We start from the raw sequence: 244,204 nt of genomic DNA on the forward strand, positions 1-244,204 counted from the left end.
ATCTAGGACCACTATTTTTTGTGGACGTTTACTTCAAATATCAATTATTTTCGTTATCAATTTAATCTGCCACTTATTTGATAGATTCATCAATCGATTTGATAAAATTATCGGAAAATAGTGACAAATGCCCATCATAATTTCCCAAAGTCCAAGGTGACTTCTTCAAATAGCTTGTTTTGTCCAACCAGCCGTCCAAAATCCGAAGATAATCAGTTTACTGTGATTTAAAACAGAGGAAAGCAGGAAATACTAATATTTGAGAAGCTGTAACGAGAATTTTTGGACATTTAGCTTGATAAATGAATGAAATGATTAATCAGTTATCAAAATCGTTATCATTTGATTTACGGTCAATCTTGTAACTGCCTAATTGTTTCAGCACTACAATGACCAAAGATTTCTCCACGGATCTCTCACAGCTGTCAACTTTCATCTTGTACAACAAAAACTGCACAGTGCACAGTGGCCTTTAAAGAAAATATCCTTGCACAAAAAGTCTTCTCTCCGCAGTGTTTTTAGTATTGACAGTGTGTGACTGAACAGCCATTCCTTTAGGGGAAAAACATGTGGTCACGCTGCAGCCTGGGCCCTGCAGAGGCCTGAGTCCTGCTTCCCAAACAAACTTAATTGCTGTTGGGGCTCTGAGGCCATAGTTGGTAAGGGAAAAGACTGCTCCACGGGGTAACCCCTGGTCATTTTCTGAACTGAGTGGCGTGTGCAGGACGGAGGCGTCAGGAGTGTAAATGTGTTCTAAGTTACCACGTGATTCCTTGGATGAATTGGCCATTGGTGTACAGTAATGGCTCTACCTGTTTGGGGGTCCGGCACCTTGCACCACCTATCAACAAACACTGTAATCTGTTTTCTCAGTCAACAGAAAACATTCATTTGTGTTCTCCCCAGACTTGAACTGTGCTGTCTTAGTTCACATTTATCTCAAAGCTCTGTGGGTTTCTAAATTTGGCGCTCACATTCATGGTCTCAAAATACCCATCATTTTTGACTCTTTGTTGGGCAGAGTCGAGCAGAGAGTCAAGGATTCATAAATCTTTCATGTTGTTGCCTTCCTGTGACAAGGGCACCACTGGCATACCGTCACTTCGTAAACTATATCCGGTCCTGGTTCCCAGTGCCACTTGATAGCACATCCTTGCTTGTCGGTGTAACACTATGCAGCTGCCCCCCTCCTGCAGCCAGTGCTAAAGTGGAGTGCAAATGAACTAGCTACCGAATGTGCAGTTTCATCATGTAACACGTGCTTTATGTTTCATTTCACTTTGTCAGACTGATACAAAACAAATCTTTATTTAATTCTGAAGTGAACAAAAGAATGTTGCAATTCTTTCCAGATATGTGGAATTTCATGCGATATTCGAAGGTTTTTATCAGCTTTGACTTCACAAAAAGTAATATTAAAAAAGAGAAAGCTGCATCGAGATGAAAGCACCTTCTCCGCTTGCTGGCTGTTGCTGAGCCAGGGGTCGTAACAACTTCAAAAGGCTTTGCTCTAACGCTGACATAAGATCTCAGTCAAATCATAGTTCCCAAAAAAAGCTTAGCATACAGTATTGTCTTGACCGGAGTACCAGATGTGTGGAGATTCTTGCTTTAGGATTACTTCCTGTTATTGACAGTGACTCCCAACCTGGGGTTCGCAAGATACATTAAATTTCAGGGGGCATGAAATTATAATCAAGCTCGGATAAATCTTATTTTGGTGCCACTTTCTTGCAAGGCACCATTCATGAAGTGTTTTTTAAAAGGTAACTAATTGCTTTATGAATGATTAATAATTTACAAAGAGTTTGCTTATCATTTATGAGTCATGCATAAGAACAACTTTGGGTTGCCAGGTTTTGAAAAAAAAAGTCCCTTTGGTTAATGTTTTTTCTGGTCCAGCATGACACTTGCTTTGTCTTCATCAATTAAACTAAAATTAATTTATTAACCACTAACATTTACAACTGCAGTCTTGTTTCATTGTTGTAAAAACTCTTTATGAATGGCTCACTAACATTTGTAACTGCAGATTTGATGGCTTTTTAGAAAGTGAGAAACCCAAGAACATTTATTAATGGATTGCCAATATTTTAAAACTGCTTTATTTCAAATAAAATACCAGTGAGAGTTTTTTCGCAACCTGGCAACCCAAATTTTGTTTGTATTTGTGGCTTATAACTGGTCAATGAATCATTAGTGACTGATTTATTAACCCAGAATAGAACAATTAGTTACAACCCTTTATAAAATTGTACCAATATGGACTTCCTCCTTTGTCCTTTTGAAAATAGTGGCTAATTGTGCATCATCGGGCCTATAGAGTATTGTTGAAATTAAAAAATCTGGAAAGCCAAAAGTTTGGAAACCAACGACTCAGAGGCCAATCTAGTACTTGCATTCCACTTCTCATGCTTTTCAAAACCCACCTGTGTGACACCCATGTAGACAAGCATGTGCAAATACTGTTTGGCCCAACTCTTTCAAACAATTACAGTAAAAAGCTGGCGCCAGAAGATCTAAGGAATCCACTCAAGGGTCATACCTTCAAAACCTGTCAGATATGTATTGTAATGAACTTGCTGAGGCCTGTAGTCTGTTAAGAGCAGCCTGGATGATAATTATCGTAAACATTTTAAAATAATTAGGCTTGAGTTCATTCTTGGAACAGACTGGGAGCTTGATGGTTCCAACCACTAATGTTAATGATTGGGTGAAATCTGAGTGCTACAGGGCTGCCATTAAAAATGTTAGAGGCAATTTTAAAGTGGTTGGCACATTTGCTATTTTGGGTTCAGATAACAAAAATGATTTACGTCCTTTTTAGCGTTAGTACATCGCTGTTAAAATCCCTCAGAATGGTTGTCCTTAGGAGGTCAATAACATAATTCAAAGTTAAGGAGGAGCAAATAAACCATTCTTATTTTATTATTCAATAAATATCGGCACAAAAAATACAAAAGCAAAGTACCAACAAAAGGAATGACGTGAATTCTTGTGCTATAAAATATATACAATCAAATATTTATTACTGTTTCAGTTTCAGTAGCAGTAATTGATCAGAACGGCTTCCTGTTGTAAAGATGTCCCCACAGAGATTATCATTTTTGGCTGCCACAGTTGCCTGGCCGGGTTTTAGAGCCAACAGGTTTCGCCTTAGCCCTTTATAGCTGTAGAAGACGTAGCTGTTACGGAGCATGACAGGCCATTATGTCCGCGGTGCCAGTGTACCAAAGACACAATTTTCAATAATGGCCCTCAGTGTGCAGGATGAGGAGCTGCTAAATATATTATGTTTATTTATGAAGTGCAAGAATCTCATGTGACACATTTCTTGTTTACTGAATTCTTACACAGTTGCTCCATTAAGCAGGCTTTTCACAACAGTCGGGTATACAGAAGTTTCCCAGCGGGTAGTGTTGAACATAACCTGATAAAATTCTGTTTTAGCTCAAATTTCAGCTTCAGCTTTACAAAAACGTGCCCTTCGTTACATTTTATTGCTTTCGAAATTGCTGCCGTTAATGAGATTGTTTGTCAACGTGATATAAAAAAATTGTTGTTTAAACTCTGGTCGTCATAGAAAGCATGCCATCATATTTGTGTATGATTGCATAACACAGTTAGATTGCATGACCCATAACTAAGCTATGTCTAACTCGTTGCTGCTTCTCCATGTCATCATGTTGACCTGACTGCTCTGCTGTATTTTCTAGGACAAAACTCTTACAGTCTGTGTTCTCCAGGCATCTTGTGATCTTTCCACGGTTTGCTGGGTTTGCTCAAGAGGACAGAGTGTTTGTTCCATTCACATTCTTCTCTTCAAACGCCATCACACTGAGAGAACCGCTAATATACTCTCCCTTCCAGCATTTCTTAAGCTTCCTTCCCTTGCAGGGTTATTTGATCAGAATGACTCAGGAAGGCCACCTTGCCTCTGTTTAACTTTGACCTGAGACAGCCCAGAGCTTGCAGGTGCCACAGGTCAAAACCGGTCTTCAGATTGCTGCATACACACCATCCAAGTTGAGTGTTAAAGCCACAAAGGGGGCACTGTTTATGAATTACTGATAAATTACTGTGTGTGATCAGCCTGGGTTAGTCCCTAACCATCTTACATATGCAGTAGATAGTTCTTGTGCTGACATTTCAACCATTAAACATTAAGCATTTAATGGACTTAGAAGCAGCTATAGAATTCTTCTTCACTGCCATAATCACAAGCTGCTACGTATGGAGTGCAAAACAGGACAATGATACGGTGCTTATAGATGAGAGGGAATGAGGTGGATCAGGCAGGTCGCGTGCAAGGAAAAGGTACCAGTTACTGTAATTGCACAATATATTGCTTAGCTTGAAAAGCAAGAGGATTATTTAGGAAGAGATGTCTTAGAGGACCGTACCATAAGTGAAGAGCAGTTTATAGAAGATGAGGTTTTAGTGAGTAACTAAAAGCACACACCAGACAGGTTAAGTGATGTTAAGAATAACAAAGTAAACAGACTAAAGATACAAGAGCTCCCAGCTCTCAAACAAATCAATCTTAGTCTCTCAAACAAGGTGGTGCATTACTTTTTGAGACAACTCACACAGTACAGTTCAGAGGACAGCCTTGTACTTGTGCAGAGGGAGACCAGTAAGTTGACCAGGCCAGTAAATCGGCCAATATTAGCTTATTGCAGATATATCAGTATCGGTGTAAATATCGGCTATTAAGTAACAATAAACAGCAGTATAAATATGCCAAAGTGGGATTGTGTCTCCTTTACATAGTTTGCCCACAAAGAGGGCACTGACAAGTTGATTTTTCGGCTATAAAATGTACTGCACATGTGTTTTGGCCACAATTTAAAAAAAAACTATGAAACAAATCTAAGAGATCTGTATTAAGATTGTATGTTTACTTTATGTGTTTATATTAAAAAAAAAAAAAAAAAAATCCCAAAATATATCAATATCAGTATCTGCCTTTAAAAAAAATCCAGTACTGGTCGGGCTATGAAATCTATTCATATCTAGGAAAGATGTCTAAACCAGATAGACAAATACTTGCTTGACAGCCCACTTTTCACTACTGAAATACACGAGAGATAGCGTAAGACTACATCTAGGTCTCTTTTACTTGTGCAGGTAATTAGCCGGGCGCCACAGGTTAGGTCATGCTCTCAGAGTGAGAGCAGCAGTCAGAGGCTGGTTTGAGTCCTCAATCCTTATGAGATTAATGGCTAACCTCCCTCTGCCCGCTTCATTTACAGAACATGTCAGGTTTTCCTTGGAAGGAGCACACTGCCACCTCAGTTCTGACCTGCAAACATCTAAATGCAACACTGTACCAGTGTGAGTGCCTACGTGCGTGTTTATGCGAAGTTCGTGTCAGTCAAGGCGGGTATGTCAGTCTTAGAGGTGTGAGGTCAGGCTTTTTTTTTTTTTTTTTCTTCTCCCCATGTCGCCTTTGACCTCAATCCCAGATCTTGGCTAGTCAGTCGTCACCGCCTCAGATGGACAGCGGTCTGGTAATGCCGAGGCCGTGCAGGTTCTGTGCTGCAGGCTCTCTGTGAACTCTGGTCTTTATCTGCAGGGCTTTTCACTGTCAGGACCTGGAGCACAATAAATAATGACAGGAAGAAAAGAGAAGGCTTACCCGCTAACCCTTTAGTTCCTAAAAGGGTTCAAACAGAGGTCAAGGTAGATCGCAAACTATACCAGCTAAATTTGATCATTTCAGGAATTATACAAAAAGAAAAAAAAAACGTATCCTTCACTTATTATAAACGTAGTTTCTGTCTGCCTTGATTCTGTACGGTCTAGCCTCTTATAACAGATGCTTTTCTAGGGCCGCAACTAATGACATTAATTTTGTCCATTATTTCTTCAATAAATCAAATAATCGTTTAGTCTATAAAATGTCAGAAAATTTTGAAAAATTCCTATCGCAACCCAAGCCCAAATGTTCGAACTCCAAAGATTTAAATTCAATATAATAATCTCAATCTGAAAAAAGGACAAAATCCTCACGTTTTAGAAGCTGGGCCTAGCGAATGTTTGACACTTTTTCTTGACTTAAAACTACAATATGCAAATTCTGGAAGTCCAGCTAGTGCTAGCATGAGACTTGAAAAGAAACCACTCCGCTCCACTCACCCCTCCCTCTCCCCGCTCCGTCACACACCGCCCAACCCTTCACCCTTCTCAGCATTCCCGTCACGAATGCTGTTTCAGCTGGTGCAGGAATCGGGAGCCCATACGTACATCAGCTTATGTGCATCTTCCGGGAGCGAATTCTTGCTTTAAGCCTCGGTGCCAGAGGAGTAGTGGCGCGGTAACGTACTGACTGACAGCCGTGAGCTCCCACCTTTGACTTTGGGCTTCTCTGATTGGTTAGAAGGTCAGGGCTTGCTCAAAAACTTCAGAGGGAAATATCCCTGCACTGCTGCCAGGTCTGTTCAGTGAGCCTTGGTCACAGGAGCCTTTGACAGAACTTTTCCACCTTAAGATATGGTTTGGAGCATATTTCGACCAAAAAATACTAGAAAAAAGTTACATCCTGTAGCTTTAAAGGATAAGGCTTGCAATATACTATATTTTTCTTATATATGTCTCTCAACAAATCCATGAAAATTAAAAGACCAAAACCAATGATGAATTAATCCAAATAAAAAGTATATATATAGTATATCTTATTCCTCTGTGCCATAGAGGTCTGTTTTTTGCCATAAATAATTAAAAAAACAATGAGTCACTCCGTTGCACTGGGTGACATGTTCCTTCATTACCACCAACACAGACAGTAGTTTATTCTGAGTAAATCGCACATAAAATGTCCCTCTGCTGTAAATAATTGTTACGAGGGAACCAAATTTGTTTGAATAGTCCCCAGGAAATGCACTGTGAGGCGTTTTTAAAGGTTTATGTCGTCAGAAGGAACAAGTGGGCTTGGGTCTGAGTGCCACGGACAATCAAAGTATTGAGAAGACAGACTGACACATTGTTGGTTTTGGTCCTTTCATGGGCTTTGTTGACAGTAAGAAAAGTATAGAATAACAGCAGCCTTATCCTTTTAATGAATAATCAACTGTCAAGCTTATTCAGTTGACTAATCCGTCACTTGACGAATCTTTACAGTAGTATACTCAACATAATTTTGAATGCAGATCCAATTGTTCAACACACGGATCTGAAAAACTGCATTAGAAACACTGCTTCTTACCCTTAACACACACCGTAGTAGGCTATAAGTAGTATGCCTGACTCCATTTTTTCCCTTGCCATACTTTTCTCTCTGTAGTTATTCCAGATTCCTACAGGTACCGCAGCCCGTCCGCACACTGACTGGATGTTATTCAAATCCTGGGCATCCCTACTGTGTCTACTTGAGTGTAACATCAGGGCAGTTCAAACTGTTCATTCCCGTATTAAGAGACAACGTACACCACCTGGTTTGGTGTAAACGTTGGCCGACATGTCGTGTTCGTGTCCTGGTTGTCATAATAGGGGCGCTGACAGGGACTTCTTAATACCAGAGGCTCCTCTACCATCAACACTGCTTATGTAACTCCACTTATGTGGCACCAAGCCCAAGTATTTCCAACCCTTACTGTTGCAGACCCCCAACTCAACACACAAACACATACACACACACACACACACACCTCTCAGTGGCTAAGAATAAATCAAGCTGGAAGGGACATTATATAAAAAAAAAAAAATTAAAAAAAAAAATTTTTTTTGGCCAAGGCTCATTCACACACCTCTGAATCTTTTCTGTTTTTATGGATATACACACTTTTCTTTTCAAAACAGAGATGGTTTGTTTTTGTGGCTCCCCCCCGCACCGCTTTCTCCAGCGTTATGCAATGTCTTTTGGCCCCGTTTGTCAAAGAGTTGCAGGAGAGAGAGAGAGGTGGGGGCAGATAGACACAGTCAAATATCCCCTGGAAAAGTTAGATAGAAGCCTTACTCAGCTGTCAAGAGATGATTCCTGCTACAGGAAATGCCAGAGGGCGTCACACTACAGATGAATATCATTAAGTTTAACTGAAGCATAGTTTGCGTAGTAATGGCAGAAATACTCATGTTCATGAGACTTTTCTCTGAATAACTGGTGGCTGTTATGATATGCTAACAGTCTCAGTCAAGCTTAAGCATTACAGTATGGCTGGTTTTTTATTCATGCTGTTAGTCACAGCTTAAGTGCATGTGTTTACTTGGAGGAGGCGTTGTTGTGTTTACCTGAAATTAGCCAGCCCCAGCACCAATGCAGTCAGATGATAGCAGTGCAGTGTTAAGGCACCTCATACTTGCTTACTGTTGTTTACTGCTTTTGTTGTTTTCATCTGTGCTTAATTACCCGCTACACTTCGGCATTTTAAATGAGCAATTCCTCAGTTTCACGAGTCACATGAAATAATCGCTCCAGTTTGTTCAGCAGCTCACATTTCATGAGCAGTGTTGTTCAGGGCGGCCGCAGCAGGATTTTGCTTCTGCCAAGAACGCCTGCATTTTCCATTTCAGCATTTTGCAATCATGCCCACCAGCATGCCAAGCTGTAGTAAATCCCAAGGTTTTGGAAGTGGCAGGTTTTCCAAGGGGCTCGGCTGCAAGCCACGGCTAGCGTGTGTTACGCTGACTCTGTGCTGAAAAGCTCATCGTTTCTCTGCGCATGCGGCTATCCACGGGAGTCGAAGCTCGCTACACAGGGGTCTGATGTTATCGCACTTAGATACATAAATAACCAGATGTACATCAACCCATAAACCCACTGACTCACTCACCCTGGCTCATAAGCTGCACACAAACACACACACTCTTACATTCCAGCCATGATTTGTGTCATATGGCATGTGTTTCCTTATTTTTAAGAACACAGTGATCTATGGTGGCTGTAAACCTCAGCGGTCACATAATTAGGGCCATAAAGCTCAATCGAGTGTATCTAGCAGAAAGTGGGTTACATTGGTACTGACTTACTCAGAAGATAGCCGTTTTGAGCCCCGGTGACGTTTTAAACATGTTATAATCATGACTTTTACTCTTAACCCAAGATGTTTTCCTTTTTTTTCTTTTTTTTTTGCAAACCATTTAGCATTTCTGACAGGGGTCTTACATATGAGGAATAAGCTGCAGCTTGTGTTCCCATCATAAACTGATCACTATCGACCTAAAAGCAAACCACTTGGTCAGAAGTCCCCCCTGTGTCTTGCTTTGGAGCTCAGGGCCTCGTGTTTGAATTGCTGGTGTAATATGACAGTTTGACAGGTGACTGACGCAGGTAAAAGGGGCCTTTCCTTGTGTGACCTCAGACAGCGTAGCTCTTCAGACAGTCTGCCTCCTGTGTTGATGCGGCAGCGTTAACAGTGGCAGCAGCTCCTCGCTTGCCGGGAAAAAGCAGAGGGGAAGGAGAAAGTGCAGCGGTCGAGCTGATTGTAAGCATAAACATATGCAGAGCATTTTTCCCAGAAATCTGCCTCAATGCAGGATTCATGGTCCTGAAGTCTCCCAGGAGTTTTCCACCAGCCACCCACCACAGACTTGGTTACTCCAGCAGCAGTAAAATCGGTCCATTCATCCTAGAGGAAGCACAAAAATGTCTTTGTTCATCCAGCGTGATTGCAGTGTTTGGTTCAGTTTTACGTGGATTTTGTAAACCTCCTCCTTAAATCTGCTCCCCTTATTGGAAAATGAATGTGATTATGTAACCGTAGGGTCACCCAGATGGGTGAACCTGTGGTTTCCAGTCCCACAGCAAGCTCATTAGCTAAAGTAACAGTGATTTATCAAATTGGTCCTGTGTATGCTATGTTTATTGCTACCTACTTACGTAACCATCCATGACCATTACAAGACGCGTGTGTTAAACCTTCATAGCGCCACTACTCACCTGTCAGCGTCACTGCATTTTTATGGTTGACAAAACAATCTCAGAGCTTTCGATCATGTCACATGATATAATTATATTGCTTCATTTTATCTGAACTAGCAGACGGTGGGTGCGTCTACACGTGCTCTGTTCTCCAGGCTACGATTGGATTATCCGGGTGCTGTGTTTGCTCATCATATCCCGGTTTCAGAAATCTGAATATGCTAGCTGAAGTACCTCAAGGAAAAACAGTGATTGTTTGGCATGTAAACAGATGATCCAGCTTTCTATCGTAGATTCCATGTCGACCGAACATGACAGTGGTAGGGATTGTTTAGGGAAAGACAAAACAAAACACCCACGCTCACAACAAGAAATGAAGTATTATGAATTTCCCCCCAGTGATCAGTAAAGACATATGTTATCTTATCCAGCCACAAACCAAACTCTCGACTACTGAGGTAACTCATTTGGCAGAGAAATGACGATGGTTGAGATGACGATGGTTATTTTCCTCTGCAGACCCGTAAGCTGACCAAGGCAGAGCGACAGCGTTTCAGCGAGGAAGTGGAGATGCTGAAGGGCCTGCAGCACCCGAATATCGTCCGCTTCCATGACTCCTGGAAGTCGACGGTGAAGGGCCACAAGTGCATCATCCTGGTGACTGAACTCATGACGTCAGGCACACTCAAAACGTAAGCCTGGGAAGCCGGTCACCCCTCGTGACTGCGGTCCATTACATTTAGAAGAAATCAAATTCTCCCCACTTACAAGCAGTTCATTTTTATGGTGATTCCTTTTGTGAGAAGGTGTCACATTTCTCAAATGGCAGATATCCTCTCTCCAAATAAAACTAGCCACGTCCTCTATAGCAAACAGAAAAATTGTGTCATGTTTGACAGCTTGTCTTTTGCTTTTTGAGGTATGATGAAAAGTGCAGAATAAGGACCAGAGAATAGCTCTACTTTGGATACAATGTTCTTGGAGAGAGCTCAGGAAACTAGCTCATTTTTAAACTTCCTCTTGGCTGTCAAAATAAGAGATTAATTATTCTGTGGCATTAAAAAGCCTTCTCTTCTTGCTGTATTTTGGTATGTTTAGATTGATGTGTTTAGTCATATCCTCATTTGTTTTAGGTACTTGAAGAGGTTCAAGGAGATGAAGCTGAAGCTACTGCAGCGCTGGAGTCGTCAGATCCTCAAAGGGCTTCACTTTCTGCACACGCGCACTCCCCCCATCATCCACCGTGACCTCAAGTGTGACAACATCTTCATCACTGGCCCCACCGGCTCTGTCAAGATAGGAGATCTGGGGCTGGCCACTCTCAAAAGTGCCTCTTTTGCTAAAAGTGTCATTGGTAAGTGTAAATTTGGTCCGTGTGTGTGTTTACCCTGCTCAGGTAATTTACGCAAATATCACTTTCCACCGATATTTAAAGAAATGGTGTCTGGAACAAAATTCTGCTTAAATCCATCAGTTTACAGTTATCTAAAGCTTCACTGGAATTGGGCCAAAACATGCAGTATGCCACCACTCTTGAAATGTTGAGGGTTTGTAATGAAATGAAGCCTTTGTTTAAACTTTTAAAGGCTTCTTCTTTTTCTTAAGAGCCTTCCAGTTTCTCATGCTTGTGTTTTTTTTCTTTTTCCCCAAGCAGCCGGGGATGCCTCTGTTTAAAATCCTTCTTTCGTTCTTAAATACGGCATCATTACTCAAATGCCTTTCAATTTCAGTGTGAACTTGCCCTTCCCCCATTGTGTCTGGATTATTGTTATGACAAGATGCTGTTTTTGAAAGATACATGTACTACATGTTGATATTTTTCATGATACAAGAAGGAAAGTTCTTCATAGTGCTAGCATGGGTTGAACATCAGGGGATAACAGGTCAGCTTAATTTGTTTAGTTATAAGTAAAAGTGTAATTGAACTGAGATTAAACTGGAGATTTGATTGTCCTTCAGTGATTCAGTAGTAGTAATGGAATAACTTTGACTTTTACCTCTGCCCTCTGAACCCTGACAGGAACACCAGAATTCATGGCCCCAGAGATGTACGAGGAGAAGTACGACGAAGCGGTGGACGTCTACGCCTTTGGAATGTGCATCCTGGAGATGGCCACCTCTGAGTACCCGTACTCCGAGTGCCAAAACGCCGCCCAGATCTACCGCAAAGTCACCAGTGTGAGTAAGGGGGAGAGGGGCCGCGTCGATTTTTAACCTGTACTTAATGTAATTGTCCACATATGTTCACTTTCTTCCATGTGGACACTGGAATTAGACAGAGAGGAACCAGGATAACTTGTGTAGATGTCTGGATATCCTGAATGCGTGGAAAGAAGTGGGGACCACATGGAATGAAAACTTCATCTTGTCTATTAAAGGCTCAGATTTGTCCCTTACAAATTCAAGGCGCAGAACCATACCATGATCTGACCGTTCTTCTGTTTTCAGCCCACAATCATGACGCAGGACGCAGGATGTTTGACTCACTGATTGCCAATGTCTTTACCAGTGCAAAGATCTTGTGTAACTCTTTCTGGCTATCGTATTCACTGGAATATTCTCTTCTCCATGAAATGATATGTGAATGGAAAACTGAAGCAACCTGTCATCACTGACATTTGCAGAATTTCTGTCTAAACTCTGTTAAGCTTTGCAGAAAAGAAAACTTTTTTTAAGAAAGGGCGAATTGGTTAGGAAATGAAATCCTTTCCCTGAATGGTAAGATATCTGTCAAAGGATGAAGAGGGAATGAAGTCCTGCCCAGGATGCACTTGCAGCACATAAACTGATCTCACGCTTGGATTCAGGCCATATCAGAAAGTTTTATACAGAAAATGACGTGGGACTTTTTAGGAAAAAAAAAGAAAACAAGTCCAGAAGCTCAGTAGTGAGTTTTAAGAGCGTTGCATTACAGCATTGGCTTTAAGCTGCCGTATTTGAAGATGCTCCTGGGTGCCAAGTACAGTGATGATGCCATGGTGGGCAAGAGCAGGCGGCGGTAGAATTACATGTTTTGGAAATTGTGTCTCACTCTTTACTCCACAAAGGGGGCAGTTTCTTACTAGTGTGTCACATACGCAAAGAAAACAGGGTCTGACGGAGGCTGGAAAGTGAGGAAACGACAATGCCAGCAAGTCAGAGTAGGTTTGGCTCCTCCACAAACACGACAACTTAATAATGTTCTAAGTGCAGTCGGAGAAGCCATTTAATAAAAGTCAAATTAGCTTTGCTTTTCACTATTTGCTTATGTTTTAGGTTTATGTGCAGTACAGACAACGTGTGTCAATTTGTTAGTATGGCAGTTACATTTACCACTAACCAATAAACTTTATGTAACTTTTCACTTATATGACTGACTTGTACTTGAAGTCACTTGGCGCCTACGCTTGACATATAAAAGGCAGAACATATACAAAGGTTGTAAGGTTCTTGGAAATATTTTCCATTTGTGGGGCCTCAACTGTTTGCAGTATTTCCACGCGTCACATCAGATAAAGAGGCTGATAAATAAATAAATACATGCTGTTTCTTACAGTGGAAAAATGCCTTACTCATTCCCATAACTGGCCAAAAGAATGCGGATACCTGGACATTATTACCCGTATGTGATAGTTAAACATCACATTCCCCTCATTCCAAAACCAAGGGCATTAATCTGCTTCTATAATATTCTGGGAAGGTTTTTCCACAGGATCTGTTTTCAGGGATTAGCAGATATTTGGTTATTTTCATTATCGATTTATCTGCTATTTATTTTTTTCCACCAATCAAGTAATGGTTTGGTCTTTAGAATATCAGAAAACAGTGAAAATGGCCATGACATATTCTGACAGCTCAAATTGGCAAATACAGATGTCTTGTTTTGCCTGACCAACAGTCCAAAACCCAAAGAGTATCAGTTTATTATCATTTAAGCCTAATAAAACCAGCAAATTTTGACATGTGAGCAGCTGAACCCAGTGATTTTTTTTTTTTTTTTGATATTTTTCTTTAAAAATGACTGGGAAAACAAAATCATTGTGAACCTCACTGTGCACAGGGACATTATCGTGTTACAAAGTTGTAAGCACTATTCTCTGTTGAAGCACTGAGATTCCCCATAATTGAAACAAATGGACTCAAATCTTGAAAAATCCCCCCAGGTCAAAAATATGCAGAAGTATTTCTGTTGGGGTGTCCTCATACTTTTGGACAAGTGTATTTCCCTCAGTGGACTGAAATCTACGCCAAAGAAAACCACAATTGGCTTGCAAGCTAAAACCATGCCTTATTCTTACATTTGTGCAATATAATTGTTTTGGTTTTGTACTAAATGCACGGACCATTAAAATGAAGTTTTCCTAATTAAGTTGAAATATGATACACCGAAGAAGGTCAATATGGCACCGGCATGTTTCTCAAGATCTTATCTAGACCTCTGTCACTAGAGGAAAGGTGCGGAGCCACAAATTAGATTTGGACTGAGGAAAAACGGATTTACTCTGAAGGTGCCTGTGAGGACATTCAATCAAACTGCTTAAACACAGAAACCTCTGTGTTCTGCTTCAGGTCCTCAAAATCCCATTTCACCAAGGTAACAGAATTTTTTGTGATTGCACTGAAGCTTTTTTGGGGGGGCTTGTTTTTGCACTCAGCGGAACGGCAGTGACATACAGCTATTCAGTAAGTACGTATGGGGTGAATATTATGTAACGCGGCAGTAATCAAACACAGAAAACAAATTTTGTCTTCCTCACCACTTTCTCGCAGCTCTGTCCTTTCTCTCATTTAAACAGGAAGCATTAATATCTTGAGAAAATGGATTGAGGTCATAACAAAACAAAAAAAAGACAGCAGTCACTGTGTGACATGTCAGTCTTTAAATGTGATAACAAAATGTATTGTTCAGCCCTTCACTGGTAGATCAAATTATTTGGGTGTTTTGAACGACCATCAGCTGGTTGCTTGGGTATCTGCAGGCCAAACATCTTTTTGACCTCGGCTCTTTGCTTTCTTATCAGTGTTTTTACAGGGATGGCAGCTCTGCTGTAATCTATGTTCACCCTCATGATAGCATGTAGAAAATCTCCCTTATTTCATGTAAGTGAGCAGGCCTGCCTGAATATTTTACGTAAGCCAGAGCCGCAGGTGTTATGAGTTAGAGAGCATCGTGGGTTTTTTCCATTTTCATGAACTCTTGGTATTGTTTTCCTCCGGTGTTGACATGATTGCAGAGCAGAATGTCATGCTGGCTAGCGGCAGAGGAGTACGTTCACATGTAGTGCAGGTGGGAGTGGCTGTCGGTGCTTGGATTGGTTCCCCTGACAGGAGAACTGTAGGGTAAATGTACAAGGAAGAGATCATTGTTGCTGATCACTTAATCAGCTTAAAGCGCCAGTCTACTCCAAAATGGAGAAAAGTCTGTCAGAAAAGCAACTCTGGTACTTGTTAATACAGTTTGAAGCGCTACCGATGAAGTGCAACTCAGTATTCTCTTTTGATTATTCTTACAGGGCATAAAGCCTGACAGTTTCTACAAAGTCAAAGTCCCAGAACTGAAGGAGATCATTGAGGGCTGCATTCGTATGAACAAAGATGAAAGGTACACGTGAGACCATATACTGTGATCAACAATAAAAAAAACAAACTGCAGAAATAATATATATTATCATGTCCATGAGGTTCACTAATCCCTGTTCTATATTTCTGTTTTCCTGTTTTATCTCCCGAGTTATCTAGTTTCTTGCTTATAACTCTGAATTTGTGCAGATAGACTTTTTTTTTTTACCACAATAATAAAACTTAAAAAGCCAGTTTGCAAAAACTCCCTAGCAGAAAAATCTCTTGATTAGCTTCTACAAAGAGTTGAAAAAGGAAAAATGTATTATGTGAGGGGAAAAAAAGTACAAAATACTGCATGTCCTACAGTTCAAGTGCAGTAGAAGGCTAGTTAGAGGATCGATTCACTGTTTTTCAGTTTAAATGTTATTAAAATGCTGTTATCTATCATTTATAGTTTTGCATAACACAATGTCGGGAAAGAGCTTCAAGTAAGAGAAACAAGGATTCTGCTGCAGCTTCTCACTGAATGTAAATCCATACCAACCTAGGCCTTAGGTTTTTGAAAGTTTAGCCTTTCAAAAACATTGACAAATCTTATTTGCAAAAACCGGAATCTCACAGTATAGCCAGACATGTCTTTCTATCTTATTCTGATAAATGGGTCCCAAACCACGCTTTCTCTCAGGTCGTACTGACTTTATTTCAGACTTTTTTTTTTCCTGTCTCAGATGTACATGCAAGTAAGAGAAACAAGGTCATTGTGGCCTGATAGAAAGCATGTTTTGCAACTCTCTCTGTTTGTCAAACATATAAAGCTTCCTGTTCTTATCATAATTTTACTTTTGTAGGCCCACACTGTAATTCTCACAGTGGACCGTTTGTGCTCAATGAATAGCAAAAAGCAAATGTGTTCCTCAACCCCGGAAGCTATCTGTGAAGCTGAATTGTGTAGAGAGTTATAAATGATCAAAAACAAAATTTTACAGAGTTCTGGTTTGGAAACCTGTGGATATGTTCCTTAAGTTCCCTATGGGTCTAAAAGCAATTTACTGATTTCCTTCCTTTCCTGCAGGTACACCATTCAGGACCTCCTGGAACACCCCTTCCTCCACGAGAACAACGGCGTGCACGTGGAGCTGGCAGAGGAGGACGACATGGTGAAGTCGGGCCTGAAGCTGTGGCTGCGCATGGACGACACCAAGAAGCTCAACGGGAAGTACAAGGACAACAACGCCATCGAGTTCCTCTTTGAGCTCTACAAAGACGTGCCCGAGGAGGTGTCTCAGGAGATGGTAGGCTGACACACGGGACACGATGTTGTGAGGTCAACCTTTACTGCTTTACTGCCCCAATTTCGTAGCAGCCATTAGCGAGGAAATTGAATAATCTAATTTCCAGATTAACAGATAGAGGCGACTCCAGCCAACCCCCCCATGTTCTCTGCATCCTGATCCTGGTCGGTGATGATAACGTTTAACAAGTTTTCAGGAGGAAGGTTGACTGGATATATGGTATTTTCCCCTAACGTTTTTAACACAATTAAGCACCGATTTACTCCTCACAAGAGAATTTTCCTCATCTTGATGCTTTAAAGAAAAGGCAATGTAGTTAGATGACGGCCTAAAGTAGCCTCATTTTGTAAGGGTTCTCGTAACTAATTATTTTCTTTCGATAAAAATAATATTCCTAGTTAATTCACAGATGAGACAAGAGGTGTACAGTTTCAAGGTGTTAATAATTCCATGGATATTGCACATTTTGTGGAAATTTTTACGTTTACATACAGATATTAATTCGTTTCGGAGATCCTGTTATAGGCTAAACTAACATCATATCACATAGCCGGTGTTATGACACTTGAGACGGTGAAAGCAGCCTCACTAACGCATACCAGCATCATTATACGTCTTTTATGGTTCTGCTATGACAGCAGAAACATTGAAATGTGCTCCAGCCCATAAAGAGAAAGCCTTGCCGAGTACGTCAAGGGCACGGCTCAACATTTAATCATCGGTGGTTCGAAATGTGAGAGCATGTCTCAGGAAGCAGCCGAGGTCACGTCTTTAATAATATAATGGCTCTCTTGCTTGTTACGAAACAGGCCCTTATGTCCTCCAGAACCCCCTCTGCAGAGGTCACTTTTAATGAAAATACAAGCCACAATTCCTTACTTGTTTACCTCTTTTTGGTAGTTTTCGTCAAGATCAAATTTGGTATCGGCAGGGGACATCTAGTCCGGGCGATCTGCTGTAATCTGACTATGTGTTGAGAGGCAAGTTCAGACCGTCTCACTCTGCTGGACTGGGTGTCACAAGAGGCTGTGCAAGACGGCGAACCGATAGAGGGACGCAGTCTTATAAAAGAAAAGCTTTTGTCACTTCAAAGGAATGGCTGTTGATGACAAATCTTGCACGGTCAGGTCATTAAGTGCAACAGACCTGCGTAGATTGTCTACATACTGCAGCGGCACACCATGGACCGTGACTTATACTCTCGTTCGTGTTGTGCCCTGACCATTTTTGTGTGTTGTTATGCAGGTCGTGCTTGGCTTCGTGTGCGAGGCAGACTTCAAGCTCGTGGCCAAGGCCATACGGGACAGGGTGACGGCCATCAAGCGGCAGAGAGAGAAGCTGAGGCGGCAGGCAGAGGAGCGGAAGAAGAAGCAGGAGCGAGAAGCCATAGAGGAAGAACCCGAGCCTCAGCTCCCTTCACCTAAAGTCAGCAGTGCTCTTGCAGCAGAGTCCCCCACCCCAGCCCTGACGCCTCCGGCCCCCATCACGTCCCCCGTCACAAGCTCTGTGGACTCTGGTGTCAGCTCCAACTACCCTGCAGAACCAGAGGAGCCCGAGGCAGACCAGCACTTCCACATCCGCCACAACAGCCTGTCCTCGGCCAACTGTGAGCCCCCTAATGTAACATCCCGTACCAGGAAAATGTTTTAGAGTCTCTCCATGTTTTCCTGATTCATGTGGTGATTACAACCTTTTAGGCTCATAATACATGATAGTGAACCAACTGGTTCATGATAGTGAACCAGTTGGTTTGATAGTGTTATCTCATACACTTGTCCCTGAAACACTTAGATTTGACCTGACAACAGTGCTTTAATCCAAATGGCTTTGTATTATCATGAGTCCTGAAATTTCTAGTATGGTGACTTTTATGAACTAGTGAATGTTGTTAAAATTAAAAAAAAAAAACTTAAATATAAATTAAACTGCTTTGCTTTCGCATTATTATTATTATTATTATCATGAGCTTGTATAGTATAAAGCATTTGAATACATTTCTAAAATGTACTACTTGAAATCCGTGGTGGAATAAGTATTTATATCGTAACTTGAATAAAACTGGCATTATTTGACAATAAAAACACTCTTATACTGTTGAAAGTAAAAATCCTGCATTCAAAAGTAAAAGTAAAAATATAGAATCTGCAAAAATATCAGCAAAATGTATTAAAAGTATCAAACGCAACAATACTCATTATGCAGAATGGCCCTTTTAAGAGGGTAATATTACAAATATTATATAATTGGATTATTATTACCGGTGCATTCACATGCATTAATGTGAAAATGGGTCATTAAAATGAGGTGGAGCTAATTTCAACTATTTTATATACTGTTGGATAGTTTAACCTATAACAGTGCACTATGTTTTATAAGTCAATCATATGTTTGAGAGAACATTTTAATTTGAAAAGTAACCAGTAACTGTCAGATAAATGTGGTGGAGTAAACAGTCATATTTTCTTCGTCTGAAATGTAGTGGCGTAGTAGTAGAAAGTAGCGTGAAAATTTATTCAAGTACAAGTATCTCAACATTATAATTGTATGTACAGCACTTGAGTCGATATACTTAGTTATATTCCAGCACTGTTTGAAACCAAATTAATACTATAGCTTAATTCATGTTTCAGTCATATGTGTATCAAATTAGTCTGTCAGCGTTAAAACTTCGACCTCTCAATTTGAATTGTTTTGTGTTCGGGTAAAAAAAACTCATCATAGAGTCCGGAGACAAAAGTTTTTCACTGCATTAGCTGTACAATTGTACTGATCAGGAAGCCGTTCTGCTCTCAGAGCACATGGGAGGCATACAGTGAAATGTGAAACTAGGGATAACTAAATTATTCAGTCCCTGTAAGTCTTCTTCCATGTTGTTTGTGCAAGAATGTTATAGTTATTGAACATGTCTCTGTTTTCATCTAAAACAATCGCCCAAATATTCTTTTTGGAGATTTCAGTGAATCAGTCTGATCAAGTTTTCTGTATTGGTGTCATTGACATTGTGTCATTGTGGGGTCATCAGATGTGTGCTTTTCATGTGTGCCTGGCTGGGTGTGTGCGTTTGTGTGTGTCTGTGTGTGTGTGTGTGTGTGTGTGGGGGTGGGTATATGGTACAGTTTGTGTCAGTCTAGCAGACAACACCATTGGTCACATGCCAATGGTTCTATGTCCTTTGTTGAAACAGCTGACTGCGAGACGGACGGCTATCTGAGCTCCTCTGGACTTCAGGATCCGCTGGAGGCCGGCAGCTTCAACACGCCCACGACCCCACCCACCATGCACACTGACACGCCGACTATAAACAGTCTCCCCATCCCAGCCCTCCGGTTCCCCTCGGTGAGTTGCCTCAATAAAGAGCTTGTTATCAAAGTGGAACTCAGGGGGTGGAGGTGGAAAGGGTGACTTTCAGGACTTTACGAGGCCTCCTTTATCAACATTTGTCAGTCTAAAACAGTGCTCGCACAGAGTTATGTAAACAATATATGGTTGAAAAGTAACATTTTACAATACGGTACATAAAACCCTTGGGTGTGCGTGAGAAAGAAATCATACCTAACTGGTAATAAATAAATAAAAAAAACAGAACTGTTCAGAATCAAGAACCATAGGGGATATTTTTAAGCTACTTCACGAAAAAGTTCATTAGCATTGCTCATTGATTTACTGTAAAATAGCCATAATATTGTGTATCTGCTTTAACAGTTAAATTATTTTCCTACACAGCAAAAGAATAGTGTCTATCTTATCTGTTTTTTCTGTGTTCAAAATGACAATGCTAACGTGCTGATGTTTTACAGGTATAATGTTTACCATGTTCACCATCTTGGTTTAACATGTTAGCATGCTAACATTTGCCAATTAGCACTAAACACAAAGTACAGATGAGGCTGATGGGAATGTCTTTAGTCCTGCAAGTATTTTGTCATAAACCAAAGTCCTGGGCAAATTTTGACCCAATTAAGGTGCATATTACAATTCATCATGAGGGGGACGTGAATGTCTGAGCCACATTTCATGGCTCCATCCAACAGTTAGTGAAATATATCACTCAGAATCACAAAAGTCCACCTTGTGTTGTGACTAGAGGAAGGTCAGAGGATCAGCAAAATCAGTAGGCTTCGTCGTTTGGGGGCCACAAAATTTTATGGCAATCCATCCACTAATTATTGAAATAGTTCAGTCTGGACAAGGACTGCGGACTGAGTGACTTTCCCCTATCTAGAGCCGTAGATATATATCTATATATATAGATATATATCTATATAGAGAGAGAGAGAGATAGATATATATAGATATAGAAAGAGAGAGAGAGAGATCTTGGTGCTATTTTATTGTTCTTTTTTTCTTGTTATTTTGTACTGACATAAATTGTAATTTGATGCTTTGGCAACATTTTTATAAAATTTCGTGCCAATAAAGCACCTTTGAATTTTAACAAATTAATGAAAGTCTTTATCCGCGTTTACCTTAACACATTTCTCACTTCTATTCACAGAGTATTGCAGTATCCAACAACATAGAACTTGGAAACGCAGGGCTCCCCAGTGGCTTCAACTCCCCTGTGGACAGGTAAAGCTCTTCAGCCTCCTTTTTCTCTTTTTCTTGCCATCCAAGGAACAATGAAGTTCAATAGTCGCTTCTTTATAAGTTGGAGACCTGAAAATCAATTTGAACTTAGTAGAAATGCGTGGTCCTCCCACTATAACTGCTCCTCCTCCACATCTGTGGGGCTGTGACAACAAGCTTGAGGCAATCAACAGGCTCCTTTGTGTTTTTATTGCAGTGAGGCAGAATGGACCCTTGCAGGTTTCTGTGTGACTGAGTCTCAGATGTTGTGGAGGCCTTGTTTTCCATGTTGGTGGGATATTAGGAAAAGAGGGGCTTTAGTCTCGGCATGAGAGCCGATAATGGACGTGTAGGTCATGTTTGTGTTGAGGGGTTTTCATCTGGGTTCCATCTTCTGTTCAGAGACTTATGTTTCATAATTATAATGTCGCTGTGCACAGCTGTGATTCATACTAAGGCTAAAAATAATGATTCTTTTCATAACCGAATAGTTATTTGGTTTATTTTTTTTAATTCATCAATCGATTGTTTAGTCTTAACAATAATTCTATGGCCAAGGTCTACAAATTGCTTGTTTTGTGTGACGAACAGTCCAAAACCCAAAGATGTTCAGTTTATTACAATGTTAAATTAAGAAAAGCAGCAAATCCGGACTTACGTGATTAATCCATTGTCAAAACTCTTGTCAATTAATTTTAAAAATGTATTTGTTTGCTTGAATACAGTAAATTCTGTGTTTTTTCGGAAGTTGGTCCTCCACGGTTGACACTTGATCTGACTTGTCAATGGTAGATTGAAATAAATGTCCAGTCTAGTTGAGTATCAAATTTCATAACAGCTTAGGCATGCACTGTTTAGTACCCAAAACACACTCCCAGTTGCTTAATTCGTCCTCTGAGAAAAGCCCAGGAATACTGATGAGCAGAATTGCTTTCAAAGATCAAAAAACCGAGGGAATCATTTGCAATATCAACACAAATGGTTGACCTTACTGTGTTTCATTTCCACGCGCTCACTGTTGAAAGGTGAAAACAGGCTCTGCATTGAACTAAAGTTACCTGTGAGGCGGGTGGTTTTTAAATGGAGACGGGTGGACACTGCCAATCAGTAGGCTTGTAAATGTTTGCAGCCAGCGCTGGGGAGGTGGACGGAGGGGGGAGTCTGTGACCGCAGAAATCCAAAAGGGCCCAGGAGACGCAATTAGCTGGACCAAAGCTTTTTATAAAAAACACTGAATGTTCTCCAGTTCTCCGAAACCTAAAACTCGTTCATTGTATAAATACAACAGATCACTTGGACATGTTGCTTCCTCTGGATGGACACCAGCTTTCTATAGACTCTGAACAGGCCTTGTTAAAGTGTATTCTTTAACTTAAGTGTTTACACCCAAGGGACGCGCCACTGTAGCACATCATGACTTTATTTGACATTTCAGAGTGCTGTTTATTATTTTGTGTGATGCCAAGATAATCAGCAATGATAGATATTCAGTTCTTTTTACATTTCTGTTGTAGGTGATGAATTGACTCGACTGAAATTGCCGCACGAGGAATGTTTCGGTGGCTTTTTTCAGGGCGCACTTTTCTGACCAGTGGCATGTCTAATTTATGCCTTTTGCAGCTACGCCTCCGATGTGACTTCAGGCCTGAGTGACGGCTATGAGGGCCTATCAGAGAAGAGTGAGAAAACGGCTGCGAGGCGAACTGCTGCAAAGCTGTTCAGGAGGAGGGCGCGCTCACGGCTGCGCATCACAGGGGTACAATAAATCAAAAGTTTTGTTTAATTAAAACAATGCGAATGCATTTGAGCACATCCCAAACAAATAAATCCACCAGCTGGATTGAATGATCGAATTAGTGGAGGCATTTTGTTTATGAGCGAGCAGTGAGGCTCCACCCTGGTTATCTGAAGTTATCAACAGCCATGCTGTTCTTCCCCCAGCATCTGCAGTACAATTCTCCTCTGATCAGGCCACTCTGTGGTCTTCTAACGAGCATGTTTTGACTGGAGGCAGAGGCAAACAAATCACGCATAGCAACATGTGCATACAGTGGTGCAAAGAGGGCATAGTTACAATACACACATAATCCCACCGCATGTCACAGTAGACCCACACACGTTTGCCAACACGCACACACGCAAGTATACAAAAACAAATTGTCCCTCCCGTGTTTATCTGTGCTCAGTGTTTTAAGAGAGTAAACAGGCACCTGTCATTACCACTGATCCTGTCCCTCTCTGCAGCTCTCTGATAAAGTGGACCGGGTGGTGGAGTGTCAGCTGCAGACGCACAACGACAAGATGGTGACTTTCAAGTTCGACCTGGACGGAGATAACCCTGAAGACATCGCTGCCGTCATGGTGGGTCATTGGTAGTGCTTAGTCACTGGCCAAGCAGGTATCAGATTCAAAATGTCAATAATAAAACAATTCGATCCGGTTAAAAGAATGAAAGTTGATGATTCTGATCTGGGACATAGGCAATTGGATTTTTTTTTTTTTTTTTTTAGTGATAACTGCAAAAGAAGTGCAAATAGATTCCTGAATCTATACCCTTAGAAATCAATTTCATTTCAAATCAGTATAATATAAATTTTTTTTTTTTTTGGGTGCTGAGATGGAAGTTTGATCTCTCTGTGTGTCCTGAATGAAAAGTGAACCTATGTACCACTCTACCTATGCTAGACAGCAGACACGCTGGTCACAAGTGACATCGACAGGATATCTACCAAAAGTTTGCTAACAAAAGCTAGTGGTCTTATCAGATCTAGTACGGCTGTAGCAGCAAAAACCCTGATTGTATGGTAGTTTTTATTGATTATTAGTTAAACTTTTCATTTTTAAAAGCAAAAATATGCTATTTCTTCTTCCAAACATCACATATATCATTTAAAATGAGACAGAAGATGTCATAAATGCAGTGGAAATGGAAATGATCTTTGTTTAACCTCTGAAATTCGCATGGCCGTCATTTATCAAGGGACATAATCAGTCCTTTTGAGAGACTGAACCTGCTAGAACCTTTTAGGATTTGTACAGAAATAAATGAATGAACTCACTCTGTCAGCTGATAAGTCTGGCAGATTCCTGTATCTCAGCTGAACGAACGCATGATTTATCCTGCTTCTAGTTAACAGCCTTATGGTTGTCGATCCTGACTCCCGCTGATATTACATCTAACTTACTGAGAAGTCGGTGAAGCGGGTCCCCCTCTCTTGTTGTCTTTAAGCTTCATTTGAGGCTGGTGCGTAGAGAGGTATGTAGTGTACATGCAAGAACTTGCGTGATGAGGCAGCGTGTGCAGCACCGCTTTTTGTTCACTGAACGCACTGTTTTCCCGACTTTTAAAACACAGTGGGCTTTTGTTTACTGAGTCTGGGCGCAGTGGGGGCTCTTGGCATCACAACAGCCCCCGTGGTTCTCAGTGCTGGGTTTTAAAAGGTTTGAATTATGCCATGCTGACAGGAAACGGTCACCACGCCCCAGCCCACAATTCACAGCAACAGTCAGGACTGCATGAATATGCAAAACTCAAAACCGCCTCTAACAAACTGCTGTATTGTGGATTTACATGAGTTGGTTTATGTATGTTTTCCTAAGAATAAGTATTAACTGAGGGTAGGTGTGTGCGTTCTGGAGTGGGTAGATTTTACGGACGGACACACAAATAGACTAGACTGCGTATACCTCGAATTATTTGCAGTGGTGAAAAATACATTTACTCAAGTACTGTGCCTAAGTACAATTTAAAAGTACTTTAACTTTCCATTTTCTGCTACTTTATACTCCTACATTTTGGTGCAAAATGGGGGTTTTTTTTGTACCGCACATTACTTAATTTACAGCTATTGTTATCGGTAACTTTGCAGCTTTTATATAAAAGAACACATGATGAACTTCTAAGATATGATACATTTTTATACACTGAGTATTACCATTGCAGTCATATAATATATCATAACATAACACTCGTAGGGGGCATATTTTTGCATTATCTGTACGTTTCCTTTTACTTTTTGACACCTAGAGTACATTTTGCCGATAACAACTGTATTCTTAGGTTTTCCGTGTCGTTTAAAATGGCAAATGCTTGTAACAGTTTATCTTCAGATTGTGTCATTGCACCTTTTACTCAAGTACCTGAATGCGTCTTTCACCACTCTCCTTTTTCTTGTCTAGGTGCACAACGAGTTCATCCTACCATCGGAGAAGGAGGGCTTCATCTACCGCATGGGCGACATCATCAAACGGGCCGAGGCTCTGATGGCCAAAGACCAGCCGGTCCACTCCAGCGGGCACCGACTCCCCCAGCCTGCTTTTCACAGCGGGGTTAACACGCTGTCTTCCTCACAGGTCAGCAGCAGCAGGAGCACCTGCTCCTTTAGCTGAGAACAAAGCAGTAACAGTGACTAAGTGTTTATGTCACTGTGCTGTCTGATCATCATAAATTACATCAACTATAGTGTGTCTAGCTGAGCTCATCTAAGGCGGACCTATAAATCTATTGCAAATAGAAAGCTGTAGAGTAGTGCTTCCTGCAATGGAAGTGAAAAAAGAACTCAGTTGAGTGCTTTCGTCACTGTCCACAGTCACCCCTGAGACTTGCCCTTAAAGATACAAGGTTAAGTGTTCTTAAGGCCACCTGAGGTAGCGCTTTCATTTGGAACATAACGTTACTAAAAGCACTGATGTCATAAAACCCTCTGATTTGTGGAAACATACCCCATGCCTCCTTTTTTTTTTCACATTTATTTTTGCCCACAACCACAGATCCTTTTCAGTGCTTACACAGAAATGAACTTTCCACCATATCTATACACATTAAATGGGTAAAATAAATTATGCTTGGATTTATTGAACCTTTTCTGATTTAAGAATCTGTGAAGCTGTAAAATGAAGACCTCCAGGAAAAAAAAAGAGTTGTTAAGAGCAGTGCCACCCTTTACGAGATATGACCTAATGCCTAACCAGACACAGTTTGTCCACTTAAGGGAAAGAAGTGTCTGTTCTGCCAGGATATATTCCATTGTAGAATGCAAAGAACAAATATCCCTGTGCCCTCTAGTAAAAATAATCTCAGATGTTTGTAAATGATGGAGAATAGAGTAACGTGTGGTTTCATGTGGGACAAGAGACAAGTAAGAGCAGTAAACCTCTAACTTTAACTATCAACCTCGTTGGCCACATTTCCGACCCCCTGGCTACATAATTACCCTGAACCACTTTGGACAAATCTCTCCTGGCTTCGCTCCAGCATCCGATTAAAAACACTACATGGACCGCATCTCCTAAGAATCATTATGGCTGCTCTCCCCAGCACTGTCCTGCCAAAAAACCAGACCAACCTAGTTAAGTCAGGAAGGAACCCACAAGCCCAGAGACTCATCAATCTGTCTGTACTCTGGCTAACTCTGAGGTAGGGTGCTATTCTGAGAGTCTTGGGAAGAGACACAGACTATAAATGGAGGTTGACTCTCTGGACAGCAATGCTAGTCACAGCAGTGCTTTGAGCTAAATGCTAACCTCAGCGTGCTAACATCGCAAAAACAACGGTAACATGCTGATATTCAGCAGTTATAATGTTTACCAATTTAACGAACGTTTGCTAATTAGTCCTAAAAGAAAAAATATAAAAGTCATTAGTTTTCCAAGTATTTAGTCTGTACTGGACAAATTAAAAATTTTGACCTGATTATGACGGTAGATAAAATGTTAAGGTATCACCAAACTATTTCAATTCATCCTGGGAGAGGACATGAATATACTATAAACCAAATTTCATGGCAATCCAATCAGCAGTTGTTAGATATTTGTTGTTGAGTTATTTCACTCAATACACGCCAGTGTCTTCCTTATGGCGGCACTAGAGGGAAAGTTAGGAGATTACCACAATCATTAGGATACATAATCTGGAGGCCACGGATGTCTGTACAAAATTTTGTGCCAATCCATCCAGTGGGTGTGGAGATATTTTCTCTTCACTCAAGTGAACACCTTGGCCTGCTGGTGATGCTAGAAGAGATGTCAGGGGATCACCACAGTTATTAGGATTTATACTCTGGGAACCATGAGTGTCCTGACAACATTGCATGGCAATCCATCCATTAGTCGTTGAGATATTTCAGTGTGGACCAAAGCGGTGGACCGAGCGACAGACCGAGCGACAGATCTTCATTGCCATTCCTTGAGTCATGCTGTCAGCTTGGCTAAAAAAATCAGCCGAAAACAATTCTCAGTTTACCTGCCTCTTGGCTTTTGCAGACGGACCTGGATTAGAGTGGCCAGAGATCCAGGTTATGGAGGTTAAAAGACTTTCCATAAAATGACCTTGTATAAATCCACAAGCAATAATAGTTATATAAACTGGTTAATAACATGGGTAACACAGTACTGACAGAAAACTGAAGTCCACCTAATACATGTTGCACTACACTGACAAGTAACACAACATCGTACACCTGAGGTCAGGTCTCAGGGTCACCTACATCATCTGAAGTCTGAAACAACCAGTGCTTTAGCGTCATGCTAAAACGGGCATTACATGGATTTCACATTCATGTAAGTCACCTTACGAGGAGTTACTACACAGCCTGTGAAAACAGTTGCATAATATCTTGTGTGGTTTTGGAGAATCATTGTCAAGTCTGAAAAAATTACCCAACAGCCACCAACTGGGTATTTTAGCTTGGGCTTGGAGACTACAAATTTTTATAGCAGAAACCCTGTTTTTAAGCTTTTCCAGTATTTGGGGACTAGATACTGGGGACTAAAATTTATGATAACATCTGTGTCTCAGAAGTCCCCCAACTTAATGGAGTTGAAACATGGAGCTCTCCTTTAAAGACTTAAGCAGCATGAAGGTACTGCAGTGTTTTTACTAAAGTAGTACTACATTTATATGAACACAGTACGCTTCAGTCTAGCCTTCTACCCACCTACTGCTGCTGAGTCATACCATACTTAAAGAAAGTCACTCGTCGATGCAACTGTGAGACTACAGTGCATAATAGGATATTTCAGCATTTTTGTCAATAATGAATAGAAATGGAGACTGAGTTTTATCAACTGTGCTCTTTTACAGCCTAATCTGCACAGTCACACCCTGCCTCGAACACACTCATCCTCTTCTCTGCCCGGTAAGCCTCACGTCTGTGCTGATTAACTTAGTTCGCCCATTAATGATATGAATCTAAAAGTGAATTGCTGTGCTTTTTTAATAATTATATGAAAGTCTGAAATTCACCAAGTAACATTAAGTGTGTGTGAACCGCACAAAGAATGTCTTTCTCACAGCATGTCAGATTAACTGGCATTTGTGTGTTTGCATATATTTTACCGTGCATGAGCATTGTGTGTGTTTGTGTGTGTTCGTGCACGGGCATCTACTCATGCATGTGTATGTCTTGTCTTAGACTTCAGTGTGGCTAACCCGAACGTAGGGGTTTGTGGCTCTCCCCCATGCCCCAATGGAGACGTCTTCAGTGCAGACATTACTTCATCTGGGCGACCTCTAATACGCTCACAGTCTTTCCACAACGCCCCAGGTAAATAGCCCTCCGCCCCTCCCTCTGGCCCCTACGTGAAGAGGCCTAGCATTGTTTGCACTGAAAAATTGTTACAGTCCTTTGGCAAAGAATAAGTCAAAGCAAAGCTCAGCTACTTCATAACCACCACCCCCCTCCTCAGGCCCCGTTTTTGGTATTGTTCTGACATTCGCATGGCGCCATCCGCCATCCCGACACCTCAAAGCCTTCGTCTGTCTCTGCCTTGCAGCAGGGCCTCTTGGGTAATTACCTCACCTGAAGGTTGCTTTCTGGCTTTTAGGGAACTGTGAATGCTGTCGCTGTAAACCGTGAGCTGTTCTCGAGTGCTGCGATAGTCGGCAACATCTGTTTGCCAGCACAAACTTCTACAGAATTTCCAAGAAAACCTCCTCCCCCCGTCAAAGTCTCCTTCCCAACAGGAGGGGCATTTGGAGTGAATTAAAGTACAAACACATATCCTCCATATGCCCCATGTTTAAGCCTCAGCGGCCATCTGAACATCCTCATCCCCTCTTGTCCTGTGTCCCCTCTCGGCTGGATCTCCACTGCACGCTCGCTTTCGCAATGCCTCTTGGCAACCCGCCACCGTGACAGAGTGTTGCCTAACCTATGTTTCCGTCCGCTCGGAAAAAGCAGAGGCTGGTTTGCATCATCAGCAACTGGATGTGTGGTTTATAACTGTGGAGCTATTGTTTGGGTAAATGTTAAATCAATGGATGGAGCTGAGATATTGGCATCCTAAACTATTCCTCAAGGAGTGATGTAGAAATCTTGACTACTTAAATCTCACAATCACACCCAATAAGTTGTGTACACACACGTGTGTTTCATTTAACCTCCTCTTAAATGTCCCACAATGGAGCCTTACTCTCTCTATTGATGCTGAATCCCTAAGAGCCATGTAACCCTAGTGCGCAAGTGCTCCGGCTTACGAATGCGATCAGAATCGCATGCTGCTTTGAGCAAAATGTTTTTGTTCACCATGGAAACCCGTCATCTGGAAGTAGGGAAAGATTTTGCTACACATGGCATATCTCTTGCCAGGGGGTTGACGGAAGAATTGGACTGACGAAACCCTGAGGAGCAAAGAGAAATGAGTGATCTAACTTGTCTGTCTGGTTCAACTCTGTCCAATATTCAACTGCAACCCTGCTATGGGTGTAGCTGGTGGGGGGCACTTCTAATGTTTTGATGCACAAATAAATGGGGACATAACAAAACTTTTAAATTTTTTGTACGATTTTCTATTTGCACAGTTTATACCCAAGATGAATGACTTCAAACCACAAATAAAACTGTAATTATGTCTTTGTCTTCCAGGGTCTCCTCTTCACTATCAGCAACAGCACCACCCCGCCTCCTTCCTGCCTCACCACCAGCACTACCACTTACCCTTCATGGGCCACACTCACTTCCCATTCCCATACTCGGGCTCTCCGGGTTCTCCCAAGCCAGCGGGGATTCATACTCCCCTCACACGAGTAGCCAGTAACCCAACCTTCCCCTCTGTTTCCTCCCATGCCCCCGGGTCCCCCAGTCCTCAGAATGAAACCCCAAGCCCTGGCAGCAACGAGAGCAGCACCCTGTCTCCACCTGCCCCTCAGCATCCCAACATGTGGCCCCCCCACACACAGCCCCTATTTTCCTTGGCCAATGTCATTTCCATGGCCATGAGCATGGCTCAGTCTTTCATCCCTCCTGCGGGCCTACCCAACCAGGGGATGCCCTCCTTTCCAGGCTTTCACCCCCAGCTACCAACTCACATGACCCAACAGTCTGGTTACCCCTCCGTCTACCAGCAACAATACCAAACCTCACCGCTAGAGGTCTCTTACCCAACAGTGGGCATCCAAGCGCAGAACAACGTCTACCACAGCCCTGAGAATACGCCTCAATTGGACGGAACCGGTTTTCCTCAGAGCAGTCATCCGAGCTGGCCGCATCCTGCCTCTCCACCTTCCATACCTTCCACCCCTACCGTGGCTCCTCAGGAGCCTCTGCAACAGGTTGGACTCTCCAGTCCCCCCAGCCTGAACCAGGAGGACAGTCTCCACAGTTACGTGGCCCCATACTCAGCACAGGTTCCAGCCCAGGCTAAACCCAAACCACAAGTCTCCAGTTCAAGCTCCTCGTCAGATCTTTCCCCATCACCCCCAGAGAGCCCCGAAAGCACTGTGAGTCATCACTACTCTTATCTCAGGGATGTATATCTGTCAAGATTTTTAAAGCCATGTTGTATGCATGCAAATTAGTGCTAAAATGATGAGTCAATTAATCAGTGAGTCCATCAGCCGAAAATGAATCAAAAATTGTGATTATTGATTAATTTTTTAGGTCATTTATTAAGCAACAGTGCCATTCGACATTCACTGGTTCCACTTGCCCGAATGTGGAGCTCTTGCCTCCTTTCTCTTTATTAAATTTTTGTAAACTGAACATCTCTTTAGGTTTTGAAGGATAACATCACATCTGGCTCAATACCCAATCCGCTGTAGCGCTAACGCTAATAATATTTGTGCTCTCTGTCTAGTTATCATCCTTCAGCACCCAATTGCACCCCAGCGTACCTGAGATCAATGCCAGTAGCCCAAAGCCGAAAGCCTCTCCCACTAAATCTGGTAAGAAATTCCGTGCATGTTAACGTGTTCCTAGAACAGTTTTGTCCTACGTCTCTGGATCATAAACACCTGATGCGGTGTATGTTACTAGCCAGGGGCTGGGAGAGCTGTAGAATGGCATAATGTATGATGTTTATGTTTGCACCCCAAACAAACCCACACACAGGCTTGTGTATACACACAAATGCACCCACAGCCAAATATTACAAGTTTGCCTCCTCTGCTCCATTTTATAATGTATTAGGTCAAAATACAGTCTGATGTCTCTGTTACGGACAATTTGCCTTTTGGCTTGTTTTCAGTCCCCCCTGTCTTCCTATCTGTTGTATCCTTGTTGGTATTATTATCTATTAGCGGTGCCTCAGGAGCCGTTGCGCAACCGTCTGGATGTGATGTTCCACTCAATACGAACACAAACGTAGGTGTGATTGCAGCATTACCCACCGACATCGACCAATCAGTGAGCAGCCACGCTCGTTACGGGCCTCTCCTCCCACATCCACACCTGTCAGTATTTATACCTACCTCAGAAGCCCACATTCAACAGAGTCCCTCTGTCTCAGTGGGCACGGGCCCAGACACCTTCTGTGCACACTCTAAGGAGGACACTTAGTGGGCAAACTGAGACACTGCAGGAATTTATAACCCGAAAATTGTCTGCAGATGCGAGAGCGCGCAGACTACTTCCACACTTGGTTTGAATGTGGCACCAGATAAACAGCACAACTGTCAGTTATCATCCCCGCAGCTAATTAAAGCTCTTTAGAGGATATCCTCCTACACCGGGAGACTACTTTTTTTGTAAATTAGAACAGAATGATGCCAGTTTCAAGACTGTTGCCAAGAAACACATGATTAGATTTTAATCAAACCTTGGCAGTCAGGAATGAATGAGGCTTTGTCCTAATGATCAATCAGCACTGATCAGATTAGAGAACAATCACTGCTGTTAAGCCAGTGATTGGCTGACTCTCATATAAATCAGCTGGCCAGATGTTATAACTCCTTATCCATGGACATTAAAAGTAAGTACTAGAACTTACCAGCATTGATGTTGTCCAATATAACCCACTTCTTTAAGAAAAAAAAAACATACATTTTGATACTTAATCAAGGTATTTACAACCATTTTTATCCTAAAGGGAACTAATCAAGGTAAAAAAAAAACAAACACGCTTTCTTATTCTATATTATAGAAGTCCAGTGTGCAGCAGTGACGGTTGGCCGATTCCAGGTGACACCCAGCATGGACATCCCTGCGCCTGCTGTGCCTGTAGGTGCTGCACTAGAGCCTGAGGACAGCGGCGGCACGCCGTCAGAGAGCAGCACAGAGGAACAGGGAGAGTCTGAGACCAGCCTGGGCACCTCCCTCACCATGTCCCCTCCTCACCCACATCCCCACAGGGGGTCGAAAGGGGTCCTCCAGGAGGTTGACGGGCAGCTGGGATGGGCCGGGAGCCAGGAGCAGCAGCAGCAGCAGCAGCAGCAGCAGCAGCAGCAACAAGAGGACAGAGGAGAGGAGGAGGAGGAGGAAGAGGAGGAGGAAGAGGTTGTCGGGGAACGACAGAGAACGAGGAAGAGGAGTCGGAGGAGAGCGTACAGCCTCAGCCTGATGGGAACGTCCGCGGACAGCGGACTCTCAGTGACGGCTGCTGAGATGGAGGGGAGGCTGTGGGACGGAGCGACGGGCAGCCCACAGTACGGCAATGCCCTTCACCATTTATGGACGATGACTTACAACCGCAACGCTCCCTACCTAAGCAGCGATGACTCAGACAGTGACGACGAAGAAATGCTGGAGGAGCTTCAGGAACTCAGAGAGAAGTAAGCGACACCAGTGAAGAAGCCCAAAATACAGTTCTGTCCTTAGTACGTGCTATAAACAGCGTATTAATAGCAAAGCGAGTACAGCTTTCATCAGGGCTCTTAGACTGGATATCAACTACAACACTTTTCAATGACTTTAATGATTGTCTTTAATGGGACTTCATGATTAGGGGTAACACAAGACTTAAGTCAAAAATTAGACATGATTTTTCCTACTGTCTTTATATTGTATGTTTGAGTTAATATATTCAGTTTTAAAACAACAACTCTCCTGTATGAAGACAAATCTCCATCAAGAGGTTTTCGTTACAATATGAAGTATTGATCCTGTGAAAAAAAAGGGAAGCCATCTATTATCACAAACCTATCAAGACTTTGCTCTCCGCAACCTCACAAGCTTCAGAGCATTTGCAAGTACTACAGCAGCCCAGTTTCTTTTTTTCCAAGAGCCAAAGGGAGACCTTTAACAACTCTGTGTTACTTAATTGCTTATTTGTTGCTTTGTGCTGTTTTATCAGACATCTGACAGAGGTGCAGGCCCTGCAGGCTGCCCAGAAGAGAGAGATCGAGGAGCTGTATGAGAAAATGGGGAAGGTTCCTCCTCCGGGCATCGTCTCTCCTGCAGCAATGCTGTCCAGTCGACAGCGCCGCTTGTCCAAGGGGAGCGGTTTCCCCTCATCCCGCCGGAACAGCCTGCAGCGCTTGGACATATTGCCTCTCCAAGGTAAGGATGAAGATCCACATTTCTTTCTGCTCAGGGACTCGTCAGCTAGTTTAGTTAATAAGTGACAACTTTATGTCTAAATGGGTTTTATGGCATACGTGCTGTGTTTGTTTTCCTAGGTATCATTAGGAGAAATTCCCTTGGAGGCAGCAGCAGCGGCTCCCAGGACAAAGCTAGCAAAGGGGTCACCTTTGCCACTGACATTAGTAGAATGGTGAGTGTTCATTGCATAAACAAACTTCATATTAATATTACTCCCCTTGTTTAACAGAAAAGAAATCCAAAAAAGCAAAGTCTTACTTTGTGTTTTTTCCATCTGGCATTTTTAAGTAAGAAGCGCTCAGCCAAGCACGCTGTATATCTGGACTACCTCATCTGAAGTGTGACTGCGGTGGTCAAACCCGTCCTGAAGGAGGACCACTTTAACACTTTTCACCGGCACACCGATCAGCAAAAACGGCTTCCCCCTGCCAGCGGTCACAAGGTTCTGCCAGTGGTCATTTACCTCAAATGTACAGAAACTGTCACCAATAAAGCTGGATTCACACAGAAACTGTAGCATCCAGTCTTCAGCCCTTTGTCAGATTTGGTCAAATTGTCGCAGATGAGACGCAGAATATCTGCCAGTCTGGTTCATGTTAAAATCGACAAATTCATATTGGCTCTGCTGTAAATGAACTGTCGGACCCAACGTTTCAGAAGTAACCAGCTTCAGTCCAGGCTGCCACAGCACCCTGTAAAATGTCATATCAGTTTGTTTTTAAATATTTTTTCTGAGCAAGCTTTTTAAATTAACGCAGTCAAGTGATATACCAAGTGCCACGGAGGTGTAGCCTTTTGAGCTGCGCCGGCACTTGTTATGACTTTGACCCAGAATGACCAATATAGGTGCACTTTCCCTGCTTGTCTGAATCACTGCCATTTATCAATCGGAGCACAATAAAGTGAACCACGGCGAAGCTCTGACTCTTACTGACAGTTGTCGCGCACAGATGGCAACATTTTACTTCACAACTTATTTGCTGTAGTTTGTTAATGACGTCTCAACAGCTGCTGCCTGCACAGTCTGATTGCTGCCCTCCAGGGGCTGACAAAGAGCTGTCAGGATGCATTGTACAGTTTGATGTATTCAAATATGTTTTATGAAAATGTCATTGTAGTACATCTTTGGTTTCTTTAGTGGGTTTGACACTTGATAAGATCACCTACATTCTCTAAAATCTCACGCTGGAGAAGTTTGACTGCAGTCCTGACATTTTCAGATGTAGTGACGATGATTTTTTTTTTTCATATTTTTTCAGCAGTACAACGAGGAGATATCATGAAGATGTAAATGCATCAGGAAGAAAAGTTGTACAACAGTTATAAATGTCGGCGTGTAGCTTGCTTCAGCAGAAAAATAAATAAATCTGTTTTTCAAGCTGTTAAAAGGTGCAGACGCATAGAGAACATTACGTCAATTTTCAAATACTATAGCTGGCTTCAAACTTTCTCCATAATGATTAGTGAAAAATCCACCTAGGCTTTAGACTACTGGCTTTCCTCGTGTTTGTACATGTGTATATAGTAGAGTGCATTTATAGATCATGTTTACAAGTAAACTAAATACTTCAGCAACCTTAATTCTTGCTCAAGCAAAAATCATACCTGATGCTTGTTCCTTAGAGCAAGCACCTTCTGCACTTTAGTAAATTCTACTTTAATTATCAGTCATTTAACATATTTGTGGGTAAAACTGTGCTCACTCGAGGAAGAGCTGATACTATATATTTTCCTGTTATTTTTCCATAAGAGAGGTAGAGAATATTCTCCACTTTATGTTTGATCACAATATTTCGTATTGGATCACAGGAATGATGATCTACCCTCCCACAGTTTTAAATAATTCGTATATTGTGGGATATAGAGAAATCAGTCCAAGCTGTGACTCTGTAGCGGTTGCCTTAAAAAAAAAAAATTAAAAAAAATTCACAACTCACACTGAATTTTCTGACAGTTGAACTCCTGTAAGATCCGTAATATATACAAAGAAATCTCTAAATTTTGAATGTAAATATATAATTGTATTGCTTTCTGAGGCTGCTGTCCTGCCATGCTGAATCTGTGCCTTTCCCTTACAATGTCTTATTTTATATTTTTACTTTGAAGATTTGGTGGCTAGATCAGACTCTGTATATTAAATTTTGACAAAAATAAATGCAACTGTAAATATAACTGCTCTTATGTCATCTTTACTGCATGTAGTCACACAGAGACATAATTGTGTTTTCTAAAAAAAAAAAAAAAAAAATCAAATACATTAGATTTTTATTTAACAAATCATCACTTTTCTCGACATAAATAATATGTTTCAACAGGTTGATCCGTGTGTCATTTCAGCAGTGTCACCAGCATCGAAGGCCACTGTACATTTAACATCATTTGCTGACTGAAATTTAGTATATTCCCCTCTTACAGTGTCCACATCACACGATCTGGCCTGGAAACCTGTCAGTTAAGGGTTTCAATTACTCTTTAGTCTGGGCCTGTTGGCTAGAATGTAAAGTCATGTTGAGTCAGTGGATTAGTCCTTTCCACTGACAGGCAAGCTTAATCAACATCAAGACACATCTAGATTTAAGTCAGCAGCAGAACCAAACAATCAACCTTCACGATCAAGACAAAACAAAGTCCAGCGCTGTTTCAACATGAAAAAAAAAAAAAAAAAAAAAACAGCGGCATCAGTGTCCACATAAGTCCCTTCTCGGTTAAGTGCAGGACAGACACACAGTCCAGCAGCAGGCAGGCACTGCATGCATCTCAGTTGGCACCAGTCTTTGGTCCCTGCATTCTTGCACGCCTGGCCTCCTCATCCATTTCATCCATGATCTTCTCCTGGGAGACTGAGTAAAAGGTGTAGCCGTCTAACGTGGGGAGCAAGTGGTCAAGGTAAATAAGCAAGAAACGTAATTTAACAAGCACTACAGGGCAAGGGAGCGATGCAAGCAGCATGTCAGCCAGGGGTTGGTGTCGTCGCTGCTTGTAATAACAGCAGAGGCTTAAAGAAAAACAAAAACAAAAACAAAACCAAAAACTGTGCCTTAATGTTGTCTTTACTCATTAAAATATCCAAAGATACCCCCCCCTTTTTTTTTTTAAACAAACATCGCTAAAACTAACTCTGTCTAATTCAATCCCGCCTTCCTGAGGATAACAATTTTCAGTTATGTTAAATCTGCTTGAGAATAGTTTCGATTCAACTTTAAGGCCATTTCGGAGGCCTTCGTTTGCGGTGCTTTTGAATTCTACTGCGCTACAGTGTGGAGGTGTTTTTAATATTCAGTCCACCCTGTTTGAAATAAATGGTAGAAATATAGAAGCCACATCTGCCAAGAAAATGCAAGCACTACTCACATTCTCATGGTAAGTCAAAACCACGTGATAGTATACCAAAACAATGCAATTTATAATTGTGGCTTAGTAAGTGATCGTCCCCTGAGTAGTGTATTTGTTACGTCTAACTTTTCATGGCAAAAGCTGGCTTCCATGAGACCCTGTAAAAAATATAGATGGTGCCTTTTAATATTTTAATACAAAAAGACAACAATAGGGCATTGGCTTGGACAGCTAAAAGTCACATTCAAGTTTCAAGCATCTGCCCTCACAAAGCAACCATGATTTCAGGACAGAAGTTTGTCTGAAACACCGCGAAGACAGCACGGTTCATCTTACCTGGCTTCGTTACCTTCAAAACATTTACAGCGTATAGTTGATTAAACTTAATGGCAACTGGCGAGAAACCTGAGGATTTTAACAGGCGTGACGTTTTGTGCTTTAATCTACTAATACACTCCAAAGTCCGTTACAGTTAGGAACTTTGTGTCATGGCTAACTGTCATGTTAGCATTCATTGAATTTAAAGAATCAGTTTTTTCGGCCATTAAGAAAAAGTTACTGTCTGAAATACAAGCTGCGCAGATAGGCTAAATTAGCGTTAGGCTTAATATGGTGTTTTTATAAAAACAATTATCTAATTAAAACCACGGGACCTCAGAGTAACTTTAGCATGCTAAGCTAACGTTACATAGTTCACCTTGTGTTGACGTTAGTGTGCTCGGCAAGGATACAGATTCCCAAAACGAGAGCTCCGATGGCGAGCCCTGTGACAGCATTTCGTCCCCGCAGCTTCGGTGTTTTTTTCTTCCACTGTTCACGCTCTACCTGTCTGATGAAGTGCATCTGTTCTGGAGAAAGACCCTCTTTAGCCGGGTCTATCCTGGTTGCAAAGGGGGCATCGGACTCCTTCGGCGTCTTGTCAGCCATGTCTGCAGTCAGTGAGGGATGCCAGGCTGTTTCACAACAGTCACACGCACCGCTGCGTTCCAGATGATCTGCCGAGTTGGCGGCATTTCACTGCGCGGCGAGCGGCCCATCAGTACGTTGTGAGATCTGCGCCGGGAAGAAGGCGCGCCAGCACGTACTGACGTCGCTGAAGTTCGCTTCTGATTCGTCAGTCAAGGGAAACTTAACTTCCGATACTGAGGGACCGATTCTCCGTTTTTTGTCCAGTCCAGTTTTCACAAGTTTAAGTAAAGTGGGTTTTGAGCTGTATCTGGTCTGATGTTGTCTAGATGTGAGTAAAGCAGTGAAATCACCCTTTTTGTATTCTCAAAAATAGAATAAAGTTTTCAAAAATCTGCTTGGGACAATCTAGTCAAAATTTCACAAATCTAAGTATAGCGGTTTATGATCTGGGCCTGGTCTGATATGGTCCAAGTGTGAAATAAGCAGTGAAATCTCCCTTTCTCGCTTTAATAATTACAATAAATTTGTTACAAATTTGAAAGCAGATTTCAAACTTAGCAGCGTCCAGGCTTTGCCTACAATGTGTAACACCCTCTCTGTAAGAGGTGCAAAATCGGAGAAACGGTTGCTCTGTTTGGAAAGTTACATTTCCCTTAATTTACCACTTAACAGCCGGACCGGAAGCGAACTTCAGCGTCGTCAAGTGCGAAGGACACAAAATTGTGCAACTTCCAAAAGAGTCCCCGTGGCAGCTTTGGTTCCTTCTAGGAGACGTAGAATCGGCCCTGGGGTTATAAAAAAAGAAGAAAAAAAAAGAAAACTCGGGAATAGCGCCATCTTCCGGAAAATATAAACTTCAAGCACGGTTTAGTTTCAGTTTTCCAATTTATTTTTCGACAAAAGTCTACAAATATTTGTATGTAGACTTGGCAGTTTGTAAATTTAACGTTTGTGCCTACAGAAGTCGGCCGTTGGTGATTGCAAATGGCGAAAAGACTATTTTCTTCTCCAAATCAGTGTACAAACTTCCAGTTTCGGCAAGCCTCTTTTGACCTACTCACAGATATGCTCATTTATCTCAACAAAAGAAACAAAAATAATCTCAAAAATGTATCAAAATATAGCGGAAAATTCAAGGATAGAAGAGTCTTTGGTATGTACGTTAGCCTTTTTTTTTTAATTCCAGCTTGCTAACAAACATTTTAATACTTCTGTTATTTAGACGAACCTCTAAACGTTAGTAGAACTAGCTGTATGTGAATACGTTGTTACCTTGACCTGCGTTCTCAACCCACCGAATTTGCTATTTTTTATTTTTAACGGTAATTTTGCTCGTTTTAAATGCGCATAACGCCAACTGCCACTTTCAAATGGGTTCACGCATACAGCCCTTTTTACAAGTCAAAGTATCTTAGTCACTCTGTAGCCTATCCAGGTAAGCCATCTATTATGTTGTGTGCCTTCGTACTCTCTTCTTTTGTTTTTTAATTACCTCTGCTAAGGCGGTCATAGTTTCACCTGTTTCTGGTTGGTGTTTTTTTTTTTCGTCAGCAGGACTGCGCAAAAAGTGCTGAACCGATTTGCACCGAACTTGGTTGGCGGGATGGGGCATTGGGCACGGGCCTGGGAAGAAGCCATTAAATTATGGGGAAGGTCTGGATCGTTTGAATTTGAATTTTTTTTTCTCTGAAGTCTGGTGTGGCATCGGCCTTGGCGTGCCCTTCTAGTTTTCAAGATAAACACCTCCTTAATTAATTATTTTACAGCTATATATACATACTGTACAGGCTCTACATTGCTACAGTCATGTCAACAATGGGATCCATTTAAAATATAATCTTGCTCTATCCTCTATGGGTGCTACAAATATATTTACATTTACTGTATATAGAGTAGGCTATTATCAGTGGACCTATGGTACTTTATCTGTTTTCATGCTGTAATTCTTTGAGCTGTGGCGCAGCAGTAGTTGCAATATTTATTTTCAGGAGATGGCTTAAGGAGATGGTTGGAAATTGTCTAAGCTATACCAGACTAACTCTGAGCGGCCCCCCTAAGCCTCACTGTACCCTGTCATCTCTCTGAAGTCTTTCATACACCTGGGATTGGGAGCCCTGTCATTATGGAGGCCAGCTCTCAAAACAAAGTCCTGGAGCTAGCAGTCTCCCAGTCGGCGGCACCTCAGCAGACAAACGCTGCCAGTGGAATGCAGTTTTAATGACTTCTAATGAAAATCCATATGCCTCTTAGTAGTACACATGGCACCTAAAATCAAATTATTTAAATTAATTCATGGGAATACATCTTTCTCTGTAACATGCGTCTCCTGGTGTCACTGCTGGCTTACTAAAGTAACCGGCCGTTCTCACAGCATGGAGGAAAATTTCCAAATAAATACTTTGCTTTCTTTCAAATGGACTTGTCAGGGATACAATTTTTTGCCAGTGTTTGGCCCGGTAGGTGGTGTTGAGAACCCAGCATGGCCGTGATTCAGTGTCACATGTTTCATTCAGATAGCTCTCGGCTCTACACATAATAACTTCAAAGAAAAGAGAATCAGAAATTTAAATGAATATAATGTACAACTTATGATTCCTTTTCTAACTTAGAGTACATCTTCCTGATAACTGAAGATCTGAGACTTGATCCACTGGTTGGATACCATGCCATTGAATTACTTCAAAGGTAAGAAGGAGCAGCATGTTTGCCTTTCCCAGCCACACCTTATATGTTTAGCCATGCCTTTACGTGAACAATTATCTCTCTCAGGTTCATGGTCAAGCATCTCACAGATTTGCTCACCACCCCCACACCTCAAGGTGCAGCTGCTGATCAGCCAAGAAGTTATGAGAATGCTATTTTTGACAAGATCAAGGAGAAATTCCCCCTCATAATCTTCTCCTGCGTGCAACTTGCGAGCAAACTGTCTTTGCACAGCCATGTGAGTTCTGAGATGTCCACCATTCATAATTAATAATTCCTAGTGATTGAAAATAAGATAATCCCCGACAGTTTTTCAATCAATTTTTAGGTAATCGACAACAACACTGCTGTGCACTTTCTGCATTCAGTCGGCCACAGTGTCTCCAAGCAGACTCTCTTGGAATCAGAGCTGATGATCTTGAAAGGGCTTGAATTCAGACTAAATTCCCCAAATCCTCTGACATACGTGGAAATACTTCTGGAGGTGCTTGGTAAGATATAAACACAGAGCAAGTTAGGTCAAGTGTTAGGATGCCAAAAAAATTGGGCAATATTAACGCAAAGGGCTCTGTGAAGATAATCTTATCTGTATACGTGCTGTACTGATTTGTGGTGATTAAACTCTTTAAGGACACAATGAGCCATCCGTCCCTGTGGAGCGCCTGTGTGACTTGTGCCACCATGTTCTCCAGTTCGTCAGCCTACAGAGGACTGCCATCTACGACACCTTGTTAAAGACTACCATTGGGTGTGTCAGCCCATCCACAGAACAGAGGTATTACATTTATCTTTAAGACACATTTTCTGATGTTTTGGGACAAGTGGTTGCCGTCATGTTAGAGTGGACAAGCTGCTTGATTGGCAGTTGAGTAGCCTGCAGGCAGCTGACAACTGTCCGTGTTGTTTTTGTTTCTAATTCTGTCCTGTGCTATCATGTTTCTTGTGGCTCATCCTCCTGGAGAACATTTACCCAAGAGCCATTTAATTATGACTGAGTAAAGACTAATATTGTTGGTGGGCTAAGCTATTAAACCTGCAATAACAGATTTTTTTTTTGGCTACTTTGAGGCAGTGGAAACAAGCTGTGAACACAACATTGACACATCAACTTTTAAGTTTATATAGCGAACTCGTTAGCAAACAGCTGCCTATTTACACATCCAGCAGACATAGAGCAACATTAGCTTTCCTTTGAAAGTTGTGCCTCTGGCCACCTGGCGAATACACGTCCAATATTCATTCTCTAAGACTGCATTAACCCTATCTCAAAACTAGAGAGAAGTTTGTGACGGTGACTGAAGACTGCATGCTTCTTGGTGTCGGTGTCATCGCGGTGGCTACGTTATTCCTCTGTGTCAGAAAATGGGAACAGGTGAAACACTTGTTTGGTTTATAGTATGAACACTGTATTTTAATTACATCTACAATGTTATTTGTTCTCAGTGTTTTAAATGTCAGAACTGTAGATAATGTGCAGACATATCAAGTCATCAACTTTATCTAAGTTTAGTTATTGTTGATGTGTACATAATCTGTCACAAATATATTCCATGAAAACTGTTTTTATTTATGTAGATTTACTTTCTTTTCATGCATCACAGGTTGTGGGAGAACTGAGCCATATCACAGGAATCTCCAGCAGGAGCATCAGCGATTTCGCTCATGTGACACTGATGCATACTGTTAGATACAGTTCCCCTCAACTTGAGTCTTAATAACATTAGACCAAAGAGCACTGCTTGATACTGTCACTGTTTATCGTGGAGTTTGTTTTGTAATTGTAATGTTGGTGCTGAACATGTACGTGTTTGGCATAAGAAAAAAGGATCTTAATGTAATGAAATGTTACCAAATGAAAAAGTCACTATAGAGTGGTTACGTTCTCAAAATAGTCTGTTTCTTAGTGACTGACATATGTCTAGATTATTTTGACGATATATTCTGTAAAGCTATATTAATATCGATGTTGCAGTTGTGAAAATACACCTAAGATTTTGACCTGTCAGTACAGATTATTTTCTAAATCTGTTACAGCCTTAACACTTAACGCTTCTTTTCAACCTCATCCTTCTTAGGTAAGGAAGCACTGGCAATATCTGAATCTGAGGAAAGAATGAATAACGTCACTTGACGCCAAATAAAGATTTTAATTTCTTCCAAATTCAGTGCCTGTTCTACACAAATATATAACATCACTACATTTATCATAGACTATTTGAAAAATGTGCATATCATTTAACAAAGAAATTCTAGGATATTGCAGGATATTGTCAAAGTCATAAATTTCATCATATCAATCAGACGTTTTCATTCAGTTTGACTCTTAATGTACTCATTAATCTGGGTAATAATTATTGTTATAGTTCAAGACAATTACTTTGACATGTCAAAGCACTTACTGATTATAATCAATCTATTTATAGTCGTAATCATTCAACAAAAGCCTCCGGGGGATGTCCTGGTTGCTCTGTGATGCATACTTTGCAACTGCAGCATTCTGGTTTCAGGTTTAGCCTGGATCCTTACCTCCAAAGCCCTGAGTGATAATAGTGACTCCTACAGAGGTAGCGTCAACCTATACTATGCATTATGCCATAATATATTGAATGATTAAGTAAAACAATCATTTGCTTCAAGAATGCATAGTTAGCCTGCAGACTGGGCAGGTCGATGTCAAGAGCGCTGGCAGTAACAAGCAATGATATGGCAGGTAAGGCCAAAGCAGCTGCTTCTTGGTGATGCTGGAGATACATTTCAGTGATCTTGTCCCCATAAAAACGGGTGGGAGCGAGACAAAAGTGCTGTTATTAAGTGCAGTCATAATTCTTCAAGCAAAAATGACATAGCAGGCTAAGAAATGAAATTTTTAATAAACTTAATTTTGTCCATTGAGCAATTTTGCCTCAGTTTACCTGTTGCTGTTGGTCATGTGTTCTGTCATAAACATCCCATTTCTTATCTTATGATCACCTTTGTTTGGATCTGCATACAATCTCTTTGTTGTTATCTTTTAGAGACTTGGGGTCTTGGGAGGCACCAGCCCCTCCATGGGCTGCATGATATTCTTGAATGTGTTCTAGCTCTTCACTATCACCAAACCTCATCAGATAATCCGCATTCAGGTAATCTAGCTGTCCTGAAATTCTCGGGCCCCAGGCCTCGTTAGAAGACTGCAGTTTGTCAGTTGTACTGGTTCCTTTCTGAACAGCGTCCTCCTCCATGCAGACCAGAGTAGACTGCCTCTTAGAGAAGCTACTCCTGGGGTAAGAGGCCAGACTTGTCTGTGATGTTTGCCAGCTGCACTGAAGCTTAGAGAGATGTCGGTCGGTCTGCTGAGTGCGAGCCACAGTGTCCCTCTTGAGCCAGTCAGAGATAGGTGGCAGTGGCGCCATATTAAGTTGCCTTGTTTGATGTTGAGGGGTGGGACTGTATTCATCCTTACAAACTGGTTCTCCACCTGACTTTGTTGATGTGTTCAACAGTGAACAGAAAGGCTGCAGGCTATGTGGGCTATGAGTGCTGCGAGGGAGGTTAGTGGAGGCTGAGCTTGATGGAGAATCTGTCCTCGGAAAGGTGATCAAATCTCTATATATGTGTCCTGCCAGATGGCTAATAAGTCATCATCTGCCTCCTCCTCCTCCTCCTCCTCAGGCTCACTAGACAGTATATCAAACATGGGAAGATGTGGAACAGTGGTGGTACCTCCCACGAAGTCGTCCAGAGTCTCGGCACTGGAGGGACACTCAGGGTCTATGATCTCCTCAATGTTTGTTTTGTTGAAAAGGTGTTTCATCTTTTTCTTGCTCTTCAGGATGTCTTGGCTTTGTGTTTGTTTGCTTGCTTCCCCATGGGTAAATCCATTTAATACACCATCTTCCACATTCTCAGATCTTTGCTTGTTATGATACTGCGCACTGTGTACTTTATTACGTTGGAAAAGAAGATGCAGAAAATCTGCGTTTCAAAAGAATTCAAACATACTGGCTTGCAATAAAAACACAGCCGATAACAAATAAGAGTTGATATTATGAAATAGCATAGAAGATAAAAAGGTAAATGGATCAAAAGGAAAAAGCACCAGGTAGTCAGACAACTGGCCAGTCGCATCCTGCTATAAACCTGCAGTGCAAAATGTATCCCAGAAAACTTACATCTGGATGCTGGGGGGGCTTTCCTCTGTGGGGAATCTTTGAAGTCATTGCCAGCTCTGCAGTCATGCTCTGGGTTCCACTGGAGATAGCTCGAAGGCAGGATACCGGGCCTTTGTTCCACGGGCTCCTTGGCTCAGACGAAGCACTTTTCCCAAACCCGCAGGGGGACGACTGCAGGTGGCAAGCAAAGATGTTTTGGAGTCTAAGACTGTCTTGGAAAGACAGGGCAGGGGTGTTGGATGCTGCTATTATGAAACTATGGTTAAATGTTGTGAGTTTCAAATTCTTAATCCCATATAGTGGGGGTTCTTAGTGCTGTGTTGTTACCTTTGAGACCTTCTCTGTGGCTAACATGGATTGTGATAGAGATGAAAAAGTCTGCATGCCAGGAATCTCCTGTTTCACATCTGTGTCTGCCCTCTCTCTATCCCACCTTTAATCCGGACTTCTGACAAAACAGAAATTCAAAGGAAGCAATGATACAGTGGATATAGTGCAGGGAAGAATATTTTCTGAAAACCTAGCGCGAAACGTTCCGTACCCGATGGTACGTGTTTAGTGTTACTGAGGTTTTCAGCACCCTGTCGCTCCCTGTTTTGAGGTACAACCCCGGAACACAAAGTAGCTTACGATGTTATCATTATAACAGATGGCAGCAGGCTAGTGTGGAAGAAGATTTGCAAGCTCAGATATCATCAGGTGTCTTGGAGAAAGCAAGACTGTAGCCAAGGTAATGGTACAACCTCAGACTTGCACGGTTATCAACAGGTTGTTAGGAAAGGAGACACTGCCTGTTTTTACACCCAAAAACTTGTATGGCCTGAATATATTTACATTTTATATTTATTATAACATTAGTGTAAAATATTAGAAATTGACAGGTAAAAAAGGAAAGAAAACAAAAAAAGTGAAGACAAAACAGGAACATTTACAATTAAGTTAACCTTTGGGCCACAGACCCAACATAATGTTTGAAACTCAGACCTTTTTTAGACATTTTGAACAAAATTATTTCCATTTTACATTTAATTTTAAACATGAGAATAAAAGAGTAGTAGAGCCCAAAAAGCATAATGGCAGATTGAATTTCAAATATTTTCAGAAAAAAAAAAAAGAAGATAAGATTAAATTGTCTCAATTAATTGTCTAAAATCTCATTTTAAAGAGTTCAGAAAAAACACAAAGTACTAATTAATTAATCTTTGGGTCCTTACATTCAAAATACATTATTATCATATATACTGTTGAAAATAACATTTTAAGTATAGCCATTTTTTTATTAAAATTACAACTGTAAAAGAGACGAGTGAGAAATTTTTTTTTTCTTTACTGCATTTCAACAAATACAGAAGTACAATGCCTGTACCAGTGTCAGATGGAATAAATACATATAATAATTCATTATATTAATATGCAAAACTAGTAATATATAACATATATACATATAATGTAACACTTGACTCACTCTTCATCATGTAGCTGCGTTCATTGATGTTGTGAAGTTGACTGCTGTAAACACCACACATGCTTTTTTGGGTCCAAATGATGTGTTTCCATGGAGATTCCGTGCATGTGTTAAACAGATGCTCCCCCGTAGAGATGCATGAAACAACTGTACAATTGGTTGCGTCACGTTAAATGTGAATTTGATGTTTTGCTGCTTATTTGAAAATAACAGCCTCAGGTTACAGTTTTCCTCGGCCAACGTATTGTTTTAGTGTTGCCACTCTGGAAATAAATGTCCTGAGGGAATTTCATTTTTAAATGGCTGACTTACCAAATGAGCGAATCGGCTCTTTGGGGATCTGCCCTGTCTCTCCCTAGCAACTGTTGCCATGCTCACTGTATTCGTCTGAATCTGTAAATTAGCAAATAAATGTAGTGGAGTAAAAAATAGAATATTCCCTTCTGAATTGCAGTGGAGTAATATAAAGCAGCAGAAAACAGAAATAACTCAAAACTAAAATTAAGTACAGTATTTGAATAAATGCACTCAGTTACTTTCCACAACTGTAGATGTTTTACATGGTGGATGTATGATCCGATATTATGTCTAGGTTTCTGCCTCATCAGGCAATCGTTTTGTCTTTTGATTTGTGCACATTTAAATATTCGGCATCACACATTTCTGTCTGGCCCTCTGCTCCCTCGTGACACACAGCCACATATCACTGACAAAAGCCTAGACCCTGTGATCTTTCAGTCTCATTTTTAGCACAACATCTGAGAATAGTTGAAAAGAGAACCTACTGGCATCGCACACTGTTTTGCCAGAGGAGCTAAAGCTCCAGTAGATTAGCAGAAGCTACAGGGCCAGGCCTCACTGAGTCACCCTCTTACTTGCCTGGCTCCTCACGACTCTGCTGATCTCCCCGCAATCTTGTGTTAGTCCCCATCAATCTCACCTCCCCTCGCAGTTGGTCACGTTTGCTGTTTTCATCCTTTATACTCAGGCAGAGGGAAAGTACAGCCAGGGACAGAGAGAGAGAGAGAGAGAAAGCTGCGACGGGACTTGATGCCACTGGAAGCATATGTGTTTCCAGAGGTGGGTTTTGGGGGTTGGGTTGTTTACCACTTGGCTATGTGTGACCACCTCGTCCATCACACTCGCTAGCACACGTGCCCACACACACACACACACACACACACACACGCACACACTGTGTCAGAAAGCCTGCACCAATGCCCGTTTCCAGGGCCTCCCTCAGGTATTTCTCATTACCATTTGCAGAGAGGGGACCTTTTAAAGTACAAACATGCCCTTTGGCAGGCCTGTTGTGTCTGCCAACTGAAGGATATATTTAGGTACATTGCTTAGAAGCTGACATGTATGATGTCGGCGTGTCTTTGTCCTGGCAAGCGTCGAGTATGGGAGCAAAGGATTACCTTCTTTCTTAGAGACTGTGTAATTAGATTTTTAAGATGTATAGCGCACCATAGCTACGTTTTTTGAGAGACTGGCTATAATAGAGAACATCTTCCTTTTGAGCACTGAAGATAAAAAAATTACATGTATATTACAACGTACACAACAAAATGACCAAACAAAACTGGAAAAGGAGTTGGTGGTTCGACGGGAGTAGGAAGACTTTGGTGATTGCTCGCACCACCACTGTAACCCCGTGAAGCTCACACTCCCAAGGCCGAAGGTCACAAAGGCCGCGGATCCTACAGACGTTTGTTCCCTGCGTCTTGATGGGGGTATAGTCTGCAAATCAGTGGTGATTGAGAAGTAAACATGGCCTCCTCAGTGCTCACTGAGAGAATGAGCCGCTCCACTGTGCAGGCTTGCGCGGAAGCGACTGCCACGAAGGGGTTCCACCACTTGAGTTCTTATCTGAACACTGGTTACGAATTAATCAAGCGATAAGAGAATAAGCAGATTACGGCTAATGCCAGATAAGTACATTATCATTCACTCAGTAATCAGTACGAATCAGCACTTAATGTGGTGGTAAACAGAAAGTATTTAAAAACTATGACCGTCAGTCATTATAAGAACCACAAATATAATCAATAAAAATTGCTCTCAATACGATTCATTTTTCTCCCCTTTCGTCGATGCTTCCAGAAAGTTTAATTATGATCCATTACATTGGTGGCTGACAGGTTTAGGCTGGTCGGCTGAGGGGCCATAGTTTTGCCCTGCGCAGCCTCCCTGATTGAAATTCTGGCCGAGAGGCCCGTAATTCTATCGACTCGCCGAGTGAGAGGTCGGGATAATGGTCTGACGCCGGCCAACCTCTTCTCCATCGATCACCTCAAATGGCCAACGCCGCGGTCCGCAGGGGAGAGGAATTGAACTTTGATTGGCATCGACCTTGTTCTCTCGTGAATAATTATGAATGATTTAGGTATTAGTTCCTCCTTTCATCATAAATAATTCATTAGACGTGCCTCCCACAGTATTTTCGTTGCTGAGCTGCGTCTGCTCGCCGGGCATGTCGGCTGCGTCAAGCCGCTCAGAGAAAAAGCGACTGAATACCGGAAACGCGCCGGCGATGGTCGACGAAACGGAATGAAATGACATTCGTTTTCGTCACGTTCGCGTGTTTTCGAAGCATCGCCCGTTCGCGATTTCGGTTTGCGCGCCGTGCACCAGACGTTGTGAACCGCGCCGCTGCTAGGGTGTTTTTATTTTGAAAAGCAGCACCGGAAGTGTCATAGTGGATGCGTTCAAGCGACTTGATCCAGGGAAAGGCAGGTCGGCGCTCCATGTTGCGGCGCTGCGTGGCACTGGGCACCGACCGCCTCCGACTGCACCACGCTCACATGTCGTGAATGGCCACGACACTCGGCGCGTTCGGCGGGCGAGAAGCGGCCGTCAGCTCGGGCACCGCGACCTGCTGCAGACCGATCGGGCGCCGCGCACACCCATGGGTGTCGCTGCCGTGACCGTCCTCCGCCTTTGGACCGAGCGTCGCCGCTGCGATCGGCTGCGGTTGTCTTCAGAGTCGCTCGCTCGCTCGAGCGATCGCGGACCGACTGGAAACGTGCGGGCTGGTCGGTTAATTTTGGACTGAGGAGCCGCACGGAGCGCTGCAGCAGACGAGGCACCGGAGCCGCAGCGGCAGCAGAAGCGACAGCGGCAGAGGAGGCACGAATGTGATGCCAAAGCCGGCCAGAAAAACAAAGGTCCAGGTCTAGGAGAGGTAATCTGTCCGTCCGCCTGTTCTCTTGAACCGCAACTTCTGCGTTCTCTCGAGCTGCGCCCGATTTCACGTTCAAGTTTATCGGGCTGCGCCGCTAAACGGACGGTGTCTCCCAAACATCTGATTTTTAAAAAACGTTTTCGGAAGGTGTCGGGCTCTTGCGGCAGCCGATCTCTAACCTGTGATGCCCATTTTGCCGCTGCTCACAACAGGCGAAGCCCGGCCAGCCGGCTAAGCCCGTAAACACCGCCAGTAGTGTTTAATGAGATTGACTTAGCTGGTTCTTTGTAACACAATAACAAGCAAAATCCCCCCCCCCTCCTCAGCAGTCTGCAACATGTGTAATGCATTTTCACCACTTTTCGTATTAGAACCGTGCAACGCGTTGCTGTTTGTTTTTCCCCTAACGTTATGTGGTTTATTGGTGATAGTGGTTCACACATGCCGTTTTAAAGAGCAGGGAGGCTTCCAAAAGAATTTGCGGATGAATTTTGAAACGGGGGGGCCCCTGCTGCATCTAACGGGGTGAATGCATATTGAGATTATTATGTACTAAATGTCTACACAAATACACAATTACTGGAGGTTACACGTTTGGGACAGTTAAATTTTCCTCCGTGTGTAAGCTTTTTATTTAAGGTATACCATCTCAAGGAAGAAAAGGGGGGTGTTGCCCACCCAGACAGCAAACTGTCCATAAAGTGAAGAGGTTTAAATGGAGGAAGCTGTTCCTACTTGTTCAGTGGCTTCGGGCCAGCACCTACCTCACTCTGCACAGCCTATTATCTGACATCTGGTCCTTCTCGACAGGGACTTATGTGGTAATAGTATGTTTCAACAAAGGCCGTTAATCTGTGTAATGCCTGTTGTTTGCAAAGGAAAACTCTTATTTCCCTACGCGGCACCATTCAGCACTTTATATGGTGGAAAGTAATTCTGGGGAATTTTTACGGGATGGGGAAAACCTTGATAGTTTTTTGTATTTATTTATTTATTTTTAGATGTTTTACGTTACTCGCTTATACGGTGAGGATTTAACATGGTAGAGGTTTGTCAAGTGGCAAAGCTGTCAGTGAAGAAAAATGTAATTTTTAGGGCACGGTGTGCACGCACTCATACACTCACGAGCTGTGCCTTTCCGGCATCCAGAGAAAAGCCGTGATAAAGCATTTATCAGAAAAATAGGTCTTCAGACTGGCAAGATTTGAGTTCCAGCACTCATGGATTTTGCATGAGGCTGGAGATGCCTGCTGTCTCGCTGTACTTCTTTTATTCAAGTTCTTGGTTGTCAGCTCGGAATAGATAAAAGACAGCCATCCTCAAAGCTTTCTCTCATCACGTAAATGACATGCACTAGTTTTGCTTCTCTCTTGCTACCCGAGTCCCGACACACATCTGTGAGTCCACAGTGTGGAGGTTTTCCGTTATGAGATCATGATGTTTTTTCTCTTTCAGTCGACCAGCTCTAAACTCTTTGTCTTTCGGTGCTTATCTCTCTCTGCTCAAGGGGGGGGACAGTGACAAGGCCTTGTTTTCCACAGCCCAGAGCCAACGCAGTCCCTCCCATCCCGCTCGCTGACAGGCCAAAGGTTAAAATAAAAGATTCTGCTGTGGCGGGTGGCGGGGGGGGGGCGAAGGATTTCTCAGAAACTTAAATTGACAGAGAGCAACCTTCAGCCTCACACTGTACTTAAGAAACCTACAGTATAAATAAATCATGCTTCAAATCTTTGAATCCAAACTGACTCTGAAAGGAGCCGCTCTTAACTCAGCATGCTCGTATTGCACCAGCTTAAATGTAATTTATTGCTGAATTTATTGCTAATTTATTGCTATTGTGAGCAAACTCCCAGTTATCAAATGATGAATTACGCAGCCCTGATTGAGTGCAATTGTCAGAAATTCAGTTTACACAGCACGTAAAATCTCAGTTTGCATCTCAGTGGCCAACCCTTAACAGAAAAAAACACTTAATTTCTTAATGCCATTAAAAACAGCCACTTGTGACACTTTTGCATTTAAGTCCATATTGTTGATTGGTTTATTTTTCTTAGGCCAGTGGATAAATGTCAGGTAGAAGTAGAAACATCCTGATATTTCTATTGCAAAAAACTGTTGTGTTTCCATAGAACAAATGACAGTTTAGTTGTACAACACTTTGACGTCTGACATTTATGTCACTTTCCATTTTACACCAGGCCTCAGTAAATGTACGGGTTGCTCTGCCCTCCCAGAGAAGAACGACCGCATCAGTGGTCTCGGCAGGCGCCCCCAAAACGACACATGTCACCACTAAAATGACACAGCCCTCCGGCGGTTGTGGGAAATATGACGCGAAACACGGGAGACCGCTGTTTGTTTCCCATTTCCAACCAACAGTCAACGTTGGTTGGAAATGGGGAAACTTTTTTTTTGTTTTTTTGTTTTTTGTTGTTGTTGCTGTTGAGCATGACCACGATCGCCCCATGACTTTAAACAAGTATTTATTATTGTAACCATGATGTCAAAAGTCTTTCAACCTTAACAAAGGAGTCATTTTAAACCAAAACCAAGATGTTTCCTAATCTAAATACGTATTTTAACCCAAATCCTGGCCTTGCCCTAAATCTGACCAAGTCCTCTTTGTGCGTGAACCTAACCAAACCTTGTCAGGTCATAAAACTGATTTATTTGTCAACAGAGATTTGTAACGGTTATAGAAGGCACAGCCAAATGGTGTTGTTGTGCCAAAAAGGACGTCAGACCAGAAAATGCCTCTTTTGTTGTTTTAATGTGCAGGACTTGTTGGGGCAGGGGGGAGTTCTATTGTAGAAGACATTGAATTACCAGTTTCTCCACTGACGATAGGCTGGGTGGATCCCAGTGTAAAGCAGCCACAGGTCATTTTTACAAAAAAACTCTTATTTTAGCACGACTGTCTTTCTTTTCACCTCATCCCAAAGCTAAAAGGTCCAAGCACATTCTTGTTCGGTGGGCTGCTGAAAGTCATTTTTGGAAATGTAGAAAATCCCTGATTAAATCAGGAGTGGGCGAGGCAGGCTGAGGCAGAGTTGGTACATCAGAAAGGCAAATTACAGCCATTTGTCTCAAAATAATATATATAAAATTACACACTGATATGGCATCATTTTGTTTAAGTTTAATAAAGCTGAAAAGCTTAAGTTTTCCTTTGAATAGTCACAAGCAACAGTTTTATTCAACTTCTACTCATAACATACATACTGTATCTGACATTGCACTTTGTATTCTTTTGAAGTGGTTGGAGTTAATTAAGAGATTTCTAACCGCACAAGAGTGTTTGACTGCTCCTTCAGATATGAAAAGGTCTTTTTTGTTTTTTAATGAAGTAAAAATGGCTCTTCTGCTCTGCATCCGAGACCAAGCCAGACAGCACTGGGTTTCGCACTCTGAATCTTATCAGCTCTGAAAATGTGAGATTGTTTCCTGCATGGGGAATGAGGGTGTCATCCTCGGGTGTGTTTTGAGTCATTTCCCTGAGCGCTGAGGCAAATGGCACCCTTTCATGCCGTTTAAGTCGGAGGGAAAAAAAAAAGTCTCGGAGGCCAGGAAAAGCCTGTTGGACGACGAAATGCTAGGCGTTTCAGTTTTGTATGTACAGGATTGCGCATGTTTGTGTCATCTGTAGTATGAATAGCATGATCATCAGTTTAGAGAAATGCAGTGTAAAGGGAATTAAAATGGGTGTTTTGGTCCTAATTTCTTGCCTTCTTGGCCAGTCACTCAGTTCAAGCCCAAACTGTGGGCAAGGCGGTCATATCAGACATGCAAGGCGACGGGGACCTCAGCAGCAGCATCGTGCTCTTTGTATAGAGTTAATGAATGGCAGTATAGTAAAACACAGGTTCACGTAGGAGAAATTGGCTCATTTGGAAGAAACTACGGTGCCCTGAACTCCTTTAACGAGCGATGGATTCTCCCCAGGCATGTCGCTCATTTTCATTTCGGCCCTTTGATTATGTAATAATGATGCAGGAAAGGCGTCTTCTCAGTGCCTCGTTCTTTCTTGTTAGGGAACAGACGCCGAGGTGAGCCGGGACATTTCATCTTGGCTTTTTGCCTCCTCTTTTGGAGGAATAATGCCGGGGTAAGCCGTTGCTACCCTTTTGTCTCCTCTACTGCTTGGAGTCATTGACATTCATTGAGCTCTGATGGGTACATTTTAACTCTGTTCCTCACCTGCTTTGTGCGAAAGAGTCTTTTTTGACTAGATGAAGATCTTGAAGTTTGTTTTAGGATTCAGCCCTCTGTTGCTGTGGTTGAGACTCAGAACGTTGCGGTTTCTTCCGGGGTATTATTTGTCACAAATTCAGCTTCACATAGCTCTCCGTGGCTTTGTCGTTGCAGAAAGGTGCTTTAAACAAAACCATGACAACAGTGCAGCAGTATTTGGAATATGTGCAATTATGTATGGGAAAGGTCTACGATATCAGAAAGACCCAAATAGAAGAGATTCGCAGAAAGGTGCTGGCGAGACGGTTTTGTACGTCTTGTACATGTTGTTGCCTGTTTCTTTTCAAAGGAGTTGGATATACACCTTTTTAAAAAAAAAAAAAAAAGACTCCAGCAGCGCAACCAAAAATACACCGCAGGATCAAAGTGCTTTAGTCCGCAATGTACAAGGGGAGACTATTATGATATCTAGGCCTAGTTACGGTTTCATAACAATAAATTGGAGCACTGCATCAATATATTATAGCCTTGAGGTTAATGTTTTTTTTAACTTCATATTTTAGTCTGTCTGCTACACGGCATTGTATTTTGTGTATCTGGTAGCAGCATGTGTTCAGTTGCCTTGAGTCGTTGCTTACAGATCATCATTACAGTGGTGTGGTAACTATTTATATGTCCCAGGAGTGAGAGTGTGTAATAAGATCTGCTGTTTCAAATCCGAATAGACAAAAGGCTGATGGCCTGTCTGTAGAGATTATGCTGTATAAGTCTGAAATTTCTTTGCTGCTTCTCAGTTTTATCTGCACTTCCAGATTAAAACCTACTTCTGAATTATAAAGCATGCAAAAAAAAAAAAAACCCCTTCTGATTCGTACTTACTCACATGAACACAAACAGATGCAGAAATGACCTTTCGTACGGGTCACAGTCCGCTGTGCTGCGTGCGAAACGTCTACCTGTGCAAGCCAAACATCAGAATCAACGGGACCACTACTTCAACTGCGAGTAATCAGAGTCAGTATCAGAACCGTGTTCTGACCAATAAACGAAACAATAAAAAAAAAAGGCTTTGAAAAGGGTGGAAAGCCACTTGGCGTAGATGGAGTACAGCTGCTGGCTCAAGTGGCCTGTGAATGCCCTGCAGACGGAAATTTAAGTGGTGTTCTGATGTTTTGGCATGTCAGTGTGGATGTAGAAAATTATCTTTAAGGAGCTAATAAGGCCTAGAGGATGCTGACATGCAACGACACGTTCAAACTGATGTATTTGAGCAGACATGGCCTGAGACCAGAGGCTTGGCTAGCTAAGCCTGGGATGTGTGGGAAGTCATTTCTAGCCATTTCCCCATAGTTTGCAGATATATTTCATTCTGGCAGTTACTGCTGTGACTGGAGACTTTGGTGCTGCATTGCAGCTTTAATGAAATCAAGTTAATCACTTCTCTCCAGACGAGCAGAAGTGTTACATACATTATTTTATATGTGCCTCCTGCTAAGTTGCATGACCACTACCTGATTCTGCCAAGATGGCTAGGCCGTTAGATAACAGATTGCCTTAGATTGGCTATGCGGCTGTATGCAATCAGTCCGCCACTCAGACTTTCCTCCTGGGAGCCAAAGATCCCTGTTAGCCTATTAGGCAGCTGCTTGAGCCCGCCCCAGCTGCTGACGGCAGATGAATGGCAGAGTATTCATCAGGCTTGAAAGCTGTGTCTCGTCGCCGTAACAGCAGCTATGAAACCAACAACCGTCGTTTTGCCGTGTTGCTCAGGAGCAACCATGACCTCTGTGAGCCTTTTGACTCTCTTCTGATGGTGAAAGTGCATAGTTGTACACCCACCAGTTAGTTATTCGAGTCTGCCTCATGTGCACACCAGAGCATCGTCATCTAACTGTTGTAGTCGCCCCCGCCTCCCGTTCTCCTGACTCACAACATCTGGTGTCACTGTTAGCGAATTATCGGGGACATGGCCATCCGTCATGAAAAATGTGCATTTTTTAACTGCGTGCTATAATAAGTTAAGCGTAAGATAAATAGGGTTACCCCCACGTCACCTACTTGATGCCCGTACGTTGATGCCGGTGCCGCCAAGGCTTTGTAATGCGATCTGTGGGCTGGCGTGAAAAGTTGTCAATGAAACACTGGTGCTCTCTCGTATCTAAATAGCCCCAGTGTTCGTCTATGTGTGGTGCTCAGTTAGCAGTGGGAGATGGGCCTCAGCTCTGTGATGTGAGGCGCCATTAACGGGTTAACTTGGTCATAATTTGCCCGGCATTTCTGCGCCTGCAGAACATAGAGGACACGTTGTTTTTAAATGCAGCTGCTTCCATTGGCTTTGTGTGCTAAGACAGGGTGTGACGATGAGTGTAGGAGTGTAGAAGAAAAAGGCTTTTATGAAAACTAGCATTGTTTTGAGTCCCTACCAGCGCTGTTTTCAATGATACCCTTTGTATTGAGCGACCAGAATGCATAAATGGCTGTAAATCACGGTGCCAAAGATTTCAAGGATAATTCATTTTTTTCAAACCTGGCGTATTTCCCGTAAACGTGGCTACTGTGGCTCTGTGGGTCGTGCTCACTTTGCATTCACCAGCCCTGTTGTCGAGATTTGGGGAAACAAGGACTTGCGCAAAACAGCGTATAACGGGGCAATCGGCCCGAGCCTCCTGCCGCTTTCCAAATAAACAGGATTTTTACTTGAATCATTACAAAATACAGGCTTTTGACGTAACTTTGCTCCTTGCTCTGCCCAAGATTGTATGAAAAACCTCTTCTTTTTCTGTTTTTCACATCTTCAGTAGCACCTTTAAGATTCCTTGAACTAACTATATTTTGAATATGAAATGTGAATTTTCAGTGGTTTTCAGGTTTTCTCTAATTCATATCATTATACTGAAACTGAATCCCTTTGAGTATCTTCATGGTCGGGCTTTACATCTTTGCCAGGGACATTTGTCTATATTTTGTTACAATTTAAGTAATAATACATCTAAAATAATCCACAGATTAATCTATCACAACTAATCATTAGTTGCAGAACGTCTTGTTAACTTTATGTCCCCAGCTTCTTTTAAATATGAAACACAGCCGTATGCAGAGTTTACAAAGTACAGATGCCCTACACATGAAATAATGTGACTGAAATTGGACATTGTTGATCTTCCTGCCGTTGAAGTAGATTCAAACTATTTTAGCTGCTTAAGATTTTAATAAGCGATGAGTAAGTAATTAAGATAATAAAAATACGATGTGAATTGCAGAGAAGGAATATTACGCACTGACAGTGCTTTACCAAACATACTGAACACAGTCCCCACAAACAACAAAATTGGATTAAATAAATCGCAGCTAAGCGAAGTGGCTCTTGCTGTGCATACTGTCAGTCTGGAGCCCTGTAATGCTACGTGGCACAGTGTGCAAGCTATTTTTAAGACTCCTTTCAGCCACACTTTTGTATTTTACTCAGACAGAGTTGTTTTTTTTGTTTTTTTACTCAGGCCATGTGCACTTGTAAATTTCAAAAGGGGAAAGCACGTGCAGATGAAGAAGATGTACTCAGTTTTCTCAGTTCAACCAAATGTCAGATTATTGACCACGGTGCTTACAACTGTAGGGGCTTGTCCTTTGCAAATGGAAAGTCTCCACTGCAGCTTGACTGTGGGATCTTCAGCAGTGTACCCCTTGGTGTTCGCGTAGTGTAATGTAAGTAAAATGCAGTCTAAAGTACTAAACCCAGTGATACACTTTTTAGTCTATCACTGGGTTTTCAAAGATCCTGTATATGTGTGTAAATGCAGAATGTTCTGTGCCCCACAAAATGCATTTAAACCTTTTTTCTAAGGATTAGCCAGTTTCCTATGATATGAAAAGAGTAATGGCCTTGTTGACAGACTCCATACACAGCACCAGGGCTAGTTTCAGTAAGTGGCCTTCTTCATCAATAGGTTTTTTGTTGTTTTTTTTTTTTTTTTTTTTTAAGGTATGGGAGTGGTCTACTGCTTAGCCTCCAGTCACCAAAATATGTCCTTGCTCAGGCATGAGAGTTCATTGTGTTAGCAGCCGGAACAACGAGTCCCCTCTGAGTCTGTCTAAAAATACTCCGTGCCACCTCTGCCCCGAACTACCCACCGAGGGGCAGGCATAAAGAAGCGCTGAACGAGGCCGGGTGAGTAAACATGCAAACATATAGCAACACACACAGAGCGAAATGCATTTCTCTGCCATACACTCTGTAACTGTGAAAGCATAAAAGACTGAGTTCTTAATCCGGACAGTATTGGAAAACAACTAAGTACATTTACTTAAGTATTATGCCTAGGTACAGTTTTTTTTTTTTTTTTTTGGATATACTTGAGCCATTCCATTTTATGCCACTTTATACTTCTGCTCTACTACATTGCAGAGGTGAATGTACTTTTTTTTTTTTTTTACTCCACTACATTTATCTGACAGCTCTAGCTACTAGTTCATTTGCACAGTCGGATCCTTAATAGAAAATATAATAAATAAATAAATGATAATGTGTGCTGTCCAGCAGTATATAAGGTAGTTAATGTAGCTCCGCCGTTAGCAGCCGCAACATTAAAGTGACGCTTACACATTCATGCATCAGAAATTATAATCCAATAGCATAGCATAATGCAGTACACTGAAAGGGGCCATTCTGCATAATGGGTCCTCTTGCTTTTGGTGTATAAGTACATCTTGCTGATACTATTTTTACTCAGGTAAAATTCCGAATTCATGACTTTTACTTATAACAGAGTATCTGTACAGGGGGATAATGCTACTTTTCCTTAAGTAAAAGATCTGAGTACTTTGCTCCGTCGCTGCATTCAGGCAATTACCGGAGACTCGGCTATAAGTCTGGTGTGTGTGTGCTGCTATATAATCTTTTGATGAAAGTCACTGATCTCGAATGGTGATGAATTTGCGAAAGCCAAGTCCTGACAGACAGACAGCGAGAGTGCCAAGCCTTCCCCTCAAGGTCAGGGTCAGCCAGCTTCACAGCTGGCGACAGGAAGCCAGAGGGACTGCCATTTCTAAACGCCTAATGAGCCCCTAATTGATATCCAGCTGAAAACCCCACAGAGCGTTAATGCCAGTTCCAAGGAAACTATATTATGTCCCCCTCTTCATCTAGCCAGCAAGACATGGGAGGCCCTGAAGCATGCATTTTTAACATGGAGCCACAGAGGTCATGAGAGGTAATGAAACAGAGGTTGGTTAGTCAAGTAGTCAGTGTTTTCACTATGTTAGCACAGAAGGATAACACAAACACACACACACACACATTTATAAATACTCTTTCTCAGACCAGCCATTAAATACAGGAGAAAATTAACTCGGTCCATGCTCTTTCCTCAGTATGTCCTTCCTTTGGTCAGTCATAATTTTTATGCCTCCTGAATGTCTGGGATCCAGACAGAGACAGAGAGACAGAGGGAGAGGGAGAAACACATTTCACTTGAGGCTCCAGTACCACGCTAGTTGCAGCATCAAGGGCCGAGTCGCATTCCCGTCATCTCCCACTCTTTTATGACATGTAACCGCTGTAATGAGATGGATTTTAAGAAAGGGGCTAATCTTAGGCGATGCTTTAAAACCAGCTCTCTAACCAGATCCCATTCTCAACGCTTTGAAGGCTCCGGCCCCCTCTGCCAGGGGAGCTTCCAGACTGCATTTGCCTACGCGCTTCATTCATCTCGATCAACGCTGAATAAGATCAAGCTTGGGCTCAAAATAGCGGTGGCTGTCAAACATCTGCAGACTTTCTATGCCTTGAGAGTAGACTGACAGATGGCACGTGTTTGTTAAGAAGGTTAGATTGTTTAGAGGTGATCCGTGTTAATTCAGCGGACTCGCATTGTCCTTCAAACCTGTACCTGTCACTTAAAGCATAGATACCTGCCAGGCTGCTGCTCAGATGTTCTATTTTTTTTTTAATGGTAAGCGCAATTTAGGTTGGTTTCTTAAAGTATAAGTGGGTGTTGGAGGTGGTTGCGTTATCTTATACCGATTTTCTTTGCTGCTGCAGTTCTTAAAAGGCAGTCCAAGGCACTCGGTGTCTGGATGCCACAGAGTTCTTTTCAGCCTCTCCCCGCTGGCTCCCCACACGCCAACATTAGGGGTTTGGGGGTTAGTCGGTAGAAAAGTGACCTGGTGTGAAATGACACGTGAAAAGCAAATAAGGCGGTAGTGATAACACACGACATGACTTGGGGACATTGGCACGTCATTCACACGCCATTTGGCGAGACCAGGCCGGCTGATGAGTAGATCTGCTAGGAAGTTGTAGCTAATAGACAAATGGGCTTGACCCGCAGCAGGCAGTGTCCCCTCTGCTGCATTCATTTCCAGTATGCTGAATGTGAACAGGTGATACAGTACACTGCCTGCTAAGTAACAGTCAAGATCCACAAAGTTGCAGAGTTTGGCCCCATTTGTTTTCTAGGGTACATGAGGGAATTGCCTATCAAAACATTGTGGGACCAGAAGACAACTCAGGAAAGAAAACAAGTTTTTCGAAAGTTGACGATTGTTAATTAACTTTATGTAAATGACGGCAAAATTCACTTGAAAGCTCTGAAGTGTTTTGCTGAAAAATTGGAAATGGGAAAATGATGCAGTGGTGGCTCAGGAAGTTTAGTCCTAACCTGATGTGAATACATTCCTGTGGAGGAGAGGTTCGATACTGTAGTCAATGGAATTCCTCCTTTGCTTGTCCGTTGCGTTCGAGATTAGAGATACTAGCAAAACGGCTTTTTATTTACACATGGTTTGCCAGTGAGCAAAGACACAGCGATGAACGAAAAGTGGTGGAGGTGATGTTTTACCCTGCAATATTTTACCCTCTGTCTTTCAGAAATTGCATCCTGGTATGCGTTCACATGAACACACACGCTTGCAATGTGGATTCATGGAAAGGGAAATTTGAGATGGCCGTTTTGAGTTTAGAGGCCCATTCTGATATGATGTAGATGCTTGTTTGTTTGTTTTTTATATATCAACAGGTAATGAATATATTTTTGTAAGGAATCCCTCAAATTTAATTATTTGAGTTATGACAAAGATGCATGAATGAGGATTTTTTTTTTTTTATAGTTAAACAATAAACTTCATTACCAGAGATGACACAGTAAATAGAACAATAAACGGTGTACAGCTGACACTGGAGATAGAATTAATATAGATAATAGCTATAAATAAAACCACCAGTAAAACAAAAGTGTTTTTAAAGTTGATTTAGGCAGAAATTATGAAACTGTCGAATACTGGATCTTTGAACAGTGTCAGTATGGCTTGTCCACCACCTCAGTGAGCGAACTGGCTACAGCAGTGTCAAGCATTATAAAAGACTGACGAGGCATCTCAGAAGAGGTTAGAAGCATGAAAGGCAACTAGTTACCCCTTTTATGGCTTGACTCCCGTCCTCTGGCTGGTTCTTGGTCTAACTTGTACGTCACAGACATTCGTTTTCATGAAGGTTATTTTTAAAACTTCATTTTTCTATTTTCATTGTACAATTTACTGCCTTTTCATATGACTTCAGACTGAGACACGGGATAAGGACAGTATAGATTCGACTCTCTATATAGTCTACAGTACACAATTACAAGAGTCACCCTATTTGCTATGAATTCACCATGGCTTGTTTTCCTGATCTCCTGTCTTGGCCAGTGTAATGTAAATTAAGTGGTGATAACAATTAATGTAAGTAAAATGGTCCGCAGTGCCCTGTGTTTTCTTTCTCAGACCTTTGGCAAATAGGAAATATGGGCGGGGGAGAACTCAGACACCTTGTTGCGAGCGTGGAGTCTGGTCTAAGCAGTCCAATTTGTCTGAGTGGCTATTTGTCAAACTGGCAGAGAGAGTCTTTAGAGCAGCGGTTTCTTCATGATGTGAAGCAGCACACTTTAGCCAGTGATTAAAAGGCAAACATGGGCTGCTAGACTTTACACAGAGGCATTTGTATTACATGAAAGCTTAAACACTCTTGGCCTCTGAGAAGGAGATGAGAGGGAAAGCTTAAATGCCATATTTATCAGTGAAATGGGGATTTAGTGTTGGTCGCATAATTTGTTTTGATCTAATTTCTGGCCCTTTCAGTTAATAATACAGTCACCCAGTGGACAAAGGAGAATTATGCATTCTGTCACATGATAGAGATTTGAATGGGCTTTCTAGGGGACCGAGATTTCTGTGGACGTTTTTTTTTTTTTTTCATATTATGTGCCAGCTTTTGCTCCAACAACCCATATCGTTGTAAACCAGACCAATAGCACAGGGAGGTGTTTTGCTGTTGCTTCTCTTCTAATCACCATCTACTGGGGGGGAGGGGGAGTTGGGGGAGGGGGGGGGTTGCCTGGCCTGGCCTTTGTGACCCTAATGGCTTCAAGTGACAAAGGAAGCTGACCTTGGAAAATGTTCTGTGTTTTTCTGTGTGCTCTGCCATATTTATTTAACCCCAAACCATTAGCTATCTTCTCCAGTAAAACTCTTTAACTCACACATAGAAAACTTGCATAATCAAACCTTTTCAGAGGTGTTTTGTTTGCGCAAATCAAGAAAACAATTCCAAGAAAATCCAAAATGGACAAAAAAAATACTTTTTGATTGAGGAGATGGCATTTCATGAAAAGATCCCTGTGTGGGATTTCACAAGCATTTTACATTCACTTCAAATTAAAAAAATAAATAAATCAAAATAAATGTTACCCCAAGCATCACAGGAGCTACTTAGATTCCCCCTCAAAGCATGCAAAGCCCCGAAGGAAAATATATCTAAAAATCAATCCGAGAATGATGAAGATATAACCTTCTTAATGCTTCTCATTATTATTGCTGCAACGTATTTAGACTCCCATTGGTTGGTCCAGCGTAATTAATGTGTTGGCAACTCAGTGTAAAATCCAGATTAAGTTTTACAAAGTGTTCCCTACAGAGAGCAATGTGCAAACCATAATTACAAAATGAAAAAAAAGTATTCAAAGTCCACGTGACGCCCTCGAGGAAACTTGATTATTGTGTTGCAGTTTGTCTGACGACTTCTTTTGTGCAGAAATGACATTCTGATTCCTTTCAAAATCTACGTCTCAGTTGTCCTTCATGAATGAGAGGAAGTCAGCCGCACTGACTCTGGAGGATGTTGCGAGGCAGAATTAAGGGGTTGAAACAGGGACTCCGAGAAGCTTGAATGAATCTGTTGAATTTCACTGGGAGCACTTAAGGAATTGTTTGTTTAAAGAAATCCTGGAGCATTCACGACTTAATTTAAACCTAGTAATGTCCTCTCTCGAAAGGTGTGGGATAATTAATTCTCCACAGACCAACTTAACTGCCATTTCTGTTTACAGTAATTGCCTGATAACCTGAACATATGTTTCAGTAACTAATCAGTCTTTTTAAAGATCACTTTTTCATTAACGGGAGATAAATGGCAAAGACTAAATGTCCTTCTGTTTTGTGTCAAGTTATGATACCAAATTAGATGCTTAAGGTCAAAAAACTTTTGATAAACTTTGTTTAGGAGGGAGAAACACATGTAATTTTTCAGTTTACATCTCTCCATTTATCCCTCATATTAACGTCTCCCACACGGAAATGTCATTCCCCCCGCACCCCCGGGCCTTAATTTACCACTTAAAGACATAATGATACATTTGGTCTGAGTGCTTAGGGACTGTGTGGCTCTACATAACAGCCCTGAATGCAGCACTTCATGCCAGATACACCCCCCGACGAGGGTGACAACTGTCTACTGTCCCAGTCTGCCCTTTGACAGCCAGCCCTTGTAGCCACCCCGGACAGTGCTGTTTGCATCACCGACCACTGTTCTCTGTCGGAAAAAGATCATCAACAGTGAACAGAGATGCCCAGTGAGAGGCCAGGCCGTCCACTGCACAGGCTTGTCTCACGCCACTGAGCCAGATGTAAAAAAAGAAAAAATTGCGTCTGCCGTTGCTGCTGTGTGTCAATACAGGGCTCTTTCACGCCGTTGCTCGCCTCGACTTAAAGTTTATTATTTCACTTTGGTTGCCTTTGTAGAGAGCTGTCGGTTGCCCCCTCTGGAGAGGGATTGGGACTGTGGTTCGGCACAGCGAAATGTAGCGCCTCGCTGCCCTCAAAGCCGGATTTGGAGACCTGCCTGCTGTCTACTCATGGTGAGTCATCTCTCAAGTTTCATGGCACTTGAACCGGTGTTTATTGCCGGGACCTCTTTACAACTATTGACGCATCACACCAAGGTGATGGGAAGTAACATTCACAGAACAATAGCCGCATTGTCAATAAGAACACACGTACACTCTTTTTCTGCCTTCTTGAAGCAGACACTTGCGTTGTGGGCAAATTTGTTATTTGTGTGGTGATTCTGATGGATGTGTGGGTAAACTTGCAGGACTTGTGTGTTTGACTGCGTACTGTTCTTTTCTTTTTTTTTCTTTTTTTTAACCCCTGAAATTCAAACAGTAGCCAATCAGCCTCTAAAAACCGGGACGCTCACCTTTTTTAAATGATTGTTCAACCGTTTGGGATGAAGGTGCCTTATCAGTCCACTCCATCCTGGCATTTTATTTTAACCTTTTAGGAAAACATTTGTGGGCCTTCAACTTGCAAACTTACAGGACTCGTCTTAAATATACCCTCTGGTTTATCATCATCACGTCGTCAGACAGAAGAAGCTGTTAACATGATGGTAAAAATGCACCAGAAAAAACATTTACTTTTCAATTTGCTAAATTAATTCAAGCTCAAGCTTTTTCATTATTCAAGATAATTAAGACACTTATTTTAATGCTTATTGGCAGTGCTGCAGGATTTAAGAGTCTTTTTCTCCAAAAAGACTGGTCAGCTAAGTCATCCGTTCGTGCTTAGCAGTGATGCCTCTTTTTGGGAGAACACTGCCGAATAACTCTTCAGAGTAACTATTCAGGAAAACTCTATCATCAGGAAATAGATTCATGTTGCCTTAATATGTTTTCATTTTACGTTTTTGCAATCGGTTTGGTGGAGATGCTGTTGTCTCTTCAAGAAGCTGTCTGTCAAAAATAGTCTCATTTTTAAGAAGTGTCCCGAGTACTGATCGATGTTTCGGCTGGGGGCCATTTGGAATTACTCTGTGATTGGCCAGCCATGAAATTGTTGTTTGGCTCTGAAATAGATCCAAAGTCATTTCATAAGAAGTGTTTTATTTTTATTTTTTTTTTTTTTTTTTTTTTTTTTTAGAGCAAGGCCTTCTGGTGCTGCCATAGTCCAAATGAATATGACCATGGCGACATCAGGAGTTTGAAGATAAGTTTAAAGAAAAAAAAAAGCGTCTGCCAGTGACCTCTGCAGCCTCATGACCAGGCTTTAACATTGTCTTTTCCATACACATTATGTCTGTAGTCTGTTTAATTTTTCAATTGAGTGTCTGAAGACGGACAACTTCTGTCACCTGTTAAAGGCAGTGTGGAGCTCCCGGGCAGGGGGCGTATGCAGAGTGACAGTTACTGGCTCGCACGACTGCAGCTGTGGCCTGTAAGATGCGGCCCGGCAAATGGAGTGGAAGAGTAGTACCATCAAACCCTGGCTCTCCTCTGAGAAAGAGGCCAACTGCTCTGAATGCTGGCCTCTCACTCCCTGGCAGAAAGTGCTGACACAAATTTTTGTCTGACTAGAACGCCTTCTGACCGCATGACACTGGCTCTTTTCTTCCTCTGAGATTCCACGGCTGTAAAGCCTGGGCTACACAAAAGAGACACAGTCTGCAAGTGCTGCTTAGGAGATGGCATAAACTGCAATCATTCCATAAACTGGCGCAAAGGTCCGCATTACTCACATTGTAGAGGGTGAGGAAGGAATTTCTTTGTTTGAGCAGTAAATTGGGTTTATATGCACAACACCTTTCGTTTTTCATTTTCTGCACATAACATGTCCTGGGAAATAAATTGGTTTTGTTCTGCAAACCTTTCTGAGCTTTCTCCTCTTTAATAGCTTCACATATACAGTATGTTCGTCGACATCTATTCAAAGATACGGATCCTGTAATTTGCATGTGTCCTGGACTAGAGAAAGGCTGCCTTGTCCCTTTTGGCCCGCAGCTTGGGTCTGTCAGTTTGTGATGGACGTGGCACGGCTCCTGTGTTGGTCACTGGTGTGGAGATGCAGAAACATGACAGTGTCTCTGGGCACATAAATCACTGGCTTCTGGTCCTTCAATTGTGCATGTCCTCAAATGTGATGTTGCTGTTAACCTCTAGAAACTTTCGGTGGTGGTGGTTTGCTGTGCATTTTTCAACGTGGAGAAGCTGTAGTTACTAATTTCTACACGCCTCAGGTTCCTGTAACAGTAAAGCAACTGTATTTATAGGTTTACTCCATGTAGTATTAATAATGCTTTGACCAATCAGATGCTTTAGGTAGTGAATCTCTGGTGAGTGCTGGAGGGGACGATGATGAGAATGATCAGTGTTGTCAGGTTGGTGACCGGGATCTGAAGACGGTGGTTGCTCCCCAGTGGGGTGTGTGGGTGTTAAACTACAGCCCACAGCTACCGAAGGGGAATTGTGTCAAATCTGACACGCTGAAACCCAAAAACACCAACACTGACAGCCAGTGGTGACGAGAAAACAATTTATAGGCCAAATAAATTCAGTTTGAATTGTGGGGGAGCTGTGCTCCCTGGCTTGGTCTCGCTGCTTTAATTTTTTTGAACGCATCCATGTATGGAGGTAGGAGGGCTAGTTTCTCTTTGGGCTCTGTTAGGACTTGTCATCACAAATCCACCGAAGATTCAGAGCAGATGAGGCAAGAGTTTATTTTTTCAAGTAGCTGGAATGTTCAAGGGACACGATGCAGGTAGCATCACATCATTACTTTTCCTTAAACACAAAACAGAAGCCACAGACTTGGATGGCTAGATAGATGGATAAAGACTGAGGTATGCTTAAGAGCCTTTGTAGTTGCTCTGATTGTGCAGATGGGCTAGTGCAGCATGTGACATGCAAGCACCTCTGTCGGGTCTAATGTAAAACACTCAGACAGATCTTGGCTGAATACATGGGTGACACATGGGCAAAACTCTCTCTCCCACAGAAACCCGGGCTCAATTCCTGGTAAGGCTATCTCTGGATTAGTCATTCATTCCCGTTTACACTGTTGGCAGTTTAATGGGAGGCCAGTGCACTTGTGACTCCCATTGTGTGGTGGGATCCGGGGCGAGTAGCATGAACTCCTGGGACAGCTTAAAACCTGAACCTCCCTGTGAAGTACCTGGCTGGCAGGGGACGGTATCATGTTTGTATAGGGGACAGCCAACCAACCAACCAACTAGTGCTTTTAATTCACTATATTGTCTGTCATATCTCAAACACGCAAAAAACAAACAAAATAAAACAAAAAGAAATGCCCTCTACGGTCTCTGCTGGCGTGCATGCTTATATCTATAAGCTAGTCTAATTGTCATGTGGCTCATTAAAACATTTCAGGCTGGTGGCTCTGAAGCCGGACACATTGGTTGGCTCCGGTCTCAGTGGCTTGAGATGGGAGGCAGCTGCATTGGCTTTGAGCTCAGAATTGCTCATTCAGGTCGAAATATTGAAAGTTGTACATGAAAGGGCCTCGAGGCTTTTTTTATGCCATTTTGATCTATGAGGAACTCTGTATCCGTCTCGTCAATAGAGCTGTGCATACCCTGCTCGAATGCAATGAGCAGAACGCTAGTGTGTTAACGGATAAGAATTGTCATTGAGGATATTTGCCATTTAAAGAAAAACAAGTAGTAGCTCGTAATTTTCGCCATTGCTGAAGCTGCCAGTCATTCCGTCACAACTTAATTAAATCAGTCTTTTTTTTTTTTTTTTTTTCAATCAAATCCAGGCTATTATAGCCAAAAGCCTTCAATTCAACAACGGGCTTCAGTTGTCCATCTTACCGCCACTTCATTAAGCATAATGGTGCCCGGCTTCCAGTCCACAGTATACTAGCCAGGCTCCTACAGAGGAAATGAAGGGCACAGAAATCAGTCTATGCTAATGTATGGTTTGGGAAACAACACAGCATGAACAGCACGAAAACCAAATCTGCACTGTAGCAAAGACTGAGCTGTACTGCAATTTCCTTTTTTCATCTTTTCACTTCATGCATAATAATTGTTGCCGCTGAAGATATGGCCCAGCAAAACTGTTATGAATTAATTTTCCTGCTGTCAAAACTGGGACTTTTTTTTCCTCCACTCCTCTCAAAAATCCCGGCCAAACCCCACCTCAGCCTCATGTCCTGTGCAATTTGTGTTTGGACGTACTGCAACAAGACCGCAACATCTTGTGGGTATTTCTTAGTTTATCCAACTGAATGTGCAGCAAACCAATAAGGCATTTCATGTTGAGCCTAATTTTGCCAAGGCAGTCATGTTTTCTTCATCTCTATCACGGTATTTAGCATAATTAATGTGCGCATGGGATTGTAAATGCGCTGCAGATGCAGAGGTAAACAGAGGCATCAAGTTATCATCTGGGCTTTTGAGGGAATTCTTTAAAGTGAAGTTCCTTTGGGGCCGTGTATGCACAGGTTTCTTCAAAATCAGCTCCTCCCATCTCATCTCTGCCAGCCATCATTGACAGCTGGGCCCAGCTAACAGCTGCCTCCCCCTCCCCCTGAATCTAATATATTAAAAAACAAAAAGAGTTGGCAGCAAGCGTGTTTTGTAGGAGAGCAATTTATTTTGTAAATCCACGGTGAATTTGTGGGTGGTCCCTTCCCTTCTTGAGCAGGGTCACGAGGTGTAGATTGGCCTTTCAGTTCAGTTTATTTCAGGTCAGTCCTCCCTGTCCATTGGAAAATTTGGTGGGATTTAGTATTAAGTACAGTAAAGCAATAACAGTTTTAACAAAAGCAACAAATAAAGAGGTAAAATAAAATGATCACCGGATGACGATGATAACGATGATGATAATGATAAAAAGGATTGATTTTTGTCTAGCGGGCCAAGAATTACTTTGAGTCCAGACTTTAGAGACATCCGGACTTCTGTGATATTCGCTTAGCCAAGGCTTATCATCTCAGTGACACACATGACTTCTAAAACCACCCACATACACAGCAGACATACATGTGGTGGCCCCTGCCAATTCCTTTGTGGACTTAATGCCTGGCAGGGGTCCATTATGAGGGTGGTCTCTCCTGGGCAGTCTGCCTCTATAAAGTCCAGTAATGAAACCAAACCCTGAGCCTACGATGTAACTTTTTTCACGTTTTTAGTTGGTTTCAGTAAGATTACTTGTTTATCTTTGACTCTGATCTTCGGTAGAAAAAGTTTCAAAGACACTGTTTGTAATTTTTGTAAAGGACACCGCATTGGTTTGTGGTTTTTTCAACGTTTTGTCTGCACTAGTGATGTGAAATTTATTCATGATTGTGTGTTCGGGCGGCCGCTGGTGAGTGTAACCAAAACTGACAGGCATAACAAAAAAGATGGTGGCAATTTTTTGTCACCTGCAGCTTCAACGAACAGTAAGAACTCCACTGGCTATTGCATGGTCTCGACTGCTCCTGGCTGTAATTAATTAAATATGCATGCTTGTGTACAAGGGTTTCGATCCAGCACAGCCATCGCTGGCCTTTTAGAAGGTTATTTCTCCTCACGTATTCCATTCCATCTCCGCAGTCCCTCCCCACGGTCACACTGTTTTTGCACTATTTACACTCACTGTAAGGCTGACGCGTTCTATCTCGAGAGGGCAACAGAACTTAGTCTTTTTCTTTTGCTGATGTTGGCAAGGCCCGGCTCTGCCTGCTAATGTGGATGGCACAAGGCCCGATGAAAGGCGTACTCATCTGTCGGCCTGTGACCTTCAGCAAAGGGGAAGGACTGGAGGTGGCCCCGCATATTTCCATCTACATAATATCTCTGCACCCTCACCCGATTAGTTCTTTTTAAGGCAGAGTAGCGCAGCCTTTATTTGCCACTTTAATCATCTTCTATCTGATTCGCAGGCTCACATGTCTTCATCTTGTGTGTGTGAGGACACTCAGGCACACATGCCAACACATACACAGACACGTGCCCTCTTCAAGATACATAGTGGCTGCTGTGTGTGACTGATGTTGTGCAGACATTATCGGGATGCCGTATTCCTGCGTAGTATACACTGCCTTGTTTAAGTGAAATTAATAAGGACTAGACAGAATGAAGATGCCCTTCCTTGTACGTATAGCTCATTAATTTTCACAGCAGGGCCTCATCAACCCAACACTTTGGATTGCTCATAATAACACGAGACAAATAATTGTAATGTGACATGGAAACAAAGTCATTAAATGAAATGACTTATGATAAGTATCTCCCAATTAAAAGCCACTAAAATGCATTGCCGCTGAATTGAAAATGGCACGGATGGTTGCCAACATCTGTACAAGAGACTTAAGATCATCTTCAGACTATCACCACACTTTGATTCCTAATTTCTTTCAAACCAAGCTCATGGTACTATGTGAGTGTGGGCGTAAACCGCAGCTCCATCACTCTGCACCTGAGCCACTTGATTGACACATGGTGTGATAGTGGCTTGAGTCTAACAGACATTTATTGGTGGTCATCAAATTGCTATCAGAGGTCAGTGGCCAGCTAACACTCTAATTGGGTCTCGGTTTGCCGTGGTCTTGTCTGCGCCTTCCATCAAATGTCAGTCCCGCCTGACAGCAATCTGATGGTGGGCTGAACTGGAGGAGGAAGTAATTTAAGATGTTTTCTCTCCTGCCCACGCTCCCTTCTATCCCTTGTACTGTTGTCTAAGACTCAGATTCATAGTCACAAATGGCAGCCCTGAAGGTATCGCTGCCATTGTCACGCACACTAATGTGTCTCTTTCTTGTGGTATTGTGTTGCTGGCTCTGGTATAAATAGTGAGTCTGGATGGGGAAAAGAAAAAAAGCACATTTCTAAATCATGTGAGAAAAAATGAGTTTAAGGCACACATCCCATTTGTAATGACAAAGCTGCAGTTGGTTGTAGACCTAAATCTTTTTTTTTTTTTCCCCACAAGCAAAACTGATTACATAAAAAAAAAAAACAGTAGTACAGTACATCCGTGGAATCTGTCAGCACCTCTTTTTCACTGTTATAGTAAGTCATTTGCATGCTAAAGGCGTACACAAATCCCCCCGCAGAAACTGTCTGTGGATGAGATGAAAGGAGATTAGAGAGGTGCTGCTAATTCGCAGTGGACAAAGTTGGAGCAATGCATAACTCATGGAACGCAGATTCATCTCCTATCTCAGTCGGTGTGCCTCTGCTTCAGTGAAACCGGGTTTATATCGGGGCCAGTGTAATTCACAGCCTTATTTCCCCAGGCGTGAACAAAATCGAGGCCGTTGTCAACAGTCACTTTTTGACAATTGGAACTGTTTTTCTGTCTTATTTACGTGCGGGCACAGTTGACGGCAGGAATTCATTTGGCCAGCACCAGATGTCATTACGGGAACCCTTTCGACATACCTAAGCTACTCTGTTTCTGTCTGTCTTTCTCTCCTCCTGTTTGGTTGGGTGGCGGTACCTTATTGATCTGTTCTGTTCTTGTCTTGGTGGTTTTGAAACTATACCCACCCTCTGAATGTCTGATGACTCTCTGCCCTTTCCTCTGGGATGTGCCGGGTACATGGACTCGTTGTGGGTTTTTCTTGACGTCACCTGTGCTATCGCTTGATGGCATAAATAGCAGGTATCAACACGTAACCTCTTTGAGACTCATTATCATGTTTCTTTCACCTTCACCGGGTTGTCAGAGACAATAATTCCTGCTTCCTTTGTCTGACACGGCAATGAAATAAAAAAAATGAAAAATGTAATACCTAGATAAAGACTCAAGATGTAAATACGTTGGCTCAGTGTCCCTAAGAATTTCTATCCATATCAACATTGCGCCTTACGATTCATGCCCCGTGCTATTGAATTTAGTAGTGTGCCCTTTATGTAGCGAGGCAAAAATTACAGTGTGGGTAAGAGTTTAGCGCTTCTGACTTCCATGCAGGAAACAACAGTTCACATCCTGTCACAGAACTGCAATTAAATTCTCTTTTTTAGTAACTATAACCACAATATTTCCCTAACCTTTACCAAGCATTTTAGTTGCCTGAACCCAACCCTACCATAACTGTAGTTTATTTGCCATAACCACAGTTTTTTCCTAACCTTAACCATGCAGTAGTTTATACATGAGAATTTTAAAAACATCGGTGTTGGGCATAAGAACAAATGTTGGTAATCAATAAAATCTGAGCTTTTACAGAATCGACAGGGTTTAGGTGAATCTGTGGTCTTGCATTTGTTGCGAACAGCAAGTTGAAGCATTCAGCTGTCACTGAATATCACTTCAGATTAAAAAAAAAACAAAAAAAACCCAAAAAAAACATGCCATTTTGTTTCATGGTGAGCTGTGACTGGCTATTTGCACTGCTGCAGTGCAACATAGGAAAATATATGACTTTTATTTTGTAGCCGCAAGCAGCAATGCAAGTCGAAGCAGCTGAGCTTTGCAAGTCAAAGTGGTGAGCAAAGCATTTTTTTAAATGATGGTTGAAGGTTTGACTTGTGGTCTATAATGCATTTCAGCTGCAACTGTCAGTACGAAGGGTTAGACATTTTTCCGTGCAGCTGCAGTGTCTCTACTGTAGCACACTTTGGTTTAAGTTCATCTCAGATGAAAACCTTTGTAACTCTGACAATTCAGAAAGGAAACCAACCCAGGAGTCCCCCCCCCCCATAGGTTTACTTCTCTTAGAAGACATGCTAAGCCCATCAACCACTCAGCTGCACGTGATACACAGTAACCCCAGGCAAGGCAGTTCAACGCTGTATCTGGATCTGCTGCTCAGAGATACAAAGTTACTACAAGCCCTCAACAGGCCTCTGGCTAAGTAACATGTGGTCATGCATTTTAGGAAAAGGAATTTAGCTGTGATGCGTACATCGACTTAAATAAGAGCCAGCGGGAGCTTGTGCTAGCTGGTTGCATAGTTATTCCCTTGAAGTGGCCAAATCAACCCATTTGGGTATCAGCTGAGGGCTAGGTATGTCGGGCAGAGAGCTGACAGCACTCCGGGAAGGAGTGGCAGTTACAATCCTGTGTGAAACCAGCTTGAGGCTGGCACTGGATCTGTGTGCCAGCTGAGCCAGGACAAGATTTGTGGGGATGTTATGAGAAGTTACCACAACCATTTTATGCTTTAATTTGGAGTGCCTTTAGAATTTAATCACAGATATTACATCTAGTTGTGTTTCATTCTTTTACACCAAATCACAGTGGATATGATTACGGTCCCTTGGCGGTAACCAGCACAATGTTAGGCATCCTTAATTCAGATAGACCCCCCCCACCCCCTTTTTATCCCCAATTTGGAGTGTGAAATTCAAGGTCATAAAGCTGGACCCACCGTAAGGTCTTTAGCATGTCAGTTGATATCGTGTTTCAGCGGTGCATTGTATTGTATTCCCAAACAAATGTTCAGCTTAATTAGCACAAACCAGTTGACACAGTAGGCCTGGCGCTTTAGGGGCCCCTGATGTTGTGGGCCATGGGGCACTTGCCTACTTTGCCCTGTTGTTAATCCAGCCTTGGTGCTACCTCAAATAACACATGTTGTCACCAGCTGCTTCTCTTCACCTGCCAGCGAGGAGCTGCGCCGGAGGCTTCGTGCGCCACTTGCGAGCCCCATAGATTGGTCTTTTCTGTTTATCAGATTTAAACTTGGCTCAGTTTTATTCCTTGTGTTATAGTGTGTTTTTAAAAAATATATATAAAAAGGTGTCAGCGGTGAATACTTTTGTCTAGACATTGTGGTTCGACTTAAGATGCACTTCTGCATGGAACTTTTTTTTTTTTTTTTTTACCCTGTTTTCTTGTGGAGTGTGATTACAGCAAAGACAATCCCAGACTCCATCTATCAAATCCCACAGTACACAAGGAGATCCTAGTCTGACATAAATATAAGCCACGATTAATAAGCAAATGAGGAGTGAATGAGACAAAGATTTGCTACAGGACCGCAGCCTGTTTAATTCTAAGAATGTAATTTCACCACCTGCCCAGACCAGAGACACCAGCTGATTTTAAATGCTTCTATCTCAATGCAAATGTGTGCTTCTGCCAATGTTGATTACCTGCCGTTAGCGGCCTTCTGCAGAATGACCTTCCCTCCTCATGTCATGACTGTATTTGTGCCTTTAAGCTGCCTGTCAAACACTGAACCATTCTTCTTCCTGAAGCTCTGGGCTATTTGTTTGAACAGGATCGGGGTGCTAGAGGCATACAAATGGGCGCTGCTGAGAGGATTTATGCAAAACCCAATTTTCTGCGTATTGGACAGACTGGTTGATCGACATCTCAGTGTCATATGTCAGCAACGAAGATGAAAGGCTATGATTTAGATTAGGTTTAGATTTATCATTTCATTAATGTAACTCCTGGCCCTTCTGTTCAGTGTGTCAATGCAGATGGTGCAGCAGCACTTCCAAACGGCCAGCAGGTGTAGCAGTTAGGTCTCTGAATCAAGAGGCAGTTTGAAGAAGGGCAGTGGATTGAGAGCTGGAAGCAGCAGTCAGTGGGAATAATCGAACTGTCTCATTTCACCATCCATCTCTCTTAGTTAAGCCACTATTTTACACAGTGTTGACCTTTAGCGTCATCATTTACCTTCATATGTCGGTAAATGGTAGACTTTTAAGAATGCCCCAATATTTCTTAACCTTGTAAGATTTACTGAAGGTAATGCCTTACCAGTAGAATAGTCCCAGTACCTTTAACGTCACAGTTCGGAAGATGCTGAGCAGCTCATTCGTCCTCCAGTGTGTTTCTCTTCCTACCACCCCCGAGGAAAAGCTTGGTGAGCTTTGCACTACACGCTCATACACAGTGCGTTATTGCATTATCGCTCATAGGAGCAACCAAACGAGAGCGAGGGAGCAGTAAAGTAGCACATTCACAACATATCAAAATCAGAGTTCTGCTGCTGTTGTCTTTCTGATGTCTGCAGGGGAAAATGCTGTTTCATTGATTACTGACAAGTGCCTGCTTCCGCACCGTCTGCCACTGAAGAGACTGCGAAGAAGACATGCAACTGAACTTTAACAAACTCTGGTCAAGCCGCTCTGAGAGAATAAATAGGTTTCGTGCATTTAGATGATTTATTTCCTTCCTCGGCCTGGCCAGGGGAATTTTCTACACCTGCCTTCCTGGCTCCCAGTATTTCATCCCATTATTTGGTCTTGTGGAGACATCCTCCGAAACAAATGGGGGAAAATAAAGGCAATGAATTATGTCCTCTTTCTATCAGCTCTCTTTGACTCTGATAAAGGTTGACATGCTATTTCGGTCGCTTCCTTTGAAAAGATTTGAGCGAGAGGGTGAGAGAGGTCTAAGCTGGTTTTAACTGGGCATAGATTTGGTAATGAAATTGCGTGCCAGTTGGCCTGTGTGGGAGGACTTCTGTTTCCCCACAGGGAGATGACACAACCAAAGCACATAATAATTCACTTGGCAATATGTGTGCCGTGTCTGTGTGTTGGAGAAGAAAATGCCTCAAGCCCGACTTTGCCTGTTCAGTATAGACCCTGATAGAAGGCTAACAAGGAGAACACACCTGCTTAGACCCACGACGTGTTAACATTACCTCAAAAGATCAGATAAGCAGTGTCAAGCAAACGCAAAGCCATGGAGCCTACATACTGTGTGTTGAACATGTCACTTTCAGGGATTCTTCCGAGCCTGAAACTTGACTTTGCTCTTTGGCATTGAAGTCTTAGGGGTTGAGGTCACAGATGGTGAGCTGGCAGCAAGGTCTAAATTACAGCTCGTGTCAATGGAGAGCTGAGCTGTAACCTTAGTTTTTGTGACCGCACACATAATCTGATCAGTATTCATCAGATACGGAGTTGCAAAGCAGGAGGAGTTACTTCAGGAGCGCAGGGTTCCATAAGTAAGAGTCTCATTCATTTTCTGCACGGACAGTATCCGGTGACCGAAACAGAAAATAGATCACCAGGACTACCTTTGGAGTCGTAGTGAACTTTCTCTCCAGTAAAAATGATCCAATCCCTTATCTTATAATTCTGTAGCAGGCACCTCCAACAGCCAGCAGTAACTAAAGATTACACGTTTGTAGAAACATTCAGCAGTTTAAATGAGTTTACATTCAACTTCTGGGTCAGTTTTGGATGAATTATGCCACCGTGGCATCGTTCTTTGTTCCCAACGGCAACAACAAATTGATCTGAATTTGGTAGATCTCTGATTCTCGCCTCTCGCCACAACTGTGGCTGAGGTTTATGGGTATTGTAGTATTTAGAGCCACGATTTCTCAGAAACAAAGTTGAAATAATTCAAATAAATGGCCATGACGCCAACCTATAGCATCAATTATAAATTATCCTGGGGACTCTCATGTCTGAATGTTGAGTAAGGTTGTATCTTTAAAACAACACTTTGAAATAAGATTTTACTGTCAGGAAAAAATACTCTAGAGCCAGCAGCTCCATCAAATTTACTATTGGGCGTTCCACATTTCATAACAGGTATCTTTCTAATAGGTGAAATCAAAATGTCAAAAGCTTAAGTACATTGCCATTCTTGGAAAGATTTATGCTTTGGTATGTGACAGTTGTGCAAGTTTGTTTTGAACATACCTTATGTTCCATGGAGAACATGTAATAAAGACCTAAGGAGCAGTCAGACAGCAAACTTAGCCACCCTGCAACCAACTGTCTGATTTGTGATTGATCGTACCCTCGTACGGTGCACCGTGATACAGATATCACCAACTTGCCCTGCAAAGCAATGAGTGCAGGGGCATTAATCTAGATTAATAAGTAATCTACTGCAGGGAAGGAGTAAAACTTCGTTACAAGGAACTTTAAGTGGTTTCTTCATCGCCTTGTGCGACTCTCACCTTGTGAGCCAGGCCCTGACACTTCCCCTTATTGATATCAATGTGATTTATGATACTCTGCTCCCCTGGCCATCCTCAAACTGGAGATGGGGGTGTGATTTATCCCTGTCTGATGCTGCAGGCTGTCTAATGCTGGCGCGATGAGGGAGGAGACTCTGACTGAATGAGCCTCCAGCTTGAGTCCTGGTTTTAGTTTTTTAAGTGTGAATATTTTCTCTGCTGTTTTTAGAGATGCACTTCTGCAGCAGGATTTTGTTTTTACATGAACGGGTCCATTTGCCACCCACCACCCTCCTCACCTCAGTCTTTCTCCCTGAGCCCTGACAGCAAGATTGTGTATAGAAACAAATGGAGGAAATCAATGGATTGTGGATGACTCAGCTTGAGTTATACTGCAGTGCTTTATCCGCCACTGTTCTTATTTAATATCCCAATGTCTGCCCTGTTTTTTTTTTTTTTTTTAAAAAGCTCAATTTGCTTTATCTCATTTTAAACCCTCCCTCTGCTTTGCAATTATTGTAACTTCTGTGTTCTAGGTAATCGCAGTAAGAGCACTCCCATGGGAAATGCGTGTCCTCTCTAATTCTATGATTGTGTCTGTGCGGTTTCCTCTCAGATGAGTTTTAATTTGGAGCCCAAGGGTAACATGAGATAAATCCTATTGCATGCCCTGTAACACTGGCCTTTGCCATCGCTGGCCCCATTAAAGGATACTTTATTGATTGTAAATAAGCTTTGTAATTAATGGAGCATTATGGCAGTTCTCAGAGGGGGGCATCTTCACCTGCTACCATTTTCTTTTTTTCTTTTTTTTTTTACGTTTAAAAATTTAGTGATTAAAAATTTAATTCATTCTACTGGAGGGTTGCAGTATGAAGAGAACTAAGCTATAATCCTCTAATAATCATAAACCTGGTTTCTCAACATTATGCCATGACGAAGCAATTCTTCAAGCAGGTTTAGCTTATAGCTAAACCTACATATTTAATGTAGGTTTAGCTATAAGCTGGTAATGCAGCACCAAGTTTAAATTCTTTCGCACAGGCATCTGTCGAGCTCAAAAGGCAAATTGAAGACCTTTTTTTTGTTAATTCAGCCTCCGTGAGTCATGCTTACGAATAAACCCAAGCTGCGTGTGTGTGTGTTTTTTATTTTCCATCAGAACAAACAAGTGTGCCGCTTCGGGTGACCAGAGCAGATGAAAGTGGCTCATCATGCAGGGCCGGTGAATATGCCTTTAAGTGGTTTTTAACACACTGGAGGAGCATTATGCCCGGGCTGTGGAAGAGCCTGAGATGGGCTGCATCCGCTTACGCACATTATCTGTGAGAGCATGCTGCTTCTTGGCTTTCCTTCACAAAGGCCGGCACACAGGGTCAGAGAGAGTGGGAATGAGAGATGAAACACCCTCACATGAAACGTTGCTTCAGCTGCGTATACGGGTACATTTTTGTGTGCGTGCCTGTCTCTCTCTGGCGACCTGCGAGTCTGTGTGTGTGTGTGTGTGTGTGTGTGTGTGTGTGTGTGAGAGAGAGGGAGAGTGCCTACTCAGTATCCTGTCCTCTTAAGATTTCAAACATTGATTGCCTCCTCCAGAAACAGACAACAGCATCCCAGTATCCCTATTTTCTGCTCTGGCAATGAGTAAACCGCTATAGCCTTGCCTGGTTAGCTCACTGCTGTACATATGGACACGGATTTATTGGGCTAGACGGTGAAGCCCCCTCTGCATTTCATCCCTAATCCTTTCAACTGCACTTTGGAGAGCTGACATGAAGCCACAATATGTACTTACTGAGTCATGGCTTTTTAAGATTTTGATTTAGTATTATAATCACAGAATACCTTCTGGCCTGTAGGCCGACCAGACCAGACATAATAAGCTGCTCCCTGCTCATATTTTACACTCAGGCGACGTTGCGGTGAGTTGCACGGATACTTGCGCAGATGCCCCTGCACAGCCGGGGCTGTGTCTCTGGAGATGAGCGTGCATGCCAATGGATCTGACCCATTGCCACCTTACGCTGTCTTACCGCTGTCTACATCTTGTCCTAGGAAAGCGCATGATTCATACCAATGAATGGATTTTCAAGACAGAGGGAAGGGCTTGTTTGGATCTACGTGATAAAACCGCCCCTCATTGCTGGAGTGTTCATATAAGCTACAGAACATTATCTTCTCAATGACATTTGTCAGAAAATGTGTGGGGTTGAAAAGTGTTATTATACTTAGTTATTATAAATATATTTAATTATTTGTTGATGTTAATTAACAGTGTGAATCAGCTCTAAATAAATAAACTTGGATTGTTTAAAAAAAACAAACACAACTATGGATTATTCCAGTCAGCCCACACCGTGAGCCATTCATTGCATGTGTGACTGCTCAGCCACCTTGAACCAGAACTGCTGCTTTAGATGTGACTAATGCCGTTCAACTATCCCTCTGGTAGGTGTAAGGATCACTTGTGTCACTGTATCATAAAGCAGCTGTAATGATTGCTGTGATTAAGCCCCTTTTAACTAGTTCTTTCCCAGAGCCTAGGGGACCCGATTAATGCAACTGAGGTTGACTGTAGACCTGAGACCTTTATCGCACATACATACAGATACATTTACAGTCATGAAAATTGAAAAGGTAGCAAAAAAAAAGAAGGGGGGGGATAAAATACTGTGAAGAGTCTTAGAAAAAGGGATAAGAGGCAAACCTCCACTTGGAAGGGGGCACATTTTAAGGTTTGCATCAGCCTTTGCTAATGGTGTTACCAACCCCAATCATTTAGCATTAGGTCTAACAGGACCAAATAATTTCATAATGTCAATTATTCCAGTATCGTACAATCGCTGTCATATTTAACACTAGCAAACATGGGAATACAGTGGGAAATTAACATTTGCAGGATGATATTTCATCAGTAAACCTTTGTTAAAAAGAGACAAGAGGCCGTGTTGCTGGAATGATTTTATATTTATTTAGATTAAAAAATTATTACATTTTCTACCCTTTGTGTCACATGTAATTTAGTGCACATAATTCCGGCCAAAATCCCTAAATTAAAGAAATTTCATATCTTTTGAACATGAATTTGCCTGTAGTATCAGTTAACTCAATGCCTCAGCCCATTTCCCAAGACAATCATATCAGGTGCTGATAACACGTTTATAATAGACAGCCCTGTAGGAGGCTCTTAACACAATCTCACACACTCTTAAGTTTCTCTTCACTTCACTAGAGATAGTTGCATCAGGGTCTGGGCCAAACATTACAGAGGAAAAATGTCAGCCTTTCCTTGAAGACCCACTCATTCCCATCAGGGCTCATTTTTTATTTAGAGGAACCCATCACAATGGCTGGGTAACACTGCACTGCTTGGAAAATGAGGTCAAAAATATTCATATTTATTGTCAGTGATCCCACTAAATCAAAGTGTGTTTTTATGAGCAGTGGAATTATTAGCCTGTGATACAAACTTAACCTGTAGGGAATGAACCTACATCAACAGACAGAGCACTAAAAATGCCATAACACTTATTTACATTGGCCTTGATCTGGTCTGTGCATATGAAATGGACATTTGTTGGCACTTTTATTGGATGAGGAGAGGAATGGCAGCGGCTGTCGAATGTGTTATTAGATGCGCAATCATATGAGACATCGGGATCCTCCCGTACTGCCACCGACACCCAGCAGTGATCTACCTAGCCGCTCGGTATCAAGAAAGATATTTATTTTAAAAAGGTGGTTAGATTAAACGAAAATTTTAAATGCCATATTAACTGTAGTGATAATATTGCATGTGCTTTCTTCTGCGCTACATGAGAAGAATTCATGACTATTTCACGTAATCTAACACAATTTAAAATAACACAGTGACCAGTGAGTAAGTACTACTAAAGTCACGCGGTGCGTGATTCCCTCTGATTCTGCCTTTGAATCAGCATTTTGCAAAAAAAGATGACTAACATATTAAGAAGAAAATCGCAATGGTCACTGACGGAGAAAGGGTTAGAGTATCACCCCTCAAATTCTTTCAAAACAAACAACAAACACAGCTGAAGTCATTTCCAAAAAGCAGCTAAAGTTATAGGAGTCTTGGTCTGGTCTCATTTTGGCAGCTACAGTAGCTCCCCTCAATTTTCCCGTGGTGGTGGTGGTGTCGTTCGAGTTGACCTTGTGTCAGTTCTTTCTCTTTTTGCACTTCAGCTAAACTCACAGCGGGCAACTGGCAGGACTGCAGTCAGTTTTCAATCTTGTTGAAAACTGGACAACTCTGGACAACTTTAATTTTACAGAGAGCCAGCCAGACACAGCCTGATGATATCAAACATGTATTTAAAAAAAAAAAAAAGGAAAAAAAAAAACTGTTCAGAGCTGGAGTTGTTGGGGCAGTCAAGGTTCTACCTCATCAAAATTCAAGATAATCTGCACCCATAGTAAAGTGTCTTACACCTCCCCCAACTAGTCTACAGACACCATTGGTCCATTTGGGCTTAAATCACTAAGTGTTGAGAAAGAGAGACTTGTGAAAGAGCATTGTTCCTAAGATGCTCTCAGAAATACAAACAAAGAAGAGAAAAATGCTAAATTAATCAGTAAATACAAACAGATGTTGTATGGCTCAGTTTTATCCCACCTGACCATAATATCATGCATTGTCTCATTGCCATTGCCATTTCCCCAGCGTCCCCTTGCATTCTCTGGACTATTAAGATCCTGGAAGCCTCTTAGACCCCCTGTCCAGCTTGGTTTTGTGGGGGGGGCTTGATTAAGCAGGGTTGGGGGATTGGGGGGGGGTTGAGAGCTTTTCTGTGTCATCCACTTTTAGGGTGTTTTTTTTGTTATTGTTTGGGTCCAATGCGGCTCCTCAGCTGGAGCCTGTCTGTGGGGCTTTGCGGAGTCACTCCCACCTAATGGAGAACATCTGCTGCAATTGTGGAGGGGGGGTGGTCGGAGAATGGGGAGATGGAGAGGAGGAATTAGTGGGATAGAGCAAGCTGCAGTCAAGAAATGAAGACAATCTTATGCTTTAAAGTTTTAGCTGTCAACTGTGTAACTTCTGTTTTGGGCTGTAATCGCAGCCTCCATCGTCTGTAGTCTTGCTAGACTGTACAGTATACGTTGTGCATTATCTGTACAAAATGTCTGCTCTACATGCTATGTCTTCAATATATTGGACCCTCCAAATGCAAAGCAAGTGTTTGCCTCACTTTATTTGAAATTCACCACAAACAACATGTGTAATGTGCCCGACTTTACAGACATTAGCCATGGCTGTCAGCTTTTTCCTCTCGACTTAGCGGATTCACGGAAATTAGTCCTACAGCTACGGGATACGCGCACGTTTTTTGCTTAAGATTGAACATTTTTAACTCGAGCCCCAATTGCACTGGGAATGTTCATATGCTAGTATTGGAATAATACTTTTGATCCAGACTTGCAAAACAACACAATAAAAATGTAAATATATACCAAGCTTTTTCTGATGCTCTACCACATCAAAGCTTTATATCAGTATGCAAATAGATAGCAAGAATTACTGTATGAATTTGGTTTAGGTGTATCTTCTATCTTTTTTAATTATCCAAAGTATATTTTGTTGGAAGCTTCTTGGATTGATGACTTTATTGATAGAAAATCCACCCAGTTAATAACTATGCACTATAACAATGGCACGGTAATAAGGAACAGGTGGGTGGACCATTAATTGCAGGGTTGGCGGTTTGATCCTTGACCTCTTCTGTCCACATGTAAGTATTCTAAGGCAAAACGCTGAACCCCAAACGCCCCCGATGGCCTCCCATGGTAGCTCATTATAGTCGGCGTGTGCGCATGTGTGTGTGAATGGGTGAATTTTGATAAAAGTGCTACATTTTAAAAAAACAAAACAAATGCAGCCTTGAGTAGGTTGCATTTGATGCACAACTGTAAGCACAATGTTTTTTGATAGGCAGTAGTAGTAAAAGCTCTGCTACTTTGATCTTGTACTTTGATGACCTACATAAAATTGTATGTGTCTTCTGACACACAGCTTCCCATTCATTTCTTCTTCTTTCATCTCTCCTGTCTTGAGAGTCTACTTTTGTTGTATTGTTCTGATATCCCGGGTAATGCTTTTAACTTAAAAATTCTGTTGTTGACAATGTACGATCTCACAGCAGACAGTTGGTCATACTGCTAGTGCTCCCAGAAATATTAATATGTATTGTCTTTCCTTCCCCCGACAGATTTTTCTGTAGTCTGGTCCAGGGCATCTGCTGCAGTCATGTTCAGGAACAGCTTGAAGATGCTGCTCACGGGGGGGAAGGCCAACCGCAAGAGTCGCAGTAGTGGTGAGTCTGTCTTCTCATGCCAGCCACAAACAATGACACATCTGCCTGTCTGCACACAGAAGGTATTCACGAGCTCTGTGGGTGTATTTTACGAGGTGGGAACACAAGGCTCAAAAGATGAAATGTATTTTGGTTCTTAAAGAGTAATCTATGACTCCTGAAGACCCCCTTCTCAGACCTGCTCTCTGCTTAAAATAGGTCCAAACTTAGTCATTAGTGCTTCTGCTGGAATAGCTGTGCCTCCTGTTGTGAGAACTTAACGCCAGTATTCTACTGGCACTGGAAGCATGCTTTGGCCATAAATGTCATGCCATACTATGAAGATTTTTGTTTCCATTATACATTCACATGGCCGTAAATTGATTATTCCCAACTCAGCCAAGCTCTCTTGACGTCGATTCAGTAGTTTTGGAGCACCTGCTTTGATATAGTTTTCATCGCTTTGTCACTGAAGGTTTTGTTTCGCCCCTTTTCCCGTTTCGCCCCAGTGCTGTGTCATCAGAGCTAAATGCGTGTTGATACTCTACTTGCAAAACAAACTTAACACTTCCTGCAGCCGTTTCACAGTAAAAGCGTCCTACCAGTGAGCCACTATTTGCATTTAAACATGGTTTTATCCTGCATGCATGTACAGTACATGGGGTATCTGAAGGTCTTGAATCTCCTGACAGCGCCCTGATTGGGCGCTGTCAGGAGATTCATCTACAAACTAAAAGTGGGATTGTTGCCATTGTGGAATGTGCTGCAGCAGGCTGTTAGGTCCTTTGTTTTTTTTGATAGAGTTTTTTTGTAGAGACCTGTAGCAAACACTGCTGCTACTGTTAGCCGCAGTATCTAGGAAGCTCATCAACTCATAATGGGATAGGGGACAATTTTAGCAAAAACTTAAATGAACTAAAATGAATTCAGTTCAATTCAGTTTTTAAATTGGTTGATCCATCCATCCATGCATTTTCTGATGCTTATTTGGGCCCATGTCCGGTTAAGCAATTAATTATATTACTGAGAATTATCTAGGCCTTATTGTCCCCACTGGCGTTCTGTCATTATTTGACTGGTATGATCAAGTCTTAAGCTGATTGCAGATTTTTAGCATCCACTGCTCCACATTGCAGACCCATTGAAGACAGTACACAGACCTACCTTTGCATCCAGTTTTTCCCACAGTAACTTTTAACTATTAAAAAGAAATAGCCACGTTATTCCGAGGTCCTTGGCACAACCGTTTGAAACCTTTTGTTCCTACACATGCATTACTGTCACTCAAGCCTTACAAAGCTCTTACTTAGAGGAACAGGGCCTTTGATGTGGTATAATCTCAGCCAAAAGCAACACTTGGGAAAGCTTTGACCGCTCATTTTGGGACATTACAGTCGTCCTTATTTGAATCTAATAAGTTTCGTTTTATTGCCAGGGCAATGTAACAACCTCCACTCTCTTAACAGTCTCCCCAGGATAGGGTCTTTATTACGGTGTGAAAATGTGCCTTCCAAGGGGCTTTGGTCCAGCCGCCCACTCGATTTGCACAGATGAATAAATTTTGTAAAGCCTGAAATATCCCGCAGTATATTTTGTCACTACCTCCTCCCTCAACTTAACCACTTCAGTGGATGCGTTTATGAAAAATCAGTGTTTGAAACTTTTTTTGCAGGGGTTTTGAAGGCTTTTGCCATGTTGCATTGGTACAGTGAATTTCACCAAGTAGCCCACTGAATATGTGATTACCACTTACTTCTTTGACCAGATGTTTTGCAGAAATCCAGTATGATTAGAGCAACTGATGGGTCGCTTTACTGGTTGTCATTTCATGATTTAAAAAAAGCATTTGAGTTCTGTGGCAACCTTGAGATGATGATATAAAGACATTCAATAGCTGCACTTATCTCTGAGTATTCAGAGTGTTATGGTGTTCCTTCCTTCTTTCTAGACTTCAGGAGGCCATTTAACAAAATCCTTCATTTGATGTTTGACTTCCTGGCTTGTTATCAATCTTGCTTGGCTTAAAATCTTTTCTCCGCATGGAGCACCATTCGAAGATCGAAGATGATTTTTACTGTTGCTACAGTAATTGCATATTTTAATTCTCAGTGAAAGCACATTTTTGTCACAGCTGACTTGCATTTTTATAAACATTACCAAATTTAATTGGCAAAATATGATAAGAGATCAAATTGTATCGCAATTTTTCACAAAAGCTGCTCTACATTCTTTCATTTTGGGCAGCAATAAGCATTAAACTCCTGGTTTAACTGCTTTTCAAATAATTCATATATATATCCAGTATATATACAAATCTGTTGATTCATTCATCTATATCTTGATATCCTTCACTGCAAGGCTTCAAGGCTGGAGTGAACTATGCTCTCAGTGTGTTTGTGTATTTATGTGTGAAGTGGAGAGTAGACCGAGCAGTAGTGCATGACTCGAGTACACTCCAGTGTTTTGATATCTGTTGCTGTCCCTTTGCAGGGAATCCACTCGTCCCAACGGACGAGTGGTGCTCTTACGATCTGGCTCCTCGGCTGAAACGTCCGTATCACGCAGCCTACATATTTTCCTACATATTTACATGCTCAGACAGACACCACCACCACTTTTTACCTTTATTTAAAGGACCAGTGTGAAGGATTTAGTATAGCAGTGAGATTGCAGATTGCAACCACCTGAATACCCCTTCCCTCACCCCTCCTTTTCCAAGTGTGTAAGAGAACCTATGGTGGCCTTCAGGTAATGTAAAAATGTGAAAGGAGCTCTCTAGAGCCAGTGTTTGGTTTGTCTGCTCGGGGCTACTGTAGCAACATGGCGGGCTCTGTGGGAGATGACCAACTCGCTATGTGGAAATGAAGGGCTAACAAAAACAAAACAATTCTTCAGGTGATTATACTCTAATGAAAACATAATTATGAGTATTATATTCCACTTCTGCAAATAAATCCCCCCAAACTACTACACACTGGTTCTATGAACAAAAAATTAACACTTTTGTCAAGATGGTGGGACCCAATAATAAATACACAAAGACACTTAGTTGCTCCTTCCCTTTCAAGGATATACGGAGGACTGGCTTTAGCAACTGTGACTTATCAGCTTACGACAGACAGGGAGTGCTAGAAAGCCACATCCGCCTGCTCCTACTTTGGGAGGAGCACTTGGCTCAAAGGGAGGGCTTGTCACTCTAAAAACTGGCCCCTATAAATGGAAGCACTGGCTGCTGAAATTGGTCTTTGGTTCAGATGTAAAATTGTGAGATAAGATGATCATCCTCTGCGTTTGATGCAGTTACAAGCAAGCGTCAAGCTTCAGTAATGCCGGAGCTCCAAAGGGGAATACATGCGCTAATCTGAAGACAACAGATGAGCAAGCTGTCCCTTGATCTGCACTGGAGAAATTGTTTGAGCCCCAAGTTACTAAGCTGTTGAATGGCATTTTTTAAATTGAATAACACAGATAAGCTCTTCTGATTGCAATGATGCAGACATGTACAAATCTCTATCACGACGCACTCAGGGAATAGGGTTTTGTCTTTTGGGAATCTACATTGTGTAGCCTTTTTTTTCCACAGACACTGCCATTAATAGTTGAGTCAGTCTGTAACTTGCTGCCATTCTTCTCAGTCCAGATACTCAGTGATTATTCAGATGCCATTCAAGATCTGAAGTGAATGTTCACTTGAGAACACGTATAATATCACATTCAGGCTGTTTTAAACAAAAAGGACAATTATCTTGGAGTTAGTGCAGCAGCAGTGTTTAGTTATCAGATACGCCCTTAGTCTTTTTGTTAAGACACAGATCAGACTTCAACCAGTGTGTGTTTGTAAGGCTTTCTTTCTTACAAAGTGGCCTGCTGTTACTGTTGCCTGTGGCAGTTTCATGTACAAGTACAACCGCCTGGAAAGCCAAAATGTGAACAAGAAGGAAAACGTCCCCTTATGGTCTCAGATATTACATTGTGCTTTTGACTTTCTAGCTTTAAAATGGAGGAGTGTGTAGGCATTTGTTCCATTTTTGTGGTGGTATGGGTAAAGTTTTTGACTGCCATCTCCTTCTCGTTCCCATCAGGAGGGGTGGAGAACTAGGTCTAGACTTGAAACAAAATCAACAGCCTGACACCGCAATTACAGTTTATGACACTGGCTGATTGGAAAATGAGAAATGGGGTTGAAGGGTTGGGTTATCTGGACAGGGAGCTGTTTCCTGACTAATAAGCACTGAGATGGGCTGGAGCATGGCAGTTGAACAGACAAGATGTAGTTTACACATACCTGCACGTACTCACCAGGATTTGAAATGAATTTGGATTAACAAGATTACGTTTTTTTTGCTAACCAGAAAATGGAAAAAAATATCCTTGTAGTGACAGTATTTTAAAGTTATGATTTGAGTTTTATTTTTAAAGATATAATGGCTAATATAAAAGACTTCTAGTATATGGCTTCATTGTTTTGTCCTACAAGACACATTTTCACCTTTTATCCAAGGTGACTTACGAGTGAGGGCCAATACTAAGGCTTCAGTACAGTAGGAGACCTTGAAGTAAGTGCTAAGTGCTAGTTCTATTCAAAAGACAAAGTGAAAGGAGATCAGGTAAAGAGGTGCACCGAAAGTGTGCCATAAGCATTAGTTAGGCATGTTGGGGTGTTGGGAGAGGAGGTAATCTGGGAGGAGATGAGTTTTCAAGAGTTTCTTGAAGAGAGAGAGAGGAATCTCCCTGCTATGGCAACATTTGGTAAATTGTTCCACCATCGGGGAACCATAAACAAGAACATTCTGGACTGAGATTGCCTTGTGTGCAGGGATGGCAATGCCAGGCGATATTTCTTGCAGGAGTACAGTGGCCGAGAGGGAGCATAAGCCTGTATGATTGAGTTCAAGTAGATGGGTGCGGACCCAGAAGTCACTCTGTAGGCAAGTACTAGTGACTTGAATTTGATTTGGGGCAGCCATGGGTAGCCAATGGAGGTCAATGAGCAGCGGAATGACGTGTGCCCTTTTAGGTTGATCGAAAACCAGAGCCACCGCCGCGTTGTGGACCATCTGTAAGGGTTTCACCGTGCGTGAAGGGAGGCCCGCTAATAGAGCATTGCAGTAGTCGAGGCGAGAGAGAACCATGGCCGGTACCAAGAGCTGGGTGGCGTACCGAGTCAGGTAAGGCCTGATTTTTCTTGTGTTGTATAGAGCAAAGTGGCGTGATCGGGAGAAGGATGCAACATGGTCAGAGAGGGATAGCTGGTCATCAAACATGACACCCAGGTTTCTGATGACCTTGGTAGGGGAAAGAGATGAAGAGGCGATTTTGATGTTGCTATTGTGATGGAGAGATTGGTTGGCCGGGATGACTTAAGAGTGCAGTCTTAGAGAGGTTTAGTTGAAGGTGGCGTTCCTTCATCCATGTGGATACGAAAGATGAACTTTTAGCAAATTTCATCCTGCATCATCAGCACTACACGGACCCACATGGGAAATATTAAATAGAAATGCAAGTCATGCTGCACTTCACTGCACCTTATGTTTTATTTATCTCCGCTGCTGTTCACAAAAAGAGCATGAAAAAATAACCGATTTTGAGCATGAACAGTTCAGACTGTACCTGGACCTCATTAATGTCAAATGGTGATGAACAGACAGAAATTGGCCAAAAAGAGACATCTTGTACAATAATAATACAGGGCTGTGTGGTTGCTACATTGTACTCACTTTTTATTGGGGAACTAGTACAGAGTAGGATAAGAGCTCAATACATCTCTGCTTTAACGCCTTTTCATTTTTTTATGGATCTGGGAAAATCCCTGCACTCATGTGGTGACGTACATATATGTTACCACGGTTACAAAATTGTCTTGTACAAATTAAGGCTATAGATTGATAATACAGATCTTTTTTTCTTTTTTTTCAGTTCGTGATCAGCAGACACAGTTAACAGCTTTTGAATTCATGCAAAGATCATAGATCTACTTTCACACATTCCTGTGATTGGTCTGCTTTGGTTTCACGCCCTAATTGCCCACTAATAGCTATCACAAGTTTGTTTGTCTGTGTTGTGCCGTTGATGCACTGACATGCTTACAAGATGGATGGTTCTACACTAGACTGATCCAAATTGGCCTGTGTGGCTTGGAGAAGAAAACCCTTGCCAACCTGAGGCCTGTACCATGAAGCAAGTCTGAAGGCAGCAGGTGCTTGACAGGAATCAAATCGCTCCCCCTAATGATAGCACTCTAATTGATGGCTCATTTTCTACAGTGGTGGAGAAATCTAATTAGAGATCATCAGATCAGTAAACATGTCTCAAACTCTAAGGCAAGAGGACTGACCTAAACAGCCAGACCTAATACAGTGTAAATGCAAGTATGGTCAATCTTAAACTGCAGATAAACCCACTTGCACTGGGCAACTCTAGTAAAGTCATATAATAATATTTTGTCTCAAAGCTGTCACTTTTAGATACCCCATGCAGCCAGATTTGAAGTATCTTGACCTATATTATGTATATTATTTAAAAAAATGCATTTTATTAGCAGTAGGATGGATCCGTGTGCTTAATTTGTCTTATTCTGTTCACCCCACATGATTAGGATTGATCAGAATGAGAGGAACCTGCTGAATTCAGGCATTTTCAAAATTGCACCAAGTTTGAGGGTGACATTTTTTTTTTTTATTACTTAGATTTGAGTAATTCTCAAGTTTAGCTTCTTTGTGCATGGAAAAGGGGAAATCAATCATAACATGATTTTTGTTCTTAGAATATGACAATGGAGCCTAATGTGGCCCACTTTAACTGCAATTATGATATTTCAGTTTTACATTCCCGTACAATTTTGTTACTTGTTAAGTATTTCTCTTCACGCTCACTGTAAACCTGTAATTACTGTATCCAAAGGTTAAGGTGGTTGAAAAGATAAATTTCCTGCATACTGCTGATCTTCGGGTATACTTTAACTATTGATAGATATTTTGTGAATAAGCTGTAAGATATGGAATATGGAATGAAAGCTATACTGTATTTCAGTTCATTTAAACTAATATATACAATTGCCATGTTTTTGAAAATACGTGAAAACTCTTAACGGGTGGATGAAAGAACTTTTAGGTTGCCGATGTCAATGAAAAAACTAATACTGAGGATATGTGGACTTAACTTATGAGCCAACCCTCTCGTGAACCATTTGCATACCATTTTTCGCACCCATTATTTAGTTTATTTTTGTGTTTGCTTATCTATTTATGATTGATTTGATCTGTTGCGTATCCTGTGTACTTTTTAAAATCTAATAAATGCAATGGAAAAAAATGTGTGTGCGGATGTTGCAAATTTACATATATATTGCTACTCGCATGCAAAGAAAGCTACAGAATATCTAGGGAACATGAGTGACTGCATTGACTGTGTAGAAATGAATCATCCCACCTAGTAGAATATTATCAGATAGATTTAAGAGGCTACAGTAGGAACAGCAGCAGCTTAACATGAGCTGATTCTGGCTGATCTCCACGGCGCGACAGATTGGCACCTACTGCTCCACAGAATGTCCCCTTCCTTCCTGTATTAATGAACCCAGGAGAGAAAAAAAATGAATGGAGGGATTCACTGGACCAGGTCCTGTTAACATGCAGGAACTCTGTACTCTTGCAGCGAGATGTCATATCGAGCCCCTTCATTTGCCCCATTCACTTCTGTGAAAAAAAATGTTAAAGTTACTGTGGTTTTAGACCCAAATAATACATATCATTCTCATTTTTTTTTTTCTTAAGTCTTTAAGGCTACGACCAATGATTATTTTTTGTATCAATCTGCTGATTATTTTCTCTGCTAATTGAGTCAAATACCCGTCAAACTTTCCAGATACTTCTGATGCCTTGTGTTGTACGACCAACGGTCCAGAAAACCAAGACAGAAAAACAGCAAAACCCTCACATTGGAAAGACTGGAACAAGAATTTTTTTTTTGCTTAAAAATGATTTCAGTTGTCTAAATAGTTGTAGTTCATCGACTAATCATTTCAGCTCTACTTGAAGTCAGCTGAGGTTTGTGTTTTTTCTGGCTATTGTAGAGCATACATTCATCTGTAAACCCCTTTTTTATCTCACACCGTACATTAGTAACCTCTGTATGTCTTAATTCCCTTTAAATGTGAATATTAAGATGCCGTGTAAACACAGATTGTAGCTGGCAAAGCAGACAATTAATCTGTGAATCAATATGGCGCACAGCTGTCGAGAGGAGCATTGACCTTTGGTTACTAAGGACAACAGCCTGACGTCTGCAGCCTCTTCGATCTTCACTGTAATGTGTCATTTAGCTGTCTTCCTTCAGCTTTTGACATTTATTTGTAAAGTGCCTTTATGCAGCGGGGACTGAGGAACTGTGCAGCATTAGATGCATGTACTGTCTGCCAGACTAAAGTTGCTGAATGAAGAGTCTATTCCAACTGTGAGATGCCCTATTATGTAGATATATGCGTGAGTATAATCTGTTTTCCTCATCAGAGCTCAAGACATAAAGTGTTTACGAAACTGTCAGAAAGTGCTTGTCTTCAGCTGTTCAGTTGGTCTCTTTCCCCTGAGGATTGTCCTCTATAATTTCCTCTTCTCTAGAAAGCTCATTATCATTTATAAGGTCTGTTAGAAAATTCAGTGTGGGACGACCTCATCCCTTCCTTGCCTGTGGCCTCATCCGCCCTCTCCCAAAACAACATAGAACAGGAGAAGTTGCTCCTCGCGTAGGTTCAGAGACAGTATAACCGGTGTCGATCAGGTGGGCAAAATGGCCCCCGACGCTTCCAACCTCACCAGCAGGCACCTGTGGCCTCATCACGGGCTAACCGTGGTAACAAAGCTGTAGCAAAATGAAAATTGTGCTGAAGGTCAAAGACAATTCATACGAACCTTCAAGAGGGCTGGGGGCTGAGAGACGATGTGCCCAAAGTGTCAGCAGTGGCACTCTCCTATTTTGTGGAGTGTGGGATGCAATAATGGGCCCATCATTATGGTTCAGTGGTGCCACTTGATGCACATACAACCCTTGTCACAGCCACACGTGTGCCTGTACTGAATGAACTCCTGAAAGTCCTCAGGCTCAACAATGTGATGGGCCGACACCTCTTCTACGACCTTTTTCTGAGAGTCATGGTTGGGGCAGGGTGATACGGTTGAAATCAATATCAAGATCTTAAAGAGAACCTTATGTCTTAATCCACTTTTTCAAGTTGGTAAATTATCCGTATCATAAATTGATTCTGGTCCCAGTCTCTAGTGGTTCATTGGCTTTTCCCACAGAAAATTAACCAATTATTTCTTCCACACATAACAAAATCTCTGACATTACCTTTTCTGAACTCCATGCTCTGGTAGTACAGGCCACGTTCATCAAGACATATAATAACAGATATCAACTCTCGTGGGGTGTGGGGATTTATTTTTTTATTATATAACTTTTATTTAATTATTGAGATCAACAGTTCTTTTGCAGGAGAGAAACCTGACTACGGCAGAAAGAAAGGAAAAACAAACATAGCCAGACATAACAAAAGATTTGAAGCAAAAAAGTTTTCCTTGCAGTCGATAATTGAGAATTAATTCAATCATAGCTACACACGTAACTCTCGTAAATCAGTTGGGTTGTAGTTAAGTGCAGCTGAAAAGCATCTGATTTTTTTTATTTTTTTTTCTTACATGTGCCAAAGAGGCACCCGTGTCTGTTTATTTTTCAGCCGGATTACGCAGAAAGCACTGAACCGATTTGCACCAAACTTGGTGGAAGGATTGGGGCATAGGCCAGGGAAGAGCCCACTAAATTTTGGGGCAAATCTGGATCATATACTAAGAATTTGAAAATTTTTCTCTGAAGTCTGGTGTATGTTGTTCGACAGCATCGTGTTAAAGCTGAAACGGGGGAGAAGTTGCTTCTCTGATATGAGAGCATGTCAAGATATGGCAAATGTCATCAAATCTAGTGCTGAAGCGATTAGATGATCAATTGATTAGTCGATCAACAGATGATTAATCATCAACCATTTTGGTAATCAATTAACCGTTTAGGGCATTTATCCAATGTAAGGATTTGCAGCTAATCTCTGTTACATATCAGAATATCAGTTGGTTTATGACTGTTGGTTTGTCAAAACCAAAAATTTCAAGATGTCAAGTAGTGGTCTGGCAACTTGTGCTTGGCTTTTTTCACAATGTTTTGACACATTATACACTAAGTGATTAAACGGTTGATTTTAAAAATAGTTTAGAGATTAATCAATAAAATAATGATAATAATCGCTTGTTGCAGCCATAGATTATAAGAGGATTATGTCTCTGCTTTGAACTGTGCTCCCTTGTTAAACCTCTTCGCACGTGTAGAGGCAAAACTTCGATACAGATGGGTGACAAATCTAAAAGAAAAAATAGAAATGTGTTAGGGAAGTGCTTATCCATCACGAGCCTCCAGACGAGCTCCAAGTCCCTGGAGGGGTGAACACTATTCTTCCAAAAGTGGAGAGTGATGACTTAACACATCGCTCCAAAATCTCCCATAGGTGTTAGTTGAGACGCGATGACTGTGCAGATCATTGCTTATGATTCACATCGTTTTCATCGAAACGCTGACGGGCATGCTTTTGTTATGTATCCACTCACAGGCCTTACCACAGAAGGTAAGTGTTTATGCTTAGCTGAGGTAGAAAAATTGGTGTACGATGACGTACGTGAAGAATGTGACTTGAACATTCACTGAAGAGAGTAAAAACTGTGGCAGAGACTGTAACCTTACTCAAATAAGTACATGAAACACACATCATTTTTCCATCATGTCTTCCACCATTTGAGGTTTGACTGGCACTCTTTTCATCATTTCATCTTGTTGCGCCGTCGTCTTCTGCATTTGTTCAATGGTATCCGACTCGAGAAACAAAGTCGTAATATTCACATGACCGTAGTGGGTAGCAACATGTATTAGTTCGCTTTTATTTTTTGCGCAGATTTTTCGGGAAATACTGTTAAAATTTGAGCTACATTTAAATTGAAACCTGGCTACTTTCATGACTTACTGTGACACTTGAATGGAACTGAGACATTGTTAACGTTTTTAGTAAAACACCTGTGCTTTTTTCGTATTATGACAAATCAAAATGTCTACAGTTTAAAAAAAAAAAAAACAGGCGATTTATTTAGGTTTTTCCTTTAATTTTTTTTCACATTTTTATTCGGTACATGCACCACTTCAAAGAAAAGCTTTAAAGACAGTATAGTCGTTGCTAACTGCTGAATAAAAAGCCCAATTCTCTCAAGTGCATTCTTTGCTATAATATCTGGCACTCACTGCTGCCGATGGTACTCAGCTGCACGATGTTCCTTTTGTATCACCATCATCGCTATAATCACATTGAAGCACATCCTCTTATGGCTCTTTGTTATAGTACACTCCGATGTGTGAAAAAAAAATGGCGTGACTCACGTCTCAGTTTGTCGAGCCACCAGTCTGCCTTCTATATTCAGCGAGTTCTGGATGGATTGCCATCATAAATCTGTATTAAAGGCCTGATGCATGTGTGAAATCAGTACACGGTGCATGTTAGACGTGTAACCATCAGCCCAAAGAATGCCCTCAGCAGGGCCCTGAGTATCCCACTGACATTGGCGGTGGCTTGACGGCTAGTAATTTCACTTGCTGTGTAGAATTACAAACACATTTAAATGGAGACCAGCGAAAGAGTCCGCGGCTGTGTCGCTCTCTCATGCGGCTCCTTCCTGTAGAGGGAACCTTGCTCTCCAGTTCTAGCGGTAGGGAGTGGGCAGCATGATGCGTGGGTAGACTCTCCTCTATTCTCTGATCACCACGTCAATAGTGGGAACTCTCACTCCTGTTCACGCTGTCCCCACGTGTCCATTTCCCTTCCCTTACCTCCTGCTCACCTCCCTTTCCTGCTATCCCTCTATGGCATTTTCCTCCTTTTAATTTTTAGTGTTTCACTCTGCCTCTGCGCAGAAAATTGGTCAAAAAATAGACTTTGATGGTGCGTTGTAATGTGAGAACGTTTGTTGCCTCTTTACGCTGGATCCGTGTCAGCTCTCGACTCTGTTCACTGTGACAGCTTGATTAAAGGGACGTGTCCGCGGCTGAGGTGTGACTGATATTTAGCAGTTGGTGTTACTGTGACCTAGATCTGGTGTCCTTGCTTAGGTGGCAACTGAGAGGGATAGTGTTGACAGTGTTTTATGGTCATGGAAAGTGATAGGCCTTGAACATGTGGTCACTGGCGAGACCATTCATGAATGAGTTTGCTGCGTTTTGAATGATATTTCAACTTGTCTCTGTAACTTTCTCTGAACAGTGTCTTTATTGGAGCGGGAAACTAGAGCCCGACCAGTACTGGATTTTTGGGGCCGATACCGATTTTAGGGAGTAGAAAAATTCAATATATATATATCGATATATCGGCCGGTATTCTTGGTTGGTTGTTGGTCCATTTGTAGTGGCGTTAATAGGTTTTGCTCTGTGTTTTATCGTTTCTTTTCACCTGCCCAGGACTACAAAATGGATTTGCTAGTAGCTAAACTTGGTATAAAGCATCATTTCTCTTTGTTTGAGATCAGTCTTTTTACACAAAGTCTGACACTACTTTCCCATTCACTTCAATGTAATTATTTTTCGCCATTTCTAAATTACCCCAAGCATCTTTTTCTGCGTTATGAAAACTTTTTTTACAATACATATCGGCACATATCGGACAACATATACAACGATACCAATGTATCTGTGATAGGCCAATATTGGCTGATAAAATAAGTCGACCGTTATCTCGGTCAGGAACCACAACTTTTGAGTGTTTAGGAACAGAAAATCTGACAGAAAATCAGTATTTGTTGATTAAAACTTCCATGGTGTTCATGGTGATGTCTTCAATTGTTTTGTCCTGTTCAAAACCCAAAGATATTCAGTTTACTACCATAGAAGATTAATAATTTTTGTCTTAATAAAATGACCTAAAACAGCTAATTATCAAAATTGTTGTACATAAATGTTGCGTTGATTTACTAATCAGTTAATTGATGAGTTGTTTTAGCTTAAGATCAGTCACTACAATTAGGTGCAGTACCTGCTGCTTGATACGCCTACTTTTCTGTTATCTGTGAACATGCATAGAAGGTTGCGTGTATGCCCGGGTGTCTGTCTACATACTTCATGTGATGTTACCATGTGGCCTTGGTGGCACTGTGGCATTTACTAAACCAGACTGTGCGGTAAACTGAAACAAAACCCGGAGTCAGCTCTTGAAGGTGAATCTTGATGTTAACATTAAATATGGGAAATGAACAAAAGCCTGAAAGCACTCAGAGAGCACATGCCGAGTCCAAATTTGTTATTTAGAAATGCATTTAAAACGCCCCTAAAACCACTGTAATTACTTGTGCCTAACTTTCTACCAGATTTCAGTCACATCTTTTAACAAGCTTCAGAAATGTCCTTCTAACTAAGAGGAACAAATTTGAACAAAAACATAACGTCATCCGCAATGATTATTACCACAGTAGTCATTGCGCTTGCACAAATTGGTTCTTTGCATCTAGTACCATGTTGTGTTTTGCAGGATTCACCCCGAAATTCTACAGTCTATTTTACAGAAAAGTGTTAATAAGAAAGAATGACCAATTGTGATAAAAAATGCATTTTAGACCCTTTTTCAGAGGTGTAATGAGCCAGTCCCAATTCTAAAGGGACACTCTTCCCCGGTTTTTTTGCCCGTGACAGCAGATACCTCCATAATCTCAGTGACATGTTGAGTGAATGTATGTTAAGTATCTCTGCAAGTTTCCATGAGCTGCTGTTATCGGTAAGCCCTCCCTCTGTGTCCCAACACGCAAGACCGTTTCATGAATCTTCACAAAGGCATGTTTCCGCTGAAGCTCCCTGATGGGCATTGAGCTCCCTGGCGTACTATCTCTCTGTGATATTGGCTCTTTTAAGATTTCGCCTATATCGATGTATACCTAAATATATAGAAGGGCGTGTAGACTTTAAGCAGTCTTTTCTGTAAGACTAAAATAGAATAAAGAGGCAATTTGAGACATGGTGTATTGAATGTGTACCATAAAACCTGCTTCCTTTCCTTTCTCTCTTGTACTATCACCATTATGGTATGGTGCATTTTATAGGAAGATTATTATATATTTATGCTTAGCTCGCAAATGGTCACGTTTAACCTGCTGTGCAGCTGCTGTTTTCAGGACCGAAGGAAAGTATAAGTTAGACTTGAACCATTTGAGGACGCAATGTGTAGTCGTGGTTTTTCTGGCCAATATTGCAATTTAATTGTGATTATTTGTGGTAAAATAAACTCCAGGCCTGTATTTGTGGTCTACATAGCATTAAGCATGATAGTTATACCAAACATAATCATACATTTCTCTTGTTTTTACATGGGCAAAATCAATTGAAAAAGATGCACTTGCATCAGTTGCACTGGTCAAAGAGAAGTCAACGTCTTCGTAAACTTGGCTAATTTTGCAAAGTAAAAAACTGACCGCATTTATTTAGACATGACTTTAGAGGTATATTCATTTAGAATTATGGAGTTGCGTTTCTTTCGCGACAAACCATCTTTGTCACAGCATGAATAGCATAGACAAGGGTACAAACCATAGGCATTTCCTGGAGGATAGTTTGACATGTCTTTTTGGGAAAATCACGAGTCTAAATAGTAAAATTAATGACGGCTGAATTCCCATTAGCTGCTTTGGTTTCAGGGTTCTGGTACTGTGCACACTGGCACGCTATCATGGGCACTTGAATAGAACGTAGCCATTGTTAATGTTGCTGGCAACACCTGTGCTTTTCCTACTACGACAAGTCAAAATTTTTGCCGTGAAAATGGCGTATGGTTTACAGGCAGCACACTGGCCAAGCAACAGTCATTTTCTTTGTTTCAGGTACAGTTGACTAAATTTTCTAGCAGTAGTCACCTGTGAAATCAACAGTTAGCAGCTAAAATGTTCACATCCTACAACATGGTTTGATATGTTTTTATTAACAATGGATCAACTGAATAAGTTTAAAAGGCCATGATATGCTCATATAAATGTTCCTCTGTCCCCAAGTGGCCCAAACAATTAGGTGATGTCGGCGTACAGTTGGTGCTTTTGCGATTCGCAAGTTGCCCTCTTTCAAATCGCGATTTTAATTTAAAAAACAAAAACAAAAACCCAATTAAGAGTTCAACCCTAGCACAAGTGGAAGTAGAAATAGCAATCGTTCTTGGAGATCGCTGGCTTTGAAAGAGTTAAGAGTTCTACCCTGGCTGAAAGAAGAGAGAGAGAGGGAAGGAGTATGAGGGAGAGTTATTGCTGCCAGAGAGACAGAGGAGGACGAAGAGGAGGAGGAAGAGGAGGAGGGGGAGAGAATGAGAGCGAGAGACAGTTGCCTGTCTGCCTAAGTGTGTGCGTGTGTGTGTGTGTGTCTCTCTCTCTGTGTGTGTGTGTGTGTGTGCGCGTGCGTGTGCATGCAGTCAGTGTATGCGTACTGACACCTGGCGCTCGCCCTTCCTAGCTGCTCACATTGTGGAGAGCTCTCTGCCTGTCTGGGCCATTCTTTACCTCTCTCTCTCCCTATTTTCCCTCCTATTCCCACCCTCTATCTTTTGTCCTCTTCTTTTTTTGTTTCTTTTTACATGCTCCCACAGTCTCCTCCTTTTGTTTAGGATCTCTCTTTACTATGGTGCAGGATTTTTATTGCCTGGGCAGACGAGACGCTCGACTGACAAAGGTGAGGCGGATGAATCGGGGCGGGAGAGCGGACGGATGCGCGGATCGCATGGATGTAAATGCGGGGATCTCTGAAATTCAGTTGTGAATATTGGGGAGTGGTGGAAACCGGCTTTGGGAAGAGCTCACTATTCATAGAGATTCCCCGTTAATTGTTTGTCATGATTTCGGTCGTTTCCCAGGGCAAGTCTGAGCAGCTCTCGATTTCAAAAGGCACCGTGTAGGCGTCTCTGTGTGTACTTTGAGAGGTGAAGGGTTCAAGTATGTGATTTAAGCGCAGTGTTGAGTGTCGGTTTTTCTGTCTGGTGTCAGCAGCATGTGTCAAACCCTCTCTGATTTGTTTGCTCTGCTGTGGCCACTGTGCTCGGTGTCACCTTGACCCAGGTCACCTTTTCAGGTGGTCAGTGTCTTCTCAGCATCGTGCCAGTGCTTGACATCGTGCCGGAGTGTGTGTGTGTGTGTGTGTGTGTGTGTGTGTGTGTGTGTGTTACTGTGTTGCTGTAGATACACTCTGAATATAAATCTAGAGGGAGAAAACTGGAGAGGCCATGGCACCTGACAGATGGCCATTAGAAGAGAAAATTGTGTGAGGGACAGAAATGAAAGATCAAATGTGCCTTGATGGCGGTTCACTCTGTTCTTCATGTAATATCTGTCATTCTTTATGTGTTCAAGTTTATTGACAACACCAAGTCTCTCTGCTTGCTCTTGGTGATTGGTTTCCTGAAAATTATCTCAACTCTCTCTGTTTTCACCTCTCCAGCTCACTTCTCCCCCCACCCCATCTATGTCTCTCCATGGCTGGATGTCAAACTTACATTTTTTTTATGTACAGACCAAAATGTGTCTGTAGAACAGAGGCAAACTGTCAAATGCTGAAAACTGGCTCTGAAATCCTGGTCAGAATTGTAATCTTGTCCACTCGTTTTGTTTGTTGTTTTTTTTTTGATAAGATAGTTCCAGATTTAAATCAGAATTTGGCCAATTTTAGACTATATTTGTTTTGATTAGGATCTCCCTTTAGGATTTAAAATTTGAGAACTTTGGCCCCATTTGTTGAAAGGTTTTGTAGAAAAACAATGATATTTTTATGATATTTTTATATATATATTTTTTTTTTTCAAAGCAAGGTATCCATTTTTTTAGTCTCAGTGCTGAAACTCAGGTTTAAATAATGTGAAAAAAAAAAAATTAAACAATACCAAGCTTTACCTCTCTGTCTTTTCTGCTCCAAAACATTTTCTCCTCCACTCTGTGCTCTTTTCATACCATCTCATTAATAAAACTGGTTCTCAAGCAATAACATTTTTTGTGTCAAGTTTCCAAAGTTGGTGCCAAATGCTTTGTCACATTATTAGTCTTGCTTTCTTATACTTTTAAGACATTTTATGATATAAATCAGAATTGTATAAAGAATATTTCTGCTGTATTACAACCCTGAATTTTATTTATTTATTTATTTATTTTTATAGTTTTATTCATTTCTTTCTACATAGTACTTGATGAGTTAATTGCTGAGAAATGGCAACATGCAACAAAAACATACAAAACAAAAATAAGTCAGAAGGGGGCAAGTAACACAAGCAGTCAGACAATCAGACAGGTTGTAAAAAAGCCGAATATTTATCCAGATGATCTAAATTACTTTATTTAAAGGTAAAACTGAAAGTTTAAGCGCCTTAAATGCTGTTAGTAATTCCTCATTGCACAGGTAGACAGGTATGTTTGGTGGAAGTTTGACCCTGGAAAGGGGGTTCAACTGTGGTTTACTGTTGGCCTGCAACTAAAGATTAGTTTAGCCGTCGGTTGATTGTCGATTATTTTCTTGATTTGTTCATTGACCGTTCTTGATTGATTGATCTGTGGAATATGTGAAAATTTAGCGACAAGTGCCCATTTTAGTTTACTAAGGCGCAAAGTGACTTCTAAAAATTTCTTGTTTTGTCCAACAAACAATCCAAAAGCCGAAGATATTCAATTGACTATCACGTAAGACCAAGAAAACATGCAAATTCTCACAATTATTCAGCACTTGAAAAATTTCCTAAAAGTATGAATCGAATATCAAAATGGATGCCGATTAAAGTTCTGCTGATCAGCTTATTGATTAATTGACTAATCATTTCAGCTCTGCCGTGATAGAGTTTGGGTAATAATTTTAGTGTTCATCTTCATTTCCGTCTCCTAATAAGTTACGTAACCTGGCTACTGGTAAACTGGCTACGGTTTAAAACTCATGATGGGTCAAACACTCACCTCACTCAGGAAATACTAGGGCTTTGCTGTGTGATTTAGGGCCACCGCTTATTTTCCCTGGAGCTTAATAAGCCTAATATTTCACAAAAATGTAATAATTTCTTCTGACGTTAGCCGAGGCACTCCAGGCAAGGCGGCGCGCCTCCACTGGAAAACGCCGCTGAAGATCCTCCAGTTATCGTTTAATTTGCACTGATTTAATTACTCCTCTTCATTTTTCTTAGGATAACATTAAACACTTGTGTTTGTTTAAAAAAGCGTGTTCATTCTCAGCAAAGTAAGTATCAAAAAATAACTGTTTTGGAGATAAAAAAAATCAGGTATCACTAGTTGGCACTAGTGGTATTGCATCTGAAGGTTTCTAAAAATATCAGGCCAGCTCAGTAGTCATCTACTTCCTCTGTCGCTGTTGTTCTCTCTCTCTCTCCCCCTCACTCTGTCATCACTTCGATAACTGTAACTGTTCCTTTTTTTTCCTCGCACACTCTGTTACTCTCTCTCGCACCCACTCAGATATTTCTGGAGAACAAAAGGAGCGAGAAGAGAGGGAGGTAAAAGAGGAGAGCAGGGAAGGCTTAATGTACCAGCCCTGCGTAGGCTAATGAGTCTCCGCCACTCCATCCCTTCCCTTCCTCCCATCCTCCTCCTTTTTCTCAAGTCCTTCTGTCTCCGCTTATCCACATCATCTCATAACCAAACTTGTCCCCCTTACTCCTTTAAGGTGCCCCCGCCGTAAAGCAATCTCCCTCTCCATCTTTGTCTTCTCCATTCATCACTGCTGCTTCTGTTCCTCTTCCTTCATCCCTTGTCACCAGTCCACACGCTCTTAACAGTTTCACCACAGCTTCATTTTACATCCATCCTACTGTTCCTCTTTTCTTTTCATTCCTTCTGGAGTGTTTATTTTCTTACTCCCCCTCATCTTCCTTTTTTGTCAAGTCCCACTCATCCCACCCATTAATCATCCATTTATTCTTATAATTACAGGTGCTAACCATTTGCCATCCCTTGTCTTCACTTTCATTTTCCATCTTTTTTTGTCCAGAGACCTCAATCCATTCCATCACTATTTTTTCACCATTTATCCATCTTTTTTCATCCTGGCGTACCACACACTGACACACACATATAGACCCAAAATCCTCACTGAACAAAACAGCCTGCTGGATTGTGCATTTGGCTGTGAGAAATATGAAATAACATGGTGGTTGCCCATTTCAATTTTTGATGCCATGCAGGACTTATCAGCCCCCCTTTTGCAGCGGCTTCCTGTTGTTTTTGCCAGTTGGGAAAACTGGGCTCTCATTGTGCCTCTTGATGTGGATGGGCTCATTATTGCTGCTCAGCGCTGTGTGCCTTTGAATAGCAGGAAGTGCCCTTGCTAGCTGAGCATACTGAGGGATATTGTGTCGCTTCGCGCTGCTTTATAAAGGCAGCAAAACACAGTGTTGCATAAGTGAATGGCGGCATTGGTTCACTTCACAAGAACTGCAATTGCCGGGACCACAACAGCAAGGCGTGGACTAAACCCAGCTGTGTGTCCAAATGCGTCTCCCCGACTGTCTCAGTTTGATGGAAGTTATTGTGCCATCTCTGAATTCAAACCTACATTTTTTTTCTGTGTCTATACTTGTCTGTCTGACTGTCTGCATGCCCCCCCCCCCCTTCAGTCTGCGGCAGCCTTGTTTGCCACTCTCAATAGTTGTAACTCTTGCTGACACTCACTGGAAGGATAGGATTTATCAGGCCTCCGGATAAATTTATCTGGTTTGACAGGTCAGGTCAGATGAGGGTGCCACATACAGTAGATGCAAGTGCAAATATGCAGACATATATTACAGGTGCATCCCCATTTGTGCTCCAATGATTAGTCGATTAACTGCTTAGTTGATTGGAATTCTTTTTTGAACAATTGTGATACTTGATTAATTCCTTAATTCATTTATTAAACATAATGTAAAACATTCACTGGTTTCCGCTTCTCAAATGTCACGATTTGCTGTTTTTCTGTTATTAAATCATTTCTAATTGAATATATTTGGGTTTTGGACCGTTGGCCAGACAAAACAAACAATTTGAAGACGTAACCTTTGGGTCTGGGAAAAGGTGATGTGCGTTTTTCACATTTTATATGCTAAATGATTAATCAATTATCCAAAAAAGAATTGACAGATTAAATGATGATGAAAATAGTCATCATTTGCAGCCATAATCCCCACTCTCCAGCTAAACCTACCCTGTAAGCCATCTAAAAACAGAATGGGATAGAGGCGGGACCATTCTTGTTTATCTCTTTTTTTCCGTGTCACCCTTTTGTTTGTTGTTGTTTGTGACTGATGAAACTTGACCATGTTACAAATGTCAAACAAGACCAGACTCCAGTGCAATTTTATAGCTTTATCTTGTCTGTACATGTATTTTAAGGCGCGCTATGTGCAACAACAGATCATGCTAATTATTAGATTGTATACAGCTTGTCATTCTCATAGAGGTGAAACAGTCAATTAATTCGTCAGTAAAAAGAAACATTATCAGCGCCTATTTTGATAATCCATTTCAGTTACTTTTCAAACTAATTTCCAGGTTCCAACTTCTTAAATATGAGGATTTGCTGCTGGTCTGTTTAATGTCATTGGAAGTTGAATATCTTTGGGTTTTGGACTGTTGGTTGGACTAAACAGGGCAGTTTGACTTCACCTCGGGCTCTAGAAAACTGTTGTGAGCATTTTTCACTGACATTTTGTAAACTAACTATTGAAGAATTGATGCAGAAAATAATTGATAGATTAATTGAAAGTGAAAATAATCATTAGCTGGAGCCCTACTTTCTGTAAAAACAATTTAATCAAAACAAATTAAAATCCCTCTCCAATTTCGAAAGATGTCCTGCCGGTTTTGTACCAGTACTAGATTAGTGCCAAACATTAAGACCTGCACCCAAACAGTATTAAGTACTCAGCCGAAAACAACACATGAAAAATTGATGTAAGACCAGCAAGATGGATCTGCCAAAAACAATACTCGTCTATCCCTCTCACACTAGCACACACACACACACACACACACACACACACACACACGCCACACACACATGCACACTGACCCATATCCCGGAGTCTGTGACCTTGTTCTTTCATCCTTTTGTGAGTTTTCTTTTTGTTGAATTTTTCTACTGAAAGTGCTTTTTATTTAAGCTCAACTCGACATCAGTCTGTTTCTGAAGTTGAGCTGGTCCTACGCTTATTTAAATTCTATACAATATTATGTTTTATTCCGTCCGTCTTTACAAATGTGTTGCCTGAAAGGGCCTAGTAGCAGCAGGTCAGGCTAGGGCATACGCATACTTCTTCCTCAACAGTTCTAAATATATCCCCACACACCACACGTACCGTAATATAGAGTGTAGCTGTCATATTAATGATAAAAGATATCCAGCCACATACAGTAGCCTACTTTCTCCTCACCATGTATAAGTGTTGGCGTCTGCTGTGGCACTGCAGGCTCGACAATCCCCCCGTCTATTTTATATTTAATGTGTATTTCATTATTCAGGCCAGCTTGTTCGCAGTTGTAGGCCCGTCTCCATTGCAGTCGAGATGGTGAGTGTATACCGTGCATGTGTATGTAGTTTTGTTTTTTTTTCCCCCCTTGTCCTATCGTCACAATGACACTGAGAACAGAGGGAATTATTGCACTGCTGTGGGCAAAGCAAAGGATAAGAACAACAGAGCACAATGAAAGAGGGCGCAGTGGTAAGGACTGCCTCTGTCATCCCTCTGTTTCACCTCTCTCTGTCCTCCATGCTTCATCTGTTACTATGGCCACAGTCATTGGCCACCTCTCCTTTTGTTTCTCCCTCTCCTCCTCTCTTTCTACTTCCCTGCCTAATTGTTACCCCTTGCAGGTTGAAAGCTTTGCACTCCTGGAAGGAGGAGAAAAACAAAATGACACTTTGCCCGTCTGCCGCCGGCCTTTTTCTATCCAACATCAAACACCCTCTTTACGGTCGTGTTTTTGTGCTCGTGGCTATTTTGGAGACACTGTATGCTGGGCTTTTTTATCTGTTGTTTGTTTGGCATTTAGCTGGTGTACCACAAGGAGAGGTGCACTCCGTGGCTGTGGCCCATATAAAAGTGTACCGAGCATTAAATCGTGATATAAATAGATAAAAGGAAAAATAATCGTTTGTGAATTTTGTGTATGTGTTGTTGTTCTTTGTGGGCTTTCTGTTTTTCTCTAGAAGTCTTTTAGTAGCATACAGTACCCCTAAATTAGGTGGAATCATATCAAAACATGACTCATTTTGGAGTTACTGCTCTTCAAAATGAATATCATCAAATGGCCACTCAACAAGATGATTCAAATTAGTCACACAGCTTGCAGAAAGTACACGGAAAGTTAAATTGACTTCTGTATGAACTTGCGAGAGAGGATTTAGACTTTAAATCTTGCATCATATACCAAGCCACAGCCTGGAGCTGTGCTGTTGACACTGAATACAGAGCTGGCCTTGTGGATTGTTTGTCTGAATTTCATTACCTAAACTGAGCTTTGTATATTGAGCACAAGTCAAGTCACCTTTGCATTTTAACATGGTGTATAATTTTGAGACACCCAATTATCATAAAAGATTGATTCTGTTTTTCTAACCATCAAGTTGTTAAAATCTCATTTTCTTTGTGAAAGGCAGAGTTAAATGGAAAATAATCGCTGCTGCCGCTGCTGCTGGCATTGTTACATAGAGCAAACAAATGCATAACTTTGCAACTAGTGGTGGTTGCAGAGTTGCTAATAACATAGCAGAGACAGTTTCTCCTAGTTTGGTATTGTATTCGTAGGTTTCAGTGTTTTTTGTGGCAGAGTTGTTGATTTTGAAGTAAACGTCTCTGAATCCCTTAAATATCATTCTTGATGTACTTGATCTTCTGAGAACTAATTCATCCTCGGTGGAGCTGTCAACGGCGGGTTTGGGGTGTGGTGCAAACTTCTCCTTCCGCATTTCTGGTTTTGTTGTGAAGCTAACAAAATCCCCACAGTACAGAGGAGCCCCTAAGCAACAGGAAAAGGGGATCAAATTCACCTGCATTCGTCTTTAAGCTGCTGCATGGTAATAGCTCTGACTGTCATTCACTGGGGCAGTGATTTGAAAGGCATTTGTAAAGGCAGTAAATATCTTCCACCGGGAGCTCTTCTCCCCGGCCCCCCTGTGTGAATTTATCAGGATTCCAACCTCTTCTCATTAAACACTCTTCTTCGGTGCAGAGAGGAGGCATCTGCAACCTTAGCAGGAGTCGCGCACACACACTCCCTTCCTCTCACTGTAGACAGCCTGAGGTCAGAGGGAAATAGAGGATCTGCTGCGCGTGTGCTGCCGACTGAGAAGTGTAGATTAACTGAAAACAAGGCAACAGAATAACCACAATTCAGGTTTCCTCGACGGCAGGTGCGTAACGGTGGTGTAGGTTCAGCAGGTTGTCCACATTTCAAATGGAAAATGTCAACCTCTGTCTACTTCTTCATTTACTTATGGCTCAACTAGTCCTGAAACGACCAGTCAACTAATTAATCAATCAGTTGACAGAGAATGAATGTGCCGTTGACTTTGCGCTGCGCTTTCTGTTTCTGCTTTCTGCTCTGTCTCGGCACAAATGCGGATTACAGTGATGACTGTGGCAAATTTACCATCAAATGTCTACGTAATCTTTCAAACTGATTCTCCTTGATTTCAGTCAGAAGTGGGCAAACGCAGCTTCTCATTCTCAACCGGCGACTGTAGATTTTGCTGACGGCTGTAGCTGGATCATTTTATCAGCTGTAGCTAGGGATCTGATTGTAAGATCGTTAGTTCCATGAGTTGGTTGAAAACACTTAACTCCAGCTGACATTATAATGACTCCTTTTTACAAAGATGAGAATCATGTAAAAAGGATCTTAAATACGCACTTGATGGCCACACACATGATATTGTGCTAAAAGACTGAAGCTAAAGCTAAGAGTTTGAAGGCAAAACGTTTGCATCCTCAACGGCTGACGATCCATACAGAAGACATGGAAATAAACATAGTATTGTTGCAGTGTAGAGCTCAGTGTTACAAATATGATAAGAAAAAAACATAAATTCAGACTATTATTTTGTTCTAACAGGGTTCATAACCCTGTTTGGGTGCTTAGCTTACCTATTCATATTTTCAAACAGTACGTTGTCGCTTTTAACATTAGGCCTTCAAGAGTAAAGGCTTTAAGGATGAGGCCTTACCAATGTGTTTGGTACATGTAAGGCTGTCTCAGGTAATGCTGGCTGGGGTTATTGGTGTCACTTCACAAAATACAGTAAATAGCAGGACAGAGCTGCTAACATTAGCCTAAACTCTGATAGCATCTCTGATGCACTGCAGGGAAAAAACTAAACTCTGCATACGTAGCTGCCATACTTAGTTATGGTCGCCAAACGAGTGTTTTCCCCATATGCATTCAGCAGCGGCTGAAATATCACATGGTTGATTTAATATTCATGCGTAACCGACGCGACTTGCGCTTTCTACACTGCACTCAGCTGACTGGGTCTTCGCACGCGTAGCTGTACGTCGTTTGTGCCCATTTGTGAAAGCAAGACAAAAACAAAACTGTGCTTCATTATTTCTCAAGTTATCACAATTTATTTATGCTGACGTGCAGTGCTAATGGCTTGAGAATTAATGAAGCAAAATATTTGTTTTGCTTGCAACGTGCGCCGACAATGTGCAAACAAATGAGTCACCACTTCGGAGTCATTTGGATGTCAATGGGGTGCTGAGCCCTGTGCTAAAAATTTTAATGTTTAATTTCTCATAAGTGGTGCGAGCACAAATTTGAATTTTTCCTGCACAAATATGCCCAAATTAATCAAAATGGTGTTAGTAATGTCCTGATCATACGTACCAACTTCAAAGGGTTACAGACCTTTTGATTTTTCAGATGAGTCTGAAAAGACTGTCCCATTAAGTTTATATCATCTATTTCTGTTTGTGTTGAATAAAAATAGTGTAACTAATTTTCCGCGTTGAGGCGTTTCATTCTTCGACATTTTTCATTACAGCTATCTGGGCCTCCAGAGGCCCTCAAGAGTCAAAAGCTCCCGGTAAATTCACACACGTGACAAGGCGAAGATGAATGACCGTATCTACAGTGATTCAAGGTCGTTTTAAGCTGTTCAAGAAAAAACGCCAAACATTTGCTGGTTCCAGCTCCTCGAGTGTCAAGGTTATCTTTGTTTTATGGCATTGTAAATTCAATCTTCTGAGTTTGGACTTTTGGTCAGACAGAACAAGCAGTCTGAAGATATCACCTTGGGCTCTGGGAAAACTCAGTGGGCATTTTTTTTTTTTTTTTTTTTGTATTTCCTGACATTTTATAGACTAAATCATTGATCGAGAAGAAATAATTGGCAAATGGACTCGACCTGCTAATTCGAAGAATGGTTTAAGTTAAAAAGGAAACAAGGTAGACTGTCATTGTCTCAGTTCTAGTATTAGTGATGGACAGACCATGTAAGAGGAAGAAATACAAAGGGAGATGGTACAGTTGGGATGTCTACCTTTCACATTTTTGTGGTCCCTCTGTGTGTCATTGTCAGGGATTAAAAATGGAGAGAAACAAAAGCCTCGTTCTTTACCGGAGCGCCTGGAGGCAGACCAGGAACCATACCGGCTTTTTAATTCTCTGCCCCTGATCTTACTCTCTGTCGGAGTCTCAAGGCAGCCAAAGCAAAATCCTTGTAACACTTCCTTTTCTGTTATTTTTGATGCGTGCTTTTCACTTCTCCGCTCTGTGATGTAACCCCGGTGGCGTGTCAGACTGACGGTAGGAGATGCTTGATGCGGCCTATACTAGTTTTCCAGACTGTTATTCACTAGGTTTTGGTTTTTTTTTTTTTTAAAACCAAGCCCACCCACTCAGTGCTGTGACACAGCTTTTTTCAGCATCGGATGACAGTGTAGGAGTCGGGGCATATTACTCTTTTTTTTCTCTCGCTCTCGCTTTCTCTCGCGCTCTCTCTCGCGTTCTCTCTCTCTCCCTCTCTCCTCTCTCTCTCTCGCTACACGCACATGCATTCTCTGTTTCTCCCTATTTCCTCCATCATAACACCTCCGTCCATCCAGGACACTGCTGAGTCGTGGTGCTGTCAGCCAGAGCCTGACGCACTCAGCCACTCACGTATGCGTCACCTCTCTGGCCCACCGCCGCCACCGTGCTGTTCACTGTCCTCCAGATATACCTCGTGGTCAGGGTCACAGGCTATGGGCTTTTCTGGAGGGAGGGAGGGAGGGAGGGAAGGAGGGAGGGAGGGAGGGAGGGGATTAAGTGTTATTTTAAGCCAAGGAAACACGTCTTTTTTTGTAGGAGAAGGTCACAGGTTATCAGTGTATATGCCAAAACTGATATACTGTATGTGCTACCAGCAAAGCTAACATTGGCCAGTATATCAACTCAGCAGTTGTATCGTTGTAGCTCTACTTGTTTTAACTCTTTTTAAATGTATTAATCATATGGTTTGTACATTTTATTCATTTAATACTTAAAGCAGCGAGAATGAACATTTTTTACAATAACAATGTCTTAAATAACCGTGTGAAAATGTGAAAGGGGTAGCTTATAGTGATGAACCTACAGAGAATGCTTTATTGAGCTTTATGCTGGGTTTTAGTTCATTGTTTAGTCCAGCCCGCAACTTCGCTGTTCAGTTTCGCTCTCGCTGCTCTCATGGCATTGTTTTTTTGGCGAGAGCAGGTGACTGTTTTCAGCAGAGAAGCTCTAAAAAACCCACTGTTCAGTACCTGCTCAGCAACATACAGAAGTTGGGCACAGCTGGCGACTAGCCGGTGAACATAATGGAGCATTTAGCAGCCAAAGAGCCATATATTTCCCTCGGGAGTTGGTAGAGACCAAAAACCGAGCTGAAAGGGAGAGAATATTGGACATACGTTTATCAGGTGGACTAATGCACAACTCCAAATGAATGATAATGTTGCTCTGTAACTGCGGGATGTGTAAATAAGCAACTGCTTGCCAACAAGTTTGCTAACTTAAAAGGTGGTAATATTACAACGTTGTATTCCCAACTTATTTCTTCTTTTACTGCATCTGCTGTTGTTGGCAGATGGGATGCCTCTGATTTAATGTTTGCTTTTGGCTCGTAAACCGACATGCAAGAAAAACAAGTGAGCCACGGATACAAAACGAGATTCATCAAAATTATTTGCAGCGCTATTTTCTAAAAAATAAATATTTTTGTTTAGGTTTTGACTTGGTTGTTTTGCTACTTCAAAAATGTATTTTTCCCAAATTAGAGGTAAAGCATTTACTGGTTCCGCTTTGCTTTACATTGAGGATACATGCAAATAAGCCAAAATGTATAAACTACACCATATGGTTGTGTCTATTGGCTGTTTAGCTGGCAGATTTTGAATCCCATTATCAGGTCTCACATGATGTCTTGGCATTTCAACTTATTAGCATTGTTTTTGATCAGACGACAAATGGAGAGGGCTTATCCTGATGCATTATACATTTATTTGCAGATAATCTTTTGGTTCTATGAAGAAAATGTCAATGGAAAAATTCCTAGGTAACAAATACTATTGTTCCTCGGATTTGTCCTTTTGCATTCTTGGGGAGGGTTTCTCCAACCAATTGGCCTTTTCCTTTACAGGAACTTAAGAAACTTTGGGGGTGAGCTCCCGAACCTAAATTTTGGCCCTACTCGGGTGATGATACTAAATCCATCTTCCATTGTGCACAGTTTTCCCATGGTGGAAAAGGGCTACAAGCATACCTTAATTGCATACCTTAATTTTCTTGGTACACTCACTAGCTGTGAAACCAAAGTCTGTCTGCCCAAATCCATTCTGTGCATTCAGGCTTGAGATTGTGTAGGTAGTGTGTTTTTGCTGCATTATTGTACTCCTCAGCAGGCGGTAGGTATTAGAAAAATTCAGAAGTGTCTGCTACCCACACAGTACACCAGTTTCTTTGCTTGCGTGCTGGCTGGCTGGGTTTTTTTTAGCCTTTTTGCTTGTAAATGAGTAGGATACACACATTAAATCAAAGCTGATATGGGCATTGTCCTAAACGCAGTTAACAGCTTGCGAAACTGCTGGCTCGGCTGGCCCTCCCTCTCCCGGTCTGCTTCCTACTACTCGGCTCAGCACACCTGCATTATGCTGTCCCCACAGACTCACAGCTACAAAGGTCCATAACAGTATCTTCACTCCACTGGGAGCCCTTATAACTGGTGCAGTTTATCCTCCCTCAATCTAAGATTGCTTAAGAGTTGAGAGGATTGTCTTTTGTCCTGTCACTGCAGGCAATACAGCCAGTGACGAACAGCCTGCGTTCCTCACTCTCAGCCTTCACCCTCCTTTGGTACGGCCTTAAAATCAACACAAGGTTGACGTGTTGAGCAGCATGGCCTGAACAGTTCTGTAACTGTTGGATGTCTTAATCATTTTCTGTCGATCGACTAATTGATAAATTGAGTAACTGTTGCAGCTGTAATGTTTTTAGCCCAGCAAGTGACAAAACCTATTATCGCATACAGCTTTTTAACTGTGTGATTGGGTCCTTAATTAACACCATTTTTGGCCAAAGTTTGAGCAGTTTGGGTTCTATCAAAAGAGATTTTTGTAGTTTATTGTTTTGTCTGTGCTCTTCTTGCTGTTTTCATGCATTTTGGAAAAAGGTTGTGTCGTAATCAGGAATTAGCAAGATTTGATTTTAAAGTGATTTGATTTTTTAATTGTTTTACATCGGCAGGATGTAGGAACCCTCCAGTTCCTGTGGTAGACCAGGACCAGTGCAGCAGTGGAGAGACAACACTTGACGTGTTCTCACAGAAAGTGTGTGTGTGTGTCCGTGTGTCCATCATCCTATGCATGAATTTTTGTGTTAGCTTACACCGAGGCTGATGCTAATGAAGATGTCTGCCAACTTTTTTAAACTGAGCAGATGTCTGCGCTCTCATACGGCTCAGTGCAGCATACTGTGATGTTGTGATTCATTAAGATCCTCCACTTCGTTGTGATTCTGATTTAATCCAGTTTAAATGAATGTCAAACCCGAGAAGCAGAGTTTTTGTCTGAGACAAAACTCAAACACCAAACAGCGAACTTAAGCATCCTTGTGCTGAGAGGGTTCGACGATTAATTGATTAGTTAATCGACAGCAGGAACAGTATGGTAATATCGGTGCTGTCAGTCAATGGTTTGTTGATTAGATAGATTAGACAGTTAATGGATTGGGAGAAACTTAATTCACAACAAGTTTGATAATCAAGTAATTTATCAAGCAAATTAGCAAACATTTGATTTCAGCTCTATTCCTCTGCTTAATGTCATCATAAATTGAGTATCTTAGGCCAAACAATACTAGTGGTATGAAGCCCTCACCTTTTTCACTATTTTTTTAGCATTTATAGAGAAAATGATTTTTCATTTAATCAAAAAAAAAAAGAGATATAATCAAAAGAATCATTGCTTGGAGCCCAATGCATACATAAATGTCTGCAGCTTTGTAATTTTCAGGATAGACTTGACAATTTTTGACTTCCTGTAACACACTTGAATTGAAATTTAGGGCTCTGCTCGAAGGGACGTGAGCAGTAAAAATCCCAGCCTCTCCTCTAGTGACATCAGCAGCTGCAATTTGTCAGTACTGATTGTTACTCCCCGAAGGAATCAGTAAGTAGCACTGATTCACTCCTTGGCATTTACTTTTTCCTATTCTGAACTTTTCTTTTTAACACTCCTTAAATCAGTGTCTATTTTGGTAAATTAACCATGGTGCATCTACTCGCGCAAGACACCTCCATGTGATATATGGTGTGCACATTTGTTTTATTTGTGTTTGGGTTACCGTGTGCTGAATAAATGTCAGCATGTTTTATTATCGTAGCTCGCACGTGATTGACTGTGTCGACATGAGGTTGGGATTTGAGATCGTCTAACATTTAACTAATTCGAGAAAGAAATGTAAAATACGATTCCAGGATAATGCAAAGATGGCGTGCACCAAACATTTATTATTCTATCTTCGTAGACGCCATGCTTTCAGGTATTTAAAGTACAAAAAGGGAGTTCTGCGCCTGGTGTAATGCTTTACAAAGAAACTGTGATAAAATAGGAGGAAAAATCTGTACCTCTGACCTGGAATAATATTTTGATGAACGGTGAGAAAAATGTGCTGTGACAAGGAGAGTAACTTGTGATTAATTAGGGTACTACTGTGCTTCCTGGTGAGACACTGGGGATTGACAACAAGTTGGCAACACAACAGCGTTAGGGCCCCATGGAGGCAATAAGCAAAGGTAAGAAATAAGGCAGGAAGGAACCGACCCTCGCGCTGAATCACCGTGCTGTCACTGAGCGAAATCATTGAGCTGAAGGATGTAATTCTCTGGGCTCCTGATATCCGGGATGTGTCTGAGTTACACGGCTCAGTTGCGATCTCTCTTTCTCTTCCTGTTGTTGGTTATTTTGGAGGTTACCTCAACTGAGAGACAGGCATCCATTGCAATTTCGGGGTGAGTCTATCGGTTCCATTTGCGTGTGACGTGATTGATCAGTCACAGAAAAAGAAAAGAAACCCATTTCAAATGTTAATTTGTTCCTCCAGGTTAGTTATTCCCAGTCCATCGTAAATATCAAAATCCCTATGTGTAACTAGTGATGACTTAGTTTTCTGTTGGTCTTTAAACTTTTTTTTTTTTTTTTTTTTGGCCAAAGTTGATCACACAAATTAGCATGATTTATAGTAATCACCCTCAGACGGTACCTGGGAAAAAAGCCTCATTTTGGAGCAGAGGTCACATTGAACACTTTGAACGCAGGGCCAGGTTCATCAAAGTCGGCCTGAACGATAACGATAGTGGAGTTCTTCGCCGTGTTCCATGGGATCACTATCAGACGTCGCGCTGACTTCTCCCATAATGACTCTTTGTCCAAGTGCGAAATTGGCTCACACTTCTGACATACTAACGCAGCACCGTGACATTACAGGCTGCAAAGAGTAGCCAACAGTGTAAGTGCACCATTATTTCTTCAGTTTAGGAGATGGTCTCTTGCTTTCAGCGACGGTAAAGGTTTGATTTGCAAAGCTGAATAGGGTGTGGTTATTGAGTACAGGACGTCTGCTCTGACTCTGAATCAGATACTGAGCTGTGTTCAGTTGTATTCTCACAAGTGGTTTGACAGAGACGGATGTCCACCGTTTGTCTCTGTGGTTGGAATGAAAACATGTCTCTTGTCTTCTGTCAGGCGTAGCCCCTCCCCTTTCATGTTCCCCGCTTAATATGCCATTGATCTATGTGGCGGGACAATGTACTGCGATCGCCGGCAACAAGAGAGCAATCTGCACGAGAGAATAGAAGCTTTCTCTTTCGGATAAAAGAGCTGCAAAGATGCGTTTCTCAAGCTTGAAAAGAAATCGTAGTCGAGAGAAAGGAGACTGCTGTAAAGAGGTAAAGCCACATTTGTGCTGTGTGGAATTTTTCCAGAACCTCAGGAACAAAGTCATTTTAATTGCAGTTTTAACATAGGCTTCTCATTTAGTGGGTGGAATATATTGTACCTGAATAAAAATTGTTCAATTTCCAGCGAAACCTGCAGCTTTTTTTTTTTTTTTTAACACCAAAGCTGGGTGCCATGTGTAATAACAGTATCTTTCGCAACCAGAATTACTGCATCAGTTTTTAAACTTAAAAAAAAATATAACCACACATCTGAAAAAGGATAAGGCCAAATACATTTGTCATCTATTGTATCTATTTCTGAAGCTCACTGTCTTCCGTTCATTCGAATTATTAACGCTTCAGCTCTGACATTTCGAGCCACTGAACTCGTCTGATGACAAGCAAATTGCTCAAAACGTCACCTGAGGTGCTAATCAGATACGCCGCAGGAGCTTAGCGAGTGTTCAAAATCTATTACTGTATATCATTGAGCTTTCCACTCATAACATCACGCTCCTAATGTGCGCTTGCCTGTGCACGTGTGTGTGTTTTCACGGCCCACTGTGCAAACAATGCTCATAGCTAGTGCAAATCATCTTCAAAGCCTGTATTGATTTTCGCGACATTGATTTTACAGGGTGATACGGCTCATCAGGTATGCGAGGTGAGAAGCTATTTTTGGTCGGCTGAACATGCGAGAAATGGAGGCGTCAGAGTAGAAGTGTTAGCACCAGGACGTATGTCGCTGTCTGTAAACACCAAGAATAAAAAGGTTATATTGCTGAAAACTATAGTGTTTTGATTGCATCACATTTCACATTTTGCTGGTACCACCTATTCATTCGACGCGAACGCTGAAAGTGCTCTGCAGAAAGTCTCCCTTCTGCAATCGGTGTCAATCTCCGGCTGGCCCAGTTCTCACACAATCATGCCCCACGGCTTATTCTATCTGTCCATCGACAAGCTTGATCTTTCCACCAGCGAGCCGTTCTAGCCTGCTGTGGGGCCACTGGCGCACAGTGTGTGAACCTGCGATGGGCGAGATAGTGCTTGAGTATTTGTTTGGGTTTTCTGCGCTGGTGGTGAGCTCTGTGATTGAAACACAATGCGGGGCTTGCCAAAATATACAATCCTTTTTTGCGATAAAAAGACTTTCTTGCTTTTCTACTTAATGCAACACTCTTTGATCTGTCTACACATAGAAAATCCATTGTCTTAGACCAGTTTTCATAAAAGTAGCTCAGTTTAGCTGGCCTGTCATGCTTTACAGTAGATCCATCCACACTTGAACAGGATTATGAAACGATCCCCCAGTGACACTGACTCTGCTTCCCAGTGCCCCCCCCCCTCATTTTTATTTATTTATTTTTTAGCTCCATCCACTGTGGTTAATTCTGCCTGCCTGCTCCCTTGGGCGTAATTGATCCTCATATCATTAACGTATGTGGATCTATCTTGGGAAACGGCTACTGTTTCACTGCTAGTCCTCACTCATTGAACCATATAGTCCAGTGAGCTCTGTGATCGTTGCTCTAGCGCAGGATGCAACAATGGCTGTAATGTAAGCTACTTTGTTATCTGCACGGGCAGGCCCTCCAGATAGACTCACTGACTGTTTACCATGGGGAGGCGGAAAAAGTGGAGCTCGGCGGCCCGGTCCCCCTTCGCGACCGTAAGGGGCCGCTTGGGCCCCAGGAGGAAGGGTGTGGAGGGGCTCTGTGTGAGCAGTCTGCTGGGGGTCCTCCGATCCCACACCTGGCTGATCCGAGAGGAGGAGGTGGCCTTGCTGCTTGCCCGCAGCTCCTCACAGTGCTTCCGCCACCACCGAGCTCACTCCCTGTCTTTCTCTTTCTGCTCCTCCTCTGCAGATGGCGGGAGCGAGGACTTGGCAGACCCCCGCTCGCCCAGTCTAGACCCTCACCTGAGCCACGTCGGCCAAGGTAAGCTAACAATAATTTCCCAAATCTGTTTTTTTTTTTTTCCTTTAAATAAATTAAATTTTAAATAAAGAGAAGCGTATGGAGCCCTGACCTCACAGACTGACCAATTACAGTTTTGCCTGTAAAATCTGAGATCACCAATAATAACTCGTCTCCTCTTCCGCTGCTTATTATGGAGTGTGTTGAGCAGCACCCAGCTGTGAATGTGCATTATGTGAGCGAATGAGAAGCCGAGTTACTGAGCTCTTTACACACGCTCTTTTCCCACCTTTACCTTCTCACTTCCTGTAATACTTCTCTCTCTCAGCAGTGTCTTTGCAGACTCCATTTCTTCTCCCTTAATGTTTTCGCAGTAGGAACCCGTGTTGGCCGGGCTGTATTTTTAGTTGACTCTATAGCAGGAAAGTTTATGACTCCTGGAAATGAATTTATATTTACAGGGAGAGAACTGTATGAATTTTATATTGGTGTAATTTTGTCAGTAAATATGAGGTACTTCAGGGGAAATAGACTATTCAGTACAACTGCAGATGTTTATCAACCGAAGGAATGTCAGTGCGTGGCAGAAAATGTTTTGTGCAATTATAACTGGGCATATTGCCTTTTTTTTTTTTTTTTCCCTCCTTGTGCATGTTTTGAGCTCAACACCTCGATGAGTGGGTGTTTGTGTTTATTTTGAGGCATGGATTGGCCCTTAAACATGTCTTTCATCACATTCTGAAATAAAAGACCATCATTTCCCTCTCGATGCTCTTGTTCGCTGGATTTTACCACCGAAGTGCGGCGTTTCCTCCCTCTCCATTCTTCCAGTCTTTGCCCTAAATCCCACCTTTTGATCCCTACTTCAACGTATAAATCAGCTTGCATGAGGCCATTCAGAAAAGAAGTTTAATGGATGTTGAAACAGAAATTTCAACACTTTACCTCTTTAGTATCACGGTTGATTTTAAGATGATTATCTTTATGTAAAATGTCCCTAATTTCTTTACCTTAGTGAGAATATTAGGTTAATAGTAGTAGAAAAAAAAAATATTGGAATGCATAAAAATTTAGTTGGATCTTGACCAACGATAATTGCTACCAGAGTCCCAAGTTCCCCCTTGGTATTCACACTAGGCTCTGCATACATAAGGAGAATTTCCATGTGGGGGGATGTAACCACTGTTCTGGCTGTTGTTTTTGCTTTTGCAATGACATTCCCCAGTGAATGGATGGACTGAGTCCAGCACTGCTGGAGCCACAGAGAGACGTGTGTGTTTGTTATTTCTTCCATGTGTGCAAGTGTTTCTGTGCTCGTGTATTTTGCATTTACCCCATCCTAGCCTTCATACAGGCTTCCTGTGGGACTTGTCACGGACTAGTGTCTGATAATGGCTTCATGTCTCACTGTGGTGGCTGCTATCTGATGTGAGACTGCTGCTTGACCAGTTGGATTTACAGCTCCGTCTTCAGGGAAATGGGCAATCTGAGCCAGAACTGATTCACAAAATGGATGTTGTGTTTACAGACAGCTGGCTGGTTTTTCGTTCACCGGGGAATGTGAGTGTGTGAAGTTTAAAAAAAAAAAAACAAAAAAAAAAACAACACACCTTAAGTTGTTATAATTTGTGGTTCTTGAAGCAAAAGAGGAAAACGGGGTGGGTGAGAGATGGAGCGTGGTTGTGCTCCGTCTGTAATTACTGCTCATTGAGAGAGGCTTTTTTTGTAAATACAGTGCTCTCTCATGGTCATGACTGTGCTCTTTTTTTTTTTTTTTTTTTTTTTTTGTTTAAACACATTTCAGATGGTTTGAAAATCCTCCTTTATTATATTAAAATTGTGGGGTATTGTGTTACTGCGGGGCTCTCAGAGGTCAGGCAGCCTGTAGTTTATAACAGTGAATGTAAACAGCACGTGTTGCCTGCGGGGATGCTCTCTCTTCTGGGTCACGCCAATCCCGTTACTCAATACTGGTTGTTGCACTGATATCCCAATCCATGGACCTGGCGGAGGTATTCTGTCATACACTTTCTACAGGGCGGTGAACAAACAGAATTTTCAGTACAGTCCAGTGCAATCCAACGCAGTGGCCCTCAAATAAACGCTTCTAGTGCTAAAACGATTAGTCGATCGACAGGAAATTCCGCGAGGTGGAAGTAATTGTTAGTTGGAGCCCAAAACACTACCATTGTGAATCTTGAAAGTGTTATATTTTTGTGAAGACTGTGTAAAAGAGGATATGAACTGTGTTGGATTGTATTATTAAAGCATTCACGTCATGGAAATCATTCTCATGAAACTTGAAAAAAGGTCCAACCATTAATGCATCCACAAAGACAGAAGGGAGCGTGCCATTTGAGAAGTAGAACGGTGACAGCAGACTCAAATGTTATTTTTATCAGTTTTCTACACGGTTAAATACCATCTCCATACATTCTTCCATGAAGCCGGAAACTGATTCTGCATTTGCCCCAACAGCATTGGAGTGTCGTTAAATTTTAATGTACTATTCAAAGGAGAGAACAGCATCTCATACTGCTCTGTGCTGCCTCCCATCCTGCAGGTGGCAGCATAGACAGCGACTGTGCCTTCGAAGGAGACTACGCTGTGCCCCCGCTCTCCATGACCGAGGGCATGCAGCACATTCGCATAATGGAGGGCGTGTCACGCTCGCTGCCCTCCTCCCCACTCCTCACCCACCAGACCATCAGTGTCAGGCTACAGCCTGTGAAGAAGCTCACAGGTAAAGACGCTGCAGTCACAGCGGATTCACACAGAGTGCAAGATTTGAATTGGTTAGGCAGCCAACAGGGATGTGGGCGAAATCTGGTTCAAATTTGTCTTGTACGCACATCCTTGCCTGTAAGCTGTCCTCCCCCATGGACTCACTGTACTAATACAGCCCCCCCTTAACCCTTCCCTGTACTACTGTGGGCAGTGTATCTAATCAGAGAATCACACACAGTGAATTAAAGCCGATTTTATGAGACAAAGTGAAGAGGAGTGGAATGATTTCTCACCCTAATGCTTGCTGATAAGCAGTAATCACTCACCGTTTTACTTACCCACTAATTCTGAGAAGAAACATAAAGCAGGGCCGAGCTCTGGCCTGGGGCAAACACTGCAATTTCCAATTCTTGTAATCACCAAAGTCCTACCTAATTGACAGTGCCAAGAACGGCTGATGGATCGTGAGCCGTGGCTGGCTCTGCCTTCCTTTATTGGTCTTTATCTCCCACCGCTAATCGTTTCCCTCCACACTCATCTCTGACATTCAGGGAATGTGGAAAATCACCACCCCTCCGTCTCCACATTAACTGGATTATGAGTCTGTGTCATGTTCCCTCTGCTATTATCGTGGAGTAGCTGTGGTTTGGTACAGAGGGCAGTCTGGACATCCAAGGCCTACTGTTGTAATGGATTTCAAAATGAGAAATGAAATATTGACATTGCAGCTTCGCCTGATATCAGCACAGCCTCCACACTGAGCTAGAGTGGGTGTGAAGGACTTTAAAGCTTGATGCCGCAGTCACCACTAGGGTGCACCAGCCTCTCAGCTACCTCAGATCATTAACCATTTGTGATATGCCAGGGGGGACCATGGTTTTTACATCATACAGAATGATTTATGTTCTCTCCCGGGTCATCCAAGCTGTGGGTTTTAAAGAGAAAACACGCCAAAACGGATTTTCTCTCATTTTAACTGGGTGTGTTACACCACCGTAGAGGGCTCCGTGCGTGATGGGATGTTTTTGGGGACCAGGAGTTGAGAATTAGATTCGAGACCAAGCCAGTCTTATCAGGCCGAATCACACTTTTTCTCTCTTTGCTTCTCTCAGCTGCTCGAGGAGCCATCTTTGTTTGTTCCGTTCGCATTTTTCTTTCCCTTAATGCTATGTCGCAGATCCACCCTGATTTGAAGGCTGCACTTTAGTCTGTGTGAATCAAAATCAGTTTTTAGATTGTCATCTTATGTGAGTCTGTAAATATATATATACATATAATATGCGTGTGTTGTTACCTTGATTGCTGTCACAGAGGAGTATGTTGTCTAAGAATAGCTTGATTACTGATGTGCAGTGCCGTCTCCTTTGTACTGTTCTTATTTTGTGGTTGACATAGGGAGAGGTCTTTTCGCAGCACTATCGCACATGCCGTTGTTTGGCTTGATATATTATACCAGTCAGGTGCTGCTGGTTGTGAGGGCTGCTTTGTAATTTTCGGATTTTAATGTGGGGAATTAGGAATTCTCTCGTTTTTAATATGAAGCATGTCTCAGCTGTCTGCTTCCCGCACTTCGGCCTTGTCTGATTTGTTTTACCTTTGCATAATTAGTCCATTTATACCAGTCATCTTAAGTGTTCATGTGTGTTTGTGTGCATGACAGTGAGGGAGATAATTTTGGCAGGATTAGCCCTTCACTGTGTTAATCCTTCCAGATTTATGTCTCTGTCATACCACCTATTGTGTGTTTTATCGTAGTCTGTTGTAATTATGAAGGCACTGAAAAAAAAACAACAACTTATAACTATAAGATTATTTTCCAGCTAGTGTGACAGATGTAGCATTGTAGTACTGAAATCTGTACATCAAAAGAGATTATTTGGCTTCCTTACATACTGTCAGTGAGAAGCCCTCCCTACAAGGCCTTTTCTTAAGATCATGTCGAAATGACTTTTCACAGCTTATAGGAGCTAAACTACTCTTGACTCGGCACAACTGACTCTATGACAACATGCACAAAAGCCCTCAAGTGCCCGGAGGTGCCCTCTGTCCTTCAAATCCTCAAAGACCTATGTCTGCTCTCGAGTGGCATCAAGCACCAGATTGTTAGGTCTCATCCACCCCGGCTTTCTCACCTTTTAATTAATTCAACTCGGCACCACTTCCTGCGCAGCTTGACAGTACCAAGCTTGTGTGCGCGCTGGCGTCAGAGGCCAGCACCCCTCCCGTGGCTGAGATGGCAGAGGCGGGAGAGAGAGTGGTGACAGAGGAGCGCATTAGAGAGCAGGTCTAAAGGCAGCGGCACTTTGATCCCCCCCGGTGGCCTCAGCCAACCCAACCGCACCCTCTCTTTGCCCTCCGGTATGGCCCCTGATTGGCCTCAGGAAGGCAGAGTGGTGATGTTGGTGAGGACAGCCTCGTGGCTCTGATTTGAAGGAAAACGCTATGAAAGCGCTGACCTTCTTAGAGAATCCGCAAGTTTCTGATTGAAGACTCTCAAGGGGGGCTTCAGATGCTTGAGGGGTCAACTAGGGAAACAAATGGGTGAGGCAGGCAGTACTGTCCCATCACGATGTACAAATATCAGTTTTCTTTTGTTAGCGGTCACTCCTGATTTTCTATGGACATTAAATAATGTAAAAGCAGTAACACGTTTTCACTACATTTATCGAAAAAGTAGATAAATACTTAGTAGATACTTAGTAGAGCACAAGTGATGCTGGCCGACACAATATTGATACCTGAGAAAAAGAAAAATCTGGCTATAATAGATTGGCTCATATTCTTTTTACATCAACACATAAACAAACATTTTGTGAGTAAGATATTTCTGAGTAAAAATACTATACAGTAGGAAAAAAACTTGACTCTGAAAGATGACGTACTGGAAATTTAAAGCATTTGAAAATATTTAAATAAAGATGAAGCTACGCCTATTAGTCATGTACATTTGACTTTATTTTTTCCCAATTTAAGTGTAATTCAAGTGCCCCCAGCTTAACTTAAAGCTTCTGCTGAGGAAGAACGCGATACAATCGAAAGCTCCATGTGGTGAGCTTGTTTTGCAAATGAGATTTTTCATTCTGTACCATAGCAACAGTAGGTACATGAAAAATCTTAACTCGAGGTCCGCTGACTTCCTTTTTCTGGCACTTTCAAGCACATCTCGAAGTCTTGGAGGAGAGATTTTAACCCTCCGTTTACATTTACTCATTGGGTCACGTGGGGACAACCAAGTGATCTCCATGACCACTGCAAGCTTCCTCCTCTTGGAAGACCCTGAGATGTGGTCTAAAGCTCCAGAAAAAAGCTAGGAAGCCAACCTTGAGTGGTTTATTTATTTATTTATTTATTTAGTCAAACTGCTGTTTTAAAAACCATGAAAGAACTTTCATTGCTCAAAATTATACTAAACATGGCAGAACAGTCTCACCACAAGATGCATTCAGTATGTTCTGGAGGATACTAGATTGTTATTGCTGATGCATAAATGTGTGAGCAGCATTTTACTTTTGTAGTTGGTTGAGATGAGGCTCGTTTAGTGACACTTTTATTTTACATAGCTTCCTGTAATTTCCTAGAAAGCGAGTGACATGTAACTGTAGTTTTATCTGAAGGTTCCTGGAAAGAACTAAGGAATTTGGTACTAATTATAAGAAACATGTACAGCCTTTTCAATTGGTACAATTCTAATTAATTAATTCCAATGAATTTTTAATGTTACCTACATAGTCTTATGGAAAGTCATTATTTTAGCCGTTCCTTCATGGAGATTTCTCTGCAAGTCAGTGACCCAACACAACTAATTAAACGTAAATAACTGTCTCAGAACATTGAGACATGTAATTTGTACTAGATTAAACAGATGTTTCCACAAAATTCCTTTAAAATTACAAGGAATTACTGCTCATTTTAACTACTTTGTATGCTGTTGATTAGTTTAATGAATAACACTCAATTCATTATAATTTCATTATATGTTTTGTATGAAAAATCTTGGTACGGTAACTACAGCCGTCGGATAAATGTAGTGGAGTGGAAAGTACAATATTTTTTCTCTTATTTGTAGTGAAGTAGAAGTGACATGGAAATATAAATGGTGAAGTAGAGAACCTTAAGTACAGTGCGTAACTGACTGCACTTGCCAGGGGTTGTTTCAAATATGCAGCATTCCTTCATCTTCCCACGTTTCGCAGATTCCGGGACCGCTGTGTTTACATTGTCTATTTTTTTTTGGGGTTGTCTTAGACCATGAGAGGCAATGATGGCTCATTCTCACAGTGATATCTCATGCAGCTCATCGTTATGAGTTGTAATCACTGATTGCGTATTTGTTCCTTGATAGACACCTCACTCAAGTGTCAGGCTCGCCAGAGACGCCTCTCCTACTTGAATGATTGGCCCTGCTCCACTCTGAAACATTTAAAGGGATTATTTCAACATCTCCCCCCAGATTACTCTGCTTTTTCCTAATTAAGGGCCGCAATCAATACAATTACGGGGTCCCCAAGGATTGCCACATAAAGGTGGAAAATTGCATTTGGCCTTAAAACTTGAGGAAAAGCCTTGATTTAATGATACCACCTAATTTTTTCTCCCACTCTTGCTGCAATTATCACAGTAATATGAGTATATCTGAAATTCATTGTCTCTCTGGTGCTTACAGCAATGGAGTAATATGTGAATAAGTGGCAGCGTCCTACAGTAAGCTACCTTCTAAATGGACATGATGTAGATATGAAAGTGCTCAGTGGCAGTGTGGATGGTCAGGATTGACAAGGCACGGTGTGCAGAACTGCTTAGTCAGCTTTTACAGCTCATTGTGTGGGTGGTCTTAAAGGACCCACATTAAAACAGCTGAGCTCTGTTGAATTAGCTGCTTGTGATGAAGGCTGCATTTGTGGGAATGTTTTGTTTTTTTGGGGTTTTGTTTTTTTTTCTTCATATTTTGCAGGATCAGTGTCCAAATGGAGATGACAGGATCCCTTGTGGGGCGATTTCTTGCACAGATACAATGGGCTGTAATAAGATTTTATTCTGTCTAAAACCCCACAGCTGAAATTCATATCATGTGGAGGCACATTGTTTTGGGATTTTCATAAGGTATCTGGGAAATGTAGGAAATCTGTTCTAGAGCTGCAGTGATGAGATGATCTGAAAGGAAAATCAATCTGCGACTATTTTGATAATTGATTATTCGCTTAACACACTTTAAAAGGCAAACGTGCCAAAAGTCTCATGGCTCCGTCCTCTCAATTGCGAGAACTTGCTGCTTTTCATTGTCTTAAAATGATGTTAATTAAATCTCTTGGTGTTTTGAACTGTTCAAAGTATGACGTCTGAAGCCATCATCTTGGGCTTCAGGAAATTTTCATACCTACAGTACTGGGTGAGGGCAAGTTGAGGAGCATCCATCACAAAAATGCCTCATCAAGTATCTTGATAATCACTGATGTATGCAGAGGCAGTCCTGCAAACAAGACACAACAAACAAACCATCTAGAGCTTAAACGAATAAAATAATTGACAGAAAAACAATAGACCACGACTTTGATTGTCAATTAATCATTAGTCATTTTTGAAGTCAAACATTCCCTGACTCCAGTTTCTAAATGGTGAATTTTCTTTGTCTTCTGTGATAGTAAGCCGAACATCTTTAGTTGAGAACACAGTTCAACCAAAAGATCATATCACGTCAGCGGTAGATGGTTTTTCCCGAGCCTGGTCGAAAATTGTAGCTCTTTTTTTTTCAGTTTTTTTCAGAGCTCTTTAGTAATCTTTCGTCCATTTTGACTTAAAAGCTGAGGTTCGTAATGCAGTGGTGGTAGAGGTACTACAGAAGTAATAATACAACAGTGTAAAAATACTCCTCCTGTCTTCTCCTAGTGCGTATAAAAAAAATTAACTCTGTAAAAGCACAAAATATTGTCAGCAAAATATACTTAAAGCATAAAAAGGAAAAGTATTACTTATACAGAATCCCCCCATTAAGAGGTCATATTGCTATATATATTATATTACTAGAAGATTAGCTTTGATGCATCAGTGTGTAAGCAGAATTTCAATGTTGCAGCTAGTCAAGGTGGATCTAATTTTAACTACTTATATATTCTATTGGGTAGTTTAAATTACAACAATGCATTATTTTGTATGTAAAATCTTAACCTGCAAAGTAACTACCAATTAGAACTGTCAGATAAATATGATGGAGGAAAAAGTACAATATTTCCCTCTGAAATTTAGTTTAAAATGGAAATAATCAAGTAGTAGTAGTAGTACAAGTACCTCAAAATTGTACCCAAGTACAGTACTTGAGTCAATGTGCTTAGTTAATTTCGACCACTGTTCATATATCTATAATTTTAGAGTGTTTGGTCGGACAAAACAAGCGATTTGGTGTCATAGCTTTGGTATAAAAAATAGTGACGGAATTTTTTAATATTCTACGACATTTTATAGACGGAACACTTAATCAAGAAAATAACCATCGGATTAATCGATAATGAAAATAAGTGTTAGTTGCAGCCCTAAAACCACCTTCAGGACCAGGTAAAGCTGTCTGCAAACAACATGTTCAGTTGGATCCATAAACATCAACATGTAAACAAACTTATTTGAAACTGCAGCATAGCATCTGTCCTGCTCTTTGGAGGAACCCTACTCATGTATACTCTGTTTTACATATCAGTGGATCTCCTGGTTTCTGGACAACATAATGTCCAGAAACCAGGAGAAAATGTTTGACTATATATATAATGTATATACTGGACGTGTCCTTTAAGCGATGAGGTCATCGAACACAAACCTGCAGTGCGCCATGCCTTGAGCATTTTATCATATCTTGTCCCCACAGTGTTTTTTTTTTTTTTTTTTGAAAGGAAGGCTGGCATTTGTGACATCTCAATCCTTCTCCGTCCACGCCCCCTTAGCCAGCATCGCCTGCATATGGCATCTGGTACCCTCTGTGAATGTTCGAGATGAGCACTGACATTTGGGACATATCAATCTCCACGCCTCCTTACCCAGCACTGAGACTCGAGAAAATCGTTCTTCAGTTATTGGCATTATTTCCTGCTTCAGCCGTCCCAGGCCGCCACGGACCCTCCAAATAATTTGTTCTGCTGAAAGGAAATGTCACATTTTAAGCTCCACTGTCGCAGGTGAATAATAAAGAGTGAAAGTTAAATGTAGAAAGGAGTAAATGAAATGGAAGTATGATGCCCTCAGGAGGAGCACTAAAAAACATAAATTCTTACCACATTTTAGTCATCGGCCAAATATTTCGGATATTTTAGCGATAAAATAAAAGTTTCACTATTCTCCATTAAATGCAGACATCAGTTCTTTTACCATACAGTCTGTCAGTGTAAAGTTACTTGAGGGAATAATACATTTTTTTTAAATCCGACATTTGTTGCAGTCTATTAATGGTTAATGCTCGTGCAGGTGGAAAGTTAGACTGCTGAGATGGAAGGACTGATCCAAAAACTAACCATTCACTGTAAATGTTTTGATTACTAAATTCAGATACAGAAGAGGACTTAGAGAAAAAAAAGTTTGACTTTTTGGGAAATTCGCTTTCGTGCCTTGACTTAGACGAGACGTTCGATACCAGTCTTATATCTGTATAGTAAATATGAAGCAGCCAGTTAGCTTAGCTTAGCATAAAGACTGAAAATGGGGCAAACAAGCTAGCGTGGCTCTGTCCAGTAGTCACAAAATCCAACTACGACCAACTGTAAAGCTCACAAATTAACATTGTTTGAAGTGTTGCTTTTACACCTCGGTTTTTGATTAAACAAACAAGATATAACATGTATATTACTGAGCTTTAGAGGTGCTGGGTTTTGGACTTTGTGGCCTTAAGACAGAGCCGGACATGCTGTCTAACCATCTGCTGGCTGTGGCTTCATATTAAGACATAAAAGAGTTGTATCAATCTTCGCATCTGACGCTCTACCGGAGGGCAAATAAGCATATTTCCCAAAACGTCAGACCTTTGCTTTCAGACCTCTTGACATCAAAAACAGCAAAACACAATGGATTTTAACTTGTGTGACTATGCCCTCGTGACACACATCTGCACATTTAACCAGAGGACTATAAGAGTTCAATGGGGTACTCTGTTTTCCGGTATAACTGAAATGATGCAGTTTATTTGTAAAACAGTATTAGTTTAACTCCAAACTCTTTAACTCTTTATTTTTGTTGGGTTACGCTGTACTAACATAGTTCAGCTTGAAAAAAATACATGAAAAAAAATTTAAATTGTGTTGGATATGCAGAAGGAATATATTTTAAAGGAAATGTATTGATTAGACTTGCAAAGAAAACACTTATTAAAAAGTAGTGATGTGGGTAGACAATAAGGACAGGAAACAAAGAAATCAATGATCATTACATTAAAAATGTAAAATTGATTTTTGGAGGCATAAAGCTCAGAGGCAAAGCTTTTGAACATGCAGTAAAGGATTTGCAGAAAATTACACAGAAACAACATATTCAAGTTTTGTAATTATTGTAAATAGTTACAAGACTGTTGTTTTTTTTTTACAACCACTTCAAAATTTTTGATTTATAGATTGACATTATAATACATCTGATGGAAAGAATAAATAACAATTGATGTGTGTTACAATGGTTAAAAAGTAAGGAGGGAGGGTAAGTCTGCCACCATTTCTGTCAGGCTTATACAGGAAAAAGACACAGGTAAGATAAACTAAGAATGGTAAAAAAATGACAAAACACCCTGTAATATCTACAGAGCTGTGTTTCGTGGGAATAGGAATAAAGATGATAGTTTATTTCTTGACCTTTAGGCTGTTAGGAACTGCATGAGGACTTTTAAACATAATATAAAGACAAAATACATTTCCGCAAGAATCATATTGCCTCAGAAGCGTGGTAATCAAAACACAAATTCAACAATCAAGACTGAATTGCTATCACTCCCCAACTGATTACAGGTCTCTTTACAAAAAACGCCAGTCAGCAGCAGAGTCTTGGTTATAAATGTTAACTGATGTTTCTGTCTCTCACACGCTTACGCAACCTCCTTGAGCAAGTGTATCTGTGCTCATTTTAATGATAATAGTGTTTCAGATTTAAAGCCAGGCATGAGATCAACCACCCCCACTTGTCATTTCACTTGATGGTGTTACGTTTTGTTGACAAGATGCGACTAGCCTACAAATACAACGCCACTTGTATCTTGCCACAGACGTACATGTAAAGTTTTTCGTTTTTTTTCCCGCGAAAAAAAATCACTTATTGCCCAGAGGCAAGGTTTGACAGTAGGGACGGCTCGAAGAAAGATCCAGGTTTTATGGTGCACGTAACATGGCACTTAAAAACTTCAACGTTTAACTGTAGCACATCTTTGAGGCTTGTTGGTAACATGTGCAGGTGGTTGGAGATTTCACTCCGGGGAAATAAGTGTGACTGGAGGAGATTAATAAAACCCACTTGGAAAACGGCGGGCTTCCAGCCTAACGGATATGAACCCCGACAAAAGCCGAGACGATACACAGTAAACTCCCAGCACGGTGGGTCTGAACCCCTAAATAGCTGTAAAACATGGCTGCAGCTGTACAAATACAGTTTCAAGGGTAAAACAAGGACAGACAGGGATGCCTGAGCCCTAGAGGAAAATGGAGTAGGTTTTATTGAAACCCTTGTTTCTGTCAAATAATACCTCTGCTCTTTTTTCCCCACTTGTGATGTGATGTGTCCCCAAAGCTCCATCGACGAACGGCAAAACTGCATGCCTTTAATATCACCCTCCCTCCCTCCCTCCTTTTTTTTTTTTTTTTTTTTATGCCATTTTCTTTCCTCCCCCAATACCCACCCTTCTCCTCCCCCTCCTTTTGCTCTGCGGTTGCCATGACAACAGCAGCACTGCACCATTCATCTGTAGGAAACCTGGGCTCCTGTTCTTGTAGAGAGAGTGCGCCTCTCACATCTATACATAACACGCTGGGCGCTAATGCAGTCACGGAGGCGAACGAGGAGCTCGCTCCTATCTGTGCTCACGGGCTCCCTGTTCTGTTTTGTTTTGTTTTTTCTCCAATTTCTTCACTTACCGGCGAGGTTTTAGTAACCTGTCAGCCCTCGGTACATGCTGCCATCACATAAGTGTCACCTCTGTGTCCCCCTCTTTCCCCAGTGACACAGTGACTGCCACGTTCTTCCTTCCTCCTTCCCTTTTCCTCCCTCTCCCTCTCTTTCCTCCTCCTCCTCCTCCTCTCGCTCCTCCCGTCACTGCCATATCTGCCTGGCTATGTATCATTTACTGCGACTGAATTGAGCGGGCAGCATCAGCACTGAAACCTGTGGAGATTTCCTCTGAAAGGAAACCAGAGGGAAGGAAGGGGGAGAGCTTCTGTTCCTCCGCACTTATCCTCCCCCTGCTCTGCTGCAGGTGTTTTTTTTTTTGTTTTATTTTTTTTCCTATTTTCTTTTTTCATTTATTTTTCTTATTTTTGATGAACTGGTCATCGCTCAGGGAGGAAGGACTGCTTGTGTCGCTGGAGGGGGAAGGAGGGGAGCTGGTGCCGTACCCCAGCCTTCAGGAATGCGAGATCTGGTTTGAGAATGGTGAGCCCTGCCACACCCTCTTTTGCTTGTTTCATTCGTCCATTTGTGCCTGCAAACTGTGTCTCCCTCTGTCACCTGATGCTCCACCTTTGCTCGGCCGGAGCTCGCTCCTGGTCTGCTCTCTGATCTCACAGCTGGAGCAGCTGTGTCGGCCAGTGGTTTGAATGATGTTTGTACAGATATGGGGGTAATGGGAGGAGTACAGGAAAGTCATTTCTTTCCCTGAAATGATGCATTTGTCAAAGGGCCGCACTCTAATGACAATGTAGGCTCGAGGACCTGTGAATCAACCAGAGTGCCAAGTGTTTTTTCGTGGCGAGCTGGTCTGTTTCATGCGTCAGCGTGGGTGAGCATTCAATTGTCTTTGAGTGTGTGTGTGTGTGTGTGTGTTGGAGTGTGTGTCTAAGCACAAGCTGTGGGTGGCTAATGGTGCTTGTTCTTGTTGTTGTGTGTGTCTCACTTTTCCTTCCAGAGCACAGCATCATATGTAGCATACGGTTGCGTAAATGGGTTGAAGTTGGGGGGGAATAGTTTTATCCCACACCATGCAGTCGGCGGCGGCAGCAGCAGCGGCGGCGGCGGCGGCAGCAGCAGCGACAGCAGCTTGTTGTTGTGTACCAGAATCACCCTGTCATGTGCTGGGATGTGGTTCCTCCTTCCAGTTCCAGTGCTGCAGGCTGCCTGCCTCCCTGCCTTGTCCCAGGGGACTGCTGGCTGGTGTGTGAACAGAACAAAATGTCTCAATAACGCTGTCTGCCAGCAAAACACAAGCACCTCATCAGCAGCTGCTATTGCTGGTCTCAGGTGAATGGTTTTTGATGAGGCGCCCACAGCCGGTTTTCGCACTACTTAGTAGCCCCACCTGGAGAGTGCTTTTGATGAGCTTAGCTTGTCGGCTGTCATTCAGAACGTATTGGGCAGTGACACTAAGAACTTCAGTTTCAGGGCGGCTAAATAGCCATTTCGATTGTGCTCATGATGGAAGAATGTTTCCTGGTTTTAGGATCCCTCATGGAGTTATTTGAACCTGATGGAGCAGGGGGAATGATGTCTCATCCACGCTGATAGAGAGCATCCTTCCGTACTTATAACACAAGGATCTCAATATTATTAATCTCTCTTTCTCCCTCCCTCTCTGGATGCTTTAGCTGAAAGATGATAGAACGATGACAAAAGTTGTCATGTGTGAAAAAGCTAAGGGGCTGCTCTTCAACAGGCACAGCAAAGACCTGTTTGAGACAGTTAGAAAGCTTCTAATCAAAAATATAGGCTGCACTATCTGAGAATACCCAGAGAAAATGTGTTGTACAGTATAGCTGGTGATGTGGATCATACAGTATGTTTTCCAAGGTTACTTCTCATCTCTGAATCTCTGCTTCTACCAGGGTTCTTCATGTGTCTTGTAGTCAGTGTCAGTGACCATGACTTCAAATTTATTCACAAGACAAATCGGTTAAACCTGGCTTTGAATTGCAGGCCTCTCAATTGATGTGGCTCATTTACCTGAAAATCAGCCAAGTAAAACCTCATATTCCCTCTGCAGTGGTTCAGAGTGATATTGATTTATATAATTGCTCAATTTCCCTCCCTTGCAATCCCTTGAGCCTGTGTCAGACAAATAGCTTATAAGCCTAAAATAAGTTATGAAATAAATCTGACAGACCATCTAAAATCCAACCTCCTTGGGTCACTTCTTAGGCATCACTTAACCTGACCCACAGCATATAAAATGAGCCTGGATGGACTAATATTCAGTGCCTCTAAAAAATTAATGTGGGTTTAATTTGCTAACTGGCAGTATGACCTCTGGATTTCTGATGGAGCTGCAGGACTTTTTCCCCACTCAGACTTGATTGAGCAGCCTGTTGAGTGACTCTGTTGGCAGTTGGGCACAATATGTACTAGGCATGAAACCCCGGGTATAAATCAAACACTGCCGACACGGCCGTCCTTTGAAATCTTTGTTTCGTTTCTCAGTGCAAAACATTAGAAGAGGAATGTAATTATGAGCTGCATACTGGAGTTGTCGAAAACTACTCGGTCGGTGTCATGTTCCCCATGATCTGCTATCAATAGGTGACCCAGCGACTCTCACCCTTAGCTTTTTACTAATAATGAGAGTCTTCTTTCCCTTACAGAATCCCTTTCCCTGCAGAATGTTTTCAATTGTGTAGAATATGAATTAGTCATAAAGTGAGCCACTGTTGCTACTTCTGTAACAACTCCCTGGGATCTAGAATTACTATCTTTTATTATGATGAATGAAAATGCAGTCAGTGCCGCCATTAGCAAGATGAAGTCATCCTCTAGCGTTCTTGATCTCCCTCAGACCAAGCTCTTTAAATTCAGCTTCCAGTGTCTATGCCAGTTAACAACGTGTAATTAGAAATCATCCCCAAAGCTTTCAAAACAGCTACCGTATACCTTCTGCTAAAGAAAATGAACCGAGACAGTGCAGACGTTAGCGATTACAGTCTTGTCTGTAATCTCCTTTCCTTGGTAAACTTCTAAAGAAAGCTGTTTTTAACTACATACACAAACATCTAACTGACAAAGGCATATTACAAAATCTTTAAAATAATTATCAAACCGCCCGCAGCACTGAAATATCCCTGCAAAAAGTAATACAGAAACTCAATTTGGAGCTAACAAAGTGGCTGTTCTAAGCACAGTATTTGACAACTGATTATGACAATATGATTGACAGGCTCGGGTAGTATTCTTGTTTAGTTTCATTCATAACTAACATACTTTTTTTCGTGATATTTACTATAGTTTTCCACAAGGAACTCTTCTCAGCCCTTTGCTATTTTCTTTTCAAATAAATCCTCTTGGTAACTTCATCACAATGTCTTTTTACCACTGTTATGCTGATGATTCACAACTTTACATTTCAGTTTTACCAGACGATCCCAATGCTCTGACCACATTAATGCATTTTAAAAAAGACTTGAGAACTAAATTTTAAAAAAAACAAACTGATTTTTTTCTTCTCACGAAGGAGATGAACTTCAATAAACTTTCAGCTATCAGGCCAACATTCAAAGAGTTGAGAGCCATTTTAGACTCATAGCTGAATCTTAAATGTCAGTCAGTTCAAGATTATGAAAATATCAATTTTTTTTATCATTTTATGAGCATAGCTTAAAGTCTAAAAGAAAGGATCACATTAGCTCACTGCTTATGGCACAGTACTGACAGCACTTGTTCTTTTTTACTTGTTTTGTAAGTCTTTTTTGCAATTTTTCACATAGTCATACTGGCATGGCATCCTTTTGTGAAATAACTTGCCACTTGATCTTGGAATAGAAAACTTGCTTTCTTTTCTTCTGGGTTTCAATTTAGAATAATGTTGTGTCTTTCATGTTTTTTTTCTTTTGGTTTTCACTCTTTAATCCCCTAGTGTTAATCAATTAATCTCAATTAACATATTTTACTGTGTCATTGGTACCAAGAAATGTATTGTTTTTCCTTTTTTAAGTGTACTCCTCTTACGTGAAGCATAGCAAAAGACTACGTCTTTGCATGAGAGCTGCTATATAATTAAAGTTAATATTACTATCTTATTACTATCTTACTATGGTATGGTTGCTTACATTTGGTTTTATCTGGAAATTTAGCAGAGCCTTCTGGAAAAAAAGTGGAAAAGAGAAACCCGCAGTGGGCTATTAATAGCAATGATAATGATTTGCTTACAAAACAGAGCAGTGGGTTACATATACCACCTCACTGCTTTCCGTGAGTGCTGATGGTGGAGGGCTGAGCAAACATTTCTTGGTGAGATGTACACACACAGACCCACAGAGGCCTAAAGAAGTGTGTTATTGTGTGTTGTATGTGTTTCCATGCGTAACCAAACCCTTACGGACTACTGCACAGACCTGTACAATGACACCAGTCTCAGGATTAACATTCACCACTTGTCTGTCTTATTTGCTCAGTCGTTTCAGGGCACTGAACCCTTTATGAGGCGTTTGTCTGGATCACAGCTCTGACTTCGTATGGCTGCAATCAGTCTGCTAACTATGTCTGTGGGAATACATAAAAGCAACAATTCATTATAGCTTTTGTCAGAAATGAAAGAAATTAAATCGAGCTTTTGATGCTCGATTTATATTGTGCTAAAGATAGTGGCAGATTATCAGAAACATCTTAATCAGAAGCTTAATCTGAAGCCTCAAAATCAGTCATGTCATGCTTTTCCTTATTTATTGTCTTGTTTTGGGTGCTTAATTGAATAAGAGCAGAGGAACATTCAGCTCATCCTGATTTTTCTCAGTGCAAAGGGTGTGGTTGTCAAGTAAGTGGAGCCGGAAGATTATAAATATCTCCACTAGGGGCTGAACTCCAGTTGGGACAGCGGTCAAGACAGCCTAGCTATTATTAGCCCACTGTATCAAGTTGTGTCCTTGGAAATTATGCTACTTTCACTTTCTTAAAGTGGTTTCATATTTAACTTTAAGGCTTGCTGGTATCCCCAGGCCTCAGCACAGCAGTCCTCCGTGGTCTCCTGCTGAGGAAGGGTATGTGAAAAGTCACACCTCTGTGTCACTCTGCCACTGAAGGAGCCAAACCATATGAAAAGAAAGTTTCTCACTGTCGAAACTGCTCAGTGTTAACAATAGCCACTGTGCTTCCACATCTGAGTCATGAGTGCAGAGTCCTTCAGGAATGAAGGGTTTGTTCGGCAGAGTAGACAGATGCCCAGAATGCATGCTGTATGGACATAGGAAGGATGCACACGACAGGGGTTTAGACTAGAGATGGTATGGTAAAAATAAAGGAGCTCAGAACAAATAAATCGTCCAGTGTGGTAAATTTTAATTAAAACAGTCCACTATTCATCTCCAATCAACAATGATCACTCAAACAAATGATTAATCAAAACAATCTCCAAACAATGTGATAAGGTGCTATAAATGGAGAACGAAATGATAACCAAAAAGTAGTAATATCAGGCTGAGTTAAAGAACCCAGATAACGGTACAGTCTGTAGGTCGATGGAAAATGTAACCGGTAAAAATAATGTAGAAAAACCTCTCTGGATTTTCTGGATTTTCTAGCCATGAATGTTCAGGCAGAATGTTCCACGGTGCTATGGGCCCAGAAGGGAAAAGGCCACACAATATTTGGTCTTTCTAGTCTTAACTTGAAAACAGCCTTTATGGCCCCGTGTGAAAACTGCTAACTATGTTTCTCTCTCAAGTTCTTTTCAAAATCTTTGAAAACAAATTTCAGATCCCTAGTCTTGTTCCGAGACTGCACTGCTGCATACAGATTCATGCTTTGTGAGAAAATCTGTGTGATTTTTGGACTCTTTGAAGGAAGAACAGCTCAGAATACCTGCTACAAAATCTTCTCCTGAATAGATTTGGGTCCTCCAGATTAACCTGCTCATTTGTTGATGTAGCTTTGATATCCCTTGTGTGCTATTGGTCTAATCCAAGCCCAATAAGGTTATGTGAAACACTGAATTAACAGCTTTTTGGGCTAGGAAGAGCTCAGCTAATGACCGTTCTTAGAACATCAGCCCCTCCCTCCACCCTCTTAAAATTCTGCCTGTGCCTCACCTTGCTTGGCTAATCCTCCCAGGGCTGTAATGATAGATACACATGCGTGTGTGTGTGTGTACAGACACCCTCGCACATAGACACTCACACGCATACATAAAAGAGGGAGGAGGCAGCTTAGCTAATGGACTCGCTCCTGCCGCTGACTGTCAGCAGCTTCTGTTTTGAGGCTGTGACTTAACAGCTGTGCAAAGCAACATCTGGCCTGCATTGTTTTCGTCAACAAGGCAACAAGACAAGCACGAAAAAATCATCTGAGGTCTCTGAACCGGATAACTGTATGCACACTGGGAACAAGCCTCTGGGCCATACATAAAGACTGGTGAAATGAATATGAAATGGCACAACTAAAGTCCTGAATGTCAAGTCCAGACTAATTATTAGCCACATCTGGGTTTTGATTTATATTTAATGTATTAAAGGAGTTGCAAAAGATGAAAAAGTTTATCACTTAATTTACTTAAAATTTTGTACTTGCACCTTTTATTGCGTCTCTTTTGACTTCATAAGCCTATATTTGTGGACCATCTCCTTTGTTGTCTGAAAGATTACCCTCAAAGCAATTCCTACCCTTCTCAGAGATGCCAAATAAAAATTTGTTCATAAAATTTCTGTGACAAATTAGCAAAAAGAGCAACTACCTGAAAAAGGCATTCAAATTAAATTTAACATTTACATGGTGAATTTGGCTGGACAATATTATCAATATCGTTATTATTGTTTGTCAGCTTTCACCGGAACCCTGTGTTGATCTTGATCATATCGTGTCAAACTAATATATAAAAAAATGATATATATAATGTACAATATCATAGTTTTTGAAAAAAATGTTGTGTAACTTAATTATTACGAGAAAATTGTAAATAAACACTCACAAAATTAGTTGAAGGGTTCATTTGATGTAATCCATTACACTGAAAATCAATTTCACCTTGCCATATCATGATATTGAAAAAAAAAAAAGCCTTTAAAATAGTGTGATAATGATTTAACTATATCTTCCAGCTCTGTTGGAAGATATATTGTATGCAAGAACACAAACATTTGTAAAAGCCTCTTCATTGTCCTCGCATTTGTGGGGGGGGAGAAGCTTGATAATGACCATTTCAGCTCTTTCTGAGGCACAGGACAAAGGATCAGAGCCTCAGTTGCAGCAAAGCTGAATCCCTTGAATTGAGGGGACCAAGGAAAGTACTGGTCCTGTACAGCAGCTGAGAGTTGTCAATACAGAGCAGTTGTTTGATTGCATTTGAGCAAATGTGTGGGGACCTTGAAGCTTTTAGTGGCAGTGAATTACAACCACCTTGGAGAGGCGGACAAGACTCGTCATTTCCCTGTGCTCTGCTGTTGCCATAGCTACCAGGGCCGCGTGCTCGGTTTCTGTGAAGCTCTGTTTGGGTTGCAGACAGCTGGGCGACGTATGTATGTTAATGCTGTGCACGTGTGGGCACCTATGCCTTCGTCTGAGTGGGAGCCCGAGGTCATATGTAAGTGAGACAATGCAGACGGTACTCGGTTGCTATAGAGATGTCACCATTTACTTGCTTATCATTCATTTATCTGCAGCAAATGAGAACTTTTGCGTCGCATATCGGAGTTCTGCAGTTCCTATTCAGATCTGGTCATTTGTTTCTTGAAAACCCAGGTTGTGTCGAGGGGACTGTCATGTTGAAAAGAAGCTTCCCTCTTTCATATGCGCGGCAGTCTGTGAATTTGAATCACAATGTTGACTGGCTTCCTTTTGTCGATAATTTCACCATAGGCAGTGTGTGTATGCTGACAATCTGGGGAATAGAGATCAGCTTTTTTTAAATTTTCACATTGTCTTTTAGCTTATTTATTGTCACCAGTCTCTGCACCTCCCCTCCCCTTTCTCACTCTAATCTCACATGTGCACTTGCATACATGCCACATGCATATTCATATTCACGCCCTCACATCCAGAGCATGTAACAAGTATCTATTTCACGGCAACGTGCGTACGCGCACACAGACTAGATATATTTATTCATAAGCTCATTAGGGGAGTGGATTTGCCTGCTGACATCCATCACACTGTCACCCATCCTCAGTCTGGCACCCGCTGACAACAGAGCTGCAGGAGAGAAGTCCTCGGGATTTAGTCCCCTGGAGCCCGTGCTATAGGAGGGATTTACTCCAATAGACAGTCTCACTTCACCATTTTATAGAGTGGAGATCAGGGAGACAAAAAACAAAAGAAGTGGTAAGCCCCCATTCACCATAGTTTATCCAAAAATTGATATTCTGGGGGAAGAATTAAGTCTCCCTTTTCAGTCTCTCAGCACAGCTTTTGCAATGTAAATGTAAAAACTGGTGGTAAATATGAGGAACTCTTTGCTGATGCTCTTGCGGACACACTGTCACGTCAAGGCTCAGTCCTCCCCGCTCTCCTTGTAGCTTGTTACAAGCTGTTGAAAGCTTCTGTGATGGTCTTTTTTTTTTTCCGGTGACAGAAAGTGAACTTTTTCAAAACTCAAGAGCAACGCAAACACAAAGAATCACTGTTGAATATGTATTTAAAATGATTCTAATAATGTAGTGATTCTTTTTTTTTTTTTTTGTGTAGTGGCAGAAAAAATGATTCACATTTCTCCCTTCTCTTGTACTGAAGGTCAAGGGTTCTTTACTAATTCCCATTTACATCCACTGACAAGTATATGCCAACTCCCTATGATGCTAAACAAAAGACTGAAGTTCTATTCAAGATGAACAGTCAAAAATTCAACGTGGACTCACCAATTTTGACCACTGTCTTGAAACAAATGACAAACAAGGGAAATGACAGGGAAGTCAAAATCTGCCGTGATAAATTAATAGTAAACAAAATAAACGAGCAACTTCAGTAAATTGGATGTGAAAAATAAGTATGGATAAATGGACATTAATAAATATGGAAATGTATAATTATAATAATTAATTATGTATTGAGTGACCCATTTTATAGATTTTTTTTTTTTCTGTATAATTTTCGTCCTCCGTTCTGCCATCCATACATCTCCACCTTTCAGGCCGCATCGTAAGCTAAATTAATTAAGATGGGATACTTCTGCCATCTTAACTTGTGGATGAAATACACAACTAATCATTAAAAAAAAATAAAAAAACGATCTATTGAGTTGCCTTTTTGTCAGGCAGAATAAATCGAGTATGTCTCTGTCGGAGTTTCTGTCACGGCAGTTGATCCAGTCGTGGGTAACTCTGGTCCCTTCCTCCCCCTGGCTGTCAGTTGTAGTTTCTCACTGTGGCATCTGTGCTGGCTCACTTCCTAGACGTGGTCAATTACCAGGGTCCTCTCCAGACCTCACCAACACAGTATTAACACTGTGTGTGTGTGTGTCTGTGTGTGTGTGTGTGTGCGTGTGCGTGTGTGTGCGTGTGGCAAGTGAACGCGTCTACATTGGTACACACAGCTCTGACAGAGGACTTTCTTTCCTCTGGCAAGAGGATTTTGCTGTTGTTCGTTTGACTGCGTGTATGTGAGTTAGCAGAGTATCTTAAATCTTCTTAACAGATTTCAGTGATTTGGTGGAAGGTTAGACCACCGGACAAGGAACAAGTCGTTAGTTTTTGGTGCAGGTCCAGATCCAGGAGCAGACCTTTTCGAGGAAATCTTATAATTGCAAATCAGGGCATTATTAAACTTTACAACTGTCTCATGAAATGCTGCACTGTGAAATACGGCACTTGAATCACATTACTTGTTAGTATATCATCTCTGGGTGCAGACATTCATGTCCCCCACAGGATGAATTTTTAAAAACCTCGGCGATCCTCCGACTTCATCAAGCACCACCATCGAGTCGAAATTTCAGTTTCTTGTCTTCTTTGTTTTATGACCAAATTACCTGCAAAACCGAGGACATTCCCATCAGCCTCAGCTGCACTTTGTGCTTATTGCTAATTGGCAGATGTTAGCACGCTAACACGCTGTGCCTGAGACACTGCCATTGGTAAACATTAGACCTGCTTAACACCAACATGTTGGCATTGTCCCTGCGAGCGTGTTAGCATGCTGACGTTAACATTTAGCTCAAAGCATCACCGTGCCTAAGCACAGACCCACAGAGCTGCTAGCCTGGCTGGAGACTTAGTCTTGTGCAGATCTGTTCTTAAAATAGCACGTTCGGAGGAATGTGCAGTCTTGGTTCGAGGCATGAACTCTAGGTCCCTTTTATTAAACTGTACATAGCTGGTGTTATATTATATATTTGTCATTGACCACCATTCTGCACTGCTCCTAGCAGTATGGTTTGTTCTATCCCACGTCCCTCTCTTCACATAAACTAAGACATACAGTATACAGACAGAGGGATAACTACTCTCCACCCATTATACACACAGACACACACACACACACACACACACACACACACACACACGTTATACTAGCATTAACTGTAACATGAGCCTTAAACAAAAGTAGCGAAGAGCCTGTTTTTGTTCTGAACGTTGAACATACAGCATGTATGCTGCCGTTCAGGACTTCCTGCTCACCCAACTCCGTTTCAGGACGGTGTTGCTGCAACGGATAGCTTGGACCATGTGCACTCACCCATTATAAGAATGGTTAAAAGTTGCAGCATACAGTACAAAAACGCTACTTTAAATCCTTATTTGACCAGATTAGTCAATTAAGAACAAATTATGCTTAGCTCCTGCCCATCCCAAACCACCGCAAGTACAAAAAAGAAAAAAGTTTAGATTAAATAAATGAGCCTTGCATGTGATTTAGTTGATATTAGCTGAATTTCCTTGCACAACTGGGCCTGTGTCCAACTCTATCACAGTAGACATTTCAAGAGAGTGAGAGCTTTTATCAGAGTCCAAAAAAAAAAAAAAAAAGATTATTAGAAATATGTCCTGGTTCCTGCCATGTCTGAGTATACCCCTGTATAGAATGATGGATTTTTTTTTCTCTCTATTTCTCTGCCATGTCCAAGAACCCAGAAAAAGTTGTGTTACAACCACCACCCACGGCTTTCAAGCCCCCCCCCCAAAAAAAAGCTTCTTTTTGAAGGGACTCGTTTGATCTCACAGACTTTGTGCTTGAGTCAGGTGCGAGGACATTCTCACAATGGATCTCATTTGCGTTCTTGGTGTGGTTGACACTGGGCAAACAGACGCAATGAGCTTATTTACGGCACGGCACCTTTTCAGTTTAAAGGCACATCTTGTTTGCTGCTTGGTGAATGTTGTGAGTTAAATGTGGCCCACACAGAGGAAATATGATATTTTCACATTTCAGTGGTGCGTTGAGGTTCTGCTGGTGTGTTGGTTTGCCCTAGACCAGTATTCGATTGCCAGTGCTGCTTGTTTACTTATGATTTAGCTTGATTTGACCCAAGGCAAATACAAACCTGCCGAAGAAAGCCTTCAGGATGTCTTCATTTTATCAGTGTGCTGCTTCAAGTTCATAAGCTCTCTGTCTTCCTCCCTTTCTGTCCTGTCCCTGTCACTCCTCTCTCTCTTGTCCTCTTCCATGTCCCTGATCTGTGGTGTGTGTGTGTGTGTGTGTGTGTGTGTGTGTGTGTGTGTGTGTGTGTGTGTGTGTGTGTGTGTGTGTGTGTGTGTGTGTGTGTGTGTGTGTGTGTGTGTGTGTGTGTGTGTGTTCATGTTGTCTCTTTCTCTATGTGTGTATGCTTTTCTACTCCCAGCCCCTCTGCGGAAAGCAAAGTTTGTGGAGAGCCCTCGCATTCCACAATCAGAGCTTGGCTCCCCTACACACACCTCCACCACTGCCAAGAATCCAGACCTGGACACATACTGCCCTGGTAAGTTTTTGGCCAGCCCATCCTTCATTTTGTTGTCTTACTTTTTGCATGTTGGTTCATGTCTGTGAATGCAGCAGAGAGAGACACGGAGAGCGATGGAGAGAATTTATCCGTTTGCCAGTTTTGTGCCGGCTGCTGTAAAGACGAAAAACATTGCTAAGGTCATTAATGAAACAGCTTTGCTGGTACCCACAGTGTCCATCCTCATTGCCTCCTCCCTCTCCGTCTCTCTAATCCTCCCTCGCTGCTTTCTCACTCTGCTCTGCCTCTCGGACGCAGAGCTTGTTTAGGTGCCGCCTCTGTTTTCTGCTAACAGTCGGCGGTTGCTCTGTAATCCTGCAGACAGTCCAGATTTCCCTCACCCCCCACCCCTATCTTTCTCTCTCAAGCTCCCTCTCTCCCCCCTGGGTCCCTCCCCTCCTCGCACAGGGAGGACAGTAAAGCGGGTCACTCGAGGATAGAGCTCTGGTGAGATTTGATTCTGGTATATCTGCTTTCTCATCTTGCCTCTCCTTTTTCCTGTTGCTACTGAGAAAGGCGGTGTAAGCTTCCTGATGTGTCTCCCTGGTTCAACCTCTGGTAGCTGTGCGGACTTCTCAGCAGAGCAGGAAGATGCTGAATAATCCCGGAGTTGGATGAAGAAAGGAGGGAAATAGTGATGGGGGGCTGCAGGGCTTAACTGTTGTAACTTTGGAGGAAAGCGGTTGACAGAGTGCTACCGGCCTTCTCCGTCTGTCAGCCTCTTCTGCTGGGTCTCTGCTCAGTGGGAGCTCTAAGTAGGTGATATGTATATAGAGACTAGAATATATTTTTTGTGATATTTCTTATTTCTGCCCAAGTCTAAATAGTATGTAGCACGTTAGGATGATCGCTTTGGTTCTAACACCTGGATTTTTGTTGAATCTCATGGATGGAAAAACTGTTGATCCCGGCTATATTTTGGCATCAATTCTGTGAAACAGCCTGTGGAGTAACCTATCATTTGTGATGAGCTGCTAGGATCTCCCGCAGATGTGACATTTGGGTCGAAGCGGTAATCTCTGCTGCCGTTGAAGCAGGAAAACAGTTGATTACAAACAGGAATTCTCTCTCTGTGCACCAAAAAACTTGAGCTGGAGAGGAACCAGGTGGGCTCAGATGAATTTTCAGGGGTGAGGACTCGCAGCTCCCAGGTGGACAGATGGACATCTTAGCCCTTATTAAGGAATCCCTGGCACGAGTAGCAGCAGGACGGCGACTTAAACATCTGATCGCATGCCAGTCCGCACTCTGCAGCTGACACTGTTTGTTCCCTGGAAGGAAGTCAGGTATCAGCTGATTGTTATGTCCTACAGAGAAATTTGTGGGGGTCATAAATATGGTTTGTGATTATTTAGTGAGATAGCTTGTAAGATTCACCGCTAGCCGCCCTCCTTATATTATGGAGAGAAAGGTCTTCTAATGATGTTAAAGCTCAATTTCTAACAGTAAATACCCAGACTAGGTGTGGATACGCAGTATGTTTAATTTTTATGTGTTTAAGACCACGATAACCACATATAGTGGAGTACACCACAATTTAAGCTCAAATGCAGGACAGAAAGGACAAGACTCAACAAATCACAACAAGAAAACATTACAATATACTAAATACTATACATATAAAAGATAAGCTAAGAACAATATATAAACCTTAAAGTGCCAAATATTCACAATACAAAAGTCAGATAACCTAAACATATAAACGCCCAAAATAATTAAGAAGAAAACCATAAAACCAAAGACAAAATGTACCTTAAAGTGCCACAGGATTACAATTCAAGAATCGTGATACAGTAAATTTTCTGAAGAATCAGTTACAAAACTTTTTATTTTGAGGAAATAACAAGATGGTAGTGTGTATTTTTTTGGTTGTTATAGCAAGTGAAATACCTGCCTGACATATCAAATATCCAATACGACCATAATGCGGCATAAACAGTATAGTAAAGATTCTACATGTGCTACATATCAGCACATCACCCACTCCCAGCCCAAACCTAGATGTCCTTGGTGACAGCATGCTTTTATATGTGGAACATCAAAGTGTTGTTGCAGAGATAAGATTAATACTATACACATGAGGAATGTGAAATTCACTCCTCTGATCTCTTGATCAATCTTCCACTCTCTGCTTTCTTGATGCTGCCTGTGCATACGTACTGTATCTGTGCTTGTATGTTCACTGGTTCATTGTTATTCACATTTTATTTCGACCTGGAGCTAAAATAAGTGTGAATGTACCTTGTTTTCGTTTCCTTCAGTTGTCAACAGCCATTCTCCAAATTAATTTTCACCTCTCGATCAATATGAGTGTTACCTCTTCTTGGGGTATCCTTCACTTTGAGCCTCGCATCTTCATCTTTCTAAAAATGTGGTTGGGTTACTTTTGGGACCCTGGCACTGTTTGCGAATAAGCGTTTGCTCTCTGTGGACTAAGTTAAAGTTCCCAGGTACACAGTAGGCGAAACAGGAGCCCTCACCTGATACGGGTTGTGTTACCTGCCAGCCCAGGCCTATTAATACCATCTCCTGTCCGGTCCAGTCCCCTGCTTGCAGCAACACATGCTTCCTTCTCCCGTCTCCCTCGGTGCGTGAGGGCAGATCTGTGGACGGCCGGGGAGAAGCAGATGCGCTCGCACAGAAACACATTCCTAGCTGCGCGCAAAGATAGTTGCTATGGCAACCATCTGTCTCCTTCGCAGCTCAGGAATCCAATGGAGAGGAGTGTGTGTTAACGTGTATGTAAGTGTGTGTGTGTGTGTGTGTGTGGGGGGGCTGGTTCAGAAAAATAAGAGATGTGTCTTATGCTTTTTTTTTTTTTTCGATATTCATATTTGATCGTTAAGGATCTAATGGTGTCACTGTGATGAGAGACGCCTGAAGTTCCTATCATGGCGAGTGTTATGTTCTCAATGCCATCGTGAAGCTTTGAAGCCATCTGGATGTATGTCTTCGGTGGCCTGTAGTATGTGTGATTGTCAGAATGCGTATTTATAGAACAAAACGTAGCGCTATAGACGCGAAGAAATCAGTACATACATTATGGTAGTGTACTGTATGTTTCCCCGTTGATAGTAACTCATTAGTATTGGTAACATTCAGAGGAAGGTTTAAAAACAGACGTAGATGATGTCGATGAAATACAAGTGCTATGATATCATCCCATCAGCTGTATGATTACAGTATAGTTGCCCAAATAACTGTGTCTTAGCCCATGTGTTTGACCATGTGATGTAGTTTTTTTGTTTTTTTTTATTTTTATTTTTTTGGAGTGTGACAGTTTAAGGATGTACAAAGGGGGTAGCCTATGTTTAGCTCCAGGGAGTGACTCCAGACTAGAGATTTTGCTCCCGCACCAAAAGAAACGCAGACAAACTGCTCGCCACTGCCCGTGGTTGTCCGACAGCTGGCTGCGACAGAGAAGCAGTAGTAAGGAGCGAGGGGAAAAAAAAAAAAAAGGGAACAGAGAGAGACGGGAAACGAAAACAGGTACAGCCCAAGCAGACAGAGAGACAGGAAGAAGAAGAGATGAGTGAAAGGGACGGAGACAAACGCTCACAAAGAGGCAGAGAGAGAGAGAGACAGACAGACAGCCCCTGTTTGAACATGGTCACGGCTGCAAACCCCCCCAGGAGCAGTTGACTAATCAGTGCTAATGTATTCACTGCTTACTACTACCAGTCTGTCAACTGGGAAACCTTCCCCCTTCCCTCCAGGTCCAGACACACAGGCATACAGATGCTGCAGCTCACACACGAGGAATACATATATAAGGTTCAGAATGGCCAGTGGACACGTGCTCTGCCTCTGTTTGCCTGCAGTCTTCCCCTGCTGACGGCCGTGCATCTCGGCTGTCCCCTGCGATATTAGCTGTACAGAGGTGGCACAGTTATTCCATCTACCTACAAATCTTCTCCATCACTCTTCCTCAAGAGATGCTCGGGGATTCAGTGACCTTGGAGGCCCTCGTAAATGTATTCTGCTCCGTATAAAGTGCATCCCAGCTCTATTACCGAGCAGCCATATCCATCTCATCAAGGCTCATACGCAATTAGCTGTTTTGGACCTAATATGCTGTGATTACCTCATTATTGGTTGCTGCTGTGTGTGTTTTCATTGTGGCACAGCAACATGTCATCCCCATTCGCTTCAAGGCCTTTGACTCACTCAGAACAAGCCCGTCTCCCTCAGTTGCTCGGCGAGACTCGGAGTAAATCTAACGAGGATCCTGACGGTGCCCTGCCCATCCGTCCGTGAGCGGATGGAGAGGGGGAGCCCGGGCTTTAGATTACCTGTCTGTCTGTAGGTCTTTGAACAGGCGGGTGAGAGGCCACAGGCTTTAGACGAGCTGTCTGTCTTCAGAGAGCGTGCTCTGGCGGCTGGGGCTGTCTAATGGTCGTCAGTCAGGATTGTGTAGCAACCTGCCAGTCTGGTCTGACCTGCCCCGCAGGAAAAGTGGGTGAGGAAAGGAGAGGAAAGGGGACAACTGGCCCTGCCGCTAGCCATCTCCGTCTCACCGCTGTTTATTTAAACAGTGGTCATTTCGTTCTGCTGGCTTCAGTGTCCTTAATGCCTGGGCCGAATCAAAGGTTTCTACATCCAATTACAGCTGTTCTGGTTTAGCCGGTAGTTTCTCTTTTTGCAGCCAACAGGGAGAAGAATTAGTGAAAGCTTCAGCTCTGAGAGTGACACTCTAGTGGATAAAGTGAAATTGAATTGGAAAAGATATAGTGAGCATCCCTAGGGCATTAAGGCCAGGTGATATTGAAAACTTGACACCGCCGGATGAGGTCATTAAGGTTTTTTTTGTTTTGTTTGTTTGTTTGTTTTGGGTCCCGCTGCAAAGTTAGCAGCTGAACTCCCTCAGCTCTACTAGTGTGTGTTTGTGTGTGGCTTTTGATCATCTGATCATCACGCGGTGTTATATTTTCTCTCCTTAGCGCTTGAATTCTCTGTAAACAGGATAGAGAGGTGGATATCCACCCACTTTGTCTTGAAGAGTCACACACCGTTGCTCTCTCTCTCACTCAGACACACACACACACACACACAGGTGAAGGGCGTATCTCATTACGTCACACAAGCTGCAGTGGTGATGAGCGGTGCGGAAGAAGTTGTCGTCAGTGTGGTAGGCTTTTGTTACTCACTGTGGAAAAGGGTTTTTTTTTCTAAAACAGTTTGAAAGGATTCTTGTAGTTGTGGCTGAGGGGATTTTGGAGTTTAAGTAAGGGGACACCTCAACCGAAACGTCAAGCTGTTAAGGAATGTGTCTCTAATGCACAGCTCTGAGCTACGGCAAAACTCAGGTAGGGCGTTTCATTTCGCTGGGCTGAGCGCAGGTGCTATGTATCCAGTGTGCGGGTCTGTTTTCGCTGCCGTGGTTTACCCAAAACCAGTGTGGCAGATATACTGTGTGTTTAGAATTTCTAGGTAAAGAGGACATGAGACTGAAGTATTTAAAGGTTGTTGTTCTTTTTTTTTTTTTTTGTGAAAATGGTAAAATACGCTGCTGTTCTGATTCTTCTTACCACTGACACCATTCCTTCTTTCTCTCCCCCTCTCTGCTGTGCCTTCCTCTCTGTCTTCTCCCTCCTCCACCTCCTCCCGTCTCTCTGCCGGTGCAGGGGAGTCAAGCCAGGAGCTGGGCCCCCCTCCGTCGGTGGATGAGGCGGCCAACACATTGATGACGCGCCTGGGTTTCCTTCTGGGAGACAAAGTGAGTGAGGGGCCAGCCGGTACCCAGTACAGCATGGAGGAACCCGGGGCGAGACAGGTAATGGTCTCGCTAATGAACTGGACTTTTTTTTTCTCCATAGCTAAATCTAATTTGAGGACATGGCTGATAGGCGCATTTATGTCTGGATTTCTTTGAAAATATATTTTTAAAGTCTTTTCTCAAGGAGCTCCACTTTGGTCTACAAAAACCCACAGTCTGCAGCTCCGACACTGCATTCAACTGTCCCAAATGTGCACGTTCAGTCTGAGTCATTTTAAGGGGAAAAGTTGTCTGGGGTTGGGTGAGCCTTAAGATGAAGGATTGGTGTCTTGCCTCATTCCCCTAATGCTGTTGATATCCTTTATCCAGAACGAATTGACGTATTGTTTATGTGATTTTTGCCACTTCTCTATTGCGAGAGATTGTGCTCGGGGGCTTGAAAAAACACAAAATTGTCTGATTTGAGCTGTTTTGACATTCATCTTCATAATATCCTTGTTTACACTTGGTTTCGACAGATGTTTGGAAGTCAGGATAGCCAGATCCAAAGACACGTCCGTAAAACCTCCGATATCTGCCCGTCTAATTACATTTCACATAGCAAATTCTCTTAAGCATTTATTTCCCAGAGTAATTGAAACTTTGCTTATTGAAAGCAAGTTTCTTGATTTGACATGCAGCAGGTTAGGCTTAACATTTCTCCCCTGCACCGTGACCTTTTCTATTTGTGAATTTGGCAGTCGTGCAACAAACAGCTCTTGGCACAACAAGCCTGCTCTAAGCTCTGTAGCAGATGCCCTTGTTTCTCTACCTAAACCTGATGTGACGGGTATGAATTTTCCAAACCAAGGGAGAAAAACAGTCACGGCGGAGAGGGCGTTAGGGAGGAACAGGGAGGGGCAAAGGGGCGAACCTGTTGCTGAAGCATTTCTAAGCAGGCCCGGGTATGGGTTTGCGCTGAAGCAGTGTGGATAAGCGATTAGACTGATGGTCTGCCTCTGCTTGATGTGAGCGCTGCCGTGGCGGTGGGGGTGTATAAATTGAGAGAGGTTTATTCAAGCGGCTCTTTTTAGAGACGTGACTCATACTAGCACCCTGTTGCATCGTGCACACAGTACAAACTTATTATTTTAGATATCTGCCCCAAATACTGTTTTCGAAGATCGTAATTTTATTTGGTTCAGCAACCACCAAAAATGACAAGGATTACCTTGAGATACCATCTATTAGCAAATAAGAGAGCTGGCTTTTGTTGTAATTTTTCTAATTTGCTTGGGATTTACCAGCTTTCAATGGACAGCAGAAGTTACAGTAATACACACATCACCTAATATTGCTAGTTCACCAGTAATGCTGGAAGTCCGTGTTAATGTTATCATAGCCAAGGTACTAACCTTTTTTTATACTGAAGTAAATCAACAGTGAAGCCAGGCAGATATCAACCTGCTTAAAAAAGAAAAAAGAGAGGGTGACCACAGGCTGAGGGTCTACTCCATCTTTCGTTTTTTTTTCATATCCCATCTACCATCTCCCATTTGACATGGTTACATTCCTACAGTAGCTGATGTCTTCGCAGCAAGACTTCGCCAGCTGATGGAGCAAGGTGACCTTAACTCGCAGAGAGTGCAGTTAATTGCCTTTCACGCTCCTGTGCCCTCGCTCCCGGAATAGACGCAATGCTCCAAGTTCAGTGCAATTCTCGTGCGGCGTTTAAGGTCAGACCTGCACAAGGCGAGGTTCGTTTGCCCAGCAGATAGAGCCGCAGTGTCGCTGCGCGCACGCAGGGGTGTAAAGGTTTATCTGTTCGCGTGTGTGTGTTTGTTTGCGTCTGGCTCAAGCTCCTATATACAGGACGTTTTCGGGCGGTCCCATCCATGAGGAGAGCAGAGGGCAGCGCTGACTGTAAGACTCCGACAAATTGTTTCTCTTTTTTTTTCTTTTTTCACTAAATCAGTTGTACACACAGGCACACACTTAGCAGAGGCTAGAGGCCATAAAGGACACTTGTGTTGATTAGTTTACAGATGTCACAGTTTATAATTCAACCACTGAACCAGTGCTACTGTGCAGCATACACTCCCCGGCCACTTTATTAGACACACCTATACAATCTAGTGCAATCCAATACAGCAGATCTGCCACAGTTTCTGCCTTTTACAAAGCTTATAATGTCCGTTGTTTGTGTTTTGTTCTTGTTGTTTCTGAGAGGCGTAAATTCAACTACGTGCCTCTCACTGAGGTGGTGGTGAGCGGTGGTTTTGCAGTGGACTGCATCATATTGAAAAGTGCTTCTGGCATTGGACCCCAGTCATGTTTGTAAATGGGATGGTCACAACATTAGAAACACCTCTCAATGTAATGCTGTCCACTTCAAGACCACTGTACAATTCATCCTTAATAATATATTCAAAATTTTTGAATCAACATCCAGTGTCATTCAAAAGTGAACATTATCTTTGCAAAGGTCGAATTTATGGCTGAGCTGTTGTATTGGATTGCATTAGAGTATACAGGTGTGCCTAATAAAGTGGCCCGAGAGTGTGTGTGTGTGTGTGTGTGTTGTTGGAGTTGCTTTGTTTTTGTGCTGTGTCATATGGATTTTAATGCTCCCGATTAGTGCAGAAACGGTAAATTGATTAAACCAACAGCAGCTTTGATGATTGGTTATCAATCAACCAAATGACCATTGAATGTTTTTAGCTTTGTTAGTGGCCTGGCTTTAGGGACGGTGACGTATCAGTCCACCACTTTGTTTTAGACGCCATCGGATGGATGGAAATAATGGGACCAGATCTCCACGGTTCCCAGAGGATGAATCCGAATGGCGGTCTCCTGACTCTCCCTCTAGCGCCACCATGGGCTTGACCTTTGTTTTAGGCGAAATGTGTCAAAAAACTATTCAGTCGATTGCCATGAAATGTGATACTCAAATTCACATTATTAAATCGTTAATCAGAAATGATTCACCGAGATAGAAATTAATGCAGTGCTTTTTTTACACAGCAGAACTTCAGTGTTCCTCCCCAGTTCACACACGCACATAAATGACAGTGGAGCCGTGCTGGCTCGGCCAATCGGGATCAATTTGGCGTCCAGCTCAAGGGCACTTTGACATGAGGACAGGAGGAGCCGGGGATCCACCTGCTAACCCTCCGATGAATTGACGACCTGTTCTATCTCCTGAGCCACAGCCGCCCCAACAGATACAGTCATTGACAGATCAATCAGTGATTAAAAAAAATAATCATCAGTTGCGGCCCTACTCGTGACTGTAAACATGTGTGGGTGTGTGTGTATTAGCTTAGCGTGTCCCCTTCAGTCCTCCTCCTGCAGATGAAACTAGACGAGATTTTGCCCCGAACACGACTTCACCCCTCCCGATCTCTCTGTGTTCCCCCCATTCTTGACCTGAACTCATCGGCAGCACCGTTAAGGGGAGACCTCCATGTCTTTGTGTGTCTCTGTGTCTGATACACATACTTAATCACTTGGCACCCCTGTGTTTTTCGCGCGCCCCTGTATCTGGATGCTATGTGCATGTATCTTTTCGGCATGTGTGCCTGTGTATGTGTATGTGTGTGTGTGTGTGTGTGTGTTTGTGTGAAAGGGCATCTGTGGGTGTTTCGCAGCGGCGGATTAGACGCAGCGGAGTGTTTTTTATTTTGTCCCCCGTGGTCTCTTGTCTCCTAACCTGAGCCGACAGAGAAGAGGATCACTGCAGGGTGCCAAAACAATGGAGGGACTGGAAAGAACCATGTATTCAGCATGTGTGTATGGGACTTCAGTTATGGCTTCTTTTCTTTTTCTTTTTTTTTTTTAATGTAATTGTAGTCATAGCAATCAAGAGGAAAATATTCATGAAAACCGCTCCGTCAATGAGGATAAGATGCTATGTTCTCCTAAGTCATTTTCCACAAAACGTGTTTTTTTTAAATTGATTTATAAAATCCAGAAGTTGTACTAGCGTTAAAACTTAGTGAAGAAATTTTCACACAACTCCCACAGTCCCCCCACGTGTTAGGGAAGATTTATACGTTCACACACGTGCCATGGGACTACACAGCATCTGATTTTGGAAATGCCGCTCCCTTTTGCTTCTGAAAAGGGAAATGGCTGTTTTCCTGCATTTACATGCTCTGGGTCACATCCCGGATATGTATACTACCTCACCAGCATTTGGTTCGTTCTGGCGATGTCGGTTAGCTGCAGTAAATCTTGCTGTAAGGTACATTTGTAAAGTGACTGTAGGCGCAGGTGGTTTTGGTAGTCGTTGAGTGTGTTGGTAAATGTAAATATACTGTGTGTTTGCGTTTTTCTGAAGCTGTGTAGTGTTGCCTAGTTTTTGAGGTTCGTTCAAATCTATATTTCATATAAATGCCAGAACTTATTAGATATTATGATGATTATGATGTTTTTGTGTGTTTGGGGAGAGACAATCCTAAGAAGGACTGATTACATGCGGTGAAGGCAGCAGGGGGCCTGAGCTTTTGAAAACTGCAATATTGAAGTGACATTTTCCTTTCGTATATGACTCAGACATTAAAAGTTCAAACATTGTACTTTGCCATGTATGCGCGTGTGTCTTCCAGTTGAGCTGCTGGAACCAAACAAAGCTTTTAAAAATGCGTGTTTGTGTGTCTGTGCCAGGGCCAGAACCAGAGGATCAGCCCGTGCTCCACCCTGACCAGCAGCACTGCGTCCCCCCCTGCAGGCAGCCCCTGCTCTACCCTCCCCCCTGCCATGCCTGGCCAGGCCGGCAACAGGGACTGTGCCTACGGTTCGGTCACCAGTCCCACCTCGACACTGGAGAGCAGGGACAGCGGGATTATCGGTGAGATCTGCACACAGATTTCCAAAGAACAGTCCTGACAAACATGCACGCATGTGAAATACATAGTGCCATGTGAGGGATAATAGTGATGTTATCCTATATTTTTTTTGTCAGCAGATCAGACCGAAACCTACAGTGTCTTAGTCCGTTTCACCATACTTCCTGACTTCCAACCCTGTCTGTGACACCTACTGTAAAGGACATAGAGTAAATCTTTAAAAACCGGTCAAAAAATATAGTTTCTTGTTGAAAAAGGCTCAGTCATTTCGTTAAACAGCTGGTCACTGTAGTTTACAGCAATCACTGCTCCAACAGGAACAAATATTTAATTTGTTGGGGACTATTTTCAGTCGCTGATTAATGCACATTTGGTGCTCTAGTGAGTTGCTGTTAGTGGGATCAGTTCATTGTTGGTTTTCATGGGATTTGTTGACAGTAAGAAAAACATAGGAAATCACTAGAGTTTTTCTTTAAAAATCTTGATTTAAGGAACATGACAGTTTTAGTTTTATTTAATCATATGTCAACTTTGTCTTCTCATCTAATTTAAATCATTTGAGTCCTGCACTTATAGTAGTGAAGCTTACAAATCTTAAACAATAAGGGTATATTTCAAGTGGTAAACGCAGACCCAGCAATGAAGTCAAGTCGGAAGCCAAATAAAGGCGAGTCTATAAAACACATTAGAGAAATGGTCAACCTGCTCAGACAGGTAGCTCCAAAGTCTGGGATCCCTGACAGATAAAAGCCTTTGACTGTCAGCGGGAACTTGCCTGAGGTTGCAGCTCGGCCCTTTTAACCCGAAATGATCCTCTCATTGCCAGAGCCGTCTCCGTCGGTCGTTTCGTTGAAATCTGGGCGCGGTTTACCTCGAAATTCGTGTTAAGGGCCAAAGACTGTACCCGAAACCCCAGATTGATTCAGAACAACAGAAACTAAGTGTAAAAGCAGACGGGTTGCGTAAGGTGGCGGGATGAGGGTCAGACTCAAACAAACGCAGCATGAAAATTGCCTAAAAGTATAACATGCAGTAACAAGCAGCGAGTTAAATATTGTAGTTGTGTATATACAAGGTAAAAGCACTGAAGAGAGTGTCATTCTTTCTGTTTTGCAGCCACTCTGACCAGCTATTCCGAGAACATGGAGAGAGGCGGCAAATACGGCGAGGGCTCCCGGGCAAACCTCAAGCTGTGGCAGTCCCAGAAATCAGGCATGGACTCGTTCCTGTACAGGGTGGATGAAAACATGACAGCCTCCACCTACAGCCTCAACAAAATCCCTGAGCGCAACCTGGAGAGCATGTCCTCCCACTCTGCCCACTCCATCCCCCTGTACCTCATGCCCCGCCCCAATTCTGTGGCCGGTGAGTCCCTTCCTCTTTCCCTCCCTCTCCGGTGAAAGTAGAAAAGGAGGCGACAGTTCCTCTGGGGAATCAGAAATAAGGTTATCTACTAGTGCATGGGCAGGCAGTATTCTGCCCAGATAGAACACGTTTTCTGGCAGAATCGGATTGGACTGCTGGTGTTCAGTCATGATGCACCATATTTCTGACTCCTTCAGTGCTTCCTCTTTGCTCCTTTCATGCTCTTCGTCCTTGCCTGTTTTTCTTCCTCGGTGGACTGTGATCCTCCCCTTTGGATTCTTTGACGTCCGTCTGCGTGACTCCTGCCATCACCGACAATGAAACGTTTGAAAGGAGTAGAGGAAATATGTTTGTGTTTTGGAGGAGCAGCTCACACCTCGAGCCCGGTGGCTTTTGCAGGGCTAAAATGTTTAAGAGCAAGAACCAACAGGTGTGCCACACACGCCCGATCGAGTATCTTTAGACCTTTTCTCGCCAGATTACAGCTAGACTTTCCTTCGACTCATCTGTAAAAAGATCCTATGTACCCTCTAGTTTCTTTACTGTCACTACATGAAAATCCCTCTCTTTTACTTGTCTCTCGTTTTTCTACTAGCAGTGTCCCGATCTTTACCTACAAATATCACATATTTTTGTAAATTACTGAGAGGAGGCGAACATTTATTCTGTAAACTGCTCACATTACTGGATATCCTGTGATCAGAAATTAGTACTGATCTCAAAGCTCCAGACCACATTTCTCCAGCAACTGTGGCAGAAATCAGCTTAAACTTCCCAAAAATCTGAAACCGGCCTCAGTTGTGGTTTGATTTGATTTTTATTTGTTGTCATTTTTACAGCATTTTTTAAATGAGGAACCAGCTCTTGTTTGCAAATTTCATGGGGTTGTTTTGAGATGGAGTCGCTGCAAATCCACAGTGGTATTTTGTTAAACTCTCAGCCCTCTGGTGTAGAAGTGAAACCACAGAGCAGAAAAATACAGTCTGGGAAAACCAGCTTCAGCAGGAGAACATACTGCGGCTGGAAGAATATCATACAAGAAAGCTGGAATTTGTATTGCTGACAGAGGGTCTCATTGATGTGTGTTTTGTTGTTGTAAGCCACAGCTGCCTTTAAAAAGGCTCCCAGAAGTAAAAGTAAATATGTCAGGAAAAATGTCAGTTTCATAACACTGAGCCAATCCTTATGGGCCCGATTGTATTATTCTCATCATCAGAGAGGATGTTACAGACAATGAGCTCTATTATGCACTCCCCCCACTCCCACTGGAAAAAAAAGTGTGTGCACATACTGTAGACATGAATATATATTCCACTAAACACTGTGATATGCCTGACGAGCCCCATCGCTGCAGCTATGACCCTCTATTTATGCTGGTCATGCTCTCCGGTTTGACACTGCTGTCTGGCAGCACCGCGACTCTGCCGAGTTTAGAGATTCACCCTCGATCTCATCTCCGCCCCTCTACACCCAGACCTTCAAAGGAGAGCGAGCGAGCTGGAGCCAGCTTAAAAAAAAAAAAAACCTACTATAAGCTGCAGGTGATGCAAAAAGATTAAAAAAAAAAAAAAAGAGAGAGAGAGTGAGAGAACGATTTAAAAATAACAACAGACGAATTTTCTGACGGCACTTGTTTTTGTCAGGAACAGGAATTCCATATTGAGGAGAGGGAGACGGATGCGTGTGGAAGAGGAGTGAAGGGGAGTTTCATAATCTCCATCTCCCTCTCTCTCCTCCACAAAGAATTAGTAGATGATGTAGGGACGGGAGGCGAGCACAGGCTGAGGATTGGCTGGGCTCACACAGCAGTGGAACATCAAAGCCCCAGGCATTAACCGTTTCTATCCCCCAGAGTGACAGCGAGACTAACTTTGATGTGTGGAGAGAGAGGGAGAGAGATACGGAGCGAGAGCAGAAGGCGGCTGGGGAGGAAAACGGGGAGGGAGGGGGGCTACTCTATTACCTAATGAAGGCAGTGCGTCGGTAGAGCTGAAGATGGATATGGAGGAAGGAGTAACCAAGACAGAGTATTGCTTTTCTTTCTAGCTTCATGGTGCTTGAATTTAGAAATGAGTCTTTATTGCCCACAATGAACAAAGACCCAGGAAATAGATCCCCCCCCCCCCCAAGTTTTCATTCAGTGGAAAATTGTAAGAACGTAAAGACAAGAAGAGCAGAGGCTTACATTGCTCATATAGTGCTAATATCCCTAAAAAAAAAAAAAAAACGGGAACAGAAAGGGGAACTCCAAAGATTTAACAGTGTGCTCAAGTGAGGGGAATTGTGGAGGATGACTGAAAAAGTAACAGTCAAAATAAGAAGAAGATATCCTGACTTTTAAGCCCTGCTTACATCTGGTATTCTCACCGTCTTTGTACCTGGTTACAAAAATGAGATTCGATCCACGGGCCTTTGCATTCAAACTAAAAACCACGGCTTGTCCCAGGTCAAGGGGCGCAACGCCATGGATGGCGTCGTTCATTTTTTAATCGCTTTTTATGCAGGGGAAAAATGTGTGGTTTTTGGCTGGGTTTGCTCAAGCTAGCGGGAAGAGGCAGAGTCAGGAGACCTTTTCATTCATACCGATAATTCATACCATTTACACCGGGTTGAGATGCGATTACAACACGAGCCAGACCACCTCCAAATGTGATCCAAATTCAAATCAAAATGTGACCTCAATAGGCTTGAAAACTGGCTGTTTAAGGGGTAATTCACCCAATTATAAATAAAAAAAATATATATAGCCAGGTAAACAGTTAATGATTTTAATTGTCCAGGCTTTGAGATATTAGTCTGACAGTTTTGTTTCTAACACGGGTAAAACTGTAGTTTGTGGTGCTCACAGTAGTGGAAGAGAAAATCAACAGCATCTTGGTTTTGTTTTTGTAATTGCCATTGACGTTGCCATGATGGCGGATCTATATGCACCAGCTTATGTAACTGCCTGGGGATTGAGGAATCCCTCCCTACTCATACAAAGACTAAAGGATATAAAAGACACTCTGAGATTCTCGTTCTGTTGTCTCTAAATTCACTAAATTAAGAGAACAGCTCATCCGACAATATTTTTCAATTTGGGGGGAGGACAAGTGTCGATTTCCTTTTTGTCCCTGGTCCCACCTCTGCTTACGGTATATAGTCGATGCAATAACTAGAAGTATTATTGTTTAAATACCAGGACCTCCATTATTCATCATCTCAGGTTATCTCTCGGGGAGATGTGAGAGGAATGCTGAGGCGTTCAGAGCACCGGCAGCCACCTCGTGTCTGAGATGACTAGTCGGCTCCCCGGATGGTACTAGCTCTGGACGGCAGGCCAGTTGGTCTTTGAGCGTGTGCGTGTGTGTGTGCATTCATGCTATCAGTCACCGTTTAAAACAGGAAGTGTCAGGAAGTGTCTGATGTGGCTGTCACTGCCCAAAGCAGCCGAGCTCTCTGCTTCACACTCAGACTTTTTCCTCACTTTCTTCTTCTTACTCTGTCCTCTCACTCTCTCCCTCTTCCATACTGTGTTTCTTTCCTCTTTATTTCGTTTCACTACGTGTGCAGCCTTAGCGCATTGGCACAGGAACTGTGAATGTGATCCCCGGCAGCCTGCTGCATTGCAGATAGAGATGATGAGCACACAGATTTGAGACCTCACATTCAAACCCAGCTGAAAGAGAAGAGGAGAGAAGGAAAAATTTTCGGCCCAGTCGCCCTGAGTCGTTCTTCCTTGGTTTAGCAGCGGATTATTGCCTCCACTGTCTCCGCTTTCACCCCAGCTGGATGACCAGCAACCCCCATCCCCACCAGGGCCAAGCCTCCAGCATTCTCAGCTGCCATTTTCCCTCCATTTTGGGAAACCCATGTGGCTCATTTTTGGGTCCATGGCTGGAGTGACTGAGGCAGTCAGCAACACACACACACACACACACACACACACATACGTAGGAACACGCAGCCATGTGTGCTTAGTACTTCACTGAGCTTAACTTGAGCGACACAGGAACCACTCTTTGAACCAAGGACAGTATACAGGATCAGCGTGGATGTGCTAGTGAGTTTTACACCGGTGAGAGGTTGTGGGCTCAGAGGCCCGACACTTGGAGGGATTATTGTGCTTTACTTTTTGGACTGACTGGAGAGAGAGAGACAGAGGATATTACTGAGAAGAAGCATGCAATACCAGTCACACCTTTCCCCACCTCCTTGATTTGACTCGGGATCTCAGGACTTCAGAGTATATCAGGTATTATGTCAGAGAAAATGGTTTCCCAGCGCTGATTTTACTTAGTACTAGAAATAAATCCTTTTTTTTTTTTTGAAACTAATAATAGTAAGGGATAAATTCGGTTTATTGCAACTTGGATTATATATTTCGTAGCTCTGTCCATCAGCTCCATCAACCATAAAAACATTGCACTCACCAAGGTAATTGTCAAGATCTGATAACACATTAGTCAAATGGAGCAAGAAACACAAGCAGACAGAAGATAACACAGCTTTTAAACGAACCTCCGTGCTAGTCCGATTTATTTTTAAGAAAAAATGATTGGAAATTGCAAAATTATTACCCACACTGCCCGTTGCAAACATCTATCACAGTTTACAGACCAACTTCCTGGTTTTTCTGTGCTTTCAGGCATTATTACTGGCATTTCAGGTGCACTCACTTTTGGGTTTAGCTCCAAATAAAGGGAACGGTCGGCTTGTTTAATACCTGTCTGTTCATCTGACCGCTCATCAGACTCTGTTGTAACGATGTCGCTGTGCTCCCAGATCTCAGAGATTTGTGAATAAAGTGTTTGTTTTGTTTTGTTTTTTATAACTGATGGAAAACGATGGCCACAGCTATGAAAATCAGCCCCAAGTTGAAATAAAACAGTGTTATTCCTCGAAAAACATTGAAGAAATACACAGCTCTCAAAGGGTAAACAGAAAATTGTTACAATTATAACCCAGATTGTTTTTGCCAGACTCCCCAAACCACTAGTTAGTGGTTAATTTTGTGTCTTTTATATTCTGCTTTCCCCATTTCCTGGCTTCTCCTATGAATAATAACCCAAATGACCCCTGCGTCTGTCGATGACGGTGTCTCCTCTTGATGTGGGGACGTAGAAAACTTGGCCCTCACTCACCAAAGAACCACCAGCCCGTGGATGGCTAAGACCGTTAATCCTCCCCGGACATGTATTGTTTAGAGTTTCATTCACCTTCATTCACCTCTAACTGCACCGCGGTGTGCAGGTGTGACGGAGAATCAGGTTCGTCGCTCGCTCACGCTGGCTACGTCTAATCTCATTTAACATTCGCCGGTTTAGACCGTTGGCCCTAAAGACGCAGCGTGGTGTGAACATGCGGCAGCCGGCGTCAGACAGCACTCGCTCCATGAATAAGACATTTGTCTGCCGAGCTAATTAATCCTGAGAGGGGTCGGATGGCATCTGCCTCCGTGCCGCGTGACAGACACTGAGAGGAGGGAGTTTTAGGACAGAACCGTGTAGGTCTGGCTTGTGGGAGCCTGACAACTACCCCAGGCGCTGGCATGAACCACTGCCACCCTCCTTTGAGTGTGTGTATTACGGGCTTGTTTACTGTATGTGTCCCTCAGTGTACATGCATGTTGACAACAGCATCTTTTTTGTCCTCTTTTTCCAAAATATCCTGCCCCTTCCCCATCTCCCCCCTCTCTATCACACACACACACACACACACAACCACACAACTACAGCTACCAGTTCGGCCCACCTGGAGGACCTGGCATACCTGGATGAGCAGAGACACACTCCGTTACGCACCTCGCTGCGCATGCCCAGACAGAGCACCACCTGCGGGCCGGGTCGCTCCGGGCAGGACCTGAGAGGTGAGCAACAAGGCAGACAGAGCACGCACACACACACACACACAACCACAGTCCCTCCTTATCCTTGGACCTTTCCTGTTTCCTATTAGGCTCTCTTTGCATAATCAGTATATGTACTAAAATGCCAAAAAAAAAAAAAAATCCTAAATGAAAAAGTATTTTATTGAGGATAACATGCAACAAAGGTCCTCAGCTGTACTATATGGTCATTGTCTTAAACCACCAGGACACCACAAGTAATGAATTCAATCTAAAAAAAAAAACAAGAGAGGTTGCGCTGTAAATGCTTTGGACATAAGAAGTTCAGTAGGACTCTATGTGTAGACATTTGCAGTTGAAAGGAACTTCAGACCACGGGTCAAAGCATTGAACCCTCATTTACTTTCACTTTGGTTAAAGAAAAAATGCTGTTTTGTTTCATTCGGGCTGAGATGAGCCATTTTTGTTTCACATCAGACGCAGTGCAGAAGTGAACAATAGGACACTGTCCTGTTTTCCCGCACGCAAACAACACAAAACAGCTGAGCATCGCAAGGCAGAGCTGCGTGACGAGCGAGTTATTTTTAAAATTCCAATGAAAGTCAGCGAAGGTTCATTTGCAGTTTGCAATGCGTTTCAGATGCAGATGTCTGCATGGACTGTATATCTATGCTCCCATTTCAGACTAGTGTTGCTGCTGAGCTGTTGGTGGTGGAGGCTGTCAGCTTGTTGTATCCCTGTGTGTGTGTGTGTGTGTGTGTGTTTTTGTGTCTGAAACGGAAGATTGAGAGAGACTGAGGGAGCACACAAAGAGCATTTTGTCAGGTTGTGTCACCGCTAAGCTAAAATTTGTCTCAGCGTTTAACATTCACAGTCAGAGTGTTCCCCACCGCACACTGTTCGAGTCTAGCACACAGCGAGTCCTGCCGAGATGAATCAAATCTCCTCAGCCTCCTCACCGAATGGCCAAATGGCCTTATGTCACAACATTATGTGTCCCCTCGCATTTCTTCCTCTGTCACTTAGCCAGTAATGAGCAGCGTAATGGCAGCCCTCTGCCATTCAAGCAAACACAAATATGAGTCCCTGTGCATTTCAAACACCTGTTAAGACCCCACTCAGTTGAGAGTGCACGGCTCGACCGAGCGACGGTGTGAATCCCCCGCCCGCGGGGCAGCTAGCTGCAGACGAACGCGGAGAAAGAAAGAGAAAGGTAGGAAGAGAGATAGACACGGGAAAAGATGAAGAAAGACAGAGAAGAGGGAAGGCGAGAGCTAGTTCCTCTCAAAGCTTCACTGTTACTGCCAGAGCCACTTGTTTCAACCTTCATCCTCTAAGGGCAGCCAAGTGTGTTTACAAGCCAACCAACTGCGTCCTAGCATGCTCTCTGCCTCCTTGGATCAGTGTCAGAGCCTCCCTGAGTGCACTGCTCCTGTGGTTTCACCAGGAGAGACAGAAAAATGAGACGGAGGGAGACGGGATGTGAAGGCAAGCAACTTGAAGAACGGGGTGTTTCCCTGCAGATCATAGGACGACCAAATTCCCATCGCCTTTATTCCTGAAATTTGAGGTAATAGACTTAGAGCTAGGGAGCTGCTAAATAAAGGATTATTGTTTGGTTTCGTGATTGGTTGTAGGTTTTAAATCACATGGTCCAGGGGAAGATAACCAATGTTCTCGGGAGGATGGAGGATGATTTTGTGAACGTGAAATTGGCATGAAATTCACTCTCCCCAGCACCTCTCCCATGGTGGACACTCCGTGAGCTTTCCCCCAGCCCCACACTCACTATCACCTCGTTGCCCACACGATATATAATGGCTCGGTTGCCGGTAAATACGTTGTAGATATTCAGGAGGATGGGCCATACCGATTGCCTTTCATTCCGCACCAAATTGTCCAGTTTGACACAAGATATTGCATAATCCAATTTGCTTACTGCAAGTAGGTAACAATCAGCCAAACAAAAAAATTGGAAAAAAAAACTGACAGATGGATGAATCTGTTTTAAAAAGATGGAAATGAAATGCCAATCATGTGATGTAGCTTGTAATTATTTTGTTACCCCTTTTGTTTTTTTTGTTTTTTTTGCATGTATTGCATCATTATTAGCCTCATGCCTCAGAAAGCACACATATAATATATCACAGAAGACGGGTCATTGGTTGTTTTTCGACGGGAGACCGCCAGATGCAGACTTACAGATGAGCCAGAGGAGAGGAAGACTGCTGGTTATGTGTCGGTCAGGTGGTAACCAGCTGACAGATCCGGTTGCTTTTGTCAAAGCTCCTTTTGATGCTGGCCATCGGGGGCCCGAGCTGTGCTGCTGTTTTGAGGAGAATGAGTCAGACTGTAATGGACCTTCTTGTGCCCCTGCCTGCCTACCTCTAAGATTTACCACCCACCTTATCTGTTCCCAGCAAACTCTCTCTCATAACTATACGCTGCACACACATTTTCTCCTTCGTTTATCTTTACCTTCCCTCTCTTTGTCTTTGTCGCTCTCTGTCCCTCCTTCCTCCCCCTCTCCCTCCCTCCCTTCGCTGTCTTTCTACCTCTGCTCACGTACACAAAACAGGTCTTGTTTCAGCTGATGGTTGCAGCTTTTGGCTGTGAAAAGTATTTTTAACTCCAGGGGGGTTTTATTACTCCCATATATATTCCCTGACAGGGGAGAAACATAAATAATAAGTTTAAGGGTAGAAATACATTTGATCACTGTAAATGACTAGACGTTTAAAGGATAAGGCTGCTGATATGCGATATTTTTCTTATTCCCAACAAAGGCCCTAAAAATACCAAGAGCAGAAATGAATTGATCCGACTAACAAGTGTCTGTGTATCCAAAGCCTGATATAGTTTAGAGCTCCATTTTTCTCGATGGACCTGGGCCCTGGAATTTATTTCGAGTCAGTTCCACATATACTGTCCTTCTGCCGTAAATCCCCACTGCAGCACCAAATGTGTGTTAATCCACGGCAGAAAAAAACACCCGAACAAATGCACTATTTTCTCCATCTTAGGCAATGTTTGTGAAAGCACACTCCTGTTATTTTTGTTATTTTTTTTTTTTTTAAAAAGGATTTACCGTCCATCATCAGTAGGAACCAAAGGGGCTTGGAACTCATTACCACAAGTTTTGAAGTAGTGTTGAAGGACGGACATATTTTTGGTTTTGGTCTGTTTTTTCTTTGTTGACGGTAAGAAAATACGGAATAACACCAGACTTATCATTTAAGTCTTAATATTGAGAGACGTTGCAGGTGTACGTTAATTACATTACTGTTTATAGTAAACATGTATTTATAGCAAACACAGACTACAGAAGGCCCCTATTGCTGCCTTAGTCAAGGGAGTTAGATAACAGTCTAGATTTGATGACGGTGCAGGAACCTGTCTGCACCAGAACAATGACAAAGTTTTGGGTGATTATCTGGTCTCTAGCTACCATACTGCTCCCTTTGTTTGACACCAGTGCCTTTAATCTGTTTCTGTTAATCTTAATCTGATGAGTAATTTTTCATGTAACAATCTAAACTTTGAGATGTAGGTCTGTCTTGGAGTTCCGTTGCAGGCTTTGCCACTTATATAACATATTGACATCATTTTTCTCTGTTGCTTGGCTATAAGACATGAAGTAAGTCAGTAAATTGTATGCCAGCAGGAAAATGGTACGTGTTTAATGAAACTTTGCAGGCACAAGGAAGATTAGAGTATATTTCCTGAACAAATGCATTACCCATAGGCACATTAAAGTGTATTATGTCGCGCTAAGCCCACTGTGCAAATTACTTAAAATTAGATTTATTTTAATTTTTTTAAAAACAGAAATCCTGTAAGATCCTGTTGCTCTTGCATATGCTAGATGTGGCTCTACAGCCAGTGTTAGAAGAGACGACTGGAATTTCAACTGTGTGTCTGAAAAACCAGACGGCCTGAAAAAGAAAAAAAAAACAAAAAATCCTTGGGCAAACTCCCACATCAGCCATAAGAAATGTCTTTCGCCTGACCTAAGATAACCCATCGCCGCACTCCCCGGACCCCTCACAACACGCAGACTGATCATCTAAACCGTGTCTCCTCCTCTCATCATTTTCATCTCGTCCTCCACCTCTGGGCCAACTCTACTCTCCTCTTCTCCTCCCTTTCTTCTCATACCCGTCCTCCACTTCCCATCCTCTTCTCGTCTCCTCCTCTGCATCGCGTCTTCCTCCCTCTCAAGGCTGCTCGGCCACCGTGAGTCATCCTCACCTGGTGAATAATTAAAATGTCTGAGACTCTCGCACTTGCTGGCCATGGATGGCTGATGGGTTGGAGGGATGCCTTGCTCAACGTCGCCTGAGGGAGAGTGTTACGGGCAGGATTGCGAGCAACTGCCCCCCGTCCATCCCTTACACACACACACACACACACACATTTGCTTTCACCAGCCCGGAAACAACTCCCTCAGCCCCCGTTCACAACATGGCTGCCGTGTTTTCCTGAAATACCTGACACAGTGGAGCAGTAGTAGCTGCCTGACTTAACGCGCAAGAGGTGTAATCGTTTCTGCCATTCGGAGGATGGTGCCCGATAGTGCGAGGGTGTGTTTAGCAATTCCGTGAGGACGGAAGGCGCTTTACAGACACGTTTGCAATTCCGTCAGCCCCAAGATAATTGAATTAGCGCCGCTTAAAACAAAGTAGCTTTGGCTGCTTAGCCTCTTACTTCAGTGGCCCATGATAGTATAAATGGCAGCAACGGGTAGTTTTTGCATTTCCCATCACCAGAGTCGGATCAGTCCCATTCACTCACAACATGACACCCAACTGTTACATCAGTTTGTGAATTATAGACATAATAGAGTAGTCGATCTCTCTCTGACCGTTTATGTTTATGTGTGTGTGTGTGTGTGTGTGTCTGTTGAGTTAGCAGTTAAATAGTCTGACTGGTGAATATGGATGAAATGTCTTTTATTAGATCGGGCTGCAGCTGGCACAGAGCTCAGTGCAGTAAAAGGCATTGCTGGCCGTGTACTCGGCACAAGCCGAGAACAGCTTTTCACCCACTTTCAGGTATATCTTTCTGTGCTTTTGGCCGATTGTATAAGTCAGAATATTCTCGGCGCCATCACCGCATCTCTTTTGGATTCTGCGATTGTAATTAGCATTCCTGGAAAAGAGTCACGCTTACAACAGCATTCTGGGGGTGACGTGTGGTTAAAAGAATACGTTACGAGCAATATCAGCTCATTATGTTATGTAGCCCGTGCTCTTAATCAGCACACCGGAGTCATTTACAGAAGGAACACGGCTCTAATGCAACACTCAGTCCCTGCCTGCCCCCTGACGCGTTTTTCTGTACTGTACCTGCGCACAGCAAAGAAATACCTGCCGACACGTAAGATTTCTGCACGCTCTCTCCATCCTATTCTGCCCGTCTCATGTATGATACATTTTTCCTACAGCTCTGACTCACCGTGTGCTTATTGCCAGTATGCTGCAGAGTGTGAAATGAACTATTGCTCTGGCTATCTTCTGACCAGCAGCTATTTATCACCGCACACTGCAAGAATCTGATCAAATGTACCCTCGGTAAAGGGAAAAAAAGAGAGACTGAGGTGAAAATCTGATCTTACAGTTTGTTTGAGGTTCTCTGTAATAACTCCAAATTGGGGATTTGACTCTTACTGAGGTGGATTACTTGATGTTAAGATGTGACTAGCTGTAGGAGCTGTGGAATTGAGGTAGGAGTCTCCCATCCCCTGGTCCAGTTACTACCAGTACTGGATTCAGTTACTTTTATGGGGATTGATTGGTCTTGCCCGGCGCAATGGAAGCGATTAGATTCTCCCAGAAGTGCAAACCTGCTCCAACCTCCCCTCTAGACATGCTTAGGAATACGTTCGATGTAATTCAAAGGATTTCGGTTAGTAATCGACCCCGGTCTGGTGGTTCCCCATATTTCTGACATCATGATGTGCTGGTGCTACTGCTGCTTCCTCCTTTTTTTTTTTTTTTTTTTTTCCCCCCTTCCATTGAACTACACCTTGCCCTGTGCTCTGACACACTGCACACTGCTGCCAGTTTCCATTCCTGTCCTCACTGCCTTTTTCTTTCTTCCCTCTCTGTCATTTCTCTGTTTCTGCTTTCACTCTCCATCTTTCTCTCCCTGTCTTTCGCTTGCTGTTCGTCCCAGCTTCCGCTAATAACACCCATGCCTGGCAATCGCAGTCACGTAAGTTACTTTAATTTTCATTTGTTGCATCAGGCAGCTCGTTCTGCTCTCAGTCGCCCCGTTTGCTGGCTAGCGCTTTACTAGTCAAAGCCGTCTAGTCGAGTGGCACACACACACACACACACACACACTGACACACACTCGCCAGCAGTGTGTTTGTATTATTCACGCACAACTCGCGCTTGAAATCAGACGTAATTACCAGATGCTGATTATAGCATTTAAAGAAATGACACACCAGATAGAAGAGAGCATGGTTTTATTCACAAAGCCCAAATCAGTTTAAAAGACCAGACCCAGGAGATGACACCCAGAAGCAGCAGACGAAAATTTGCACTGAGTTCATCACACAGCTTCAGAAGTTCATACCAGATTCATTTTACCCTCATTAGTCTTTAATGGTCCATATGTTCTCCTGAAAAGATGCCCAGCCTCTTGAGGGCTCTGGTTTAATGACTCCCCCTATTGAGCAAAATCGACAGTCGGCAGTGGCTGTTGAAGTAGTCGCTCCCTTGACTTTTCGCAGACTTTCTTTTGCAACTCAATGAGCGCGAAGCACACCAAAGTTCTGATTGTTTTGTCGTAAAATATTGGCGAGTAATCAAAGTGGAAAGGGATTCAGAGAAAATAAAGTGTGAACTGTAAAAATAGTCATCCTCTTTGAACTCAAGCTACATTTTCTTGCTTTCAGCATCACATCAACTATATTATTCCTACTTAATCTTTAGCTTACAGTGAGATCATGGCGAACACACTTTATTTTCCAAAAAACCAATCAAATTTAACCTTGCAAGGACATTTTATACCAGCACAATAATATACGTTTCACTTTTGTAACATTGACCCATCAGTATATACTGTATTCGATTTCTCAGTTATGTCAATCTTTGATGTACGATAAAATGAAAATCAATGTTTATGCTTTATTAGCTATAGATAGATTAGATATAGGTCAGATCGAGATACATTTTAACCTTAAAATCAACATAAATATACTAATTAATTTGTTGTAGGTAAATGTGTAAAAGATCAAATCAGTAGTGAAAAATATTGATTATATATGAGAAAAAGAATTAGGTAGTTTCATAATCATTGATATGTGGGTATCTATGTAGTTGCACATATTTTGTTTGCATTTACACATAGCAACTCACATACTTCAGTTTCCAGGGGGAGAAAGCGGCAGTCTGTAATTGCAAAACATTAATACAGGTACATAAATGTGGCTTAAAGCTGTAACACTACTAACCAATCTGCTGTTTCCCTAACCCGGCAGTGCGTTTCGCACCCTATCGGCCTCAAGACATCGCCCTCAAACCTCTGCTGTTTGAGGTGCCCAGCATCACCATGGACTCCGTCTTCACCGGCCGCGAGTGGCTCTTCCAGGAGATCGACGCCCACCTCAACAGCCCCAATGCCAGCACCAACCGCGGCGTGGTAGTAGTCGGCAACATCGGCTTCGGCAAGACCGCCATCATCTCTCGCCTGGTAGCACTCAGCTGCCACGGCACCCGCATGAGGCAGATCGCCTCCGACAGCCCGCAGGCCTCGCCCAAACGTAAGCGCCCGCTCATTCCTACGTAAGATTTCCAAGCCTATTCAGTGTTTTTTTTTTTTGTTTGTTTGTTTTTTCTGAATTAAATTTAAATTAAAATTTTTAAATTTAAAATTGTACCGTGGAAAAAGACTGCATGAATGCGACCCACGTAAAGCTTACCCTGAGCGTGCTGTGTTGTCTTGTGTCCAGATGGAGAGGGGCTCCCTCTCACCCAGCCCCAGCCCACGCATGGCACCCTGGGAGGAGGCAGCTGTCCCGGCACCCCCGAGATGAGGCGACGTCAGGAAGAAGCCATGAGGAGGCTGGCGTCTCAGGTACCCGATGCACCTGGGACCGTGTACACGCAGAGATTACCACACACACATTTCCATTTCCGCTTCCGATTCACAGACCAAAAACGCTGTGTCTCAAGCCACTCGGGGACATTTTTCTGCCTCCCCACACACATTCATTTCCCCTTTTCCTCTCACAACTCTGTGAAAAAAAAAAAAATCAATTGCCAAATACTGTGTCAAGGGTCTTTCTCTTTCTTTCCTTTTGCTCAGAATGCTCATCTTATTATAATAGTAAATTCCATTGTGTTTGTGGCTCAGCGTGAAATTTCCAAGCCTCATTCTGTCTCTAATTGAAAAACTGCAAGATAATTTAAAACGGTTCCTTTTAATGTCTTAATTATTCTTTTAGTGACAACATAGATGGTAGGATAGCCAATGATACGCTCTTTTGAAAAAGCCTTTCCATAGTAGAAGCACGGACACGGCCCAGGTTCTGTCAGAAATGATACGGTTTCAAGCTTTTGAGAGAAACTCAGTGTTTCGCACTCGCCGCCAGCTATCATCGACTCACACAGGGCTTTCTCCTTAGGTGGTAGACTTCAAAACAGGTGGAGATGAGCAGGGACTTTTTTGTTTTTACCTTTTTAATACATTCAGAGTTTTGTACAGCTGTTTTTTTTCCTGTTAAAGGGTGTTTTTTTTGTTTTTTTTTTGTTTTTTAATATATAAATTACTGGGGTATTTACCGTCTTGTAACCCGCCTCCGATGTAAACCTATATGATGTGTGAAACCGGCTCTCTGTCACGCTCTTTTTCTTGTCTGCCATTGCACCTCGCCCCCCCCCCCCCCACCCCGCTGCTTAGCCATCTGCATCCCCAGTCCCAGCCTGATGCATTATGCAGATGTGTTTAAAAAAGAAAAAACAACTTTGCCAGGGAGCCTTATGAAATATTTATACCTGCAGAAAGCCATTTCCCAGCCAAGCTATTAGATCTTGTTAACTCTGTGCATTAATAATTGATCTCACTCCCTTTTTCACCCCTTTTGTTTTAAAGCCCTTTATTCCTGTGTGACCAAAAATTAGCATTCCATTTGGATTAGTCCTTTTTTTTTTTTTTCATTACCTTTTTGTCACTGCCCTCTTATCACTGCCGCGGCCTCTGAAAATTCAAACTCTTTGTGATCTCTCAGTCCCCAGGAGAACTTGGTCACACCTGCTGCTATTGTTTAGTTGGCCAGCCTCTCAGAAAATTCACTCGCCCTCTGCCATTTTCTGATGTCACTACATGTCCATCCTAAGATAATTTTTGGTCATTCATTCATTCATGCATTCATTCATTCATTCATCATTCATTTGTACAAGCCAGATGTACATAGTTGTGAAATATGACAGTTTAACACTTGACTCCTCGTGCCACAGTCATCTCACACATGAGATGCATGAGCTAACTAGGAATCAGTCTCCCTTGGCAGCCGGAAGCCATGAATTATTAATGGCTAAAGCTGTACGGACGAAACGAGAAGTATTATGTTTCATTATACTGCAATCATCCACCCTGAAGTTGACTCACTCTCAAATGAGTTGTAGCCGTAGACACTGGGAAAAAAAAAGCGTTATTTCTAAAATTGTGTCACCTGACTCCCGTGTTCCTTAACGCTGATCTTCAATCAGTTTTGCAATACCCACAGGCCGGTCAAGGTTAGGATTACCAGACAGGAATGGAAATGCTCAGAACCTGGCTGCAACCCTCTCCCGACTCTCTGTTGCCCCCAGGTGGTGGCGTACCACTACTGCCAGGCAGACAACGCCTACACCTGCTTGGTGCCGGAGTTTGTGCACAACGTGGCCGCTCTGCTGTGCCGCTCGCCGCACCTCGTCGCCTACAGGGAGCAGCTGCTGAGGGAGCCGCACCTACAGAGCATCCTGAGTCTGCGCTCCTGCGTCCAGGACCCCCTGGCCTCCTTCAGGAGGGGGGTCCTAGAGCCCCTGGACGCACTTCACAAAGGTGATACACTTGCAATAGAAAAAAGTGCATAATTCCCAGAGGGTTCAGCCGTGTTGGAAAGTAACTAAGTACATTTACTCAAGCACTGTACTTAAGTGCAGTTTTGAGGTACTTGTACTTTGTACTTATAATGTACTTTTTTCTCCACTACATTTATTTGACATCTGAAATTACCAGTTGCTTTTCAGATCAAGAATTTACCTAAAAATCATATGAGATTATAAAATACGATACATTATTAAAAATTAAATTAAATTACAAGGGGGGGGGTGAAGGATATGCAGCATAGACTTCATTCCATGAGCTGACTTTTTCAACAAAAATGTGCCCTCTGCAGATGTTAAAGGGAAAAGCTTGACCAAAAACACTGCATTTGTCTCTTCTGGGGCAACTGAATATACGTAATCATCTATATAGAGTAAATAATCATCTTGCATAAAAGCTATAGATGACTGTAATTTAACAACTACAGTAATCAATAGCTCAAAATGATTTTAAGCCCTCTCAAGGTTATTCTGCCTCTTGTTTTATTAACTTTGATTTCTTTGCTATGTTGGTTTGAATATCTGCACATCCCTCATCATAATGTGGAATTTCAAATAGTTTCAAACTGTTTAATTCACAATTCAAACACAGTGCTTTAGGCAATGCATAATTGCTGCCTGCTCAGACCTCAGTATCCAATTTACACTTTGACTCAAGTCCTTGGTGCATGATATTAGATGCCTCTTGTGGACAGTGTTGTCGATGTAATCAAGATTAAAGTTCATAATCTCAGTGCTGGAACTGAATTTTTTCGTAAACCACCTGATTTATTAAACCAAACCTGAGCTGCGCAGGCAATTGTTCCAAGCTTTCAAATGAAATAGAGATGAAAACTAAATCTTTGATGGTTAATTTTTGAATATATAGGGAAATTTGACTTTGTGGCTCAGCCGGAAATTTAAAGCTCTTTATCAAATAGAGGGGGCAGGTTTGACAAAAGAATGATCCGCACATGGTGCAGCTTAGGGCGGTTTAGATTTCCTAAACTTTTTCCTGTTTTCATGCCGACTGTTGTTTCTCAGAGAGGAAGATCAACTCTGAGGAGGACCTCGTCATCCTCATTGACGGTTTGAACGAGGCAGAGTTCCACAAGCCAGACTACGGCGACACCATCGTGTCCTTCCTCACCAAAACCATCAATAAGTTCCCTCCCTGGCTCAAACTGGTGGTCACTGTCAGAACCACGTTGCAGGTAGGGCACAGATAGTCAGTCAGGATTTTCTTTTTGAGCGTGCTATACAGATTAAAGTGATGACAGTAAATCCCACTGTTTGCATCCTCTCCTCTGCGGTTTTACTTTTAAATCTATTTTTTTCCTCATTGTATTATTGTTATCACTGCCAGATAAGAGGGATTTACATCAACATTTTCAGGAGGTTTTTTTTGCATCAGCTGAAGGCCACTGACTGACAGTATTGAATTAGTCTTGAATAGAACTCTATCCTCTTTGTGTCTGACCTTTTCATGTTTCCTCTATGCACATTATGCAGGGGATATGAATACAAATGTTTTTAAAATCAGAATTTTTTTGGTTCTGTCTGCTATCTTCATCTCCTTTCACTTTATCTTTAATTCATGAGGAAGAAACGGGTATAGACCAATTATTCATAGCATATCGTACTTTATTCTTGACCCATTAATGAGTTATTTTGCCTGTGTTAGTACTTAGGCAGTTATCAAATTCATCAAGATGTCTACACCAATATCACCAAAAACAAGCTCCTGACTGAAATGATCCTGACTCTTCAGGAGATCACCAACGCACTGCCGTTCCACCGCATCTCTCTGGACAGCCTGGAGGAAAACGATGCCATAGACCAGGACCTGCAGGGCTACATCCTGCACCGCATCCACAGCAGCCCGGAGATCCAGAACAATATCTCGCTCAACGGCAAGATGGACAACACCACCTTCGGCAAGCTCAGCGCCCACCTCAAGGCCCTGAGTCAGGGCTCCTACCTGTACCTCAAACTCACCTTTGACCTCATCGAGAAGGGCTACCTTGTCCTCAAAAGCTCCAGCTATAAGGTTTGGCATTACTGCTTAGTTTGTGATGGTTTTCACAAGTTCAGCTTAGACTGATTACATCTAAACCAGGGGTTTTCAAACTGTTGTCTCATGTCTCTGCCGCCTGCCGGGGGCTCACCGGGGGCAGGCGGCAGAGACGTGTGACAAAGATACCGCGTGAGATGAAAAGGAGAGGGGCGTGACGGTGCTCTAAAAACAACTGGAAGTCGTTTATTCCAGTTTGGCCGCCGATTTGTGCCATTTACCAACACGGTCAGCGGTCGCACCAGCCGCGGCTGGGATAATGCAGCTCATGGAGGAAATTAAGGTACCTAAAAAAACCCTTTGTTCCCGATGGCTTCAGTTTGCATAATTTGAGTCATAACTCAGTCAGATCTTAACACATAGACATAATACACATATACTCAGATTTAGCGTAATTTATCCCTTCTGAGGATATCATAACCTTCAATGCCAATTGCGAAGAAATGTCCGTAAATCTGCTTAGAAACCATAGAAGAAAAAAAAAGTGTGCTCCTTATAATTACAGAACTGGCCTGGTGATTATCACGTTTTCAAGTTTTCCCCAGCATCAAAGTAACCCACTGATAGTTATCTGTAAACAGGACCTGCTAATAGCTAATTCAGCATACTTTAATGGTGCCAATTTGCCAAAAGGTAAACATTTATAGGCTAACAAACGGGGCTCAAGTTGTAGCCCAAAGCAGAACTCACTAGGTCCATAGCAATGGGGAAGGAGTTGTATCTAAAATAAATATGTTGTTGCTCATAATTTGAAAAGGCAACACGGGAAAGGCATATTTTATTTGCCTGCACTCTTGACAGGCTCTGCATAAAAGTAGTCTCAGAAAATCATCTTTCTGACATTGGAGTCAAGTCAATTTTATTTGTATAGCGCCACATCATAGAGAGGTTATCTCAGGGCACTTTGCATGTACAGCAGGTCTAGACCCTACTTCTTATAGTTATACTCCCCGTGAGCAAGCACTTGGCGACAAGGAAAAACTCCCTTTTTAACAGGCAGAAATCTTGAGCAGAACCCGGTTCACAGTGGACGGCCGTGTGCCTCGACCGGTTGGGTAGGGTGAGAATCGAACACCTTTGTGATAAATATTCCTGTTGAATTTTTTTTTTTTTAGTGTGTATTTCATAATGAAATATTTTATCTCACACCCCCAGATTAATTTAATTTCATGTATTCAGAAGTGCTTCCAGGCGCCGTTAAAAAAATGACAACTAATAAATTCACATTTTCCTCTCTGAGGAAGACCGTGTGGAATAGTTTAAGATGTGCTTCACAAACACAATGCATTATTCATTTCTGTCGAGCCGATCCAAAGGAAATGAGCACTGTAATTCAAATTCTCTTCTTCCGTCCTCAGGTGGTTCCCGTCAACCTCGCAGAGGTGTACCTGCTGCAGTGCAACATGCGCTTCCCCACGCAGTCCTCGTTCGAGCGGGCGCTTCCTCTGCTCAATGTGGCCGTGGCCTCGCTTCACCCGCTGACCGATGAGCAGATATATCAGGCCATCAACGCTGGTTCACTGCAGGTAATAGAGGAGAGGCCTCAGACACTGAGACCTTGTAACTCTTTAACAATCCCTAATTTTGTGCGGTTTTGCCTGAATTACTGCATATTTAGTATTTTTGATCCTTAGACATGTGTTCAATAAAGTTGGACATACTTTTTAAAAGAATCTATCACACTGTTGGACAGCTTTACTTTTTAAAAGGTAGGTTTCTGTAGCTGTTGTAGCTTGTTTTTAAAGCAGCGGATACTTTTTTTTTAAAGTCCAGAATGACCAACAAGGCTCTGATCAGTTGCTACATACTCTATGTTCCATTGCTGATCTATTTGTAACCTCATAGAACCTTTCAATGGCAGTCCAGTCCAAGTTCTACATAATGCTAGTGTCTGGAAAGCTGGAGCAGCGGATGGTAAACGGTTAATATCTCAGGCTCTTCAAAGGAATTCATGTATTATGAAATGGACTGATCCAGTTGGTTTTTTAAGTCAGTTTCCTTCCAAAGTACATCATTTAAAGAGTGAAATTTTAATATGTATGACGTATGGGTTTAAAAGGGTTTCAGTTACCTTGCGAACTAATCTCTTGCTAATCTGTGATTTTTACTCCCTCCCTGAGCTAATGTTATCAGATGTTTATTTAACATAGCCAAGTACTTAAACGCCCTGAAAGCATATATTTTTTTAAATCAGCGTCTTTCTATGAATGATGAGGTCATGAATACACTATATCCTCCCACATTTCGAACAGTTTTAGATATTTAGCATCATAAAATATCTATTGGGTTTTTTTTTTTGTTTGTTTGTTTGTTTGTTTGTTTGTTTTTGGTCTTGTTTGTGCTTTTCTCACTGCTCCGAAGTTGAAGCTCAGATGACAAAAAGGTGACACAGCTGGTGGGTTGGTCCTGTCAAATCTGATCGAAAACCACGCCCACTCAGTCCTGATCAAGCTACTTAGCTCAGTCGTGACTGTTAAACTCTTTAGAGATAATAACTTCATATGTTTTTCAAGTGGTTGCTTATTTATACTCATCAATACTGTATTTAATGTTAAGATTTAAAGCCAGATTTTCAGGGGGTTTAACTGTCTGAGAGTTTCGGTACACGGCATTCAGTGTCCAAAATAACAGCGAGACAACGTCTGTGGCTGCAGGGCACGCTGGACTGGGAGGATTTCCAGCAACGTGTGGACAACCTATCCGTCTTCCTCGTGAAGAGGAGGGACGGTACCAGGATGTTTGTTCACCCCTCCTTCAGGGAGTGGTTGATCTGGAGAGAAGAAGGAGAAAAGACAAAGTTCCTCTGCGATCCGAGGTGAGGGCAGGCAGGAGAAATGTCGGATTGAATAAGACGAGAGGCTCTTGCTCTGGGATGCTGAGGGTGATCAGTTGCGTAGAAAGAAAGTGCCCAGTCACTGCTAATGTAAGGTCACAAAAAAAAAAAAAACAGCAATTTTTTTAGCGTTTTGCTTGAGGGGTTTTAATTATCCCATCTGGAAACAGGACATTGGGGTGGGGACATAGCAGAGAGGGACCATAAAAAGCAAGGGGATTAAAACAAAGTTTTATTGGGGGGCTGAAAACCCAAAAAGCCCTGCCTTACTATATTCCCAAATAATTTAATTTAAAAGTTGTGGAGTCGTAGGTTTTATTTATGAGGTTGTGTAGAAATCTGTGAAAGGGTCATATTCGTTTTGTCATTTTTATTTGCACCTTCTGCAACACCAAGTTATAAATATATCTCAGCTGTTTTTAAAAAAGAAGAATCAATAGGATTCTGATTAAAAAACAAAAATTACAGGAAAGTAAAAAGCTATATCTTTAAGCAATTATTATGAAATATATCTACGCTATGAAATAAACAGTTAAATTACAGGGTACCTCACTACCTACCGAGTCCCAGTCAAAGTTACTATTCCTCACTGTTTTACAATGTGACAGTTAATAACTCTATAGGCAGTTGGTTGTGGACTCAGAAAAGTACCTTTGAAGCCACAGGCACGACTGTGTAGTTAATCAGTCGTGTATAAATAGAAGTCGCTCTGTTGGTCACATGTAGATTATGTTTATCCAGCAGAGGAGGTGTCGTATTTGAAGCTGGAACAATTTATTTCATGTACTATAATTAAAAACCGGTCGCGCCAACCGTGCAGATGATAACACGGCGTTAATGACCTGATGAGTCCGTCTCCAGTATTAAATGATTCCGCGTTTGTCGTCTCCGCAGGAGCGGGCACACCCTACTGGCCTTCTGGTTTTCTCGGCAGGAGAATAAGCTGAACAGACAGCAGACAATTGAGCTGGGCCATCACATCCTCAAAGCACACATCTTCAAGGTATACCATCCCGTGTCTCCGCCTACATCTGTGGCACCAAAGTAATGAATATTTACACTCGATCTCTCCGTTCAAGGGTCTCAGCAAGAAAGTCGGGGTTTCCTCATCTATCTTGCAAGGCCTGTGGGTATCCTACAGCACAGAGGGCCTTTCAGCTGCACTCTCTTCACTCCGAAACCTCTACACTCCCAACATCAAGGTACAGGCGCTAACATGGCAGAGAGGAGGCTATACTTAAAGAATAATTCAATTGTTCTGGGTACCAATTCCAGAGTACTTCTCGAAATATGCATCACGTAGGTCTTCCTCGCCCTGGACTAAAAGAGTTTGTAAATTTGAAGCCCTACTATGCTGTGTTAGCTTTTTATTTCCTCATTTTTTGTGTACGTGTCCAGGTGAGCCGGCTGCTGATGCTGGGCGGTGCCAATGTGAACTACCGTACCGAGGTGCTGAACAATGCCCCCGTCCTGTGTGTCCACTCCCACTTGGGCTACATGGACATGGTGGCTCTGCTGCTCGAGTTCGGCGCCTCTGTCGACGCCTCGTCTGAAATTGGCCTCACCCCGCTAGGCTATGCTGCCGCCGGGGGACACATGGCCATCGTGACTGCGCTTTGCCGCAGGAGAGCAAAGGTATGGAATCGCACAGGTGACTCCAGTGTCCTCCTTCCCGTGCTTGCTTGTGCCCCTGATCAAATCCCCGTCCCGCTAACAGGTAGACCACTTGGATAAGAATGGCCAGTGCGCTCTGGTCCACGCGGCCCTGAGGGGCCACATGGAGGTGGTGAAGTTCCTCATCCAGTGTGACTGGAGCATGGGGCCACAACAGCAGCAACAGTCGCCGCAGACCCAACAGCAGGCAGCCTTCACCAAGAGCCACGCAGTCCAGCAGGCCCTCATCGCTGCAGCCAGTATGGGATACACAGAGGTACGGCAGCGGGGGAGGGTGGTTGATTTGGGGGGGGGCTGGGCTCTGGAGTGCAACGTCATTGACTCTTCGGCCCAAATTAGCGACGCTGGACTTAAGTGATTTAAGGCAAAAATGATTAAGGGCTTAAGATGACCTCTCGTAACTACTACTGCTGCTACACTATCACTATTTAACTCCAATGCTAATAGTGACAATTGTGCTATTTTTTGATAAAAATGAATAAATAAATAAAATGATAACTTTATTTATCATTGGAACATTTTGTGGCTTTGTGCACCACATTCACACCAAGGTTGTTTGTAAAATATATCCCGTCATGCAGTAAAATAACTCATTTCTCATTTGAGCTTGCATTTCAACCTGCTCATTTTTTTCAGTAGCGGCTGAATATTATCCCAAAGCACAGTGAAATGTGTCCTATGGAGTTTTATTGCAAAAACAAAAGAAAAAGAAAACAGTTATGTTTACATTCAGTTTTACCAAAATGTAAGTGAGCATATCCAAATGTGTTGAATGCATTTCCTTTAAATTTGTAAAGCTGATCTTTAAATTATTTAAAATCCAGCAGTTCTTTACATCCAGGTTTACGTGCTGTCTTTGCTGGCAGTTTGCAGCATATCATGGCACTTTACCGCCACCTGTAGCTCAGTGGAATAATGTGAAACCACTGGCGAGTGTTGCATCACCTGCGAGCGTGTGCATTCATACGCTTCCTCGCGTACGTGCACAGGACAAACAAAACGGGGGCCCACCCAGAAATACAGCTCCACGGTGCTACTGGAGGGAAGAAAAAACCAAAACTCCACGGGGAACTTTTTAACTTGGTCACAGGAGGAAAATGGGATCCAAGAAGAATCAGACAGCATTCAGATGTTCACAAATGTTAACTTTTGATGATAATTAGTGATGGAAACATCCAGGAGAAACAGAATTCCCTTGGTCAAATGGGTTGAGAGAGAAAGCACTTTGGAAATCTAACAGATATTTTTTGGAAACCAGTAAAGTTACGCTAATTTGAGTTTGAGAAGGAGCGGAGGAGGGAGGGGAAACACAGAGGAGATCGAGATGTACGGAGAGAGGAACCATGTATGAATTATAAAATGTGATCACTCCTTCTTATCGCTCTATGATGATTATTATTTTCAGCAACTGATTGACCAAGGACTGGTGGTCAATGCAGTTGCTAATGATGACTGTCAGTCTTCTAAAATCCAGCCTTGTCGATCAGATTACAACAGGTTCAAAATGAAAGTAGATTATTAATAACCAGTGGTTTTATTTCTATCATTTATTCGTATGTACCCTCTTTATCTCAGCGTAGTAAAAGTAAACTTGGACGTTAATCTGTGTCGCGTTGAATCTTGTTCCCCATCAGATCGTGTCCTACCTGCTGGACCTGCCAGAGAAGGATGAAGAGGAGGTGGAGAGGGCTCAAATCAATAACTACGACACCCTGTGGGGGGAGACAGGTGGGAACACCTGCTGTAGCCAGACATTACACCGATAAAACCCTGAAGTCTAAACCGACAGATGGCTGTGAATGTTTAATGGTTCATGTAGTTGCAAAATCTTTGCACAAATGTAATATACTGTAGTTTGTCCTGAGACTTAGAGTTCAGAAAATGCTTCTTCTTTTTTTTTTTTAAGGATCTAAGGAGTTTTTTGTGAGAGGGTTTTTCTGTGTGGCACTACAAGGCAGAGAGCTGCAGTGCGGATATGAGGGATCGTCCTTGTGTGTGTGTGTGTCTTCTGCTGCCGCTGCCGCTGCCGCTGCTGCCGCCGCTGCTGCTAACGCTGGTTGCTGCTGCTGCGTCAGATGCTGATGGCAGTGCAGTGGTGTCTTTGGAGCAGAGACGGGGCTGGGCTCGCACGGGGGAGGGGGATGGGGAGGGATGAGCCGTGCTCCAGGGTGCTTAGAAATGACTAGTCTGATTGCACTGTGGCAGGGTGTTGAGAAATGTAATGCATCATTGTAACCTAAAGCTATGAAACCTCGTTGCGAGCATTATACCCCCGCTGGAGTGTCGGGCAGGCTGCTGCTCACTGTCAGCTGGAGAGGGAACTTGTAGTCACTCAGCCGTACTTTAATGTTTGTAAGGGATCAGAAGGATGACAGTTATTCATGAAGATCATTTCTAATCCCAGTGTTACTCCATGGGTCAGCTGAGGATACATTATTCTTTGCAACAGTCAGAGGAAATATACGTATGCGGGCATGTACAGAGATATTCACTGAACTGTGTGTGTTTAAAGTGTTCTTCCAGCTGGCTGACCAGGGTCACCCTTCCGAGGCTGCTACCACCCTGATTATAAGACGTGCATTCACTCTGCTTTAATTTTTCCAATTATAATCATTACATTTGAGAAGATGTCTTTTTTCAGAGGTCTCATGTGTACCCTCTTCTCTTCTCTTCTCTTCTCTTCTCTTATCTGCGAGGAAGACTTTAAGATGTATCCCAGAAAAGCTGTTTTTCACACGGAGCATTGTTTTTTTTCCAATTTGTGGTCAGGATTCGCTTTAAAGCGGCTATAATCAATATTTTTTTTATAATAACAATGTATAAAATGACAGTGTGAAAACAATGTGACTGAATGTTAAAGGGGCTGATCGTAGTGACGAACCTACAGAGAATTATAGCCTGGATCTGCAGCTCCCGTTGGCTTTGTAGAGCTTTATAATGAATTTCAGCCCATTGTTCAGCCGTCTGGCCGGAGCTAAAATAAAATCAGCTAATGCATGTTTAAGTGTTACTTAATGGTAAACATTCGAATCCAAGGCTAATAGGTACTCCCTTCCTCTTACAACAAAAATCATTTCTTTTTTTAAAACCTATGCATGAAGGCACTGGAGGTACTGTAGCAAAAGTCTCCATTTGTAGCCACTACATTTTACCCTGCTTACCCTCCTCTCTTCCCCGATTGTGTGCCTGTGTGTGTGCATCCAGCCCTGACTGCAGCCTCTGGTCGGGGGAAGCTGGAGGTCTGTCGTCTGTTGCTGGAACAGGGCGCCGCCGTGGCCCAGCCCAACCGACGTGGCATCGTCCCGCTGTTCAGTGCCGTCCGACAGGGACACTGGCAGGTTAGTTGTCGGCCTGACCGCTTCCCCCCTCGTGTAGGATAACGTGCTTTGTAAAAAGTTCACCAAGACTATTCGCTTATTCCTAAAGGCAGTAAAGAAATGGCAGTTATGCCCTAGAAACCAGGAAGGTTTTTTTTTTTTTTTTCCCCTTTCGATTGGATAAAGAATATTGTCATTTCTTCATCTCACAAACACTAAGCAAGTATGGCGTCCAGTTGCTGTAATGCGATGACATGGTCGCTGTATTGTTGTGTTTTTAGATTGTGGACCTCCTCCTCACACATGGAGCAGACGTCAACCTGGCTGACAAGCAGGGTCGTACCCCTCTAATGATGGCCGCCTCAGAGGGACACCTGGGAACTGTGGAGTTTTTACTAGCTCAAGGTAAAAAATAATCATATCTAAGATTGAAAAATGCATTTTCATCCAAAACTAAAACCAGACTACAAACAGAACAGTGTAAACGAAAAGCATGAACACTTACAAAAATTGCGCCTGTGTTAAAATACTGTACAAAATATTTCAACAGGTGTTCAACAAGTTAAGAGCTAAGGAAATAAATATGTGCAATCATTTGTCTTGATTTTTTTGTATGCAAAGTCTGATGGTAATGTAAGTATTACAGTATATAAATCAAAAGTAACAGTGGATGCTCAGTTCAATGGATACTGAGATTTGATGAGTATGAAATTTGTCTCCTGAGACATATCTTCTTAACTCCAATCATTATGCTACTGCTCTTAATGTTTTTGACTGTAACTGCTGTTTAAATATTTAATTTTTAACTTGTCTAAACCCCATAATCTCTTACAAAAAACACACAGCGGCTGCACTGATAAAAATGAGGGTAATTACAGTTTTCTAATTATGTTTACAGTAATTACAGCCAAATTGAATCAGCAACAGATTTAAAAAATCCATTAAAATGAACTAAGGAGTTAGTTATAAAATGGCAAAAATGACAAACCGGGCAACCACTAAGTAGCATACTTAGTGGTATAAAAGAATTTAGAGTCAAAGACGGTTTGCTGGGTCTCACTGCAGCCATTTCTTTCCGCAGGAGCCTCTCTGTCTCTGATGGATAAGGAGGGCCTGACCGCTCTGAGCTGGGCCTGTCTGAAAGGCCATTTACCTGTCGTCCGCTGCCTGGTGGAGAGCGGAGCCGCCACCGACCATGCAGACAAGAACGGGCGCACGCCCCTCGACCTGGCGGCGTTCTATGGCGACTCAGAAGTGGTAGGTGGAGAACTGGGGAGGGGGGTGTCTATAAATGAAAAGGGCTGGGTATTTAACCTCCATACTTTTTTGGTACCAACTGAATCGTGTCCGTTGCAATGAGACTCAAACACTGTAAAGAAGCCAAAGCTGGAATCAAAAGCTTTCTCAGATTTGTGCCCTGCTTATTTCTTATTAAAGTCATGATCTTGACAGTTTCGACTATTTGGTTTTTGTGCGGCAGCTTGCTTTTAAACATTTGTGAACTTTGGCTTCTCTTGTTGCATGAAAAAAAGGGGTTTTTGTTGAAGAACATGTTGATATTCCTCAACGTAAGATGCAAAAACTGGTACTGAAACTAGTGTGTCATATAAAAAAGTCTCAGCTATTATCAGTATTATTTTTCATCACTGGAGACTCGTAGTAAAATTACTAATCCAGTCTTTAGTATCATGAGTTCAGCGCAGGACCGGTGATCATTTTCCTTCTGTTCGTTTCTTATTTGTTCGTCTGTTCATCCATCTGTCCCACTCTCCAGCTCAGACGCCGCTGATTTTGGAGAATCCCTTCTGCTTTCGCCGTTTCTAAAATCACATAGCTTTGCTCAACACGAAAAGCTGGAACATATTTGGTGGTACTGACTGTGAAGGGATTGCACAGTAGAGAAATATACAATACGCTGTTTTTCTTCTTTGATTACACGTGGTATGATTAGTGTATAAGACGGGCCTGTATATGTGACATATAAACCTCAACCCTATCTATTCTTTAAAAGTAATTTCTTAACAGTAATTTATCTTTTTTTTTCACGTATAAATAGAAAGACATGATACCATCAATATCCAAAATACAATGCACACAGCATTAATAACAAAATAAAATGGATAAAAGGTTATATATATATGATATAGGTACATAGGCCTAAAGAAAATTATGTCTGAAAACAATTACATGACCAATAGGTCTATTGACAGAAATCCAGTCTGCAACTCTTCAGCTGCAACAATAGTCTACAATCTCTAGCTTCAGCTTCGCTGTTTTTAACAACTCAGACTTCCGTGATAATAAATTGAATATCTTTGGGTTTTGGACTGCTGGTTGGACAAAACAGGACACCTGAATATGCCACCTTCGACGCTGAGAAACTACTTCTGTATCCTAAATGGCTTGCAACAGTCTAAAATGTCGCCTTTATTACATCAAGAAAGGTGCAACCTTTTAATGTACGATATAGGTAGTTAATCAGCTGGCTGTAACCACAACTATGGGTGTGACTGAGACTATTTCTTCAGTGATACACACCTGAGTCTGTTTTGATTCCTCTGTACTTGTCTTTATATGATAAAGAAGAAATCCTCACTGTTTTCTGGAGCAGCTGGTAGATACAATTCACAGTTTACAGGTTTTGGACTCAGCTCCTGAACAAGACGGATGTGCACGTTTTTCACAGTGATTGTTATTTAAAAGTTCTGCAACTGTCGTCAACACATTTCTTTGTCCTCTCAGGTCCAGTTCTTGGTTGACCACGGGGCCATGATAGAGCATGTAGACTACAGCGGGATGCGTCCTCTCGACAGGGCGGTGGGCTGCAGAAACACGTCGGTGGTGGTCGCCCTGCTCAAGAAAGGAGCCAAGATAGGTAAGACCAGGGTTGTCAGACCAAAGAGCCCAGCATTTAGTGCAAAGAGGACCTCCTCTAAATGCAGCATCGTCGTCCTGTAGCACCATAATGACAGGTTATTTGCCTGCCCTGAAATGAGATAGAATTTGAGATTTGTATTTCGGTTAAAAAAGGTCCTGCATTGGAGTTCAAGCGTGAGCTGCGTGCGAGACTATGACGGGGGAACCCAGAGATGAAAACGCTCTCTCTTTTTATGACTCTCTTCCTGCTGGTTATTATAGAGCACTGTAGCATTTTACTATAATGAGCCATGGTATCAGGTTTGTGTCTCCATGTAGCTTAAATCACTTCCCACTACTGTATGTCACCCCCCCCCACCACCACTGCCACACCGTGCTGCTTCTCCTCAGCTATTTATGGCTCTGATGCGTGTTTCTTTTTATTGTACTACTGTTGCCGCTGTGTTATTTTGCTTTCTCTTTGTCATGTTCTCTCAGCGCCTCTATTTGTCTCTATCGTTCATGATCTCTCCCCGTTTCTCAATCACTTCCTCTCTCTCTCTTCCTCTGCGGTTGCTCAGAGACAGGTTGTTATTAGCGCTTGCAGTGTTTCTTTTTGGTATCTATGTTTTCTTTTCTTTTTTTTTTTTTTTTTTGCTGCTGAGGCACTTATCTTCGCTTCTCACTGCTGCTTTTTTTGTGTTCCTTTTCTCACTTTTCCTCCTCCTCCACCACCACCGCCATCACCTCTCTTTCTCTTTCACCCTCCCGCTGTTTTTCTCTCTCTCTTTCCTCTCGCTCCCACGCACTCCCACACCCCTGTTTTCTCTGGCAATTCTGGCCCCCTCCTTCCTCTGCCCTCCCACTTACGCTCCTTTCCCCTGCTCATGACTCCCCCCCCCCCCCCCCCGACCCTACACCCACCCTCTTGCCCCTATCCCCTGCCTCTCTCTCCGGCCCCAGGATGTCAGACGCTGCCCAGTCGGCCCCGAGGTAAAGCCAAGGCTGTCGACTTCTCACCCCACCAGGCATTTTGACAGCTCTATCTCCTCTCTCTGTGTTGTCTGTGTCGTCCTAAGTATCGGCAGGCGAGCTTAGCTACCAAAACCTTTTCAAACTGACAAATAATAACATGCAAAGGTATTAGCACTGAGAGTGATGCAGTCGGGATTGCCTAGAGGTAGATGCTAACGTTCAAGTGGTTAATGACAGCATGCCCGGCCTTCAGCCTGTAACGTTGTATTCGAGGTGTTGACCTTCCATCCCACAGATGCATGACGGAAGCCCTCAGTAACACTTGCGTGGTAGTGATTTAGCGGAAGTGCATGTATTTGTAATTCCTTTTTGCCACCGCCACCGCAGACTGAGGCAATAAACCACCGTACTGTGCATCGTTCATCTTCCAGACGATTCCTCAGTGTAGGCCAGTCAGCAGCATTCCCACCTTCATCCCCCACCACCGCCACCAGCTCAGAGGACAGTTAACGCCTGCAGAGCTCTGTTATATCCCTCCTGCTTGCCTCTTTTGTTTATTGTACCTGCCCTGTGTTTCCTTGTGCAAGATCCCCTCCTTTTCATCTTTGTGTGGTGTGTACATGTGTCAAGGATTGCTGTTGCGCAGATACAGAACATACACATCAGTTTCAGTCAAGGGATTGTGTTTGATTTTTCAGTCCTAAAACAGTCTGCAGGGATCAAGTGTTTTTTTTTGTTGTTTCTTTCTTTTCTTCTTTAAATACGCATCTCCCATTTGGTTTTATCGGGACATTAGTGTTTTCCTGCTTTTTCTCCTGTTCTTGAGCACATCCCTTAATTAGTCAGTAGTAAAAAGAATTACTGTACATCTGCACTGCTTGACAAGACAGAAAATGTGTCTCAATATAAAGACACAGCGGCGTATTTAATTTTACTATACATCTACACTGGGTTTGCCTGGGCCAAAACATATTTGCAGATAATTGCTAAAGCTCATTTTAATCAACCGTTGGAGAAAAATACAAAATGTGCTCATTCTGCACACCACTTAGGCAAACTACCAGCCCCCTGCAAATCCCAGCAGAATTACAAAAGGCTCATAATTACTGGCAAATAGTATTTGACCCAGGTCTGATGTCCCATAGCGAGTTCACAGTGTTCTCGGGCTTTCAGAGCACATTTTTGTTATCTTTTCTCTGCAGTGGATTGCCTGACTTTTCTCATCCATTCCCCATTTTGGCTCTCGTCCTCATCCCTCTTGTTACCGTTGTGTGTAGTGTGACTCCCAGTCGCTCCTTCCTTCCTCCTCCTCTGCTTATTACTGTGTCTTTCTCACTGTTTTTTTTTTTTTTTTTTTTTTTTTCATCTGCTCCTTCCTGTGTTACCCAGGTCCAGCCACATGGGCCATGGCCACCTCCAAACCCGACATCATGATCATCTTACTCAGCAAACTCATCGAGGAGGGGGACAGCTTCTACAAGGTCAGAGAAAACAGGCCTTGCGTTCTGCAGCTCAGATTTCATAGTGTGAATTATAGATAATCTGTGATATGATAAATATCCTTTAAACGTCAATTTTAAAGATAGTTTTTCAGCAAGGGTCTAATCTGATCTGTTACTATTTATTGGAAATAAATTATATATCATTTTCTGCAGACTATTATGGAAAAGAGAGAAAAGTAAGGTTATCATGATTCTGCATGTACCGTCCAGGTTGAAATTATTGGCACCACAAGTACAGAAATAATATTCAGATTCGCTTTGTATTTCACTGTGAATGAAAGATAACCAGGCTTCTTTCTGTTTCCTTAACAGAAGGGGAAGGTGAAGGAGGCAGCGCAGCGTTATCAGTATGCCCTCAAAAAGTTTCCACGCGAAGGCTTCAGCGAGGACCTCAAGACATTCAGGGAACTCAAAGTATCGCTCTTCCTCAACCTGTCCCGATGTCGGAGGAAAATGAACGTAAGTCAGCGGAAGAACAACAACCACGTCACACTTTTGGGGATTTACCAAAGCGCACTTACGTCAGATAAACTTTGGGCAATTGTTGATCACAGTGCTGTTGACCGCATTGTTCTCATTGCTCTGTTGTTTTCCTCTTCTCAATCTCTCCAGGACTTTGGGATGGCTGAGGAGTTTGCTACTAAGGCACTTGAACTGAAACCAAAATCGTATGAAGCATACTATGCCAGGGCACGCGCCAAGCGTAGCAGCAGGTACACACCTTTATCCCACTACACATCACAGTCTAAGTGAAATACTTACTCTTTGATACAGTATTTTAAATCATCTCTGTAGCTATGTTCTTCACTCACCTACTGCACAGAGACTCACATATGCTCTTCCATACGGGTCTGAACATTTTGTCAATTGTTAGACATTTTTGAAAAAGTATGACTTTTCCCCAAAAAATACAGTAACTGTCATTCTCCTATTTCCAGACAATTTCCTGAAGCCTTAGAGGACTTGAATGAAGCCATAAAGCAGTGCCCCAACAACCGAGAGATCCAGCGGCTGCTCCAGAGGGTGGAGGAGGAGTGTCGCCAGCTCAACCAGGAGGAGCACCAGCAGCAGGACCTGGAACTGGAGCCTCCTCCCTCCCCTCCTCCTACGCCTCCCCCAGAAGAGGAGGAGTCTATGTCCCTGCCCATGCCTCTTCCCCCTCCCCCAGAGCCCCGTCTGGAGGACATGGAGCCTGTCCAGGACCTGTTTGAGGATGAAGACTACCTGGAGCAGGAGCTGGAGGCCATGTCTATGGGTCTGCCCCCACCTGAGTCTCTCACCAATCCTTCCAGCCTTCCCATCATTCAGAGCCCACCGCTCTCCCCCACACATCCAGATCAGATCTATTTAGTTGGAGGTTCGCCCATGGGCCAGCCCTATGAATATCACCCCACCTCCTCCTCCATGTCCTCTCCAACCCGCGGGACATACCAGCCCACATCGCCCTCTTTATCCCCAACACATCAGAACTCCCACTACCGACACAGCCCGCCTCACACCTCCCCAGTGCATCAGCCATCCTACCGCTTCAGCCCGCCTCCTATGGGTACTGGGGGTCAGGGAATGGATCACCAGAGCCCACCGCCTTCCCCTTTACGTCGGGCTGCCCAATACAGAGCCAGTCCGCCAGTAGAGAGTGTTTGTCTATACAGGTCCCAGTCTGGGTCACCCGTGCGCTACCAGACAGAGCAGCTCCCCGGCCGACCCAAATCTCCCCTCTCTAAGATGAGCAGCCAGCGTTCATTCCAGCTGAGCTCACAGCCCTCTTTGTCCTCCCAGCACCACCAAGCCCAAGGCCTTCGTCTTCAGCCTTCTATAGCCCAAATAGTTCGCACAAACCAGCCCAGCAATGTGATGGGCAACAGCAGCTACGGTGGCCAGATGGGCCACTCCATCGGTGGTCGCTACCAAGGGGGTTCAGTAGACGTGGAGAGCCGGCTGGTGTACCAGCCATCCCTGGATGGACGGTCCATGCCCCAGGTGCAGGCCAGCCTCAGTTCTGGGGCCCTCTGTCAGCACGGCGGCCGAGGAGGGGTTATGGAGTCCGGCCTATTGAAGGATGAGTTACCCCAGCGCCCCTCCTCTGCCTACCGCGCCAGCAGCGGGGGCCCGGGGGGCATCCGTTACAGCCAGACACCTCAGATAAGCCGCAGCCAGTCAGCCGCCTACTACCCAGTCTCTGAACATGTACTGGAGCGTGCCAATGCCATGCCCCCCTGCCAGCTGGGCTCTCCTGAGATCCCCCATATGGTGAGACGCCCCGTCAGTGCCAATACTACTGAGATGAAGCAGCATGTGCCCACCCCAAGGCCTCTCATCCATTCTCAGAGCGTAGGCCTTCGATTCTCCCCCTCCAGCAACAACATCTCAACTGGATCCACCTCCAATTTAGCACCAGGTTTCAGGCCTTCCTCTTCCATTCAGCAGATGGAGATCCCCCTGCAAGCAACATACGAGCGAGCCTGTGATGACATCTCTCCCATCTCTCCCTCGCAGGGCGGTGGGGGGCTGTATCAGGGCGAGACCACCCGCTCTCGGAACACGCCCTTTATGGGCATCATAGACAAGACGGCGCGGACTCAGCAGTACCTGCATCAGCCCTCGCGGTCCAGGGCCATGACGTCCATGGACTCTGCCATTAGCCCCACCTCGCCTGGCCAGCTGGTCCAGCAGGGCTCCACATACAGTCCCCCTGCCTCACTGGGCAATATCGCCTACTACAACAAGACCAACAATGCCCAAAATGGACACCTGTTGGAGGAGGACTACTACTCCCAGACCCAGCCCCCCTCACTGGGCAAACTGGCCAACGGCTCCCGCGGCAGTGGGGACATCCTGGAGCGGGTCAGCCAGGTGCCCACCTACCCGGATGTGAAGGTGGCAAGGACTCTGCCCGTGGCACAGGCCTACCAGGACAACATGTACCGCCAGCTCTCGCGTGACTCCCGCACCCAAGGCCCCACCTCCCCCATCAAACCAAAGAGACCATTTGTGGAGTCAAATGTGTGATGGCCTGTCTGTGACTGGTTGGTTGGACTGGGCATGTTAGAGGAGAAGAATATTTAGCTCAGCAGCAGATGCTTCTGACCCTTGTATATGTGACATGGACAAACTTGTCTTAAAGAACTCATGAGAGACAGATCCAGTCAGAGAGAAAACTGCACAGCCGGCACACACACACTTAGGGTATTAGACATTATCTTCCATGAAAAGCATAACTAACAGTGAAGCGATTATTTCATTATCATATTCTGCACACAGGTAGGATAACAGGAGGGTCCTAAGTTCTGATCTCATACCGAATCAAAGACCGGTGCACTTCCAAAACGTTGTGTGGCACAAAGTTCCCGCAAGTGAACACAACAGGCGGGACTGTAAGAGTGAAAGTACTAATCATCGGACTCTTCTTGTGGACTCTATCCATCTTCTGTTCTTTCAAAGTGTGCTCTTAACCAAGGTTGCTAGTAGGCTCTATTCTATGTAATACAATATTATATGTTCAATACTGTACATTGCTCAGAAAATACAAATGGCTCAACAACTCAGTACTTAGAGAAAAATGACAATATTTATAATTAAGTTATATATTGTACATAGAAATAAAACAAAAAATAGTTTGCATTTGAATTGTATTCTGTTAACCCTGCCTGTGTGTCCCACTGCTAGTCATATGGATGTGGAAAAACAACCCGGGTAGGGAAGGGGGGACACAGACCAACTTTGAATGATATTATTACCTTTATTGTGTCAAAATAAAAAAGATTTTGTTGTGGTTTAATACAAGAGAATACTTTTTATGCTGCAACACGTCCTTAATGATCAATCGTTTTTTCCCGTAAAATGTCAGAAATTGGTAAAATATGCCCAGTGTAATTTTCGTGAGACCAAGATGACATCCTCAAATGTCGACCAACGGTCCAAAACCCAAAGATTCTAAGTTTACGATGACATAAAACAGAAAGAGCAGTGAGTCCTCAAATTGGAGAAGCTAGAGCCAATGAGTTTTTGTCATTTTTGCTAGAAAAATGACTGAAATGATCGATCCATTATCAAAATACTTGCAAATTAATTTTCTGTCAATCAATTAATTACAAATTGTTTCACCTCTGAGTTAATAAACACATACAGAATCAAATGATATTTAGAAAGTGCAAGTGTGCACCTATTCAAATTCTTGGGTCAAAATGGAAATCCAAATGTTGCACACGGTCCCTACACCTATACATTTTCCGTTGATTAAATCATTCTCGAAACGCGTCACTTTGCCTCATGTCTGAGGTTCAGATACGTAAGTTATGATTTTCCGTATTTCTTTTTAGTATCATTCCTATGACACAGACCACATGATATGCCTTAGTGTGATGTTAAACCAGCTGTCAAGGCTGCAAACCTCTAACTTTTTCTGACAAACTTTGTCGAGCTCCCTGTCAATAAACATCTGTGAATGCGTGCTTTACCATCTGCTTATATAAACAAGCAAATGATCAGTTGCTATAGTATTGTACAAGCTCATATCGTTTTTTTTTTTTCTTGCAGAACTCCTAAATCTTGTTTTGAGGGCAGATTATGGTACTGGACAAAAAAAAAAAAAACATAGGCCCTTGAGTGCAGAAATGTGTTTATAGTTTGATTCTTTGGCTACAGAAACGTTCCATCATCTTTATCTGAATGATGCTAGTAAAAAATCCTGGTGGTGGGTGACCATGTGGCACGAGTATCAAAGTTCGCCTTTGTCCCTCCTCAATACGTAAGGACACTGTATGTTCACAGGAGAGAGTAGAACGTACAGTACATACGCTAGCGATGGGTTAACATGGATAGTGCTCAGCAACTAAAGCAAGCAAATGCATACACGACCACTGTTACAAACGTTTCCCTTTCTCCCGCATTATTTTGTGCTGTTTCTTTTTACCCACAATGCATTTTTATTCCGCCACCTCTGCACTAAAAATGCCTGTTAAGTTCTTAACTAAGGGTGCACTTTATGTATTTTACTTACTGTGTTGTTATGATTGTTGAATTTGGAGAAAGTGGGTGTGTGATGGGTCAGACCTCTGGCCAGTGATACCAGACTATCATAGACACTATTAATATATGATTTACAAAGCAGTGATGAATGACAATATGAAGAGCAAACAATGTTTTTAAACTGGTGAAGATGTATAGACTTTCTAGCACAAGTTGTAAATACCGGCTCAGATATTCCACTCCGTCCAGCTTGGGTTTGTTAGTTAAGCAAGTTCGTTTCAAGAGGCCGATCAAATTTAAGTATTCGTTTAAAAAAAAAAAAAAAAAAAAAAAAAAAAAATCCAAAAAATGTCCATCATCCTCCTCTAACTCCAAATCAGCCAGTCTAATCTACTGGTCCTGCACACGTCTTGAAAATAAGTCGAATCTACTGCAAAAAAAAAAAAAAGAAAAGAAAAAAAGAAAAGACTGACATGTCAGTACCAAGAAACTCCGTGTTTGGAGTTTGACTAAGAAAGTGGAATAAGGAGAATATTCAAGTTATTTGTATATGTGCGAAAAGTTATAGACCATTTGTCTGTAACATTTTATTTTGGTTCTAGATAAAGAATATCTAAACAGAGACAGTTCCTCCTGACTGCCTCCTGTTCATCCTCAGTTTCACCTGCTACCAGAGAGTTGCCCTAGTTATCTTTGCAGAAATGAAGGTATAAACTGTACTATACTTAATTTAAACAAGACCTCTCAGTTTAGGATATTTGAGGGTGTATGGTTTCAAGCTGTCTGTGTATATTAGTTTGCTGTAAATAGTCTGATGCATGTTCTATTCTTTCCATGAGCTCAAGGAGAAACATGTATAGCAGTGTCCTGACTCTGGTGTGTGATAGAGTGTTTGGATCAAGATAAGGAGACTGCTATCCCTGAACTATCCTTATCATTTTCCTTAAACCTCACCAGACAAAAGGGAAAGGTTCTTTTTATTTTAATGTATTTGCTTGCTGAGCAGAGTTCTCTTGTCTGTAAATGTGAGCTTTCAGATCGCTGTGATAAAAAGTTTAATTAAAAACAATAAAAAGAATGTGTTTTTATCTCATGATAACTGATTGTAATCTGTACAGTCAAACCTATGTATCGGGAAAAAAAAAACATTATTTATAAATGGTTACTAGCTGAAACACGCCCCGCATGTCAGTTATTTGTTTTACTCATTACGTGCGGTCAACATATAAATGTATTTTATTTATTTTGGATGATTTTGGTCCACATAAGCACATATAACACCAGTGTCGACACAATAATAAAAATCTATATGATATAATGCAATCCAATACCTTGCAAAAATATAAAATATTTGTAAATCTTAGAAGGTTTAAATCCGCAGTAATTTCTTTTTTTTTTTTTCTTTAGTTCACTTGGTGGCAACAGAACAAACTGGTAAACACAACAGGGACATTTCTTTATAAAGTTTTTAACAGCGGCCTGTTGCGGCTGAAAACTATACTGTTGAGGGGGGCGAGACTGAACCAAAACCGTGAAGTTGTTGGCAGTAAAACCAAAATAATTTGCTGAAAGGTGCTAAAATGCTGTATACGGCTGAGGGAACCTGCAGAGTCCGGTGACACTCCCAACTGACAACCCCGTACACATCCACAGGGTGATTTGACCCACTTTTAATATAAAAAGTACTGATTTCAGCAGTTATAATGCTTAAATTAATGCTTTTATTGCATGGGATTGCGTTATATCGTACAATTCATGTAATTACATCATCATACATCTGTTGAGCTTTTAACCCAGGCATGAATACCAGTTTAACCAAAACGCGGTGCTATTTTTGCTGAATGGTCCATCTGAGTCTTTCGACTGTTGAATTACACACAGAATGTTAAAGTGGCAATCTCGAAGATTTTCATTCTAATAAATGTCTGTTAAATCAGTAACTATCGCTGAATGAGGTGACACAATGGTGATTGAGCCTATGACCCACTGATGAAAGTGCTGCAAAATTTATAAATTTGAAGTATTACGAACTGGGTGTCTGTGGCGACACTCCCGAAAAAAAATCCTGTATTAAGTTACTGCTAATGCAAACCCAACATTGCTGCTGCAGCTTCACATTAAAAGCATTTAACTGACAAAACACGAGTTGACTGTTATTACGAAGTAGTCACAGAGAATGCAATGTGTTTGTCAGTCAGCTTAGCAAATACTGCTACTGGTCATCAAAAATGCATCTACAGAAAAATGGTCATTTTTATGCATTTCTGGACAGAGGATCCGTTTGAAAAACTGCAGGGAGTAATGGAACAAGAAGGAGCAGCCACAGTGAGCGGTTAGATGAAGAGCTGCAGGCGGCAGGCTGCGCACCTCCAACCGACTCTTTTCACTGTGCCCTGCTGTTCGCACTTGTGCCGTGTCCAGCATAAGAACAGATCACAATTGCTCACAGAATGACGGAAAAAAGGCCAATTATTGCCTGACTTCCTTATTAAAACGACAGTAGTTTCTTTTGCTGAACCAAGAATTCTTTGACCTGTAGTATTAAACTGCACTTGCTCTAACCGCCAGTAACTGCAGGTGTTGCAGAATCAACCAGGACTGAAATCTTCCAGACTGCCACTTTAACTTGTACCATTACAGCTCATCTCTCGCAATTGCTATAAAGTTTTGCGACATCAGAAGGTCGTATCGACAGGTTTGTAGGATCAAAGAAGAGGAGGAGTTCCACTCGTCAACTATTCACAATCACTTTGTTGACATTTTGGTCCTCAGACATGCATTAAGGTAAATGTTTTTCATCTGATATATAAGCTAATATCTCACCTGATGAAGGTCGGAGGAACAAAACATTATAAATAAAATGAGCACAAATGATCGACAGCTAGGTCCTGCCCAAGAAGATTTCAAATCATATGACATTTTTTGATGCAGTGCCTCAAAACTGCACTTTTCCTGCAATAAACCTTGTTACAAGCTAACAATTTGGCAAAAATACTGCAGCATTTACAACAGTTAGTATTATAGTGCATACAGGTCAATGTGCAAATGTGCGGTAAACTAAAAGATCTAATACATTCCCCTCATTAAAGGCCCACGTACTGTTATAAAAAGAAAAAACATGAAGTCACTGACCGAACAAAAAACAATTGCGAGTTGAATTCTAAGAGGAAAAAAAAGCAATGTGGAGTGACTAACTAACAGCCTGTACCCACAACAGTACCCATGAAATACAGTAAATAGACGGTTAAAGTGTTAACAGAAACTATTCTGTCAGAAGAAAGCTAGAGTCCTCAGAGGTGTGAAAGACACCTGTAGAGGAGAAAAACGGTTTCTAGTCCTTCTTCTTTTTGTGTGTAAAAAGGTGAACCAGTCCAGGCACAAGCACCATGACAATCTGAGGCAATATGATAAATTTGACAAAGAGGAGGCCATAGAAGAGGCCTTGTGGTCGGACCGGGAGTGGCAAGCGATTCACGTGGTATAGTCCCATGGATGAAATAGCCAGAGATAGAGCCCTCGGAGCCCATGGCAGAGACCATCCTCCAGGCTTCCAGTACTGGGCCAGCCCCAAACCAAGAAGGGCCCCACAGTCTCGAGTCAGAGAGGAGAATGGGGCTGTATCCAAATGAATCCACTCGGCACGGCTGCACCATTTCTTAGCCAAAGCAATAGACCTGTGGAATAGAATATGTCCAGTCAGGGCAGGCAAACTTTCTTCAGCTTCAGAGCATTTTATGCATTGAACCCTAAAATACATGAAAGAAGTAGAGAGACTCACCAGGAAAGGTCGATTCCAAACTGCTGTAATCCAGCATGCAGCATCAGAGCGCTGAGCAGCAGAACAATGCTGAAGCTAAAGAAGAACAGGAGGGAGCGACTTTCTGGTACTCTGCGGCTCAGGACAATCCCCAGAATGAAACCTTACCAGAACAATTCAATCAATAAATTGAATGAAAAAAATATTCTGCATGTTCTTGAATTGTTACTGCTTACACAAATAATCTCCAGGACATGATGATATATTCCGTGAGACGATATACAGTTTTTCCCATGTGTATATTTATGTTATATATTAGTATATATATTAGTTACACAAAAAAAATATATATATATTTATATATTTTTTTTTTTAATGTAGAATGGATTTCATCCATATTGCCCACCCATACTTCATATTTCAGCTTGCGCATGATACTGTATACAGACCTGTAATGGAGCCAGCAACGACCTGGTGAGGGAAGTGGGCGAGGATGAAGATCCTGGAGATTCCAACTGCCACCAGCATCAACACATAGAGCAGGTAGGGAGCAGCTGATAATACCACACTGGAGGCACAGAGAAAAAGATTAATTTAAAAACAAATAGCTCTTCTATCCTCCAGTTTTCTTTATCTGCTAATTTTCAGAGCCAAAACGACATATTTGTTTATTTTAAAGGGGCATACCTGTGAGTACGGGAGTATAGAAATGACCCCAGTGAGGACACCACAACCCACCAGACTGCTGCCGTCACCATCGCATGTCCCGACGGACTGCCTGAGAGACAGACGCAAGCTTTAGAGCTCGGGCTGTACAATTAAGTAAGTGTACGATCTATGATTGATACGTGTTATATTTTTCACTGAGGACCTCTGACCTGGCCCGGTTTCACAGGTGGAGGAAAACTGATGAACTTCGGGCTGCTTGTTGACAAATAGACGTGATTCGCCTATCCACCAGAATGGCCTTTCTCCAAACAGCATCCTGGAAAAAATTAATTTACAATACATAACTTACAAAAACGTACACCGCTGTAGCCACCTACTGTACCAAGTGTGTACCATGATTTTATGTAGTGTTCGTACTCTGACCCTTAAGTCTATTGGTTACATTGAACTTTTTACATTTCTAGCAGCGCATGCTCAACATTTTTTCTTACAGTTACAAGCGTCACATTTATCTGGTACTTCATATACTGTATAATCTTGCATGAAATCCGGTATGTTTTAACCTAACCTTGTAACCTTGACAAAATATCTTTTCTCTCCAAAACCTAACTCCTAAATTCCGCGTCTTACAGACTTTTGTAGTCTATAATAACCCCTATTACTTTATTGTCTTTGACCTATATTACTTATCAAGATTTCATTAATCCATGATGTATCAATGATGCACATTAGATCCCATCTTATCACATAACTTTTTTGAATTCCCCAAATTACTATGACTACATGATTTTTTTTATTTTTATCTGTTACTCTTATTTACCTATATATTTTGACTTTTACTTTTAAAAAAAAAATTATTTATAGTTTAATTATTTTTAATTTAATATAAAACAATTAATATCTTTTAGACTATTTAATGCCTCCTCAATCCATTGCAGGCCAATTGTAATAGCAGTAACTTATGCTGCGCAAACAGATACTCCATTGACTATTGTTTTAATAATGTCTTTGTCAAATTCTGGGCTTTGATACCTTCCCCTTTCCTACATGTTCATTTTTTTGGACCCTTTTGTTTATAAGAGTAAACAAGTATGAAAGCCATTCTCGATATACCCTTGAAATAAGTAACCAGTGTTATCCACTTTACTTTCTGACCACTCTCGCCCCTTTAGTTATATCTGTTTCTTGATACGTCTGTGGGGAAAATGCCACTACATATACAACTAGACTGTACTGCATATGTAAATGTTCTGCCGATGTCTGTTTCATATCGGACGGCTCATAGGGTTGGACTGCATTCACTGCCCCGGAAGTTGTGACGTCAACAGAGTAAAACATAAGACTGTGTCTAACTGGATTGTTAATAATAATAATTGAAAGAAAGGAAAGACAATATATGACATTACAGTTAAATGACACTGGTTTTGATGTGAGAAGGAAGCGTAACGTTAGCTAGCCACATTGCTAACATGCTGCAGGTAACTGAGGTGGTCGGGGGACTAAATGCTACACATCAAAGCCCTGTTTAAAACAAATTCTGCTGCCTTACCATTTAAACACCAAGTTTAACCATTCTGATATAGCTGCTACCCAAAGCACCGCAACTCCAGCTCGTTTGTTGACGAAATAGGTGAAAGGAAAGAGGAGCAGGAAGGCTGCTTTAGGATCTCCAATATGAGTGACAACAAGCCAGAATTTTTCCTGGCTCCTCGTCCTCTGTTGGAGAGTTTCAGCCAACCAAATACCTTGGGTATAAATCTCCTCCATTCCTACGTTCTCCCCAAATACACGGATAAATAAGCGGTTATAAATAAAACTCAAAATGCAATCCTGATTGTTCCGCTATTTGAGACGTTTTGCAGCGTTGAACGCGGTACCGTCACAGCTCCGGTAGGGGGCGCACTCTGGTCGGATAGCGGTTGTATTGGTTTGAATGGGAGACAAAGCCACAACTTCCTACTTCGATTAGCGGAATAAACTCACATTTAATCGTCAATCAAAGCTTTTGGTAGAAGGTTTAATAATACAACACGAGGTAAAATAGATTTAATTGTAAATATAAGCCAAATGTTTGAATAAACGACCACAACGCGACGTACTTCGACACGCCCAGGTTGCGTCACCCTACGACATCACGTCGTTTTACGTAAGGCAGGCGCTCCGGTTTCCTGGCGGAGAAGATGGCGGCTCCTGGACCGGGGGAGTATTTCAGCGTCGGGAGCCATGTCTCTTGCCTCACCTGCTTGGGCCAACGTCTGCAAGGAGAAGTAGTCGCGTTTGACTACCAGTCCAAGATGTTAACTCTGAGTATCCTTTGTTTGTTCCGAGCTGCGGATCGCTAGCTGGCCTGCCTGGCTGCAAGGGCCTGTAGGGTAACCGAAAATATGTCAAATAGTGATCCGCGCAGGCGTAATTGGTTGTAGCTGAGCTACATATCTCTAACCGTTTTAATATATTTTCATTCGAGGGTTAGTTTCCCATCCATCTCTTATCTGTTGAAGATGTTATTAGTGTTGCCGGGTCATTTCATGGCTTCACGTTATCTGTTAGGAAGTGCATGTGTTTTGAATCCACTCATTGTATTGCCAGACCTCAACATGGATCACTATCTGGCAACGGATCCTGTAAGGCATCATGGCTGTGTGCTCTCAACAGGCACAAACCGTTGCTAGTTAGCAAGCTAGCTGACATTCGGCGGTTCTCGCTGTGGCTTGTGTACACAGATTTACCTCTCATAGTTTGTGATGCCATTACTTGGAGACGCTAACGTTCATTTCCAAAAGCTGGGTGTGAATGGACACTATGAACCTTCCACGCTACAATCAAGCTGCTGTTAGCCCGGCTAACATGCTAAGGTTCGGTCAGCCACACACCGCCGCTACTCGCTAATTTAACGGTATTAGCATTCACAAGCTCATCAACTGAGCTCTTTCCCACGTATCAATATGAATGCGGTGATATTGTAATTACTGTGCGATCGTGCAGTGAATTAGCACTTTCATTTCCACACGATTCAGGTGCCACAGGCATCATGAGTTCATTATAACTGACGCCAGCTCGCTGGTGACCATGTCTACACCCATTTACGGGGTGAGTGTGTTAAGAACATCATTTAGGTGGCATGCTGGGCCACCTCACGACGTACACTGACTTAAATCTTAAAATGAAGTAGCCACGATGTGGTGCGAGGCACCAAACGAATGAAGTAAATATATAGTGTGGTGGTTTGACAGTTTGCACGAGTGTTTGAACCGTTTGACAGTTTAGCTTATCTTGAAAGCTGTTTAACTTCACGGGCAGCTTTAGTTTTTAATAAGCCGGCCAATGCTCTAGAAAAGCTTGCACATTTACATGATGCTTTAGTCTTACGATATTTAGCTCAAAGTGAAACTGCGATGAGACAAATTTGTACGTTATATTACACTTGACATTGAGAATTTGAGCAGTTTATTTTTACACTTAGGTCAAACTTTAAGGGCATGCCATCACCCTCATAACAGGTCAAATCCTACCTTGTCTTTTTTTTTTTTCTTTTTTTTTTTTTCCCTGGAACAAGTTACCAAAAAATTAAAGAGCAGTCAGAGAGTTGATGTCCTCAATATGTCACAAAATGGTATTAAAATATGGCAAAAGCCTGCTGTGCACCTGCATTGCAAAAACAAATCTGACGAGCCGCGTCTGTATTACTGACAGGGTGAGTGAGGTCGAGGCTTTGACTGTCCGGGTGTCAGAAAAACCAGAGCTTTATGTTAAGATGAACAACATTTTCCTGTTACTTTTTTTGCATACATTTCTGTATATGAGTTCAGAGTCTTGCTGATTGTTCACCCAAAAGTTTCATCCTAGGAAAATGAAGAAGGGCTTTACTCAACAGGAAACCAGGGCAATTAAAGATCAAGAACTCTTGGATCAGTGTAATTGATCCATCAGGCACTACATTAATACGCCAGGATTTATTGAGATCTATGCCAAGGGAAGGCTGCCATCAGGAAATTTACTCAAATGCCATTTGATTTGGTGGACTTTTAAGCAAAGAAAGCCAGTCAGTATCACAGAAAGTGGACATTTGCTTTAGTGCTCTGTGTGTGTGTGTGTGTGTGTGTGCATAAGCTGTACATAATTTAGCACATTTCTAACAAGCCTTCATTCATTCACCATGGTCACTATAGGTGGCAGCATTGCCTTTGGTCATTGCATGCTGTAACTGGCACTACCTTTCACTGTCTGTGTCAGTCAGCCGCAGTTCTCTGTATCATAAGCGTCTCTGTGCAGTCCAACTAATGGCGTTCAGGTTCATCGGGGGTCAGATTTCGATAGGTAATGAGTTTTGTGATGCACTGTCATGAAGTTGCCTTGACTTGAGTTCTTCCAAAGAATGTGCTTCCTCCAGTGGTAAGCCAAACCTCAACGACGTCATCCTGATCAACTTAGCCTATGTTTCTGATGTGGACATAATAAATGACCGCACTGAGACTCCACCCCCACTAGCATCACTGAATGTTAGCAAGGTGAGTCCGTCCACTTTGTTTCTGTGCTTTACGTCTGTTGATAATGAGTGTGATGGGAATGATAAATTTGAGTCCCTGAATAAATCAAAAGTTTTTTTTAATACTACAAATGAATCTGAGGTTGAACCTGAAAACAAATGTAACTGGAAGCTTGTCGTTTAGTTTGAGCTGTGACCCAATTCAGAGCCTGGATTTCCGAAAGATGTGGGCTGGTCCTTCATAGGATCAAAGGCCAGGGTTGAGCCTGAGTCTCTTCTCAAAATGAGGTCTAACTTCACAGATGACAAAAGTAATGGTGCATTAAGGTGATCCTCATCAGCTTTAAAGTTTAAAAAAAAAAAAAATTACAAGTCTGTCACCTGGCAGTTTTTCTCAAACAGCCAGCAGCGGTGGGGGTTGTGATTTATCACCTCAACAAATGATGGGCAACTCATAAGTCTATAGGATAGGTTTACATCTTGCAATGTTTTTCATTGGTCCAGTTCAACTATTGTATTTACTAGTGACTGACGACTATGCAAATGCAGATACCTGGTAAATACAATGATGTTATATTTCCTTTGTTGAGGGTCACGTGAATGCTCCAAAAAAACAATTGACCATCCTCAGTGGCTTCTGGTACAATGAGGCTTCAGAGGGATATGCTGGTCACTATATTCTCCTAAAATATGGGCCAGATGAGGCTGCATTTTGAGGAACCTGTGAAATTAGACTGGCCTTGTCAGCCTGTGACGAGGCTGGAAATATTGACTTGTAAGGATCCTGCCCCTGAACTGGGACACACCAACAGCAACAGACACGTTATAGATGTATCCTTTGCATTGGTAACATACAGTAAATCGTGTGTGTGTGTGTGTAAATTAAGCCCTGTGATTACTTGCTCGGGTTAATTCAGGGATTTTGATTTGATAAAGATCAAGTAATGAAATCCATTTCTAGAGAAAAAAATTGTGAGCAATAACTCCTTGAGCCCTTAACCACAAGACAACAGAGGACCGAAACTGTCCTGACTTGTTCCTATTGCGGTTAAAAGTGAGAAGCTGCTGCGAGTTGAAAGCTGTCAAAACCAATGATGTTCGATGTTAAGAATGCCTTTTGTTCTGTTCAACTCTTCACAGCTTGCCAATCGAGCACGGACAGAAAAGGAGGACAAGCTGTCCCAAGCCTATGCAATCAGTGCTGGGGTTTCTGTGGAGGGCCAACAGCTATTCCAGACTATTCACAAAACGTAAGAACTGCGTCATGTTACTCAGTGGCTGATCAGGTCAGTAGGGTCAAGCGAGCAGTCGCTAAGCCAAAGCAAAGTCTTCTACAGTGAAGATCAGAAGCAGCAATACATAGTTTCAGACAGTATAAACACTGGGTATGTCGTTGAAGATCAGATGATGCTGATATTCCAAGTATTTCATGCCATCTGTTATTTGCTTACCACACCTTAAAGCGCTTCACTGTCCGATCCGAAACAACCCATGGAAAACCTTCCTGAACCTGACACACGCAAATTTAATTTCTGAAAGGGACCCGAGGACATTCAAACAGTTCAGAATAGACCCAAGAACATTTAGACATGATCAAAATGTAGTCGGCCCAAAGAGCAGCTATGCGTGTTGTTCTTACCCACCATTCATAGTTTACCCTCTCCACTTGCCTCCAAAAACAATTAGAAGTGATGGCAAGTCCCACTGCAATAGAGAGAGACCGTACCCAGTGAAACCAAATACAATGTGGACCCGGCCTGACTCAGGTCTGCTGGTCTTTGTGAGTAAGAACTGAGTGAGTTTGTGAAGCCCTCTACCTCAGCTACTGTACCAGTGTCATGTCAGCCCAAGACTGAAAGTGAAAGTCTCAACAAAAATTCAGGATAAAACATGTGGTCAAATCTGTTAAAACAGAACCAACAGCTCTGCAGAGACAGACTGCTGATCTTTAAAAAAAAGTGAATTTAGACCCCAAAAAAAATATTTTATTGGGGGATTGGGGGAATGCAGACAGGGTACAAACAATATTCAGTGTAAAAACCCATTCCCTTCATTACTTTTCCCCACATACAACCTAGGCTTATTTTGAAGCCTGACTTGACACAAGTCCCAAACCTCTCCTTTACTCCTGACAAACCCAGAGACAAAATTGCAGTCCACACATCATCGAGATGTGACAAGACTATTGACTTGCTTTGTCTAGAGCTGTATCAGTCCGGCTAGAAAAACATACTCAACGCACAATTTAACAAACAGAATTAATGCTGTTACAACCTAACAACAGCCTGTTTAGGCAGGTGTCAGGTTTTCACTGAAAGGAGCTGGTTCCAGACCAGTTTTAATCAACGTGTAAAGAAAGCAATGCCCAAGAGACCTAAAACTGTTTTTCAGTGATCACAGATCTTGTTTTTATTACATGATCTCGATGAAACTGCCAAATATTTTCTTGTGATAACTGAATAACTTCACTGTCACAGGAAAACGAAGCTTATGTTGAGTTCACTAGCCGGTTAGTTTTTGAGCTTGAGACGACAAAAAAATGATGCATAATTTTCTGCGTGTCCTCTGTCGCTGCCTGTAAAAATTAAAGTAGCCTTGTGTGAAATTCATGTAACGTTATGTGATGTATTTGACGGGATCCGATGTTAGTCTAAGGTATCTGATCCGACCCTCTTTTAGCCAAGTATCAGACCGTCATTGGACACCTGTGTGGCTCTTTTCCTACTTTATGGGACAGATGCAACATGATTTAATGAATATTATTTCTTTTAGAAATGCCATCACCATGCTACCTGCATAGATTTTCAGTTTAATCAGTCAGATATTTCAGGGTCATGTAAAATCTTATTGTGTCCCTTCAAAATGTGTTGAAGATTAAACACATCCAAAGACTTTTGGAATCAGCATTGAATTAATTTTTATCATTGTTCCTTTTTCCCAATGACCACAGGTAATATGAAACCTGTCTGTTGTTATATCTAGTTTCTCTTTGAAGCAGTTATACCCCACATGACAAATATCCTGAGTGCTTTACTTTGCCCTCTGCTCATATTCATCTATCCAGTATATTTATCCTAGAAATAGTCAGCGGATACCGTGTTTGGACATGGACCAGTCATTACAAAGTGGTGGAAATTGTGCAGCTGAGATGAAAGGGAAAGCCGATATCAAACCCTTCCAGCCACTGTTACATTGATTGCTTCACGACCATCTTTTCAGCTGCAGATAAGATTATGTTAACTTTTCTTTGCAGCATCAAAGACTGTAAATGGCAGGAGAAGAACATTATTGTGATGGACGACGTCGTAATCTCACCGCCTTACCAGGTTGAGAACTGCAAAGGCAAAGAGGGAAGCGCTTTAAGTCATGTACGCAAAATAGTAAGTACATTTATATCTGTACATTATTTGACTAACTGTATAGCTTTTGGATTTGTTTGCTGAATTAATTTTTTTTCCCCCCCTTGATTTAAGTGTATCTGCAAGTGCATTTAGCCACTACAACAAGTGGTTAAATATAGAAATAGAAAAAGGTACTGTAGTCTCCCTGCCAACGCTTAAAAGCGATGGGAAGGTTCAATTGAAGTTAATCACAGCATCTGCTACTGTTTGACTCAGCTGATGGAGAATCACTGTCACATCTGCCACCTTCACTCCATTTAAGGGAGTTCCCCGCCCTCGCTGTTTCGTAACAAGTTGCACACCAGCGCGGCCAAGTGGAACACAACCATTAGTACAAAGAGTTTGGCGATATCACGTAATTCCCATCATAACCCCTAAAAGGAGGTCTAATCCGGGAAGGTGATTGAAAACATCTGTGTGAGTGTGCAGGGCCTTTTGACACCCAATGCGATACTGTCCTTTTAAATTTGCCCACTCCGTTGAGCAGTTTTTTGTTTTTGTTTTGTTTTTTCTCAGGGGTGGAAATGATTGGCTTAGTATGGATGGAACCCCAAAACAGAGAAAATATGGTTATATTTGCATTTTTTCATCTCACCACATTGGATGGCAACTGTGTTTCTAGTTGCTCAAAACGGTAACGCTGGCCGTCATAGAGAGGCAAGATGTGATACTAATACTACATAACTGATTATTATTTTCAATATCCATTAATCAAGGTGGTGTGTTCTTAATGTCCTGTTTTGTCTGAACAGCCCAAACATCCAAAACTATTCAGTTAACTATCATGTATGAGAAATAAAAGCAACAGTTCTCACATTTAAGAGGCTGAAACCAGCAAATAATTGTTTTAGAGAAGACTAAAACAATTATTTGATTATCAAAATTGTTGATTAATTTTCTGTCAATCAACTAAGCGAGTGATCGACTAATAGTTGCAGCTCTGTTTATTTATGCATTTGCTGATTTCTACGCAACGTAGCCCCGATAATAAATGGATCATCAGAATAACTGTATTTTATGTATATTATTGTGATTTGAGACAAGGCAAGATTTGTAAAACTTTATAACCTGCTTTACTCTTATCTTGTGTTACTCTGTGCACAGTGACATGAGATTCAGCAGCCCTGGGTGGTATATTAGAGCTCAAGGGGTTCTTGTTTAGATACAGATGGTTGGATCTTTCCCAGAATTGATGTCGAGATTGTCCATAAAGGTTGTCGTTTTACTCCTGCAGGTTGAGAAACATTTTAGAGACGTGGAAAGTCAGAAGTCCATGCAACGTTCACAAGCACAGCAAACACAGAAGGACTCCACTTTATCTTCTTGAGTTGGCAGTGTGGGTCGGCCGGGGAAGGCGACGTAGGTGGTTTTGTTCCCACTGCCAGACTAAGTCGGCATTCCTTGTCCTCAGTCTGAGACCACAAGGAGGAGCGCTGAGGGCCCTGGATCCAGAAGATCAAAATACCATTAAATGAAAAAGACAAAAAAGAGAGGAAAGATTAAATCTTAAATTAGACTTTATAAAGAATAATTTAAACATGAACCATAAAGCAACCATAGTTTCCTTAACTAACTTGTCTCATTCTGCCCCCACTCCTCCCCTCCTGTCCCTGAAGCATTTTCTTTTTTCCGCCCTTCTTCCTTTGCCTTCAGTTCCATTTCAAAAAGAGAAAACTAGAGCAGTCAGAAAGGCTTGTTAGCTTTATTTTCTGTCATTGTTTCCTTTTTTTGCTGTATCCATGTTCTACTGTCTGTATTTTCTGTATTTTAAACAAAATGTGACTTGAAACGCCACACTTTAAAGGACATTTTCTAAAATAAAAGTAACAAAAATTCTGACTGTAATACTGTAATTTTCAACAACTTTTTGAAGGGCTTGTGATTAATGATTTAATTCGACAGATTATGTAAACACTTTCTTGGTTCCAACCCTGAGATGATAGGAATAATTGAACATGTTTTATCAGCAGCGGGACGTGTTCAACTTGGCCTGGGTCACTGGCAGATTTGTGGTTTGCTCGAAAACGCGACGACCGCTGTTGTCCTGAACTCAGGGTGACGGAGCACGTCCAGATCGGGTTTTCATGGGGGAAGCTCAGGTTACTTTTCAAAGATTGTTCGGGAGCCTTATTGCGATGCAGTCATTTATTTACAGGGAACTGACGCCATCACTGTTACAAGTTAATAATTTAAATGTCTTAAGCCTCTGGTTTCTGCAAAGCTGCCTGACCACATTCGCTGCTGTCCTCCGGGCGACAAAGGGCACTTGACAGGAAATGTTTTAAAATTCTGGATTAAAATATGTAGTTTATAAAGTTAAATGAATACTGCTAATAGAGCTGGACTAGTGTGGAAAGTACTTCCAGAAGAGCGGTGATTTCTGTGCTTTTGGGTGGAAATACAGCTAAATTTCAGGTAGGCTGGTGTGTTTTGATGGTCGATGATTGTTCACGGATAAATCGTGGGATAATCTTGGGGTGGGGTTATTTAATCAAGTAAGTTAGTTATTTGATAGATTATCAAATAACTAAGTTATTTTCATTATGGTTAATCTGCAGATTTTATTCTTCACTAATTTATGAATTGTTTGGTGAGAAAAAAGTGAAAATGCTGATCCCGGCTTCCCAAAGCACAAGTTGACACACTTAAATGTCTGGGTTTGTCCAACCAACAACACAAAACCCCCAACTAATCACATTTTAGAGGCTTTTACCAGATAATTTTGCTTAGAAAATGATTAAAACATTATTTTCCCCAGTGGCCGACAGTGCAGCACAGATAATAGTTTTGGAAAACATCCTGGGGTTTTGACATTCTGGGTACTGAAGCCGTTGAATTCACTTTGAATTTACAAAGGATACTCTGATTTAAATTTGAGGTCATAGTAATTACATTGGAACGGGCTCCTGCATTATTTAACCACTAATTAAGACCAGTGTCATCTTCATCATAATGATTTAGTTAGAAAAATTCGGTAAAATTCATATAATCTTATGTAATGTGATGCTGAAATACCAGGCTAAAGTAACTACTCTCATTAAAGAAAAAAAAAAAGCTGCACTTATCCATATGCAGGAGCAGATGTAAATCCTTATTTTTGGAAAGCGTCCAAAACAGACCAGGTTTCCTTTCCCAGATATGGTAATGTTTTGTGATTATCTGTTTAAGCCCGTAATCCCTCTCTAATCAGGAATACTCAGTGTCTGCTCAGACTGAGAATTTACTGAAATGAAATCAGTATCACTCCACTGAAACAGGTTCTCTTGCTTTTCGCATGTATTGCTCTAAAGGGAAATATATATGGAGGGTAACCGGGCCTTTTAGCAGGAGTGAGCAGACTTTGAAGTAAACGAAAGATGTTCGCCAGCTGCTGCACAAAGCTCGGCGTGACGCCTCTGCTTCCTCTTCTTCTGAACACGGCCTTGAGCTCCAAGCTGTGTCCCAGCTCCTGCCTGTGCTACGAATCCTCCCACCTGGTGGACTGCGGGTCCCGTGGGCTGGACCGGGTCCCTCCCAGTGTCCCCCATGGCACCCGGCAGCTGGACCTGACCGGGAACAAGATGACAGTGGTGCGTGCCAGATCCTTCATGGGGCTGTGGTTAATCAACATCCTCCTGATGTCCAACAACAGCATCCAAACTCTGCAGCCACAGGTACCAAAATAGTTGAACTATGAATTTAATTTTATCGTGCTTGTTCTACATTGTTTTAGACCAGCAGTGGAAAAAGTATTCAGATCCTTAATACCACAGTATAAAATACTGAGGTACTGTGAGCTGAAAAAGTAAAACTACTCATGCAAAAAATGTTCAAAAGATTGCCCATGTAAGTGTTACATTATTATTTTATTAGTGTGTGAGCAGCATTTACTTTTGCAGCTTGTGGAAGTGGAACTAATTTATACCTATAGTTTATTTACTATTAGTTTAATCGGTAAAAAACAATTATATATTTTATATTTATAATTAAGTTGAACTTTGTAAAATTTAATATACAAAGTAACTACCAAGTAAAGCTGTGGCCTGCAGCTAAAGATTATGTTCAGTACTGATTAATCTTTTGAATATTTTTTCAATAAATTGATTTAATGTTTAGTCAATAAAATGTCAGAAAACAGTTTTGTTTTGTTTTTTTAATTTCAAATTACAAAGATATAAAACAGTGAAAAGCGGTAAACCATCACAACTGAGAAGCTAAAACAAGCAAAACGTTTGGCATTTTTTGCCTGAAAGATCAAAATTGGCAAATTTTTTTTTCTTTTTTGTAAGCTAATAACTAATTTACTGTCTGAGCTCCTCTGTGTAATAAATGTAGTGGAATAAAAAGTAGAATATTGGCCCCTGAAATGTATTGGAGCAGAAGTATAAGAAGCATATAACAGGAATTCTCAAGTACAAGTTCCTCTGAATGGTACACAAGTACTGTTTTGGAGTAAATGTGCTGAGTTACGTCCCACCACTGTTTCCAACCGTCTACTTTAAATCTGCTGGTCAGAGAGACGCTAAATCTCTGTCCTTTCTCTGCATATTTCAGTCTCTGTCACCACTTCATTCTCCGGAGACGCTGGACTTGAGTTTCAACCGGCTGCGTTGGATCCCTCGGGACTTCTCTCGGAGTCTGTCCTCCCTCCTGGAGCTCCGGCTGGACCACAACCCACCGCATCGCCCGGGCCCCGCTCCCCTGCGGGAGTTTGAAAACCTGAGGAAACTGAACCTTTTAGCTACAACCGCATCCAAGTGATGGATGTCGGGGGTTTTCAGCGGCTTGTCTCGACCGAGCCTCCTCAGCCTGGAGGGAAACGGGCTGAGCGTGCTTGAGGACGGCCCTGCTCAGCAGGCAGCGAAGCCTGGAGGTGCTGCTGCTCAGCCACAACAATATGTCGGGGATCGAGGCCGAAGCTCTGGCTCCTTTGCAGAGGCTCACTCTGCGGGGTCTTCGGGGCAACCGGCTGCGGCACGTCAGGTCCAAGACCCTACTGCAGCTCCAGACCGCCAGCGCCCACCTTCACATGTCCCTTAACCCCCGGACCCGTGGCCGCGAGCTGCCGCGCCCCTTCAGCAAGATCCGCCGCGCTCGACGTCTGCGCGCGGAGGACCGCGGAGACATCGTCTGCCACGCTCGCGCTCCCCTCGCTGGACAGCCGGCTGTGCGCGGCGGAGAGATCCGCGTCGGGGCTCGTCATAGCCGTCACTGTGACGCTCGCCGCGAGTGGCAGCCTGGTCCAGGCGGAGCGGAGCCGCGAGAACAAAGCGACTGCGCGCGACGCGGAGTCACGGGGACGAGAAAAATGATGCGCTTCACTCGCGGCCAGGTGTCCGATGCCGTTAGCATCGTAGCCCGTAGTCGACCGCACAACATCACGTTTCGTTCTATATCTAAATCTCCTTTAAAGCTGCTTTTTGTATTTGCTATAATCCTCCATGTTCTACTACATTTTGTATGGCAGCCGTTACAGCAAGAGGGAGCGAGAAGAAAGATAAAAAGAGTGCAGAATACCCCTTTAAGACACCGGACGGAGACAAAGTGAAGGGGATAAGTTATTCACTTTACTTCACTGAAACAGCCTAATAGCCGAAGTCTAACAGTTGCATAAATGAGCTCATTCGGGCCAAAAATTCACGCACCGAGCCCGGTGAACCAACTCGGTGATCGTTTTTTCAGCCTCACCGGAAATTCTGAAAGCTCAAAGGTGGAGCGTCTCCCCCGGTGGCAAACCTCCAGCCAGTCGCCAGTTCATCCGGTACGCCTAGCTAAAAACACGAATCCTACTTTGGGTTTAGTGGGGTTTTTTTTGTCCAAACTGTTGTAAAGAGGTGCGTTTGGAGGACGCGTGTGGTGCTGGTGTTTGTTTTTTTTCCCCCTCCCCATTCATGTCGGTGAGGGCAGGCTAAACGACAGGAACACCTCGCCGTAATGATGCAACGCAATTCCCACCCCCACGGCAGCAGAAAAACCTGCAGCCTCCAAAACGACCAGAAAGATGAGTCGACGCCTCCCTGAAACAGTCCCAACCTCCACGGAGGGAAGGATTCACAGCGGGACTGTTGGGTTAAACTGCGTTAGTTCTAGCTGGTCGTGCTCGATAAACTAGCAACCGAGCTGCTCATAGGTATGAAAATGACCAAAGTTGTCACCACTGAGTGTGATAAAGCAACTCAGTTTTAATGATGAAAATACTCCCAACTTAGACAAAGATCTTTGAGCGTCTTGAGCACCACATCATGTCACGACATTTTTATTTCGTATAAACGTGAACAGTTTCTACACAAGATTAAAAAAAAAAAAAAAAAGCTGTGCATGAATGAAAACGTATATACATTAATGTGATCTGCATGGTAATCTGCACCAGATAAAAGCAATGCAACAAAAAGTGTATAGTGTTTATTACCAAATGGTCGGAACTGTAGCCATCCCATTTCATAAGCAATACCACAGAAGTTAATTACAGTTTCCCTTTATTTGTAAAATATTTAAATCATATACTGTAAAACATTATCAAACGGTTTAAGACTATCATTTTTGGAGTAAAAGGTGTTTTCCCTGTAGCTATAAATGTCACATTTCAGAGCATAACAGAGATAAAAAGTAAACATGAATCCGAATAAATTATTAAACTGCAAAAAAGAAAGGAAGCTCGGGTTTTTCTTTCTCTTGCAAAAGCAAAGTTACCACCTGCGAGGCAAAGACAATCGACGTAGCTTACATCCAACCATCTCAGCCTGGAGAGTTTGAATTCCGAGAGGTCACTGAGCCACAGCAGCTTTGAGTACAAGGTCGGGCAGTGACGAACAGTGAAGGCCAACAATCCCATCCTGCGCGGACATCTCGGTTCATGAAGGTTGTCTGTGAGAGCCCGAAGGGGTTCAGCCGTCAGTAGCTAGGATCAGCACAGCGCCAAAGATGCCCACGTTGTGTCCTATCAGCTTCATCTGATTCCAGAACTCCACCTTGCGAGCGTGGTGCCAGTAGCCCAGGTTGCCGTCGATGAGCAGGATCACCAGGGGAAGGACGGTGGCCAGGATCTGAGCGGCCAGGCGGATGTAGCAGCCAGAGAGGAAGGCCAGGGCCAGCACCCCGAACAGCACCTCCAGCAGCATCAGAGTGATCTCTCCCCCAACGATGTGGTTCAGGTAGGCCAGCCTGTCCTCTTTGCTGTGTTGGAGGGAGTATACCTAGTGGGAGGAGAGTGGTACCGCAATATTTAAAATAACTGAGAACAGGCTTTGTTTTAACTCCCCGACTTTAAAGGTAGACGTGGGACTTAGTCGACACAAACAAAAACAGTGCATAAGATCTTATTCTCATTCATATAAGTGATTATTATCTGGACTGTATGAATTGATTTCAAGTAGCTCTTTTTCACGTAGTGATCACACAAAGCTACGCACACAAAATAATCTTAGTGAGATACTGTGAATATGTCAAAATTAAAAAAATCTTTAACTTCGCTTGTTAAAACAATTATTTTCATTATCAGTTAATCTGAGAGTTGTTTTCTTGATTATTAATTTACTAAAAAACTAAATTAAACTAAAGCTAAATTAATTAATAGTTAAGTTTATAAAATGTTAAAAGTACAGAAAATGATCCATCATAGTCTTTACATGTTTTTTTTTTTCTGACCAACAGTCCAAAGTTTAAGAATATTCAGATTATAGTGATACAGAAGAGAGGAAATCTGAAATCCTTCCTTTTAAATAAGGTGGAACCAGAGAGATGTTTGAACTATTTCCTTACTTTGATGATTATTTTTTGTGTGTTTTATTTATATTTGACTATTCAACTTCATTGATTTTTAGATGTTAGTGCTTAATGTATTTTTCGGTGAGATGTTTTTTTTTTTTTTTTAAAGTTTAGCTGTTAATCTCACCAACATAATCCTTCTACCCCTTCAATGTAATATGTTTTTGTGTCTAGTAACTCGCAGAGCTATAACGATTAGTCTATTAATCAATTAGTCGATCGATAGAAAAATTAATCTACAACTATTTTGATAATCGATCGCTTTAGTCTTTTTATGTAGCAAAAATGCCAGAATCTGACTGGTTCCAGCTTCTCAAATGTGAGGATGTGCCGCTTGTTGCCGCTTTACATCATTGTAAATTGAATATTTTCGGGTTTAAGACTGGTTGTCAGACAGAAGACATTTGAAGATGTCATTGATGGCACTAGGAAACTATAATGGGCAGCTTTCACTGTTTTGTGACATTTTGTACACAAAACAATTTGCTAATTGAGAATTAAAGATTAATTTATAACAAAAACATTTTTTAGTTGCAGCCCTTGATACTTGTGCAAATGAATAAAAATAAATAAACTGAGCTAAAACTAAATTTACGGATTAATTGTTCAGTCTGTAAAATGTCTGGAAACACTGAAAAATGTTCCATCAAAGTTTCTTAGAGTTCAAGGTGACGTCTTTAAATGTCTGGTTTTGTCTGACCAACAGTTCAAAACACAAAGATATTCCATTTGCAATTATATAACAGGAAAATACAACAAATCGTCATAGTTAATAAGAAGAAACCAGAGAGTGTTTGCTAGAAAAATGCCTTAAACACTTAATCAATTATCATTATCGTTGCAACGTAAGGTCTCTGGCAATGCTCTTTTAACAAAATGTACTTTGTAAGAATTAAGGCATGGGTCTTACCACGCAGATAAGATAGACTCCCAGGAAAACCTGTCCAGTAGACTGCAGGGATCTGCTGCGAGGTTTCTGTCTATACGCCTCCCCCGCCCCGCTGGCCAGAACCAGAAAGCCTCCAACAACAGCCAGCGCTCTGGAATACATTCGTACCTGCAGGGCAACACAGTTCAAGCTGTTGGGTCACATTTCAACACAGGCTCCGGGCCAATTCATATGTTTTCCGATATGTGATACATATCTGGTTCTGTGGCAATTTGACCTCCGTCAGAGTTCAGGAGGTGAGGGAAGTAGTGCGAAAGGCTGCACTGGAAACAATGCTTCATTGCATACGAAAAAACCAAACCAGAGGTGAGACAAGTGCTTTTTCAAAAACAGCCTATGAAAGGAGATGGCTACTTTACAATCAGACAAACCGGAGGAAAAGCCTACCTACAATATAAACCTGATACGGTATTAGAAAACAATGGCCATAATCAAAAGGGAAGTCTGGTGTAGACGACTGATGCTCTATGTTCAGAAGCACACAGGCAACTCAACAGCAGCACTGCCGCGTCCTTACTGTGCACCACAGACGGTGACTCACTTTAAGCCAGTCCCCGTAGTACACCTGTTCCCCAACGTACGACGCGTAAGTGCTGATGGCCAGTTGTACGGCAGCAGCCATTGCAAACCACCTCCTCTTCACCCCAAATGACATGAAGCTGGCACAGAGCACCGCCGCCCCCATGTCCACGTACAGGTACGGTACATGGATGTCGGGCTTCCTGGAGATGACAATGAAAAGAGTGTCAAATCAACTGACTTTACAGGGCAACTGCTTCACTTTTACTCATTTGTTATATTTTGTTTGTACCATACTTTATGTGAGTATGTCTATATTATTGTGTATTGTTGCAGGAACGCAAGCTGTATCTTGCACTGGAATGCACTGCTTCTGCAGCAATGACGATAAACTACTGGTAAGTTTTAATACTGATTAATAACGATGCTGTAGGCCATAACCAACATGAATTCAAATAGGCGTGTTATCCGTTTGTTTAGAAACTAAGTCGAACCTTTCAGCACAACACCGACTAAACCATTCTCGCACCTTACCCTTTAACCCACTTTAACCCGGCACAGGGGGCCGGACGGGTGTGACAGACGCTGCACACATTTTCCTTACAGCTGCCGTGGTTTCAGGATAATTCCGAGGGGTTGCCGCTGTCTACGTAAGACCAAACCACCGCGGACTAGAACAATACACGCCCATCGTACATTAGAGATTAAAACTACGATCAGACAAGGGAAATTACAGACTGTCCGCTGTTCCGACAGAAAATTACAGAGCGGGCAAAATATAACCTGCTCTTTTAATCTAAACAACTCCATATGGCTGCAGCCCTCCGCCTGAGGACTGGTCAACTTGCTGAAATGCAACCCCGATTAGCTAGCTGGCAGGCTTACGGTGTACGAAAAGGTCTTCAAGCTCACAAATTCTGTCCAGCTACGGACTGTTTTCACAACTACTTTGAAAATGAGATCTATTTGTACAAGTTTGCTGCAGAGTTGAGTTGAGTTAAATTGCAGTTAGCTCAATGGCTAACATTAGCTCCTTCAAAGTGCTCCACTCGCTCACCGCTTTTACCTTTTTGAGTCTGCTCGCTCAGCAAACAGCATCAACATACTGAAGCAGTTCCAAAACCCAAACCGGGTCAAAATAAACGCTCCAAACTGGCTGAGAAACTTTAAGATCTGCTTCCTAGTAGGGGCTGCCATGGCTGCTGCTCAGTGTTCACTTATCTGCCGACCGTACACCAGACGATGAATGGACATCCGGCCAAAATACCTACGTATCGAAATAAAAGCACACATCTCTGTACATGCTGACGAGGAAGTGGCCTTTATCGCAAACTATTACTCCGGAGCTCTTACTTTGAAAAGACGTTCTGTTTCAGGGCAAAGGCGTCCTCCCATTGGTTGACAGGTCGAAGTGGGCTGGACAAAAGAGGAAAGAAAAAAAAAACACCAAAACGACATCGCCATCTACAGGACAAAACAGATAATCACAGACAATGTTAGAGGTCATTAGAGGAAACTGTGTCTGTGGCTGCTACTTGACCTCAGTAGAGGTCTAGCGGCTCTCTTTTGTTACAAAAAACCGTCGGAACTGACGAGAACCGTTGTTAATACTTATTTATTATTATTAATACTTATTATTACACGTCCACAGCCAGGAGGTTAGAAATTCTGACTCAAAAGCCCCCTAGTTAATCCTAAGAAATTTTGATCAGGCACCACACGTTTTCCTAATCTATTTCTACATTAATTTAATTATAAAAAAAACATACCTACCAAAAATTTGTATCTCTATACATGACAACCTATCTTTTTTCAAAGCCTTCACCACAATGTCATAATAAATATTCTGGTAAAGAACTAAAAATCTTATCTTACTAAAAAAAAAAAATTAAGAATTTAAATTCTAAAATTCCCTATAATAATTATAAATATGAATTGTTAATTCATTTTTTTTTAGTTTTATAATTAATCAACTTGATTTTATAATTCGTGTACATTTTTGTGTAATTATAGATTGTAAAGTCGACAGTTTGTTAAACCCTAAAGTGCCTAAAATAACACAACGGGCTGTCCTCAGTGGCAGCTACAGCCCAGCCCAGAACAAGTTTTCAGATCCCAAGGAGACATACTCACACTGCTTGTTTTGTCCGACCAACTGTCCAGAACCCAGAGATATTCAGTTTACGGCAATTTCATACATACTTACATCATACAAACGTTTCTGGGGCTGGAACAGTGGCCGGAGAATGTTGAATCCTTTTTTGCTTGATAATAAATTAATCAGTTCTCAAAATGATTGTTGACTGATTTCTTGTCCATCCACTAACTAAAAACTTATTATTTCAGCTCTAATGTGAATCGAAATACCTTAAGCAACATGAAAAAAGACAAATTTAGTGCATCAGTTAGTCTGACAATGAAAGTGTTTTTTTTTCATCAGGTGCTAAGTGACACACCAGGCCTTCGTGGTTATCGGTGGCACCTCCATGCTGCTGTTAATCCACAGTGACGTGTATGAGGTTAATCTTGACTAGATGAGACTAACCCAGATCCTGAAAAAGGCTTAGTGTGAGGGTTTAGTTAAGGATCAGTGGCTTGTCGTGTCTCAGATGAAATATCAGGTGGAGGTGATAGGCTCCGAATAGTGGAACTGGTTTTATAAAACCTGTAAAAACATCAGTCAGGGTGGTGAAAGTTCTTTGTTCCAGACTGAGCTACGTTATCGTGGCTTTTAATGAAACTGTGAGTTTTCGGTTCGGTCTGTTTCAGAGACAAAAAAAAAAAAAAAAGCCTCTAATTGCACTGAAAGAAACACACTAACACACTCAGTATCAATTAAAAAATAGCTCATTTGCTAAAAGGAATACAAAATGTATCTATGCAGTTGTTGAAACTTTACCAAAAAATTATAAACGGGAATGAAGCAGTGTCAGTAAGGAGCCAAAAACGCAATCAATTTATCCACAAAAACATGAGCATCAGTCCTGCATTACAAGCGGCTGTTTCATACTTTGTGTATAAAATTTGTTGATTAGAATGACGCTGGAAGACTCAGAGCACCTGATTGAAAAAAAAAATTAAAGTACATAACCAAATCAGTGATGAAGACTTGGCTTCCTCCCTCTGCTCATGATGCAGAGGGAGGAAAGCAGCTGAGAAGCAATGAATAGATAAAAGTGATCCCACTATCTTGTATTTTTAGATGTGCACCAACAGTTTCCGGTCAGTAACAGATGATACGATGTTCACACACCTACTATTTCTATTTCACTTTCTCCCCCATGTTTTCTGCAGGTCTATAAGGATCTGTGTACGCTCCCCTTCCTCCTTCCTGTGCAGGGGTTATGGCACCTGATTGTTTAATCCCATCACGGGGGATTGGTGACATCAGGCCCAATCCTGTGCCGACCTCTACCAAAGGCCAGCAGCCAGGGATCAGCTGGGATGAAGAGCAGTGGGACGGCACGGATCAGTCAGTGTGAAGAAGCGACGGGACTACAGGAAGGCGTACAGTCGATGAGCTCCTAGGAGCCAACACATTTCTCAGTTTGTCGGGGATCCTGCCATTCAACAGGTAAAGATTTATGACTGTCTCTGCTGGACTTGTGTGTTTTTGACACTGAAAGATTTAGTGATAGCACTTTCACAAGACCACATTTGTAGGCATTTGCTGTGATATTTCACATCTGTCAAAACAAGGACCTTGATCTTTTCTTACAGCCAGGATGGCTCGGGATATGTCAGATAAGGAAATCTTGAAAATGGAGCTGGAACAGTTGAAGAAGGAAGTTAACACACCTAGGACACCAGTAAGTAAACAACCTCCCTCTCTTTTTAAAAGAATTTCATATTTTTTTTTTCATCAATTGTGAATAACCTGTCCAGTATTATCTTTAATTTAAGATACCTTTTGTATTACAACGCAGTGGAAAACAATCAGGGGAGATAAAAGCTCATTTAACTTTTAAGCACGCAAGTTTGAACGTTTCCATCGCCCGTAACAGATTGCTCACATTTGTCTTCCACTTTCCTCTGAACCACAGGTGGGTGCAAACTGTGCAGACACGATCGCGTTTGTTGAAGAACTGCTACCAAATGACCCGCTGATCAAGGGCGTTCCAGACGAGAAGAACCCCTACAAGGGAGACAAGGGAGGCTGCATAATAACATAGCACACATACATCCCGGGAAACGTCACGCTGTTTTTTATCCGAGCTGGTTACATCGCTGTAATATTCCTGTAGAATTCTTGTGGATAAAATGTACAGTAGAAAGAAAAACTAAGATCTGTAATGGTACCGCTACCAGGAGAGAGACCCCTTTTCCATCACTGGACTACTGTATGTATCTGTTGATATGAAAATGTTTGTCAATTTGTAATTAAATGCAAATAGCTGTGCAAAGCTTTGACCTGACCTGGCTACTCCGATTATTGATATACTTTAGTAGATCTCACTTTTACTGCACTCCTATTGCATTTGCATGTCATTTCATTATGCTGGTTAATAATAAGTAGGGTCAACTGCATATTTTTGGACGTCAAACGTTTGACTGCACATCAGCGCAAGTCAACACGACACTCACCTGTGTCCCCGCACAAAGCAGGGCAAAGTCAGAGGAGTCGTACAGCTACTGCTTAGTCTAATTCTTAATAGGATTTCTTTGCTGCGGCACAGTCGGTCACACGGGCCTGATGACACAGTGCTGCGTCCTGTATCCAAGTCTTTAAGCTTATTCCCGCGGCTTCAATCCCGGCTTCCATTCCGAGCTCTCCATCCAATTAGTGTCATTTTCAATCTTGGCAACAACAAAAAACACATCATTTGTTCAACACTCGCAACGCAACTATCGGCACGAACGCGGCTTTTTGACTGTAATAACCTACAAACAGACACAAATGGCAATTCATGCTGCATCAAACTTTTCAGTCCAATTACCTTAGGCGGCACATATCGTCACCTTTGTACAACTTAACCTCTTTCCAAGTGTATAGTGACCTACTTGTGGCCACTTATCATTTAGGGGACCATGGTGACATGTCAGTCTTCCGCCTCTAAGCCGAAGTTTTAGCTTGGCTTAGCACGGAGGCCTAAACTTTGAGCTTCCTGCTTCAGTCAAAGGGCAAAGGACGTTGCAGCACTGGAGCCGGTGAGTACAGATTACACATCAGAGTGCGGTAATCTGATGTCCGTGTCTCTGACATTCTACAGACACGCAAAATATAATATACTTCTTAAACATTGACTGATAAAACTAGATAATTGTATCTAATAATCTCTTATAATTATATCTATTATTTATTCAGGAAACTGAAAACCAAGAAACTTCAATACACCTCTGTCACGGTGGCTATTACGGCCTGATAAACGCAGATGTAACCAATAACATTACTAAGGGCTGTATCTCATGCAGGATTACCAGGACCCAGCCGAGGACACACCTTTAAAGGAACAGAGCCATTATTACAATTATATACAGCATATATATCAGTTACACCTGTGCTTTTCCTGCCACAGTAGATGAAGCCAAACATTTTTTTCAGTTCGCCCAGTTTTAAGTTCTTCCAGTTCCATGTTTGGCTGAATTTCATACTCGCTGGCTCCGACATGACAGCTTGTCACTTTGTTGTGGTTCATGTTATCTGAGGCCGCAGATTAAATCTATAGATCAAAGTCAACTGAACTTGTGTTTACCTGGAGTGCAACGTCCATGCACGGATTACATGAGATGATAGTGACAGAACTGTGTTATTACACAGATCACAAGACTTTGGATTTAGCTTTATCATCCTCTTTCAGAAGAAATACATTGGGGATGTAGCTGGCCGTTGCCTCCAGTGTTACTTTAATGATTTGCACAGGGAAATGTGCTGATCTCTTATGTCTTTGAAAAAGTCTCCAGTGCATCCCCAAGGACACCAGCTCAGGCTTATCGGACCCGAAATGCCCAAACTCATTGATATTGCTCAGCTGTACTGTTGTAAAGTCATAAACCTGGACAGTGCGCGTATAGTCAAGGATGACCTGTCCACAGTGTATTATTTATCTTAATTGCCTTATCAGATAAGAGCAGCTGTAGGTGTACTGTATCTAATCGATCTGAGTTTCCCATAGGTCCGTCAGAATGACTGACTATTCATACAACGGACGGGATGAAAACAAAATGTTTCGTAAGAATGCGACCTTAGAGTGAAATCTAGTCGTCTGCACAGGCAAAGGAACCGACTTTCAAATATTATGCACATTCCTTGCAGAGTTTATGTTTATACGACAGTGCATCTCTCAGTTAAGCAAAATTCTAAGAAGAATTTGTTTAAAGTCGCGTGAAGTATTGAACAATCAGTGGAGAGAGAAATCCATTAGGCGACATCAAATCCACCAGTTACGACAGATGTCCAGAAATACAGTGACAATATTTTTTGTCAATGTCTATGCAACTGTACACCGGCTGGCACGCCATTATTGCGACCTGTGCACCGTCATCACAAGAGATGGGTCTTTCACCACTTTATCTTTATTACTTGTCATAACAACCCCTGCCCACCTTCTCCGGGCCTTTGGCACTCAGCATGATAAAAGGAGTCCTACGAGGACAGCAGTGTTTAGAGGCACTTGCCGCTGTGAGCACTCCGCTACAGGCCGGTCGCAGCGATTTGATCATTCTCCACAATGTGGCTCCTGATTGTCTTAGTCTGGCTGGTTATATGGGCCGGCGGCACCTACTGGTACCTGTTTGGGAAACCGAGCCCTTTCTCCCTGGAGTCAGTGAGACCTCCTGGACCTCGTGAGTTCGATCAGAAGAAGCGGGACAAAGTCATCAAGCAAGGTAAAAATTATTGCAGCTGAAAAATGCGTGCGTACAACATCGCAAGCAGTTGGCAAGGATTCTTTGATAAAGAAGTGTATTTTCTACCAGTTAAGCCTGATGAGCTCTGTGGGTACTCAATTTAACCAGAAATAACACATCCAGTCCTTAAAATATTCTATTAGTGTGTTATGGTATTCCTTGAAACAACAATAAACTGAAAACTATGGCAATATTTAGAGCAAGTGCTTCAGTATGAGAATTGAAAATGTCATGGAACATAAATCTTATTTATTCACTTCACCGCCACAATACAAAGGCACAGAAATCAATGATACGTTTACAGTCTCTGCTGTCAGAGTAAAAAATAAACATCTTTAAAATGTAGAACTTTTCCACTGCAAACATTCTGATATGACGTAGCTGAAAAAGCGCAGATGTGTAACCAGTAACGTTAACGACTGACCCGTTCAATGTATGTGTCCCAGTACGCCAACATGCCCCCAGTAAAGTACCAGGTTCCTGAAAGTGGACCGTCTCAATGGAACAGAGCCGTCATTTATGTTATTAGTTACACACATACCATGTACACCAATCAGCCACAATATTAAAACCGGTAACTGGTTTCAATGTTGTGCCTGATCAGTGTAAGTCAAAACGTCTATTGTAAATATACTCATTTTGGTTGTGTTTTGATTCCATTTTACTTTGTGGATCTTTCTGATGAAAAGTCACCAGTTTACAGGAGGTTTTTATGCCTCTGTTTTTGAACCGTTACGCCTCATGTTTGTACAAATCAAACAAATGGTATTCATTATGCTAATTAGTGAACCTCAGAGGTGCTGGTAGGTGGATTTTCTTTACCTTCACACTGAGAATGGTTACCCTAAGCTATTGTTTAACTAAGTCATATTCATTTTTGTCCCTCTATTTAGCACTCATAAGTGGTATTTATAAACATGTGACAAATGGTTTATTAACACACTATAATGTAGCTGTAAGCAGATGTAGAATTTTACCCATTTTGACATCGGCATCTCCTCCTGCGGGCACCCGTAAGTGGAGGGATGGTGTGTAAACATAGAAGAAATGACCATATAGTAAAACACAGTTTTAATGATATCAAATATGTCTTCATGGGAGAAAAATTCTAATTGTTGACAAGTACTGTACATCAATGAACACTTAAAATGTCCTTCAAGCTGCTTACAGTGACATTATAATGAGTAATAAACCATTTGTTCCACCTTTAAACTGTATATTGCTTACAAACGCTGAATAGGGGGACCTAAAGTAAAGTGCTACTATTTGGGGCTATCCTAAATTCAATTCATGTGGGCTCAAAAATAAAAGCTCACAAGTCTGAAGATGAACTACACCATAATATACTAAGGAGCTTTCTCATATTGCGATATGTAAAACCTTTAAATTGCACTCACTGAGGTCTTTTGTGCCACTAAAACTCTCTACTCGCACCTTTTCAACCGAGCGTTAGGAACTTGTCATAAACAAGGCCAGAGGTAAACTAGTGGTAGATGAGAGAACAGCTCAAAGTACATACAAGCAGGCTCGAAAATGTATGAAACGAACTCACTCTAGTTTTTACAACTGCTGAGCTGTGCTGATAGCGTTTTATCTAAATGGTCTATTTGTGTGTGTCATAACTCAGAGTTTAGATTATCAGAAGCACAGTAATTGTTTTTCATGTGTGTGTTTTATCTTAATTAGATTATGACTTGAAGATTATGTTAGCCGCCCAATCTACTGTTTACTGCCGACATGAGAACTCAGTTCAGCAGTCATGTACTTATGACAGGAGAGGTGTGCAGCGCAACCTTCAGACTGAATTATGTAACCCAGTTGTGCAACCCATTCTGATGTCTCTGTTTCAGCAGTTGGTGTCCATAACGTTTACAGTGGCCTTTTATCAAATCTATCTGAACTAGAAAGATAAACTTTACCATGTTTACGCCAGTTCCGTACGTTTCCGTCCAGGTTTCAGTCTTGACAAGGTGCCTCGGGATCTGGATGTCATTGTCATCGGTAGCGGTATTGGCGGGCTGACGGCCGGAGCCACGCTGGCCAAAGCAGGGAAGAGAGTCCTGGTGCTGGAACAACATGACCAGGCGGGAGGCTGCTGCCACACCTACATAGAGAAAGGCTTCGAGTTTGATGTTGGTAAGAAGACTTGTGATGAATGCAACTGGCACCTTCATTTACTTATCTTGTTGCAAATTAATGTTAATTAACGTTAAAACTTGAAATTAAATTTGTTAAACTGAATGAAACCTTACACAGAAAGAAAAGTCACAACAATAGCAGGTCTGTAACGTAATATTTATTAACTGCGTGACCTGTTATCAGGGGGCCTTTAATATCTGGCAGCGACGAGTGTGATGAAGGTGTAACCTCAAAAGAAACAACAACAGAGAGGCCAGCTGCTGCGAGTAACAGGCTGAGGCTAGGGCTGCAAATAATGACTATTTTCGTTATTCAAGAATCTGTTGATTATTTAATAAAATGTCAGAAAATTCACAATTTCACAAGGCTCATGGTGACGTCTTCAGATCACTTCATTAGTCCAACCAGCAGATTAAAATCCACAGACTGGAAGTTTACTATCATGTATGATAAAGAAAGGCAGGCAATCGTCACAATTTAGAAGCTGAAACTAGAGAATGTTTGACATTTTTGCTTGAAAAATGGTTGATTATCAAAAAAGCTGAAAAGTTAATTTTCCTTCAAAAGACTACTAATTGTTTCAGCTCTAGCCGAGACACCTCAGTCAAAGAAACATGCTCGAAACCTACTTCCTTTCATTTGAACAGTTAAGAAAAGAGCTTGCGGGGGAAAAAAAGAGTAAGTCTGTATTTTGTGAAGAACTTTCTTAGAGCATATTTAGAGCCAGCAATGCCAAGTCATAAAGGCACTGCCGACTGAGGCACTTCCACTTTGACTTTGCCACTCAGTTTTGGTGATTGATGCTCGGGCAGCCTTGATTGAGAGGATCAGGGCTGAATCCTCTTGTAAGGATTGATGAATGTTGGAAAAAACATTCATGAGACTATTTTGCTCATATATGTCTTTAAGGGTTGGGAAAAAAAATCCATTAAAATGTGAATTGTGAAGGTTCAACAATGAACATGGAAATTCAAAAGAGATGTTGTGAAGACACTCTCTCTCCCTGGTGTGACTCTTGAGAAGACAGAAATGCCATTGCGCCTTCAGAATCCACAGGAAATGAATGCGCACCATGTTCCTGTTCTGCTCTTTCATCTCCAGGGCTTCACTACATTGGTCAGGTCCATGAGAACAGTCTGTTGCGTATCGCCTTTGACCAGCTCTCTGAGGGCCAGCTGGAGTTCCAGGAGCTAAATCCGCATTTCGACACCATCCGTATCGGCCTGGGCGATGAGACGCGAGAGTACACCATGTTCTCTGGTAAAACTGAGATGAAAGCCCATCTGATGAAGCAGTTCCCTGATGACACTGACGCCATTGAGACATTCTTCAAAATCATGAAGGTACCGAGGGCAAGCGGACACATTTCAGTCTGTCATCTGTCTCCACAATGCAAACCATACATTTAAAAACCTCTCAAACTTCCTCCATATTCCAACAGCTCTCAGCTAGGAAGACACACTATCTGGCCACTTTAAAGCTGATCCCCCAGTGGGTGTCTTTATTCCTGCTGAAGTCAGGCATCGCAAACCTCATCTCCCCAGTCTTCCGCCTTTCTGGCACGCGCGTAACAGATTTCGTGAACACCCTGACCAGCAACAAGGATCTCCACATCATGTTCTCTTACCTTTTCTACGGTGGGTCCGCAAAGCAGAAAGCAGACAGAAAGTAAGACAGTGACACATTGCTTTGGACGTGCACTTCAACACTCTGAATTAGAAATGAAACAATGACTATGAGGTTACGGGGCCATCTTTAGTTTTAATCTTACTAATTAAAGGACGTGACGTAGGGCTAATGAGTTAAACAATATGAAATTGGATGAGTGGACTTGGGAGTGGTTTATACAAGATAACTTTGAAATAGAGTTAATATTTAGTCCTTACTCTATGTATATTTAGGTGTGCCTCCAAAGGACTCCAGCCTTCTGATCAATGCCCTCCTGATTCATCACTACAAACGAGGTGCCTACTACCCTAAAGGTGGTGCCAGTGAAATTGCCTACCACATCGTCCGCACCATTCAGAAATATGGAGGAAACTGCTTGGTCAGAGCGCCCGTCTCCCAGATCCTGGTCAATGAGAAGGGAGCAGCTTATGGTGAGAACTGAATCCGGCTCATTTTTCACCTTTTAAAAGGCAAGGTGCTCTCCAGGTAACTGACTGAATGCTTCCTTTCTGTGCCACGTGGCAGGTGTGAAAGTGAGGAAAGGTCAGGAGGAGGTGGAGGTTCACGCACCCGTGGTCGTCTCAAACTGTGGCGTCTTCACCACCTTCCAGAAACTTCTTCCACCCGAGATTCAAGTCAAACACGGTGAGCAACAGAAGCAATCCTTTTTTACCTAAATGGTAGGATTCTCAAATATATCATGAATTATTTTCTTAAAACTGTCAAGATGCTGCGAGTGGATTCTACACGCTCTCATATTACAGATATTCAGGAAAGACTGAACATGATGAAACACGGCAGAGGATCATTCTTGGTCTTCTCTGGCTTCGATGGAACTGAGGAGGAGTTGGACCTCGTGTCCACTAACTTCTGGCTCTTTAAAAACAATGATATGGACAAGTCGTAAGTATGCAGAGCAGAGGGACGTAGCATTTAGTAACCACAAGGGTGCACCATTGTATAAGCAGTAGTGATGCAGTGAATTCACAGAGGCAAAACTGACTCCTCAGTGTAGGCCTGGTTAGAGGAACATTAACACACTCATCATTTTGCTTGTGGGTCAACTTTGATCTGTTCCAGAGGAAAAAGAAAGCAAAGCGTAGCTAAAGATTTAGGGACCATTTTACATAAAGACGCATCCTGTAAATTATTTGGCTTCGACTATCAAGTTAAGAGTTCCTTTTTTCGTCCTCCAGATGGAGTAGAGGATCAGTGAGGTTGCAGCTCCGGGATGTAAAATCCATACTCATGGATTCTTTTATGTGTTTTCACACTGATAATAAAGATCGATTTAGGGATGATGATGATCTAAATTTTACATCCTTTTAGGATGGAGGACTTCTTTGCATTGAGCAAAGAGGAAGCACCAGATAACATTCCCATGATGTTCATCACAATGCCGTCTTCCAAAGACCCAGAAGCGAAAATAAGACACCCTGGTAAAAACAAAACCCACTACCGTTTCCCCAGTAATAGCAGTAACAGGACATTATGATAAAAACAAAGGATGTGCTAAAATTAAAGACTAAAGGGTTGTACCCATATAACACATGTTTTAAAGATGCACTGCTACTAGAATATTGTCTCATCTTTGTGTATTTAGATACGATCTGACACGAAACAACAGAAAATAACACATCTGAGAGTCTACATAGATTAAGTGTGATGTCCTGTGTGTTTCATGTTCACAGGAAAATCTTGCATGACAATACTGACCATGGTGAAGTACGAATGGTTTGAGGAATGGCAGGACACTACTGTGCGCAAAAGGGGTGATGAATACTACAATTACAAAATGAGATTTGCTAAGAACCTCTTTGACTGGGCCTGCACTTTGTTCCCTAAAATCAGAGACAAGGTAGATGTGACCACATTTTCTAAGAATGTGTCTGTTGTCTGTACGTGTACGTTGAAAATGATCTAAAATGTTTAACTTTCTAAAACAACAAACAAAAAAGATCAATTTATAGCTATGAAAGCTTTTAGGTTTACTGTGGGTTGTCCATGCTTTTTTCATGCGTTTGTTTGTGTTTGAATATGGACTGCAGAGTACAGTGTGTATGACTTGTTTTCCAGCTGGTTTTCCAGGATGTGGCAACCCCACTGACCAACATGCACTACCTGGGTGCCCAGCGTGGAGCCATGTACTCCGCTGAGCACAACCTGGACCGTTTCCAGGCTGAGGCTGTGGTGAGGAACAGGTGCAACACCCCCGTCAAAAACCTCTATCTCTCAGGTATGAACATTTTTACAAACAATTTGACAAGGATTTTGTGTTAAAGTTTTCTGCAAGCACAATCAGCCCTTGGTGTTTTGTGACTGAAGGTGTCACGGGCACAGAAATGTCTGAACAAGCCTTCAGATTGATTTACTTGAGGTGGGAAGGTTGATAGGACTATGAAATGCAAGAAGAATTTTGTACCAAATTAGCCAGTTTTTTTTGTTTTTGCTGGATTAGTTTAGTGGCACAGTTAAAACACTTAAAACATAGCTGTGAGAAAGCCACAAAGCAGAAGAAACTGTATTATTTTTAAAGCTTGTGAAGAAAAACATAATCTAGACGGGAACAAAGACAGGAATGTGGGTCCAGACTCCTCGTAGGCTTGTCCCATCCAGCAGGTTCTATGTATCTCTGTTCCAGGCCAAGACGTGTTCAGCTGTGGGATAGCAGGAGCTCTACACGGTGGACTCCTCTGCGCCTCTGCGGTGTTAGATCACATTGTCTACATCGACTTGCTCTTCCTCAAGAAGAAGCTGAAGAGGAGGAAAGCCAGAGAACTGGCCCAGCTGGCTAGGAAGAAACTGCAATGAGTACGCTCTGTACTTCCCCTGCAGGACATTAGTGACACTGCGCAAGCCTGGTGCAAAAGGACCCCTTGATTATTATGGGAAGCTTGGAGGAACACACCAACACTGCTTCCTAATTTTATATGACTAATATTATGGCTGTTGCTGGTTGCTGAACCTCTCATTAAGGTTGCCCTTAAGAAGGTAATTATATACAGAAGTTAGCAGCTAATGGATTGTACCATTTTCGATACTTAATGCCCCACTGTAACTCAGCAGCATTGTTACTGTTTACTTGGGTACGTTTAAAACCATAATATTCTAGTAAGCTAGCAGTTATCTTATTATAATCATCTGCACATAAAGATAAATTATGAGGAAAGAAGCCTTCAATTTATTTTATTGTCTTATTTACTGATCTATGTAAAATACTATAGCTCTGTTTTTTTTACATTCTTATTTAATCTCATTATAGCATCAGGTGTAGTGGGTGATTGCTTTTACTAATTATTTATATATGTCACTTACTGCTGAACTGACCTTGTAAAACCCCTTTGGATTTAGTTCCCACCTATGTTGTTCTGACCTGACTTATAACCCCGGTGTTGTTTGGGCAACTTCTAAAATCAAAGGTAGGTTAGGGAAACCTCAGACTTCCTGCACTAAGTGAACATTTCCTCAGCAAACGGTGGGTAGATTGGCTGACAAACTGTGGTCTGTAGGAGACGACCGTGGGGATCCGAGGAGAAGAATGCCCCTTCTGTCCAGGCAGCCGGTGGGATGCCAGTACCTCTCTCACTCTGTCAACCTCCATCCCTCTGCTGTACAAACCCAGGGAAAGCTCTCTCAGCGACTGCAGCTTGGTGTACTTGTTTGCTACTGTCACCATTTTTTTTTTTTTCAATACTTGACAATAAAAGGGCCAAACTAAGGCAACTTCAACGAAGGGGGAGCAAAATGGGAGGGAGAGAAGTTAATTATACGGACTTTGCCTGGCTGGGAGATCAGCAGACTATAACATATAATCACCATGGCACAATAAAGTGCAGTGTTTCGCCAGAAATAAACGTGACATCGACTCTTACTTTCTTGTGCTGTGCTCTGACTGACTCACAGAGCTATAAACAGACCCACCTAAACTCAGTTTAACCACCTTTTGAGCAAAGAATAAAGTCAACCCACTGGCAATGTTCTTCGGTTGGTCGCTCCACCAATTTGGTCCAAGCTGAAATATTTGAATAACTATTGGGTGCGTTGGTATGGAATATTGTAAAGATATTCATGGTCCCAGAGTGTGAGCCCTGATGTTTGTGTTTGGTTTATCCCCTGACTTATCCTCCAGCACCTCCCATGAGGTTGTTTTTTAGCGAAATGTCTCGACAACTATTGGATGGCTCGCCATGAAATTTGCTTCAGCCATTCTTGTCCCCCCCCGTGATGAATTGTAACTTTGATGATCTTCTGACTTTTCATTTGGCAACATCACTTGGTCTAAATTTGAAGTGTTAAGTGTTTACAAGTTGTAAGTACTGGCTTTGTTAATGGTTAATGACTCATTAATCAATACCTTAAGGATCAGTAAAAAGATATTTGTAAGAACAACATTTGGGTGACAGGTTCAGGTTGTAAAAGATACATTTGTCTGCCTCCTACAGCATGTGTGTTTAAATTTATAACCTCATGACTATTATGATTGACTTAATCACTTTTTAATTAAATATCAAAAAGTTGGTAATGCAACTGCTATTGGTCCCGGATTCCATCCAGTGCTTTTCCAGAAGGTTAAAGTGGTCAAACTGTCCGTTTCTCTGATGAGTTAAAGAACAATATTAAAAAAAAAAAGGCAAAGTAATTGTACCAGAGGTGGATATTAACCAGCCAGATGGATTTTTTTCCTCACAATCTGGCAACCCAAAAATCATTCTCATTATAAGCATATTACTCATCTGCAGACTTTTATTGATATCCATTATCATCTCAATTACCAACCTCCCACCAGACTGGAGCTAGCGCTGGTGTTTGCTGAGATTTAATACAAATCTGCGCACCTATTCTTTTAGGTTCTACGGTAACAGGGATTGGAATACGTTACTTTTTTCAGATTAAAGTAATGAGTGACCACCACCATTTTAAAAAGAACATTAAATTTTGCCTATGGAAAACTTGAATTTTTGATTTTTTTTCCTTCTGTTTTTTGATTTAGAGTGTTTTCATCAATGATGAAACTGGCATTTATTGTGTTGGTTCGTTGGCAAGAATATGTTGTCTAGTCACCTGGACTCCTGGATTTCAGTGTAGTTTTGTTATTCTTGACGTTTGTGCAGTTCTGTGTGATTTGTTGTCCTCCTTCTTGCAATGTCACATAAACTAAATTAAAACCATTAATAAAGCCTTTAGGTACTACTTATAAAACCATTATGAAGTGTATCTTATTGAAAAAGGGTACTTGTATGTATTTCAAGAAAAACAGTGAATGTATGATTGGTTTTGTCATTTTTAAGTGTGGTTTTGATTCCTTAAAATGATCAGTGACTGGACGGAACAGTTTACCTAGTTTTATTCTGTACCACTGAATTACTGGCCGTAGAAATTCATCACCACTGCGCTTGCCACTTGTTACAATTATAGACTGTTTATAAAACATTTCAACTCTGCAGTGACAAAAAGTTACTCTATGAAATTGCAGAAAGTAAGTATAGAGAGCACAAACTGAAGAGGGAATCCCATTTTACTAAGAAAGAGAACACGTTTGATAGGAAAGCAAGTCATATCCACTAAAACAGTGAGATCTGAGGAGGAATATAAGTTTGTCTTGACCAGCACTAGCACCACCTCAACCCCTTCCTCCTTTTTCTTCTAACAGGCGGTTCCCACATGTTTAGACACGCTCTTACATCAGGAGAGGCCCGAAGGGTTGGATCTTAGCAAAGGCAGTCCAGTCTTTCCACTGTGTCAACCACTCTGTCTTACACTCTCTACCAAACAGATGCACACTTTTAAATGAAGTTACTACTGCGGAGGCTTTGGTTCAATGCTAATCCAACAACACTGGCACCTGAGATCTTACATTTACATAAAGCAAACTGTAAAGTCGCTAACACTGAAGCAGCAGGATTGGCTGAGAGAGTGCTAATGTTGCTGGGCTCTCGCCTCTGTGTTTCAGCCAGCCTTCCTCCTTTTCCAGATGTTGGAGCTCCTCCCTGCTGGCCTGCCGCAGCCTCCCACAGCTTGAACCCAGCCAACAGCCACAGCTGCTACCAATCTGAAGACTCTCATACGAAAGTTTCAGACGACCCAGATGAGGGGAAGAACCAGTCTGAAGATAGCACCCAGGATCAGACTGGGCTTACAGGGATGAGCAGGTGATAAAATAAACAACAGCAGCCGCTTTTAAGAGTCACTCTTACTTAACTACCATCTTTTGGTGATGTTTGATGCACTTGATAAAGGAAAAACTTTCAAGCCAACTCTGAATTTCTTCATACATGGTTTTTTAAAGGCAAATGTACAGATTTATGTTTGCAAAGGAAAGAGAAAAAAAAGGTTTCTTCATGTCTGTTTCTGTGGATTTAACCAAATCCAACTGTAGCTGTTTTCCTGCTCTGCACAGATAACAGACCTCTTCGCCAATGTCGGCTAAAAGCTGCTGCTTCAGGCCAACTTTCTGTTGAGCTAAATGGAAATTCCAAGTAAAAAGGCAGTCTCCCCAATTTTCTCCCCTGTTTTCTACAATCTGAAACACAACTGGTCCACATGTCTGCATACTTAAAGCTCAGACCAGCAGTTCTACTTTATGTGTAGGTTAGTTCTGTATTCTCTGCTCTAAACTTTAGTCCGTCACGTCATTGTTATATGTACATTAATGAGCATACAATTTCTGTTTGACCTGAAACGATTAGCAGATTAATCAATTGGCAGAAGAACAATAGCCGAATACTTGATAAACTGTTAATCGTAAGAGTCGTTTTTCAAGCAAAAATGCCAGATATTCAAAAGTTCCAGCTTGCCTTTTTTTTAACAATTTGCTGCTTTTTTTTGTCTTATTTGATAATAAAATTAATATTTTTAGGTTTTGGCGTATTGGTTGTGAAAAGCAAGCTCTTTAATCACATGACCTTGACTTTATGAAATTGTGAAGGGATTTTTTTTTTTACACTGTTGTAATAACAATCATGGAGCAACATTATCATTGATTTGGAGCTGTGGTTCTGCCCATTTGTTGACTGTACGTCCAATATTAATCCTCTTTCTGCCTGTTTTTGGTCTCCACCAACTCCTGAGGGAAACATCTGTCTCTTTGGCTGCTAATTGCTAAACTATGTTCACCAGCTATTCGCTAATTGTGTCTGTCTGTTGTTCTGAAAAGAGCTGCCTGCTGCGGCTAAAAACAACACTATGAGAGCAGCGAGACTGAACCAAAATGGTAAAGTCATGAGCCGGACTAAGCAATGACTTGAAACTCACTATAAAGCTCCGTAAAAGCTGAAGGGGGCTGCAGATTCAGGTGATGATGATCTATAAGTTCATCATCACAAGCCCCCACTTTTATTTTGTCACAATATTTTCACGTTGTCATTTTTATAAAGTGTTCAAAAGTTGCGTCATTTTATACATTGTTACTATAAAAATATAGATTATAGCTGCTTTAATCAAATAAAACAATGGGCAGACTAACTGATAATGAAAATAATTGCTGGTTGCAGCCATAATTTCAATGCTTCCAAATTTCAGAGAGATGAAATCAACAAAATGCATAGAGAGCTCCCCTTCTTTGCCACAACCCTGTGTGTAGAGGAAGCGGAACAAATGTATATTTGAACCGTTATCTTAAAGCGCTTCATTGATCATTGATAGGCAGCTAGTAAATGTAAACTGCATTTTTCAAATGAGCATCTTGTCCCACCAAGTTTCCCTTAATTTTTAACATATTTACATCTACGTCAACCCCGTCCTTATGATTCACATTCGTCATGCTGCCACCTTGAAGAACTTTTAAATCACTCATGGTATTATTATTTTTTCTTCTCAGTCTTACAACTGAAGTAGGCCCAAGGAATCTATCTTGGCAGGCATCTACCTTCCCTTCTCAGCCGTTTGTAATATTTCCTGTGAGACTGTTCCGCATGTTTGATTATAAATTACCTTGCATGTCGGTGTTTGGATGAGAGAGAGCGAGAAACAGAGAAAAGGAGAGGAGGCAGGAATAGGAAGGCCAGGAAAATAGAGAACATTTGGAGCTTCATAAATCAGTACCATGTCTTTTCATAAACCAGTCACAGTAAGTAATCACACAGTCTGCTGCTACAATCACGGTCCTGCTCCATTGTGAAGTATCCGAGTACATTTTATCATTAGGATAGAGAAAGCACACTCCACCTGTGCACCTGGCTACAACAAACAGCTGGCCTTTGACATCCAGGTTGTCTTTAGGGATCCCAACAATGGCATGGAGATCCCACTTCAACCTCAGCGTTCCAAAGTAATCACAGCCTGCTAAACCACAAAGCCACAACACTCTATTATGTGTTTACGGTGTTTCAGAGCTGTCCTAAGGATTAGAATATCTGGTTTTAATCCAGTAATGACATTGTTAGATGGATGTCAGGTAAAGGGTAAGAATTTGGGAATGTTATGTATAAATAATTAGAGGGAAGTACATGTTAATACCGACAGAATTATCCAATCTTTAATTTATCTTGCACATAAGAGGAAGAAACCCACGTCATGCTGATAATAATGATCCTGTGGATGAATGAAAGGGTTAATCTCTTCACTATGTGACTGCAGCTCCTCCTTCCAGCGGATGCTTTAGACATGATCCAGAGTGTCACATTTCACCATTTCGTCTTGAAGTTCTCCCGCCCAACACCACCTCCACCTTCCCCGTCGAATGAGCCCACCCTCCGCTGAGTAACCCTCATCACGGTAATGCTTCCGCCTTCGTCATCACTGCTCTCTCTGCTCTGTTTACATGGCGAGCCAGCTTGAGAAGTTGGTGTGAGCCTAATGCAGGGGACGGTATGCACGAGAGGTGGCTACTCTGTGGGTGCGATCCCAGCCAACACTCACTAGGCGATGACTCCTCAACACATGGCTTTGGTACAGGCAGTATACTGTAGTGTTTATGTGGCGCTTTTCCCTACCCAAATCAGGACTGCAAAGAAGTAAACCAACAGATGCAGCTAAAAAAAATTGAAGATTTAGGAATGAGCTTTAAACATGATTAACCTCAACAAATATTTACAATTAATAAGCAAAAAGATGCAACAAAAACGTCTCTTTTGTCATGCATTTTCCACACTCATTTTTTCTACAGTTTGCAGAGTGTTACACAGTTTGCTGAGACATGCTTGAGTTTTTATCTTCACACACTGACTGTTTACTTTTCCACTTAGCGCAGATGCGAGAAACATTTAGCCAGAGGGTGGCATACTCACTTCCTTCATGGATTCTAAATATCCTTTATTTATTTGAATATTTTGCGTAAATAATGTCAAAATCTGCTCAAAGTGCGATAACTAAACCAAACTTTTTAAAAGGGACATTTTTCTTCTCATGATCATTAGACTTCCCACTTTTCCCACTCGTCCCACTTTATCACTACTGTTTCCTCCGAGACAAAAGAACACGTGGGCATGGTTTTGGGTGTCATCTGTTGCCTCTCAGCTCCGGTCTCCAGCTGACTGACACTAATTCCTGGGTCCCGATCTCCTGTGAAACCTAAAGTTTGGGTTTTGTTTTCTTTGGCCTCTACTCATTGGCTCCAGGTCTGAGGACAAGGCCTCACAGTGAGATGATCCCAGAGGGGTCGTACCTACGTGTTTTGACTTCCACACTGAGACCATGTTGGCAAAATGACCATTCAGTTTAGACAACATCTGAAGTTTTCCTGGTGGAAAATATTGGGAACTGCTGTGTACTTATTATTCTATTCATTACACCTGATATTACATCCCTTTTTAAGGTTTATAAACATTCTAACCCAGTCATTTTCAGCTCTGTCCTCTCTACCTCAGACATATTTTTGAGATAAAGACTGAGGAAAGACTGGAGGTTATTGCCACTGATGAGATGCTCTGGCTGGTGATTCATCCTCAAATGTCTGTTCTTCCAGTTGGCTGAGTGTGATTAAACTGTCCCAGTGAAACTACTCTACCACAGACAATCATCACTTGGAACACAATAAGAGACTCAACCTTTTGCTTTCTGTTCAGAGAGTTTTTTCTACAATAAAGCTGCCAATCCAAGCCTTTTTTGTGTCCCTCATGCCAATGAATGCCCATATTTGTTCACATATTTAGCATATTAAAATTTCTCACTTTTTTCTGCATTAAAACTGGCCTGGGAAGCCTTTTTCACGTTTTTTTTTCCTGCTTTTAGGCATTTAGTTAGTTTTTTTTAAATTCGATTAATCTTTTGATTGTTTTCTTAATTAATAGAGTAGTCGTATGGTTTATAACATGTCGGAAAATGAAAAAAAAAAAAGGCCCATCACAATTTCCAAAGACCAGAGTGACTTCCTCAAATTTCTTGTTTTGTTTGGCCAACAATTTTCTATCAATCAGTTGACTAACCATTGCAGCTCTACAGGAAAGGTAAAGAAGCCATTGGACCTGCCCTCACCTTAGGAAGAAAAAAAACTAACGCTAACAAATAAGATATAAAACACGGATTAGCAAAATGCAAAGAAACTATCAGAGAACTGAGGAATGTTCAAGTTATACAGACTGTATAGCTAGCTGAGTTGTGTGTGTGGGTGCACTATACATAGCTACAGGTGATATAAAAGAGGTAGCCTACTTGTTATGGCTTGTACTGCCCCAAAGGTACTGGAACCTCAAACAGAGACTGCAGGAATCACTTTCTCTCTCTCTTTACACACAAACATAAAACACAGAGCGAGGCTTCTCTTATCACTGTTGACCACAATACTTGTGACAGGAGTTTATGAATCACAATAAGAACCAGCGGGTGAAACAAGTACTTTTATGAGAATAACCATTTATGCACTTGGATATAGCAGTTTGACAGTATTATTGTAACTCAAGGTCGACTTATTTGGCAAACGTCATTGGCTGATGTAGAAGCTGAAACCTCCGTAAAACTACGCTTTGCTTCAGATATTTAGGTTAAACAAAACCCCGAAATAAAAATTCTCAATTACAACTAAACATCCTCTATTTAAAAAGGTTATGCCAGTAAAAATATAGACCTATTATCTGTAATAGGTCTAAAAGTAAATTAATACATTAAATTATAAAAGCAATTAAATATCAAAAGTAAAATATAGTTACTGCCGCGCGTTTGTATGCCCCCGCCAACGAGTCAAGTTGCAGTTTACAGCCATGTCTGTTCAGACTCACATTACATGTGGTGAAGACTCTGAAGGAATTTAATAAAAGGCATTAATTAATATCATAATTGGCCTATGAATTCTTGAGTGATTGCAAAAAATGCTTTTTCAGTGAGGGCACAGTGACCTTGACCTTTGACCTCCAAAATCCAATCAGTTCATCCTTGAGTCCAAGTGGACGTTTGTGCCAGATGTAATGAAATTCTCTCCAGGCGTTCCTGATTTATCGTGTTCACAAGCATGGGAGGGAGCTGACATCCCAGTGACAGTGACCTTGACCTTTGATCTCCAAAATCTAACCAGTTCATCCTGGAGTCCAAGTGAACGTTTGTGCCAAATTTGAAGAAATTCCCTCAAGGCGTAACTGGGATATTGCGTTCACGAGAATGGGTAGGACGGACGGACAACCAGAAACCTTGATGCCTCTGGCCACGGCCGTCGCCAGCACGGAAGCATAAATATACTCGTTCTAGTGACTGGACATTTCCAGAGTGTGAAAGTATGAATGCATTAGTGCGTAAACAGCATTTTTATGTGACTTCTTGTCAAAGTGGAGCAAATCCTAACTTCTTTCGGGGCCATTTAATCCAGAGCGTTGCATTCTTTTTGAGCACTGTACAGTGAATCATGTAAGATATTTTCCTCAGAAATTTAGTGGGGTAAAGGTGTAAAGATGCACAGATTGGAAATACAAAATGGTTAAAAAGTATGAGTAGGCTACAGCAAAAATGCAAGTAATGTATTTGACTAAAGCATAGTTATTTTCCACTACTGAAATGAGCTAACTGCCCTCTTTCAGAAGACTAACTAATTCACGTCTTTTAGGCTATAAAATTCACCGGTTTTAAACTGAATTTACAAAATGTTTGTCCAGACACACAACTGGGCTTAGTCATGGACAAAAATCATCCACCATGATAGTTAAACAACATCTTTGTTAGAGGTTATTTAGATTACCGGCCATTAGGACAAACATATTTGCTCTGTATAGTTTTACTGGGTGCTCCACTCTGTCTCAACTCTGCTCCGCGACTGTCTTGGGAAGCACGGACACACCTACAAGCCAAAAAGTAAACTGTATCATTTGTTTCACAACCGTTAGTAAAGACAGAATCACAGAGTCCCCGACTATATGCTGGTACACACCTTTTGCGTGTGACGTTTATGAAGACTTAAATTAGCGGCCCTGGATTTTATCTGTCACAGTAATGTGGTTTGAGCTGAGTATTGGGATCATCGGGGTCATCGGGATCAAACACTGCAGTATTTTTTGAGCTATTTGGTGTCTGTTAGTCAGAGTGAAGATGAAATTAGCATGGCAGATAATTGCCATGTGAAATGTTCTATGTGATAAAAAACAGCACTTGATGGCATAAACGGACTTTCTTTTCCTGTGATCAACCGAAAAACTTTTTAACCGCCAGACTGACTGTTTCACGACTGTTTTCATTTTTCCACCTCAAGGTTTTGTTTCTGAAGCTGAAGTCACAGCGCAGAGCCGAGCGTAATGCAGCCAGCAGTACAGCTTTAAGTGATTCCAGATGTTTTCAGAATTGAACTCATGTGCAGGGACAGAACGAAAAGATGTTCCCTCTTCTCTCATCTATCCAAGCTATTCACTGTTACTGTCATCCCTCTTTTCCTTTCCTGTTTTCACTCACACACGGAAAAGCATTTGGAGAATGTTACCTATGTTTCGGGCATGAAAATGTCGAAAACAGAAAGAACCTTTACCTCAAAACTGTGATATCAGATTTCATGAATAAGAGGCAAAAAAGTTAGGGAAAATTTGGAACAAAAGCAATCCTGGCGTGGGGAGAAGTGGGAGGAGTATCTCCGGGCTATAATCTTTTCTTAAACTTTACTGCCGTGAAGTCGACAATAAAAACCTCTGCACAGGACACAAAAACTGAACTGCATAAGGAATCTCTAGAACCAATGCTGCATCTACTTTGCACAGGCCAAAACAACCCCCATGAATTTGTCAGTCGAAAGACAAATTGCTTGATATGAATGAAAAAAAAAATTGTGTGGGCAGGGCTGGGTTGGACCGGGGCTGGGTGTAGCGGGCAGGAGAAGGTGGAGTCTGACACACGGTCTGCACTCCTACCTCGTGAACTCTCATGCTGCCCCAGGGTGGCTTTTAAGTCTTTTAAAACTGGGTGCTTCTCCCCCTCCCACTGCTGAAGGATGTTTAAGGGGAAGCGAGGCCGGGGTGGGTGGGGGGGTAGAGAAATAAGAACTTCAGCAATGCGCAAGACAGGTAGAGACAGGACAAAAATCAAAGGAGAGAGAGAGGGAGAGAGAGCAAAATGTGTCTGCAGAGGTGGAGAGTGAAGATGTGGCAGACAAAGAGAAACAGATGAAGCACAGACCATCAGATCTTGAGCTGCTTGATTGTTTGTTGGCAAATACACTCTCAACAGTCTCACTCTCAACAGCTGCAAGGTGAGCGTACAAAGGTGGACAAACACAGCATCATCCCAACGGATGATACTAAACTACGTCACTCTTTCTGTTGCACATGATAGGGGAAGCAGACTGCGTTTGGTAATGGTGTCTTGTTAAGCCGCTGAGCTCCAGGAAAACTCTTAAGTAGGAACACAGACTGTTGAGTTCCTCGACATATTGAGGTCAGTGGGCTGAGAGGAGTCCAGTTCTGGCGCATCCTCCACAGTCTCAGGTGTTAACACCTAGGATCTCTGTAGCAAAATGCAGGATCGTGGGCTTTTAGCATGACAACCAGGCCTTTTTGTCATCATGGACCTATGTAATTTCTTTACTTCAGCATAACACCTAGACCTTTCCTTTCACCATGCGCACTGTTTTTAGATTTTTGAGAAAATATCATTTAGAAGGGAATCCTAAAGGCCAATTTTCTTGCTACACTGACCCAGGTGTCTCTGCATCTCTGCGTCATTAGAGTCAGAAGAGTTTGGAGGGGCAGGAAGCTGTGGATCCTGGTCTTAAATGTGGGCGGCAACTGTCATTATCAGGTTAAGTATAACCATTAAACGAAATTAAAAGTGTCCCCTCTGTGACTGCTGGTCGCACACTGAAGTGATTCTGACATTTGGAGGTGCCCACTTGCTAACCTGAAGATGGCACACCCACCTTTCCTCTGACATCCAAGCCAGGCAGCTACCGAACTGTATGAAGGTGCATATGGGATATTGATATAACATAGACTATACATTAAGAAATATTCATATTTTTTCCTAGTCTGCAGATTGTACTCTGTTATAGGACCTTCACATTCTTTCCTGAGCTACAAAGTGTGCTTTAACTATGACCATCTGTTTGAAATGAAGTCAGAGATTTGGCAAACTGCAAAGAAGAGTCATTCCATTCAGACATTGCCGCACAAAAATGTTTCCCTCTCCAAAAAACACTTTCATCATCATGCAGCGAAGAGCAAATTTCATATACAAAAAGATGCTCTGTTCTTCTTTTCGGATTCAGATTTTTTTAGTTTCACATCAATTTTCAAAAAGCTATAAGTTAAGAAATACTTTATGTCCATAAATTAGTGCAGTAACCGTAGCAGCATCCACACAAGAAACCGGGACTAAGTGTAGGTTAATTGTGTCTGAGGATAAGAGAAGTGCATTTTCATCCACCATCACCACACAAACTCAGTTTTGCCAGAATGGACTGCTCCTCCCTCCCTTTCCCCCCCCTCTGTGGTCGATTCTAAATTTTTTGTCTTGACACTGTTTTTTTGTTCCTCCTCTTTGCAACTCGGCCAAGTATACTCCCTTTGTTGATGTGGCAGGCCTGGGAAATGAGAAGTTGATACTTCATGTCAGGCAAAAGAAGAGCGCCTCCTCTTCTTTTCTTTTTTTCACTCATTTGCTTGCAAACGTGGACAGAAATGGAAAAAAAAAAAAAAAAGATAATTTGGGACTCAAACACAATGACACAGAACATCAGGTTTGACGAATGGTTAGTGGTGGCCATCCAAGCAAGCAGAGCCTATCTGCTCTCAATTGTTTAGTTTCATTTTAACACAATTGTATCCATTAAGCTGTGATCTTTGGAGAGTAAAAGTGGAGATAACCCAAAGTTCACCTTACTATTTGACTGTCTGAGGCTACAGGGAAAAACAGATCCTTCAAGTGTTACAGACAAAATGATTTGATTTCCAGCTACACCACCAATCGCAAGCCAGGAAAAAAGGACAAAACTTTCATGGCCCTCAGTTTCAAAATCTCCAACATTTAAATCTGTCCAGGGGAAAGACAGCTAATAAATGACAAAGCAAGGTTCGTCTCGGAGCCAGTGACCGAGCTCTCATTGAGTTTCCATGATGTTATGTGAAGTGAGAGAGCAACCAGACATCTTGCCTTTCATTCCAAAGCACAGCTGAACACAAACCAGGGAGGGATATGACACTAATCTAAATATGGGCAACCGGCTGTAGCCAATCAGAACCTGAGCATCCATTACCCTCCCGCCCACTCCCAACTCGCCCTGAACTCTCTACCAGTGCTTAGTGTAGTTAAACATGTGACGTGGAGGTCGTCTTACCATCCCTAACCTGCTTGGCTCAGAGCATATGTTCTTTTCTTTTCTGTATGTCTTCCATGGTATTGCCTCAGCAGAGTCAGTCACAAAGTCTGTGTCCCAGCTAAAACAATAAGGCTGCACCACAATGTACAACAATGTCTGCAGATAGCTATCTCCGCATCCTGACAACTGTAACGTCTAAAAAGCTTGCTATGAAATGTAATAAAGTCATTCCATAACTGAAATTCACCTCGGCGTCAACCCAAATCTTTATCTGACTTACCCCAAGCTCAGAAATTAGTTGCCATCTGCAGAACAGACAACCAAATTCAGCATAAAAATCCAAAAATTTGACAGTCTAAGTCAGATTAGTTAGTAGAAAGTTCAAAACTTGCCGTCAAAGTCAAAACTTTGAAACCAGTTTGCTCCCTCTGAGCTGTGACGTGGAACTTGAACCCAGATTGTACAGCTTCATGTGGGCCGGCCTGACTGGAGCTAAATCTGGTTGAATTCTTGTAGTGTGCTTCTATCCTTTAAGGTGTTGTCCGGTTGAATCTGGGCACCCCTCCCCCTGCCAGCATCATGGTGTTTCTCTTCATCACCGACAGAAGGCGTTTAGACCCTAGCTTCTCATGCTTATGTCTGGTTTGACTGGGAACAATCTTAAGATACTGAACTACAGAGCTGCTTTTCACTGTCAGAGTTTGTCTTATACAATGAGTAGCCACATCATTTACTTGGTTGTAAGGACGCAGTCATGTCAGCATCACATAAAGCTTAATTACCAGCTGTCTGTGTTCCACATATGAAACTGTGGCCCCGTCCCTCTAGAGGTTTCTTACAGGCAGGGGGTAAGGGGTTTACACATCCATGGTTCGACTGAGAAAACAACATCTCCTGTGGGAAACTGTGTAAAACCTGCCAACCCATCTTTGGCACCCTTATCCCTCTACCTGCCGTGTGCTACCCATTAACTCAGGGGAAGACGGCAGCTTTATGGAGCCCTGTCACCGGGGAGCCTGATCCTGGCTTAGCTTAGACTGCTGAATAACCAGCAAAAGCCCCGTGGCAATAATCAGCACTTTTGACTTAGGTAGTAAAGATTCTAAACATTATTCTAATTAGATTTAACGCCAGTCAGTTTACATTCACTTTTTCAGAGTCCTGCTTCTTTGCTTTAAGGCTTAAACATGGATGTCAGTTAACTCTTACGTTTTATTCAATCAGGGTTGCATCGAAAAATTATTTTCACAATAGTTTAATTTTCTGATTATTTTCTCAATTAACTGCTTAATGGTTTGCTCTATAAAATATCAGAAAACAGTGAAAAATGTCCTTCCTAGTTTCCCAGACTCCAAGTTACATCTTCAAATGCCTTGTTTTGTACTTCTCAACTGTCCAAAACCCAAATTTGTTCAGTTTACAATAAAGTAAGGTAAAGAAAAAGAAAAATTATTGAAATTATTAATCTATAATCAAAATAGTCGCCAATTAATTGCGACTAATCGATCATTCATCTAATTGTTGTACCTCTAAATGCTGTTTTTATTCATCAGCAGTCTTGACATCTGTATCCCAACAAAGGATAACTCATTCTGTATTTATTTGGTTACACTGAATCAATGATCACACCAATTATATCTTCTATCCTGTTGGTTAAGTCTCACTCATGGGCATAGAAATAAGTAGAAATGTACTAGTTTATATCAATGTGGATGTGTCACGTAAGTGATAAATTTGGCAATAATCAATTTTTTATATTAACAAAGGATAAATTAACTATATAATGTGAAAGGTGTAGCTTAAAGTGATGAACCCGCATTGAATTATCACCTGACTCTGCAGTTGCCCTCGGGTCTACGGAACGTTTTAGCATCTTTCAGCTCATTGTTTTAGTTTAATGGCCTGCAACTTCACTGCTTTTTGGTTCCGCTCTCGTAGCTTGTCTAGCAGTAGCAGGCAGGTATTTTTCTTTGCTCAGCATCAATCAGCAGACGGACAAAGTTAAAAACACAGCTGGTGAACACAGAGGATCATTAAGCTACTAAAGAGATAAATATTTTCATCAGGAGGTGGTTTGGACCAAAACAGAGTTAAAAAGAGAGTGAATATTAGACTTAGACTTTTTAGACAGTCAGGGTGACACAAACATGACTGATGAAATGCCAACATTGCTCTGTGTCTCCTGGATGTGTAAATAAGCAAATGTTTGCTGAACACTTTAACGAAATTCTGGTTTAAGGGGATGGTGAATACCATTGCAACAACGTTTTCAATCAGAGTTTCTTTGATGTTGCCTGTTCATGACAAAATTGTACACCATGGCAATTATGCCTTCTAACACATAAATGATTTCCTTCAAGAAAACTGCAAGCCTATATAAAACTTCTGAATAATCTGAAGCAGAGATTATCACATAATTCCACACAGACAATAAAACACAAAACAAAGTGCAATTTTTTGATAAAGCAACAGGAGTTTGTCAAGTTCATTGTAAAACACCCAGCGGAGCTGAAACACCTTGCATAAAAAGCCCTTGATCTTCTCAGTTAGTACATCATGAAGGCAGCAAGAGCCTCTTTTAAACGTGGACTTGCTACGGTGAGGGCCCTTGCACATGAATCTCAACTTATTCTAATAAACACTCAAGTACAGGCGTTTTTTTTTTTTGCTTCAAACAAACAAGCTCATCTTTGCTGTAGCCTTACGATGGCCGGGGTCCCCAAGTACATTTTTATGATATGGTAAAAGATAACAGATGTGACGTGTTCAAAAGACGCAGGAGAAAAGATAATTATGTAAAACTGTGAACAGCACACACTGAATATTGCACATTAGTCCTCACTGAGAAAGATTTCCGATGAGTTACTTGTTTTAGTTTGACTATCGATCACACAGCTGGCTGCTGCAGAGACAATGTTCGCTCAGGTTGCAGCACCAGCTTCCAAAAACATCTGCTTTCCCTGGACACATTCACGGCACAGCCACTAAACACATCTTACAAGAATGTGAAAGGAAAAAAAATTACGCAGAGGAAAGTGTAGAGGAGCAGAAGAGCTCAGTGTTCGGAAAGGTTTTGGAATGATTTCTGTACCTGTGTTAGATCATATCCCATGCGGGATGGAACAAATCTGTGTTTAGTTGAGGAACTAGCAGACAGTTTCTGTTTATTTCTGCCATATTTGCTGCCTGTCAAAGGACTTCCAGTCGCTGTGGATCAATGAAGATCCCAACCTATACCAACAGCAACTGTGAGATGTGAGCCCAGAGTTTCCAACTTGGATGATTTTTTTAGGTGATATTCCCGACTATTTTCAGGTGCAAGTTGGAAAAGTGCCTTAGCTGATGCGCTCACCGCTCACAGGCTAGCAAGCTGTGAACATTCTAGCACCTGGCAGACTGAGTCACAATGGATCTTCAAGCTTCTTCCTATTTTCTCTGTGCTGTGTAAGGAGTTACTGAGGGCAGATTTGTGTTCACCAAGCTAGCAGGCCTGCTGTCCGTTAGCAATCTCGATAGCTTGGGCAGCAACGGGACACTAAGATCACACACTTTGTTCAAAAGACGTATTTGTGCCATGGAACCTGTCTTGTTGTTGTCTTCAAAACCATTTCTCATTTGTGGATCAGTTCATACTCTGACAGAGGAGGGTTAAGTAAAAGTTTTTGGTCCCACACAGCGAATAAGCTACGATAGCTTCCTCCATTTTCAACTTTCCAGCACTCAAAGTTCATCACAAAGAATCCACTTATTATAACAATTCCATTGGAATGAATTGATTTTGCCGTAAAATTCAGTGACTGGACCATGAGTTAGAATGAACTGTTTTACACATCAGGTTTTTGTCACTTGACATGCATGAGTAAAATTCTTCATGAGGATTGGATTTTGGTATCCAACTGCTTCTAGACAAGCATCTGTTACCCAGGGAGCTGAGCTTTTATATAAAAAATTTAGATGTAAGTGTGAATTGAAACCAGAGTTCTCACAAAATGGCTGCACTTGAACACCTCCCAAATTTTCTACATTTACTCTGTCATTCATATTCTGTTTTTTTAAACACTGGATGAGGCAGTACCGCCAGTCTTTCCCCTTTCCCTCCACCTCCCCCTGCCATCTTCTCTGTCTTTCTCTTGCCCTTTTTTCTATCTATCTGTCTTACCTCCCCCTTTCACCCTCTCCTTCCCTCCCTCCTTCTTTGCCTCCAACTCTCTCCCTCTCTTGTCTCATCCAGGCAGAAGACCAGGAATAATAGGAGACAGGAAAGAAACTGCACAGCGGCTGAGTGCGTGGGGCCAAGAACCAAGCCCAGTCTATAACCCTCTAATTTTGCCTTTATTTTAGGATGAGAGTTTATTGAGCTCAAGTCTCAGTGCAACACCAAAAGCCTGGGACTCAGTCACTGTGATATTCACTCACTGCTTGCTTCTCTCATCTGTGACTTACTCATCTGAAGATAAAGAGTTTTACTGCAGTTTATTTCAAGTCATTTCGCTGTTGAAGAACAATGTAGGGTAGGGTATGAGAATATGGAAAATTCCAGCAGCATAAGAAGTCAAGGCTTATTTAGACTAAATCTATCCAAGTGTTTCAGGAACAGCTGAGTGACTAGAAATTGTTACCTGACAGGCAGAACACGTCAGGAAACTGGGGTGCCAAAGGAGAGACTGTTTTGTCTTTATTTGACTTTTTAGTAGTTGCAGTTAAATGCAGAATTGCAGGGGGCAATGTGGACTGTGCAGACACGGTACAGTAAAAAATGGGAGAATATGTATGCACATCAGCAAGCTCACCTGGTTTCTGAACCATCCAGATGTCCATGCAGCATAACTGCATGGGCAGGTGCATAGAACGGTGCAAAAAATTATAGTTCTGTGTCGTAATGACAGCACAGGGCTCCAGTGGGAATGGCCCGAGCCCTTACTGTCACTGAGGATGAATAATGGGCGAAGGCATTATGAGAGCTGTCAGCGGGTCATTATCACGTTACTTTGACAGACACCCAGGCTAAAGTCAGTAGCTGATTTCTTGACGGCTTTCGATATTGAAACAGAACATGATTCATGCCTACAGTTGTTTCTGCTATGAAAATCGCTGCCCAATTTGAACTGCAACGCCTGGGCCTGTCATCACATTCACCCCCCTGTGTGAAACATTCACATATCCTTACATGTGGGTCTTCAGCAAGGTGCAATAAATAAATGCATATTTCCCTACTGATCACTTTAGTCATGTAGTGGCACGGCTCTAGGAATGGCAATGATAATTGGTTGGTCCACCATTTTGGTCTAGCCTGAAATATCTCAGCAACCATATCATGGACTTCTTTGAAATTTAATACAGACATTTAACGTCCCCAGAGGATGAATTCTAAAGACTTTGGGGATTCCTTTTCATCTAACGCCACCAGCAGGTCAAACTTCACTTATCTAGTCACATTTCTCCACATCTACCAAATGGATTAGTATATCATTAGTATACTTTGCAAAGCATAATCCAAACGCACACCCCTCCAGCCCCACTGCCACCATCCTCCATACCCTCTCCCCAACCCACATCTGAAAGCTGTTAGCCCTGCATTTTCATGGTGACACAGGAGGTAAGCATAAATCTCAACTCCTCCTCCAGCAGCAGCAGTGGTTTCTAAACCTGTGGAGGGCACCAGGATACCTCATCATGTATAAAACTTCTTCTACCGAGACCTTTACGGTAGAACCTCTACATAGGGAAATCAAAGACACTAATGGCAAAATCAGAGACGCTAATAGCACAAAAACAGCCAGGATGAGATTAATTAGTAATAAACAATCACATTTTTAAGATTTATTCAACTATACTGAGGAGAAAATACTGCATCTGTAGTGCAAAGGATTAAAAATGAACTTTGACTCAGCTTGCTCTCTTCTTTCGATTTGTCTACTTTTCCATTGCTGTAAAACACAAAAGGAAACAGGCAAAATAGGCGAGGAGCAAGATTGGCAAGGATAACTCTCACCACTGCAAGCAGTTATACATAAACCATCAAAAAAGGGAAGGCAAGGCATGGGCAAAGGAAGTTAAAAACTGCTATCAGCATGTGTGATCAGAATATGTTTACTTGTCCAAAAGAGATGGCATCCTGAGACTGGATAGGGTCTAAAAACATCAACAAAACATCAGCACATCTGAGCCAAATGTACAAGAGTGTAGGCACATCTTTTGATAACTGTAATGAATAAGCAATAATAGCTTATGTTGTGTGTGTCGAACACAAAGGTGTTTGCCAGCAACGACTTTACTTTCAAAAAGATCTCTTTGCAAAGTTAGAACAATCAAAATGGGAAAGAGAGAAAGCTTTTAACGTGGCAACTTTACTCACATCCTCCCCGTGAAAAGAAGAGGAAGGAGGGTAAGGAGGGACAAAGCGGCGGCTATGTGGCCATTTAAATGTCTCAAGTTGTATACAATCCCTCTGCTAAACAGTGGGTTAAGAGAAGTCTTTTTTACCCTTGCTGGATGTAAGGGGAGGGAGAACAGACCACATTGCATTCTTTTGTACTGAGGTCACTTTTTTCTTCTCAACCATTCTGAAGCACTCAGCAAACTTTGGGCTGGACTGAAATCTCAATCTAATGGAGCACTGAGAGATCTACTGCACATGCTCAGAGGTGACATTGCCTACTGGTGGTCCCCTCTTTTCAAAACAGACAGAATTTCCCAAAAAACGTCACAGCAGAATATTTAATTAATAAGTTGACCTGGGTACTAGAATGGTCCTAAGAAATCGTGATTACAAACTGCGTCTGTCCACCATCATTTCAGACTGTAGCTTGTGAAAAAAAGGGCTTCAACATTGTCCAGACTGCTTTAACCAACACTGTGGATATTTTCTGAGGAATTTTACTATTTTTTTCCCCCTACTTATCCAGAGTCTGAAAAACGTGTGGATGCCTTTCTGATGTGTCAGCGTGCAGTTGGTTTGCTGAATGGTGACTAAGCTTTGCTCGTATCATATACTGTCTTTGGTATCAGCTCCCTTGTAAAGTAGAAAAATACAACAATACTACACGGTACAA

At 42.1% G+C, this 244,204-nt stretch overlaps 10 protein-coding genes across 18 annotated transcripts in view; 7 read left to right on the forward strand and 3 right to left on the reverse strand.

Moving 5' to 3' along the window:
* Positions 1–36,168, forward strand: part of wnk4a (WNK lysine deficient protein kinase 4a) — a 44,810-nt gene extending 8,642 nt beyond the window's left edge. For 3 of the 5 annotated variants that reach the window (XM_040135074.1, XM_040135076.1, XM_040135075.1), the window contains 19 exons: positions 10,379–10,551; positions 10,993–11,213; positions 11,880–12,037; positions 15,352–15,440; positions 16,473–16,692; positions 17,938–18,298; positions 19,877–20,028; positions 21,188–21,261; positions 22,879–23,014; positions 23,503–23,619; positions 25,438–25,611; positions 28,340–28,394; positions 28,671–28,802; positions 30,123–30,976; positions 31,333–31,420; positions 32,617–33,244; positions 33,766–33,971; positions 34,091–34,185; positions 34,302–36,168. In XM_040135074.1, coding sequence (XP_039991008.1) covers positions 10,379–10,551; positions 10,993–11,213; positions 11,880–12,037; positions 15,352–15,440; positions 16,473–16,692; positions 17,938–18,298; positions 19,877–20,028; positions 21,188–21,261; positions 22,879–23,014; positions 23,503–23,619; positions 25,438–25,611; positions 28,340–28,394; positions 28,671–28,802; positions 30,123–30,976; positions 31,333–31,420; positions 32,617–33,244; positions 33,766–33,971; positions 34,091–34,185; positions 34,302–34,304 — 3,936 coding nt within the window. In that variant the 3' untranslated portion in view covers positions 34,305–36,168. Of the gene's footprint in view, positions 1–10,378; positions 10,552–10,992; positions 11,214–11,879; positions 12,038–15,351; positions 15,441–16,472; positions 16,693–17,937; positions 18,299–19,876; positions 20,029–21,187; positions 21,262–22,878; positions 23,015–23,502; positions 23,620–25,437; positions 25,612–28,339; positions 28,395–28,670; positions 28,803–30,122; positions 30,977–31,332; positions 32,477–32,616; positions 33,245–33,765; positions 33,972–34,090; positions 34,186–34,301 lie in introns of those variants that run through there. The other 2 variants (XR_005708106.1, XM_040135077.1) reach the window with 2 other exon arrangements.
* Positions 36,169–36,261: 93 nt separating this feature from the next.
* LOC120794229 (cytochrome c oxidase assembly factor 3 homolog, mitochondrial) lies at positions 36,262–38,974 on the reverse strand. Its single transcript, XM_040135080.1, has 2 exons — positions 38,078–38,974; positions 36,262–36,874 (listed from the first exon to the last, which is right to left on the reverse strand). The coding sequence occupies exons 1-2, from the start codon at positions 38,271–38,273 to the stop codon at positions 36,771–36,773; spliced, it is 300 nt and encodes a 99-aa protein (XP_039991014.1). The 5' UTR covers positions 38,274–38,974; the 3' UTR covers positions 36,262–36,770.
* A 23-nt stretch (positions 38,975–38,997) lies between these two features.
* Positions 38,998–43,119, forward strand: cntd1 (cyclin N-terminal domain containing 1). Its single transcript, XM_040135078.1, has 7 exons — positions 38,998–39,408; positions 40,865–40,940; positions 41,025–41,196; positions 41,287–41,449; positions 41,589–41,733; positions 42,234–42,330; positions 42,560–43,119. The coding sequence occupies exons 1-7, from the start codon at positions 39,240–39,242 to the stop codon at positions 42,671–42,673; spliced, it is 936 nt and encodes a 311-aa protein (XP_039991012.1). The 5' UTR covers positions 38,998–39,239; the 3' UTR covers positions 42,674–43,119.
* A 6,062-nt stretch (positions 43,120–49,181) lies between these two features.
* tanc2b (tetratricopeptide repeat, ankyrin repeat and coiled-coil containing 2b) lies at positions 49,182–189,771 on the forward strand. Of its 4 annotated transcripts, XM_040135591.1 has the most exons (31): positions 49,182–49,761; positions 64,000–64,115; positions 83,097–83,201; positions 116,555–116,626; positions 119,169–119,348; positions 141,171–141,287; positions 146,933–147,081; positions 151,672–151,855; positions 152,970–153,218; positions 158,935–159,066; positions 165,223–165,261; positions 166,538–166,819; positions 167,009–167,133; positions 168,870–169,101; positions 170,169–170,338; positions 170,896–171,174; positions 172,557–172,724; positions 173,853–174,013; positions 174,926–175,034; positions 175,111–175,233; positions 175,430–175,666; positions 175,749–175,961; positions 177,340–177,433; positions 178,910–179,043; positions 179,304–179,427; positions 180,104–180,279; positions 181,765–181,897; positions 184,243–184,334; positions 184,668–184,814; positions 184,968–185,068; positions 185,294–189,771. In XM_040135591.1, the coding sequence occupies exons 3-31, from the start codon at positions 83,135–83,137 to the stop codon at positions 187,362–187,364; spliced, it is 6,360 nt and encodes a 2,119-aa protein (XP_039991525.1). In that variant the 5' UTR covers positions 49,182–49,761; positions 64,000–64,115; positions 83,097–83,134; the 3' UTR covers positions 187,365–189,771. The 4 variants fall into 4 exon arrangements, with proteins under 4 accessions (XP_039991525.1, XP_039991526.1, XP_039991527.1 ...); XM_040135592.1 differs by lacking the exon at positions 165,223–165,261; XM_040135593.1 differs by lacking the exon at positions 119,169–119,348.
* Positions 189,772–190,960: 1,189 nt separating this feature from the next.
* On the reverse strand, positions 190,961–195,672 carry g6pc3 (glucose-6-phosphatase catalytic subunit 3). Its single transcript, XM_040135595.1, has 6 exons — positions 195,299–195,672; positions 193,959–194,065; positions 193,768–193,858; positions 193,530–193,648; positions 193,102–193,243; positions 190,961–192,997 (listed from the first exon to the last, which is right to left on the reverse strand). The coding sequence occupies exons 1-6, from the start codon at positions 195,514–195,516 to the stop codon at positions 192,655–192,657; spliced, it is 1,020 nt and encodes a 339-aa protein (XP_039991529.1). The 5' UTR covers positions 195,517–195,672; the 3' UTR covers positions 190,961–192,654.
* A 189-nt stretch (positions 195,673–195,861) lies between these two features.
* lsm12b (LSM12 homolog b) lies at positions 195,862–203,473 on the forward strand. The gene is made up of 5 exons (XM_040135596.1): positions 195,862–196,056; positions 198,124–198,257; positions 199,376–199,485; positions 201,489–201,615; positions 202,871–203,473. The coding sequence occupies exons 1-5, from the start codon at positions 195,930–195,932 to the stop codon at positions 202,961–202,963; spliced, it is 591 nt and encodes a 196-aa protein (XP_039991530.1). The 5' UTR covers positions 195,862–195,929; the 3' UTR covers positions 202,964–203,473.
* Positions 203,474–204,992: 1,519 nt separating this feature from the next.
* On the forward strand, positions 204,993–206,927 carry LOC120794662 (asporin). The gene is given in 4 exon segments (XM_040135906.1): positions 204,993–205,289; positions 206,170–206,460; positions 206,462–206,754; positions 206,756–206,927. Coding segments are annotated over 4 exon segments (1,053 nt in total).
* A 1,075-nt stretch (positions 206,928–208,002) lies between these two features.
* tmem101 (transmembrane protein 101) lies at positions 208,003–212,142 on the reverse strand. The gene is made up of 4 exons (XM_040135973.1): positions 211,914–212,142; positions 210,870–211,050; positions 210,290–210,436; positions 208,003–208,808 (listed from the first exon to the last, which is right to left on the reverse strand). Exons 1-4 carry the CDS (start codon positions 212,042–212,044, stop codon positions 208,500–208,502), a joined length of 768 nt encoding a protein of 255 aa, XP_039991907.1. The 5' UTR covers positions 212,045–212,142; the 3' UTR covers positions 208,003–208,499.
* On the forward strand, positions 211,205–215,301 carry gngt2b (guanine nucleotide binding protein (G protein), gamma transducing activity polypeptide 2b). 2 transcript variants are annotated; one of them, XM_040135974.1, is made up of 4 exons: positions 211,205–211,245; positions 214,142–214,421; positions 214,568–214,656; positions 214,891–215,301. In XM_040135974.1, the coding sequence occupies exons 3-4, from the start codon at positions 214,573–214,575 to the stop codon at positions 215,017–215,019; spliced, it is 213 nt and encodes a 70-aa protein (XP_039991908.1). In that variant the 5' UTR covers positions 211,205–211,245; positions 214,142–214,421; positions 214,568–214,572; the 3' UTR covers positions 215,020–215,301. The 2 variants fall into 2 exon arrangements, with proteins under 2 accessions (XP_039991908.1, XP_039991909.1); XM_040135975.1 differs by having other exon boundaries at positions 214,572–214,656.
* A 2,214-nt stretch (positions 215,302–217,515) lies between these two features.
* Positions 217,516–226,585, forward strand: si:ch1073-13h15.3 (inactive all-trans-retinol 13,14-reductase). Its single transcript, XM_040135908.1, has 12 exons — positions 217,516–217,672; positions 218,140–218,162; positions 219,598–219,829; positions 220,934–221,175; positions 221,274–221,469; positions 221,734–221,931; positions 222,026–222,145; positions 222,265–222,403; positions 222,830–222,939; positions 223,192–223,358; positions 223,577–223,736; positions 224,142–226,585. The coding sequence occupies exons 1-12, from the start codon at positions 217,516–217,518 to the stop codon at positions 224,309–224,311; spliced, it is 1,914 nt and encodes a 637-aa protein (XP_039991842.1). The 3' UTR covers positions 224,312–226,585.
* Positions 226,586–244,204: the final 17,619 nt, after the last annotated feature.

The sequence above is a fragment of the Xiphias gladius genome, chromosome 9 (assembly GCF_016859285.1).
Source record: "Xiphias gladius isolate SHS-SW01 ecotype Sanya breed wild chromosome 9, ASM1685928v1, whole genome shotgun sequence".
In the NCBI taxonomy this organism is placed as follows: domain Eukaryota; kingdom Metazoa; phylum Chordata; class Actinopteri; order Istiophoriformes; family Xiphiidae; genus Xiphias; species Xiphias gladius.

Excerpts from the sequence above, each read along its gene's own strand:
- si:ch1073-13h15.3 (XM_040135908.1), top strand. The coding sequence starts at position 217,516 with ATGTGGCTCCTGATTGTCTTAGTCTGGCTGGTTATATGGGCCGGCGGC. Across the intron at positions 219,830-220,933 it reads AGGCTTCGAGTTTGATGTTG|GGCTTCACTACATTGGTCAG; the intron begins GTAAGAAGACTT and ends TTTCATCTCCAG. Across the intron at positions 221,470-221,733 it reads GTTCTCTTACCTTTTCTACG|GTGTGCCTCCAAAGGACTCC; the intron begins GTGGGTCCGCAA and ends ATGTATATTTAG.
- tanc2b (XM_040135591.1), top strand. The coding sequence starts at position 83,135 with ATGTTCAGGAACAGCTTGAAGATGCTGCTCACGGGGGGGAAGGCCAAC. Across the intron at positions 175,035-175,110 it reads TCAAAGCACACATCTTCAAG|GGTCTCAGCAAGAAAGTCGG; the intron begins GTATACCATCCC and ends TCTCCGTTCAAG. Across the intron at positions 179,044-179,303 it reads TCCGACAGGGACACTGGCAG|ATTGTGGACCTCCTCCTCAC; the intron begins GTTAGTTGTCGG and ends TTGTGTTTTTAG.
- g6pc3 (XM_040135595.1), bottom strand. The coding sequence starts at position 195,516 with ATGGAGGAGATTTATACCCAAGGTATTTGGTTGGCTGAAACTCTCCAA. Across the intron at positions 193,649-193,767 it reads CTATACTCCCGTACTCACAG|TGTGGTATTATCAGCTGCTC; the intron begins GTATGCCCCTTT and ends CTGTGCCTCCAG. Across the intron at positions 193,244-193,529 it reads CGTTGCTGGCTCCATTACAG|GTTTCATTCTGGGGATTGTC; the intron begins GTCTGTATACAG and ends TGTTCTGGTAAG.
- gngt2b (XM_040135974.1), top strand. The coding sequence starts at position 214,573 with ATGGCTCGGGATATGTCAGATAAGGAAATCTTGAAAATGGAGCTGGAA. Across the intron at positions 214,657-214,890 it reads TTAACACACCTAGGACACCA|GTGGGTGCAAACTGTGCAGA; the intron begins GTAAGTAAACAA and ends TCTGAACCACAG.
- lsm12b (XM_040135596.1), top strand. The coding sequence starts at position 195,930 with ATGGCGGCTCCTGGACCGGGGGAGTATTTCAGCGTCGGGAGCCATGTC. Across the intron at positions 198,258-199,375 it reads CATCACTGAATGTTAGCAAG|CTTGCCAATCGAGCACGGAC; the intron begins GTGAGTCCGTCC and ends AACTCTTCACAG. Across the intron at positions 201,616-202,870 it reads TAAGTCATGTACGCAAAATA|GTTGAGAAACATTTTAGAGA; the intron begins GTAAGTACATTT and ends TTACTCCTGCAG.
- cntd1 (XM_040135078.1), top strand. The coding sequence starts at position 39,240 with ATGGCGAAAAGACTATTTTCTTCTCCAAATCAGTGTACAAACTTCCAG. Across the intron at positions 39,409-40,864 it reads CAAGGATAGAAGAGTCTTTG|AGTACATCTTCCTGATAACT; the intron begins GTATGTACGTTA and ends TTTCTAACTTAG. Across the intron at positions 42,331-42,559 it reads GTGTCAGAAAATGGGAACAG|GTTGTGGGAGAACTGAGCCA; the intron begins GTGAAACACTTG and ends CATGCATCACAG.
- tmem101 (XM_040135973.1), bottom strand. The coding sequence starts at position 212,044 with ATGGCAGCCCCTACTAGGAAGCAGATCTTAAAGTTTCTCAGCCAGTTT. Across the intron at positions 211,051-211,913 it reads GAGCGAGCAGACTCAAAAAG|GAAGCCCGACATCCATGTAC; the intron begins GTAAAAGCGGTG and ends TGTCATCTCCAG. Across the intron at positions 210,437-210,869 it reads ACTACGGGGACTGGCTTAAA|GTACGAATGTATTCCAGAGC; the intron begins GTGAGTCACCGT and ends GTTGCCCTGCAG.
- LOC120794229 (XM_040135080.1), bottom strand. The coding sequence starts at position 38,273 with ATGGCTGACAAGACGCCGAAGGAGTCCGATGCCCCCTTTGCAACCAGG. Across the intron at positions 36,875-38,077 it reads AGCTCTCGTTTTGGGAATCT|ACGGCTACACCTTTTACTCA; the intron begins GTATCCTTGCCG and ends TCCCCACGTTAG.